We start from the raw sequence: 288,358 nt of genomic DNA, 5'->3' as shown, positions 1-288,358 counted from the left end.
CTCAAGTAACCTGCTTGCTCCATAAATATAGCTTGCGTTCTGTGATGGCGTCACCATCATCTGTGGAGACGACAGGAATGTTCAAATACGCTGTCTGTGTGTCCGCTCGTCTCTGGTATAATGGAAGCTTAATGTAATATTTATCTGTTACTGTCCACGTGTATCAAATAAAAATATAACCTTCTGGAAAACAGAAAGAAAGAAATCGCGCATTGGAAGATCACCTCAAGAAAAAGGGTATAATAACGACAAAAGCCAAAGACTAAAAACCAGAAAGAGGAGTGAGAGATCCCGAAGTTACACCAGGAGTTACAAGAAAAGGAGCCAATCAGCTGGGAGCCCTTCTCAAGCAACTAAAAGATCGAGAAAGAGCCATGAGCTTAAAAGAGCAAACATCAAAGAGAGAGCACCGACACCGTTTTGCAACGGGAGAAAGAATAGGGTGCATAATATTACACATCTACACAGTGTTTTCTGACTAGAAATTCTTTCAGAAAGGAACAAAAACAAAGTTCTGAACTGAAGGAAGGTTTTACAACTGTGTGAACAGATCAGAAAACTGAAAAACGTATCCTCAAGGGACATCAGGATTGTTGAACCAAGGGTTGGGGATCACAAAGAATGCACCTATTTGCACATCAAAGCATCTAATATAAGAAGTCGCTTCAGAGACTCAACAGGAGACTTCAAAAGGTTGGGTTATGCACTTGAGGAGCTCTCAGAATGCAAGAGCAACTCGACAATAAAGCAAAGCAGGGGAGAAGGACACAAGCCTAATTCAAGATCAAGTAGAAAACCAAAAGTGAATGACACAGACTATAGAACCCATACTTGGACGTTAGGATCAAACAGTAGGGTGCCGTTGAAGACTCATGAACCTTGTCTCTGACACGAAAGGAGCAGATCACCAAACAATTACGGAAGTAGTGAATACGAGAATAGTAGAGCGAGACTTCTACGAGGCCCTGAATTGGGGAGGAATCACAAAATCGACCACGTGGCAAACAAGAAGCATGAGTCTCAGAGAAATCACCAAAACTTGCGGGTGAAAGGTACACAACAACAAATTCGTCCAAACAAAATATCTGGACCTCAAGAGTACAAAAAAATTATACATTTTTCTAGCCATCTACCTCGAACGGAATGAAACTCGGGAGGTTTGATTCAGGGAAAGTCGGAAGCCAGGGAGAACCTGGGAAAAAATTGCTGTGCTCATGGAACATGCAGGGCTTTGGACACTTGACAACAGCCTCGGATGTCAATTTAGGCGACTTTGACATTGCGTATCTCCAAGAGACCTGGTTAACCACGAAACCCTGCTTAGACGGATTTGACCTGATACTCTCCCCAGCATTTAAGAGGGCTTTGGGGAGACCTATCTCAGGGCTCCTGACTGCAATTAGAACAGGAAGCGGATTAACACTGGAACTCACCCTCAGAGCCACAGAACTGCTACAAGCGGCTCTGGTCTCGTGGACCAGACTAAAAGGGCATGAAAAACAGAATCCATCTGAAATGTTTCTAGTAATTAACACCTACTGGAATACAGGTAGAATTGAAGATGAAAAATACCTACAGGCAATAGAGGACACCCTTGAAGAAGCAAATACAACTTACAAAATTGATTATACAATAATCCCGGGAGACATGAACGCAGTATGCTTCAAGAAGGGCGTGAAAGAGGCACACCGATGTCGAGGAATCCCTTCACATGAAAGGGGCTGGTAATGTAACCGTCTAATGGACGCCTATGACCTTCATATCTCCACAAAATAAAAAACACGCAAATACCACCAGTTCCAACGTGGGAAGGAACAGGACGGGGTCTCACGCTAGACCATACGTGAGTATCAAAGAATCTTCTTGACTTAGTAGTTGACTTTGAAGTAGTGAGAGCATCAAATAGTGATCGTAATCCACTTATCTCCATCTGGAACTGCACCGGAAGGACCGGAGAAAGTATGCCAAGTAATCTGGAACCCTGTAACGGGAATTCACGATTGAGGCTGAAAGAGAAACAAATAGTCTCTCTTGCAGCCGAGTATCAGCAAGCCAAAGAAAGATGGGGAAAAAGCAGCACAGAAGTATTCAACTACCGCCCCTTTCTTAAAGTATATAACGTACCCCAAACCTTAGGCAATGGGTCCACAAAACCAAAGACTCACGTTTATAACAAACTACTAGTAGAAACAAGGCGCCTGGTGAGACAAACCAAAAGGAGGGCTAAAAAGACAAGAAACCTGTTTTTATTAATAAAAGCAATCAAGCTTGAGAAAGAATACAAAACATGGATACGGCAGGAGAGAGCCAACTTATACCAAGCTGACGCGGAAGAAATGTTACGCACTCTGAGTAACAAAAGCTCTAGGGCTTTCTGGACACTGATCGAGCCAAACAGTAAGGAATTAACTACACTTGACAATAACGTTCTGGAGAAAGCCTGGAAGACCCACTTCAGGGAACTATATAAAGCACCTGAAAATAAAGGCCGCGAGAGAAGCACACCGGCCAAAGTGAGATGGAAGATTGCTTGCGATAAGAAAACCATAGAAGAGAAGATAAAAATACTAAATAACTCACAAGCACCGGGACCAGACGGGATAACTAATTACTATCTAAAACAACACCCGGATGCCTGGGCAGTTCTGATAAGTGAGGTGTTCCAGACCAGTGTTGATTGCAGCGACATTCCGCTAACATGTAAATAAGACAATGTCGTACCGATCTTCAAAAAAGGCGACAAGACTGACCCAAAGCAATATCGCCCAATAGCCCTTTTGGACACAATTGGCAAGATTTTGAGGCTCTTTAGCACTGGAGGCCTTTCAAGAATGGACCATCGGCTCAGAAAACTACGACCCACTACAGGGGGGTTTCGTTCAGGGACTAGGAACCTCAGTGAATATCTTGTTAATGAGTGTACTAAAGGCAAGGGCTTCGGAAGGAAACACATGGATATGTCTAATTTTCGTGGACTTGTACAAGCTTTTGAAAGGGTAAACAGGGATACCTTGTGGAAGAAACTGAAACAACAGATTTGTCAAAGCTCAATTCTTCAACCTATCCTGATTACAGTGAGTCTCAAAACTCAATACAATCTTCCCCCCCGTCATTGGGAAATACGAAAATCCAGAGTATTCTTTACGCGGACAACATCATATTGTTAGACCAAACGCCTGTCGGACTACAAAGACAGATGGATAATTTGAAGGTCTACTTGAGCGAGAACAATCTGGAACTCAACGAAACAAAACAAAAACAAAGGTAATGTCATTTGGTTAAAAGGGGTTAGGAAAAAAGACTCTCAAACTGTTTACGGAGGGCAAACGATTGGAGAACATGACTAGCTTTAAATACTTGGGGATCATATTGAGCAACAGTCGTCCAGAAATACCAATGCAAAAACATCTAAGAAACAAGATGAGATCCCTAACAGTTCAGACAAAAATCACAGAAGGTTTGGCTGATTTTCACTCATGCCGACTCTGAAATTTTTCAAAGCAAAAGTGTTTCCAAGCATGGTTTATTGAGCTGAAGCTATGCCATCACTCCCTGATCCATTTGGTCCAGGCTAGAGGGCCTCTTTTAGCGCAAAGTATTACGTCTGCTGCAGTCAACCTCAATGGTATTGATTCAAAGAGAAATGAGCTTGTCATCCCTGAAAGTAATTGTCGAAAGAAACGGTTTAATGTTATATCGAAAGTTAATACAACCTAACTCAAACAGAATGCTGGTGATAATTAACAGAGCTATAATAAGCGGTGAAAGCCACACACTGAGGGCATGGAGACTGAAACAGGAGTCTACTGGAAAAAGTGGGTAGCTTGGAGGAGGAATTTATCTCCAACCCAGTTAAAGTAAAAAAGAAAATACTACAAACGGACTGCATGGAGACTCTGAATGTAGCGGAGAAGAGCACCCTGACACAGGATTTTCCACACAACCGAAAAAGAATAAATGAGATTTTACCATATCTCATTAAACTCCTGAGCAAAGAATTAAGAACAAGCTTCATGAGATTTAGATTGAATTTACTCGGTACAAATGAGATTTTAAAAATCAGGAAGCAGGCGGACTCAAACAACTGTTGCTTCTGCACTCAAGACACCCAGTTTGAGACAAGAAAGCACCTCCTCCTATCATGCTCAGGTCTCGTGAAGGAAAGATTGAGAAGGTTACGCCACCAGTTTAGAGATGCATATGTTTACGATGAACAGGAATGGTGGCTTCGCCTGATAAGTGGAGAAAAGACAAATTGGTTTATCGCAGGAGTAGGGTTTTTCAAAGCTATTGGTCTGGACGTGCAGAACAGAAACAAAGAACCTGATGGGAACTGAAACAGCTTTGTCAACGAAAAACTTGAAAGAGAAAAGAAAACAGTTGTTTACACTCCCAACAAACTTTTTAGTGGATGAATTTGCGAATCGATTTGAGTTGCTAACTGCAGTTTACTTGTTTTTGTAAAAATTGTCTTAACACAATTAAACCAAAATAAAAAAATACATTAAAAAAAATATATATATATAGAATGTTCATTTTACCCAAATGCTCTGTGTTATGTAAACTCTGAGCGTGGCAATGTATGCATACTTCCCGCTGGCAGCGCGGCTTGAAAACACGATCACATACACTTCCTATGTATAAATATAGAAATATAGATTTGTTTACTGCATGCCTTGTAACAAAATTATTATAAATCCAATCCGAGTTGGAAATGCATACCTCTGGTGAAATGCCAACGCCACAGCGACAGGATCTGTTGCTGCGCGTTGTATGCTTCTGTAAAGTAAACTCCTGGTTACCATGGAGCTGAACCACATGTTCAGGACGGCCATATTGGGGTAGAAAAAATCGAGTGAGCATTCAACAGGATAGTGTGTATCTATTAACACCCAAGATATTTTCTGGATACATTAAATAGTGAAATAAATACTTATATGCACTGCTGGAATATATTCTGTAAGTTAGAAGATGATATCTAGCCATACTATAAGTTCGAATGCAAAGAGAGGTAGAAAACAGTCTATTTAGGACCATGGTGCATTATGGGAAATAAAGGACACAGAATAGTAATAAAAATGTTAAAAACATTATCACAAAGGCTCCTGGCGCATCACCAACCCGGCAATGGCTGCCATTAAAAGGGAGAAGGGACGACGAGTAGTTCCCTTCTCCCAGACCCATGGCAGCCATCTTATTTTGTAGTGTTTTTTTTTAAAGTTGAGAAATGGCGAAGACGTCATTTCTCAGCTTAAAAAATAACAATATTAGTACTCTGGTACAACGTACTGGGGTACTAATAGCAATATTACCTTTGCAGGGGGGGGGTTTACCGGGGCAGGTAATGACCCGGGCTATTGATAAAGTCCTTGCTTCGCTCGGGCTTCTAACTGGCCCAGTAAGGCCCAACCCGCTCGGGTAATATTGTTTAACTGTATAGGTCGATGATGCCACAGCATTTCCAGTTGTGCTAACCACAAATCCATATATTGCTCATTTTAGCTCTTGAGTGAATAATTGAATGCATACATAGTATGCTTTGTGAACATTTTTACTGTGTATGATAATTTATAAATAATACTTTTATAAGAATTGTATACTTTCAATTTTATTAATGAATTTTCTATCCTTTTCTAAGACATTGGCCCTCATTACGACCCTGGCGGAAATCGAAAAACGATGGCGGAAATGCAATACCGCCATCGAATAGCGCTCGGTGCGATTATGACCCGTCACCGTAAAGTACGATGCCATTAGCGACACCGTAGTGAACGCCAACGCTAACTGCACCAAGTACGCGCACGCGCGCCATGCGAAACCGTAATTACCACCATGGCGCAACGGTACGCGAATTCTGACCCTAGCGGACATTTACCTAACGCCATCAAGCATGGCGGAAAGTACCATTCCGCCATGGTGAGAAGTACGGCAACGCGAACCAACCGTAAATGGCCCTACTGAGTGCCTGTACACCACTCCCTGGCCACATTGCACAACTCCTCGTAGGTGCAATGAAGTCACACAATGCAACCAGTGAAATGTACAAGTCACCCATGCATGCCAACGAACAAATGAATGTAGGGGCTCCAAGTGCCTTGTGAGTGGCCATCCATATTTGCCATGTCACCATTGCCGTACTGATGCAGCACAGGCATGTGAAGGTTCAAGTACAGCAATATGAACTGAAATATGAGACAAAACAACAACTGGCCCCCATCGCTTGACACCAGTGTAAGGCAACATTCAAAGCAGTAACCTGAGGGAGACTGCACCAGCCCTGTACTCTTGCCAGTAAACAAACCAACCATCAGCATAAGCATGTACCACACAAGTTGGCAGAGTGACTGAGCAGCCAGGCCCATCTCAAGAGGGGCCAATGGGAGCTGCAGGGCACAGATGGCACGAATACAGAAGCTATTCCAATGGACATGACCTCAGTCTCCCTCCAAGAAACGCACGCAAACACAGGCACCTGTGACCAGCCATATTCTGATAATCACATCATTCCACCAATCCACCTGGCTGACCGGCATCTGTTACACAAAAGCTAATCCCCCGCCCCTGAGCATGACATCATTAAAACAGTCATAATGGCAGCCCCTATCCCTGACCTCACTGGGCTTCGTAGGCAAACGCGCCAAGTACAGTACCACGCAACTATACTCAGAAGCCGGAACCCAATGCAGATCTTCTCACAATACATCGCTCCACAAATAGGAATATGCTACATTACTTGCAAAGAATAACGCTACATGGTTAATATCATAATAGAAATTTAATGCACAACAAAATCACCAAGCCCATACAGCTATTAGGCCATGAACTCCAAAATATATTTCATTATTGTGGGCTGCATCCGCAATAAATGACCAGCTTCTTCTTGTGTGACGCCCTGTTCCTTCATGGTACACAGGGGCTACATTCACGTTCAAAAAGGCAACATGGAAGCGCCTAGAACCGCAGGGCCGTCCCATTAGGTAGGCACTAGTCCAGCTGAAAGGTCGATATGTTGCTCCTAGCCACTAGCACTGCGTAAGGGCATGTGGCCCATTGGCGATCGTCCCATAAGATCGTAATGGTGCTCCACTGATTAACACGAAGCAGCAGGTGTCGGGAGTAAAAGCCATCTGCAGGAGTGGCATACAGATGGCAGCGGCAAAAGGGGAGGAGATACCTGTCACCCAAATGAAATGGAAAAGAATGGTATGGGCATCAGAACTTAATTTGAATTACTCACTTCAATGATCACACTAAATCTACAGCCATATGCATGTTAGCCCACTCAAAAGGATTATTCCCACCCAAAAATCACTTGCGAATCATAACTATATAAATCGAGGTGAAAACACTATTACAAACGAGTCTTTGTGTGCATGCGTCTGTTAAAACAGAATCCATTAGATGGGATTAGTAACGTGCATAGACACAAGTGTTTGAAGGCGCGTCGAGACAGGGAGGGTTCAACAAGGGCAGATAGACGATGGTCCCACTATGGCAGCTCTGCATCACATAGCGCAGGGGAAGTGGATAGATTCCAAAAAGCCATGTACATGGTAAACTCTCAATTAAATCATCTGTCCATGCATCCATACATCATTCCCTCATCCCGGTATGAAAACGCCTGATTATTTACTCACATAACATGTGAAATTTCCATTGAGTCTGTGCGTAATGCAGTCTGCAAAATCCACTGTGCTCCAGCCCGGAATTCTAGTGTTGTGAAGTAACATGTATTTGGGAACGTCCTGCCTTATCGTCCATTACGCTATTGCGCATCCCATACTATTCATATCAATCATTGCATTCTCGCCATGGCCCCTGTCCAAAGGACATTAAACAATAGAACTTTATATCTGCAGTCAGACCTGTGGGTGTCTCCTCGCCGCTAGCTGAAAACCGAAAGCACTGTCCTTCGAATTCCTCATTTGCAACATCACGTCGAAAAGGCATCTGTGACCGCTTGAAATCACAAATTCATCCATGTAGTGCGGCAGTGTGTGCAAATGGCAACTGCCTTCACTCACAAATGGGACGCCCCGCCCGTCGGTGAACCTCGGTACAGTGCTGCATGAGGGTCCACCGTTAATCGAGTACTACATTCCACTGACCCTTCACAAGTTTGTTCGCGACTGTAAAGATAGTATGTGAAACAATGGGACAATAGCAGAATGAACATATGAACCAATATTCCACTGCCATCGGGATTAAATACATGATTGTAATAGCAAGATGCCATGCGTCGAATTGCAGCGTTGTGTGCGGGACGTGCTCGCCCAAAGGGGATTGCAGCTTGCACAGGTGGAATGAATCACCACAGGTGGAGGCTATACTGCCTGAAAACACATAAATTGCACACCCAACCCCCTCCCACAACCACACCCACTCCAAAATGCTACCGGCAGGACTAGCGATGTTGGCCCTGGGGGACCTGATAGCACTGCAAGTACTCCAAATTCAAGAAGAAGACAAACACCAACTACTACAACAACCGGCCGCACAGAGGAGACGCAGCAGGAGGAGGAGGGCAAGGCAGGGCCAGCAAGGCCCACCAGCACAGCCACTACCACCACGCAGGCAGCCCGCAATCCCACGCCTCCGAGCTCATCCGTTCAACCTCACTGATGAGCAGATCCACACCCTCTACCGTTTGGACCGGGACACCATAACCGCCATTGTGGACATGACACACGCTGACCTTGCCAGCATGATAGATAGTCCAACCGCCATCCCACCCCTACTGAAGGTGGTGTCTGTACTACACTTCCTGGCCACAGGCACCTACCAGCACACAGTCGGACAGTTGCATGGCATTTCACAGCCGCTATTGTCACGGACACTATTGCAAGTGCTCGATGCCCTCCTGAAGCACGCAGACGACTACATCTCTCTACCACGCTCGGAGCAGGAAATTACGAACACAAAAGTGGGATTCCATGCACTTGCCGGCATACCGGGTTGCATTGGTGCCATCGACTGCACCCATGTGGAATTGGTTGTCCCACATGCCATGGAGGCCCAGTACCGCAACCGAAAACAATATCATTCTCTTAATGTACAAATGGTGTGTGACTCCAACAGGATCATTACACATTGTTGTGCCCGATTTCCTGGATCAACCCATGATTCTATGGTCTTGAGGAACTCTACAATACCACGCTACATGGAGCGACACGCAGGGAACAGATCCTGGCTACTCGGTGAGTCTCATTTCATGCATGATAATGTGGGGTATGTGATGCGGCAATGACCTGGCAGGAAGGGGGGGGGATGCGTACGTAGCTAAGTCATTCCACAAACATCCTTTATTGTCCACATACAGGTGATGTCGGGTATCCACTGAAGAGATGGCTCCTTACACCACTCCGGAACCCACAGAACCAGCATGAGGAGGACTACAACCATGCCCACTCACGTACCCGTGTAGTCATAGAACAGGCATTCGGCCTACTGAAGGCTCGTTTCCGCTGCCTCAGCAGGTCTGGCGGGGCACTCCTGTACCGCCATGAGAAGGTTGCAAAGATGGTCATGGCATGTGTCATGCTACACAACATGTGCGTACATAGAAATGTGCCCATGCCCCCTGACGCAGAACTGCAAGCACCTGAAGATGGTCATGATGAGGGTGGGGATGTGGCAGCACCTCAAGGAGTCCGCGAGGCACAGGAGGGCCGTGAAATTCGTCAGATTATCATAGATTCATGCTTCTAGCACTCACGCCTGGTGGCTGATACATGGACACGGGACTTGTGGCACTGTGTGTGTCTGGAACATGCACAATATGGACTGTACGCCTATAAAGGCCTCGTACACAAAGATCAATGTCCACACATCTCATTGGATGATTGTGAAATGTTTATAGCATATGTGAAATTATGTTACACACCTCATCGACCCGCCACCCAAGAAAGCCCAACACCCCCCTCCACCCTCCTATCTCCCCCCCGAACACCAGTGTCCAAAGATGCTCATTGTCAGTGGGAAGACGCTATTGCAAGCCCCCTCTCCGGGTATCAGGGGCACCCCTGCCTGTGGAGCGCAGGTTCCTCCCAGATCTACGTTGGGGGCTGCCCTGGACGGAACTTGCAACGGATGATGTCTCTGCCTGCTCACGTCCATGCATGTCCCTAAGGGTTTGTGAGAGCTCAGTGAGCACACGGCGCACAGCGGCAAGTTCAGCACATACGTCTTTGGACGTCGCATGCAGTTCCCCCCTCAGGCTCTCGGTGCTTCTCTCCATTTGTACCCTCAGGCTCTCGGTGCTTCTCTCCATTTGTGCCCTTAGTGTCTCTGTACTTCTCTCCATTTCTGACCTAAGTGTCTCAGTTGATGTTTCTATGGCTGCCTTAGTACCCCCACATTCATCAGCATGCTCCTTGAGGAGCGTGGCCAGTTGCTGCTGTTGCACGATCACCTGGTCGAGGGACTGTTGCCTCTGCTGGGCCATGCCCATTTGCGGTGGTGTCACAGAGGGGCTGATCACCTCATGTTGCCTTGCCACAGGGCTTGTGGGGGATGGCCAGTCGTCGTCTTGTGGGTGCCCCTGCGTGGTATCCTCATGGTGTACGGGATGAAACAAACAGGGGGATTGAGACAGGTCATGGATGGATCCTACATCGACAGCACCGTTTTCTGTGTCGGAGCATGCTGCCATTAATGCAGTGTCACCTATGGTGCTGCTGCCACCAGAAGCAGTGCCTTCTGTGGCATCCATTGGGGGGACCTGTGGTGCTGCTGTTGTGGGCATGCTGGCTGCTGGGGTGCCTGTTGAAGTCCCCTCCTGTGTGCTGCCACTTGATTTGTGCTGCTGCCGTGTCTTGATCCGTGCAGCTGAGGTGGAGGGTCTTTGGCCGTTGGTCTTGGCCCTCTTTGCAGGTGTGCTGGTAGGGGTGTCCTGAAGCTCGTCGTTTGAATCGGACCCTGTGTTGGAGTAAAGGAGGGCGAGCGTTATTTATGGGTCTGTGGAAATTGGAATGGCAATGTATCACATGCATCGGGGTGGTACCTGAGGGTGATTTGGGTCAGGGCCTTGGAGGTGGTTTCATTTTTGTGTGGATTGAGGATGCAGTTGTTTTGCAGCCTGCAGTTAGGGTGTGCATGCTGCACGTGTAGAGGGTGTTTTTAGGATTTTTAATTATTTATGTATTTAAAGTGACTTTTAAAGTGCGCTATCAGGCCAATGTATGTGGACGTTCTCCTGGACATGTGTTTCTGTTGCACTATGTGGACACATGGTACTTCACATGATTGGACATTGTGGATTTAGCATTGTTTTATTTGGCCCACCTACCTGATTCTTCGGATGTCTGCACTCCTTTCTCCATCCCTCCGACTCCCTCTATACTCTCCATTCCAATGGTGGAGGCACAGATTTCTTCCCAGGGGGTCAACTTGATGGGTGATTCCGATCCTCCCCCGGTAGCTGTGGCAATGTTACGGTTGGCTGATAGTATGCTCCGTACGCGTATCCGCAAGTCGTCCCATCGCTTTCTGCATTGCTGTGGGTTGCGGGGTGCGGTCCCCACCGCACTTACCCGCTGTGCCACCAGGGCCCATATGGCCTTCTTGTTCGCAAGTGCCGTCCTGGTCATTTGCGTCGAGAAGACGACGGCAGAATTCTCCTGGAGGGTCTCTGTGAGCACGGTGAGTTCCTCATGGGAGAAGTGGACCTGCCGCTTGCTGTCGCACGCTTTTTTCGCAACTTTTCCCATTTTTATTGTTTTCACTAGGGTGGCTAACGGGTTGGGATGTGTCTCAGGGTAGGATTTTTGATGGTTGTGTTGGGATTCTGATTTTATAGGTGTACGGCGTGCTGTTTCCCGTTCCGGGCCCATGTTTTTACTTCCGTTTCCGTATATTTACGGTCACCGTATTTTGCGATTACCGCTCATTACGGTGACCGCTATGATGGGTGGCGGAATTGCACCTAGTGGCCGTACGACGGCGGTGAGGGGCGTTTTGGGGACATTTCCGCCATCGCGGACTTTGCACTTCCGCCATGGCGTAGTGCTCGTGCCCGATGGGTCAGAATTAGCCGCACTTTACTCCGTCGTGCAATGGCGGAAACGCTATTTACGCTATGGCGGTCAGGTCAGTTACTTTCCGCCAGGGTCGTAATGAGGGCCATTGTAAGAAATGTGTAAGGTTTTGATAAAACCAAATCACAATAAATAAACAAATAAATAAAAGTCGGCTTTCTGACACACGTTTACTCTCTCTTTTCTCTGTAGCAATGGAGTTGGTGATATTTTGGTGGCTCGCCCAAACCAATGAGCCCAATACTTTTGCCATCACAGTGAACACAGAAGTCATTGATCCATTCACACACAGTGCCTCAGCTGTGCACTGCACATTATCAAATCATGGAATTTATTTGTATCAAAAAATGTGCACTGGCTAATTTGTGTAGTAAATCAGTTTGTGAACCCACTCATGGATTCTAGTGTGTTCACTTACTAGCCCAATAATCAGTATTCCTGTTAACTCAAGAACAGCAGCAGCTACCCAATCCACGCTCTGCTGTATTTATTGTGACAGGATGGGCCTAGTGGTATTGAAGTGGGAAGTGGTTGGTCTCTCAGGCCGCAGCCTGGTTGAGCTACTGACACTGAGTTCTCAGTACTTGGCCTTCCTCCGTGCCTACAAAATACAAATATGCCCAACAATACTTTGGCCTTTTCCTCCTCCTACTAAATGCAAATGGGGTTTTCAGTGCTTTGACCATCTCTTCCTCCTCCTACTAAATGCATGTGGAGATCTTATTTATTTTATTTAAGACAAAAAAGGGGTGGGGAGACAAAAAAGAAAGATACAATAATGGTCCTACTAGGCCTTGTGACATTCGGATCGTGCAAGTGCAGAACAAGAAGTGCGGGGGAGGGGGGAGTGCCGTCTGCGCAAAACAAATGCAAAGGTGGGAAGGAAAAAGGTGAAGAGGCAAGTGCTAAAGAGACTATTCCAGTGCGAGGCTCCTGTGGAGGAGAAACATCTACACCCCACTCTTTGCTTAGAGAAATGTCTGATTCACAGAGAGTTGGAGCTAGCAGACTGAAGTGCTCTAGCAGGGAGGTATTTAGGGAGAAAGAGTCAGTGGTCGAAGTGAGCGGGAGCAGTCGGGAGCGGTGCTCCTGTGCTTTTTTAAATTATCTTTTACAGCTCCTTTCAGAATGGTTTTGTTTTAAAATAAAAGTGTAGGAAGAAGTTGAAACCTGAACTTTCAGTACACTGCATTGAACGTTCCCTTAAACAGCAGGTGCAAGTGTTTGAGGGGGTGTATTGTGTGTGGGAGGGGGCGTGGTGATGGGGTTTGTGGGGAGTGGGTGCAGGCCAGCAGGGAACATAGTTCCACTACTTCTTTTCGTACACTTCGACCACTGGAAAGAGTTGGATGTAGCGTGGTCCGAGGCCCTTGTGGATGATGCAGACTGTCTTGAATTTGATCCTAGCAGCGGACAGGAGCCAGTGGAGAGAAATAGTGCTGAAGAGATGCTGTCTCTGGACTTGAGGCCAAGAATAGGTCTTGCAGTCCTATTCTGGATTAGTTGATGCGGACGAAGGGAGGAAGAAGAAAGATTGAGGAAGAGGCTGTTACAGTAGTCAAGCCTAGAGTGGACTAGAGTTCTGGAGACATTGAGTTTCTGGGGGAAGGTGAGAAAAGGGAGAATACCTCTGAGGAGGTGCAGCTGATAGTGGACCTTCTTGACAAGGTCTGCAATGTAGTGAGAGAAGTAGAGAGAGGAATCAAAGATGATACTAAGGATTTTTGCCTTACAAGAGGGTGAGGGAAGGGGACCCATAGAGGGTGGCCAGAGGGAGGGAGGGAAGGTGGGAGCCGGAGTCCCAATGAAAAGGATCTCAGTCTTACTGGTATTAAGGCAGAAATCATTGGCAGCGTACCATGACTGAATTGCAGTCAGACAGTCAGGGATGAGAGATGAGGAAGAAGAGGAAGAGGAGGGAAGTTTGAAGGAGAGCTGGATGTCATCTGCATAACACTGGAAAAGATGGAAGAGATCAAGTGGACCAAAGGCATTTCAAGAGGATAGAGCCTTGAGGGATGCAACAGGTAGAGAGTGTGATAAGGGAGAGAAATGGAAGGTCTGTTGGAGAGGAAGGAGGTCAAGCAGTCCAGTGCCAGGCTCATGATGCCTAGGGTGTCACAGAGCCAATTTGTCAGGATGGCATGATTGACCGCATCTAAGACAGAGGAAAGATTGAAGAGGATAAGAACGGATAGAGAGGTAGCGTCTCTGGCAACTCTGAAGCAATACTGGTTGTTGTGGAGACGGCCGACAGATTCAGTGTTTTGGTCAGTTGGGAGATGGCCAGCTTCTCCAGGAGTTTGCCCAGGAAGGGGTTTATAGACATAGGGTGATAGTTAGCAGGGCAAGAAGGGTTAAAAGAGGGCTTTTTAAGAAGGGGGTGCACAAGGGAGTGCTTGAGGGTAATAGGGAAGGAGCCAGTGTCAAAGGAGTGGTGAGCCCTCTTCTTTGAGCGAATGAAGAGTCTGTATTACCTTTGGAGGAGGTGAGAGGCCAGTTGGTTAGAGGATGTGTCTGATGTCCACCAGTTCCTTCTCAGCCACTCTGCACTTGTGTTTCAGAGAGGCTAGGCTGTAGTCATACTAGGTGTTGCGCTTGGAGGCAGGCGTCATTCAGATCCACGTGATAGGGGCAAGGATATGCAGGGTATTGGTGATAGAAAGGTGAAGATTAGCAAGGACAGAGTCATTGTGGGAGTCCATGGCAGTAGTGGGAGGGGGAATGAAAGTGGCAGCAAAGGCAGCAAGTGATACTCACTTTATCGGCCGAATGACAGAGGAGACAGGCAGTCAGGCAGAGCCTTAGCAGGGGGACAAAAGAGATCCAGATGAGAAGACAGGAGGGAATGGTCAGACCAGGAGAGAGGCGTAGTGAGGGGTTTGGAAATAGGAATGTCTGAGAAGATGAGAGCATCCAAGGTGTGTCCGGCAGAGTACGTCGGACAAGAGGTATGAATGGAGAGGGAGAGAACATCGCAGAGGCTGCGGAAGAGTCCAGTGGACCCCTCTGGAGAGTCAAAGTGCAAATTGAAGTCACAGAGGAGGTGGGTTTGGAGGTAGAGGCAAGAAGGGAGAGGTGAGGTCTGTCCACTCCGAGAGAAAGAGGGCATCCAGACCAGGGGTCCTGTAGATGGTGGCACGAGTCAGTAATAGGCTTGGAGAGACGCCGATCCTGAAGAGGAGGCATTCAAAGGACGAGGAATAAGATTGAGTGGGAATGATAGTAGCAGGGATCAAGTCAGGGAAGGTCAAGGCCACTCCACCTCCAGACCGGTTAGGCCTGGGCTTGGAGAGGATCTTGTTACCCTCAGGCAGGAGTGTGTCAAAAGCAGTGACCTTCTTTTATGCTTACCAATGTATGTGTGCCTAACTCTTTTCATCTTTATCAGCTGAGTGTAGGGCTTTGTCCTCGAAAATGAAATTTGTTTCCTCAACTGTTTCTATCTGATTCCTGCATCTCTGCCTATAGCAGCAGAGAGGGCCCTCACAAGGGCAGCCACCATCATGCCTGTCAACCTAGCAATAATATTGCTGCAGGCCAACCACACGACAGATCCTGATGTATTGCCAGCAGATTAACTTGGATGCCAGTCCTTGCTAGCATCCATTAACACCCAATTTCCAAGCTGATAGTCATGTGTGGTGTGGTTTGCCCCTTTACCGCTTGACGATTGCTTTGATAGAACCAATACATGAATGCCATCAGTTCCATTTGTGGGACCCCACATTGTTTGCTTCCCAAGCGGGTCCTTTTGCAAACATATGCAGTTTCAAATCTCTGATTCTGGCTTGTGCTCTGCCAATAATTTCCTGGTCAGAGTCTGTGATGATGGGTTGTGCCCAGCAGACAACTTCCGGGGTAGTCTCATATGCTGGTTTGTGTCTGAACACTTACTGTACCGTCAGGGAAAGCTATCATTTTTCCATTGCCACCCATGTTAAATGAAAGGTTTTCCAACCTATAGAACAGGTGTAAATGCCTAACATGTCTAACTAACATACTGTTTGGGCTAGTGGGCTGCTGTTTAAGATTCCCCCTTTGAAGATGTTATGGTGGCAGGTGAGTGATAGGTGATTGATAGGTTTATCTGGATGTTGTGTGGGTGTTTTTCCAAGGGGTAACCTAATGTTCCTTCCCCGGGACTCTGTCCCAAAGGCAATTTTAACCTCACTTCTGTGTCTAGCAGAAGGTTCTTCTCTGAGGTCTTTGCTCTTACTCCAGGTATCCCTTGTTCCAGTGTCCCAACCACCAGTAGGACCCCCTAGGTTCAGAGGACAGCAATATGAACTGAAATATGAGACAAAACAACAACAGGCCCCCATCGCTTGACAACAGTGTAAGGCAACATTCAAAGCAGCACAAATGGGACGCCCCGCCCGTCGGTGAACCTCGGTACAGTGCTGCATGAGGGTCCACCGTTAATCGAGTACTACATTCCACTGACCCTTCACAAGTTTGTTCGCGACTGTAAAGATAGTATGTGAAACAATGGGACCATAGCAGAATGAACATATGAACCAATATTCCACTGCCATCGGGATTAAATACATGATTGTAATAGCAAGATGCCATGCGTCGAATTGCAGCGTTGTGTGCGGGACGTGCTCGCCCAAAGGGGATTGCAGCTTGCACAGGTGGAATGAATCACCACAGGTGGAGGCTATACTGCCTGAAAACACATAAATCGCACACCCAACCCCCTCCCCCAACCACACCCACTCCAAAATGCTACCGGCAGGACTAGCGATGTTGGCCCTGGGGGACCTGATAGCACTGCAAGTACTCCAACTTCAAGAAGAAGACGAACACCAACTACTACAACAACCGGCCGCACAGAGGAGACGCAGGAGGAGGAGGAGGGCAAGGCAGGGCCAGCAAGGCCCAACAGCACAGCCACTACCACCACGCAGGCAGCCCGCAATCCCACGCCTCCGAGCTCATCCGTTCAACCTCACTGATGAGCAGATCCACACCCTCTACCGTTTGGACCGGGACACCATAACCGCCATTGTGGACATGACACACGCTGACCTTGCCAGCATGATAGATAGCCCAACCGCCATCCCACCCCTACTGAAGGTGGTGTCTGTACTACACTTCCTGGCCACAGGCACCTACCAGCACACAGTCGGACAGTTGCATGGCATTTCACAGCCACTGTTGTCACGGACACTATTGCAAGTGCTCGATGCCCTCCTGAAGCACGCAGACGACTACATCTCTCTACCACGCTCGGAGCAGGAAATTACGAACACAATAGTGGGATTCCATGCACTTGCCGGCATACCGGGTTGCATTGGTGCCATCAACTGCACCCATGTGGAATTGGTTGTCCCACATGCCATGGAGGCCCAGTACCGCAACCGAAAACAATATCATTCTCTTAATGTACAAATGGTGTGTGACTCCAACAGGATCATTACACATTGTTGTGCCCGATTTCCTGGATCAACCCATGATTCTATGGTCTTGAGGAACTCTACAATACCACGCTACATGGAGCGACACGCAGGGAACAGATCCTGGCTACTCGGTGAGTCTCATTTCATGCATGATAATGTGGGGTATGTGATGCGGCAATAACCTGGCAGGAAGGGGGGGGGGATGCGTACGTAGCTATGTCATTCCACAAACATCCTTTATTGTCCACATACAGGTGATGCCGGGTATCCACTGAAGAGATGGCTCCTTACACCACTCCGGAACCCACAGAACCAGCATGAGGAGGACTACAACCATGCCCACTCACGTACCCGTGTAGTCATAGAACAGGCATTCGGCCTACTGAAGGCTCGTTTCCGCTGCCTCAGCAGGTCTGGCGGGGCACTCCTGTACCGCCATGAGAAGGTTGCAAAGATGGTCATGGCATGTGTCATGCTACACAACATGTGCGTACGTAGAAATGTGCCCATGCCCCCTGACGCAGAACTGCAAGCACCTGAAGATGGTCATGATGAGGGTGGGGATGTGGCAGCACCTCAAGGAGTCCGCGAGGCACAGGAGGGCCGTGAAATTCGTCAGATTATCATAGATTCATGCTTCTAGCACTCACGCCTGGTGGCTGATACATGGACACGGGACTTGTGGCACTGTGTGTGTCTGGAACATGCACAATATGGACTGTACGCCTTTAAAGGCCTCGTACACAAAGATCATTGTCCACACATCTCATTGGATGATTGTGAAATGTTTATAGCATATGTGAAATTATGTTACACACCCCATCGACCCGCCACCCAAGAAAGCCCAACACCCCCCCTCCACCCTCCTACCTCCCCCCCGAACACCAGTGTCCAAAGATGCTCATTGTCAGTGGGCAGACGCTATTGCAAGCCCCCTCTCCGGGTATCAGGGGCACCCCTGCCTGTGGAGCGCAGGTTCCTCCCAGATCTACGTTGGGGGCTGCCCTGGACGGAACTTGCAACGGATGATGTCTCTGCCTGCTCACGTCCATGCATGTCCCTAAGGGTTTGTGAGAGCTCAGTGAGCACATGGCGCACAGCGGCAAGTTCAGCACATACGTCTTTGGACGTCGCATGCAGTTCCCCCCTCAGGCTCTCGGTGCTTCTCTCCATTTGTACCCTCAGGCTCTCGGTGCTTCTCTCCATTTGTGCCCTTAGTGTCTCTGTACTTCTCTCCATTTCTGACCTAAGTGTCTCAGTTGATGTTTCTATGGCTGCCTTAGTACCCCCACATTCATCAGCATGCTCCTTGAGGAGCGTGGCCAGTTGCTGCTGTTGCACGATCACCTGGTCGAGGGACTGTTGCCTCTGCTGGGCCATGCCCATTTGCGGTGGTGTCACAGAGGGGCTGATCACCTCATGTTGCCTTGCCACAGGGCTTGTGGGGGATGGCCAGTCGTCGTCTTGTGGGTGCCCCTGCGTGGTATCCTCATGGTGTACGGGATGAAACAAACAGGGGGATTGAGACAGGTCATGGATGGATCCTACATCGACAGCACCGTTTTCTGTGTCGGAGCATGCTGCCATTAATGCAGTGTCACCTATGGTGCTGCTGCCACCAGAAGCAGTGCCTTCTGTGGCATCCATTGGGGGGACCTGTGGTGCTGCTGTTGTGGGCATGCTGGCTGCTGGGGTGCCTGTTGAAGTCCCCTCCTGTGTGCTGCCACTTGATTTGTGCTGCTGCCGTGTCTTGATCCGTGCAGCTGAGGTGGAGGGTCTTTGGCCGTTGGTCTTGGCCCTCTTTGCAGGTGTGCTGGTAGGGGTGTCCTGAAGCTCGTCGTTTGAATCGGACCCTGTGTTGGAGTAAAGGAGGGCGAGCGTTATTTATGGGTCTGTGGAAATTGGAATGGCAATGTATCACATGCATCGGGGTGGTACCTGAGGGTGATTTGGGTCAGGGCCTTGGAGGTGGTTTCATTTTTGTGTGGATTGAGGATGCAGTTGTTTTGCAGCCTGCAGTTAGGGTGTGCATGCTGCACGTGTAGAGGGTGTTTTTAGGATTTTTAATTATTTATGTATTTAAAGTGACTTTTAAAGTGCGCTATCAGGCCAATGTATGTGGACGTTCTCCTGGACATGTGTTTCTGTTGCACTATGTGGACACATGGTACTTCACATGATTGGACATTGTGGATTTAGCATTGTTTTATTTGGCCCACCTACCTGATTCTTCGGATGTCTGCACTCCTTTCTCCATCCCTCCGACTCCCTCTATACTCTCCATTCCAATGGTGGAGGCACAGATTTCTTCCCAGGGGGTCAACTTGATGGGTGATTCCGATCCTCCCCCGGTAGCTGTGGCAATGTTACGGTTGGCTGATAGTATGCTCCGTACGCGTATCCGCAAGTCGTCCCATCGCTTTCTGCATTGCTGTGGGTTGCGGGGTGCGGTCCCCACCGCACTTACCCGCTGTGCCACCAGGGCCCATATGGCCTTCTTGTTCGCAAGTGCCGTCCTGGTCATTTGCGTCGAGAAGACGACGGCAGCATTCTCCTGGAGGGTCTCTGTGAGCACGGTGAGTTCCTCATGGGAGAAGTGGACCTGCCGCTTGCGGTCGCACGCTTTTTTCGCAACTTTTCCCATTTTTATTGTTTTCACTAGGGTGGCTAACGGGTTGGGATGTGTCTCAGGGTAGGATTTTTGATGGTTGTGTTGGGATTCTGATTTTATAGGTGTACGGCGTGCTGTTTCCCGTTCCGGGCCCATGTTTTTACTTCCGTTTCCGTATATTTACGGTCACCGTATTTTGCGATTACCGCTCATTACGGTGACCGCTATGATGGGTGGCGGAATTGCACCTAGGGCGCCGTACGACGGCGGTGAGGGTCGTTTTGGGGACATTTCCGCCATCGCGGACTTTGCACTTCCGCCATGGCGTAGTGCTCGTGCCCGATGGGTCAGAATTAGCCGCACTTTACTCCGTCGTGCAATGGCGGAAACGCTATTTACGCTATAGCGGTCAGGTCAGTTACTTTCCGCCAGGGTCGTAATGAGGGCCATTGTAAGAAATGTGTAAGGTTTTGATAAAACCAAATCACAATAAATAAACAAATAAATAAAAGTCGGCTATCTGACACACGTTTACTCTCTCTTTTCTCTGTAGCAATGGAGTTGGTGATTTTTTGGTGGCTCGCCCAAACCAATGAGCCCAATACTTTTGCCATCACAGTGAACACAGAAGTCATTGATCCATTCACACACAGTGCCTCAGCTGTGCACTGCACATTATCAAATCATGGAATTTATTTGTATCAAAAAATGTGCACTGGCTAATTTGTGTAGTAAATCAGTTTGTGAACCCACTCATGGATTCTAGTGTGTTCACTTACTAGCCCAATAATCAGTATTCCTGTTAACTCAAGAACAGCAGCAGCTACCCAATCCACGCTCTGCTGTATTTATTGTGACAGGATGGGCCTAGTGGTATTGAAGTGGGAAGTGGTTGGTCTCTCAGGCCGCAGCCTGGTTGAGCTACTGACACTGAGTTCTCAGTACTTGGCCTTCCTCCGTGCCTACAAAATACAAATATGCCCAACAATACTTTGGCCTTTTCCTCCTCCTACTAAATGCAAATGGGGTTTTCAGTGCTTTGACCATCTCTTCCTCCTCCTACTAAATGCATGTGGAGATCTTATTTATTTTATTTAAGACAAAAAAGGGGTGGGGAGACAAAAAAGAAAGATACAATAATGGTCCTACTAGGCCTTGTGACATTCGGATCGTGCAAGTGCAGAACAAGAAGTGCGGGGGAGGGGGAGTGCTGTCTGCGCAAAACAAATGCAAAGGTGGGAAGGAAAAAGGTGAAGAGGCAAGTGCTAAAGAGACTATTCCAGTGCGAGGCTCCTGTGGAGGAGAAACATCTACACCCCACTCTTTGCTTAGAGAAATGTCTGATTCACAGAGAGTTGGAGCTAGCAGACTGAAGTGCTCTAGCAGGGAGGTATTTAGGGAGAAAGAGTCAGTGGTCGAAGTGAGCGGGAGCAGTCGGGAGCGGTGCTCCTGTGCTTTTTTAAATTATCTTTTACAGCTCCTTTCAGAATGGTTTTGTTTTAAAATAAAAGTGTAGGAAGAAGTTGAAACCTGAACTTTCAGTACACTGCATTGAACGTTCCCTTAAACAGCAGGTGCAAGTGTTTGAGGGGGTGTATTGTGTGTGGGAGGGGGCGTGGTGATGGGGTTTGTGGGGAGTGGGTGCAGGCCAGCAGGGAACATAGTTCCACTACTTCTTTTCGTACACTTCGACCACTGGAAAGAGTTGGATGTAGCGTGGTCCGAGGCCCTTGTGGATGATGCAGACTGTCTTGAATTTGATCCTAGCAGCGGACAGGAGCCAGTGGAGAGAAATAGTGCTGAAGAGATGCTGTCTCTGGACTTGAGGCCAAGAATAGGTCTTGCAGTCCTATTCTGGATTAGTTGATGCGGACGAAGGGAGGAAGAAGAAAGATTGAGGAAGAGGCTGTTACAGTAGTCAAGCCTAGAGTGGACTAGAGTTCTGGAGACATTGAGTTTCTGGGGGAAGGTGAGAAAAGGGAGAATACCTCTGAGGAGGTGCAGCTGATAGTGGACCTTCTTGACAAGGTCTGCAATGTAGTGAGAGAAGTAGAGAGAGGAATCAAAGATGATACTAAGGATTTTTGCCTTACAAGAGGGTGAGGGAAGGGGACCCATAGAGGGTGGCCAGAGGGAGGGAGGGAAGGTGGGAGCCGGAGTCCCAATGAAAAGGATCTCAGTCTTACTGGTATTAAGGCAGAAATCATTGGCAGCGTACCATGACTGAATTGCAGTCAGACAGTCAGGGATGAGAGATGAGGAAGAAGAGGAAGAGGAGGGAAGTTTGAAGGAGAGCTGGATGTCATCTGCATAACACTGGAAAAGATGGAAGAGATCAAGTGGACCAAAGGCATTTCAAGAGGATAGAGCCTTGAGGGATGCAACAGGTAGAGAGTGTGATAAGGGAGAGAAATGGAAGGTCTGTTGGAGAGGAAGGAGGTCAAGCAGTCCAGTGCCAGGCTCATGATGCCTAGGGTGTCACAGAGCCAATTTGTCAGGATGGCATGATTGACCGCATCTAAGGCAGAGGAAAGATTGAAGAGGATAAGAACGGATAGAGAGGTAGCGTCTCTGGCAACTCTGAAGCAATACTGGTTGTTGTGGAGACGGCCGACAGATTCAGTGTTTTGGTCAGTTGGGAGATGGCCAGCTTCTCCAGGAGTTTGCCCAGGAAGGGGTTTATAGACATAGGGTGATAGCAGGGCAAGAAGGGTTAAAAGAGGGCTTTTTAAGAAGGGGGTGCACAAGGGAGTGCTTGAGGGTAATAGGGAAGGAGCCAGTGTCAAAGGAGTGGTGAGCCCTCTTCTTTGAGCGAATGAAGAGTCTGTATTACCTTTGGAGGAGGTGAGAGGCCAGTTGGTTAGAGGATGTGTCTGATGTCCACCAGTTCCTTCTCAGCCACTCTGCACTTGTGTTTCAGAGAGGCTAGGCTGTAGTCATACTAGGTGTTGCGCTTGGAGGCAGGCGTCATTCAGATCCACGTGATAGGGGCAAGGATATCCAGGGTATTGGTGATAGAAAGGTGAAGATTAGCAAGGACAGAGTCATTGTGGGAGTCCATGGCAGTAGTGGGAGGGGGAATGAAAGTGGCAGCAAAGGCAGCAAGTGATACTCACTTTATCGGCCGAATGACAGAGAAGGAGACAGGCAGTCAGGCAGAGCCTTAGCAGGGGGACAAAAGAGATCCAGATGAGAAGACAGGAGGGAATGGTCAGACCAGGAGAGAGGCGTAGTGAGGGGTTTGGAAATAGGAATGTCTGAGAAGATGAGAGCATCCAAGGTGTGTCCGGCAGAGTACGTCGGACAAGAGGTATGAATGGAGAGGGAGAGAACATCGCAGAGGCTGCGGAAGAGTCCAGTGGACCCCTCTGGAGAGTCAAAGTGCAAATTGAAGTCACAGAGGAGGTGGGTTTGGAGGTAGAGGCAAGAAGGGAGAGGTGAGGTCTGTCCACTCCGAGAGAAAGAGGGCATCCAGACCAGGGGTCCTGTAGATGGTGGCACGAGTCAGTAATAGGCTTGGAGAGACGCCGATCCTGAAGAGGAGGCATTCAAAGGACGAGGAATAAGATTGAGTGGGAATGATAGTAGCAGGGATCAAGTCAGGGAAGGTCAAGGCCACTCCACCTCCAGACCGGTTAGGCCTGGGCTTGGAGAGGATCTTGTAACCCTCAGGCAGGAGTGTGTCAAAAGCAGTGACCTTCTTTTATGCTTACCAATGTATGTGTGCCTAACTCTTTTCATCTTTATCAGCTGAGTGTAGGGCTTTGTCCTCGAAAATGAAATTTGTTTCCTCAACTGTTTCTATCTGATTCCTGCATCTCTGCCTATAGCAGCAGAGAGGGCCCTCACAAGGGCAGCCACCATCATGCCTGTCAACCTAGCAATAATATTGCTGCAGGCCAACCACACGACAGATCCTGATGTATTGCCAGCAGATTAACTTGGATGCCAGTCCTTGCTAGCATCCATTAACACCCAATTTCCAAGCTGATAGTCATGTGTGGTGTGGTTTGCCCCTTTACCGCTTGACGATTGCTTTGATAGAACCAATACATGAATGCCATCAGTTCCATTTGTGGGACCCCACATTGTTTGCTTCCCAAGCGGGTCCTTTTGCAAACATATGCAGTTTCAAATCTCTGATTCTGGCTTGTGCTCTGCCAATAATTTCCTGGTCAGAGTCTGTGATGATGGGTTGTGCCCAGCAGACAACTTCCAGGGTAGTCTCATATGCTGGTTTGTGTCTGAACACTTACTGTACCGTCAGGGAAAGCTATCATTTTTCCATTGCCACCCATGTTAAATGAAAGATTTTCCAACCTATAGAACAGGTGTAAATGCCTAACATGTCTAACTAACATACTGTTTGGGCTAGTGGGCTGCTGTTTAAGATTCCCCCTTTGAAGATGTTATGGTGGCAGGTGAGTGATAGGTGATTGATAGGTTTATCTGGATGTTGTGTGGGTGTTTTTCCAAGGGGTAACCTAATGTTCCTTCCCCGGGACTCTGTCCCAAAGGCAATTTTAACCTCACTTCTGTGTCTAGCAGAAGGTTCTTCTCTGAGGTCTTTGCTCTTACTCCAGGTATCCCTTGTTCCAGTGTCCCAACCACCAGTAGGACCCCCTAGGTTCAGGGGACAGGTGGCTTTCCTAAGGCTGGTGGTGGAATGAGGAGCCTGGGGATTTCTCTGTCTACCTCCCTTGTGCCCTACATGACAAAGTGGTGGCCCCAGCCACCATTATCACCCCAGTACCATCACGTACACTAAAATATGGCATCATCACAGGTTTATGTGATGTCTTGCTAGCACTTATCCCTGTGTAATTATATATATATATGCCACAAAGCCTTCCTTTTATGTGCAAGCACGTTGTGTGTGTGTGTGTTGTGTGATGTGATGACTCTTTTCGTCCTTCTGTGCATTTATATAGGATATCTCTAGTTAAGTCTTATCTTTTGTTTGTTTTTGTTTTTGTTTTTATCAGGTTGGCTATATGTCCCATATATTGGGTGTTATTAGTCATATGGTTTAGTCCATGTGCGCAGCATGTGTGAAAATATTGATATATTTGGTGGCTTTCTAAAGTGAATATCACAAGTTTGGGTAATCCAATTTTTGAAATTTTCGATTTTTGTTTGGCATGCACAACTTTTGCCTAAAGCCTAGGAGTGTGCCAAAAATGTTGAACATTTTTCAAATATTTTGTTTTTGTAACCTGACTTATACTTTAAGTGAGTGTTAAGGTTTGATTTTTAGTGGTATGCAGTTAGTGTTAGTACTTTGTGTTTCATGTTTGAATTTGTAATGGTATACAGTGAGATCTTAATGTTGTTATTCCCACTCTACATACACTTTACTTTTTGTTCGATTAACCTTAATCTTTGATTAGAAAGTGTTTTATTTAATTTATAATTTTAGTTGTTTTGTGTGGAGTATGGTGCATTGCGTGAGATTATGTGTACCATGAGCGAATGGAGTATGAGTGTTTGCCACGACTGTATTAGCATATGAGCGTATGGCATCAGAGCCATATACTTTACATTTACTGCATGTACGCGATCGTTTTGATATGTGTCGCATGAGTGTATATGTACAAAATGTACATCTTCAGAGTTGCAGAGTGGCAGTCAGCGCAGGAGGCTGTACTCTTGATGTTTCTACAGTGCCTATTGCAACTTTGTTTCCAGAACGTGAGGAGGATTTACTTTAAAATCCTCTGCGCACCGCGGAGCGGTGTGGAGATGCTCAGAGTTGCATTCACCGCAGGAGGCTGAACTCTTGGTCTTTCTACAGTACCTATTGCAACTTTGTTTCCAAAACATGAGAAGGAGTTAATTTAAAATTCCCGGCTTACCATGGAGCAGCGTGGAGATGCTTAGAGTTGCAGTCAGTGCAGGAGGCTAAACACTTGGTCTTTCTACAGTGTCTATTACAACTTTGTTTCCAGGACGTGAGAAAGAGTTACTCTAAAATCCCCTGCTTACCGCAGAACGGCACGCAGTTGCTCAGATTTGCAGTCAGCACAGGAGGCTGAACTCTTGGTCTTTCTACAGTGACTATTGCAACTTTGTTTCCAGAATGTGAGGAGGAGTTACTTTAAAATCCTGTGCTTACCGCATTGCGGCATGGAGTTGCTCACTGTTGCAGTCAGCGCAGGAGGTGGACCACTTGGTCTTTCTACAGTGACTTTAGTAACTTTGTTTCCAGAACGTGAGGAGGGGTCAATTTAAAATCCCCTGCTTACCAAAGAGCGGTGCAGAGTTGCTCAGAGTTGCAGTCAGCAAAGTCCGCGCAGACGCCCAGGTGCTCTGGTGCTTAGTTTGTGTTGCATTGTGCTACATCATGCTCCGTGGCCCAGAGAGACACGATCCTGTTCACCACACGCAAGCAAGTTCTCGAGTCTCCTGTTTCTAACACAAACCCCATAAGTGAGTCAGAGGTTGTTTTTACGTGGTTGGGAATGAAAAAGCAGTAAGTGAACTGGGTGTTTTTACATCTAGTATTTCCATGCTCAGTTTTTCTGGTTTGCGTAAGGGAGTCTATTAAGTTGGCCATTTTGTGCAACATTTCTGCTTTGAGTTGAGTACATAAATGTGTATGAAACTGTTCTGTCTTGCCACCTGTACATGTATGATTTAAGGAGTGGTAAAAAAAGGATGATGCAAATGATCAACATCACACAAATTACAGATGCGGAAATGCTGGCAGCCGTTAACCTTCTTCTTCCATTATGACTTCGCAAGGCTGCATTGACAATATCCCAGGTAGGGGGAGGTCGGGCTCTGTGTCTGACACACAGCTAATTGCACAAGATCATTTGACTCAACCCCCACCATCTAAGGGCAACAGCAAAATTCAAACAATGAAGATTATATCATTTTTCACACCTATTGAAGCATATCCAGTGAAGGCTGTAGGGGAAAGACTTACCAATATTAATGAGGCACCCACTCAGCTGGACCATTCAGACTCTCAAAATCATGGGTGTAATGTAGAAGACAGGAGTCTAATGTTAGAGGTTATGTTCACTTCTCCCTCTACAGCTAGTATCAACATCAATGATCAGAATTTTTTGGACACTCCACCGGATGTGGAAGATATGATATGATTGGTTATTTATAACGTGCTTAATCTTGCTTGCAAGGCGAGCACGTTGCCCCTGAGCTATCCTCCCGAGACAGAGTATGCCCCTGATTTGGATTCATCTATATTCTCTATTAACTCTACACCGCCCTTTCAGCCAACTAGAACGCTTTCATGTGTCTTAAGGAAAATTGGTCAAAATAGGGGTGACTCTTCTGATCATATTCTAGTAGAGATCAACCAGGTGCTATGTATCCTCATATCTTTATAACAGGGTCTTAAGTTGGAAACTAAAATGAACTCTGTCCTTCTTGAATCTCTGTTATTCAAATTTTAAAACTGAGGCTCAAGTGAATAAACAGCATACAAATAGTGATATGGAAAACAAAACAGGGTCAGAAGCCAGATCAAGGATGATTCAACCTGGAAAGGTGCCAGGAGGTGGCTTGGAAGTGAGTGTGGTTCTTGTAAAACACGCACAATGTAATATCAATTCCGCTGATACGCTGGTGAACTGTCCAATTGCCATGACCAATGAAGTACATGGTCATTTTAAGGACAAAGTCCTTAATAGTGAGGCAGGCCATTTCCTCTACTCATGTGTCAACCTTGTCACCAGAAGTCATCTGTGTGGAAGAACCTTGCCATCAGTGGACTGAAAATACCAACGTCCATTCTTTTAGAACTGGATGCACATCTATTGAAAATATTCCTCTTGTCAGAACAAAATGGGGCGTTCAGTTAAAGAAAACCAAGAATCGTCCAACACAGCAGATGAACATGCAAGCATCATGAAGATTTCTGAGGTTGGTGTTTATGCAGCTGACAGTGAAAGTCGCCTTGTCTCAAATGTCTGCTTTTGCGGTGCTTGCAGTGTCTACTGAAGTCATTAATGTAGAATTACCACTGTGTACGAATAAATTCCCAATGATTCAGGAAGTTCTTACTCAAACATTGATCTACTCAGATTTTGTGAGGGTGGCCCAATCAAATAAATTGCCTATGATTCAGGAAGCGCTTACTCAAACAGCAGCCTGCTCGAATTTTGTGAAGAATGGCCCAATCAGTAGAAAGGCACAGACCATTAAATCAATCAATCAGAGTGCCTCCTTGAGGTGAGGACGTCCTTGTTCAATTTCATGGAAGGCAGCAATTCGGTAGTTCATAAGCATGTGACTGGGGCCATTTCCAACAAGTGTTTGCAACAAAGTTTGGTTGGAAACCCGCTTGGGTCAGGCAACCCATCGAAAGGCGCTCCTTCCTTGGGCTCATTTAATTGTTTAAATAAATTCAATGAGGCAAGTATTTGGATTGGTAGTGCAATGGGTCCAAATTCATCCTTGAGAGTCTCCAAGGTGGACACTGGATCACTACAGGAGGACACCTTTGTTGAACATCCATTTATGATTTTAATAGAAAGTGTCCTCCCATATAACAGGTCTTTGGTATTAAATTGTATGAACATCTTACGTTTAATCTGTGAAATTCCTAGCTTGGCTGGCATCACTACAAGCGATTTGCACAGAGTGGACGTTATTGATCTGTACAGGATGGATCGTTTAGTTATGTATGTCAATTCTGAAATTGTATTTGATGTCATCCTGCGTGAATGTCAAAACCTAGAAGCATTTGGTTTTGATCTCAGTCACTTTAGGGAAAGATCAAGAACTGTTTCAGATCCAGCTGGTAATCCTAGGAGTGTGGTTGCCCTTGAAACGTCTGCAAGAATGATGGAAAGTGAAGCTGCTATCGGGAAATAAATTCTGGAATTAAAACGAAAGAGGGAGGCTTCTGAAGAAGACAGGGACTGATCCTGGCTGCTGAGTGCAAGATACCGAGGATAAGGAACAATCTGCTCTGGCTCGTGCAAGTCAAGTTGGCCGGCTCGTATTTTTCTCCTGGAACACATGTGGACATATCCACCTATTAACAAATCCCATGGTTGGTATAAAACTAAAACCGCAAACAATAGTCAATTTACAAGTGACCTGACTGAAATCCCCCCCATCTATTGATGATTTTGCTGTGAGTTGCCTGGCAGCTAAACACAGGGAAATGGGCTGCCATTATGGCAGCCTTCTGACCCTTGTAAAATCTTGCAAGGAAATTGTAGTCATGGGGAGTAAGGATATCTGCGCTGGTATTTTGGCAACACATGTTAAAACTTTGGGGAAAGCTCATTTCCACTTTCTAATTGTTTATGTGCATTGGCACATGGATATATGTGGTTTGGAAGATGCTCTAGAACACATTGCTCTCTGTATAAACGAATGGAGTGAAGTGTATATGGGTGGCCAAATTATTTTAGTAGGAGATTTAAATTCTGACTGTCTTAACTCGACTATCCGGGATGAGTGTGTATTGCCTGGAGTTCATCGAAACAACAAACAACATAATGGAAGAAAGTGGATTGAAGGCTGAGCAGGTCTGGGTCTCTCCCAATTGAATGGTACTGTTTTTGATGATATTCCCAATCAAATGACCTGGTCAAACGGTGCTGTACATAGTTCCAACAAGCTGTAGTGACCATTCAATGCTTGGGGCACAATTTGACGTTAGTCTGTGAAATGAAGATACTGGGGAATTTGGTCCCAAAGATTACATGATCAATACTGCGGGCAACCAGGTATCATGCAATGCGGGCACTACCTCTAAAGTGAATGACTCCCTTGTGAATCTTTTGAATGTATCCTTCCATAATTGGAAATATATTATTTTCACAGTGGATAGCTTTGAATGTTTTTTGTTTTGAGTGATCTCTTGGAGTTTAGCCTCACATCTAAGAAACAGGGTGGGACAGGCACAACTATAAAACACTCGTGTTTATAGTAAGGCGTTAGTACCTAGGAAAAGGGAGATGAGATGGGCACTAAGACAGATAAGAAATAATATTGATCTACCATCAATGATGAAGGAGGCCACGATCAGGGGGATTCGGCAGACTTACAGAAATTGGTTCCAAAATAGTAGAGCTAGAACAATTAAGGAGGACGCTGAGGCTATGTTGTCGATACTGTGCAATAAGAAAGCCCACATTTTTTGGAGGCTTTTTAATGAATTAGACATATCTCAGCCTATCCAATCAAATTAATGCAGTGTCCGAGAATGATTTGGTGACTCGCTTTAATACCCTGCATTACCAATCTACAGGGAAGGTTTTTTGTCTTTGCAATAATCCACAAGAAAGAATCACCAGTAGTGTGTTACATTTCTAATGTGAAAATGTACTTGCTGTTCTCTTGCAACTTTATGTGTTCAGTATTTACCTCTGCAACTTGATATGCTCTCTCCACTTGCTTTTCTGCTCTATAACACTGTATTTCACTTGCTTCCTCTTCTTCTCTTTCACCTCACTCACCGCTTCTCAGTACTCTCTTCCTCTCCCTATCTTTTTTCCTCTCTCCTCTCCCCCCTCCCCTTACTATATTCTATGCACTTACCCTATCAGAATTGTCATCAGGCATAGTACAATAATAGCTTGTTTGTTCCCCCCTTCCCACACTTGTTTGTTCCTCCCTCCTCCCCCTTCAGCACTACCTGAAATGTCGTCAGGCTTAATTCAATAGTCACTTGTTTTGTCCCCCCCCAACTCTTGTCATTCTCCGGCACTACCAGAAATTTCGTCAGGTCTAGTACGATAGTTGCTTGTCTGTTCTCATTCTCCTACCCCCCTCCCGCCGTCTTCTCCTTATCATTATCAAAGCTCTTGCACTATCTGAAATGTCACCAGTCCTAGTACGATAGTTCATTTCACATTCTTAATGCCTCAAGGCCTTGTAAGAATGTCGTATTTTCCCTTGCTCCCTCCCTTGCCTTGAAGCGCTTTGAAACACATGTGTGTATAGACGCTATACAAATACAATATTAATCATTAATTCATTCATTCATGCTTGAAGTAATTAATAAGATTAGTACTTGGCGTGCACCTGACCTGAAAACGCTGTCTAATTTTCTGTTTAAGTGTGAACCGTTAGCTTGGGCTACAGCATCTTTCTTGTTTAAAAACGTGGTGGGAACTGAATCCTTCCACGCTTGCTGGTCATTGGTGCAAATTGTACCCATATATAAAAAAGGAGCTAGATCCGACCCTACAAATTATAGACCCATCACCATTTGGCAGCCTACAGAAAGGTTTTTACTACCATCCGATTATCACACTGTGAGCTGTGGGCATCCGAAACTGGGAGAAATGGCAAATGGCAGACTTGGTTTATGAGATATATGGGCACATCTCTGAACGGTCTCATGTTGAAGTGCATATAACATCTTGTGTGGGAGGGGAATATGACTCAGTGTTTATTGCATACATTGACCTTACGACTGCCTTTGATGTTGTGGATCATAATCTTTTAGGTCCAAATTTAGCATGTGGGGAATTCCAACCGGTCTTTTGAGGTTGATCATTAGTTCATATGCAACTTCTAATATTCAAGTTCAATTGCATCAAACTGGTCTTTTGTCTCGCCACATCCCGACTTCCCGGGGGGGGAGGGGACAATCAGGCATGTGTTTTAGTAGCCTGCCTGTTTAATTTAAACATGGCAGTCATAGGCAATTATTTGAAACCAGCAGCCTTTACTACGCCCAAACCTCACAACATGAGACTGCTCTGGATGACTTAAGCTGACAATGTCGTAAATTCTTATTGCACTCCCGTGGGACTCCAACATCTGATTGATGGTTTTTTAGAATTTGTGGATAAAAATTCTTTGAAGATTAATCCAGCTAAGACAAAAATCATGCTTTCTTCTAAACGCACTAAGGACACTACCTTTCACTGGCGATTTGGTTCAGAGCCTGTGGAGAAGGTTGATACTCTGTATTTAGGGTTTTTGATATCCTCCAAACCTGGTAAACTGAAGCTTCAAAGATGGCTCAAGAGTTGCTTGTCTGCCCTTGCAAACCAACTAAGTAGTGTTAATGCACGCTATGGCAAATTTTCATTGCGGCCAAGTGTTCAGTATAATGAAGGGAACCTTTTCGCGAATATTTGATATGGGGTGGCTAGGTACATTCTATCCATTCTTGAATACATGGCTACTCTTGAGGCCTTGATTTGGAGGAGGGCTCTGCGTCTCCCGGGCTCTGTACCCATACACACAGTTGGATGTTGTTTCTCTGAGAGCAAGAGCCCACTGGAAATGCCTTTCACTCCTAAGGAATATCTTGTGTTGAAGTGAAGGATCCTTGTTCGTAGGCTTGAAGTTGATTTTGGAGGAGAAGCGTTCTGTTTTAGTACATGATCTTTATGAACTATGCTGTGATTTTCTGCTTGAATTTGGTTTGGATTAACACAATTGAGAGTATGCGTATGTACTCACCTTTAAGTCATTTGCATATGGATCATAAAAAAACTGGGGAATCTAGCACCCTACTTAGAAATCTACCAAGATAAGTTTATTCAATGTTTGTTCTTTTGTTTCTGAAGGAACCTCGTTTTGACCAAACAGACTCTGGTCAGATATGGCATGTTGACAGTAGCACAGGCTACATGTAGATTCTATAATGAGAATAATCAATGTGAAACCCTTAAACATCTTATCGTCTCATATACTGAGATGCAGGGTTTATAACGGAACATGCTGAACACATTTTTGGGACTATTTGCTATGTTTGAAGAGGAACTGGTTTGGAAGTGAAGTTTGGCAGGTCATACTACATCCACCCTAGTGGCGGTAACTGGTTTCTTAAAATATCTGAAGCTCGAAATGCCCGATACGGTCATGCCTCTACTTAGTGGTGACATTCTTTGACTATGTTCTGTGATCTTACTTTTACTCTGTTATTTATGTACTATGCCATGAAGGTTTATCTCTGATATGAAGAAAAGAAAAATATTTTATATTTGCATTTTTCTTCATTAGTGTATTATTTTATTGAGAATGTTTTAATGTCTTTTTTTTCTGTTGTTTGAATTTTAACTATCAATGATACTTAAATGTTAAAGGGTTATTTGTCTTTGCTTAACCAAACAACAATAAAAAAAGTACATCTTCTACATGTACCTGTACATTTTGTATAGAAGTTGTACATTGATTCTCAGCATTTGCTAAATTGTTTCATGGGAGCATGTGTTAAAACAGTATGTGTCATTGGAGCGCATGTCATAGGAGTTTATGTCAAAGGAGTGCATGTAGTAAGAATGTGTGTCTACGTGTGTATCATAGGAGCATGTGTCGTAACAGCGTTTCTCGTAAGAGTGCGTGACATACGAGCGTTCATGTAAGTTTTCAGGATATGCAAATTGAATAATGTACGAACTGTGAAACTCTTATCTTACTTTGTACTGTTCGTATGAGAGATGTACATTTTGTATCGGTATGTAGAGTGCATGCATGTTTCCCAAGTGTGTGTGTCATAAGAGGGTGTGTGATAAGATTATATGTCCTGTGTGGCATAGCTGCATGCATCATAGAAGCATGCATCACTGGAGAGTTTCTCATATGAGCATGAGTTGTGGGAGTGGGTGTCATAGGGGCATGTGTCAAAGAAGCATGTGTAGTAATAGTGTGTGTCATAGGAGCAGGTGTCGTGGGCATGCACGTCGTAGGAGCGTGACATAGGATGCGTGTGTCACAGGAGCCCTTGTCATAGGAGCATGCATAGCAAGAGTGTGAGTCATTGGAGCATGTGTCATTGGACTGTTTGTCATAACCGGGTGTCATACAAGTGTATACCCTAAGAGCGTTGATGTGAGTTTTCAGATGTGCATTGCGTAATATATGAACGGTGACACTCATACGCCTCTTTGTACAGTTCATATAAAAGATGTACATTCTGTATAGAAACTGTTCCCAAAGCAACTATGATTGGAAATGGACACCGTTTGGATATTCCTGCTGATTATCAGATCTACCAGCAGTGCATGGAAGACAGAGACAAGGTCAGATTCCACAGTTTCGAATCAAAGTTGCAATATGCAGTGTATATTTCTGCATATGCCATTCATGTTTTTGAACTACGGTATCATTGTAATGACATAATCACTTGCACTCCAATTTGCATCACTCACAAAAGTACAAAAACTGCATTCCCACTGCCCTCCGCCATAGCTCTCTTCAAATCATGAGTAGGATTTCTTGTCCAAGGCCCTCTTCTCCTAACTTCGCAACACCCTGTCTGCACACCTCTTCCCGTTGGAGACAACGGATCCACACCCAGACAAGTGAGGTGCCTTTGTGAGTTATTCCAGAGAAAGTCAGAGCCCAGCACAAAATATATCTGTGCAGAGGACTGAATTTAAAGAGAAAACAGTGCGGCTTTGAATAGAAATATACAGGTGGTGGGGTTGGGGGGGAGAAGCACGGCATTGACATAAAAAGTGCGACTTTAGGAACCTCAATAAGTGCATTAATTGGGTAAAATGGTGAAAAGAGCATAACAAAGGAACTGTAAAGTTAGTTATACCTAAACTTTTTGCAGAAAAGTGTGTTTATTCCAGTAATGCAAAAGCACTGTGGTATAAATTACCCCCTGGAGGAAAAGGCTGTACTATTTATCCTAGAACCTGTTCTCACAGAAGGGCAAGAGAAACTCATGCAACATTGTGCTCTATGCGGCTTCTCACGTACCACTGAATCAGGACATTTACATTTGTGGTAATCAAATGACAGGAAGCCATCTGCGCTGTGTCCATGGCGAATGAAACAAGAGCCAGAAGCAGTGTTCAGGGATAAACGCATGAGGTCAGTGTAATTGGCGGATTTACTTTGGTGTTTTATAGGGCGCTTGGAAGAACATGATGTCTGAGTAATTCCAAGCAGCCGCTTACCTCAAAATCAAGGGTCATCAGATATAGCGTTTTCTACCCAGGGAACCTTCATTGTGAAGAGCCTCCAAAAAATTCATAAAAAGTTTATTATGCATCATAAAATTGGAGTGTGTGCAAGGATTTGACCAACCCTCTCCCTCTTTAAAGAGATCAGATTTCTTAGTATTGGCAATTTCGACACTTAATGCATCCTGGGCATCCAGCTAGAATTGCCTCATTATTGGACCAGCCCTGATGACAATGCCACAGATTCTTTTTAGTAGAGGTGAACGTGCACAACCTGCTTTTGTTCCTGTTAGAACTGATTTAATCTAATGTTTGATGTAATTCAATTGTGAGCAAACCCACTTGTAGGGTGCCTCCTTGAACTGGCACACAAAGTGTAAGCAAAAAAAAAGGACCGTGGCCGTGAAGCCAGCGGTGTGGGCTGCACTCCCAAATACCACGGATGTGGTATAATTCTCTTTATTTCATTTCTCAAATAGCTTCCTCAAAGAATTGTCTCAGTTTCGGGTGATTTTTCAAAGTATGCTTGTTTAGTTTCACATTAGGGATCGACAGTCGTGAATCACTGTTTACTCAGATGCACCAGATGAGCTACAATTGGCCTGTGCGTTTCGGGTTCATATCCTTCCTCAGGTCCAGCTCAAGCTGGTGAGTACCTTTCGTAACCAATTGACAGGTTTTATAGTGCCCCACCGTTCGTGAAGACACCAGCAATTACACACGAGTATGCGTAAACTTTCACATAATATTCGTGACACAATTCAACATGTTCATAGAAACCATCCATCGCATATTCACAGGTAATCAGTATATTGCCAAATTCCATGAATTAATGGTCAGAGAAATGTGCATAGAGCCAGTTCATAGTTACCACCGGTTCACCATCCCACATTGTCAAAACCTAATAGTAGCAATCGGTATGATATGCATAAAACCAATTAATTACTGTCATATTGTTGTACATACATGCCATAGCAGTCATTTTCCATTTAAAGTATATTGAACATGTACATACGTGTTTTCATGTTGCCGCGTACCGTGTCAGGAATATGGGGTAAAGAAAAAACGGTGACCTAAATTAGCAAGGTTACTTATTTCTAAGGAACTTCTTGCTGCAATATTCTACACCAGTACTAACATAATGTTCCACATATGAACTAACCTGTGTCTATTTCTGCCAGTGAGTGATCTGAAATAGATTGATAAGAATATAGGAAGAGGCAGTAATCCTAATTGCTATTTTTTAGCCTTGCTAGATCACAGTGTACAAATGGATGTGTGATGTATCTTACCCATGCGCTTGAAACGTGGGCTTTTAGAAGCATATTTCTGTTTGTTATCAGTGCGAACCGTGCACTGTAAAAGATTATAGAGAATCGAGATCAGAGCGCTGGTGCCATTATGTATTAATGTACTGCTATTATGCAGCGTTGTTTGCTTACCTTGTAACAACTGAAGACTTTCTATGGAGACGCCGCGGGTGCGCGCGCTTCATTACTTTGTTGTTAAAAGTATTGTGGAGGTTACCATGGGAACGCTGAAGAGCATGTGTAAACGGCGGCCATCTTTAGCTAGTTGGGACAATGTCAATTAACTGGTAGAAACGCATGTAAATACTCACAACTCATTTTATTTGTCATGCCACTCAAGAGATTGCAACCAATATGTATTAAAACGAGGATACAAGTTGTTGTTGTGCTCAAAAGAAACGTAGAAACAATGTATATTCACAGCTATAGGGAAACATATTACAACACTATTCAATAGATGTCTCCTAGTACTATTGAAGTATTGGAGATAAGCGCTACTTGCAAGACTTAAACTACTAAGTGTTGTTGTAAGAACATCATGTTGCAACGAGGGTTCGAACTTCTTAGAAACTTTGTAGTGTTTAGACGAAATGGTAAGAAAGTAGATTTCACAAACATGGCTCGTCGGAAATATGTGTTGTGTACAGACCTGTTGGTGTCTCATGGTGTGATAAATGATGCATCAGAGATGAGTATAAGATCGGAGGGCTTAATCAGGTGAATATATGTGTTAGTGTCTTAATTATGCATAACGGGATCATGCAAACCATCTTTCTATTTATGTAAACCCTTACCAAATCTCATAATATGAGGTGACTAAAGTTACTTTACCCTGGTCCTTGCCATGAAACCTATCATTCTTCATAATGCATATAGCAAGATCATATTGCAGTGATAATACTTAGTTTCACACACTACCATCCTGTAGCACTGATAAATGAGGTCACCTTAAACAAAAGCAGTGCATCATTATAAAAAGCAGCGTAAGTCCAGGTCCTTGTTCATTCTATTTGGTGCTAACGAGTCTAGTCTCTCAATCCAAAAGGCTTCCTTCTGTGCTCGTCATTTCTTCATATCTCTATTCTGTCCTTTAGTTGGTATCACTTCCAATATTAGGAACCGTAGCTGCGTAATAGAATGTCTGTTGTCCTTAAAGTGCCTTGAGACTGCTGAGGCTTGATTATTGTTTCAATGTTTGATTTATGCTCATTCATACATATTCGAACCTTGCGTGATGTCTCACCCACCTAATACTTCCCACAGGGGCATTTAATTGCATAAATAGCATTTTCAGATAAGCATCTGGCGTGTTGTTTGAGTTTAATTCTTTCACCTGTGCAGGGATGCGTCACCACACTGCCTTTGATGACAGTATTGCAGTTGCCACAGCTCATACATGGATATGTTCCTGGATGTTTATCTGGTTTGATTGCAAGTACTTTGCCTCCAGTGTTAACTAACATATTGCACAGACTGTTACTTTTCTGATATGCAAACACTGGTGGGGGAACAAATCTTTTGTTCTGTCATTGCTGATGAGTATATTCCATCTATTTCGAATGATTGTCTTGATTTGTCTACTTTGACTGGAAAACTTGGTTACAAAAACTAACTCTGGACTCTTGTGTTCAGTTTTCTTGGTTAGAAGTTGTTCACACTCTTGTATTAGTTTTAGTACGAGCCACAGATAGGTCAGTCTCAGGGTACCCTCTCAGTTGTAACCTTTCTTGCAATTTTTGTAACTGTATTTGACAATCTTCGGGATCATTGACGATCCTTTTTATTCTCAACATTTGTCCATATGGGAGGTTTTGTCAGGTGTTGGGAGGATGAAAACTCATCCGATGTAGAAGATTGTTCAGATCAGTTTGCTTGGTGTAAAGGGTGCCATTAATTTTGTTGTCCTTAATTATTGTCTGCACATCAAGGTAATGTATGTCTGGATTACCTATTTCCAATGTGAATTTTATCTGCCTGTCGATGCCATTGAGGTACACCAAACATTCTTCAAAATCATTCCTGTTTCCTGTCCATAACCGAAAGACATTGTCTATATAACGCAAACATACTTTTAGATGTTGCTTCCATCTTTGGTTGTTAAGAATATGTGTGGTTTCAAATTGATACATGAAACAGTTTGCATATGCTGGTGTCATGATTGCACCCATAGCTGTCCCAGATACCTGTCAGTAATATTTATGGTACTTGAAACATGAATGTATAGAAATGAAATCCAAAAGAATCATCAAAAACTATTTGTCTGCTCCGCTTGCTCCGGTTTCTAGCAGTAAAGCTTCAACAGCTTCTTGTCCCAGATCATGAGGAATACTAGTGTACAGACTTACCACGTCAATCGTGTATAGTATGTCGTCTGCTGTTAATGCCACGAATTTTGCAACAGTAGAGCTTGTTCACCAAGTCTCCAGAACATAAAACGATAGCATAAATCCAAGCTGTAAACAGTTTAAACCTCTAATTCATGCTGCACTGAATACTGGTGCCATACACTTATCCCCCTGACTTCACACCATCCAAAACATGTCTAACCAGATGGATCAGGCATATAAACGGTGCAGACGTTATGCAGTAGACTATATGCTATATGTGAATGCATATCTGCCAAAAAGTGACACAATAGGGATGTTTCTGGAACTTTCCAGTGCACAGGCAAAGAGCAGGTGCTATGTATCATAGTAAGATGGGCCTGCCGCACACGAGGCACCAATCTTCCTGGCAATCATGCAAAGCTTTCAGCAAGCCGCACATGCAAAGAACAACTAATTTTCGGGTTTGGGCTACATAATAACAAGGCATTTCAGTGGCCTCAATTTTCTCAAGCGCTATCGATGGGAGAACTGCCATAGTTGCTAAACTGAGGCAGCGAAGGGGACGGCTGCTCCAGGCACAGTTGCCACAGCAGCAGCAACAGTAAGAGCAGCCACGACCAAAGATAGCCTATCAGCCTGGACCCTAGCCCCACCCACATTGTTCATCTGCCTGGATACCTTCCCCTCACCCTATGCCCTCTTCTGCCTGGACACCAGACACTAACCCAGGCAGTCTATCAGACTAACCTCCTGACCCCACCCAAGGCAGCCCATCAGCCTGTGGCCCAACCCCACCAAGCTGTTGATCAGCCTTGATCCATGCCCCCCGTCCTATGCCCCCTCAGCGTGGTCCCCACACTCTAACCCAGGCAGTCTATCAGCTTGACCACCAGCCAACACCCTAGGCCTCCCATAATCCTGCTCCCTAGCCGCAACCGCAACAGCAGCACCAGGGCAGGAGGACAAGGAGAGCTTGAAGGCCCTATCCATAAAGGGTGTACCAGCTCAGGCTGACTGCCAAGTCCTCATTGGCCAACAGGTCCTACCACCTGGACATGTCACCAATATTCAGCTTCTGCAGAAATTGAACGGTACATACAGCCCATAGGGACACAGCCACCACCGTTCCACCGCTGTTAAAGCTCCTTGCAGTGCTCCATTTCTGAACCACAGGCAGGTTCTAGCATGCTGTAGCCCTGACACATTGCATCACTCAACCATGTCTGTCTCATATCCTCTTGCAGGCGAGAGTTGGTCCAGGTTGCACTAGAACGCAAGACTTAGGATTCCAACAAAGGATGCAAATTAAGGACTGGCTCACAGGGAATAACACCGACTGTATAGTCATAGGCGGTGGCCAAAGCAACCTTGCTCTGTTCTTAAGTATTTGCAAGACCCAGAGTAATTGCCTGGATTTCTTGGAAGTTATTTGCTGTTTATATTTTCTTTTGTTTGTCTGTGTCCCTCTTCTTAGTTATTTGTGTTGCTCTCTGAGGCCTGCAGACATGTGGCTCATTATAAATTATAAAATAAATAAATACATATCCACCATGATGAGAACTATGTGGCACAACATTTCCTTCCCTGCAGAAATGTTAGTCCAAAATCACGTCAGGGCCGAGTTCTATTTAATTGTGGGCATCCCCAACATTGTCAAAGCTCTGAACTGCACACACATGGCCCCTGTACCACCCAGGACACACAAGCATGACTTTATCAAAAGACACATGCAACACACTATCAATGTCCAGATGGTCTGTGATGCAAACTTGCTCTTCACACATGTGTGTGCGAGATGTGTTGGCTCAACCCATGACTGCGTTGGCATTTATGCCAAGCTCTACTGCCATTTGTATGGTTTCCAGGCATCCTGGCGGATCTAAAAGAGATAAGAGTGTTGAGCGATATGGCAAGAGAGGGGAAAATGCAAGATATATTTGCTGTTATGTTGATGCATTCAGACTAGAAGTACCCTGAGTGCTGCCCGCGGGTCGATTTCTAGCTGTGCTTTGTCAAGAGTATAGAGGTATTTATGTCTGAAGGGGTGGCCTTGTGTGCCCGTGGTGCAAGGATGCCTTGGTGTGCGTGTGATATGCAAGTTGGTTTCAGAGGTTTAGTGTTCTTATTTTTAATGTTTGTAGTGAGGGGCATTCCATTGCCATGTGTGGGGGGCTTAGTCTTATATTGCAACATAGAATTAGAGCAGGTTAGTGCAGAGAACAGTAAGATACGTCAATGGACAGACACACCTGAATCAACATATTATAGATCCATACTGCAGTTTATTCGCCCCAGCCAGGAAATCTCCAACCTTACCACTGAAGTAAGGCACTGTGCCCAGTGTCTAGAAGTGGTGGAATGTTTTGATCACACAGTTTATCATATTTATTTATTTATTTATTTATTTATTTATTTATTTATTTGTATAGCGCCGACCGCTCGCAAGCATCGGGGCGCATATGTAGAGACAAAGACAGACCAAAAATGACAAACAAGCGACAAGACGTGACAATTGCAGAGGGATTGGGGACAAGCGGTGGTCAGGAATATTACCAGTGCTTATTTAAAGAGCATAGTTTTACATTTTTTGCAAAAAGAGTAGAGGTTTGTTTCCAGCCTGAGGCAGGTCGGTAGTTTGTTCCAGCTAGCTGCCGCGCGGTTTGGGAAGGCTCTCCCCAGTCCGAGTTCTTTTTTATGTTTCAGTGTTGTTATCAAGCCCTTAGCTTCGGATCTTAATGTCCTGGTGGGATTGTAACCCTTTGTGATTCCACATCTACATAGGTAATCAAGGATTTAGCCAAAAGAAAAACCAAATCTCCTGTAAAGGGCTTGTATGTCTGCATTCATAGAGCATATGTTTAAGGCCATTGCCTTGCCCTTACTTATATGGTATTCTACCACCACCTGAAATGTCTCTAATTCTTCAAGAATTATTAAAGAAGTCATTAATGTAAGTGGCAAGTATTTGGCAGATTGTCGTTACTTTGTACATTTTTCTCTCTCAGTGAATAAGCTAGGTGATCTATCGATAAAGCAAATACCAAGGATGAGAGCATGCCACGCTGGCAAGTACCTCTTTGAAGTAAGATTGGAGAGGGCAGTACTTCATTCATTTTAATTCTGCTTTGGCGACTTGAAAATAAGCTCATATCCACTTTATCATCAATGGACCCAATTCAAATTGTACTGAAACTTAACGGAGAAAGGACCAGTCGACCCGATCGAAAAACATTCTGTGAATCTCAAGACAATAATACAAATGGAACTCCTTGTAATGTGGCTATTTCGATCAGGTTAACTGTGCTGCAGATATTTTCTTGGTCACTCTTCCTGATAATTAACCCAGTTTCGTCTGGATTAATTAACTGTGGCAATAAGGGGGCTATGCTCCTCGCCAAAACCTTAGCAAAGATTATTGCATCACAGTTCATTAATGGTCTTAGTCCTGTGATGAGCCGTGCTGCAGCATGCTGAGAGGCTTTCAGTGTTTTAAGTTGGAAGTAGAGGGTTGACATTATCGAGTTGGGAGATGACTTGGGCTTGAATAATCATTCTTAAACTCAGGGCATGAATTAAAGGTTTGACTTACCATAGAAGCACAAGCTGGTACCATGCTGCTTGGGTCTTCATGGCAATGTGTGTTTTGAATGAGCGGTCACAGCCAATACTATGGTCAAGAGGTTTTGTGCTGGGTGAGAATTGAGGCTTGAATCCATTAAGCTTCAAGTCAGAGAGCCAATTCTGGACGTGGGCATGCTTGGTGCGTTTTTCTAGGAGAATGAATTTGGTCTTTGAGAGGTTCAGCTTCAGGTAGGCATTTCACACCCAGGCTTGCTTGAGGGACAGGCACTGCTTGGGAACATTGGATGCCATTGATGCAATTGATCTTTAGGTAAACATGTATCATCTATTTTGGCGTCTATAGATGTAGGTGTTTTGGCAAGGAGTTCCTCTAATGTTCCATGTGGAGGTTAAGAGTGACAGGAGGCAGGATTGAGCTGCGTGGAACTTCACATGCTAATTTGTGGTGCTGTGATCTGTTGGGAAAACAAACCACTGCAAGACTGTTCCTAGAGAGCACATGTGCCTGGCGAGGATGAGGAGCATGGCCTCATGGTCAATGGTACTGGAGGCAGCAGCGAGGTCCAGGAGGATGAGTAGGCAGGTGTCCCCTTTCTCTATGATGTGTAAAGTGCCATTATTAACTTCGATGTTGCAAGTCTCTGTGCTGCATCGTGGTGGGACACCAGTTTGGTAGTCCTGTAGGCGGTGGTGCTGAGTGATCCTTTCATGCAACTGGATGGCAACAGTCTTTTCAATCACTTTGCTGTAGAACGGTTAGATGCATGATAGGGTGATAGTTGGCTTTTGTCAGCAGGGGGCGGACCTGTATCCTGTTCAGTGCATCTTGGAAAGTGCATTTTAAAAGGGATGTGTTGATGGCACTGAGAAGTGGTGTGAGTGCTTAACCTTTAATGACATGCACAACAGAGGAGAGGAGAAAGCCACCTTTTTAGTTGGTGGAGTTGATGGCTGTGGCAGTGTTGGTCCGATCTTCTGGGGTAATTTTCCAGAATTTGGTCCATCTCACTATGTTACAGGCTGATATGTGGGTTCTCTTTGTTGGGTTTGGAGTTGTCAATGAGGTGCCTTATCTTGTCAGTGAAGAAACTGTTTATGATTCACGCTGTTTTTATGTTAAAATGAAGCATCTCTACTATATTCTATACTGTCATTGACACATGCAGGCAAGAAAATGCTCCGTAGTGCCTTAATAATTCATATCCAAACACTGGCCTCCAGTGGCACTTAGATTGACTAACTAGATATTGATAGAGCTACTGGCAAGTTTGTCTAAACTCCAAATGGAGGAATTCTTTCTTATTCCATGATTGAAGAATTTGATCACTCTCACATTGACCACCAAATACCAAAAACAGTAAACCATATTTATGAAACTCCTCTGATGCTACCTATTTGGTAAGATAGCTCAGCGGGTTGAGCGCATGCTGCTGCAATCTGAGCATGATCTGCACGTCGCATGTTCGAATCCCAGCAAGGCCAACTCAGCCTTTCATCCTTCCGAGGTCGATAAACGAGTACCAATTTCGGTTGGGTGATATTGTATGTAAATATGTGCTCTGTAAAATGCTTTAGATGAAGGCGCTATATAAATAACACATCATTATCATTATCATTATTCATTACTGTACCCTGCCATTCTAACTATTCCTGTTATACATGATCACTTCCAAACAGTTATTCACTCGGTATTGCAAGGAACTAAAGTGATTCAATGTTTGAACATATGGGGGTCACTTTAGTTGCTTGCATATCTAAATATGATATATGAATTGTTAATCAATCCATTAAAGACCACTCCAAATACCTGTGAGGTACTGGCTTGAATAATCATAAAGTTAAGTGTGTGTGTGTGTGTGTGCACGCACGCCATTTGGCATACGTATTGATGTATTAACATGTTGCCATTTTGTCCTGCCAGGTGCAAATATATTGCTCTTTAACTTCATGTCCTGATCTTTCTAACCCTTACACCGTCAGATTTCTATCATCAGTCCCATGCCACATTGATAGGTAGGTCCATACTCATCATTAGCACCCGTGGTGGGGGAGCCAGCCAATCAGGTTACTTGGATTGAGGGCTGAATTCCACGATGCAAGCCCATGTTTCAAGCAGCCTGATGGCTGCTCCCCCGCCCTGCCATCTTCCCTCCATCATCTCCTCGCCTCCAGTCACTGTTCCTTTGCCTCCACACCACCCTAGTCCACTCCCCTCACTGCTCCAGTCTCCTGGGCTGCCATGGAAATGGAAGAGGCGCTAAGCATGGAGCCCTGTCTTCCAGTTCCACAGCAGCCATCTTAGGTACATTTTTTGTATGAAAGAACGGGACACCACAAGCGTGTCCCATTAATTCATACAAAATGCTTTACTTTTAGTACCCCAGGTTTTGGGATTTCAAAACCCGGGGTGCTAATACCAATAACACCCAATCTGGCCTGCTGGATCAGTATTATTACTTAATCATCAATATTATTATTGCTTTATATTTAGTCTGTTGAATCCAGCTCATAACTCCTTGATTTGACATTGCCTCAGAGTAGTGAATGTCATCATTCTCTGTGGTGATGTGTTAGGACTGATTTTCAATACTCTGGCCTGGTGGCCAGATTTTAGAAGGCCAACCTATATTGTGACAGGGACAACTCTGGGAAGCTGTAGCCAAACCAGTTTAGGTAGCAGTGACAGGCAGTCTAGGCTAGGTTATTCATAGGTGGTGAGCTTGTAAGGGGTCCACAATGAGGTCACAGAATGGTATTCACAGATTACACTTAGACAGGATGTATAAAAATACAGTTATTTATTTATGGCCGTAAAAACACAATGAAAAATTATTACTGGCAGGTATAGTTATCACACAACACTATCAAACTAAATACATATATACATTCACTTTGTTATAAGGCATAATACACATCAGAAACACCCGCAAAGGTGTCATGTTCAGTCCATGGAAACAGTGGCGGCACTGGCGACTCCATTGAGCTTGCTGTTACGTTCCTAACCGCTATTCTTTCAGTGGTCTTGCTTCCTTCGAAGATGGCCGCCGCCACTACAAGTTGGCTTCCCAGCCACAGATCCAAGGGTTGCTTCCCTGTTTTTCTGGTGTTCTGGTGAGACGCTCGCAGTTCGCCCTCCTTGTGCTTACACTCTCTCCTTTGCTTGCCTGTCCCTCTTGGCGTTCGGTGCTGCGAGACGTCAGCTGTTCCGTCCCGCTGCCGTGGTTGGAGCTTTCCTTCTCCTTTTTGCTTACCTTTTCATTTGTCTGTTTCTCGTACCTTTGGATCTCTTTTTCTGCCTGGATTCCCTTTCCCTTAGGCAGGAGTGTTTTTTCCACTTCTGCTGGGTCCTACTTTGTGTTCATACATACCGCTTGTTACCTTCTGTAGCCTGCCATTCTTTGACTTATCGGCTATTTGCTTACTCTCTGGCAATTCCCCGGCTGGTTACTTACCTCGCCTTAACTGTGGATATACCTCCTTGCACAAGGCTTCTCCATTGATCCCGGGCTCCTCTTGTTTGGACGTCATTAGCAGCATCCTCATCGCTTCTACATCTTCCCAGGGTTTTTTCAGGTGTAGGTTAGAAACTCTGTAACTTACCTCCCATACTCCAATTCTTCCCCAAACTTGGCAGGACAAAGGAAGAGGGTCAGAGATTGCTTTTGCCACCAAAAGGTGCAGTCCTCAATTCACTGGGGTTGCAGGCTCGAGCTGTCCTCTGGTTGGTGTCTTTCACTGTTGCAAGGACTCTCGATTGATGAATGCAGCAAAACTCAATGCAGGGCCCCTCTCAGGACTGAACTCGGGTCAGGTAAGCAATTTCGGACTGTCATCACCCCACACAATGATGCAAAAGTACTCTGCTGCAGTGGTCAGTCTTTCCCTCCTATCTCGGGTCCCCTCAATCCTCGGACACTGACATTTCGCAGGAGGTAGTCTCATATAGCCAGCTGAGGATCTCCCAGGTTTGAGGCCAAAACTTGGTATGGTGACACTGGCAGCACAGTAGCCCAAAAATAAAACTGGTCAGCCACAGGATGGTTACAGGGCACTTCTGAAGGCTTCCTTTGGCAGGGCACCAAGCAGACTTCAGGAATGGATTGTCCGTCCACTCCAGGCATCGCAGCTCCTTCACAGGACAGCTAAAGATCATGAGTAAAACAGGGCTCCTCCAGGACAGCAGCAGAAGTTGGTTGGCAGGCCTCCTTCAGCTAGGTCTCAGGTTTCTTTGTGGGTCTCACAGCTGGTCATGATACCTGGCTCCTTCAGGTTTCTCCAGGATCTCTGAAGAATGGGTGCAGGGGTTCTCTTCTTATCCGAAAAGCCAGATAAGAGCTGCTGCCCTCACTATAGCAGGATTAGCCCACACACATACAACCCAGCAGTGGTCCACTGGCGGGAACATTCATTCAGACCACTCAGACACACCGAAACCAGTTTGTGGATTGGGGTCAGACAGACCCAACCCACATCCTGCCAGCAAACACACACAGTCATCCAGTAGCCCACCAAAATCTTCTGCTTTCCCGGGCATTGGAAGTTGCAATACGGATTTTCATTGCCTCACAGGCCAGGAAGAAGTCTAAAGAACAAGACGGCAAAAGGACAAACGAAAAAATCGTGTGGCACGGCCATGTTTGACCACTAGCCACAGTTAGTAGACAAATGCGGAAAAAGTCACTGCTACCACCAGTTTACCTTTTTAGCACACCTGGAATAACCAAAAATCCTGGGTGTTAGTCTAGTGCAAAAAAATGCACCCCATTGAACTGCAGTGTAAGCTGCTGCGCACAATGATAAAAGTTACCACAAGTGATACAAAAGAAACCAAAGGTAGTAACGTAGTAACACGACTGAGGGAAACAAGGTTTCCCAGTACTGACAGCCTGAAGGACCTATCAGTTTCCCTATAACATATGAACAAAGGCCAGTGAAGTGAAGTTTAGGCTTCAATTCACTGTACAAGGTATCGGTCAGATCCAAAAATATAAGCAAAAAGTTTGGGGGTTCCACAAAGATGGAAGGAAAGGCACAGTAAAAAGAAATCTTGCCGAATATGATGTTATACACCCGCGTCTATCTGCACCGTTCCGCTTCACAGGAAGAAATGCTGCAGCTGCTCTGTGCCTAACCCTCCACTTCATACAGCAGCCTAAGAAAAAATACAGAGACATCACATGAAGTCTCCCTCTCGCCCCTTTTGATGGTCTCCCACTGAAGAAATGCCTAGAATAACCTGCCATAATAGCAACACAGAGGCCTGCTCACAAAAGGCTCTGTGATGCCTCCCCTCTTATGTGCCCCCTTCAGCACTTCTTAAAGTTATGCACAGCTCCACAAAGGAGACACTACCTGAGAGCAGGCCTCCAGGACACCCACGTGACCCATTTGGACCCCAGGAAACTAGGCTCAACATGAGGAAAGAGCCTTCTCTTTCAAAAAAAAGTCTCCTTCAACCCAATCAATTTACTCGGAGGGCACATAAGTCTATAATCGGATCCACATGCAACATACAATAATAGAGGGTGACTATGAACTGAGGGGAACTATTCCACCTTGGGATTCTGAATGACATCTAGAAAACTCACTCTTCGCTCTCGTTGTCTAGCAGAAGAGACTCAAAACCCCTCAGTGGAATATTCCGGAGACGCCAGTAAGTGGTTAGAGAACATTGAGAGAGGGAAGCATCTGTTGAGTTAAGAAGAAACAGAATCCTCCAGCAGTCTCAATGCGCAGCTATACAGCTGACATCAGTGAAATAGCACACGAAAGGTGGGCTCAAAGAACCTACATATTATCTGAAGTGATTATTTGGATGTCATATTTGGGCTCTGCATACGTGGGCAGTTGTGGTAAGGTAGGAAATGGCAGTCAGAGTCTGGCCACCTTGGATACCCCATCATTTGAGGTTTGCTAGACGAATAGCGGCGCAATGCTTGCTCCCAAATATGTGATTGTTGTATGTGGTTCTGCTTATTCTAATCGGCATATTTGATTAAACATTCCAGCCTTCATGTTAATTTGGAGAACGGACTATCAGAGTAATTAGCTGTCCCTAGTACAGAGCAACGTTGGTTTACACAGGCACACGTTATTGCATTATGGTTCCAAACAAATTGCTAATTTCTAGAATGCTAAATCTAACACTTTCTGTATAGCTCATTCGCAGCCTGTAGGCCGTGACGATGGAAGCCAGATACACAAAAGGTTGCGTACAGGAGCGCAATGTGTTGTGCGCCTGCAGCGGGTAAGTGGATGAGGAGAGTGGGAGGGTTAAGGGCCTCCACAGCACAGGGCGCCTCCCCGCCCCCAGGTCTCCCCCACATCCCTCAAAAAGAACTGGGGAAGGGCCTGGCAAAAGAAAACTGAACTTGCCTGTGCAGCCTTCATGGTCTGCAATCTGCAAAGTCTTTTGTTTCCTGCTTTTAAACATGGATACATATAGCTACATGACTGTAGTGGTAGTCTGAGAGGAATTAGTTACAATATAAGAGAGTACTCTAAGGACTAAGTACTTCTTGTACATTCCTTGTGAAATTAGTATAACACGGGGGCTCTAAAGGACCACTACATGGGGTTGCCCAACACCACCCTGTGCCTGCTGCTTACAGTTTATGAACGCACTGTACCAGAATCCCTGAGCCAGTAAGTCATTGCTTGTCAGCTATTGCCTTTTTGATCCGAAAAGGCCCCATGTGCGGTCTCACTGCCAGCTTAGGGGTAGAGTAGGACCTCCATGCGGAAATCCGTTGACTGTGGGAGAGAAGCCAGTTGAACTGTGAGATTAATCACACAGACGAACTTGCTGGTTCAGGGACTCAGTGTAGTGTCACATTGAGGAATGTTTGACTTAACATTCAACATTTTTGGGACAAACCTTGTTGTTGGTTCAGTGGTTGTTTGAGGGCCCTCATTATGACTCTGGCGGCAGCCGTGCTGGTAAATACTGGGATGGCTGCCGCTGGAGTCATGAATTTTCCAGCACCCTGCAATGGGCAATTAGCGAGGCATTACAGCCCCGGCGGACCCGGTAATTGCCCATTGCCAGGCACCGGAATAAATTACTCCCCATTCCGATTGAGTCCCATTGGACTCAATGGGAATGGGGAAGACAAATGCACTGGCACCATTCTTGAATGGTGCCGGTGCATCCGTCGAGGTCTGTGAGTTCTGACCATTGTTTCCAGACCGGCAAGCTCGTAATGAGGACCCAAGGTGTTTAGCTACATTGAGAGACTGCTCCATTTAACCGTTACCATCGATCTGAGAGGCAGAGATCCCACCAGGAGGTGGCTCTACACCAGATGTAACCTTTTGGCTCGGGGTCCCCTTGTGAATTTTGCCAAGTCCAACTCTGTCTGGGTTAGTGACCCTTTGAACCAACTTTAGGACAGCTCCAGAAATCACACCATCTAGAACCACCAAAACTATTTTTGTCTGTTTTTCTGGAGTTTGGTGTGTGCTCCACTGTGTCCTTTCCTAACAATGACAGATGTCAACCTACTATTTCCTATTGTGAGACACATGGTTTCACAGATCAGAGTCTCAAATAGCCAGGAGCACATACACACATTAGCAGCAAATGAGCACAAGTGAATGCCCCCATAAAGCCCTCTAGGCATGGGCAAACATTGCTGACCTATACATTCTTGCCAATGACCCCAACAAACTGGAATGTACTTCTGGGGTGAGCGGCCAAAGGAACTTTGGTCTGGTGCTTCTCCTCGCATCTGCCACTCCTGTCAGGCAGGTATTGCATACAGTTATCTGTCTTCTCAAACTTGCATTTTTTTTTGTATGTGCAGCTATTAAAACCTGTTCAGTCCTGTATCGTTGTTGCAAGGTCAGTTTGCACTCATGTATTTGTGTTACCTTTTAAGATGGCCGGGTGTGTCGTTGCATTAAGGTGCCCTTACACAAGTCCACATCTCCTCTTGCAGTGATGTTTACTCAGTACCTTGGGATTAACTGATGAGGCAAACGTACCCACACCATCACACACCCAAATAGTGCTCCTTGCAAAAACCACTCAAGAGACGTCATCGCGTAACACCCGAGGTGTAGCACCTCTCTTGGTCCACTACCTGCAGAGCTGGATGCGCGGTGGCTCCGGTGTACACCTGGATAGCACTATGTCACCAACCACCTGCTACAGGAGTATGAAGAGGAGCAGCATCCTGGGAGGAAGCAGGAACGGGAGCAAGAAACCCAAGATACAGAGTTTAGCTGGAAGGTCCATGTTACCTGTACAGTCTCCCCTCCCCTGGAGCAAGCAGTCAATAAGATCCCTAGTGCAGAAGATTTGGTGTTAAAGGGATCAGCGGCAGCGTTGCTCAAGTGAGAACATGTACACATTGTCATGCTTAAGCAACCACCTAATACAATAGTATTCAAAGTAAACATGCAAAAGAAATCACTCAGCTCTGCCTGTCTTAGAGTGCAAAAGGTACACACTTTTGGAAGGTGCATTCCTGTTGCCATTTTCATTGAAACACAACATACTTTTTCAAAACCTTTAATTGAAAAAAAACACGTTGTTCACATATTCTGGATTTTTTGGGTTGTGCATACACATGCCATAAATTATGGGGTTTAGTATCATCGTAATCTTGTGAAAAAAGGTGTAAACACATTGTCTATGTATCGATTTTAAATAAAATACAATTCTCTATTGAGGTATTAATAAGAGCATTGGTTAAAAAGCATTAGCCAGGTAAGTTAGTGCAAAATGATTCCACAAGTTATGGACTGGGAATGTTTAAGAGTGAAAAACAGTGGAAAGTGGCCAGGATTATTCCTGTATTTATTTATGCCGTTTTTGAGATTGTCAATCAAGCCCAAAAGGGCACCACAGCTCTGTGGAAAAACGAAGAAATGAAAGCGTACACCCGGAAAAGTGCCCATATTGAAAGGGATACTGATGGGCAGCATAAAATGTACATACAACACTAAGGCATAAGGTATGGTATGTTTAGGGGCTTGCTCGGCTATCTGTAGTACATGCAGAGACAAGAAACAGAGGGGGCGGAGGAAAGAAGGAGGCCCAGGGAAGTAGAAAGGGGATATAGAGTGCAGGCCTGAGGCTAACAACATACAGGAGAGGGGTAGAGTTTGACCAATCAGGAGGAGGCCGACAATAACGTACACAGCATAGAATGGGGGTTTGGGTGATAGAACACGTGAAGGGTGAACACATAATCAAAACCGATTCCAATTCTGGAGGAGCAGATGAGGGCCGTGGAGGCAGACAGGGGTTGCAGGAATACAAGCCTGAGTTTATCAGCGTTCAAGAAAGGAAGTAAGGGTTGGCCGTAAAACGGAAGGCAAACAACAAACAGCGATCTCAACAGCGTGTATGGCGAGGCCCGACAGCATACAGGGGTGGAAACATGTTTGGAACGGGGGAGTACAAGCAGACAGCGACTGAAAACAAGCAAAGACAATAAAAGCAGTAATTCAGCAGCACCTGGGCGAGGGCAGAGAGCAAAATGCTGACAGCATTTAAATTAGGTTCATACACTAGTGGGTTTTGGGATAGGGATGAGTATAGGAGTTTTGCTACAGGTTGTAGGGTTGAGTTAAGCATTCCCCTTTGAAGGCTAAGGATTTATAACAGTGGTCCACCGTCCCATGGTTACTTGGATGTGTGTGATATTAGTGTTATTGGCCTTAGAAGCCAAACCATCCAGTCAAATATTAGCATTTATTTCTGCAAAAAAGAATTTTAGGAATTCAAGGCAATTTTCAATGGGTGAGGGCAAGCAAATAAAAGTAGGTGGGTTTAAGCATGTCTTACCACCTTAAAATGTTGCTCAGGTACGTTTTTCGACTGATGGATTCAGGCTATGAGATCTTCCGCTGTGATGTTTGTGGTCTCAACTTTGTAGTCTGATTCTGCACCATTTTAAATCCCTGTGGGCTTTTCCAGAAGGGATTTTGTCCCCACTTTCTGTCCATAGTATACAATCACATTCTGTCTGTGCAAGAAGCTGCAGACAACCAGTGAGCTTCCTCTTCTAGGAGAGTGGAGCAAGCATGTTCACAATGACGTGGCTGCGTTTAGTAAGCAGACCAGATCACATTACATTGCTTGAGTACTTCTAGGCGAGTGGTGATGATTGACATTGTTTTAGTATGAAAAAAATCAATGTTTTCCACAGCTCTGATCCAAATATTTTGCTTTTTTGATTGTATATAGTATTTAGACCTTCCAATAATGATTCTGAGTAGGATTAGGTAATGACCTGGCTAGTCAACTTCTGTTGTGTCTTCAGGAAGAGAGAGTTTGCATTATACAAAATGAGATTGGAAATGTATCCCTTGCAGTAGATTGGTTGAGGGAAGCAGAGAATGAGGCCACAATCCAAACAAAAGTAGAGAAAAGGGACAGTTGATATAGAGCTGCCTGGGGAAAAGTAGCCTACGCAGTGTTAAGGCCTTTGGAGATAGACACAAGTGAGCGAGCAGCACAGTAAGATGCTAAAGCGAGGAAGGATAAAATGCAGCAAGTCCAGAAATACCTTTGTGAACAAGGCCGACTGGCCCAGACTGGTCTATAGGCAATGCCCAAGTGCAGACCCAACACACTAGTATGAGCCAGTTCTTCTGGTCAAAAAGAACGACAAGAGTAAAATGAAACAGGAGAGGTAGATCCTAGGAGTACAAGTAGATCCCATATGGGAGAATTTGGATAAAAGAAATGTAATCCCCCTTAAGATAGCCCCACATTTTGAAATATAGATAGATGATCAATAAGCATTTAGAGAAACTAAGAAAAGGGGTGATATATTTAGGTGTCAGCAGTGCCTAAGTGATAAAAGAAATACAACTGTGATGTAAAATGAGGCAGAAGAAGAGTGATGAGAAAAAGAGAGGTGAAAAACAAATGGATCCTAGTGGTCCCATGCGTATGAGCTTTAAGATAAAGCTATAATCCCATCCCACAACAAGAAGATATATTAGTGAAATACCTCTCCATGCTCCCTCCTTACTGGCCCACTTCTCTCCCACATCCCCAGCTCATCTGACGCCCCTTCTCTACTCAACCAAACCACCTTGTGCCTCGGCTCCTTCATTTTTCACTCCAAATGATCAAAGAGCTTACTCCTGACACTTGCTTACACTTCTCCCCACTCTTCAATCTCTCAGTCTCTACTGGTATATTCTCTCCTGCTGCAATGTGGTCACCATCAAACCCATCTTGCAGAAACCTACTGCAGACTCAAACAATCTGGCCTTCTACAGCCCCATCTGCCATCAACCCCACCACTCCAAACTCCTCTAGCAAGTTGTATTCAACCACAGCAACAACTAACTTGAGGTAAAAGTTCTTTGTGAGCCTCTCCAGTAGGAATTTTGCACTAAACCTCCTGCTGAAAAGGCTCTCACCTGCATCACTTACTTTTGAGACTTTGCTCACTATTCCTACCTCTCCTCCATACTCATTCTATTTTACCTCTCTGCTGCCTATAACACACTGGAACACCATCCCTCCTCCAAACTCCCCCTCCCTACACTTCAAGGACACTCCACATGACTGGGTGGTCTCCAATCTTTATTGCCACTCTTTTTCCATTGCCTAGAATTCCAACACATACTTTCCTTCTCCCGTTCCTGTGAGAATCTCACAATGACCAGTCCTAGTGAAGGGGGAAAACCCGAACAGATCCTCAGTCCCGGATGACACCCTAACCGGAAGAAGCACCAACAACAACATGGCCACCGATCCTATGAGCTCATACCGGTCCCTACTGCTACAGCAATGAACAACTACCACGAAAGATACCCTACCGGTCGACTACATGCTCCTGCTACAACGCAAACACTGCCTAGAGTGGATGAGGAGACACAGGACCGAGCTGTAGACAACCGTATGGACAGACTCGACTAGAGGCATCAACCCAAAAGGCTATGCCATAAGTCATTAAAGACATCACGACAACATGGCTGTGTTAGACAGGAAGCGCACGTGCCATCCACACATTCAGGACACCCATACACCAACGTACATGAAGAACACACGCGTACAGCCCTCTGAGTTAGAGGACATATACATACCTTCTACACGTTTATTACTTTGACACTGAGGCTCGCTACTACCATGCAGAAATGCACGAAGCAAGATGAGCTTGTGCACATGCTTGCATACGCTTACTTGCAATTAACCCTACGGAAGGACAGGAACACCCAAGGGACCTGGCCAACCACGTCACACACTAAACTACGGACACTATGGAAAACACTCGTTAGAGGGCCGTGGTGCAGGCCTTAGGAAAATTTAGTAGGCCGTGATCATCTCAAGGAGATCTCAAACCACAAGATGCTGTACAAGCAGAATAACCACAGTAAGAGCAATGGCAGCCAAGGCCACGATGTTGTGAGTGACATTCCAAATACAAGAATCAAGGTGACACCAGCTGCTGCAAGGAATATTCCTTGCAAAATACAAGCTAATTCGAAGTAATCGAAGCTGAAGCGATGGTCTCACACCATGTGACTCGACCGAACTGGTATCGGGCCAAGGCTCAGAGGATGGGAAAGAGCAACCATCCCACGGCTAGACAGTGGCTTTTGCAACAGTATTTGCTACTCTCCGGCTACCGTGTGCGATGGGAATTGAATGCTCTCATGTCATTAGTCTATTATACACTATTGTTTAGTCACAGACACATAGTTGCACCTACCTGACACATAGTATACATGTAATGAGAACAGGTGCCTCGCGGGCTGGGATCAGAGTTTGTCCCAGGCTTGGCAGCCAGCAGCCTGACCAATCAGGGTGCAGTGGTTAGGGATAGATGGCGGAGGCTATTGACCACTCACAGGGCTCACCTAATGTAACAAATTTGAAGTAGCAACTTCTAGGGATGACCCAAGCTTACCACCTGACACAGTAACGTCCAATAACAATTCCCTTCTATAGGTTCCCAGACTGAAACTACTACTCAGGAGCCAATCCTGAACCCTATTAGGTTTTGGGGATGGAATTTGTTGAGTGACGAAGGTTATGTAGTCACAAGTGTACAAAACTGGCCTGCGAGGCAGATTAAGTTGAGATGTGTGCCTGGATTGCTCCGCGCATATGACACCTGTGCGTTATGTATAATAAACCACAGTAACTCTTGCTCCTTGAGTGGACCTCGACTTCTTTGGGACCAGGGAAGGAGTTAGGGCCTTTCGTGAACTGGGAGTCTGTGTACCCATGGCTACCCAGAAACTACCCTAACACTAGGTCGACCCCTCGTCACCCCATGTAACTCCTCCCTAGGTAAACACAATACATCCTTGGACTTCTCTCACTACCTTGCCAATGGCACACACATCTGTATCTGCTTCTCATCTTTCTCTCCTTAACTCTTAGAGCAAATCACTTGCTGCCTCACCAGCTTCCGTCTCTCAGTGGCACGATGGTTCCCGATGCTTACCTCCTCTAACACCAAGAACTAATCATTCTCCAAACTTCCAAATCCACCTACCCTCTCCACTTCACCTTTCCTATGGCCTCCATCAGCGCAAACCTGGGGTTCTCCTCATCAAAGAAATTAAATGAAATCCCTTTATCATTACAGTCAACACTGCGGTTATAAGTAACTTTCTAAATATGGGGAGGATTGGCCCACATCTCACTCACCGCTCTTCCAAACTCCTTAGCTACACTCTAGTCCCAAGCTAACTAGATTACTGCTGAAGGTATCTCCCTCGATTATTTAGCTCCCCTCTAAAAAGTACCTAAATTTGCCACCCATACTCTTTGCAACCTACCTAGGCCCTCTCCCACCTTAGCATACCACCATAACTCTGAGCTGTTCTCTATGATCAATTTCTCCTCCTCAAGTTTATACATATTGGGCCAGATTTTCAGAACTGAGCACAAATGAAAGGAAAATTGGCTTTTTTCATTTGCGATCATTGCTGAAATGTGCAGGTCACTGTACTGTCAAAGGTGCCTTGCCCAAGTCAAGAGGGGGGGCTGGACAGAAGCGCAATGATATTCTGATCGGCCTTCTTGCCCTCTCGCGACAAATATGAGACTTGCTCCAAGCAACTAAGATGGGGACATTCTGATTTACTTTGTGGATTGGAGCATTCCTTTTTTGGGCCAAATTATGAGATGAGCTTATGCAACAAAAGGATTTGAGAATCCAGCCCATTGGCTTAACGTCTTTCCATGCCCTAACTCCCTTCACCTAGCAGACTGTATCTCCTCCTTTTACCACCTCCCTTTCCTGTTCCTTTTCTTCACTGGTACATCATCAATGGAATGTCCTTCCCTCTGGCATCAGTGCAACTCAATCGAAAAACTTTCGTTTTTCAGACTTGAGCATCAAAATCACCTGCCCCATTAGCTTCCCCCAACCTCTTAACCACTCTAAGAGCCCTACCCTGACGCAAACCAACTGTATATTTTCTAATTAGAACAGTGTAAATACCTGCCATTGGGCTCTAGTAAACAATATCTATGTATGCCTCCCTGTCAACCAATATCCCTTTTCTGTGCACCACGGAAATACCCCTGCAATAGCTCACTCAACAGTAGCAATTATATCACTGAAACTCTCTAACAGCATCCTGTATACAGACTGCCTCTGCTGGGTGCAATTTTGTTCTATATATAGTAGAAGTATCTGGCCAATGTACTAAATAAATAAACAAAATACAAAAGAAGGGCCTGATAGGCCAAGAGAACATAATCACATTCTATCAGATTACTGTTTCCTGGTGTGAATGGTGGCCAAGAAATATTTGCATAATGGTGTAAAATTGCACGCATATACTTATGACCTACATACGGAAGACAAAATGGTGTTATTCCATTTGTACATGCAGATCCCATTTTCCATGGAACTGCAAGAGGCACAGCTCCTCTTCGTCCTCTTCAAAGTTCTCTTGTGATGTTTGCTTCAGAATTAGTTTTGACAAAAGTCCAACTCCTGGAGGTTGGTCACAATAATCGTATTTCTGTTCTGTGTCTTCAGCTGGCGTACTGTCAACGTCAGGCAGATCAGGTATAGTAAGTCGACCAGTATGTCGATCCCAATCTAACACAATTTTGCTACACTCTTCTTCAACACCGCACGGCTCTTCTTCTGCCGCTGAATCTGTTCGATGTTGGTGGGAACGGTCTACAAGTGGATTCCAATTGGCCTCCACCTCTGGCATTCCCAAAACACTCAGATGCATTTTGTTTGGTTGCGGGCAATGTGCTTGACTTGTTGGCTCAGCTGGCATGCTCATATTAGTCTGGGATTTGTATGGATTTTCCGCCAGAGGGAGAGGTTGCCAAACTAAATCGCTCTTTTGTTGCACTTGGCTGCTATCTGGTACTGGTGAAACCATCCCATAATCTTCAGCTGCTGAGATTCGTGGAGACTCGAGCTCGGGCACAGATGCACCATGTAGACACGGTTGCTGGCTGTTATATGAGGGAAAATCAGACCTCGCAGATGCCATTTCTTGGGTCTGGAGTACATAACCGGGATGCTGTTCTTGAAGAATTTCTGATTCTGAATTCTTTTCAAAGGCACTTTCACCTTGAGCGGCACTGGCATCTGGACTGTTCCATGATGGCTGAAAGCCACCAATAAAAATGACACTGAAGAAGTTGTTGACCTCCGGAATAAGGAATTTATCATGATCACCAACAGGAAGCTGCTGCTGAAAAAAGAAATTGATGGGAAAAATCAGAGCATGTACAATCACATGACAGGTTTCAAAACAATATGCCATAGTTGATCGCAATGCAACAGGCTTTTGCTAGGCTTGGTAATCACTCTGTGTAAATGGAAAAATTGGTCATTGTTAAGTGTTTAGGATTTGAAATAGGAAGTCATTAAATTGTCTCTGGAGAAAAGCATATATTTGTAATATGGAGATTTCTATGCAGACGACACGGTTCTATTTGATCAAATGCTATTGGAGATACATAGCTGTTTGTGCGCAGTAAACCACAATTGAGATACAAACCTTTCCAAAACTATTCTCTACAAATGAAAAGATCTGTAATCTGGGGACTGTAAAAGGAAAACCTTTTCAAGTCCATTGGGGGCACTGGATTTGAGAGAGTAAAAAATCTTTGAAGCCGCTATAAATGACAAACCCGCACCAAATCTCTGCTCACGTCAAAAATGAGAAGCATGGGTGACAACATGTCTGAACGCGTGCATTTCAAACACGTGTGATGAATTATCTTTGTTGCCCCTAACTGAATCCTATAATATAGTGTTAAGTCCCATGTTTTGAAGCCAGCTTTAGTGCTAACGAGCTGCCAGCCCAACCCTCAGCCAGGGCACAGGGCCATTACCACCAACTGCGGGACCTATTGCTGTTACCAGCCGGCACAGGAACAGGGGCTGATCATGTGCTCTTTTAATAAAAAAAAGAAATCGGACTGCAGATAAATGTATGCGCATGATAAAAAAGAAAAGACGAAGGTCCCCACACAGGAAATTGAAAAGGGACTTTTCCCTTTTCTATTTCCATTGCGGTACGGCATGATGTGGAAACGTGGAGCCATAATGGAATAGGCAGATAAGTGAACAACTGGGATTCCTGGGAAGGTCAGATGAGCAGGAGACGTGGGGCGTGTAACTATTGGGGTGGGGAATGGAGAGGAAATGGGGGTCGGTGCAAGGAAAAGAGTGGTGGGAGAAATGCTAGAGGCAGGAATGGAATGCTGGCCTCCCCAGTGATTCATGCCGGTGTTCCAAGCCTCCTAATTGGATCACGCCACTACCCCATTGGCTAAAAAGCAAACTGCCCCTGAGGTCTTTCATGGCTCTGAAAGAAAGGTGGAAAGAAATGTCTAGAGAGGAGTGATGTGGTGGAGGGAGTCTCCCTCTATTCAGTTGTCAATAAGGGATGCCATGTACCCACTTGTACAACCACTTTCAAAATGTTAATAGTCTGCAATCCTTTGTCAATCAATCAATAAATCAATCAATAACTTTATTTCGGCCTGGGGCCATAAAAATACATCATTACACATCCAAATCATCAGTAATAAGTTGTACATTTTAACCATATTAGAATTAAATCATGTGCTGTGCCCATGGGATCCGATTGTGCCCCTGAAGAGCTCACTTCCCGATGATGGCTTCTTCACATGAATAGGGCAGGGCAGCTACGTCGTCACTTGGTCTGGAAGCTTTGTCCAGAAAGGGTTGACCAGTGGCCTTTTCCCCAAGGGGACTGTACTAGCGCTAGAGAGCACAAGCCAATAAGATCTATTTGTCGGGTGGGTATCAGCGTTTTCCGTGGGATGGGCTCTGATTTCAATGTCGCTGTTTGCTTGGAGGTGGCATCTCCTACCAACGCGCAATATGCTATTTACCACACTAAGCTCTCTAAAGTCAATTCCAACACCAGCATGGGCATTTTCCCCTGTCAAGGGAGCCTGGTGCAACTTAAGATCTCCCCTGTGTTACAAATAGGCAACCCCGTACAGCCCAAATCCAGTTGGTACATTTATTTGCAAAGGCTTCCCTGGATTCATGGTGATTTGGGGCCAGTTTAGGGACCTTTTGTAATAATAAAAATAATTTAGCATTTATATAGCGCTACAAACCCTCAGGCATCTGAGCGCTGCTTATTATTACCCACGGTGTGTGGTGCTGTAGGTATGCTGACCCCCCCCCATGCGGCCCACTATCGCATTGCAGGTTCTGGTGGTAAGATTAGATGGCAGACAACCAGCTCCACTGGGTGACTTTCCAATGGTGGCCTTGGCCTTAAATGCACCATCTGTCCTCACAATAGGGGTCTGCGAGGTGGTGTGGGCTTCTGTGTGCTCGTGGTATGTTCACAGCCACCTCGGTATATTGGGGCCAGAGGCACTTTATCAGGCAGATCACTCTCGATTCTGGGACTGGTGCACCTCAGCCTAAACTGATTAGCGTTGGTAATATTTAAACAGGTAGTGGGGTTCACAGGCTCTGCAGACACTGGTACATGTCAGCCCACCCCCCTTTATCCCTCACCTGATTGGTTGGAGGCTCCCCCTTCATCCTCCTTTCCCGTTTTCTTCCAATAGCATTAGGAGTGTGTTTTTTATTATCACAAACTCGGATAAGAAGGAGCTAGATATGATATAGCATTTATAACGCGCCTATACACAAGTGTTTCAAGGCGTGACGAGGCAAGGGAGGGGAAACAGAGGCAGGACAAAGACAACAATTTTACTAGGCCTAGTGAAATTGAGATTGTGCAAGTGCAGGGCATAGGGGAGGGGAAAAAGTGCCAGGGGGAGGGGAGAATGGGAGAGTGCCATACAATGGATCAAAAACAACAAGTAGGGAGGCCAGCATGTGGCAAGCGTGAGGGTTAAAATGCAGACAGTAGGTGTCCAATAAGTGCATGTAAGGGGAGTGTAGGGTTGCAGATATAGACCCAAGTGCAAGGGCTTCCAGGAGGCAGTGCGGGTGTGCAACTGGGCGGCAGGGACTGTTAGGCAGAATTACATACAGTACCCTTTGGGAACACTACACACAATTAAGACTAAAGGTGTAAACACAATCTCACCTTTGGTACAATCCTGTACTACACAGTTATGTGGTAGCAGTGGCTGAGCAGCCAGACTTATCTCAAGAGGGATGTGAGCAGTACAAAATGTTACACAAAGGACTTGTAATCAGAGTAGTTCAAACAAACACTATTCAAGGTTTCTTGGTAAAAGAATATACATTTATTTACACAGTCAGTTAGAAAACATTCCACGAGTAAGAAGCAGCTCAATATCACACTATATTACACTACAGTACACAAACAATACGTTTCGGAACAAGTAAGGCTCCCCTGAAGTGGGATCAAATTGGCACTTCAGTAACTTTCAAAACGGGTAGAAAGACAAAGGTTATAAGAATCACAGCACAATTACATTCAGAGCACGGCAAACAGTTTTAGTTCAATACAATACAGTTCAATTCAATAGGCCTGGGCCAAAGTCAATGGTTCAGTGTCTTGGATAGGATAGCACAGTTCTGGTAGTAAACAGTTAAGTCTTTGCCAATTTTCTTAGAAGTAGTTTGCCAGAAAAAGAGTTATATGTCGGATTATGAGCAAACAAGAATTCAAAGTTGGGAAAGTTTCACAAACTTTCACCATGGCAGAAAGGATTTCCTGACCACATGTGCACAGTACCTTAAGTATGAAGAAAAGCTGTAGCTGAGGCAGTTGTTCCTGGCAGTTACTGCAGATCACGCTGTTCCTGAGCTTCAGTCGTGGGGACAAGAAGGGGGACATCGGGAGGTTCTTACATTGCCCAGGGAAGAGGCCACAAGCTTGGCAAAATGTCGGTTTTAAGGTGTGAGTACTTTAAAGTCCACAAACTGGTATCCTTCTCACTGGCTATCCAGTTTTCAACAGCACTCTGATGAAAAGTCGACCAGTATGGAGACGGTGTCCAGGTGGCTTCCGAGTTGGTTGTTCCCACCAGCTCAAGGGAGGAAGTCGTCTTTGATGGGGCTTCTCTGTCGATGGAGTTTCAGGCAATTCAGACCTGCAGCAGGGCTTCACCGGGCAAACCAACTGTCCAGGAGTTGCAGCAGTTGTCTTCCTTCAGCTCGTTTTCGGTTCTTTCATTCCAGTGGTCGACTCTGCTTTCCAAGTCCCAGAGACCTGCTTTTAAACAGTTTTCTCCCATTCATTCCATCCTAGCTGTCACTCACCCAGCAGGGTGGCTGTCCTTGCCGGACAGTCAGCCAGCCAATCACACCAGAGTGCATTCAGGTCTCCTAGGAGACTACGCACATGGAGTTTCGGGCACCTCCCTCACATCCTGTCCATCCCAGACACTCAGGCGCCATAGGAGGGCTTCAGCACTGAAGCCTGCCAAAGGACATCGAACAAAGGGACCAAACCTGGTTTGGCATGCAGAGTTAAACACAAGAAGGACCTTTCCTAAAAGAAACCACGAAAAAGATGACCGGAGTCTGTTTTTACAGAGGGGACTTAGGTGCGATATTGAAAAACATGGCTGACCCGATTTTTAGCTACCGGTGTTCGCGGTCAGGAAAAATCATGGTAGTTTGTTCTAAAACCACTGCCACCAGCCATTTAAAGAGGAAACGGTAACAATTGACTGTTACATGAGTGTTTAGACCCAGGGGATGCTAGGCAACCCCTCCATCACTCTATAGGGAGATAGGTGTGCTGGGTCTATGAATTTAAAAAGACTAAATAAGTCAATTTAACCTTTCATGCTCTGGGAGACAGTAGTCAGTCCCAGAGAAGGTATTTAAAATTTGGGAAGTCTGGAAAACATTGCTGTGCCACTGCACTGAAGGTGCTTTGTGACACACAAGAAAAATATGATGCCTAAGGAGTTGTTTAAAACCACATATCCAAAGAACACAAAAGTAAAACACACAACAAAATACATGTAAGAGTGGGAAAAAAAGGCTCACACTCTTTCCAGGTAAAAATTAAAATCCTAGAAATCCAGCAAAGTTGCTAGGGGTCTCAAAAGGTAAGGGAAATTAGCACATTCTTGAGAATTCTCCCTAACAGGGACCTGGGCCTGAATTCTAAGGGTAGCCAGGTGACCAGTGCACTGTCAAACAGGAGATCAGCAGTGGAGAGGAAGAGAGACGGCAGAAGGAAAGAGGAAGGTCTTGTGGTGCTCCCGGAACCGGATATGGTTCTGCTCTAGTTTTAGAGAGGCAGGGAGGCAGTTCCAGAGGGAGGCGCCAGCTGAAGAAAGAGATCTACCCCCAACTCGTTGCTAGGCGAACCGACTTACCCTGAGGGAGTTGGAGGTCGGGGAGCAAAGAGCCCAAGTAGGAATATATTTCCGAAGAGAGAGTTGGAGCTATTGCGGTTCCAGGCCCCAGAAGGCCTTGTGGACAATGCAGAGGATCAGGAACTTGATCCTTACAGCCACTGGGTGCCAATGTAGAGCTTTCAGAGCTGGAGAGATACGATTTGTGGGCTTGAGGCCAAGGACAAGCCTCGCAGTCCTGTTCTGGATGAGTTGTAGAGGGCGGAGAGTAGAGGCCGGCTGATTTAAAAAGAGGCTGTTGCAGTAGTGTAGCCTAGAGAGAACCAGAGCTCTGGAGACAGTGAGCTTCTGGGGGAAGGTGAGGAAAGGAAGAATACCTCTGAGGAGGTGCAGTTGGTAGTCTGACTTCTGAGAAACCTCAGAGACGTGAGGAGAGAAGGAGAGTGTGGAGTCAAAGATGTCCCTGAGGCTCTTAGCCTCACAGGTGGGAGCAGGAAGAGGGCCAAGGGAAGCCGGCCAGAGAGTGACACAAAAGGGAGGTGCAAGTGTGCCGATTAGGAGGATCTCCGTCTTACTGGCATTAAGTCCAAGATCATTGGCGGCACACCACTCCTGGATTGCAGACAGACAATCTGCAATCTGGGTTGTGAGCTTGAGGGGGAGGGGGCATGAAGGGGTTCCCGCAACTGTTAATTTCTGTATTTTTTCATCAATTAAAGTTACAGCAAACAAAATGATGAAGACATACATGTTCAATGGAAAAATCACATTAAAACACGTGTACGGACAAATGCCTTGGACATTTTTTTGTCCACTTTGTAACTTCACAGTAAGTTGCCACACCAGGTCTGTTAACAACTTGATATACCTTGTCCTTTCTTAAACTTATTCTGAAATTGTATAGTATCATATTTTTAATAAACACAAACAGCTTAGTAAAACATATGATGTTTAAATCAAGTTGGCTCGTTGGCCCTTATTGGTTGTGCCCACATGCATGTTTGCACTCCCTCACCGCCATATTGATGCTTACACAATATTTGCACAATAGTACACAACATTTGCACACATTAGCCCCTAAGTCCCCCACAGCAACCTGGTCAGAGGTGGGGGTTAGGCTCGTGATTGGATCTCTAGCGTCAGGTGGACAACTTCTGCCCACCCCTAGTGCAAGTCATCTTCGCTGTCATAAAATACACAACATTTCATTGGCTTTCAAACTACAGGGCTCTTTACTACGTGGTCGACTATAATTGGTTGACACGCTTGTACCCTTCTGGAATATTCCACTCGCCAGCAGCACTCAAGCTGGTATCCCAGGTGCTTGTGGGTGGACTTGACCATGCAGTCCCACCTAATTAGCTCCCCATGAATCATCACGCCTGCTCTCTGCCATTAAAATTGTCTTTGAACTAAGGCCTTGCAAAGTTTAGTTTAATTTAGTTTAGTTTAGTTTATTTATTTATAGAGCGCAACTAACCCAAACGTATCTGGGCGCTTTTGGTTGTGCAATCCACAATAGTTAAATACATAAAATTACAGTTAGCAATTGATTTGTGTTACAGATCAAGTAAACATGCCAGACAGACGCAGTGCTTACAATGTACACTATAGTTACAAATGAGGAGAATACACAACATTTGCCTAGTGTTACAGATCCAGACATTTATCGAAGCAGGGCATGTGATATGTGCTGAGGAAATTTGTTAGCCTTAGTTTTGCTGGGCAAGTATCACTATGGCTGAGAATAAAGGGACTGTGAGCACAGTCTTATCTCCAGTCTAGATGCGGCTTGTCCAAAGTCTATTTCCATCTACACCATGTGACAAGAGAGCGTGTTTTAGCTCCTTCCTCGCATTTAATACTATTCAATGAATAAGACTTGGCACTCAGAGTATTTTTCCATTGAACCTCAACAGGAGCTCGCCTTGCTTCTCATGTTCATTGTATCTTCTCGAATAGATAGCCAGTTTCTTGGCTGCCTCAACCCTTGACACTAGGCCAAACAAGCCTTCTTGAATCTTCCTTCATAGTCAGCTGTCTTTCTTTGCTGAGCCACACTTTCAGCCCTTTGTGCTCATGGGGTCCTAGTTTGCTAAAATAAGACGTGGAACATCCAGATGATTCTATCCCCATATATATATATATATATATATATATATATATATATATATATATATATATATATATATATATATATATATATAGGTGGCACCGCCTGAAGTCTATTCACTACGTATAGCCAGCCTTCATAATTACTTAATCTACTTGCATTACAGCATCCATACAGTTATAACGCAATTTGCATTTTCGCCAGTACTCTTCGCACGTGCAATCTTCATTACTGCACCTGAAATTTTACTCAATTCTTTACTTCGTCATCAGATTCTATAATGGTGCATATACTTTCTTCCTTGGCATCTCTCCTTGGTGTGTCATCCCTGCTTCATTCGGCGTCACCAGTCTCTTGCCTTTGTCACTACGCACTTCTTCAGGGACCTCCTCAGCACTCATATGTGTAGCATTGCAGATTTATGATTACATTAGTTTTGCTTATGCTTACAAGGAATGTATCATCCATCTTGCTCTGAACTGGAGGTGAACCTCCAGTGATGGCTACTGGGTGGTGCTGTGCTATGTCCGACTTGACTGAAAGGGCTAATTCTGCTTCAAATCTTAGTTTGAAGAGTTTTTTTGAACCTTTTAAAACCTCTGTAAATTTGCTGGTGTTTGCTCAACATGCCATAAAGCTCCAACTACAAGTATTCTGATTATACTGCACTGATGATCCCTAATAAGGGTGAAATATATAAACAGATGTCTGTGTTCTTTTAAGCTGTCTGCCTTGGTTTGAAAAATATATAAAATAGTGTTTCTCTATAGACAAACTATATAGCATAAAATTGTCCCAATGGGTTCATTTACGAGCACAGCAGTGTGCATTCATTTTTCTTATTTGACACTAAATGTCTCCAAGTTACCAGCACTCTTAGCAACAACAAAATACACTGACAGAGAAAGTATTTTTCAGCTTGTTCTATATAAGTATGCATGAGTAAGGAGCTTTGGTCTATCAATCCCCAACCTCCTACTTTTCTTCATTTTTCTGTGATGACTTCAGAGAAATTACTTTTTAAAGGTTCAAAGCATACAGTGGTACATTGACACAACATGGAGCATTTAACATCTCATGCTCTTTCGGTGAATCATACACTCCAAAGTTCATGTATGGTGGAATATGTTGAATTTTAGGTCTAACAGTACATAAGGCATGAATCAATATGCATACATTTAATGTACATACAGACACACAAGAGGTATTTTATCTCAACAATATATAAAGAGAAATGTGAGATCAGCTTACGTGACATAATCATTTAACATTGTGTACAGATCTAAAAGTTGTGGGATGTTTTTACCCATGCATCCAAGCCCTACAATAAAACTGTGCAGTACTGGCATGGAAAACATCATGATGGCCAGAACTCCCCAGGGAGTGCACAGGGAAAACATGAAGAATAGGCTGCCACCCATCTTTGCCTATGTTGTGAGCACAGGAGGGCACTGCCTAAAACCACCATTGGGCTACACACACAGTAGCCTGAAACCATTGGGAATGGCAATGCTGATTGCCAAAAGCAACCCAGAACTGTGGGGAATTCATTTTCTTAATCCCAAAAATGGTTGCAATACCAGTACTCACCACTATCAGAAAGCCGGCGTTTTAAAACCACCAGACTTTTGTGTAAAACTGAACAAATGAAACAAAACTAGACCAAGGAAAGACTTGCTAAGAGGTGGATACAATGTAAAACTATATTCTGAAATGACTTGAAGGAAGTAATTATTTAATGTATAGGTAAACATTGTCAGTTTGATTTGAATGTAGAAAACTGGGAACAAAAAGTGACATTTAGCTGAAACCTGGCTTAGTGAAACTGGATTCTGCCTGACAACTACCCCCGACAGGAGAAACCTGTTCAGCCACTCTTCCCAGGCCTAGCTGCATCCTGCTGCCCCTTGCCAAAAGGAGTTGTCACCTCTCTGATTAGATTAGGGGTGGAGCACCTGTGAATTGGAAGGAACAGAACAATGCAACTCCCTTGACTCAGGCAAATGTTATATTGGGGGCGTTGTAAAGTGGCTTCCTCTTAGGGGAAACTGGGAGGGGCAGTGCCTCTGCAAGCAGCTGAGCTTGGGGGAAGTGGATAAACCAGTTATTCCACCCTGTGATGTGGGAAGCCCCATGCCTTTTTGACCAGGGCATAATTTTAAAAAGATAGATAACTCATAGTGCGGACTTGTCAGAATTATATAAGTAATATCATTATTTTTGTGATTTTTCTGTGAACATTTTGAGAGGCGTTAGGACCCTGTGGTGTATTCTGGGGGGTTGCTAGCGGAAAATAGGGTCTCACTCCAAATGTCTGCATGTTAAAAATCTGACACTTCATCAATTAATGTCCATACTCCTTGCGCAAAAGTGTGTAATTTTGGGTAAATGTCCGATATTGCAAAACCAGTTAAAAAGCGCAAAATGTTGTCATTTTTGAATGCAAGCCCCCAGGAAGATCAGAGGCGGACAAGCATGGACCATAAGGAATATATAATGTGCACATGTAATTTCAAAAAATTGTATATCTGGGAAAGATGTATTTGAATCAAATATAGATTTGTTGGCAAACTGACCAGGGGAGGATCCTCTGACCCATAAAAAGACCTCATCATGATGACAATCCATTTCCTTCCCCCAATCATGGGAGAGGGGAGAATTGGGCCAAAATCAAGTAGAGAGGGGCAGGCTTAGCTAGGCCCAGGCACACACCCATTTTCAAAAGACATAAAAAGAGACTGCTGGGACAGGTAGAGACATTCAATTCCATTTGCTGCAGAGCATGCTGACCGACGACTTCACATCCAGAGGTCCAACACTTAGACTTCCAAGCTAAACAGAGACTACAGAACTTTGAACCAAGAAGGCCCACTGCAAGCAAAAGTATTTGTCAGCAGGCCTCAAAATCATTTGCAAACTATTCCACAGCCGGGCAAGCTGTCTGAATTCTTTTGCCAAGAACTCTTGCCAGTACCCAGAAAGCAGTGTTACATCCAGAATCCACTTGATCCGGACCGGAAAGCAGAGCAGTATCCAGAACCAGAGGCCGCTGAATCCAGAGAGGCTAGATCAGCAGAGCAGAGCTGACCCAGATCGCTGTGAGCAGAACCGGTACCTGATTGACCCGCCGAGCAGACAGAACCGCAGCCGGACGTGTTGGCCAGATCCGTGACGAGGCCTAGTTCAAATTTGTATTGTGAGTACCTAGCAGAACTGTGCAGAACCAATCTCTTAGTTAAAATAATCTAATGCAAACTATTTTAACCTAAGTAGAACTGCCTCCTAGAAATCGTGTCATCTGTCATTTTTAAAGCTGCACAACTGTCACCTGTCAATTCTGCAGCTGCAAGCTGTCACCTGTCATTTTGGGTTTACTTTAAATCTGAAAAACTACCTTTATTTAATCGTCCGTATCTCTGGAACCGTATACTCCTTATACTTTTACCGCAATTGCGATTCACGCACTCGCGAAATTTACTGTGATTTGCGATTTTGGCTCAATTTCTCCACTTGTCAAAATAGCAGCTCCATTCTTTCTTTTGTTAAAATCCGTTTGCAACTTGGTAATAACTCATAGAGCATTGCTAAAGTGAGCCTGAACTAATACCAACACGCATCTCCCACTCACCCTGAATCTCTAGAGGGAATTAAAATCAGTTGGCACATTTTCCCATCCATTGCCATCACATTTAAAAAGCATTTTGGGCCTGTGTTTCAAACTCCTACCTGTTTACTCTAAGCTTGCTGGGGGGGAACTGAATTTCGCATTGTATTTCATTGCATTCCTGAGAACTGTGTGCTCCTCTTTCCATCTCCTTCCATTTCTTACACTGCATATGGGAGGGGGGTGAATTGCCAGAGAAAAAGTGATTATCTTATCTTTTGCTAAAATCATATCAAGTATTTCTGTACTGCATTTTATTCCTCATTGCTTTTCCCTTGAAATCATAAAAGTATTTTTGCTACTTTATCCATCTTATACTAACTCCTCATTGATTGTAAAGAAGTGTGCTAGTGCCAGATTACCCATTGTTAATCAACAACATATGTCTAAGTGTACTATCAGATATTAATTTATAGAAGTGTGATATAAATATTGTTTAAAATTTCAAATAAACCTTTTAATTTGCAAAACAAACCTACTTCTTGGCTCAGTGGGGTCAGGGGGATTCTAAGAGGGGGGTGTTATACAAGGGTGGTCATCCAGAGTACTGAACTGAATATAAAAATACATCAATAAGGGTTTTCCTCAGCATCCCAGACTAGGCATTGACTTAGCTGTAGTGTTGATTGAATATCGCTTACAAAAGTGGGGGCTCGGAGCCGGGATATTCTGGGTTAGATTTACCATTTGTGCAGATTAATACAGTGTGCCAACTGACCAGATACACATATCCGGTTAGATCACCACGCTGTTTTACACTGTGAAAGCACCCCTCAAAGGAACGCTCTAAGGAAACGGTCTGTTTTGCAAAATAAAATACAAACTTCTGTAAGTCAGGAAGGAACTCAAATTCCAGAATGACGACCTTGGTAGATATGAAAATAGCCAGAGAGCACTTCTTACATAAGCTATTTGTGAGAGGTGAGTGGACTCATCAGGACCAAACGGTCTGGCTGCAGGCAATGGCGCAACAGGTCACTGAAACAGGGTCAGAGAAATGGAGAGATCAGGGTCCATTACATGTGGCCCTGAGTGAATTATACATGGCTCCCAAAGTTAAAGATGAACACGACAAGATGGTTAGGATAGCGGCATATTTGTATCTATATATGGGAGCCATGCAGGACAAATGTGCTGAAGGCCAAGATCTGGCAAATAGGCAACAGATGGCGTTAGAAAAGGCCCAATCTGACCTGGTCTCTTCTGAGCAGAGGCTGCAGAGGAGCCAGGAGTCAGAAAATGATAGTAGGCAGTATATCATTAAAATAAAAGAGGACATGGATATACCTCAACAGGAAAAGACAGACCAGGATACCAGAATTCTGGCTTTGCAGAAGGAGCACCAAGACAGTTTGGACTCCTTACTGCAGAGCCAGAAAAAGCTGGAGCAACAGATCAATTTCAACAGGGCATGCACAGAGCAGGTAGCCACCCTGCAAATCCAACTAGACAGAGAGAAAGAGGAAAGCAATAAATTGATTTTGAAAGACCTGGATACCCAGGCAGAGTTTGATGAAGAACGCCAGAAAGCTGGTGCCTTTCAAAGGCAGAGGGACGACCTGGCGTCACAAATGCAGGCTCTTGGTCAGGAAAGGGATACCTTAGGCCAGGAAGTCTGCCATTTAAAAAGAAAAATTGAAGAAAATCACGTGGCCCTCCAGGGGCTGGGTGACCTCCAAAAAGAGCATCAGGGCTTGCTAGATCACACCAGGAGGGTGGAGGAGGCTCTGGCAAGAAAGGAGCAGGTCAGTAGGGATGGGACTGAGAAGGTAACCTTCCTGCAGCAGAGACTGGCCCAGTACTCCGGGACCAATCAGGAGGCACAGAGAGAAAATGAGGCTCTCTGTCAGCACAATGATAGGCTCCAGCAACAGGTAGCCATGCAGGAGAGACTGATAGAGTCTAGTAAGGCCTTAACTGAGGAACTGAAAGTGCAGGCTCTTGCATTGCAACAGGAAGCAGGGGTGGATATAGATGAGGTTCGCTGGGAAAGAGAAACTCCTGAGCATAACCTCAGGAGCCCTAGTACCAGAGGCCTTCATCTCTCCCAGTCCCTGGACTCTGCCACCCCCATGTCCCCTCGCGCACCTGAGCCCAGGGTCACGGGGATGGCAGATTACTATCCAGCTAGAAGTATGGGGCTCATAGGCCAGTACCTCCCAGGAATGGATGGGCGGGTATCCGGGTATGGGCACCCAAGCACAGTGCAATTTAGTGGGGAACCCCAGGAAAGTAGGCCCATTAAGGGCATCCTGAAAACCTCTGCCCAGTTAGGTCAGTGGGGGGGATACCCAGCAAATCCTGGTAGCAAGGAGGGATCTGAAGACTCCTCTGAGTGTCACAGGACACAGGAGACCAGGTCCCCACATTCTGCCAGCCATTCCAAGGCTCGCAGAATACGGGAAAACCTGGAAGATCAGACGGGCACCTCTGGGAGCAGCGCCTCTGAGTCGGAGGATGAATGGACCAGGGTTACCCGAACCAAAAAGGCCAATAAGGCAAAAAGGGCCTTGCTTAAGGACCCATTGAAACAAATAAAGGCAACAAGGAGTGTCATCATGCCTTATCATAAGAACACCAAGTATTCTGTTTGGGAACACTTGGAGCTCTATGAGCAAATGATGGAGACTTTCCATTTGAAGGACAGCCAAAGCTGTATTCAAAATGTAAAGTGGACCTTCTCACCAGAATACTCCAGTTTCTTTGCGGGGCTGGAGGATCAAAACCATTCAAGGTGGTCCACATACAGGGCGGCCATCTTGAAACATTTTTCTGTGCACAGAAATCCTCAAGAGGCTCGCAAGGCAGCCTACAATTTGCAATGTGGGGAGGATCAGGCCCCACAAGAGTTTGTGCAAGAATTAAAACGTGCTTTTGCGCAGACCACCAGAAGGGTGCGCACGGATAGCAGAGAATTTATCAATACGTTTTTCCATGCCTTACCCAAATACATAATGACCCAGCTCGTGAGAGATTTTCATGAGAAAAGATCTTTAGACTGGGTCATTGAACAGGCTACCCGGATCTATGAGGTGCAGAAGCCTATCGAAAATAAAAATAACGCGCCGAAAAACCCCAAAACCAACAGCACCCCTGCTGCTGCCAAGGTGGCAGAGGTAAAGGTTGCCCCCGTTTTAGATTTGGAGATGGGGGGGCCTAAAAACCTGCCTGCACCAAATAATTCACAGCCCAGACGGCCCTCGGGCCAGTCACAGACAGGGAGTCGAGGAGGTAGTCCCACAAATGGGGTCCCCCGCTCCCCTGACTATGTAAGTCCCCGCTACAACGGAAACCGACCAATCGTGGGTTATGTGTGGACTCGTCCAGCCCAATGGGGGGGATCCAGCCAAGCACCTAACCCAGGGAACTTCCCTCCCAACTTCCCACAGGAGGGCAGAAATTCTCCAAATCCTGGGCAGAACTTTTTCCCCGGTATCCACGCAATTTCCAGCCCCAAAATCATCCATCCTTCTTTCCCCAATTCCCTGAGCCCAGACAACCTAATCCGGGAGAGGGTAGGCCAAGGGTGGAGGGGTACCAAAATCTTCCCAATCCAGGGTATTACCAGAGAAGGGATAGCTACCCTTCCCGGGATCAGCCCAGGGGAGAAAATAGAGCCCTGTATCAGCCTGACGGGTTTCACAACTTGAGCGCCAGGTCCAAAATATGGCACGAGATCTGGGTCACATACTGAGGGCTCAACAGAACCCTCAGATGAGATTGCCACCGCAGAATGCCCCAAACTCTGGACCTGGTGCTCCAGAACAATGACGGGGGCAGCACCCTGATAACCCACTGGTTCCCAGGGAGGAGGCACAAGGGGAAGGGGGGTGTAAATCCTTGGAGGAAGCTTCCTTCCCAACTTGTAAACAGCCCCTGGAAAACCAGGAACCGGAAACAAAATCTCCTGCCCCTGAAAGCGTGCCTCCCAAGGGACAGAGGGGTGTTAGGAGAAACAAAGGACCCAAACAGACCCACTTTGTGGAGGAGGTACAGGTCTTCCAATTTGAGGGAGAGGGATCCTCGGAAGATCCTGGCAAAAGGATCTTCTCCTTCAGAGATGGGGGAACTCCTCCCAAGGAAAAATGTGTCCCAAGGGATGTCAATTCAGACTTGGGAGATGTGGAGACTGAGCTACCGCCGCCCATCATCTCATCCCAGAACCGACAATACCGAAATCCCCTGGTTCAAACCCATCCTGGTGACTGCCTCCAAAAAGGGGGGGGGGCGGCCCAGAACCGGAACCAGGGGAACCCACAATGGCTCTGATCTCCAGTTGCCAACTTTTTCTTTCAGATTCCCAAGGCTCTCCACAGAATTCTGCCCAAATCTCTTCGCTAGCAATGTCCAAAACCAGAAAGTTAGCCCACCAGTTGTCCAAAAATGTGCATTATCTGTGCCCCCTTGAGGAGAAGGAGGGAAGATACTATGCCCCGGTACAAGTACAGGGGCAGGGTACAATTTTGGCACTGGTGGACACTGGATCCCAAGCTACCCTTCTGTCCAAAAGGGCCTTTGAGGAACTAAATGCAGGAAGGGGGGAGAATTACCAAATTCCTCTCACCTCTCTTCCTGGACAACTGCAGAACTTTGACGGGAAGGAAATTCCCATTGAGGGGACTGCAGACTTGGACATTAAAATTGGGCGACACAAGGTGAAACACCCGGTCATAGTAGTGACTCCAGAGGGCACCCCTTGTTTACTAAGGAATGACCTCCTGAGAAGGTTGTCACCCCTAATAGATTGTGTAAACAAGGTCCTCTGGACCCAGACTAGACGACCAATAAAATTAAAACAGAGTGTCAACCATGTTAGTTTAAACGGCACCTGCCACATGGTTGAACAAAAATCTGACCAAGTAGAATTTCACTTCCAGAACAACCAAACTCCAGACATGACAGTAATAGCAGTAAGACAACAGACTGGTGATGGGGGGTCCTCTCTATTTCTGAAAATCAACCTTCCTTCCAGTTTAAGGTGGTATTCCACACTGGAAGGAAACACCCTGAAATTCTTTACTAATCCACAATCAGAAACTCCCACTCCTATAGTCCAGAAAGATGTGAAATCAGCTCAGAGCCTGGCTGATATTCAGCAAATTGGAGAGCAGTTGTTCATCCCTGTTCAATTAAATGATGGGAAGGACTCTGTTCTCGCTCGAGTGTGTGTGAACAACGGTAAGAGCTTCATCAGCGAAGCCATGTTCCGCCAACTCCCAAAAGATCCAGCCATTCCCACATTCAAACTGATAGACAAACGGGAAATGGACCTGGAAGCACCTAATTCCAAACATCTCCTGCCAAGCAGGTGTATGCTCAAAATCTCCATTGGCAACAAGAGCATAGTCAATAATTGTTGGGTCGTGCGAGACATCACTGCCGCCTTTTACTTAGGCAGTGACATTCTCAATAGCTTTGCCATTAGTTTGGACCTAATAAACTTCAAAGCTTGGTCCCGATTAGCGGATAATCCCATGTGCTTTGATAATCCAGAAAAAGCATTTAGGTCAGCTCAATTGCTACCTTATGCAGTCGAAAATTCAGATTAAAGAGGAAGTCACCATCCCAGAAAGGACCCGACAATTCTCCCTGGGAGTGAAAGTTAAAAGAGGACAAAAATTGAAAAACCCTGATGCTTATATCCATCTAAATGCTTCTCTCCAACAGCAAGGGTTAGGGGTAAACCCAACACCATTAGTCAACATAGAACATGACACCATTCCAATAAAGGTGGATAACAGCGACTTAAAGAGTATTACGCTAGCCGCAGGCACCATTATTGGAATGGCGATTGATGACCGACATTTCTCCATTGATTTAGGAAATGAACTGTTAGGACCAATCCCCAAGGACTGTTTTGACAGTGACAGTGAGGACAATACAACACCAGACAGGATTTTCACCCGGCATGGGGGGAACTTCCTGGTGTACACTTCTTGCCCTTATGGTAAGGAAGATGTGACTTGTGACTTCAGGAGGGATGAGGTGATTTTCCAGGTCCATGAGGGCTTCCTTTCCCACCTGAAGCCTCCAGTCCAAATCAGCACTCTGACCAGGGACTTCTCCACCCAGCTGGAGGAGGCCGCTGAGATAGCCAAACCAGAAGTCTTTCCAGGCTTCAGGCAGATGGTGGAAGAGAGAGTCAACCTAGCTGATGCCTGTGTGACTCTGGAACAGGAGCAAAAGTTGAAACAAGTTTTCTTGGATTTCCAAGATCTCTTTGCGGTAGACTCATATGACTGTGGTCGCACCGACATCCACACCACAACAATTCCCACGGACCCTGGAATGACTCCAGTGTTTGTGAATCAATATCGCTTGCCTCTCGCATCCATGGAGTCCCTTACTGAAATAATTAAGAACCTTGAGTCCCGGGGAATAATCCGTCCAGTCCACAGCACTTTCAATAATCCGGTGCTGGGAATATTGAAGCCAAACGGCCAGTGGAGACTCTGCGCCGACCTTAGGGAGCTCAACAAACGGGTCCATACTTCCCGATGGCCTCTGCCCTACATTGACCAAGGGCTGGCCCAGATTCAGGGGTCACAGGTATTCATAGCAATCGACCTGACCAATGGATACTGGACCGTGCCTGTCAGTAGGGAGGACCAATACAAACTGTTTTTTACCTTTGGGGGCCAGCAGTACACATGGACCCGGACTCCCTTCGGATACCTCAACTCCGGCAATGAATTCAACATTTTCCTACATAAGGCCATGCCCGACCTGGGTGCGAGGGGTAACCTGGCTTATGTAGATGATGTCCTCATCAAAAGTTCATCTGTGGAGGAACACATAGCGGAGATCCGTTATGTTCTGACACAGTTGAGGGCCGCCGGAGCAAAACTTTCCTTTCAGAAAGCACAGTGGTGCAGAACCCGTGTTAATTTCTTGGAGCATGAGATTACTCCTCAGGGTCTCTGTCCCCAAGAAAAGAAAGTGGAAGCACTCCAGAAACTGAAAGACCCCACAACTCTGCGGGAACTAAGGAGCCTCCTTGGACTGACTAATTACAGCAGAAACTTAAAATGTTGTCATTTTTTAATGCAAGCCCCCAGGAAGATCAGAGGCGAACAAGCATGGACCATAAGGAATATATAATGTGCACATGTAATTTCAACAAATTGTATATCTGGGAAAGATGTATTTGCATCAAATATAGATTTGTGGGCAAACTGACCAGGGGAGGATCCTCTGACCCATAAACAGACCTCATCATGATGACAATCCATTTCCTTCCCCCAATCATGGGATAGGGGAGAATTGGGCCAATGACAAGTAGAGAGGGGCAGGCTTAGCTAGGCCCAGGCACACACCCATTTTCAAAAGACATAAAAAGAGACTGCTGGGACAGGTAGAGACATTCAATTCCATTTGCTGCGGAGCATGCTGACCGACGACTTCACATCCAGAGATCCAACACTTAGACTTCCAAGGTAAACAGAGACTACAGAACTTTGAACCAAGAAGGCCCACTGCAAGCAAAAGTATTTGTCAGCAGGCCTCAAAATCATTTGCAAACTATTCCACAGCCGGGTGAGCTGTCTGAATTCTTTTGCCAAGGACTCTTGCCAGTACCCAGAAAGCAGTGTTACATCCAGAATCCAATTGATCCGGACCGGAAAGCAGAGCAGTATCCAGAACCAGAGGCCGCTGAAGCCAGAGAGGCTAGATCAGCAGAGCAGAGCTGACCCAGATCGCTGTGAGCAGAACCAGTGCCTGATTGTCCCACCGAGCAGACAGAACCGCAGCCGGACGTGTTGACCAGATCCGTGACGAGGCCTAGTTCAAATTTATATTGTGAGTACCTAGCAGAACTGTGCAGAACCAATCTCTTAGTTAAAATAATCTAATCCAAACTATTTTAACCTAAGTAGAACTGCCTCCTAGAAATCGTGTCATCTGTCATTTTTAAAGCCGCACAACTGTCACCTGTCAATTCTGCAGCTGCAAGCTGTCACCTGTCATTTTGATTTTACTTTAAATCCGAAAAACTACCTTTATTTAATCGTCCGTATCTCTGGAACCGTTTAGGCTAGGAACGAAATTTAACTTTCATCTGAAAGCTTAGAATCGCGATTCACGCACTCACGAAATTTACTGTGATTTGCGATTTTGGCTCAATTTCTCCACTTGTCAAAATAGCAGCTCCATTCTTTCTTTTGTTAAAATCCGTTTGCAACTTGGTAATAACTCATAGAGCATTGCTAAAGTGAGCCTGAACTAATACCAACACGTATCTCCCACTCACCCTGAATCTCTAGAGGGAATTAAAATCAGTTGGCACATTTTCCCATCCATTGCCATCACATTTAAAAAGCATTTTGGGCCTGTGTTTCAAACTCCTACCTGTTTCCTCTAAGCTTGCTGGGGGGAACTGAATTTCACATTGTATTTGATTGCATTCCTGAGAACTGTGTGCTCCTCTTTCCATCTCCTTCCATTTCTTACATTGCATAGGGGAGGGGGGTGAATTGCCAGAGAAAAAGTGATTATCTTATCTTTTGCTAAAATCATATCAAGTATTTCTGTACTGCATTTTATTCCTCATTGCTTTTCCCTTGAAATCATAAAAGTATTTTTGCTACTTTATCCATCCTATACTAACTCCTCATTGATTGTAAAGAAGTGTGCTAGTGCCAGATTACCCATTGTTGATCAACATCATATGTCTAAGTGTACTATCAGATATTAATTTATAGAAGTATGATATATATATTGTTTAAAATTTCAAATAAACCTTTTAATTTGCAAAACAAACCTACTTCTTGGCTCAGTGGGGTCAGGGGGATTCTAAGAGGGGGGTGTTATACAAGGGTGGTCATCCAGAGTACTGAACTGAATATAAAAATACTTCAATAAGGGTTTTCCTCAGCATCCCAGACTAGGCATTGACTTAGCTGTAGTGTTGATTGAATATTGCTTACAAAGTACATACAAATATAATAAAACCTCTACTGTTTCAGTATTTTTATATATAGACCACGTATTTCAGTGGGTCTAGGTTCCTGACAGATCTCTTGAGTGCGAGATCTAGGAGTTTCTATGTAGATCGACGTCACTAATTATTAGCTGGAGATTGTGGACAGAACTCTGTGTTTGTAGGTACTGCCCATCCTTAAGATGTTTCGGCAGATTGTGGAGTGGTCTGCCTTCATCTGGACCTGGTCGGTGGAACCCCTTGTATTAAGAATGAACTCCTCCACATGGGGCTTTTTGTGGGTGCTTCCAATGTGCTCGAATGCACCAATTAAGAGGGACTTCAAGTTGGGAGTCTGGAGGAGCACAATGCAATGGGTTGGCTCTCCTGTCTCAGACTCCTCTCTGGGATGGTCCCTGTGGAACAAACATCTGTCATATATTCAGTGGCAATGGGCTAGGGGACTTGGCCTGCTGGTGATGCGAACATATTAACACTGCAGAGGAGCATGATTGAAGGCAAACAAGGCGTGGAATTGCTTGCAACGTCTGTCATGTTTGCCGGGTGAAGGAGCGAGTGCTCGCCTCTCCCATTGATCTATAGACAACAATATTTTCTTATAGCAAAGACTTAAACTTTGAGTCATTTGCATACACAAAATTATTTTCCTAGCTGGCTCTAAACTGGTGGTGAATGTCTTGTGTTGGCTAGCGGGTGGTGTTGTGCATGAATTGGCTGAAAAGGTTAATTTTACTTCTGCATCTTAGGTGTGCATTTCTTTTTTCAAACTTCACCAAAGCTATGGTGGGATTAAAAGACTTGTAAAAAAACATTTCACCTAAGATGCACACAGGGCTCTTGCAGATTTTACAGGGCAAGTGAAATGTGACTGATATCACAAGGAATCAACGTACTAGTACATTTCGAGTAGAAAACTGTACCCTCTTTCCGAACCCTTATTCCTCTTACACAAGCCCGGATGAGTTGCTCCCCCCCTCACTCTAAATCTACCCAGCAAGTTAAAGACTGGTCAATTCTTCAGAGGGTTCTGTTGGATCACACTCGGATTATATTAGTTCTTGGAACACTTAGCTAAACCAGGGCCTTGGGTGGTCCTTAAATGCTGGGGGCAACTTTGAAACAGTAGATACTAATAAGAGAATTCTTGGCTATTACCCACGCCCCTTTCATTTTGTTTAGTACTTGCTAGGGGACCTTAAAGTCTTATCTTATCTGTGAGAAGACCTAGGGTGCACAAACTTAGAAAAATCAAGTAATGTAAACATTTCATAATTGTGGAGACAGTCTTATTAGAAGGGGCATAGACTACATGGGTCAATACAACATGCAATAAAAACGAATGACTATTAACAAAATGAACAGAAGAAAAGTCAGAATAATGCCAACCTACCCTAGGATCTCTAATACATTTCTGATCACAGACATCTTTCAATTTCAACATCACAAACGGAACTACTGGGTATTTGGACCCTGTATTCATTGTCTAGCATTCACTCAACTAGTTATAAACCAATATTGACCAAAACAAGGATGTCATTAAAAAGATACTATGTCCTCTGCATGTCAACTGAATGGTCCATTAATGCCATAAAGAAGAAATCTTATTCTCATATATCTCTCACAAAAGCTTCCGGTTGAAATCCTGGCCAGGGTGAATTTAGATGTGAAAAGCCACTTTAACAGGTATATCTTGGAACATAAACGAGCCAGAAAAAAGGCCCACGCTCTTGGGCTTATCGAAGGGCAGCGCAACTCGTACAGGCCAAAATGTGGAAGCTATAGAAGAGTATCAGGGGCTGAAGCCATGCTTCGAAACTTGGCCTTGTGTCACTTGGATGTTAGAAGATCATAGTTCATAAGAAATACATTTAAGGCATGGATAGATAGCTGAAATGGTTCAGTTGATTAATGTGTATAGGGGTGAGGTGGGTGAAGCAAACACTTGCAGTCTTGTGTGATCAATCTAACAGGGCTTGTGGACACATGATGACTGAAATGATCTAGGAGGCGGCTCTGGCCTGAAACAGGAATAGTGAATCACGCGCTCCCTGATGCAAGGAAGTGAAGGCATCCCACAGACCAAGAAGCTCTCAGGGGGGGGGGGGGCTAGAGATGCCAGACATCAGCAGTCCTCTTCCTATGGCCTCAAAGCAAAGGTCAGTGGTGGAATATGTGTGCTCCCGGACCCTCCAATAAGCCACTCCTTAAAAGTACCCATTGCAACCCCATTGCGCAAGATCCCAGAAGCTCCAGACGTGTAGCTCGATTCAACCAATGTTCCAATTATTAGCACATATGTTACCCTCAATGACTTGTACATAGTAATGTTGCTTTCTAGTTTGATTCACACCCTATAGAAAAATATATAGGGCTCCATATCCTGAACTGGGGACGGGAGTTGCTCTGAGAAGGAGATTTAAAGTAGCCACACATACTGTTAGAATGCACTGGCCAAGATAAGATGAGAAATACTGCACACCACTGACCAGGGCCCTTCATCATGACACATGGGAAGAGCCATACTATGTATGGGCTGCCCCATCCCAGCCCTCCAGAGGCACATCGATGACGCCATGGACTTGTAGCACATGGCCCTTCCCTCAGCTGGATGTTAAGGACTCAGAGGTATGGGGAGTAACCAAGATTGGGTAAGGTCGAGGCCGAGAGTTGAGGAGTGTCCAGTATTATTGGAGTGCGTCACGCGTGGGGTAGGCTGAGCTTCACTATGGTGCTAATGCTAGACACCTTTTCTTCTTGTGGGTTAATTTCGTAAAATAAACCTTGCTTGCTGTAAGGCTCAGGGCTGCCAGTATCTCCTTTTCAGATGCAGGTGTGACTGGAAGACAAATGAGTGATTGATTGAGGTGGCAGCCCGCAGAAGGGGCACGACTGCTTGTCATCCAATCGGTGCAAAGGTCAAGGACCCCCTGACTAGAAGGGCGATGTATGCTAGGGTCCCAGGTTCACAGAGCAAGGTGAGGAGACAGAGGGCCAGTGTGAGCCCGTCCCTGTCTCTTGGTGGAGCAGCCAAAAAGGATGCAGTGCCAAATGTGGCCTGTATTGACACAGATGCTGTTGCTGTTCCCGACAAATCAACAATGTTCTTTTCCTCCCATGGATAAAGTTAGAGCTCATATCAAACACGCCCTAGCCATCGACGACACGCTCACATTCTGGGCAATTAAAGGAAACCGGACGTCGAACAACCTTCCGTCACTGCAAATCAAATATTTTTTGTAACGAAGATACTTTTCGGACTCGGAAACAGACAGGAAACTTGGCAAACAAAAGGAGTGTATGCTTTTTTGGGTACCAAAACCCATTGCTCTACAAACCTTTGTTCCTTAAAATAGTAGCTAAACCTCCAATCTTCTTGGCTTGGCCATCGTAGGGTAATTACTCTGCTAAAGAAAGGATCTGTGTTAAAAGACCGAATAAAAAAGCCTGAGTCCCAAAAGCCCAATTTGTTTTTTCTTTTTTCCCATTTGTCCGCATATATATGTGGGGGAGACCCCCCTCAAGCCCCCCACCTTACCCCTATACATTTTTTATTAACTTTACCCCCCCACATATATATATATATATATATATATGTGGACAAATGGAGCCGGGCTTTTGGGCTTCAGTCTTTTTGCCCTCAGTCTTTTTGGGTGTTTCCCTAAAGAAATCTGTGAGATCTTCTGGGGCCGATGTAAGTAAGCCATTTGCGAAGAAAGCTTCAGAGACACAGAGAAGCCATGCTCTAATATCAAGCCCTTTTGTACAATGTTAATTCTGAATGTGGAATTGGAAATGGTGGGAAAAGATGTTAAAAGGGGTCAGGGGAGACAATCTGTTTACACATTGGGACTATGCACCAGATGTCTCCTTTTTTATTGCAAGTAAAGAAACCATTCAAAGAGCCTATTTCACCCTAATGATCTATCCAGACTAGGAGGCAGGTCTTCTGACTTCTGGAGGGATTCTCTCCATCCAAGCAACATTGGACACATATATCAGGGTCCCGCCCTAAGCTACATGTGTTTTGGGGAGAGGTTTGAATCAAACTGGAATCAACGTTTGTGGGGCAGTTGCCCTCTTTGCTGAAAGTGTGGTTTTTTTTGCTGATGGGTATACCATTGCTGAATTTCTAAGCGGTGGAAATAAGGTTTGAGGGGCTCGCAGCTGACGCTAGTCTCCATGTAGGAAGTAACAAGGATGGGCCGTCTAAGTGATCACGGCTTTAGCGTCCCACTTTGCATGTGGTTATTATGAGACCTTAGAGACACATTATGTGATCAAATATCTTGTTTAAACTAATAACCGGAGATAGGTTTTGCCATCTCGTTACATTGCTGCAATGTGGCGATTTGTGCAAAATGGTAGTGTGTTCCTTTGTATGGGTCCAAACGATAATATAAGTTTAGGCAGAAAGCATGTTGCTGCCAGCATGTTTCTTGGGCCCATATAAGTGGAACTAATGACATGCCAACCAACAGTACGTTTGTGTGTAGGCAAGATCTCATCAGAAAAGTGGGCCTGATTACGAGTGTGTAGGCAAGATCTCATCAGAAAATTGGGCCTGATTACGAGTGTGTAGGCAAGATCTCATCAGAAAATTGGGCCTAATTACAAGTGCTCCGGCGTGATAAAAAATGCCCGAAAAAATGCCTGTAGTTTGCCGGCAGGGGCTTTGACCTGCCAGTAGTTCAGGCCCTTCCCGGCAAATCATTGCTGCAATAACCAGCACCGGTACTACCGGGGGCAGTTACTGTGGCAAACCCATTCCATGGAGTCCTATGGCAGTCCATGGAATGGGAACTTACCGCCATTGCCAGGAACCATAACATCCTGGCAAATACCGGGAAATCAGGCACCAGTAACGGTAATACGAGTTTGCCAGTAACCCACCAGATTTACAGCCGGTTTACCGGCAAACCCTGAGTGAGACCTAATGTGTGGCATACATTAACCTATTATTCAGTCACAGCTTGTACACAAATCTGTGCACTCTTGTCATCTAAGGGCCTCCACTGTTGCTGCTGGGTCTTGTTTTATGTGTGTGTGGTGTGGTTTACTATTGTACTGCTAGATCTGTGCCAAGCTGTAGTTTTCATTGAACCAGCTTTGAGCAGGCCTTTGGTCAAGCAAATCTAATACATGGTAGTATGCCAGTTCTTATGCCCAGTGCTGGGCTTTCATGGTCTTGAAATTATCGGACTCCATGTTGGTGTTAGTGACATTTAAAGTTCGTGTTCATCGAGTACTGGACCTGATGTAATGAATACCTTGCAGCTAAACTTCTTGATCCATAGTTGTTGATATCAGGGACTTTAATTGCCATCTAAAAGCAGTGTCTCAATGTGCTACATTTTAGGTACGCAAACGACCTGAAGGAAGGATCAGGCTCCCCCACCGCCCCCCTCTAGTCTGAAATACAATACGCATTTAGGATGCCTAGTTTCTCATATAGAAGCTGTGTAGACACCATCGGACCCATTCAGTTCGTATTCTTTCCTTGTTTGCGATCCACACCGTGTTAAAGAATGTAGCCCACCAGGCACACATCCTCTGGTCACAGCTGCTATTATAACCCAGAAACGCATCCTGCACCAGAAGTTGGTGTAAACTCTTGGGAGAGAAGACAAAAATACACATTGCTTACTGACAGGTTTCACAGAACAGAAGATCGACATTTTTTAAACTTCATAATTTTCTGAATAAAGTAAAGAGGCAAAACGTAAAAACAGGTATAATAATAACACTGGAATGCATGAATTCATCAGGGTGATTATAGGGAAGAGGGTTCAGATTATAATAGAGTTGGGGTGTATCAATGCACAGAATGCGTGACGTCCGTGCATGTTGCCCCTAGCAATGGCATTCTAGGGTTTGGGGCAGTTCCCTTGAGGAGGCAGGTGGAGTAAATAGTTATTTCATGTCTGTGGGTTTCACGTTCATTGGCAGCACTGGAATATAGTCTCCCTCTGTGCCGTGAGTAAGGGAGACTGTCCTGAGCCAGTTTTGATGCAGTAGCAGATTTGCTCTTCCAATGTTCGCCGATACATTTGCACGGCCTCCCCGGTAGAAGGCCAACTAATTTCCGGGCATGTGTGAGTATACTCCTTGTCATGTTTAACAGAACGATTAGAGGGGTCAAGAGGCAGTTCCTTCCCGAATAACAAACTCACGATTTCAAATACCTGGGACCAGAATCTCTGAACCTTATTACAGGGCGAGGCTAGATGAATGAAGTCCCCCTCTGCTGCTGTGAATAGACCTGCTTCAGGCAGGCAGACGAGGAATGTATTTGATGGAATTACTTGAACTGATTGAGCTTAAAACCAGCCCTAATGGAGATGTCCTTAACTCACCTGCATGCCAGGCTTTCTCTGTTATAGTCACTGTTAGGGTTCGTCCCCATTTTGTTTTCAGTTGTACGAGGATTGCCGCTTTGGCCTTGTTCAGTCTAGTGTATAGTTGCAGGACCAGTTTACCATCCCCTTGTGCTGCAAGTGTGCCATGGAGGGTGCCCATCATGGTTGGGTGCAAGGGAAAGGATTGGAGAGCAACGGATGATGCATTCTTCAGGCTAAATTGTAGGAAGTTTTCTAGTGGGGGCACGCCCCCTTTAGTTTTCCATAAGTATCGTGTGATGAAATTTGTATCCGTAAACAGGTCGGCCCTGATCTCTATCCCCAACTTGGCCATCGTCCTGATGTATAGTGTCTCTGATGTGATAGGCAGTCCTTCCATGTGGTTTGCTTGGAATACAGACACTGAATCCCTGTTATCTTGGTCATTCCTTCCCATGCTGTGCATGTGAATCCGACAGCATTCCTTCCGCCTCTAGCGCTCCTAATCCCCTTCAGGAATATTGTTTTGAATAATGCACGGGTCGCTTTAGCCTGCACCGATTTGAACGTGAGGTCTTTCAGGGATCAGGTTGTACCAAAATTATAAGTAATATGCCTGTGCGGCTAAGTAATAGTTCTTGAAATCTGGCATAGCTATCCTGCCCATCTCCAGCGTTGCGCTTATTGTGTCCCACCCAACTCTCACCGCTTTCTCCGTCCAAATACATTCGGGTAGAAAGCTTCTTAATAAAGCAAAGAATTTTTGAGGTAAGATTTGGGGGACGTTGATGAATATGTATCGGAATTTGGGGAGGAGGGTCATTTTAATTAAGGCTATTCTTCCCTGCAGTAACAGGGGGAGCCATCTTGCTTTCACTGTAAGGTGAGTTGATGTGGCTAGCGGACCCTATGACTAGACAGCAGGTACTTTCCAATTGTCAGACCATCGTCAAATCTCTTAGTGCTGGCGATTAAGGGAAATAGGATTGACCTATGCACGTTGATCCGGCAGCTGGAATACTGTCCAAAGTCATGAATGGGCTGCATCACTGGTGCTAAGTTGTGTTCTGGGTTCTTAAGAAACAACACCCTGCCGTCGGCATACATCAAAACCAGCACCGTATGTGTATATCATTGTATTCCATTGTGCCATTGCTTAGTCCACAGCGAAGTAGCAAAGGTTTGACCGCTAGGGAAAGAGCATCGGGAAAGGGGACAACTCTGTTTAGTTCCTCTAAGCAGTGGTAGCACTGTGGATTGGCTGTTATTTGTGTGTATTGCAGCAGAGAGGCATTAGTATAAAAGGGCTATTATCAATATCAGATAAGGGCCTAGTCCCATCATTTTCAGGACTTAAAATAAAAATGCCCATTCCAAAAAACAAAATGCCTTTTTTGGCTTCCAGGAGGATTGATCCCGGTGCCCCCACCGAGCAATAAACAGTTGGATCCTATTTGTGATTATTTTATCCAGGAATTTGTAATCTGTAATAATCAGCTTTATAGGCCGATAGGACCTGTCTGGCTGTTTCCCGAATTTCAAGAGGAGAGTGATAATGGACTCATTCATTGTTCTGTGGAACGTCCCACCTGCCTCTGACCTCCCGATACACCTCTAGGAGATGTGGGCTTAACATTCGCTTGAAGGCCCTATAAAGCTCCATGGGGAGTCCATCAGTTAGTCCTGTGGGTGTGGTGCCCTCCATGTGTCTGAGGGATCAAGCAGCCTGCACAGCTGCAAAGCTGATCGGGCAGAGACAGTAAGAGAACGAGGAACCCTAGAGAGTATGTGTTCAGGTCGCACTCCACCCCCAACCTGCTCGATATCAATTCACAATATTCAGGAGAGTCAGTGTTTGGTGCATATAAGTTTGCCAGCATGACTTTTCAGACAGCAATACTTCTAACCACCAACAGCGATTGCCACTCGGGGTAGAATAGATCTGATAGTGTTCAAAGTTAAGAGAGGGGTGGATCAAGGTTGTGACCAATCTAGCTTGTGTTGAGACAGAGCAAATATACCTATGACAGCCCCACTGCTTTTCGATGCCCGATTCCTTCGACGGCACCAGTTGCAAAGCCACCTGTATTCCAAACCTTCCTAGCCTTGATCGGATGGCGAAGACCCCTGATGTGCCATGTCAGATCATTCATTTAAACATCACACTGGTTTGGCATAGCTCTTTTTGATTATTTGCCGACACAAAGTCTCCCAAGGCTGGAGGAGAGGCATTGATAGTAGCAAGCATCCCCCCCGTCATATGGTATAACTTCCATTCCTGTTCATGCCCACCCCCCTAAGTACAGTGGATCTGATGTTTTCAACAGCATTCCTAACATTAACAATACCATTCATTTGCCCTCCCCCTCCCTCACTGACAAATGTAACTGGTCAGTGTAAGTCCCTCTCTCTGAACAAACCACCCCTTAACACAAGCCCAATCAAGCCCTTAGATTGAGTATTCGGTGAAATCTTGCGAATTGATGGATATTACTCCACCAACGTGGCTTCAGGTTCGATGTGATGGCTTCTCCAAGGATTAAGATTTCTCTGTTAGGGGACTGAGGCTTTAAAGTGTCCATGAAGTTAGATGCTGCTTCGTGGTTATCAAAGAAATGATCTTTGCCCTGGCAAGCATCACAGCCTTGCAGGGAACATCATTCCATATTTTACATTTTAGCTCTCAACATCATCTTGACACCTAGGAAGGATACCCTGGAGGCTTATACGGCGAGTCTGGTGGCGCCAAAGCCGTGGGGAGGCCCCAGTCTACACCACAGGATCCCTTGCTCGTTTCTTTCCTCAGGTGGAGGAGAGAGGCCGCAGGGTGCCGAAGGGTCTGGAGAGGACGCAAGTTTGCTGTGTTGGCTGATTTCCTGCAGGATGTGAGGGCTTCTCACAGAGAACGCTATGGAGCGGCCATCATGATCGGACTCTCGAGCGCCCCTAACAAGAGATCACATTGAGGCAACCCTTGAAGCAACTGACCACAGGGCCTTTTAGGTAACATAACACCATGGCAAATTGAACTGGTTTTGTATACTTTTGTAGTGTGTCCCCCACTGACATGAAATCTGGGGGTTATGCTTAAATTAAAAAACACATTGTAGGATGCCTCCAAACTTACCAGGTTTTGAGGGCTTTTCTCTTCATCAGCATGAATGTACCTGTACACTGCGTAGCCTATCGCGGAGGTAAGAAGGACTGCAAGAACAGCAGGTAGAACATAGCCGAAAAGGATTGTAAGTGTCAGCTGTTCAGTGGTGTCTAACAGAAAAAGGAAAATACAAGGCACTGCATTATTTTAACATTACCTACCATATTTGGCAAAGCAAACAAACGTAAACAATATTTTGGCTCACTTCCAGGGCTTTAAGTGGGTGGGGGCTAGCTGGAGCAGATCCCCAGCAGGCTCAGAAATATGGTTCTAAGACGGGGCACTGCCGGGACTCCCTCTTATCCCCTTGCAGCCCAGCCCACTAGAGCCCAAGGCTTTTTTTCTAAAGCCTCAAGCTCTCACTCATGTACGAGTGCTTCAGGCTTAAAAAAAAATGGCTTTTTGCATAATGGTGCCGATGGCATCAGAGATGCCGGTATGCCGGTGCCACCATTATGAAGAAAAGGTGAGGCCGCTGGAATCCAAGAATCCTAAAGCCTGAAGCTCCCACTCATTTGTGGAAGCTTCAGGCTTTAGGAAAAAAGGTCTCTGTTTCCAGCAGGCGCCCCGTTTTAGATTTAATGGTGGTGCTGTGCCTTGCAAGGCATTTCTCCAGCCAAGAGATGCAGCGATCTCTTAGCTACAGAAATACTTGGTGAGGGACATTGCCACCATTAAGGCTGAAAAGGTGAGGCACTGCCCACTGCTGGGCACCCCTTTTTTTAATAGATGCAGAGATCAGCACCCTGTCTCACCCAAAGGGGGAGAGGGTGCTGATCTCTGCGAAGAGCTGACTGGCGGGTCGGAGGAATGTCTGTAACTCATTAAGCCGGGTCCCGTTAAGGGGACTTGGCTTGCTGAGGGCCATCTGCTCTCTTTTGACCTTCGTTTTAATAAGGGTTCATTGCACTTTTTGCCTCTCTTCGAATTGCGTACGCTGGCTTTGGCTATTATAGATCAGTCTAGCGTCACCATTAAGGCTGAAAAGGTGAGGTGCTGTCCCCTGCTGGGGCCCTGCTAGGCACCTCTTTTATTAATAAATGCAGAGATCAGCACCCTTTGGCTTTTATAGACACCGGTCTCATTCCACAAGAATACGGAATGATGAAAATACACCCCCCCACCCCCCAATGCAATAGAAATACATGTTGGCGTAGTGTGTCCATGCAGCAATTCTGTCATATGGCCTGATATTCTGCTAAGGCCAGCCTCTCTTCCTGGGCAGAATGTTTGCTTTCTGCTCAGTTACAGTGGATGACGCTATTGGCTCACCGCGGCTAGAGCATCATTCGGCCATTCAGAGCATCAGACAGTTCCCCTTGCCAGTTTGGCATCGATGCTCCTTGCATTAGACTTTCTGGTAAATTCAACATCTTTTAACTTGAGTCTGTTTTCACTTTCTATAGCCCCCATTTAACTTCATCAAAAGGTTTGGGCTCTCTGTTGCCTCATCTGATGTTGGGTGACCAGCTATCTAGTTTCCATTCTCGATGGACAGTTGTCTTCTCCTCACACTGACGATTTCTCAGCATTTGTCCGAAATAGAAATGTGCCTCGCATTTCCCATGGCCCTAAAATCATTGGACGCCCCTAGGAAGGCTATGAGCCTGTTCCAAACACTGCACCAATAGATTTAGTTCCCATTGCGTGCATTATTAATGTCAGATTACTGTATCAAACACTCAAGTGTCCATTCGAACAAGTGCCTACTACATTGTCTTGTTTCTCTTTACCATTCTGAATCTCTGGACGCCATTAGGTTTAGGGGCTTGCACTATTGTGCTTCTGCAGAATTGTGTTTTTATCTCCCTTTCTTCTGCTGCAGCATATTCCGGCCTTATGAATGGCTTTATGCTCAATATTTAGTTCTAACCTGTATTCTATGATATGCGTTTACATCTGCCCTCAAACTACATACTTCATTTAGTTTCTCAATTGGTATCTCTACATAATTCTGAGTTTTGGCTATTAGATAGCCCGATTGCATTTGAGTACAAATAGGGAGAAATGGCATGTCAGGAGGGACACAAAGCTTGTAGCTGCTGTTTGGTTATTTGCCCACCCATTGGCTGCCCAGAGCCATGCGAATCCCTATGGCCATTCCCACCCAATTCCTGCCCCTCCAGGCCAAAAACACCTGCTCATGGGAACTCTTTGAGCTTGCTTTAAACAAGCCTTACCATCAAACTTTGCACTCAAACTGCCTGCCCGTGTTTTTTTCAAAGCAGTCTTCTGAAGGTTAATGACTTAATTGGAGCTGTAAACCCTTTAATGGGGTAATATCTTCAGCCACAAGATTTATAAGCACTAATAATGTCCATCAGTGACGTCCTGTTAAAATCAAACATTGCCAAAGCCAACCGTGTTGTCCTGTGTATAGGTATTAGGAACTTGCCAGGCACTGCTATTGGATACCCAGGTACTCGCGCCATTTTCCAGCTGCTACCATCAATGGGTGGTTAATGTTTATGTTTATGTTTATTGAGTTTATGTAGCGCTTTACTCCAAAGCGCTTTACAGTATAGCAACAGTACAAAAAAGACAGAAGCATATTTACAAACTTGAAACAAACCAGTGTTACAGTATACAGAACAATTTGCTCGAGGGGGGGGGGGGAAGATCCCGGAGGTCTTAACGCCCTTGGGTGGTTACAGCATCAAATATGGTCATCGGGAGGAGGGGGAGGGAGGGAGGGGAAGGGGGCAGGGGTATGGGGGAGAGGTAGGGATGGAGAGCCAGGGGGGAGTGGAGAAGAAGGGCTTTCAGGGAGGAGCAGAAAGATGGGTAGGTGGGTGTGGAGCGGATAGGGAGAGGTAGGGAGCTCCAGTGGAGGGAGCGGAAGCGTGAGGAGGCACAAGGGGTTAGGGGTACAGTGAGAAGGTAGAGGTCAGCTGAGCAAAGAGGGCCGGAAGGAGAGTAGAATGAGGGGAGGGAGGAAAGTCATGGAGAGATTTGTAGACTAGGCAGAGGAATTGAAATTTCAGTTGTGGAGCCAGCGAGTTGAGAGAGTGATGTAGAACTATATTCTCGAGGGCAGAGGAGACAAAGTATGAATAGAGGAGTGATAGATGGATTTTAGGGGAGTCAGGCGAGAGATAGGAAGGCCAAAGACAAGAGAGGAGCAATAGAAGAGACGGGAGAAAATAAAGGAGGAGAGTAGGAGTTTAGAAGCATGAAAGGTGAGGGAGGGGCGGATCTTGCAGATGTTGAAAAGGTGGTGCTGACAGGAACGACAGGTTAGAGAGATGTGGGTGGAGAAGGAGAGAGAGGAGTGAATATGAAGGCCTAGGTTGCGGGCATAGGTCGAGACTGGAAGATTGGAAGGTGGAAAGTGGATGAAAGGAGGAGGGGAAGGTGAGAGTGTGTTAGGAGGGAAGAAAAGCACTTCAGTCTTGTCAGGATTGAGGGAAAGAAAGTGGGATGACATCCAGTTTTTTATGGCCATGAGGCAGGAAGAGAGAGTGTGGTGGAGGTCGGAAGTGAAGGACGAGAAGGAGAGAAAGAGTTGGGTATCATCCGCGTAGAAGTGGTGGGAGATGCTGAAAGAAGAGATGACGGAAGCGAGGGGGGGGTATAGAGAGAGAAGAGGAAAGGTCCGAGTACAGATCTCTGGGGAATGCCATATTTCAGGGGGAGAAGCTGGAGGAGGTGCGGCCACCCCAGGAGACAGTAAAGGATCGGTTGGAGAGGTGAGAGGAGAGCCAGGAGAGGATAGAGCCTTTGAAGCCAAGGGAGGACAGAGTGCTAAGAAGTAAGGGGTGATCTACAGTATTAATAACACTATGGCAGTGCCTTTTCCATGCCTACACAAAAGCCCAAACTGGTGGCATTGCCAATGCTTGTTTTGTAATGGGGATCAGCTTCAAGGAAGTTCAAAATGTTCTGTGTCCTCTGAGTCCTGGAAGCGCACGGCCTACGGCAGTGCAAACTTTCCTGCAGTGCACCACCTGTGTGGACTTCCTGCATTCTGTTTCCAAAAAGATCCACCTCAAAGTGAGATATACACCTCTCTGCTTCCTTTAAATTGGACTATAACTAGGACCCAATCTCCTATTGAACCCCCAACACGACGCACAGATCGAAAATGCTTATTAATTCATGTCTTTATTTGATGTAGATTCATTTCCACGCTTTTACCCCTGCTGGTCGCGCCACGTGCACACGGATGCCTTTGTTAAACGTTGAAATGAGACTTATTTTTCAGAAAGTGCAAACCAGTCACTCTCTACCTGTCTAAATCTTTTGAGAACAAAGACCTAAAGGTACATAAAGTTGCTATTGCATATTTAGTTGCCCTGCCCAACACTGACTTTTGCATGGCCAGCAGCATTTATCGTGATTGTTTTTTCTCATTTCCCTTTCTGAATTGAGGCGCACTGACGCTGAAGCTTTGAATTTGTTTTTATTGATATTGTGCCTGTCCCAATCGAACCCGTTTTTCCAGGTCCTGCCTCTATTGCCCTAAAACAGGTTTCTCAGTAATTACACAAAAAAACAATCCTTTTATGTGTATTTGTTTTGAATTTATCATTTTTCAAGTCCTGGGATTGTCAATTAAGGTGTTACGCCTGTCTTAATGCCTTCATTCACGCTCAGCAGCACTCCGAACAGGAGTTACGTCACTGTCTCACTTTTGCTCTCCATCTTCTAAACCGACTTGGTTTTCTGACAATTTCCTGCTGGCATAAAACCAGTGAATTCCTATGGAATTTACACCAGCAAAATGCAGATGGATTCCATAGAAATTAATTGTAAACTGCGCTGGGTAGGGCAAAAGAGAGGCGTAAAGAGGGCGCCCCCTTTACACTTCTCTTTTGCATTCGACAATGCAAATTGTGAAGATTGCGAAGCGTGGACCTGTTTGCAGAAGCGGGGCCCACCAGGCAGTCCTAGCATGAAAGCACACTTGCATTTATAATTTTACTGATGTATAAAAATGTTTTTATATGGGAAAGTGCCATTGAAAACATTTTTGTAAATGAACCCTGTTTTTAATAAAGATTGTGCCATTTCTAGATGTATAATCTTTTACTAGTGCTAATAGTTAAGACCGTAACATATTTTAATTTGGTATGTAACAATGTGTTGTATTTTGTCGGCGATTCTTTTTGAAGTTGTAGACTGTTTTGTCCATTAATGAACACGCTGACAAAACTTGGAATGAAAAAAAGAATGGCTGAAGCATGAAACAGTTGTATTGTGCTTTGGGCTGAATTAAGTAGCGCAACGGTTGTCTTGCCAACCTTACCTGGCAGTGTGGTCGCGCATACGGCTTCTGAGGGCAAGCTGGCCCTATACGGTCCATGGATGAAGCTCTCCACAGTTATACAGTAGGTCGAATTGGGCTCTAATTTGGTTACATTCAGAGAACTGTTTCGGTCAGTCCAATTCCACTAGAAAGAAACGTAGGCAGTTCATGTTCAAACTCGAGAGGAAATCATGTTTATACACAGTAAGAAACACATGCAAATGTAACATATTTAACACTCCATTTTACATGATTCCCTTTTCTTTTTTAAAGATTACTCGTTGAGATTTCAAAAAGTAATTTGCATTGGAAGGCAGATGGCCCATTCAACTACTTTAAAATGTATTTACGTCATGGTGAAAGACTAATTCTTATGGTACCTTGACAAGCATTAAAGTAACAAAGAGCTGACAAGTGGTGACCTTCTAACATGCACCGGCATAGGAGGAGGAGTAACACTGGCATAATCGGAACAACAGCTACAGGGGTTTCCGCTTAAAGGCAAGAGGAAACAGGATTGAGCATCAGCAACTCCTACAGTGCAGGACATCCAGTGCCGATCATCCTTCTCTGACAAAACTGAATTACAGAGTTCTTTACCATTTACAAAGAGCAGAAAAAACATGTTTAAGGGGTGCTTACTCAGACCTTGATTTTGAGTGGCGTATTCTGTAGTGTGCATTTGGCACAACAGCAACTAGAGTTACTTTTGTCATTTTAAGTTATTCTGCCAACTCTTTGAAATAGTGTATATTAGTTTTGTCCTTTTTGAAGGGGTGGTCAAGACATGGCAAGGAATCATACTGAAGCAATGTTGCTAGCAGGGAACAAAGCCCCACTATACACGCCTTTGATACCAACTGCATTCTTTCATGTTAGACAGTGTTATCAGGGAGGACAGCATATTGTAATACATTTAGTGAAGGTGAATGTTTTCCTCAAAGATTCACACATGCTCCGAAGCAGGTGGGAATGCTTATTATATGATGATTTCTGTCTGGTAATGGTGCTTTTCCTAAGAAAGCGGGAGCCTAAAACATGCTTACGTATGACAATAAGGAAACCCATCAGAACTGAGAGATGTGAAAGTGAGCATAGCTACACACTAGGCAAGAAGCCTTCATCGTAAAGACATGCACTCTGAGGCAGGTGGAAACGCTTATTGTAAGATGACTTCAGTCTGCTAACAGTGCTTTTCCTAAGAAAGCGGGAGCCTAAACTTGCTTACATATGCCAAAAGGGAAACCAGTCAGAAGTGAGAGATGTGAAGGTGAGCATATCTACACGCTAGGTGAGGATCCTTCATTGTAAAGATATGTGCAGTAAAGGCTAAAGCCTTAACTTGCACAAGCAAGAAACAGTATTTAAACATGGCAGTCTGCATTATCTCCTCACTATTATAATGTAGTATTGTGCAAGGGGAGTAGATACAATGTTCAATTCCAAGTCCATGTTCATTATATTCTACTCATGACTACCTTGTTGGTCATTTTCATGATTAAAAGCTTCAAGTGTAACTCTAGAAGAATTTCTTGTATCCTTATGTTTAGCTGTGTTTATGGCAAATGCTACAAAAAGAACTTTGACTGATCATATAACTTGGCTAATTCTGCAAATGCTCTGCTGATCTGATCCCCCCCTTGCTTTGTGCCCTTCCTTCTCTCCTTCTCCAGGTGGATCCTTTTCCCCATCCCTCACCTCATATTACTTCTCCTCATGATTACTTCTTGGGAGATGTATTAACCCATCTGAAAAAACAGGCACCCTACTAGCCCCTGTAGGTATAGTCCTGCTGTTGACAAGGTAAGAGAATTGCATTTATTGCAGCTATTTTAAGATTTTTTACATTGAAGCGAGGGTCAGTTTTTGCATTAAGAACGCTCATAAGAATGTGTCTCTATTCCTCACTCTGTAGTAAAACAGGTACATACATTTGTACAGTTGCAAAAACAAAAAAGAATAAACTAAGCAATATGTAGTCTACATCGTTTGTATTAATAATTAGGGAATTGTTTTTTAAAGTGACTTACATTTATCTTAAGTGAGTTAACCTTTCCCGTTGGCTGAGGTTTACAAATGTCAACTTGTGTGAGTCAACATTCAGGTCAATTTAATAGGACGTGAATCGTCATTTTGCTAGTCAGCCTCTTGTAGTGTTGGCATCTTTTGAACATGGAACCGTATGCAGCTCAATCCTAGATCCCTATCCTAAAGCAGTGTAATGGTGAAAGTAATCTCACTTCACTCATCCAAGATGGCTGACCAGCTGGGAACCTCATTCATGGTCTAACTCACCTACAATGTGTATTGGATGAAAATGAAATTGATATTCACTATGTATTGAATCTCCTGGCAGCCACTGTTTCTTTTCAAGCTAATGCATATTCTCACTAATGAACAGCCCAAATATGGTGGCCCACTTCATGTCATGCCAGCTTGCAGATTCTTATGGGAGGAGGGAGAAAACTTAAAATGTGTAAGTTCATTTGTCAACACATAGTTACATTTTAACTTACCTGTCTCTTTGTTTTTGTGTTCAGTATGGAGACTTTAAATTCCACCAGAGGGAAAATTTGATACAATGATTTGTCTCCTGGGTTTCTGTTCCATTTTTCAGGTGGAGAAAGACTTATGGAAATGCATCTATCACCAGGTGACAGTTTGACTGCTGGCGGGTCAATTTTACCTGGAAACCAACACAGGTAAAGAGCATCAGACTCAGAATGAAAACATCAGGTCCTCAACACAGTTTATTTAATACATTAGAATTTGGATTCATATGGTGTTAAACACCTGGTAGAGGGACAGGCTTGACTGGTAATGGCCCACTAACCCCTACCTTAGCTCAGACAAGCAGGCCATTATGAGCTAAATACCCCCCCCCCACCGGTTGCTTAATGAATTCTTAGATCACAAGCCAATCAATGTGAAAGAATGGAAGATTGTATTATCTAGCATAAGCAGCATGCATGCTCACGCCCTCAACACCCACATCCATTTAAAACAAAATAAAGAATAATGAGAATATTCTTTGGCGGCACCTATTTATTTGTAGAGAGCTTGTTGCATAACCTAATTTATTCTTGGCACTTGTGTTAGACTTATCTAGGACAATGATGACTCCAAGGAAATGCAATCCTGTGTATGATGCCATTTGCTAACAATAACAAGCTTCCAGTTTAAATACACTGCTGCATTTGTAGGGTCCCAATGCGGGTGCTGGGGGAGTGGTGGCCTCAACACAGTACATCACTGGCCTACTTCTCATCACAGCTCTGGTGGCAGTGGAGGCAGGCAGGGTTTGAAAGGCCACCGTGAGCGCAAGGGCCTCTGCTGCCATACACGTAGGTCATGACCTTGTATGGCCCTGCTTCCCAGATCTGAACGTATAGCTCTTATTTTACAGTGTCGGGAAGGGGATGAACAAGCAGCAACTGCACCTTATTTGGTCCTCTGCACAGCTCCCTAAGCCCTACTGCCCTGATCTCAACATTCTCTGACATATCCACAAGCAGAGAAGAGGTGCAGCCAGTGCTTCAATAAAGTCTCTATTAGATATTTTAAGGGCAGAAAGAGTAAACACAACTCAAAGGAAATTTGAAATAGGTATTCAACGAGGGTCCATAGATTTTAGAATGTTTAAAATAAAATTACTGTGGATCCTCAGCAGCAGGGCTTTAAGTGGGCTGGGACTAGCCAGCGCTGAGTCCTGACAGTCACCCAAAACTTCAATCAATTCGGGACTCCCTCGGCTCCCAACATCTCAATGCAAGAAAAGCGATATTTATTTTATTTTCCCACTCCAGGGGCTCCCCGGCTTCCACCACCACGACGGCAGGAAGAACAATAATTTTTCTGATTCCAAGGCTCACACTACCCTGACAGCAAGGAAATACTTTTTTCCCCTTTCCCATGCTGGGGATTCAAAACCTAGCCCTGCCAGTAACAAGTCAGTGTCACATATCACTGTACTATTTTGTAGATGTCGGATTGCTTTTGTTTCATTCAATAAACCTGCTTGGCACTTTAAGCCCATTCCATAAAATCGCAGCTCGCTATATCTCTGCCAAGCTGGGATTTTTGTGAATGGGCTTTATGTGCCAAGCAGTCTATTGAATGAAACAAAAGCAATCCAGCACCTACGAAATAGCACAGTGCGATGTTACACTGGCTTTCTAGAATTGGGTCAGCGCCACGGTTTATAGTCATTTTTTCGAATGCTAAAATGTCGAAAGTCATTTTTTCGAAAAAAGAATGTCGAAAAAAAAAAAAGTCGAATTTTTTTTAATACGTTTTTTATTCGAAATACCCAACCCCTCTTTTTTTTAATTTTTTTTTTGTTTTACACATTTTTTTTTACTCCCGGACCCCAAAATAAATGTATAATTTAAAAAAACGGAATTCGACTTTTTTTTTCGACTTTTTTTTGGGGGGAAAATTGTCATTCGACATTTTTTTTCAAAAAAAAGACTGACCACCCAGCGCCACAGTGTTTGCAGGTAAGGGGATGGGTGTATGTGCCTATAGTTATGGGCATGTCCCTTAAGAGGTGCGAGTGGTGGGTGATTGGAAGGGGAGGCTGCATAAAACTGCATGCTGTGGTGGACAATTACACACTAATTGTGGTCATTTAATGGCATATTCTATCACTGTTTTCTTCAGTCGTGCTAGGACTATTTTCAGTGTTGTGGGGTGGAGTGGAGGAAAGGAAAAATCCAGGTATGGGGTTTGAATATGCGGGGAGCAGGGTGACAGTGAATTTGAGGAGTCAGGGAGGAGGCAGAGAAGTGGGCGGACAGAGGGAACATCGTTCCACTACTATTTCTATTTACACTTCGACCACAGGCCTGCAAGTGATGGGACAGCAGCAACACAAAAGTGATAGAAACACATAGTGCTGATATCTATCTTCTTGCACCATAAGAAGATAGCTTTGGGCAGTAACTTATTTTATTTTTTTGATGTTTCAAAATTAAGATGTATGCTATTGTGTTAGTTCATTTTTAATGTGTGCAGATTGGTGATGGTGAGTATTAACAATTTTAAAAATGTTTGAGTTCCACACCTTGCACCGACATGCACAGCACACTTCAGGCCACGCCTATCTTTTAGGCAACACACCCTTGTTACACCCCCCTCAATTTCTCACCCCACTGCTCAGCAGTATTCTTAAAGTAGCTGATGAACAGTTTTTCACTTGCTTCTGTCACTGAACCCTCTACAACAGACAATGCCATGGAATGAAACTGCCAAATCACTAAATTCTCTTTTTCTAAACTCCTCTGCCATACTACCCAATGAAAGGCTCCCTAACAATATTTGCTTCAATCAGCAGCTTTGTAAGTAGCAAGTCCCTAAACAGTCTTTCCATTTTCCTGCAGCGCAGCGATTTCACAATGCAGCCACCTGGGCTTTTTGGGGCTACTTTTGACTGCAGATCTGTTTTTTGTCCTCCTAAGGCTGACTTTCTACAACCACCCTCCAATCCCATGCCCACACTCTCAATATCCCACCTCCATGCTTGCTACCCTCACCCATTCCACTTCCACCCTCTCTACCCCTGCCCACCCACCACATACCGATTGCATGGGCTGGTTGGGTTTTGTTTGGGCTATTTTGTGCTACTTTTGAAAAATCCTCCCAAGGTTGCTTTTTTCTTCATGTTTTTTTATGTTTTTTGCCCCCAACCAACTACCATCAGCCATGAGACTCTCTAACCCCACCCACTCACCTGCCACTACCCCACCCTCTCATCCTACCCCTTCCCTCTCTACCCCCACTCACCCAATCACCACCCTCCCTACCTTCACCCAACTAATCCCCACTTTCTCTACCCCACCCTAACCACACTGTATCTACCACCACCCACCCAACCTACCTCCACCCTCTCTGCACCCACCAAACCACCTTACCCCCAACCTTTCTACCCCCACCCACCCAAACTGCACCCTCAGTCACCCAATGCCCACTCACTCTAATCCCATACCCCCACCCACCCTACCCCCACCCTGTCTACTACCACCCACCTACACTATTCCCACTCGCTCTACAAAATCCCCAGTCTCTCTACCCCACCCACGCAATCCCCACTCTCTCTACTCCCACCCAACCATCCTGCCCCCACTATTACTACCCCCATCCACCCATCCTACCCCACTCTCTCTACTCCCACCCACCCTATCCCCACTCTCTCTACCTCACCCACAAACCCTACCTCAACTCTCTCTTCTCCATCCATCCACCCTACCTCTACTCTCTCTACTCCCACCCACTCAACCGCCACTCTCTCTACCCCCACCCATCCATCCTACCTAAACTCTCTTTCTACCTCCACCCACGCTCCACTCTCTACCCCTACCCACCCCTACCCACCCTACCTCACTCTCTCTACACACCAAACCATGCTATTGCACTATCTTCCCTACCAACCCACCCTATCACCACTCTCTCTACCCCTCCCTCCAACTTACCCTACCACCATTCTCTCTCTACCCCCACCCACCACTCTCTCTCTAACCCTCCACCCTCTCTACCCCCTCCCACCCTACCTATACTCTCTCTACCCCATCCTACCTACAGTCTCTCTAATCCTGCCCACCCTACCCTTACTCTCTTTATCCCACCGACTAATGCTACTGCCATCTCTCTACCCTAGACCACCCACCCACCCGCACTCTCTCTAACCCCAAACACCCATCCTACCCCACTCTCTCTAAACCCATCCACCCTATCCCCACTCTCCTAACTCCACCTACCTATCCTATGCCCACTCTCTCTACCACAACCCACCCATCCTTCTCCCATTCTCTCTACCCCATCCACCAACCTTAACTCCACTCACTCAACACCCACCCATCCTACCACAACTCTTTCTACCCCATCTACACACCATAACCATAACCCCAACCTCCACAACAACCTCCTTACCCCCACTCTCTAGCCCCACCCAGCCTACCCCACAACTTAACCTACCTCCACTCTCTCTATCTCCACCCACCCACCCTACTGCCCCTAATTCTACCCTCCCTCAACCTCCCCCACTCACTCTACCCTCATCCAAACTACCCCTACCTACCCAACTCGCTTGACCCCCACCCATGCAAACCTTTCTACAACCCATTCACCCATCCCACCCCAATATCTACCCCTCCCATCCTTCATTCCACACTCTCACTTTATTTCTTACCCTCTCACTCTCAACCTTACACGCTCATATTTCCTCCTGCGGATCATCGATGGCTCTCTTTACTTTACTATATTTATAATAAGCACCTGGGTACTCAGAGGCTTAAGGACACAACATACATACATAGAGGGAGAGGCAAGTACGTAGAACCTGGCAACCAACCAGAGGGGAACATTAAGTCAATCATCTGAGCAGCAGTTTTTTCCTGAACAAGGCTGTGGAGCTCAGCTCTCTAAGATCAGGAGGGATAGCATTCCAGGCCCTGGGAGCTGCCATAAATAATGTACATTTGGATGTCTGAGTAAGGGTGCATTTAGGGATCTAAAGTTGGTTGGACTTATTGGATCGGAGATTCCTCATGTAGGATTTGTTGGTCAGGGCATCTTTCAGATATAATGGACTACAGCCAATCATACATTTATGAGTGATCACCAGGAGGCGAAATTCAATCCTGGTCTCAATGGAGAGCTAATGTAGGTCACATCTAGCATTAGAGACATGGTCTCTCCTACCGAGACCAACAATGACCCTTATGGCACCATTCTGAATAATTTGTAGTCTCAAACATTCTGATTTGTTAAGTCCTACCAATAGCCTGCTACAATAATCGATTTTGGAACAGATGATAGCTCTGCCCACAGTATTGCAGTTGGCTTGTGAATTGAACGGGCGAAGTTGTGCTAGTAGCTTTATATAGTAAGCTGTGGAGGAGACCAAGCTACTCACTTGGGCATGCATATTCAGATTTTGATCTAAAAAGATTCCAAGTGTTTTAACTTTGTTCTTAGTTTCGATTTCACAGCCTGCCTGCCTTGTAGTCAGGTCCCAATTTCAAACACTCTCTTTTCCGTACCTACCACTGTCATTTCAGTGTTCTCTTTATTAGGCCATTCTCAACCATCCACGCTTCAATCAGATCATATATTCTGTTTATGTTCCTAACACCTGCCTCATAGTTGCCAGACATTGTGGTGATACACTGTGTATCATCAGCATAGTTTGTAAATCTGATACATTGCTTCTCCAGCAGGTCCAAAAGAAGAACTCAAAAGATGTTATAGAGGTCGGGGGACAGGCAAGCCCTCTGGGGAACCCCATAAAACAATAGTGCCGGAAGAGCCTCTGCCACTTCACTACAAACTATGCAACGTCTATTGTTCAAAAAAGATTCAATCAAGCCTGCAGCCGTATCTGAGAAAGCGGCCACCTCTTTGAGTCTGGTGACTAAAAGAGTGTCATCAACCAGCTCAAAGACCGTGGGCAGATCCAGCACCATTAGCATTGCAGTCTGTCCCTTGTCCATGATTTGCAGTAATCTTGATTTCAGGTCAAGTAACGTGGTTTCGGTGCCGTGTCCTTGCCTGAAGCACGACTGCCATTTATTTAAAATTGTGTGAATATTCAGATATTCTGATAACTGTATGTATGCAACATGATCTAAAATCCTTAAAAGAAAGGGGGTATTAGTAATAGGTCGATAATTGGCTGGGGTTAGCGAGAATAGGCCTGGCTTTTTTAAAAGATGTGTAATCCGCGTGTCCTTGACAGTGTCAGGCACATGACTTTCCCTGAAAGAAGCATTAACAAATTTGCATAGGGTCAGAATCAGAGTTGGAGCACAAGCCTTGATAGTTATTGTGGGGCATACATCCCATTTACAACTTGTGGCAATGATAAGAGCCAGCTCGCCTTCAGATAGAGGATTGAAATTAAATGTATACTTTCGCTCAATCTGGGATGGATTATTTTAAGTATTTATTTCTGATGACAGAGTATCTTTATTCGATTGGATAGTCTTTTTGATCCGATCCAGCTTCCGCAGCATAGCTTCTTGTATGGAGGTACACCACTCAGCGTCTTTAGTGGGTACAACCAAATTGCTGGTGCAAGGGTTTTCCAGTTCTTTTCGAATGTTAAATAATTCTTTTGATTCATTTTTGGGCTTTGGTAATTCTACTGTCATAGTTTTATTTGCTGCTATGACTGTTAGTTTATATACTTTGGAGGCTGCATTATAGGTATCTTTGTCACAAGTATCCTTAGATGTTTTCGAAGCATAAACACACTTATGTTTTTTGCTTTTCCATATTTGTAGGTCAAGAGAGAACCAATTGTAGCCCTTCTTACCAGGAATGGACCTAGTTCTCAAAGGTGCTAGGATGTTTACTGCTTTCTGCATGGTGAATGGCTAGCACTAACAATGTCATCAGCAGACTCAAGCTCATTGACCACCGACATTAAGGAGATATCTGTGCTCCCATGGCTGCTGGCGTCAGCTTTTTAGGTTTCTGGAAGTTATCATGGCTCTATTTTTTCTTATCACCAGAACATTCCTTTCACAAACCAATGTAGAGTGGATAAAGGAGTGATCAGACCAGACACATAATATCAGCACCTCGGATGTCACTGTATCCAGTGACATCCGAGGTTCTAATATTATGTGTTGCCAACCCAATCCAGCTTATTCCCTTTTATATGGGTTGGGATCTTGATTAATTGGAAAAAGCCTAAATTCCCCAGAGTTGCTTCTAAAATACTAGCTTAGGGATTGTTCCTATTACCCAATCAGAGGTTAAAATCACCAATGACCACAGCCTTGGTGTTGGGTTTAAGGATAGGTAGGAGGACATTGCAGAGATGGGGGGGACTCTGTCATAGAGACAGGTGGTCTGTATACCAAAACTACATTCACTGTGCTTTCAGCATCCATCCTAACTTTCAGTTTGAGTGATTCACAACCCTCAATGTCTGGAGCATGTAACTTCCATATGTCCAACATGGATTCATAAATACAAGCAACCCCCGCCCTCCCCTCTTCTCTATCCTGGCGTAGCATATTATATCCCACGGGAAGCACCAGTGAAATAGTAGGGCCTGCAGCACTATGGAGCCAAGTTTCGGTTAGGGCACAAAAATCCACGTCGTGATTCACGATATATGAGGGTAAATCAGTTGTATGCTTCATTAGCGATCTAGTATTTAAGAGAACCATTTTCAGCATGTGTTTATGAGGCTTTTTACTAAGTGGGTTCCTAGCACCTTATGTGCTGTTCTTGGGGGATCCTCTTGCAAATGTGCCCTTATCACCGATATATGCAGAGTCATATTGGACCCTTGTGGGTAGTCCATGGCAATCCTAAACTAAATTAGAGAAAGGTAATTAACGAGCTATGACTTACTGTAGCCGCACAAAAGTGACTCCCTGGCTTCCCGGAGTGCCACGGACCGGCACAGACTAACAACGCAGAAGCGCCGGCGCTGAGGTGCCTGAGCTATAAGAATAGGCATGCAGAGCTACAGGAACCAAGGGATTTGTAGTTCAATAACGTTTAGACCCACGAGCAAGTCGAATCTGGGAAGGGTCAACTAACACTACACCGGGTGCAAACTTAAGCAGGTAGGTGAAGCGATAAGAAGGCTAGAAATTTGTAGTTTAAAATAAATCAAATTTAAATCAATTGGATACAATCACAATCAGTAATTCATATAATAGGAAGAACCCACTGTCGGCTAAAAACGACGCAACAGTATTTGAGAAAATGTGAATGACCCCTCTAAGGGCTAAATCGATTTTTAGTTCATACAAGGATTCACACACAGCATAAAGGTTCACGCACACAGTGATACTGGCAGTCAAGGGCTGAAAGGCAGGGAGCAGTTATATACCGGCACAGACCGGCAAATAGCAGACTGGCAACGCAGATGCGCTTATGCGCCTGAACTATAAGAAATAGGCAGGCAAAAGTACAGGAACCAAGGGATTTGTAGTTCAAGAATGTTTACACCCACAAGCAAGTCGAATCTGGAAATGGTCAACTAACACTGCACTGGGTGTAAACTTAAGATAGTAGGTGAAGCGGGAAGAAGGCTAAAAATGTGTAGTTTAAAATAAATCAAATTTAAATGAATTAGATACACTCACAATCAGTAATTCATAAGATAGGAAGAACCTACTGAGGGCTGAAAACGATTTAACAGTATTTGCTAAAATGAGGACAACCCCTCTAAGGGCTCAAATAGATTTTTGGTTGGTTCATACAAGGATTCACACACAGCATAAAAGTTTGCACACACAATGATACTGGCAGTTTCTCAATCATTCCTCCCTTGCTCTATTCTCTTTCCTTTTAATTCTCATGCACGCCTGTGCCTCTTATTGCATTCTCATTTGAAAAGTTGCACTCTCCTCATTCCATCCTGGTGCATATAAATGCAAAATGCAAACAACAGCAGTAAATGCCCAAACAGTTGACTTTGCCAATGCTTGTTTTTAACTGTGAACCATGTTAAAACATAAATGATATTGAACACAGTTTGAGATTTGTTTAGGTGTGTATACCTTTGGAGGCTGCAACTGTAACCTTGAATTCAGGATGGGAAAAATAAAGCTGCCCTTATTTGTTTTGCTCGACATGTTTCTATAACAATATATTTAGTCAGTTTACTTTCTCATGAAATTGTGTTCACTTTTCAAGGCAATGCTATACAACTAATTATTATTTAATCTCTTGAATCCCAAACCGAACAAATACTTATAAGAATTACAGCTGTGAAGATATGTGGTGAAGTATATACATTGCAGACTGGACCCTATTGTCAGGATTAGTCAGGCGAGTACAAAGGCTTCGAATTAAACTACGTGCACACAGGAACAAAGACTCATGTATGCTAGAACCCAGGAGTGCAAATAGAGTGTGACAACAAAACCAATATATCAAAAGGGATGTGGGGTAAGCACCTGACCGCGAGGAAAGACGGCAAGCGCCTTACCCCCAATTGCTGTTACAGGTACTGACAGCGCTAAACCCACGTGGAGGGCAAGCAATGACAGGTTCTGTGAACTAACACTCTTGATGGTATTAAATAAGGGAACTAAAGAACAGTATTCACGAGGACGAGATAAACCTCTTGAATGTCAGCTAGCCCACGAATCCTGTTGTTGAAACTGGGAGCCAGAAAGGCTATAACAGCAATGGGAGGAAAACTAAATACCTAAGTTGGAATAGTGTTTACAAATTAGTGAGGAAAACATAAGCATTCACACAGGAGCTAGCTACAACCGCACACCACACCTAAATATCAAATGGGAAATAAATGCAGTTGTGCAATGGAAAACATGGAATGGATCCCAATGGAAAATAAGGATCAGGAGCAGGGAAAAACGAAATAACCAATGCAAACTTCCCCCTACCCCTCCAAGGGAAAGACAGCATGCTAATCTAAGAGGAAGGCTAAGGCATACGGGTTTACAGCAGCAAAGGACAGAGTCAAAGAAATATAGAACACAGACAAACTGGGCTGCATCTAAAAGGGGAAAGCACTGAGAAATGCTGCCTGCAAACAGAGGAAGACAAAAAGGGAATCAAGGGAGCAGAAATCAATTAGTGCATGAATCCGAAATGCAGGGCAGAGGAACAAGAAAACAGGAACTAGGAACTAGGTACAAAGGCAAGGAACAAGGAACAAGGGACTAGTCACAACAGGAATACTGCAAACGATGACCAGCGCTGGACTGAAGTAAGACTGAGGCTTTTAAAGCTGCTGAACGAGCACACGCCTCAGGTGTGCTGATTGCTGCACCTGCAGCCACAGCTGTTACCTATCCTCCACCCAACCTTGTCCTGCAAGGGTGGAGGTGGAGCAGTGGGCCAGGCATTCTGGGAAGCATAGTCATTTGGTTAAAGAAGCATGCTGGCTGCCAAAAACCTGGAATGGATCCGGAAGGGAAGTAGCTTGGAAAATAGGGATTTAGCGCTCCCAATTCATCACAGCACTGTAGCATAAGGTTCGGAGGAAAGGTCCAGTAGGGAATAAACCCCAAATCATGCCCCCAAGTGGTGGGAACGGGAACGAAGGGAGCGAGTCGTGACAGTATACCCCCTCCTACGGCCGTCTTCGGGTGCCCGCCACCCACACGAGACATCTTCTTTCCATGATGGGAGTGCTTTTTCTTTGGAGGTGGCACTGATGGAAATGGTGGCCTGTGGGCAAAGGCAGATGGACTTCCATGATAGGAGTGCTTTGTCTTTGGAGGTGGTACTGATGGAAACGGTGGCTTCTGGTGAGGAAGAGACTCATGGTTCGAAGAAAGGCATGAAGGACTTGCAGGACCTGAAGCAGAGTTGGAAGGTCCAGGAAGCTCAGTCCCTGGGAGTGGACCCTTATAAGTCTTTGAGGAGGGAGGCAGGCTGGTTCAACACGCCTTAGGCAATGGTAGAAGCCCTGTTAGCCCTTCTGCCGAGAGTGGACATGCGGGAGGTGAGGAAATTGCTGGCTTCAGGAAAGGTTTATGTTCAGCCATTAGAGAAGGTGGCGGCTGATGTAGAGGTTCAGATTTTCTTCTGTCATCCATCTGGGAAAAGGCTTGTGGTTGAAAGTGACTAAGGTTTGACTGCACATGTTCTACGCCTTGGAGACCTGAAAGTCCAATGGGTTGTACAAGGCTGGTACTCCTGGTGACAGTCGTGTAACCACCTTGTTGCACGTGGGATACAACAGCAGAGACGTTTGGCATACTGATAGGAGTGATAGACGAAGTACCTGGTATTTCAGGCACACTCGCAGAAGGAGCAATAACAGACACATTTTGAACTGCAGCAGTCATTCCCTTCCTTTGGCTACTAGCACCCAACTGGTGCTTCTTGGCGGAATTCTGTTGCACAAGTCCTGTAGGTAATACGCCGGTCTGCACCACCCCCTGTGCACACCCAGGTGAGTGGTTCTGACTCACCACTTGGTCCAGCTTGATGACTCTGAAGCGGGAGCTGGCAAAAGTCTCAAACTCTGATGCTGCATTTTTAGGAGGCTCTGATGCTAAAGTGAAGCAGTTGGGAGAATCGTCTTGTGGAAAAGGCAGGCATTCTGGTGCTCCTCCTGAAGCAAAAGAAAGGCAAGCTAGACGTTCATCGACAGTAAATGGTTGGGATTCAGGAGGAATCGCTGGAGCAGAAGAAAATACAGCAGGATCTGATGGTGTAGACAGGTATACCTCTGATATTGGCAGCGAGGCTAAGCAGGATACAGGCGTCTCATGAACTGAAGGCAAATACTCAGTATACTCCGGGACTGAAGACATGCACTTTTGATGGACTACCGGAGGCTCTAAAGCTGAAGGATGATCTGCAGGATGAGTCACTGTAGCTGAAGACAGGCAGGCCAGGGGAAACCTTGAGGCTGAAGGCATGCAAGCTGAAGCAATCTCGGTTGCTGGATACAAACATGTCCAGGTCTTTGGGACTGGCTCTTGAGTAAATGGCAGACATGGCAGCGGTTCATTGGTTGAAGACACATGTGCCAAAGATGACTGCAGGGCTGTGGATTGGATCATAGAAGAGTCAATGGTTGTAGGAGGACAGACAGAAGTCTCAGAAGTTGACAGACACATTGGTGGCTCAAGAATGGAGGGCACCTTTAGGGCAGTAGACTCCTTGGCACCAGTAACCAAAGACTGAGCTGTACCCTTGCAGTCCCTTTAGTGGGTGACACAGAGTCTCTTTCTTTGTAGAAGTCAAAATCAACCAGTGGAATCACCATAGTAAAGTCTCTGTTAATCAGGATTTCGTCAATTGTCCATTCCTCTGTTTTAGCTTCTGAAAGAGGCAGATTAACAATCAACAGTTCAGGAATCGCCTGACGGTTTTTTGGTTCTGTATACTGTGGAATGAGTCCATCAGAACATGAAATCTGTACTGTCTCTGACTGTTCGAATTGATCAGAATTGGCAGAAGGAAGAGTGAACCCAGAGGTAACATCGTTTTCCACATCAGCTTTAACATCTACTTCAGTCTCAGCAACTGTATCAAGAGCAGGGCCTAAGCCTACTGTAGTGACTGAATCTGTGTATGCCACCATTGTGGATTGTGTTTGGAAATCAGAAGCTTGTATGTGTGCTAGCTCAGAATTATGACAAACTGCTAGATAGGAAATTTTAGGTAAAGGAGTGGCTTGTAAATCTTCAGCTAACTGCAATCCCTGACAAACAGCAGAACAATTGTTAGAAACTGTGCCCAGATTAAGCGCTGTGCTAGAAGAAAGACTTTCACTCCCAATAGATCTAACATATTGACAAATATCATGGTTTACCAAAGTCTCTGCACTCAGGGGCTGAACAGTGTTCACTTCATCAACATCAACGGATAAAGTCTGAGGTGTATTCAGTAAAGAGTGCAAGGTTTTATTCTCCTCTTGTAAAGAAATGAATTCTTGTCTTAACTCCTCAAGCTTAGCTCTTAGCATGCCCTGCATTAACTGTACATCACTGTCAGTAGGCACAGGGGGAGGCATAGTGGCATCAGGGCTGGATCCTGCACTAGCAATCTGGATGTGCACCGATTGTACATTGTCCTCTACTGCTTGCAGGTTCTGTGATTTATAGTTTCTCTTACCAACTTGGTCTGTGTTTCCCTTAAGCAAACTATTGACATTAGACCTCTTGGCATTAGGGACTACAGTATGTACTTGTGCAAAGGAGTATGCTTTAGACTGAGGGTAGAAAACAGAAGTTATGCAAGGAACCCCTCCTTTCTTTATGTTTGTACCATGAAACTGTTCTATCTGAGGTGAAGCACAACTGGAATCATGGGGTTCAACAACAGAGGTACTCTTGTATAATAAGTCTAACAGTGTGTTGTTTTCTGTGGCTAAGGCTTGCGCTGACATAGAATCGGGATCAAAACAAAAGATAGAACTAGGATCAGGCAATGTAGGATGTGCCATCCTATGGGGAAAATACTTTGCACGTACATGCCCATTCGTGACAAGGAGTTCATTTAAGTCAGGACTAGTGATTTGATTGTCACAGGTAAATGTAGGGGAAGCTTTCTGTCAAACATGTTAAGAGGCCTTGCTGCCTTTCTTTCTTAAACTTGCCATATTCAATGGGAATTTTGGGCTGGTCATTCTGTCAGGATTAGTCAGGCGAGTACAAAGGCAGCGAATATGGCAAGGGAAATGTGCACTAAATTACACAGTGAAAGGCTTCGAATTAAACTACGTGCACACAGGAACAAAGACTCATGTATGCTAGAACCCAGGAGTGCAAATAGAGTGTGACAACAAAACCAATATATGAAAAGGGATGTGGGGTAAGCACCTGACCGCGAGGAAAGTCGGCAAGCGCCTTACCCCCAATTGCTGTTACAGGTACTGACAGCGCTAAACCCACGTGGAGGGCAAGCAATGACAGGTTCTGTGAACTAACACTCTTGATGGTATTAAATAAGGGAACTAAAGAACAGTACTCAAGAGGACGAGATAAACCTCTTGAATGTCAGCTAGCCCACAAATCCTGTTGATGAAACTGGGAGCCAGAAAGGCTATAACAGCAATGGGAGGAAAACTAAATACCTAAGTTGGAATAGTGTTTACAAATTAGTGAGGAAAACATAAGCATTCACACAGGAGCTAGCTACAACCGCACACCACACCTAAATATCAAATGGGAAATAAATGCAGTTGTGCAATGGAAAACATGGAATGGATCCCAATGGAAAATAAGGATCAGGAGCAGGGAAAAACGAAATAACCAATGCAAACTTCCCCCTACCCCTCCAAGGGAAAGAGAGGATGCTAATCTAAGAGGAAGGCTAAGGCATACGGGTTTACAGCAACAAAGGACAGAGTCAAAGAAATATAGAACACAGACAAACTGGGCTGCATCTAAAAGGGGAAAGCACTGAGAAATGCTGCCTGCAAACAGAGGAAGACAAAAAGGGAATCAAGGGAGCAGAAATCAGTTAGCGCATGAATCCGAAATGCAGGGCGGAGGAACAAGAAAACAGGAACTAGGAACTAGGTACAAAGGCAAGGAACAAGGAACAAGGGACTAGTCACAACAGGAATACTGCAAATGATGACCAGCGCTGGACTGAAGTAAGACTGAGGCTTTTAAAGCTGCTTAACGAGCACACGCCTCAGGTGTGCTGATTGCTGCACCTGCAGCCACAGCTGTTACCTATCCTCCACCCAACCTTGTCCTGCAAGGGTGGAGGTGGAGCAGTGGGTCAGGCATTCTGGGAAGCATAGTCATTTGGTTAAAGAAGCATGCTGGCTGCCAAAAACCTGGAATGGATCCGGAAGGGAAGTAGCTTGGAAAATAGGGATTTAGCGCTCCCAATTCATCACAGCACTGTAGCATAAGGTTCGGAGGAAAGGTCCAGTAGGGAATAAACCCCAAATCATGCCCCCAAGTGGGGGGAACGGGAGCGAAGGGAGCGAGTCGTGACACCTATTCCTGGCTTCAACACTTAAGCATGTGTGTGATCCTGGGCAAATCATTTAATCACACATTGCCTGATCTCCCAAAATTGTGCATCCCTAATATTGATTTAGTGTACATATTTTAATATTAATAAATCCCCTCTGGTGGTTTACTAAACTTTTGAGTTGTTCCATATTATCAATAGTGCAGATTCACATATTTCATACCGTAAAGTTGTCTCTTGGCTCATACATGGAAATGTCTATTAATGTCAATACCAACGATGCTCTATAGTGGAGAGGCCTAACGTGCAAAATGTTGAGATATAACTCAAACAAATAATTAAAAAACCTTTTTGACATCATGGATTATGCAAAAAATGAGAAAAATGTTGGAAGTCTACTAGTGGAGACAAATAAGATTCTCATGTTTTCTTCCAAAAATTGGAGCTCAATGAGTTCTAACTTAATTATAACTCAATAACTAGTTTCCACATTATAAAACTCCATTCTGTAGAGATATGTCTTCTTCGGGACTTGATATCACCATCTATAAGCAAAACAAGAAGTTTTTTGTTTTAAAGAGTGTGTGATTCACATCTGCCTGCTTTTTAACTATTAATAACAGGGCCACATTTACTAGTGTTGTAGCAGGCAGTTGTTTCAATACTAGATTTCATGGCCCTCAGTTGCCTGAGGAGACACACAAAAGGAACAAATGGTATTGAATACCTATACCATCTTCCTGAATAAACAATCCCTATTTCCGCCAAAGGCAAAAATACAAATTTAAAATTGTTTAAAAATGTCACTCACTTTCGTGTGGTCTTGTCAAGTATTATCCATGGATATAGTGGAATGATGTGTGCATCACATGGTTTCTAAAGCAATACACAAAAACTATGGGGGTCTTTAATGAACAAATATAATGTGAACAAAAGCAATTTTTCATATCTAGATAAGTCAATTTCATCATCTATCCCCAACAGTAATAGCTTAGGGTTTCTGGGAATTGTTTTCCCCATAACTCTGGAGAGTTCCACACAACAATCCTCCCAAAGTGGTTGGATGTGTGTGCAATCCCACAGGATGTGGAAGAAGGTGCCTTCTTCTGTTTTGCATCGCAGGCAGCTCGGGTCATTGATCCTTCCCCATTTATATAGGGCTACCCTAGGATAGTATACTCTGTGTAGTATCTTTAACTGGATCAGTCTAAGCCTCGATGATATTGCTATCTCCCTAGGGAACATCAATGCTATGACCCATTCCTCCGGTAGTATGGCCCCCACATCCGACTCCCATTTGGTCCGCAGTTACAGCAGATCTGGTGTGCCAAAGGAACTTATGGCACTATACAGGACCGATGTCACTTTATGAGTGATTTGTTCCGGGAATAAGTTTCTTTCAATGGGGGTGAAGTCTGGTAGAGAGATCACTTCGGGGAGAATGTTCTGTAATGCGTGTTATAGTTGGGCATAGTGATAGTGTTCAGTTTGGGGAAGTCCAAATCGGAGCGCCAACTCCGCAAAAGGAACCATGGTGTTATCTTTCACAAGGTCTCCCAGTGTGAGTGATCCATGCCGAGACCAGTTCGGCCATCTGGGGAGCGTGTATACACTGGGAAGGTTCCTGTTATTCCACAGTGGTTGCGCCTGCGATAGTTTGTCACCCCATCCCACAAATTTGTGTGCATCTATCCAGATTTGTGTTATCTGTGCTCGCATGTTGGGGGTGGCCGCGCGGTCTCTTTTCTTGTAGAGATATAGCATAATGGGTTTCCCGGGAGTGTCGGGTTCTAAAGATCTGTTATGTGGTGCGCCGGTGTCGCCGTGTAGTTGGTCATTCACTTTCATCAATTGACTGGCCCAATAATACGTTTGCATTCGGGGTAGTCCTATTCCACCCTCCCATATGGATCTTTGGAGCGTGGCAAGAGCTATACGTGGGTGGCCGTCATTCCATAATAGTCTACGAAGTGTCTGATCTATTTTCTTGAATATGTTTGGAGGAATGTATAAGGGGGCGTTCTGTAATATGTACAGGAGTCGAGGCAAGGCCATCATTTTAAAGAGCGCAGCTCTACCCAGTAATGTCAGAGGAAGGGATGACCAGTGACGGGTGTCCTCTGCAAATCTTGTCATGACTGGGTACAAATTTCTGGGAACATAATCAGTCAGATTATTTGTTATTAATATACCTAAGTATTTGAATTGTTCCCTTTCTACCTGGTAGGGACATTGGGGCGGGATTGATTCTTCCTCTTGTCTAAGCGGGAACAGGGTAGATTTGGCCCAGTTTACCCTCAGGCCACTAAAGGAGCCGTATTTCTGGAGTAGATCAGTCACTATGGGGCAGGATCTGACCGGGTCGTGTAAGTATACCAACAAGTCGTCTGCATATAGGGACACTTTGTCCTCCCAGGCTTTAGACCATCGGAATCCCTTCCATGTTTCGTTAGTTCTTAACAGTATTGCAAGCGGTTCAATTGCTATTGCAAATATCATGGCTGACAGTGGGCATCCTTGCCTGGTCCCTGTGCCAATTTCAAAGGGGTCTGATACTTGACCATTCACTTTCGTGACAGCTAATGGAGAATTATACAGTAATTTAACCCAACTCATGAACTGGGGCCCAAATCCCATTCTATGCATTATCTCCCAGATCGCATCCCATCTGATAGAATCAAAGGCCTTCTCGAAGTCTACTGCCAGCAGGGCCAGAGGGCCTCGGATAGTGGTCGCATTTTCCATTGCAGTGAATAATCGATGTATATTCATCCGCGTGGATCTTTGCGGCATGAAACCACACTGATCCGGGTGGATCAAGGAGGGTATGACTTGCTGGAGTCTATTGGCTAATGTTTTCGCTAGGATTTTGGTTTCAGTATTGATGAGGGAAATCAGTCTATACGAGCAGCAGCAATCTGGGGGTTTATCCACTTTAGGTATGACCACTATAGTGGCCTGTCTCAGGTCCTGTGGGAGGGACCCTTTGTTGCGGGAGGTTAACTGAAGACACAATGACAACACCAAGCCTGTTGTGTGCCATTTTATCTGGAAATGTTTTGCCTGATATATATGCTCAATCCGAGTGTTAATTATTACATTGCAGCTCTTGGACAAAAATCAATTGGTGCCCTCCACTTGGGACATGTGGTCCAAGCAAGCTTCTCAGCATAGAGTCTTACTCCCTCAACGCAGAGGGACCCAAAAAGCAGCAATGTTACTTCCATAAATGTGCACAATGTATCCCAGACATGTCAAAGCGTCATGACGTAGTCCACATGATAACGTAAAACACATGTCCAAGATAATCACGTATTCAAGAACGAAAGTCACAACTAGAGCGACCAACAAGGTTCGCTCGAGTTTAAGGTTAAAATGAACACCAAAAATTGGAGTCAAATTATACCAATCTTCTGCATCGAAAAAGAAAACAAAACAACTCATAAGCAAATGCATCATAATTTATACTACGTGATGACGTCAAATTACCTGTGCATATTTGTGTTGATAGAGGCTGTGTGAGGCCACCAGGGGGCGCACAGGCAATTGCAGCCTGAAACCCGCGCTCCGCCAACGGCCAGGTCAAACTGGGGATTTTGCCCTCCCCGAGATCCCCCCACTGAGAACAAAGGAGTCGACATGGGAAGTTAACCCCCGGGGCCCCCACCGAGAAAAACAGCGGCATCGGTAGCCCCCCGGAAGGCTGAGATCCAGAGCTGCGGCTTCGGCGGCAAAACCGCCTCCGGAGAGTTGGGCGGGGGAGGAGCCGTAGGCCGCCTGATCCAGAGGCCTGCTTCCGCGCCGTGCCTGGATCCCCACGTGAGAGGCCTGAAGAGCAGCGAAGCCATCTCCCTCCGCAGACCGAGTCCAACACCTGCGTGCGCGGCGACGACCCTCTCCTGCGGCTCCCGATCGGGCGGGGTGAACCGCCGGGGATCCGCGGAGGAGGGGCCCCTCCGGCCTTTCCCCGGGCCCGACGACCACCATTACCACAGGCGGGTCAGAGCATCGGCTCCCCACCCTGGAGGGAATGAGGCGCCCCCCCTCCCTGGAGTGTGCAGAGGACCTCCGAAGACCCCTGCTCTGGGTGTGAGGCCCCCGCCGGAGGCTGGCGGGGTGTGTGCCCACCCGACAGCATTCACTCGGGCACCCGGGAGGCCCGGGGAGGGGAGAGCGAGTTATCAGTGGACCCGCCAGGTGACTCTGTAGCCCCCGCAGGAGTGAAGCACACTTAACGGTAAGCCGGGCAATCAGATGGGCTGGCAGAGGAAGCTACAAAAATACCGTTACCAAGAATCCAGGCCCCGCGCTCTCAGCCCACCACATTACAGTGCAATGGCCCAGTCTGAACAGCAATACAATAGATGGGTACCCCCTACATCGCTGGCAAGAGGGGAAACAACCAGAAACAAGGCACAGAAATCAAGCCAGCAGATATAAACAAGTCCACTATAAACAACACAATCCCACCAGTATTCGGGGCGGTTCCTCAATAAACCCCTCAGATCACTACACGTAATACGTAATTTTTTTGAAAAATGTATTTATTTTTCTTTATTTAATTAGAAACATTAAAATGATTATTAAATAGATCAGAGCTCATATAAGAGTAAGTATAAATATAGGACATACAGTTATACAAAATGAATAAAGTGCAAAATGTGAAGAAAAATGCTAATATCACAATAGAGCTGCTGGGAACTTCCTGCCCAATTAAAAGCTGGGTAATAATCACCATCGTCCAAAATAAGTCAAAGTCAATGTCGAAGGATAAAATCCTCTAGAGAGAAGGGAATCCCTCGGGTGGAAAAAATCCTAGTCAACCGAATATAGTCAGGATGGTTTCGAAATGAATTCGAAGATGGATTAAATCCTGATAGTGGCAGCAAAAAAAGTCGTTAGTTCCGAATCTAGCAGTTTAAACATTGCAATAAACAAGAAACTGAAAGGTCTTCACAAAAATGATATTCATAAACCCATACTCTAAAAAGTCTAACATGGGATGCTATACGTCAACTACTAAGGTGACATGCAAAATAAACCACAAATACGTAAAATAGTATCGTGAGCATGGCGCTTTAAACCAGGTAGTTTCGATGGAAAACACATCTAGCTGGATTACAGATGATGTCCATCTTCGTCAGGACGTAGCATTCCTGTGTAAACATTCATGAAGATTCATCTGTGTCTTGAAATTACCTACACAAATGTTATAGCTTAAAAAGAGACACTAAAAATGTATGTTCTCCAAACAGTGAAATAAAGAAAAAGAAACGAGAAAATAGTAATGCTAACATCAAAGCAGCCTTCCATATAGGCCGCACAATCATTCATACATAATGACCATAAAAACAAGTGATCTGAGGATCCCGATGAAGGACCCAGTCCCCAACACTGGGTTGGGACGTGTATAGTGGCTATTAGGGGAGAAAATCTAATTACCATGATCTCAGACCCTTTGGGGGTGGGCCCAGAAGCCTGACAAAAAAGTCCAGGAAATAGCGATCCGGCCACACCAAAACAAATCACAATTGAATTAGATCTGTAAAAAATGAGAGAAAAGAAGGCCACAAATTCATCATGAATTTCTCTGGTTAACAGATTCGAGCAAGATACAAGCGGCCAAAGAGAAAGCCAGAAGTAGAAAAATAGATAAATATAACTCTAATGAAATAAACATACAAAAAAAAATACATATGTATAGAAAAGAGGAGCCCAAAAATGGGACTGCCCATATGTTAAAGATAAATTAAAAGAAATTGAGAATTAAAGTGAAAGAAACGACTGAGTGATGCAGTGGTATCCATAAAAATAAATAAAGGAAGATCCTGCACCCAAAGAAGAAGGATAGAACCGACATCATAGTTGTCATTATGCTCACCATTGATCAAGCTCAGATCTGTCAATCAAGAACCATCAACAGATGATTCCTTAATATGTAGAACGACCTCAACTACATGTACAGAATCGGATGTCGAAAGGTTCCCCAGAAGGGTGAATCTCCAAATGTCATTAAAGGATAGGCGAAGACTGTGGGGCAATAGAAAGTACAACAAACTAGTAAGACATCTGTAATGTCCCAAAGTATCACATACATAGAATGCAACACTGCGCTGTATGGAATCAAGTCATGAAGCGTAATCTGAAAGTTCGTGAAAAAACTGAACTTACATCAGTCCAAACAGGATCTATGTGTCTGTTGTATAGTCTAAGTGGCAGTACTACAAGGTCCCAACATATAGGTAAATCTATCTTCGAAGCACTGAAAACCGTCAGGCTGGGTGAGTAGGACTCTTCATAGTTTCAGGAATAATCAAAGTCCGGACATCCAAGTTGAAAACGAATGTATTCTTTATTGATGCCTTGCAAGAGGTAAATCTATATAGATGTTTGACCTAATCTTGAAAATGAGAAATAAAACAAAGCCAAAAGCGTGAAAGATTCCGCCTAGCTACCCGTTCAAAGTTACTTACCTCAGCGGCAAAGGCCCAATACACCAAACCAGGAAGTCGGTAACCAAACTTCCTGTGTTGGCATTTGTCCGGGGTTAAATACGTCAATGGCCGTATCAGGACTGACGTCTACAACGTCTCTACTGCACGTGACTATTGGCACAGAAAGGCACGTATAATCTCGGGCTGCGTACCGTGCAATGGAAGGGAGCCGAATGGATGTAACCACGTCCCCTGAAGGTATACAGGCGGCCCAGCGTTACCCGTTCCACCATGGGGTCAAGACAACAAAGGAAAAATAAAAATAAAGGAAAAAATAAGTTATAATGCACCCCATGCAGTGGTAGATCTCTACCAGTATAGAGGTAGACATAACACCTAGAATAATTAACAATGGAATGGAACAGGCTAATAACGCCTGAAAGCCGTATCGAAGGCACCAGGAATAACCAAAGCCTATAAAGCTGAGTCCAAAAGACGTCACGGCATAGAGGATCTATTGAAATAGCGCATGCCATTCTTCATGGTCATTCAGGCCCAGTATATGGCTTTGGGTGTTAAATATCCACCACTGTTCCCTTCGGGAAAAATTCGTGGCTATGGCATAATGGTCTGGTCCCGTAACTATTTCAAGACACCACCAACGTAAGTTTTCACAGTCATGTTGGTGTTCAACAAAATGAGCAACTAAGGGAGAAGAAAGATTTTGAGTCCTGATTCTAAACTTGTGCTCAGAGAATTTTCTCAGTTTAATAGGTCTAGAGGTTTTTCCTATATACGATTTATCACATGAACACATAATCACGTAAATCACGTTTTTAGAATTACACGTAGTGTGATCCCTCAGTTTCCAGACTCTGTGGTTAATGGTGACAGTGTTGGTCACTGTAGTAGATCCGCACTGACAACAATTGCCACAGGGATAGTTGCCAGTAACTCTTTCCATACCCCACATTTCAGTGATGGTTTTGGGTGCCTGGCTGGTCTGCAGTCTATCTGCCTGAGATAGCCAGCTCTTCAAATTCCTGCCCTTTTTGAATGCATATATGGGATGTTCCAAATCGGGCATGTTCATTTGAAGTAAATGCCAATGCTTAGCAATAGTCTTCTTGATTTTGGCATGGTGGGTGTTGTAGGTCATGGCACAGACTATACATGACTGGTTCTGGGTGGTGCGGATAGTTTTAGTCAACAGGACTTTGCAATGTTGATATCTCGCCCTTTTACGGGACTGTTGCAATATGTGAGCTGGATAACCTCGCTGGGAAAGTCTGTTTTCTATGATGTTAGATTGGGACATAAAATCTTTCTTGTTGGTGCAGTTCCGCCTAGCCCTCAAAAATTGACCGTACGGAATACTTTCCCTTAAAGACTGCAGGTGAAAACTATCAAAGTGGTGGATAGTATTTCGTTCCGTAGTCTTACGGAAAAAGTCCACAATGATAACACCATTCTGGTGTTTGAGTATTAGATCCAGGAAAGAAATAGACGCACTGTCCACCGACATGGTAAACTTGAGATGGTCATTCAATGAGTTAATCCAAGTCAGGAATTCTTCATGATCTCACGTCGTTTTGTCCCACACAATTATGATATCATCTATATATCTTTTATAAAAACGAATAGATGGCAAAAAGGGATTGGAGGTATCAAAGATAGAGACCTTCTCAAAAGCCCACATAAAAAGGGTTGCGTAATTGGGTGCAAATGCTGCACTCATTGCGGTACCTTTAACTTGTAGGTAGAAACTTTCTTTAAACCTAAAGTAATTCTTGGTCAGGGCAATTTGGAGGAGATCCACAATGAATTCGCTTGGGACCAATTGCGGGTCATCTCTGAGATCCAAGAAACATTTAATAATGGGCAATGAATGTGACAGTGGGATATTCGAATAAAGGGATTCGACATCAAGAGTGATAAACAAGTTTTGGCCCAGTCTGAAGCCTCGGCGCCCTCGGCGGAGGCAATGGAAAGGGGCTTCACCTCCATTCTACAGGAGATAAGAGACATGCGCTCCGACTTTGCCCAAAACTTCAATAAAATGGGCCAAAGAATAGACAAAGTGGAGGATAGGCTCCTTCAGGTGGAATCTAGCCAGTCATCCTCAGTGACGCTGGAGGTGGAGATGGATATGAGGCTATCTGCCCTTGAAAGACGGGAGGAGGAGAGGTTGAGACAAATGGACGATTTTGAAAACAGGGAATGGAGAAACAACCTCAGATTCTTTGGGGTCCCTGAGGCAGAGGGGGAGACGGAGAGAGAGGTCACCCGAGTGGTGCGAGACATTATTGCCCTCCTCTTCGGAGATGAGATGACCACTGAACTCATATTTGACCGGGTGCACAGGGCGGAAGGACAGGCGATCGATTCTGGTCCGGTTCCACTATTATGCCGACAAGACATGGGTGCTGGAGGCCGTCAGAAAAGCTCAGGAAGTCATGTATAATAACTCCCAGGTCTCCATCTTCCAGGACCTCTCCGCATATACGTTGGCCAAGCGCAGGATGTGCCGCCCCCTCACACATCTGTTAAAAGAGAAGGGGGTATGATACAGATGGGGCTACCCCTTCTCTCTAACCTTCGAATACCTGGGTCAGCGGACGACGTTGACCACCAAAGAGGATATCAAAGGGGCCATCCAGGACTACGTGACGGACCCGGCCCCTTGGAGGGGGCCAACTGGACGCGTCCTGGGTGGAGCGAAAGGCCAGGGCCCGTCGAGTGAAAGAAGGAAGAAATCTGGCCCAAGGAAATTCAGGAAGATGAACACTCCCTCCCCGACAAAGGAGGGAGAACGGAATGACTCTGAGGGATGAACGCCTGGTATCCCAGCCGAGTTCGGCACGGGAGCTCGGACCATGGGGTCATGCAATGGGGCATGACCACCTGTTGGTCTGGAAATGAGAAACTGCAGTCTAAGTAGTTCCCTGAATCCCCTAGCAATGCAAGTATGGCGGGGCCAACCGGGGGGACGAGGGAAGAGGGGGGCTAAAAAAAATAGGTGTTTATGAAAAGATTGCCTGGCCGTAGAAGGCGGGCTGCTGGTCTGGCCAAAATGACAGAAATGGCGGAACTATCTGGCTGGACGCCGGTGTGGGGGGCCGGGGAGTACGAATCAGTTGGGGTTTGTTTGCTGGGGAATCGGTCTGGGGGACAGTTGGGGAAAGGTTCCGAAAGTGTCCAAAAGATGAAACAAGGGGAGCTAGAAGGGAGTAATGATGCAAGGACAGTGGCTAACAGAGAGGAAAACACAGACCATGGCTGATGCCCGGCCGGCCCTGGGTGTGGGCACCCTCAACGTGCGGGGGCTGAACACCCCCACGAAGAGGTCCCTGGTCCATAGGGAGTTTAGGAGGGCGAATCTTGACCTGCTCTTTCTGCAGGAGACACACTGGGCAAAGGGAAAGAGCCCAGAATGCGAGGGGGAAGAATCAGAGAGGTCTTTCATGCCTCCCACAAGACCAAAAAAAGAGGGGTGGCCATATTGGTGGCGAGGGATACGGTCTTCGAAAAGGAGGCCATCCAGAGAGACCCCGAGGGTTGGTACCTGATGGTGCGGGGTTCCTTGCAGGGGTCCCCCTTGACGCTAGCGGTAGTGTATTGTCCTAACGAAGGCCAGGCCCAATTCTGGGAGGAGGTAGGGGACAAATTGTGGCTGTTCGTACAGGGCCCACTAGTGGTGGGGGGAGATTTCAACATGGTCCTATACCCAACTATTGACAGAAGACGGGTTGGCCCCCAGTACCTCAGATACACGGATGAGGCCAAGGCGCAGCACTTCCAGAGGGTTAACAGAGACCTGGGACTGTCGGATAAGATCCCATCTCCCAGGGTAGGGACCCCTTCCTTCTCCTATTACTCAACTATTCATAACTCGTTCTCGAGAATAGACCACATCTTGGTAGAGGAGGTCCTCACCGCATATGTAGCGGGCTACGGGATAGACCCAGTCCCCTGGTCGGACCACGACATAGTCTGAATCACCTTAGCGCTGGGTTGGGGTGAAGAACGCAGAGGGCACTTCAAATGCAATGATGCCCTATTAAGAGATGATGAACTGGCCCAGGAAATCCTCGACTCCATAACAGAGTTTTTTGAGTTTAACGATAACGGAGAGGTGGCCATGCACACACTTTGGGACGCCTTTAAGGCAACCCTACGGGGAGTCCCCATAAAAATAGGCTCCATGAAGAAGAAGGAGAGGGAAGCCCAGGAGAAAGCCCTGCGGGGTAAAATAGCCTGTCTCCAGCCGGGGGGCTCCCCGGACCAAGCTGTAGAGCATGACCGTGTGGCTGCACTGGAGGACTACAGGCTTCAACTGAAAGATCTGCCCCTACACAAAACCGAGAGGAGCCTCTTAATGGTGAAACAAAAATACTATGAGAAAGGGGACAAAGCCGATAAAATCCTAGCCTGGAAGCTAAGGGAAGTCCAGAGAAGTAGAAGGGTGAAGGAGGTGAGGGATTCCCAGGGACATCTCGGCCGCGACTCCTCTCACATAGGAGAGGCCTTTCGCCAATACTACAGAACCCTCTATTCCTCAGAATACGAGGGGGACGATTCCCAGATAGAGGGTTTCCTGAACTCCATACAAATCCCATCCCTCTCGTGGGAGATGGCAGAGGGGTTAGAGGGCCCGGTGACAGAGGATGAGATTGATAAGGTGATAGGCGGGATGAAGGTGGGAACCTCCCCTGGGGATGACGGCTTCACTGTCTATTTCTATAAAAGATTCCGCTCCACCCTGGCCCCGTTCTTGGCGAGAGTCTTCAATGCTGTCCTGGTGGACGGCATCCTCCCCGAGTCCATGATGGGGCCATAATAGCAGTTCTGCCCAAGGAGGGGAGGGACCCCGCGGAATGTTCCTCATACCGCCCCATATCTCTGTTAAATATTGACGTCAAGATTCTGGCCAAGTTGGTGGGGAGGCGGATGGAGGGAATTATGCCAAAGCTGATCCAGGGTGACCAAGTGGGCTTTATTACGGGAAGGCAAGGGTCAGATAATATACGCAAGACAATAGACCTCCTCCACTTTTCCCAGAGGTCGGGGCTAAACGCATGTGTCCTTTCCCTGGACTCGGAGAAGGCCTTTGACAGGGTCGAGTGGCGATACATGGGGCTCCTGCTCCAGAGGATGGGCTTCGGGCCCCACATCATGAGCTGGGTGACCGCCCTCTACAGGGCACCCACGGCAAGGGTACAGGTGAATGGGAGCCTGTCCGAACCATTTCCCCTCTCCCGAGGGACAAGGCAGGGCTGCCCTCTCTCCCCCCTAATATACGTGCTCACGATGGAGGCATTTGCAATAGCAATTAGAGCCCACCCGGACATCAGGGGATCAGAAGGGGGGACGTTGAATTCAAACTTTCCCTGTTTGCAGATGACATCCTGGCATATCTGGTGGACCCTAGCGCATCATTTCCCCCCTTCCTGGCGTTGGTGGCCGCATTTGGTCGCTTCTCAGGCCTGAAGATAAACGCCGCTAAATCTGTCCTGCTCCCTATGAGGACAATAGACCCGGGGCTCGACCCTCGAGACTGGTTTCACGGGATCAAAGTGGAGAAGGCCGCTGTACGGTACCTGGGGGTACTTCTCACCAGAGGCATATCGAAATTGAGTGCCGCTAACTATGACCCCATGATGGCAGAGATCAAATCAGATTTGAGGAGATGGGACAAGATGACCCTATCGTGGCATGGCCGAATGACTACAGTAAAAATGAATATATTACCACGGCTTCTCTACCTTTTCATGGCTCTCCCAACCACCATCTCCGCTCAGACTCTTAGAGAGCTACAAAAGGGGGTCCGAGACTTTGTGTGGCAGGGGAAAACCCCGAGAATAAGAAGGACCACCTTGTCTCTGCCTAGGGAGGAGGGGGGATTTGGGCTCCGGGATTTTTACCTCTACTTTTGTGCCACCCAACTGCGCGTCCTTCTGGAGCACATGAAAGAGGGAATGGGGATGTATTGGACATACCTGGAAGACATGGACGCCCATCCTCTGAAGGTACGAGACCTCTTGTGGGCCCCTCGCGGGTCGATCCCTCAACACTTAAGGTCCCACCCAACCCTGGGAGTCCTCTGGGACATCTGGAGAGAGGGCCCCTGGACTGCTCACCTCACCACCTGGCCGTCCCCGATTACCTCTCTCTGGGGCCACCCCCTTAGACTGGGAGGCAGGGGGTTCCGGCACTCTCAGGAACGGTCGGACAAGGGAATGGAATGGGCGGGGCAGTTGTTCAGAGAAGTGGAATTCCTAACATACGAGGACCTCAGGGACGCTCTCGGAAGAGATTCACTGTCCATCTTCGAATACCTCCGCCTGAAGGGCATCCTCTGCAACCCGTCATGGGGCCCGAACTTGAGGAGACAGCTGACCCCCTTCGAAAAACTCCTTGATCTGGCGACCTCAAGGAAAGGGGCGGTGTCCAACATGTATAAAATCTTAAACACCTACGACCTTCAAGGCAGAAGAAACTTTCGTATGTTTTGGAACAACCTAGCAGGGGAAGAGATCGCTGAGGACTCTTGGGCCAGAATCTTCAAGATAGCATTTCACGGAAATGTGTTCACCTCGGACATGGAGCATAACTTTAAGGTGCTACAGGGGTGGCACAGGGAGCCCGCGAAGTTGTCGAGGATGTTTACGGGGGTCTCGCCTAGGTGTCCGAGAGGATGCGGACAGCCTGGCACCAGAGGACACATATGGTGGCTCTGCCCGAAAGTTCAGGACTACTGGGGTTCGGTGCGGGATTGGATGGCAGAGGTAATAGAAGAACGTTTGCCACTGAATCCCTTAACAATGTTGTTGGGTCTCCCCCCGGAGGAAATAGAGCTATATCGATACCCTAGGAAGTGGGAAACAATGCTGAGGGTGGGCAGAGTGGCCCTTGCCCAGAAGTGGAAAAGCCCCGAGCCCCCTCCAAAGAGGACTGGCTGCTAAAAGTGAAAAATATGTTCTTGATGGACAAACTAACTGCGATGGTGAACAAAGAAAGCAGCACGTTCCTCACAAACTGGTATGGTGTACAGCAGTCTTGGGGCTGGGACGTTCATTGATATTGACGCCAGGCTTCTGGCCTGAACGAGCCAGAACGGACCCCGAAAGGTGAGACAACATGCCAGGGAACCCACGACCTAGGGAAAAGCGGCATCTGACCATCAGATGAAAGGCCACAAATCGCATCATCTCCACGGTACAGACGAAGGACTGAACATTGACTTTCTCCCAAGGCAAATATAGGTTTTTGGACACAGGGTAAGGGGGAGGGCAGGGGGTTGGGGTGGGGGGTTGGGGTGGTTAAGGGGGGTTTTCCTGGGTTCTTGAATGTGTTTGTTATATCTAAAAATGCTAATAAAAACTAAAGTTAAAAAAAAAAATAGCTGTGCAAGTTAATTATGTGTTCAAGATCAGGAATAACAACTAGAGTGACCAACATGGTTCACTCGAGTTCATTATTGAAGGAAAAAATGAACTCTAACCATTTAAGTCACATGTAACAAATCTTACATCTCGAGAAAGAAAACAACTAATGGATGAAAGGATCATGTGCAGCCTAATGGATGCCATTCCTCCTTATCATTGAGGCCCTTGTTGAAACTCTGTAAATTGTACATCCAAAATTGTTCTCTAGGCGATAATCTTTCTTCCACTGTTTGGCTGTGTATGGCTGTAATCTTATCAATGACCCCCCATTGTAGGTCATCTGGACGGTGTCTCATCATGACAAAATGGTACACTAATGGAACTGACAGAGTTTGAGTACGCCCCATAAAACGATGTTCTGTAATATGTGTTCTAATTTGTGTTGATATTTTGCCTAGGTACCATTTTTGACATAGGCATTCACAATGTAAATTATATTGTTGCTCTTGCAAGTACTGTGAAAATTAAATGTCCAATTGTTTTCTTCTAATCTGTAACAGTATTTAACAAACATGCATTTGCAGTGAAGGTTGCAGTGAGGCTAAGTAAAAACACAGAGGCCTTTACCTAATGTATGCTGCTATGTAAATTAGTCCTTTGCCCAATGTATGCCACTATATATATTTGACCCTGCCCAATGTATGCTGCTATGTATACCAGCCCTTTGCCCAATATATGCTGCTATATATGTATATATATTAGACCTTTGCCTCTAGCAACATCCTATTGTAAGTACCAGTTTCGCTTCATAACCAGACCAATGTGAATGCATGCTAGTATAACTATCTAATCGACTATCCTGCCGACATCTAGCACAACCTCTTACCGTGATTATCTCTGGACTTTCCTAGCTTACCTCATTCTCCACAACCACGTATGCTACGACAGACATCTTTGCAAGATTATTGATTACTGTCCTAAACGTTAACCCCTTGGTTCTAGCTGCTGGTTTCTTGCCGTTAGAGTCCCAGATCTCTTTTGCTAAGTCACAGATTACAATGAATACTTGGCAACCTACCATGACCAGCCATACCAATACTCCTGTATGGATAAAGCCTAATCAATTCCTGCCACCCTTCAAACTCATGCTTGCACCGTCAACCGTTAGAGCCACAACATTTTTGCCACAGCTAAATGTAGGGACCAGTCACCTTAACCTTGTCGCATCCCGGCCAGTTAAAGCTTACTGCACACCATCCATCTTCCAAGCGCCTCAGAACAACTTCTCACCACCTATACCTTACCTCCCTGAACCACGTTATCTGAAATGATAGGCTTGGTTCAATATTCAACAAAACCTTCAAACCATCCACTAGCCAGCCTCTCAAACCTAGTCAACCTCCCTGCCAGAAGAAAGCCAGATCTAAAGCTAACAAAGCCAAAAATACGGCTGGAAGGAAGTACCCTTCACCAGACCCTAACTACCCAAGCATTAGACCCATGCAAATCACAGGTGCTTTGTTCGACGCAAGATCAATGGTAGCACACGCAACTGAAATAGCTGACCTGATTACTGCCAGACAATTGGACTCCCTGGCAATAACTGAGACATGGCTCCATCCAGCTGTTGGTCCCTCCCTTTCTCTTGCTATCCTGGATAATTACACCATCCTGATATCAGATACAATATCTTATAGAGGTGGTGGCATTGCCTTCATTGCCACGTCTAGTCTGGGACTCAGAGTCACCGCACACACATCCCTGTTGCATAATGTGAACTACTGACAGTGAAACCTCCTCTCACTAATTTGCGCACTATAACTAGGCACCTGATTTATAGACCTCCTGGTCCTATCAGATCCTTTGAGGAATATATAACTACTACTATATCTTCAAATACTAAACCTTCCTCACAGATCCTAATCCTAGGAGATTTCAATCTTGGTTTTAACAACCCCAATGACCAACATGCCTTGGCATTGACCAACGCCCTCGCTGAACTAGGCCTCACACGAAGAGTTAACCGCCCCACTCATGTAAAAGTTAAAACCCTAGACTGGGTAGCCGACCTTAACTGTGAGACAACCATTACCTCTATTGAACCCTACGCGTGGACTGACCATCATCTACTGACCCTTACCATCCAAGATTGCTCACTGCCTATCAAGAATAACCATCTAGCTCCTCCACTCCCTACCACGGACAAACGGAACATTACATTGGACAATCTTAGGCACCTTCTTCACCCATTACTAACTCCTCTGTCTACCTCCTCCGACCCAGCACAGCTAGTTGATCTATACAACTCTACCATTACCCAAGCCCTAGACAAAATAGCATCCCTGGAAATGCATAAAGGCAAACCTAGAGCCCACCTGAATGCCTGGTTTACACCTAAACTTGAAGCCCTGCAGACGGAAAAAAGGAAATGTGAAGCCTTATGGAAAAACCAACCCACTAAGGACAACAAAGATGACCTTCTGAAAATTACAGCCAATTACAAATCTGAAATTCTACAAACAAAACGTGACACCTAAAATGATAGAATCAACAAAGCTAGTTCTAGCACGAGAGAACTCTTTGTTATACTAAGATAACTGAAATCTCCCATCCCTCCAACGGATATCTGTAACAAGGATAAAACATGGTGCACGGATATCCAAAACGCCCAAGCCAACAAGATTTCTCTCCTTCAAAATAAAATAGCAACTTAAAAACTCAACCTTCCTATCAAAGCAACGGGTCAGATATCCCAATCCAACTCTTTGAAACCTCTCCAGCATTTCAAATTCGCCCAAATGTCCACCTCAGAAGTGAAATATATCATAGCCTCGCTCAAACCCTCGAGAAGTCAAGGAGATACTTGCCCGGCCTCTATAATCAAGGAGGCGGCCAGTGACCTGGCTCCCTTCATCACCACCTTAATTAACTCATCATTTCAAACATGCACTGTCCCTACTTATCTGAAGGTTTCCTGGGTACTACCCCTATTAAAGAGACCCTCCTTGGACCCAAGGATCCCAACAAATTACAGACCCATTACTACAGTCCCCTTTTTATTAAAGATCATTGACAAAGCAGCCTACTCTGTTCTGACTTGAGTGTCGTGTAGACCGTTGAAACCTCCGTCCTCAAGTGACGCACAGGGGAACTAAGAGAAACCCGCTGTGCGACCTTTGGGGCCACAGGTGGGAGATGTTACTTCCCGGATTCATGGAACCTCTGGAACACCGATGCTGCTGTCAAAAAGAACGAGGTTAAGTATCAGGCAATTACAATATATATCACAAGAACCAAAGGTTCTGAATAGTCTTACCTATCCGGTGTTTGGAAAACCCAGGAAACCTAGGAGGGAGGTTCGAGACTCAGATGAGGCGGTCCCTAGAACAAGAGGACCGCAGACAAGCGTGGATGCAGGATAAGCCACCTTTAGGACTGAAGGCGTGACTTGAATCCCAAAAGGGAAATGGCGTAAAAGTTCAACAAGGTACCAAGGGATGATCCGAAGGCAAGTTTGGGTTGTGTCAGAAATCCAGCAATAGGTAAGCAGTTCCAAGCAAAGGTACAAAAGGGTAATCCGAAGGGGTCCAAGAGAGAGTTCCAAGATCAAGGTAAACCAGTAATGTTATCCAAACGTAGCGCCAAACAGGGTCTGAAGACAGCTGAGAAGCAATGAGTGTTCCGTGCCTCAAGCCTTATATACTGTGCGTTTCGGAGTCATGTGACGTCCACCAAGGTCACGTGGGAAACGCCACTCTGGATCATTTGAGCAAGGGAACGATCGGCGTGGAGGTGTAACGCCGCCCCTTCTGCTGTATGTTCTCCATGGCAACTGCCAGTGCAGGAAGGGCTGCAATCGAGCCCGTAAATCATACCTGGTACGGAGCTTTCGGTCCTTTGGGTAAACCGAATCACATGAGCCTCGAGCCCTGGAGGGAGGTGTTGGGGAAATGTGAGCAGTGTTCTGGTGTGCAGTGGATCGGTGTGCAGAGGATCGCCTAACATAGCCCCCCCCAACGGCCCACAACCGCGTGGGCAGGACGGGTGATCCCTATGAAACCGGGCTACCAACCGAGGAGCGTCAAGATCCAAAGCGGAAACCCAAGAACGCTCCTCTGGTCCATAACCCTTCCAATCCACTAAATACTGGAGCCTATCCCTAAACCAACGGGAACCCAAAATGGCCGACACTTCAAAAACATCAGGGGAGGCCAGGGACACTGGGGCCGCTGGGGCCCGAAGGCGGGAAGAATCAGGACAAGGCTTGAGGAGAGAGACATGAAAAACAGGATGGATTCGCCAAGAACTCGGGAGAACCAGACGAAAAGCCACTGGATTCACAACCTGAGAGATCACATACGGGCCAACGAAACGGGGCAGAAGTTTCCGACAACCCACCAGGCGAAGGTGACGGGAAGACAACCACACCCTGGAACCCACCACAAGGGGAGGATTAGCCAGGCGCTTGCCGTCAACACGAGCTTTCATAGAAGGCTTTGCTTCAGTAAGATGGACCAAAGTACTAGCATGAACAGCAGACAGATCCCTAAAACAAGCCGTGGCCGCAGGATTTAAAGAGACAGAGGCATCAGGGACAGGCAAGACCTTGGGGTGTTGGCCATAGAGGGCGTAGAAAGGAGAAAACCTGTAGCAGAATGAGCCGCGTTATTGTATGCGAACTCGGCAAGCCGTAAAGCACTCAACCAGGAGGCCTGTTGCTGCAAGATAAGACACCTAAGATACTGCTCCATAGATTGATTCGTCCTTTCAGTCTGCCCATCAGTCTGAGGGTGATAGGCCGAAGAATACCTGGTATCGATGCCAAGTAATTTAGTCAATGATCTCCAAAAACGAGAGGTGAACTGTGACCCACGATCGGAAATAATGACCGAAGGAAGCCCAAATAACATGAACACATATTCAAAAAACAAGTCCGCCAAGACTGGGGCCGAAGGGATCCCCTTACAAGGAACAAAACGAGCCATTTTTGTGAACGTGTCTACCACCACCCAGATGGTGTCAAAACCTCCTACCTTGGGGAGATCGGTCACGAAATCCATCGTCAGTGTATGCCAAGGTCTTGGAGGTACCGGAAGCGGAAGCAGCAGCCCAACTGGACGTCCTCTTCGATGTTTGGCCTGAGCACAAACAGCGCATGAATTGACATTGCATTCCACATCGCGCTTCATAGAGGGCCACCAGCACCAGCGCTTTAGGAGATCCATAGTGCGATGATTGCTCGTCCAGGCTTGTACAGAATCCAACAATGACAGAGAGGGAGTGCAGAGACAAATCACATGACTCTTACCAAGAACAGTATCGGGGAAGGTTGGCAACTCAACCCCACCCGGAGAACGTGACAAGGCGTCCGCTTTTCCATGAGAGTTTCCAGGACGATGCGTAATGTGGAAATCAAAAGCGGAAAAGAAAAGATGCCACCGGACCTGTCTGCTATTGATGCATTTTAAGGAGGCCAGATCCTGTAGATTTCGATGATCTGAGTATACAGTGATTGGATGCTTAGCCCCCAGAAGATGATGGCGCCAGACACGAAAGGCGTCCATGACAGCCAGAAGCTCCTTCTCCGTTACAGTATAATGGGTCTCAGTATTGAAAAACTTACGGGAGTGGTATGCCACCGGATGCAACTTGCCTGTTGTAGGACATGTCTGAGACAACACCGCACCGAGGGCAAAAGAAGAGGCATCCGCCTCAACTATGAATGGAAGATCGGGATTGGGGTGCTGGAGCACCGGTGCAGTGGTGAAAGCGGTTTTCAAAGCCTCAAAAGATTCTTGATGTTCCTTCTGCCACCGATAGGGTATCTGAGGGCTGGTCAGGGCCGTAAGTGGCGCTACAATCGTGGAAAAGGACGAAATAAAGCGTCTATAAAAGTTGGCGAAGCCCAAAAAGGCCTGCAAGGACTTGAGTGTCTGAGGAACTGGCCAATCTAGGACTGCTTTAACCTTGGATTCGTTCATGGATAGTGCCCCAGGGGTAATGTGGAAGCCCAGAAACTCAACAGACGTTTTATGGAATTGACATTTCTCGGGTTTGGCAAATAGGGAATGTTCCCTCAGACGGGATAAGACCTCCCGGACATGCTTTACATGGTCATCAAGATTCCGTGAAAAGATCAAGATGTCATCCAAATAAACAACCATGTATACGTCCAGAATGTCCCTGAATATGTCTTCATAAAACGCTGGAATGTTGCCGGGGCATTGCATAGACCGAAGGGCATGACTAGGTATTCATACAAGCAGTAACGGGTGCAAAAGGCAGTTTCCACTCATCGCCTTCGCGAACGCGTTCTAGGTTGTCGCGAAGATCCAGCTTGGTGAAAACAGAGGCATGGGATAAGTGGTCCAGAAGAGGTGTGATCAAAGGAATTGGATACCTATCCTTTTTCGTGATAGCGTTAAGACGCCGATAATCCACACAAGGACGTAAGTGTCATGATCTCTGCTTCCAAAAGGTCAGGGTTTTCCCAACTCCCTTGGAAGCAGATCCATAACCCAGGTTCCGAATGCCAACCAGTCCCAATTGGGACCTTTTGGACCCAGTCCTGGCGCCAGTGGCACCAGGCTCATAAATATGCCCAGTCCCAGCGCTGGAAGCGCCGGGCTCATAATGCTTGGGTGGACTTACTTGCAGCAGACCATGCTTCTTACTTGCCTGCCAGTTGAGCCTCTGATCCTCTTCTGTTTGGAACTACTTTTCCTGTTGGGTGGGGCAGGAGCCACTCCCTAGATTCAGAACACTGGAACTCTTCTGGAAAGCAGGAACTCTTTTCTTACCTAGGCGTGGCTGTGGAAGGAGACACCTAAGCACTACAGGAGGCTATTTAAACCACACCCGATGGATGAATCTTGCTTTGCGTTATTCTGCATCCTCTGCAGCAGAACGCTCATCGTGTCTTCTGCATCTGATCCTGGGCCTAAGGAAAAAGGCTTACCATCCTGAATCCAGTCTTCAGCAACACCTATAAAGACAAGAAAGAACAGGTTAGCATTACGGTCTTCAGTGACAGCTCTTCACTTACCTGGTCCATCGGCTGTCACCAACGCCTCGCGCTGCATTCCGGCATCTGAAAGACAAAGGCTTACCTACTCTTCGTGCGCTCCGGAGGTCTTCACACTGCATTCCGGCATCTGAAAGACAAAAGCTTACCAACTCTTCGCACGCTCCGGAGGCCTTCGGCGCTGCATCCCGCATCTGAAAGACAAAACAAGGTGCATTTAAAGACATTGGGGAACTTTAATACTCACGTGCCATTACTCCTTTCCACATCTAACCCAGTGGGTATTCCGGGACCCTGCAGCCGCTCCGAACTTGTACCTGCAAAATAAAAAGACAGTTAGAGCGCATCGTGAAGCAGGCAACAAGCGCTTACTTACGTGCTTCCAGGCGCTTCTATTCATCACACGGGCTCCATCTTCAACTCACTTCAGCCCGTCATCCGCCATCGCCGGAACCCTGCAAAACAAGAAACATCATTACTAAAGACTTTAAAGACATTAGAATTACTCGAAACTTACAGTTCGTGCAGTAAACGACGGACAGCAGTCCTCTGAAGTCAAGAGGCCTGCTCCCCTTATCCAGTGAAGAAACTGGTTACAGCACCCTGCCCCGAGGCAGATGGAGAGCACGGCGTTCCCTTACCTAAGGTGAGAGCGTTAACCTTTGGGGTTCTACAGGAGAAGAGAAAGGGAAGAAGAGAGAGACATTCAATAACCCAGTTCCTTAATCCCATATTTTCTATCTGCAGACATCTTACCCTTCAAGTCAGACATACAGTGCACAGAGGTCCAGCCCAAAGAGCCAGCCGTGTGTTACACATCACCTTTGCAGATACGGTATACGCCCAGTCAAGACCGGCGCCTCTTCGGGAATCAGGTGAGCGTTACAGAACGCAAAGCCTACCACAAAACTCCCGTCCAGGCGCTATGGAAACCTCGGATACAGACCAGCTAGCCCAGTTACTTGGGGAACTAAGGGCAGAAGTGCATGCAGCCCGTCAGGAAACGAACGCTCTAAGAAGGGAACTGATTGTTTCCAAGGAGCGAACAGATGATCTCGCTAGACAATTGCTACAGTCACAAGCCGGACAGACCCCGTTACTCGCATCTGGGGGAAATCTTCCTTCTACATCCTCTATGAATCCAGTGCAGATCAACCTACCTGGGAATGTACCTCTGGCTCCGCCCGAACGATTTTCTGGTGACCCAAAGAGGTTTGCAGTATTTATCAATCAGTGACGGTTGCATTTCTTATGCCGGCCAGCAGCCTTTCCAACTGATCAAGCTAAAGTAGCTTTCGTGCTTTCGTACCTTAGTGGCAATGCGGCAGACTGGTCGATCCCTCTAGTAAATCAAGATGATCCGGTCCTCCATGATTTTCAAGCTTTTCAGCTCAGTATGGAAAAACTGTTCGCAAGACATTCACAGGGGCAGGCCTTGGACAATGAGCTTCTTTCGTTGCGACAAGGTAATCAAGACCTTTTGGCTTATATTGCGTCTTTCAACAGACTGATAGTGGAAACTCAATGGCCTGAGGACAAAAGGATTACGCTGTTTTATAGAGGTCTAGGTGGTGAGCTCAAAGATGTGTTAGCCCAAGTAGTGAATCCCCCACAAGATTGTTCGGACTATATAGACTTAGTCGTTCAAATAGATCACAGACTGCAGAACAGGAAGGCCGATCGTTCCAAGTTTCATGCTCGAGTATTTTCCAAACCGCCAACTCCTTCCAAAGGAGTAGACCCCGGGGAACCCATGCCAATAGGGGGTCTGAAAGGTCCTCTAACACAAAAGGAGCGGGAAAGGAGAAAACAGGTGCAATTATGCCTCTATTGCGGAAACTCAAGGCACTTTCTTCGAGACTGTCCGGTGAAACCTGCCAAGAAGGCAGTAGGAGCTGCAGTTACCAAAGTTACAAACTCTGAGCAGGGAAACGACCTCGCCCGACAAGAATAGAGGTCCTCTTGCCGAGCGTGAAAACCAGTTCCGTGACCTCGCATTTCGTGATACCTATGGTCCTCATTAGCCCTGATAATCCGGATCGATTACATGCAATTGAAGCTTACGTCGACAGCGGTGTCATCGGCAATTATGTGGATCATGAAATGGTGTTGAGGATGAATCTAACTCTTTGTCCCAAGGCTGTAAAGGACGTCATTACTACGGTGGATGGTACGGAGATAGTCTCCGGGCCAGTAACGCATACCACTCAAGAGGTGACGCTAGTAAGTCAAGATGGACACCATGAGAAGATCGTGTTCGATGTGATCAAGGCCCCTCAGTTTCAGATTATTCTAGGAATACCTTGGTTAGAGAAACACAATCCTCTGATCGATTGGCGAGCAAGAACGGTCCAGTTTCCAGAATGTGTCTCTACTTGTCACCCTCCACCTGGTGTTGCACTGGCAGCAATTTCTTCAGAGACTCCCCAGTTACCTCCCGAATACCTAGAATACCAAGATGTTTTCCGGAAGGATCAGGCTAACTCTCTACCTCCTCATAGGTCTTATGACTGCCAGATAGACCTGATACCTGGATCTACTCCTCCTTGTAGTAGAATTTATGCCCTCACCGAGCCTGAGAATCTTCACCTTCGACAATACCTGGATCAATACCTGGCAAATGGGTTTATTCGTCCTTCCAAGTCCCCTGCTTCTTCAGCTTTGTTCTTCGTTCCAAAAAAGGAAGGAGACCTTAGAACTTGTATAGATTATCGCTCCCTGAACCAGATCACCGTTAAGAATAGATATCCGTTACCTTTGATCCCTGAACTCCTGGACCAAGTCAGAAAAGCATGCATATATACAAAGCTGGATCTTAGAGGAGCTTACCACTTGGTACGAGTAAAAGAGGGCGATGAATGGAAGACGGCCTTCCGCACCAAGTATGGACTATTTGAATATCAGGTCATGCCCTTCGGACTTTGCAATGCCCCGGCCGCCTTTCAATATTTTATGAACGATGTCCTCAGAGAGCTCATAGATGTGTGTGTTGTTGTTTACATTGACGACATCCTCGTTTATTCTTCATCGGAATCTGAACATCGGAAACACGTGAAAATGGTCCTCGAAAGATTGCGTCAACACAAACTTTTCGCTAATTTGGAAAAATGTGTTTTCAACGTGACTGAAGTTCAATTCTTGGGATTCATATTATCACCTGGCGGAGTGCGTATGGATTCAAAGAAGGTCGATGCAGTTCTCAAATGGCCATCACCATCCTCCGTAAAAGGTGTGCAAAGCATGTTAGGCTTCGCTAACTTTTACCGCAGGTTTATCCCCGAATTCTCTCGAATACTCCAGCCCATCACTGCCTTGTTAAAGAAAAACAAACGTTTTTAATGGTCTAACGAGGCGGAACAAGCTTTCCAGGATTTGAAGACTAAATTTATCTCTGCACCAATCTTAAAACACCCTCGCCCCGAACTCCCCTACATCGTGGAAACTGATGCTTCAAGCCTTGCCATGGGGGCAGTTCTATCACAAAAGGACCCGGTAACCAATCAGTTGCATCCCGTGGCATTTTGGTCCCGCAAATTCTCGCCTCCTGAAATCAATTACACGATTACTGACAAGGAACTTCTGGCTATCAAGTCTGCCTTTAAGGCTTGGCGGCATTATCTGCTGGGGGCCCGACACACCGTTACTGTGATTAGGGATCACTGAAACCTGCAATATTTGAAAACCGCAAAAGCCCAATCCTCTAGACAACTCCGTTGGGCATTATTCTTTGCAGAGTTTGACTTCATAATTACCTATCGACCTGGTACAAAGAACGGTAAAGCTGATGCCCTTTCTCGGATGGGAGTGGAAGAACACTTGATCAACCCTAAACCTGTACCAATCATTCCCGAACAAAGAATTCTGGGTGTAATCGCCACAGAATCCATAGAGGAAGTTAAGGATAAGGCCAGGCAACTTGTAACTCCAGCAGACATACAGAATTGGCATCTGCAGGGAAAGGACTTTGCAGTAAAGGACAACTTATTGTATTTCCAAGAACGATTATACCTACCCAGCACAGATTTACAGAAAAAAGTAATCTCTTGTTATCACGATTCTTTAATGGAAGGACATCCCGGTATGGCCAAGACCTCAGAAAAGATCAAGCGCTACTTCTGGTGGCCGTCTTGGAAAAAAGATATCAGAGACTTTATAATGTCCTGTGGAGTATGCGCCCAAAACAAGAGTCAAAAGGAAAGACCAGCAGGCCTCTTACGCCCTATTGACATCCCACCTCGCCCTTGGCATACGCTTTCTATGGACTTCATCACCGATCTACCTCCATGCTCCGGATACAATACGATTCTAGTAATCGTGGACTTATTCTCCAAGATGGCGCATTTCATTCCGCTCAAAGGCTTGCCAACAGCAGCAACTCTGGCCCGAGAATTTCTCGAAAACATCGTCCGACTGCACGGTTTTCCTTCGGTTCTAATTTCGGATCGAGGTAGTCAATTTATTTCTCATTTTTGGCGAAGTTGCTGTCGGTCGGCTCAAATTGATGTGAGACTATCGACCAGTCACCACCCTCAGACCGACGGACAAACCGAGAGGACCAATCAAACTCTGGAACAGTATTTACGCTGCATGCTGCAACAAACTGAAAAAACTTGGAAAGACATCCTTTGGATAGCCGAATATGCCTACAATAACTCTGTCCATTCGGGAACTGGGAAATCCCCGTTTTTTCTTTTGTACGGCAGTCACCCTCGAACCTCGCAGTTGGATCCCCTCCAAGATCTTGAAACACCAGCAGTAGACTACCTGCATTCTACAATCACCCAAGCCTTTAAGGAAGCTGTTTCTCACCTTCAAAGGGCTAAAGAACAATACAAGAAAGGAGCAGATCAACGTCGGAAGGAAGCCCCTCAATATCAAGTAGGGGATCAAGTCTGGTTATCCACCAAATATCTACCTCTAAAAGATCCACGCACATTCAACCCAAGATACCTTGGTCCCTATTCCATCACTACCATAGTAAACCCAGTAGCGGTCAAGTTGGACTTGCCCCCGCACATGAAGATACATCCGGTCTTCCACGTCTCTCTATTAAAACCCGTGCAACCTCAAACCCGACTAACTAAATCTCCAAAACCTATCCTAGTTGATGGAGAACTCGAGTTTGAAGTCAAAAGCATTCTGGACTCCAAGATCTCCAAATCTAAACTATTTTGCCTAATTGACTGGAAAGGCTACGGCCCCCAAGAGAGATCCTGGGAACCTGCTGAATATGTCCACGCTCCTCGCCTAATCAAAAGATTTCACCGAACATTTCCTGACAAGCCAAAACCCCCGGAGAAGCCCGGTTTGGGAGGGGCCTTGAGGGGGGGTACTGTCATGATCTCTGCTTCCAAAAGGTCAGGGTTTTCCCAACTCCCTTGGAAGCAGATCCATAACCCAGGTTCTGAGTGCCAACCAGTCCCAATTGGGACCTTTTGGACCCAGTCCTGGCGCCAGTGGCACCAGGCTCATAAATATGCCCAGTCCCAGCGCTGGAAGCGCCGGGCTCATAATGCTTGGGTGGACTTACCTGCAGCAGACCATGCTGCTTACTTGCCTGCCAGTTGAGCCTCTGATCCTCTTCTGTTTGGAACTACTTTTCCTGTTGGGTGGGGCAGGAGCCACTCCCTAGATTCAGAACACTGGAACTCTTCTGGAAAGCAGGAACTCTTTTCTTACCTAGGCGTGGCTGTGGAAGGAGACACCTAAGCACTACAGGAGGCTATTTAAACCACACCCGATGGATGAATCTTGCTTTGCGTTATTCTGCATCTGCAGACAAGAAAGAACAGGTTAGCATTACGGTCTTCAGTGACAGCTCTTCACTTACCTGGTCCATCGGCTGTCACCAACGCCTCGCGCTGCATTCCGGCATCTGAAAGACAAAGGCTTACCTACTCTTCGTGCGCTCCGGAGGTCTTCACACTCCATTCCGGCATCTGAAAGACAAAAGCTTACCAACTCTTCGCACGCTCCGGAGGCCTTCGGCGCTGCATCCCGCATCTGAAAGACAAAACAAGGTGCGTTTAAAGACATTGGGGAACTTTAATACTCACGTGCCATTACTCCTTTCCACATCTAACCCAGTGGGTATTCCGGCACCCTGCAGCCGCTCCGAACTTGTACCTGCAAAATAAAAAGACAGTTAGAGCGCATCGTGAAGCAGGCAACAAGCGCTTACTTACGTGCTTCCAGGCGCTTCTATTCATCACACGGGCTCCATCTTCAACTCACTTCAGCCCATCATCCGCCATCGCCGGAACCCTGCAAAACAAGAAACATCATTACTAAAGACTTTAAAGACATTAGAATTACTCGAAACTTACCGTTCGTGCAGTAAACGACGGACAGCAGTCCTCTGAAGTCAAGAGGCCTGCTCCCCTTATCCAGTGAAGAAACTGGTTACAGCACCCTGCCCCGAGGCAGATTGAGAGCACGGCGTTCCCTTACCTAAGGTGAGAGCGTTAACCTTTGGGGTTCTACAGGAGAAGAGAAAGGGAAGAAGAGAGAGACATTCAATAACCCAGTTCCTTAATCCCATATTTTCTATCTGCAGACATCTTACCCTTCAAGTCAGACATACAGTGCACAGAGGTCCAGCCCAAAGAGCCAGCCGTGTGTTACACATCACCTTTGCAGATATGGTATACGCCCAGTCAAGACCGGCGCCTCTTCGGGAATCAGGTGAGCGTTACAGTAAGTCCCCCTCTTTCTTAGGTACAAAAAATATGGGACTTGCAGCTGGTGAAGTAGAGGGGCGGGTATGTCCTAGTCGTAGGGCGTTCTGTACATACTGTTTCAATGCTTGTTCTTCCGAGGGGGACAGAGAATAAATCCTGCCCGAAGGAATGGTAGAATTCGGGATTAATTCAATCGGGCAGTCATGTGGTCTGTGTGGAGGAAGTACCTCGGAAGAACCACGATCGAAAACTGATTTGAATGCTTTATACTCAGATGGAATTCCGGAAACCACCCCTCCCACGGTGTGGGAATTCACAACCTCTAATCCATCATCATTCAGCGTGAGTTGAGCTAGAGCTCCCAAGGCCCGAGAAGGAGTATCTGTTGCTTGATGGGTTGGGAGACAATAGTTCTGACAAATATCAGACTCGAAGAGCACCGTGCCTGATTGCCAATTAATCAGAAGATTGTGTTCACGTAACCATGGTATTTCTAATATGATACCGAATTGAGGTGTGGTGATCAAGTCAAAACTTAGCGTCTCTGTGTGAATATCTTGTATGGTCAATAATAGAGGAGCAGTTTGGTGTCTAACGGGACCAGAGACTAGTGCAGTGCCATCTATGGCCTGAACAGGTTCAGGTCGGGTTTTTACCACTAAAGGTAGATTGAGAGAATGTTCTAAAGCAATGTCTTTGTAGTTCCCAGTGGCACCTGAGTCAATGATGATTGTGACTGTATGAGAGATACCCGTAGAGGGACAAAGAGTGGCCTGTACAAAGATGGGCTGGACACGAGCAAAAGCAAGAGTGGTACCCGGAGATGAAGATTGGACACTCGACCTGGTCTCCGGATCTAAGGTCGAGCTGTCCGAAAAACATGAGACTTCTTGGGACGTGGAGGGCATTCCTTCACATAATGTCCCGTGGTGCCACAATAGAAGCATGCATTATCCACCCTCCTATGTTCTCTCTCAGATGTCGTGATAGGGCTACGTAAACCTCCTACTTGCATTGGTTCTTCAGTACTAGAAGCAGGGGTACTAACAACTGTAGGATGGGAAGAAACCCCCAACTCAGCTCTGCGCTCTGATCGACGTGCATCTACCTGCAGGGCAAGATCCACTAGTTCCTGATACTGAGTGGGCATGGAAGGAATTACTGCTAAGGCATCTTTCATTGCGTTATTCAACCCCCTATAAAATATAACCGCCCGCTTGCTTTCTGGCCATGATGTCTCGGCGACCAATTGGTTGAACCGGGTGATGTAATCTATCAAGGTCCCTCTGCCCTGGGTTAGTTCTAACAACTCCAAATCCCTAGACTGTGCCTTGTGTCTGGTATCGAAGACTCAAGACATCTCTAGAACTAACAAATCAAAATCATAGAGAACCGGGCTATTGTTCTCCAATAAAGGGTTAGCCCAAGCGGCAGCTGTCCCGGCCAGATGGGAAAGGGCAAAGGCGGCTTTAGCAGTGGCATTAGGAAAGGCCAGAGGTCTGCACAAGAAATGTAACTTGCACTGATTGATGAAGGTCCTGAACTTCTTGGGGTCACCTTGATAACATTCAGGAGCGGCCAAAGGGGAAGGGGTTGGGAGGACCACCGGAGTTGGAGCTGGGTACTTGCCAACAGAGGAGGTGTGGTTGAAGTGCTAGCATCCCCGAATTCAGGCTCTGCAGGAAGAGGATGTTGAACACTCTGTATGGAATCTAACCTTTGGTGAATCACCGTATTAGCAGCGGCCATATCTGCCCTTAATACTGTAATCGCCTGAACTAAAGCAACTATGGGTTCTTCCGTGGATCCCTGCATTGTCTAACACGACTATACGGCTTCTCAGTCTGTTCTGACTTGAGTGTCGTGTAGACCGTTGAAACCTCCGTCCTCAAGTGACGCACAGGGGAACTAAGAGAAACCCGCTGTGCAACCTTTGGGGCCACAGGTGGGAGATGTTTTTCCCGGATCCACGGAACCTCTGGAACACCGATGCTGCTGTCAAAAAGAACAAGGTTAAGTATCATGCAATTACAATATATATCACAAGAACCAAAGGTTCTGAATAGTCTTACCTATCCGGTGTTTGGAAAACCCAGGAAACCTAGGAGGGAGGTTCGAGACTCAGATGAGGCGGTTCCTAGAACAAGAGGACCGCAGACAAGCGTGGATGCAGGATAAGCCACCTGTAGGACTGAAGGCGTGACTTGAATCCCAAAAGGGAAATGGCGTAGAAGTTCAACAAGGTACCAAGGGAAGATCCGAAGGCAAGTTAGGGTCGTGTCAGAAATCCAGCAATAGGTAAGCAGTTCCAAGCAAAGGTACAAAAGGGTAATCTGAAGGGGTCCAAGAGAGAGTTCCAAGATCAAGGTAAACCAGTAATGTTATCCAAACGTAGCGCCAAACAGGGTCTGAAGACAGCTGAGAAGCAATGAGTGTTCCGTGCATCAAGCCTTATATACTGTGCGTTTTGGGGTCATGTGATGTCCACCAAGGTCACGTGGGAAACGCCACTCTGGATCACGTGAGCAAGTGAACGATCGGCGTGGAGGTGTAACGCCGCCCCTTCTGCTGTATGTTCTCCATGGCAACTGCCAGTGCAGGAAGGGCTGCAATCGAGCCCCTAAATCATACCTGGTACGGAGCTTTCGGTCCTTTGGGTAAACCGAATCACATGAGCCTCGAACCCTGGAGGGAGGTGTTGGGGAAATGTGAGCAGTGTTCTGGTGTGCAGTGGATCGGTGTGCAGAGGATCGCCTAACATACATCTACATACAATTGTACCTAGACACTAACAATCTGCTAGGGCTCCGGCGATCTGATTTCAGACCCCAACATGGCATGGCAACAGCCTTGATTGACCTGAAGAACCAGATTGACGACCTGAAAGACAAAGGGAAATTGGCCCTCCTACTCCTTTTATACCTGTGAGTCGCATTTGATCTGGTGGATCATAAAGTGCTATGTAGTCATTTGTCTACAGTAGCACACTTCTCCCCAGAAGCAACAGCATGGATCCAATCTTTTCTGAATAAAAGGTCTATGAGAGTGTTCTCGCCATCGGCTACACCGAAAATATGTGGAGTACCACAGGGATCCTGTGTATCGCCCACGATGTATAATGTGTTCACCAAACCATTGTTTTTGATGACCTAGACCTTCTGGGTGTCACCTATGCTAATTATGCAAATAACACCCAGATCCTTATACCGCTCACGGGTGACTATGAAAAAGACCTGGCACTAGTCAATAAAATCTATCTTATCATTCAGGCCTGGATGGCCTAACATGGACTATGTCTGAATGATGAGAAGACTGAGCTCTTACTTCTAGGTGCACCGGCTATTCTTAACAAACTTAGTAATCAATACCTCTCATTTAAAATTGATGGCATCGACATCAAAGTGGCTAAGGAGGTGAAACATGCGCAAGCAAGTTAATACCTTGGCATCAGCAACAGCTTAAACCTGTAAGCTGATCCAATCTTGTAAACCTTCTATCTACAGAGAGCTGCATTACCCTCGCTAGAGCCCTAATCCTCTCTAAGCTTGACTATTGTAACGCACCATAGCTAGGTGCTTGCAAATATATTGTCAACAAACTTCACATTTTACAAAACAACGCACTTAGAACGGCGTTAAGTATTCCTAGAAGACAACATATCTAGGAGGCCAGAAGGAAGATTAACTGGCTCTCAGTTAAGGACAGAATTCAGTTTAGAACCTTATGCCTTACACACAAATGTCTAAATAACTCAGCCCCGCAATACCTAATGGAGAAATGTGTGAAAAACACTTCAGCACTACCTACAAGGACTCCAAATACATTTTGCCTAAGAAACCCCAGATTTAAATTGAAAAAAGCAGGGGGCAGCAGTTTTCCTCCTGTTATGGCTGCCCAACTCTGGAACTCCCTACCTACAACTTTAAGATCAGATCATTCTTTCTCCAGTTTTAGGAAATACACTAAAAGTTGGCTCTCCACTAATGACATATGACACTCCTGGAACTCCCAGCCCAAACCCTGTATTTCATTACATTGTTGTATCTGCATTTTGTTTTTAAAGTATGTTTTATTGTTCTCTGCTATTGTACTGTGCAAATATTGTAACTTGGGGTTGCATACCTGCTTCAATATGTAACTTCTAAGCCGAAAATCTCTTGTAATGCGCCCAAATACCTCTGGGTTTGGAGCACTATATAAACAAACAAACAAACAAACTGAACGCATTTTTCTTTGTTATGCGTTTTGCAACGAAGAAAAAAAAAGCCTGCCAAGGATGAGAGAACGTAATCTGTTCTCCCTTTTCATAGTGGCCATTGTAAATAGATACAAAGTAAACAAACACATTGAGTGCCATGCAAAGGGAGAAGGGACTGCGCTTTGTCCCTTTTCCTTTTCCATGACGATGTGTCGCAGATCAGGAGTGGACGCGCTCGAGAAACAAGTGTTTCCAGCATGTCCGCTCCCGAAGAGGAGGGAATAAAACAATAAGTGAAGGAAAGTGTGGGAGGGAAATCAGTGGAGTGGGTGGGAGAAGGGGAGCAGAGCCCATACCTCATTCCCCGGGGGGGGGGGGGGCAGTGGAGATGGCGGCCTCCAGCCGTGAGGTGGCTCAGAGCAAGTTGATCACCGTCTGGTAATTCGCCCGTTCCCAGACTCCTCATTGCCTGAGAGGCTGCGACAACCCCCACCGGGTACTCGTTTTTAAAATGTATTTATGCGTGTTTTGTTTTGCGATGATCATGCTAAATAATCTGCTATAAAATGGCAGTCTGAGAAAGGGGGAAGAAGGAGAAAACAGGTAAAGCAAAGACTTGAGAGAAAGCGTCATCAAGATCCCATAGCATACTAGTAAAGAACTATGCATAACAGAGCTACAACAAATGTAATGGCAATAAAAATCTGAAGAGTAGGTGCTGAAAGCTGCTCCTTGGGTTCTCCAGGCGTGACCCATTTGTGAATGAAAAATTGTTAATCATGTCCCCAAATCTTCCCTTGGGGACACTGTGCCCCACGACAATCAATCTTCAAGAAAAGGAAGAATTCTAGAGAGGGATTAACAGTGCCGATTCTGAAGCATATATCAGGCGGTTAAGCTTCGATAGGCGTTAGACTCAGTGCTTAATTTGTTGCTGTGTTTGCCAGGGCTCAGCCCTGGCCCTTATCTTTGAACCCCCAACACTTATTGCCTCAGATAGACTTTAATTATGCAGTGGTGATAGTCTGTGCATCCATCAATCACAATGAGCAGGTGCAAGCTGTAGTGTAACCACAAATATGTCAACACTGTCGGGAGCAACTGTGGGCGGTGGCAGTAGTGGCGAAGAACTGCCCACCAGGAATGTCACGGGAGTGCTAGAAAATATTTTGGCCCTAGCACTTATACGTTAAGCACTGGTAAAGTAACGCATGGAGAAAGTACTTGCATGCCATTTGTAAAAGCAGTTCTGACTGTAGATCAGAGATATACGTGTGGTGTAAGATTATGCATCATGCAGTCGTAATGCACATCCAGAACAGCAAAAAGGGGGGCTTTCCCTGGTGCATGTTTGGGTGTTGTGGCTGTGGTAACTGGGCGATGTGAACAGGAAATAGGTCCACACGTGCACAATTGCAGCTTCAAGTTTATACACAAAAGAATCGTAGAAGCTTTTGTAAAACCATAGAAACTTTTATGATCAAGCTTAGACCTGCACTCTTTCTGTTGGTGGAAGTGTAATCTGAGAAGTGTGAAAGTGAATGGAAATGTGTATGAATACGTGGATGTGTGTAGTAATCCGTGATATTTGAAGGAAACTTATTTTTTAGAGAGAGAAAAGAAGTTTTGATCAATTATTTGTAGTATTATCTTTTTTCCGATGTTTGACAAGGCATACACGTGTGTGCCTTATACAAGTGGTCTGATGCAAGTTTTGTGGATGGGGTGTAACTTACGTGGAGAGGGCAGTAAGAACTGTTATCAGCCCACCTCCAAGTTTCATTCCCGAGGCAAAGCTGAGGGTGTATAACCAGGTTTGAAGGGCAAAAACACCAGTTACAGCCCTCTCCCCCAGGGTTGAAGTGCCACCATAATTTGGCATCTGTGGCGGATTTTCTGAGCCGGTGACCGTGGGGAGGCTACCTTTTGAACCGATGAGAGAGCATTTGAAACAGTGGTCGAAGTGGGCAGGAGCAGTTGGGTGCAGCGCTCCTGTACTTAAAAAAAACAAAAAAAACATTTAATGTGCTTATACTTTTAATTGAAATGAAAAAGAAACCGTTCTGGAATAGTTTCGTTTTAAAATAAAAGTGTACGAAGAAGTTGAAACCTGTACTTCAGTACACGAAACTGAACATTCCCTTAAACAGCAGGTGTGTTTGGGGGTTTGGATTGCGTGTGGGAGGGGATGTTGAGATGGGTTTTGTGGGGAGTGTTGAAAGGCCATAAGGGAACATAGTTCTGCTTCTTCTTTTTCGTACACTTTGACCACTGATTTGCAAGCCTTGAACCTGAGCTCTAGTTACAGGTTAATGGGACCTGAAGCAGCCCTCCAGTGGAACTGTTATTTCGTGCATCTGGTGTTGTGGATTCTCTGAGTACCGCACATGAAGCAAGCAAAATGCATCAAGGTCCTGCAATCGCGGTGATAAGGCAACTTCACACAGGAAAAACGATCTTGAAGTGCCGTGCGGTAAAAGCATGATCACATATAGTCAGGCGAGTGCTTTTAAATGGTGAAACTGTTGAGAATGGAAGTCCCTCATTGGTTGAGAATAGGGACACTGTAAGCCTGCACCCCACCATCCCCCACACAAAAAATAGAAGACCTTTAGTTGCTGATTATAATTGGCGTAAAATATGTGATGAGCCTCTTCATAGTCACACATTATTAAAGGGAAAATCAGATGATTGTATAAAAAAAGAAAGGGAAAATTACAATTGATTTTCCCTAGCCCCTCCCCCATTCGCTCCAACACATCCTGTTATGACTATTTGTGGAGTGGTTGTGCCCTGTGGAGGATCTACACCGGTGGCAGATATTAACTGTAAACTGCAGGTATTGTGGTGTCTGTACCTTTAATTCAGACACACCCAGCGGAGTGACGTAACTCTGTCACGTGTGGGTAGTAAATAGGGTGGATCAAGTGAGCGCAAGTGCACCCATGGAGCCCGAACTGAGAACATTCTGTGCAGTGTGGTGTGTTGGCTGGGGGGAACACAGGGTTGTCAGATGGCAATGGCACACTATCATATTGGCGACGAGTTCGCTTTGATGCTTGGACCCGCAGGACCAATGCAGCAGCGAATTTAGTTTTTTCTTTCTTCAAGCACAGTTCGTTAATTTCAGCCCGCGAGGTCAGTGAACACAACGCAGATGGCCGTCATTCTGATTCACACATGGGGAAGGTTGATGCTTGTGCGTCTCCCAAGAATTATTTTAAACCCCACATGCTGTGCGGGTGCTCTGTTTCACCTGCACTGGTGATATTTCCCTGTTCCTGGGCCTGGACTCGCCGATGGCAAGGTGAGGAGGGAGAGGCACACAAAGAGAAAGAACAAAGAGAGATAGGAGATTTTTTGTTTCTTTTCTTCCTTTTTGTCATTTTCATACTATTGTGGCTCTCATCACGTGTGTTTTTTCTTTTGGCCCACGTTGTCAAGTGGACTAGGGGGATTGCAGCTGCTGGTCTGTGTTTTGGATATCATGTACAGTGCGGCTCTGGCAGCATGCTCAATTGTTGTGTGGGGGACTCCTGGACCTTTGGGTTCCTGTGTAAGTTGCGGCCCCGTAGGATACGTGGGGTGCTCGTGTGCTCACCAACATGGGTGACCAGGATGAAGGTGGCCAAGCTGGGGCCTGCAGCCAGCAGGGGGCACTAACACCCATGCTCAAATTTGATGTTTCCTAGGCCCCATCAAGCCCCATCAAATCTGGGACCGAGGTGGAAACAATGGATTGACTGCTTGGATATTTCCTTCATGGCCACTGGTGAGACGGATGAGGAGAGCAAGGTTGCCACTCTGCTATACTCTGCAGGGCCAGTGGTTTTATCACATTTTCCAGTCTCTGTAGCTGGCCAACGGTTCGTATGTGGAGGCCAAGAATGCTTTGCGTGAACACTTTATGCCACTTGCCAACGCGGACTATGAGTATTTTGTCATGTGCAGTGCAAGACCAAAAGACGATGAGTCCCTGGACACATTTTATGGCTGCCTCCTGTGCATGGCAGTCTTGTGTGCATGGGAGAATGAACAGTCATGATTAGGAACCGGCTCATTCAGCCTTTCCTCACACTCCCCCGTATACTAGAGTTGGGTCGCTCCCATGAGGTGGCTGAAGTGAGGGCGTTGAAGATGGATGCGGCTATTCGGCCATGAAGGGCTGAGTAGGTGAGTGCCATTGACTGAGGTCGTAGGGGAGAGGTGCACATCAGACAACTGGTGCTCCTCGACACAGAGGGGGCAGATCAATGGAGTCGTGCCTGAAATGTCACAAGGAAGGGCATGTGGGAGGTGCGGAACATTAGATCACTACGCACGCATGTGCAGGGCTCCGGTACGGGTAGTGGTACAGAGAGGGACGGTCTGGGTACGATTTTTCCGAATACAGCGCTCGCCCAATAAAGCCTTGTTGGACAAGGAGGAAGAAAGGGTACACCTAGATGTGGAAGAGGAGGACGAGGGGGAAAATAACTATTTCATCTCTAGTGTAGGCAAACTGTGGACCGGCACCCAAAGACAACCAAAATGCCTTGTTCAGGTAAATGAGTCGATGGTGCCGGTGGAAACGGGTGCATCAATAAATGTTTACACAAGCCGAAGGTACCCATCTTCCCATTTCGGGGTAAGCAGCCCACTCCATTGGCTGGAGCATTCATAGCAAAGGTGGAACACGGCAGCACCTCGATCAAGGCCACACCCTGCTGAGCTGTGTGGCAGCTGAAGCTCTGGGCATAGTCAGTTTTGCGTGTGGTGTCAATGAAGAGGACATACAAGGGATTCTCCAGAAGTATGGTCGGCTGTTCTAAATAATTGGCTGGATGGTTGGCGAGCCAGCCAGTCAACTGATTGCCCTTAAACACCACCAAGTCCCGTTCAATCTGCAAGACCTTGTTGACAAGGAGCGACAGCTTGGTGTCGCTGGACATCATAGAGAAAGTTGATGGGCCCACTCCCTGGGTGTCGCCCATAGTCATTGCTCGCAAGCCCAAGCAACCTGATTCGGTCAGGATATGTGTGGACATGAGGCTACCGAACAAAGCCATCAAGCTTGAGAGACACCTCACACCCACAATTGATGACATCATTGTGGAGTTGCAAGACACCAAGTTCTTCTCAAAATTGGACTTGAGGGCAGGGTGCCACCAGGTCGTGCTACATCCTGATTCGAGGTACATCACAACCTTCAATACACATCGAGGGTTGTATAGGTACAAGCACCTGAGTTTTGGGGTGTCCTCTGTGGCGGAAGTCTTTCAGAACATCATCCGAGGAGCCCTAGCAGATCTAAACAATGTTCTGAACATCAGCAATGACATCATTGTGTTTGCCAAAACAGAAGTTGAACACATGGTATGCCTGGTGAAGATCCTACAGCGTCTCCAGCAACTGGGGCTGACATTGCACAAGGACAAATGTGAATTCCTGAAGATTAACAAAGAGTTCTTCAGGTTTGTATGTAAGGAAAGATCGGTGCCCCCAGATCCTCGCAAGGTCAAGGACATCATGGAGGCAAAACCACTGGAGAATGTGACTGAGGTCTGCAGCTTCTTGGTGATGGTGACCTACTGTGGTCGGTTTATCAAGAATGTGGTGTCCAGGTCGGACCAGAGCCTTACCAGGAAGGATGTTTCACGGCAATGGGGACTGCTGGAGCAGGCTGCATTTGAGGACGTTAAAGGGGGACTCACGGCTGAAGATACAATGGCTTTTTTTTACCCTTCTCTCCCATCTGAGGTGGTGGTGGATGCCAGCCCTTTCAGTTTGAGCCCAGTCCTCACCCAGAGGATGCACAAGGGGAGATCAGGCCCATTGCCTATGCGACCAGAGCCCTGTCAGAGACTGAGCAACACTATTCCCAGATAGAGCAGGAAACCCTGGCAGTGCTGTGGGGATGTTGGCATTTTCGTCTCTATGTGTTAGGGCGACCGGTGACTATCGTGATGGACCACAAGATGCTGCTACCGATCATGGCTAGATCCTCCTCGAAACCCACGGCACGTATCGATAGGTGGATGTTGGCACTCTTTGAATACAAGGTGACATCGGTGCATTGGCCTGTGACCAACCATTCAGCTTACTACCTGTCTCGACATCCACGGGGCAAAGCAGGAGATGGGGAGACAAGCAGTGTGGACGAAGCTGAGGAGCATGTGCAGCAGCTCGTTGAGTCAGCAACCCCGAATGGCCTGTCCCTCCACGAGTTGGAGGGGCCGGTAGAGGTGGATGAGTGCTTACAGGTGCTCAACAGAGCTCTTCAATAGGGTGAATGGAGGTCGATGGTCGAGACCCTAGGGAGAAGAACCCAGGTGTTCTGGACGACATTGGAACACCTATGGAGGGTGAGAATGAACTGACTTTCAAGTAGTCTGGGCTTCTTCTCCACAGAGGCGGCATTAGGGGCATTAGGGTGGCGGTAAGCAAAGTTCAGCAGGTCATTGAGCTGGCACACCAAGGACATCAGGGCATGGCCAAGACAAAAGCCAGACTGTGGCAGAAAGTGTGGTTCCCCAATCTCGAGAAGAAGGTGGAGGAGTGTGTCGCGGCCTGTGTGTGGTGCAAAGCCCATAATCAAAACCATGCCCGAGGTACATGCATTGAGAAATCGTACAGGCAGACTTTGGGTCCACTGGCAGGGACGTGCATTTCCTCGTGGTGATGGACGAGTGGTCACTATACCCATTTCTTGAGTCAGTGTCGTTCAACAGAGTCACGGTGGCTCTCGAGAAGATCTTCTCCACTCATGGGCTGCCCCTGATGCTGTGCTCGGACAATGGACCACCGTTCCAAGAAGACAGTTTTGAAGAGCTCATTGATGAATATGGGATCCGCCACCATAAAATCATGCCTGTATGGCCTCAGGCGAACAGTGAGGCAGAGTGGTTTATGAGGACCCTCAACAAAGTCTTCAGAATTGGCCATGGACAGGGCCAGTGTCTTCAGCAGGCAATGTACCAATTCCTGAGGGAGAATAGAGCTACTGCTCATACGGCGACCAGAGTGGCACCAGCGGAGGCAATGTTTCAGTGATGTCCGAGGGGCCTGATACCTGATGCAAGTGCAAGGGAACCAGCCATGATCGATGATGCTCAGGTTGAGCAGGAAACAAGAGCAAGGACGGACGGCAAGAACGTGAAGAGGGGCCTCCGACAGCACCAGCTAAGCCCTGGAGATGAGGTACTGGTGAGAAACTGCCACCCTCAAGGCAAAGTGTTCCTGACCTATGAGCCCAACCCCCTGAATGTTGTTGCAGTCAACGGCTCCATGGTGACAGCATCCGATGGAACTGCAACTGTCACACGGAACGTCAGTTTCTTCAGGGAGTGGGGGGCTCCAGCCGAGCAGATGTGACTGCGAGTGCCAGGACAGAGGAGACCCTGAGGAGAGACTGTCATGAGGTGCCAGACGAGCGAGGTGGATCTGCCCACCTGCCAAGTTTCCTTCATCGAGGGGGATGCAGGTGAGGAGAGTCTGAGCCAGGAGGGGGGCAGTAGGTATCCATAGAGAATGGGAAGGGGGAAGCCTGCACACCTCTAGGACTATATATTGGACCCCTCAATTTGGCGATCCCTGTCCATTGGACTGAGTCGGGGACAATCGATGTTGGTTTGAATAAAGCAATGGGGAGGGATGTTTGCAGTGAAATGTTGTTATGGTTCATCTGTGTTATACCTGGTTTATACCTCCTGTTGTGTTTTTGTTATGAAAAAGGAGTGTGGTGTCTGTGCCTTTAATTCAGACACACGCGGCTGAGTGACGTAACGCCACCGTGGGTAATAAAGGGGGTGGACCACGTGAGCGCCAGTGTGCCCGTGGAGCCCGAACCGAGAGCATTGTGTGCAGTGTGCTCTGTTGACTGAGGGGCTCACTGGGGTGCCGGATGACAATGGAACACTATCACAGGTATGTCTGAATGGTCCATTATTGCATGATTTTATCTTATTAGTGATTGCTGGGATGTCACAACATATTTTCAAATGCTTGCTGCATACACCTGACCAGCCATCCAACTATGTGTGACCTCTCTTTCATAATAGGTGACAGAAAGTGGAGGAATATTACAAGCTCAGCCCTTACACAATGAGGAAACAACGCAATCTTTATAACAAACTCCTGTCTTTGAACTTAAGGCTCTGTAATGTTCTCCTTACTTCCTTGGCAGAGCTAGGAAACACCATTAAGAAAGTGCATTAGGCATACTGGGTACCTGGGAAAGACAGATATGTTGCTGACAGTACAAGCAACAAGGCCATCGATGTGCTTATTGAGGAACAAGCGAGAAACGAGGAACTAAGTAAAGACAGATTGTTGATGAGTGCTTCTAAGGAAGCGATTACTGAGGTAAAGGATGCAGGTGACTCATCAGTTGCTTGTCACAGTGGTTGAAAGTGATATTCTAGATCCAATGGCTAACCATGGTCTCTGAGATGATCTTAATTGACATGGTCAGCAAAGCAGTAGCGAAAAGGAAGAACCATGCATCATTACAACAAACACACCTAGACCGAAAAAGCAAAAACCAGGTTGGAAACGGGAGCAGAGAAAAAGAGCGCCTACCACGAAAAGATGCAGGCGTCGGAGGTTTCCCCCACTTGTTGGAACACAAGGGACTGTATTTGGGGAAACAAGGGAGGGTACATTTGATAACACGGTGTAGCACATCCGTTAACTAAGCAGAACAATAAGACACCTATAAGCAGGCCTACTGGTAGAGTGAATCGAAAGACTTGAATGTAATGTGGAACCAAGAAACAGCAGCCCAAAAACTACAATTGATGACCCCCATTGTAAGTTAAAAAAAAGTGTATTCAGACAATGTCATCCGTTAACATAAAAATACAATTACATACAAGTTCCAATCATTGTGCAAAATGCATAACATTGAGTTACATATCATTTACAACATAAAATCCCTAATACTGGGACCCGTCCTAATTATGTTACTACGCTCCTTCTGCAGATTTCTATAAAAGCTAACTTGATAACACTGCCATCTTAAAAAAAAACAATTATTACTGCACATAAAGAAAGTCATTTGGCCCTCACTATAACTCTGGCGGTAGCCTACCGCCGGAGTTGTTTTTTTTCTGGCACCCGCGAATGGGCAGTAACCGGGTCATGCCGAGTTTGGCGGACCCAGTAATAGCTCATTCGCGGGTGCCGTTATGGCCGGCCTCCCTATCCCCATTCTGCCCCACAGGGCAGAATGGGGATCGGGAGCATGGTTGCACCGGCACCGTTTATAATGGTGCTGGTGCAATCATGAGTTCTGCTCGCGGGTGCTGGTATGCACGCCTGGTCAGACCAGGCATGCAGTCCGGCACCGGCGAGCAGAACTCGTAGTGTGGTGGAGAGGTAAAAACGGCACCGGTAGCACTACCGGCGCCATTGTTGCCTTTCTGCCACAATCATAATGAGGCACAATTGCCTCTGCACATGTTCTTATATTATTTCTAATAAAAAGCGCTCTAGGCCATTGTTTTCTTAAGTTTATTCAAAATCCTACACACCATCAGAAAATGCATTAGATCATCCCGGGTTTCCAGCCCAAATGGACAGATCTTCTCCAGACCCGCACAGGGTGCTCTTGCTCTGAGTGGTAGACTGTTTAATCAATCTAGCCAGCAGCATATATCTTCCGTTCTGAACAGAGTTAAGTTTTACTCAGGATGCAATAGGTGACTTCCAATTCCCAGAACTAGGTTGTACAGGCTATGCATGGGTAGATGCGCTGAGCAGAGAACAAGTAGGGGTTAATACTACTGGGACCTCAAACATGGAAGTAGTAGAAGTGCTAAATAGCCAACCAAAAACTAAATTAAGCTAAGCCTGGTAACATAGTAGTGATGATAGCGAGTATTTTTCATTATATGGCACACTGCACATTGAATAGAGGCTATATTCTCAACTTCTTTCCCGTAATACCACAGCTCTGGGTGATTCAATGTGATAACGTAGTAATAGTGGAACAAATTGACAATTCATAATTGCTGCTCTTCGATAATGCATTGTGTGCCACATACATAGTTAGAGTTTGGGAATCCACATTTTTAAACACTATATGAGCTATGAATGAGAAATAAGAAATAGCGCAAAACAGGGGAGATTTCCAGGCCGCCCGAAGAATGGAAAGTTTAAAATGGCATTTAGCAGACAGGTGGGCGAGAGTCGCTCTGCAATGGTGGACATCGTTACCTATGAACCAGACCCTGAGGGGAGGAGAGGGGGGCTATTGATCAGTGTTTAAAATAAAGGTGCTAATTGAGAATATCCCAATCAAGATCAAATGTCCGAATATATTGATAGTGAGAATCATTAACATCAATATAAAATAGTCATGCAGGAGACTTTAAATTATTGTGTACAATCTCTCTGGAGAAGCCACTATGAAAGGTATCTATAGTGCAATGGAACACTTCGTAATCTCTACATTGTATACAATGGAGAAGTTGCAGATCATTGTGGCTGGGAAGGTAAATACTAAATGTCTGCAGGAAGTAGTAGGAGATACGGATAGTAGCATTTGGAATGAAATACGGCAAATACCTGACTCATTAAGGAAACAACAGCTCAGTGAGAAAAAAAGCTATAGCTTGGTGATTTTTCTTTTTTTAGAATCCAAGCATTTGAGGTTATTAAAGGGACAACGTAAAATCCTGTCTATGGGCAATATAAATGCTAACCTACATGTTATGGTTTGATGATAGATTGTGTATTTTTAAGCAGTATGGATTGTGTTGATATCAAACTATACAGGGAGTAACCACATTTCAATGATTGAGAGTTAGTTTTGCTAGAGGTAAAGGAATGTGTTTTAGATAAGAAAATGGTACAATTAACATCAAATTAGGCAACAATCGTGTAAAATGGATGAGTGCTAACTTCAGGGGAATGGTAGAAAATTTAGGGCCTCATCACGAGTTGGGCGGTAACGCCAGCGCTAATAGCCCTACCGCCAAACCCCCCCGGCGCTATTAGCACCGGATCACGGGTTTGGCGGAAGGGTTACTGCCCATTCCCCATTGGGCCCATTCGGGAATTCCTCATTCCCCATTGGGCCCAATGGGGAAAATTTGCGCTATTACCGCCGGCGGATTTCCCGTAAGTATAAATGTGCAGGTCAAAGTGAAGAAGTAAATTGTGGCAGATAATGGAGGAGAAAATGCTTAACAGGAAAATCATATCCTGCAGGTTTAGAAAACAGCAGTATAAGAGGTGATATAAGGCTCAGTTGAAGTTAAGATAAAAACAGCAATTATAAGGCATGTAAGATATAATTAAGGCCCACTTTTAGTTGGAGTTGGGGATCATATTTTATAAAAAAAAAAGTCTTTCATAATGTAGCATATTTATATTGCGTTAGACTGCAGGCCTACTAAATGCTAAATTTTAATTGCACATTGTTCTTAATAATAAGTGGACACGCCCACCTCCCTCGACAGTACAGGTTACTTAGCGATTTCAAGGATAAACCTCATTTGATATCTCCCATCTAAAAGTGAGTTGACATTGCTGGATATATATTCCTTGAAGAATGGGAGGAATATGTTTGCATTATATGATATGATATGATACACAAGTGTTTCAGAGCACGACAAGGCAAGGGAGGGTTACAAGGGAGAACTAAAACCACGATCTTACTAGGCCCAGTGACATTGAGAACGGGCAAGTGCATGGGAGAGGGAAATGCGAAGATTCGGGAAGTGCGGCGCAAAAGAAAAATATATAAATAAAATAAATAAATAATAAAAGGCAGCAAACAATGGTAGTGCAGCCAGCAAGTTGCAAGTGCTGGATTTAAGGCAGCAGACAGGGTATGTCTGATAAGTTCAGGAGAAAGGGGGGGTGGGCTGTATGGTTAAAGATACAGACCCCAGTGCAAGGGATAGCCTGGAGGCAGTGCGGGTGGGTGGCAGAGTGAGCAGGTACCTGGGCCCGGAGGACAGAGGCCAGGCGCACAGTGCCACAAGAAGATCAGCAGGGGAGAGGAGGGGCAAAGATGCAAAGAGGTAGGTCTTGAGGTGCTTCCGGAACCGGAGATGGTTCTCCTCAAGTTTCAGAGTGGCAGGGAGGCTGTTCCAGGAGGAGGCCCCAGCAGAAGACAGAGATCTACCCCAGCTTGTTTTTTTGAAAGACAACTGACCCTCAGGGAGTTAGAGGTAGAGGAGCGAAGAGCTCGAGAGGGGAGGTATTTACAGAAGGATAGCTAAAGGTATTTTGGACCCAGGCCCCAGAAAGCCTTGTAGACAATGCAAAGGGTTTTGAATGTAATCCTTGTGTCCACTGGGAGCCAGTGGAGAGATTTCAGGACTGGATAGATACGATCCCAGGGCTTGAGGCCAAGGACAAGTCTTGCAATTCTGTTCTGAATGAGTTATAAAGGAAGGAGAGTGGAGGCAGGTAGATTTAGAAAAAGACTGTTTCCATAGTCCAACCTAGAGAGAACCAGGGCTCGGGAGACTGTGAGCTTCTGGGGGAAAGAGAGGAAAGGCAGAGTACCTATGAGGAGGTGCAATAGGAAGTTTGAATTTTTAGAGACATCAGAGATGTGGGCGGAGAAGGAAAGCGTGCTATCAAAGATGACCCCGAGGTTGTTAGCCTTGTAGGTGGGATTAGGGGAGGGCCAAGGGAGGCCGACCAGAGAGTGAGGTCAAAGGAGGGTGAAGGTGTGCCGATGAGGAGGATCACCGACTTGCTGGCATTCAGGCAGAGATCGTTGGGTGCACACCAACCCTGAATGGCAGTTAGGCAATCAGAGATGAGAGAAGGAGAGGAGGTGGCCGAGGGAAGCCTGAAACTGAGTTGAGTGCCGTTAGCATAGCACTGTAAATTGGAGCAGAAAAGGGCAATGCAGTGGGCGAGAGTTGCCAGGTATTGGTTGAAGAGCCAGGGTAAGAGGTTAGACCCCTAGGCAACACCACAAGTAGAAAGGGAGATGGATGAAAGGAAGGACCCAATTTGGACCTGAGAGGATCGATCAGAGAGGAAAGAGGTCAGCCAGGCCAGAGCCTGATCAGTGATACCCAAGTTGTCATGGAGACGGTTGAGCAGGATGGTATGGTTGACCGTGTCGAAGGCAGAAGAGAGATCGAGCAGCAATAGGACAGAGGGAATGTTAGAGGCAAGGTTGGAGAGGAAATCTTCACAGATGTTCAGGAGAGCAGTTTCCGTGCTTCTGGCAGCTCTAAAGCCAGACTGATGGTTGTGGAGCCAGCCCACAGAATCAAAATGAATGTTAAGCTGAGAGATGGCCAGCTTTTCCAGGAGTTTGCCCAGAAAAGAAGTGATGGAAATTGGGCGATAGTTAGCTATGCAGGAAGGATCAGCTGTGGGTTTCTTGAGAAGAGGGTGCACAAGAAAGTGCTGGGAAGGGGAAGGCCCCTGAGGCAAAGTGGTGGTTGCAGAAATTGGCAAGGGCTGGAGCGAGGGTGTCAATGTGGACCTTAATGGTTATAGAGGAGCAGGTCTAAACCTGTTTTGACGAGGCTTTCATAGTTCGGAATTGTGTAGCGACCTTGTCTGGGGAGAATTTGGCTTTGAACTTCAAACGGATCCTCATGACAGGGGAAAGAGCATCAAGAGTATCAGAATAGAAGAATAGAGCAGAGACAAGGCTGTGTCAGGGTGTGAGTCAGCCAGAGCAGGGGGCGCAGAGAAGGTGGCAGCAAAGGCCACACACGCTTAATGGGCCGGATGTCCAAGAAGGTAGGTGGCAGTGTGGGGTAGACCTGGCCTGGGGGAAGAAAGGCAGAGATGAGAGAAGAGGAGGGAGTGATCGCTCCAGGAGAGAGGAGTGGTCAGAGGGATGGAGAGGGGTGGTCTGAGGAGATCAAGACATGAAGTGTGTGCTCTGCAGAGTGAGTCAGACCAGAAGGGAGAATAGAAAGGGAGAGGGAGTCGCAGAGGTTACAGAGGAGTAGAGGATGAACAAGGAGTGTCTAGATGGATATTGAGGTCACCAACGAGGAGTTGAGTGGCTGAGGGCAGGAGGGAGGAGGAGATATCCGCCCACTCAGAGAGCAATTAGGTGATTTGACAAGGAGGCTGCTAGATAGTAGCCACAGTAAGAGAATGGCTAGGAGAGAGAGAGAGCCTGCAGACAAGGCATTCAAAAGAGGAGTAAGTCTGCGTGGGAATGATAGATGCAGGAATCCACTCAGGATAGATCAGGGCTACACCCCCTTCGGATCAAGAGGATCTAGGTGCAGAGAGGATCTTGTAGCCATCAGGGAGGAGAATGTCAAAGATCGTGACAGAGCTGGCCGTGAACCATGTCTCGGTAACACAGAGAACATCGAGGTCAAGTTCTTCAAGGAGGTGACAGATGTCAGAGGAGTGTTTGACAGCAGAGCAAGAGTTGAAAGTGGCAAGATGCAGAAGGTTGCCACCCTTAAAGACCTACCGGGGAGGGGTACAAATCAGAGGTACGCCCTGCGGAAGAGAAGGTGGGGCAGAGGAAGAGCGAAGAGAGGACTTGACCTGGGGGGAAGGGAGGGAGAGATGAGAAGACTGGGCAGCTAGCCCAGTTGGTCTTTAAGATCCCTAATGAAGATCTGCATTAATGCAAATATGAAGGAACAAAACATGTAGGTCTGTATGTTTTAAATTGAGATCAGTCTTACAAGTAGGCATATACAATATGTTACATGTGTACATTTTAGCTAGAGAGGAGACACAAATGGGGCTCACATTCCTGTCTGTTTAATATAGTGTTTGCTTGTCGTTTATGGGATTTGGTTTAAGTTGATGCACTATATGATGTGTTTTTAATGAAGAAGCAGTGAAAATAAATGTATTAGGTTATTTATGTGTCGTACCAATACATTCATCAAGACTATGGATTACAATTGTGAACCGGATTACTGTATACTAATCAGTATGAAACTGTTTAGATGACATTTTGTCTTAGAATTTGCTGGTAATAGATTGAGGGGTTGTACACAAATATACTTCTATGAGACTAAATGTGCCAACTTTAAGCAACCTAAATGCTAGTTGTTTATATAAAGTGGGTCAAGTTGTTTGGTTGCTAATCACGTAGGGGTGGCCCATTTATGGTTTTTCCCTAGGGTCTCTTGTTGCAGCATAGGGATATTAATAGGGCGCAAGTTATTCATTAAGGTTATTACATCACAAGATGCATTGTCGTATTTTATATTGATGAAACACTGGGTGTCATATTTAACATCATTATATGGGGAGATGCATTAAGAAGCAACTGGTGTTGACACTTGCCCGCAGTCCCGCTGGAAATATACAGGAATGGCAAGGGATTGTACAGAAATCATAAGGTACCTTATAAATATGAGGGCATCTGGCCCAGTTGGTCTTTGCAATGCATTGTTAAAAAGAAATAATAATGAGGACTGCTACTGCACAGAGATTTTGTAGCTGTAAGCAATATCCGAGAACTCCCTGCTATTTGAAGCATTATTGTTCCAGTTTATAAGAAAGGCAATCTTGAGTCTCATAAGAACTGTATTCTTCTGGCAACATCAGAAATCCCGGCTATAATTCTGGCACACATATATTTGGATGAGCTAAACCTATGGATTGATGCCACCATTTAGAACAGGCCACTCCAATGCTATGCATTTTCTGGTTGTATCGCTTTTTGTAGGTAAAGTGGAACTACAACAAAGCAGTGTCTCTGTATTCATAGATTTTTCTGAAGCATTTCATTGCAGGAGTCACAGTAATTTGTGTATCAAGCTGTAGAAGTGGGATATTTTTCCAGAGTCAGATTAAAATGGTGCTTGCCTTATCTTATCTTAAGTATGCTTGTAAAGCGCATTGTTAGCCCGGAGGCATCATGGAGCTACACTGTAGAGATGGAGGCCAACTACGGAGAGTAACATACTAAACAATAAAGGTTTTCAAAGCCCACCGAAAAGGAAGGTAGGCCTCAATATCACATAGAAAACTGAAAAAGACTGCCCCCCCCCCCCAACCCGGGTGAGTTTAACCCTCGCGGGCTGGACAGTTTTCAGGGATTTGCAACAAAGAGCCCTGGCGGGCTTATAAGGACAGAACTTCAATTGAAGATATTCCGCTCGCCTTTTGTAAAAAGCTTTGTGGACCAGACACAGCGACTTAAACTTAATGTGTTGCTCGAATGGAAGCCCTTATACACCGATGCTACAGTTAAACACAATGGCAAACCTGAATAAGATTAGAAACACCTGAAATGGATTACAACAGTTGGGTGTGCTTGCAACAACATTATTTAATGTGTACTTGGCAGATCTAAATGATGCATTCATTAATTTGGCAAGCATTCCTCCAGGACTGGGCAATAAACCTTTGCCGTGGCTGGCATGGGGAAATGATATTGTACTTTTAGATCATACTTCTGTAGATCTCCGGTGAATGATGACCAATGCATATGAATATGGGAGTCCTGGGTTAAAACCTAATTTTAATAAAACAAACAAAACAAGTTGTAAGGAAAATAGATTGTATTTGACAGACCATCTGATTGATAATATCAATAGCTATAAGTATCCTGACGTGATGCTAAGTGGATCATCTGACCGAAAATAACATTTTGGCTGTACAGTTGAGAGGTGAAGCAATGTAAGTCCTTACTGCAAAGGTGAAGCTGGCCATGGTGGATGCATACCACGCCCTTTGAAAGATGGTTACAAGTTAAAAATGATACTGGATTTACTACCTGGGGTGAAACACAAGCCTTTTAAAATAACACCATTTAAAAAAACTGAAATGAGATGTGGAAGTAAAATAAGCAATTTCAGCCAGCTCACACATGTCAAAGTGCCACCCAGTAGCCATCTCTGGGTGTTTAGAGCCTCAGACTGGCCTATAGGACAATAGGGCAATGCCCAAACTGTGGGTCAGTTTGATAAGTTACTTCAGCATGCGACTAGTAATTTTGATGAGTGTTACTGAATAAATATTCATAAAAATGCACAGTTTGCATCACATTTTATTTAAAACCTCAACCTTGGGTACTACTCAAAATGTCTGTCACAACGGGAATTAATTGTCATTTGCAAATTTGGGGCACTTTTTCATTAGTACCCACAATCATTTTATGCTCAAGTCCAACCCTGTAGGTCAGGGAAGGACGGGCAACTTTTGGACTGGAGGGCAAGTACAATTTTCTGTCTCATGATGCATTGGTCCAAGGGCACAATGCAACGTCCATGACTTCCCTGGCAACTAAACTTAATTCCAAACTCTCTGCACCCATTGACATGGCTTTCCTTTTATGCAACATATAATTCAGTTATTTTTCTGTTTTCTCAGAGACCCAGGACCCAGGAAACCTCTCCCACACACCAAACTTAATAAATTGATTTCACCAGGATAATATAATTTGGTGAAATGGTAAAACTGGGATTTTAGCTCAGATTTATCCTGTCCCAGGTTGCAACTGGAGACCAGGCTAAATCTCCATTGTTAGAGCCGAGTCAGGGTGTCTGCATTCACTATAGTGGCCATTGCTGACACGGCAAAAGATCCATACAAAGCTTCCTGCCTCCCCACTGCACAACACAAAAGCCATACCTGGCACCCTTTTTACCAGCCCCCATTAACAGAAGAACCTCACTTGGCATGCTGCCTCCCAACCAGTAATCATTAAAAGAATGGTTAATATTTATGTATGAGGTAACAACATTATAAACCCATATGAGTGATACTTTCCCTACAGACTGTTAAGAAAAACAAGGCACAGTGATGAAAAGTAATTAACTCAAGGTAACATAATGCGTCAATTGTGGCAGGTGGGTATTTAAGCCTTAGCTTCCTGGTTCCAGTGTTTTAAACTTAGACAGCAGAGAAGAATTCATCTTCTCTGGTTCCATCTTCATTAATAGAACCAACAAAATGCGTTTTGCAAAGTTGTTATTCAAGGGCTAATGTAGTGCACTATTCAATAAATCTGGTTATCAAAGCACCAATTCAAGTGACAAATTAACCTGACAAAATATAAGAGACGTCTTACTTGAAACATATGTTAATAAAGCAAGTGTGCATCACTTTGTCAGAAAAAAAGAAAGGGCTTGAGCCTGCCCCACATTTGGGTACAGTGGCATTCAGGTTAATCACAGGTCCCAGGAACAATAATTTAATCTGCTGACTCACCTTTCCAGATTTGTACCTTTTCTCATTTACCTACATTCCTTGCCCATCATGCTCAGTGTCCTTCCTTTGCACCACTTCCTTGATACCCCCTCACCCGTTTCCATACAATTACATTTAAACATATTTTCCCCTTTTGCACCACCCCTTAACCCTTAACTCCCCTACATCCTTGTACTTGCCCACAATGCTCAGTCACCAATTCCTTGTCACACACCCCCTTTCATTACTCTGTTTCCCAAGATGCACTTTTTTGAAAGTCTGCAGCATTTTTCAGTTCATGGAACTGGAGGGAACGGTGAGAAGAATCCATCTGGGATCTGTTGATGGAGAATGAGTAAGATCGACCTATCATATTAATTTGCGTTTTCAAGGAAGGTTGAGGGTGTTTGTGTGTGTGTGTTTATGTGCGGTGTATGTGACTGTGGTTGAGTGTTTTTACAATTGGGTAAAGATTATGCAGAACAATGCCTCTGTGTTCATCTATGTATATATGTGTATGTATATAAATAATAATAATTTTGCATTTATATAGTGCTATGAACCCTCAGATATCTGAGCGCTGCTTATTATTACCCACGGTGTGTGGTGCTCATTTATTGACCTTGGAAGGATGAAAGGCGGAGTTTGGCCCCACCGGGATTTGAACCTGTGTCAGCAGGCTCTGCACGGATGTCAAAGTAGGTCAAGTGGTATATATATATATATATATATATATATATATATATATATATATATATATATATATATATATATATATATATGTGAAAATAGTATTGATTTGAATGTTTGTCTTTTGCTGGTCAGATAAGAATGATATAGACAAGACAAAAAATGAAAAACGTGTGGGGTTCATTCAGAGTTGAGTGGTAATGGTAAAATCAGAGGTATTCGTCAAATACGGACAATTTTACTTTTGGCTCAATTCAGGGTTTGATCAAATACCACCAGCAATTTTCTATGTGAATACCAAAGGCCGTATTTTAGGCAGACTTCCTCTAGGCAGCCCTTTGAGGTGGAGTCAAAAAAGTCAAACTGGACCCAATTTTAACATGTTTTCCCTGTACAGATGGGTAGGGCAGGCACTTTTTTTCAATAAGTGACACATATTTTTACAAAGAGCCATGTTAACGGGGTGAAAAGGTGAGCATCTCTGGTGCCTTACCTTACCACCTTATCAACGTTTTGCATAAAAGGGTTAGAATGGACACTTCTGTGTATACATAATGTACAGTAGTGATAGAAATTACTAATGGACATAATCCATTTGCAACGTTACTTTAAAGGAGTAAATGCCTGACATTTTATTTTAAAAAAAACACCTTTTTATGTTACCACCTGCAGAGTGATAGTTCTGAAATACCTCAGAAGGTATTCCAAAGATACCATCTCCACTGGTGGTAAATTCTGAATTGGACAGGGTTTCACAAATACCACTGGTGGAGGTTTTAACTTTCACCAGCGATATTTCATGGAAAGAATCCACCCAACTCTGAATGACCCCCTTAATTTGGAGTCTACTAATAATGAATACTTGAATGTTACCTCTTTCTGTGCATGTTTTTCAACTGTGCTCAATAGTGAGCAGCACAAACAATGAAGATTACCCCTGCATACTGCACAGGGAGTCTTGATTCTATTAAAGACACAGAGGACAAGCATTATGCTTCAACTTCTTTAATACCTCTCTTCAGCAGTTTCAACAAATGAACTGAGAAGGACTTCAACTACTCATTTTCTTTTTCATGTCTTCTCTTTTTTCCTTCTGGCTGCATTTCCCTCTCATCCTACTCCTTCTTGTAGTCCATGTAACTTCCTGTCTTTGCCCATAGCTCACTTCCTGTCCCTTTGCTCCACCTCTTCTTTTCCTGCTCTTCAGCAAGGTAAGTACAACCTTACTGTAGAAGAACATAATTATAGAATATTGTGGGGTTTACAGCCATAGAAGTATGTTTATTTTATTTGCAAATTATAGACACCTAGTGATCGACTAGCAATGATTTGCAAGCAAGCGTGCAGCTGTTGATGAGATAGCACAGTAGCGCATAGATCGGAGGCAGTATCAGTAATTAGGTCAGCGCGGCATTCGCGCGAATAGCGGAGCAGCCACATCCCGCATTGCGTGGAATGGAACCCGTTCTGCATTACTGGCATGTCCAGGGACGCGTTCCACCCGCAGGCTTTGGGTGAGCTCTGGTTCAGCTCAATGGCCCCCTCCCTTTTGGAGGCGGAGCCACACAGGAAAGGCAAGATCACAGATGCAACGCAGCTCCAGTGCTTTTATCGCAACCCTAACTAGGAATCCGGGCCGCAGCATTGATCGTAATTATCGGAAAAGCCGGCAAAGCATGCAATTCCCGGTAACGGTAGAACTGCTAGGAGAGAGGAGAATACACTCCGTGCAAACGGCAGGGGAAGCCCAGCATTAGCATCCCAGCAAGACACAAAGCTGCAGGTTGATCACAGCTGGTTAACCACGTTGTGACGACAGCAAAGCAAGAAAAACAGGAACAGAAAGGTGCAAGCCACACAAAAAAAAATCCACATTGATACCAACAGAGCACTGGACATGCAGTTCAGCATGCTGAGAGGGAAATGTAGTCTAGAAGGAAAAGAGAGAAGAAAGTAAATTGCTGAAGAGTGGTATTAAAGAAGTTGAAGCATAATACTTGCCTCCAGACTTGACATAGAATCCAACAGCCATTTCAATAAGCCCCATATATGCATTGGTGCTATTTGGGGTGCTATTAAAATCTTTTAGCAATGAGCTCGCTAGGGATAAAAAAAAGAAATCACCAGAAGAAAGTGGTAGCATTCTTACAGAATAAAACTGAGTACAAACTCTAAGATATGGTCCCTTACTTCATTGGCAAGTAGTAGGAGTTGTGATAAGATGCTGCTGCGTATAACAGACCATTGGTCTATAGCCCGCAGTGATGCCAACATTACTATCCAGGGTGTCATTTAAATGCGTACATTGCCCCTGGGCAATATGAACATGCCCCTGTGCCGAGGCTCTTCTCACTCTCACCCACTGTGGAGGGCCATGTGTGGGAACCACTCAATGACATCTCCAATACGGTTGAAATCAAGGCAAGTGTTTCACCATATCTAAACAGAAGCCATGCAGGCCTGAGCGCATTCAAGGCAGGCTAGATTCTGAAAGATTTCACCTTTTTCAATGATTTCTTTTACATTCTGAAGCTCTGGCCCAGGGAGCAACAGCCCAGCCAGCCTCGGGGGCAATCGCCCATGGCCCTTTCCAGTCCGTCCATGCAATGTAGTTAAAATGCAAGCTTTTCAGTCAAGAAAATTGACATTGTCTGATAGGGGAGTGCACTTTTACACACAGCTTTTCAACTCAAGACAAACAGCTCTCAAATATGTAGACAAATGCATACGTGTTTCATCCTTAAAAGGGATCATCTGTGCAGTATAGCTTCGTTCGTTGGTGAACATGTTGTGAAATGATCTGTAACTATGCCCTATTTTAACAGTTTCTTTGCATAAGACAAGGATCCCTACAAGCCCACCATACACCTACCGGTTCACATTCAGGCTGACATCATCAAGCACCCATGCATCGAGAAAACGGACTGTGTTCTCTTAGCCACCTGAAAAGTCGCATCTAATGTTGCTTCAGACAATTATACCACACCAATTTGTTGACAAACACTGTTGATTCTTTGGGTGAGGGAGACTGTTGGTTCTTGTTTGTGGGAACAGTGCAGTGCAATGTAACATTAACTCAGTCTGTGCTCCTGGGGACAAAAAAGGTCAATCTTACAGTGAGGAAGCCCTGTACTGGCGAACTTTCAGGTAGCTGACGGTAGTGCAGAGTCCTTGTTCTAGAGGAACGTGTGCGGTAGTAACAGAGGCAAATGCGAAAGGACATGCTGAGACACTAAAGACCAATGCGATGTGTGCAGGGTCAACTCAGCCTTTCATCCATCCGAGGTCGATAAAATGAGTACCACTCTGTGGGATAATAATGTCTTCTGTTATTTGAGCGCTCTGAGACCTATGGGCGTGTCGCGCTATATAAGAACTACGTTATTATTATTCCCTTTGTCTGAGAGGGAATAAGCAATGCAGGCTTATGGTGCTGCATGGTGATCTACGCCTGCCTGATGTGGGGTGACTCATTATGCGTGGGAGGAATGGGCAGTAGGGAATTTTGGTGTGGCTCTGCCCAGGCAGACACCAAGGCATGGCATAAACCGGTTATTGGCACCTAAACCCATACTCTGAAGCCCAGGTTGGGAAACCTCTAAATACAGGTAAAATGTTAGGGATTTCACTATATAGACAAAATTTAGAGGAGACCAATGTGCTCGCACACTATTATGGGATAGAAATACCAAAGGTACCAAGAATAAGAGTGGGGTCCCTGTTTAGCTTACTAATAAATATGGGACTGCCATCCTGTCACTCTGCTCCTGCAGTGGCTGAGGTTTGCAGCTGGAAGACTTCTGCCCACCTCCCCTCCCCCCCACTCCCATGGAGAAGCGCCTTTTGAAGCCACTCTGTTGCGTCACATTCACAGGTCTAGCAGTTCAGGCAGATACCGCTTGTCCTGAATCACACAGGGCTTAACTGTCAGTCATCGTCCATTGATTCTCACAGATTGACTATTTCACAATGACGCTTTGGTTACCAAACATTTTATCAATATATGTTGTCAGCTACTGCAACTTTGGGTAGAGTTCACCGCAGATAGGATCTCTCTGAGGTCAGTGTGAAGGTAAGGACCGGGGTCAACAGACACGTAGAACTTGCCCTCACTCTCATTAGCAGGCGAAGCCAGTGAACACACTTTCCCCGTAAAATAATAATCAAACTGTAAACGCACTTAGACGCAGACTCCAACTCTCCTCTGCTATCTCCTCCCATTTGGCACTTTGAAGCAGCCTCCGTCTAGCCAGTATTAAGTGCTGCATCAGCAGGAATGATGCTCCCTGCTTTTCCGCTCCTCTTGCCCTTGCTCCCCGGCATCCTGTCCCCTTCATTGCCTCTTTCCTCATCCCCACAGCTCTTTGGAGAAAAGTACTTGTTATAAAGCTTTCAGTATGTTTGTCTTCACTCTCAACATGTAACTGATAGCTTTTTGTTACGTCACACTCCTTTTTAATCCATACAAATAAGCAAATGTGCTTTGCAAGTCACCATTTTGACTCATCTTTAAAACATTCTCCGGCGTAACCCCCACCAAACCCTGTTGAGAGGGGTTGCGTTTGCTCCTAGTAGTAGAGGTCACCAGTCAGATCCTGCATTACATAAAGTGTATTCCACCTCCTCACATTTCATACTGACTGTGGAGATTAAATGATTTAGATGAGCTTGGCTTTTAGAAGACTAAGGAAAAGGGGAATCATTGGGGCTGCATTGAAATTCATTTCAATTAAGGAAGGTTGACATTTTACAGCAGTGGTTCCTTTGAGGGAGTGATGTAAAAAGGAACTAGTCTTTTATTGTAAGCAGCAATTTGACCTCTCAGTGTATTAGTTAAACACAAAATAAAGGAGTGTCCATGGATCATTGACAAATCATGGTCCTAATACATCAAGGTGGACGACATAAAACAATGAGGTTACCTGGCCTCGTATGCTCCATATACAGGGGCAGAACGCATGGAAATAATTACTGTGATTCACAGAGAGACCATGGACAAACGCAACTCGGCCAAACAGAACAGTGATGACCATGCATATGTGCACCTTCGTGTTTCCATGACACCACTGACAGCGAAAGGTTGCCTGTTCATCTATACCCCTTTCACATGAACATAATGACCTTGATTCATTGACAGTCATGAGCATAAATACCATGCACACAAATCAGAGGCAGAGGTAACCATGTAGTTGAACAACCCAGTTCATCTGTGATACCCTGGGCAACTGAAGAATGGGGCAGTTCAGTTCACAGAGAGCTGGGGTAATAGCTGAAGGCGTCAGAGAGCAAGGGCAGATAACAAAGACTTAAGTAGTATGTTGGAAGTGAGAGCTGCACCGCAGCATTTAATCAACATCATTCTGCATGAATAGAATCCTTTCAATAATACGATATAAAGGACGCACGATATAGAAAACATTGCCACAACTTAAATAGCCCTATATGAAAGACTGAGTCAATGCGGCTATGCAGAGAACCATTAGAAGGGGCCTTATGGACCCTGACCATTTGTAGACCTTCAAATCCCCATTTGAGTTTGAAATGTATCTAGGCTCTCATCTTAAGACTCCATTTGAAGAGGACTCTGAGGCCTGTCGTTCTTGATCACAGGGCAGTGTGAAAAACCTGAGGGTTTTTCCCTTGCCACTCCTGGGGGATCCTCTAAACAGGTGGCCTGGGGAGGGCCAGTGCTTTTGGATCCCGACCGTGGGGTGGACTAGCAAGGGAGGATCACCTGGGTAGAGTGTCCTCTGTGATTGGGGAGGGATTACCCAAAGGTGAAACATGGTATCCGCCTTTTTCTAACTGCCCCCTACCCGACATTCCCTCCGCCTGTATGGCTTACTGGTCATTGTTCCATGTTCCTAGATTGTATAAGTTCTTCCCCTTCTGTCTCCTCACCTGGGTCTTCTGAGGATTCGTCTGGTGTTTTGTCTTTCTTCTTCCTTCTTCTTATAGTGTCGATCTTCTTCTGGAAGAGATAAGGGCGAGCTCCCCCATAGACCACCATGCCTTATTTGCAATCTGCCAGGCAGTGGGGGATTCCGGAAAGCCAACCACAGACCAGGAAAAAAGCCAAAAGGCAGAAATACTGTGGATGTCTATTTCATGCAGGCTGATTCCTGGACGGTCCTTCTTAACTGTGTACTATGATCCACGCAGTTCCGGCATGCAGATTTGGTTCAGAAACGATGAGGAAATTAAGAGTGTAGACAAGCATCCCTCTTGTCAGATTAATCCAGCAGGCATGGGGGACAGAGTTTCCCAGAGAGTGAATAGCACAGAGTGCTGGAAAACAGAACACCAGCAAGTGTCAGGTAAGAGAGACGATACTGAAGGTAACTCCAATGCAGCTAGGAGGAGTGATGGAATAGAGAGAGTGTGGGAGAATGGAATTGTGCAGCCCACGGCCCCGCAGAGAGCAGAAATGAGTGGGGCAGGAAAACTCTGGGGTACTGAGGGTAACTGGGACAGAGCAGTGCTGAAGGAGGGACAACGGGAGGAACAAAATGGGTGAAAGCCGCAGCCCGTAGCTGCGAGGAGTCACTGGCACCAAGTAACAGAGGAGCTCTGTGGAAAGGAAGGGCAGAGGGAGACAAAGTAGATTCAAGAGAAGCAAAGGTTGGCAAACTACGTATCGTCTTACCCAAAGTTGAGCCAAGGGTTGCAATGCACTGTCCGAATGGGGGAAATCCGGCATAAGCTTGTGGTGGCCATCTTGAATGGAAACTAGACCGCTGCTCAAGTTCCTGAAAGGAGCGTGACGGGGATATCAATGGAGTCTCCAGCGTCTCCACAGCCTCCAGGGCTGCAACATGACAGTAGGACCCCTACTTATTGGGGGTCCCCCCCCCTTACCCGGATGGAACCAGTGGAACTGACGTACAAGGCGAAGGGCCTTGATGTTCTGTGAAGGTTCCGATGTTCTCTCAGCTTCTGGATAGCCCTTCCAATGAACCAAATATTGAAATACACCCTTCCTGTAACAGGAATCAACAAGCCTGGAAACCTTGTATTCCTCAGGTTCATCTTCTTTTAGGCTTCCGTGTCTTCTTATCTTGCGAGAATAAGGGTCCGGTAGGTAGGCTTTGAGGAGGGACGTATGAAACACTGGATGGACCTTTCTCAAATGTTGAGGTAGTTTTAAGCGGAAGACTACAGGATTGATTCTGGCTTCAATGGAAAATGCACCAATGAAGGGAGGAGAGAACTTCCCCGGATGTACCCATGGAGGAAGATACCTGGTGGACAGCCATAACTTTGAGCCAGCGTCCCATGATGGGTTTTGTCTCCTTCCCCTGTCGGCCCAAGCCTTGTAGGTTTTCTTGCTTGATTGAAGATTCTGCAGTGCTTCCTTATGAGTGTTTTTTAAAGTCTCCAAGAGCTGGTCAACTGGAGGGACTTTAGAAGGAGGAAAACCAGTTGTGGGTATTTGTTTAGGCTGATAGCCGTACGTGCAGAAGAATGGGCTCATCCTGATAACTGTGTGCTTGGTGTTGTTGTACGCAAACTCTGCTAGTGGGAGGAGTTCTGACCAGTTGTCTTGTTCCTGATTGCAAAAGCATCTCAGGTACTGCTCCAGGGTGGCATTGAGTCTTTATGTTTGTTCATTACTCTGAGGTTGGTGTCCCAAGGATAGGGCCCGATGGATACCTAGCTGTTTACAGAGGGTGGACCGGAACTTGGAGGTAAATTGTGTTCCTCTATCAGACATAGATGGTGTGAGAGAGCCTGTGTAATCTTGCAACATCCCTCAGAAACAAGTAGCAGTCGCGGAAGCTGAGGGAAGTCCCACTAGAGCAGAAAAATGAGCCAATTTACTAAAATAATTTATGATCACCATGATGGTGGTAGACCCCTGTGATAGGGGAAGATTGACGATGAAATCAGTCGATAGATGCTGCCATGGACCTAAAGGAGGAGGTCCTTGTTACAAGAGAACCAGTGGTTTGGTGGTGGATTATTTATTCTGAGCATATGTGGGACAAGAGGAGACGTATTCCTTCACATCCTTGTTAATAGACGGCCACCAAAAGTGACATGAAGTCAGTTCCAAGGTGGTGGCGTGACCCTTATGGCCTGCCGTGTGAAGGTCGTGACACCATGAAGTAGCCAATGTTTGTAACCCCTTGGAGGGCAGATACAAAGACCCCTTCCAGAAGAGCAGTCACTTCCTTTGGGCCAAGGGCAGGGTCGGACTTGGACTTTGATAGATGGTAGCCTGCTTGAGGTCTTGAAGGAACGCGTTTACTTCTCCCACAAATCTATTCCTAGCAAGAATCTTTTCATGCCCTTGGTACTGTCCGGAATCCTCTCTGAGACTACAGGATAATGCATCCGCTAGTATGTTCTCTTTAACTGGTAGGTATTTGATGGTAAAGTCAAACTGTGAAACTTAATAGACCCATCTGGCGTGGCGTGAGTTACGACATTCCAGTTGCTGAAGTATGCAGAGGTTAGGATGATCTGTGCGCATTTGAAATGGAAAGGCTGCTCCTTGTCGGGGATGGCGCCATTCTTTGCAGGCTTGTCGTATCGAGAGCAACTCCTTTTTGAGGACCGAATAGATTCTCTCATTCGGAGTGAGGGTCCTAGAGTAGTAAGCCACGGGGTGTTCTAAACCATCTTCTCCTTTCTGCAATAAGGCTGCACCTAAGGCCCCTCGCAATGCCTCGGTCTCAACCAGGAATGGGAATGGTCTGGTCAGGCTGGCTGAGAATGGGGGCAGAAAAAAAGGCTCTTTTAAGTTTCTGGAATACAGCTTCGCCTTGGTATTCCAATCGAATCTTACCCCTTTCTTGAGGAGGGCTGTAATGGGTAGAACTACCTTGCAAAGGGTGGCAATACATTTCTGGTAAAAGTTTACCAGCCCTAAGAACCTTTGGATTTCTTTGATAGATTTTGGTGCATACCCCTGGAGGATAGCCTTAGTCTTGCTGGTATCTATCTGGATACCAACATTGGAAAGGATAAATCCCAGATAGGGGACTGTGGATGTCTCAAAAGCGCATTTTTCTGTCTTGGCCAACAGCTGGTGTTGTTGTAGATGATGTAGAACCTCTGAAACGTGTCTGCAATTTTCATACAGATTGGACGAGTAGACCAAGATATCATCCAGGTAGACCACCACTGAGGAGAATAGGAGATCGGCAAATACCTTGTCCATAAACCGTAGGAATATGGCTGGGGCTTACGAGTCCAAACGGCATGACTTGATATTTAAAATGACCCAAAGGGGTCCGAAAGGCCGTTTTCCACTCATCCCCAGCTCTGATTCTCAGGAGGTGGTATGCTCCTCGTAGATCCAGTTTAGTGAATATACTGGCACATTGTACAGCTTTGAGGATGTCCTTTATGAGGGGCATGGGATACCTATCCTGAATGATGAGGCTGTTCAGTCCAAAGTAGTCTATACAGTGTCAGAGCTCAGATGTTCCTTTCTTCAGGATAAAGAAGAGGGAGGCCCCCACTGCAGGCTTAGACTCCTGAATAAGTCATGTGTGGAGGTTACGCTCCAGATATTCCTTAAGTGCTCTTCTTTCCGGTTGTGACAAAGGGAACATCCTTCTGAAGGAAACAGTAGCTTCAGGTTGTAGTTCTAAGGTGCAATCCTCCCTTCGGTGAGGTGGCAGTTTCCTTGGAAGCACGTCTTCAAATACGTTCTGGAAGTCATGGTAATGTGGGGGAATGGAGTGTATCACAGGAGCCGAGAGAGGTACCGTAAGGCCTACTTTCGGTCCCCTTCTTCCTGTTCCAGGCAATGTTGAAGGCAATACTGTGATTGGAACTGGATAGTATTCAGTGTCCAGTTGATGCTGGGGTTGTGTCTTCTAAGCCAAGGTATGCACAGTATCACTGGGAAGTGGGCTGCTCAGATGAGATCAAAGACAACAGATTCCTTATGGGAAAACATGGAGACAAACAGGGCCCTGTTTTCTTGAATAATGAGTACAGACGTCAAGGGAGAGCCTTCTATGCCTTCCACCGGAATGGGATCGATCTTGTCCTGACGTGGAATTTGGTGTTCCTTAGCCCAGATTTCATCCATGAAGTTTCCTGCTGCCCCGCAGTCTAACATGGCAAGGACTTCGATGGGTTGGCGATCTTTCAGTTGTAACTGTACACGGAAGACCATTAGTCTGTTGTTGAAGGGTTTACATTTCTGTGGAATCACAGTGACATGGTGCACCCAGGGCTGCAACATGACACCTGTACTCTTCATGTCCAAAACACCACTGTGCCATTAGAACGAAGAAACTGCATTCAGAGGCACTCTACTATTTTCATGAATCTCCCACTAACATGGTCAGAAGAAGTCAGGCAATGGGCAAAGATTGTATCCACATGAAGCCTGTTAATCCACTTGTGTATAAAAGGAGTAGCTCCAAGAAACAGAGAGAACGAGTTGAAGCCCAAGAAGGAACCCGAGTCAGAGAACGAGCTAACAAGCAGCTGGGAAAGCCTGAGCACCCCGAGATCCGCTGTCGGAGAATGGAGCGCCGAGATGCTTAGAGCCCGTGGTTTGAGAAGGCCAGAAAAAGTGTGGCGAGGGAGCCATGTCTCCAAGGAGCCAGAAGGGGATTGTGTGGTATGCTGATCTCTGAAGAGAAGTCCTTGAAAAGGTGCTTGTTCCCCATTGCCAGCGAGGCAGCCCAGGAGTGTCTGAGGAGCAGGTGAGGAGCCCCTGACCTCGACACGACATAACCACAAAAGCTACGCTGAAGTAATCACAACTAGTGAGTTCAAAGTGAGATGGGAGCCTGGTTGGTGAAAGATGCGAAAAGTGAGGGATCATTTGTTGCAAGAGAACCCAAAGAACAGCTAATTGTGAAAGTAAAGAAGCTAAAGAGTGCCTGGGGCATGACCCTGTTTGTGAACTGTGATAAAAGTTATGGATTGGCGAGGGCACAATCCCATGAAAGCCAAGGTATCAGAGTGGTCCTGCACAGCGCTGAATAAAATTGTGTACTCCCTGAAGTCTCTGATATGGCGAGTTGGTGAGAATTGTTGAACTGTTGGGGAAGGGAACCCCATTTTTGAGCAAGAGAATCCAACATGAAGAGAAACTATTAAACTGTCAAGTTTTAGGAATTGTATGGGAAGGAACGCCCCTGATGAAATCAGAGCAAGAGAGTCTTGTGAAAGTGAAATATCGTGAATATTGTGAACTGTGCAATTCCTGAGAGGTGACAAGAGGGGCTTCTAAGTCTGTGGAGAACGAAAGCCCTTAGAAACCTAAAGGAACTTTGTTTGAACTATTTGAACCCAAAGAACTTTGTTGAATCTCAACTCAAGCTTGGGGAAGGGAGCTGTGGGACAGCTCCAGTACCATCCTGTTATTATTTTGACTCACTATTTTATTTTGACCCAATCCCGTACATATTATTTTTCTAGAAGAAAGTGAGGACAAGCATAGGTTCGACACAGACATCTTTATTATTTTGACTGACAGACATTTAGTTCAATGGTTGAGACTACTGCCATATAGAAATAGGGTCAATTAGGAAGTCTCCAACCCCTTTTCAAGTTAATAAAGGTTTTACAAACTTGATTCATTGTGTCTGTGTCCACCTCTTGATACCATGCCTACCTCACAGCGGGGTCAGAACTCCTTAACTGACGATGCTACATTCATAACCAGGTCCCAAAACCTACTCTTAATGGTTCTGTCTTGTCTGGATCCAGATTCAGATGGTTTGTTACATTTCACCTAACTGGCCACCTCAGTCAAGCTCTCGATAGAGTGCAGAGTGCCGGCCCAGGATCACAGTGAAAAGGCACATATATATATATGCATGCTATCAGTACATTATTGCTGTGGAAGGTCATTCTTTGCTTTTGATGATATCCCCAGCCATCACACATGCTACCCGGACAGCAGAAGTGATATCACTGTCTGCTGAAGAATGCTGAAGGGTTAAAGCCTAAAGGTGACTTAGTGGAACCAATGGTGACCTGGTCTGGTGTCCCTTGTGCAAAAGAGGAGGGAAACAACCATGAAACTTCACCAAAACTCAAACCACCGCTCAGAGAATGCTACAACACTGCATGGCCATGGTGGTGTCAGTCTGCAGATAGATCCAGCACCATTAGGCCCAAAGTATAGCTAATGGCCATAGCCTTTAGGTGATCTTCTTAGCCAAAAAGGAAACACAACAAGTAATGGGCTTACATCTGGCATCAGTGTGCAAACTTCAGCTATGGCTTTGCAGTCCAGCAGGGACCGGTCAGCCCTACATGAGGCACATAGCAGATTTGGATACTCAGATATCTGAATTAGGGAAAAAACATGAGGCAAGTACTGCCAGTACAATCAGAGTGGGGTTTAGACAGATGCATGCTTGCAATTGCTGCAGAGAGATTCAACTTAGATGGATCTTGGATGTGATCACTAATAATATGTCCTGATGGTGACACACTCATGAGACACATCAACCAGCTTAATGGTGGTATTTGCTCCTATTGAACTTTCTCCTAGGAGTCTAGTCTCGGTAGGAAGTTGGAAGAACCTATTGTTCTCATAAATCACATTTCAGGATGCGGGAACATAGCTAGTCCTCAAACATGCTGCGGGTGATACTGGATATCATGTCAGGATTGTTCAGGAGATGTAAACGTTCCTGCAGAGCTCCAACTCTGTCGTGCTGTAATATGTAGTGTCCTGAAATGAGCTGTGTGTTTATTTCCTTGTTGGAGTGACAGAATCTTTACAGAGACCACCATCATTTATGATGACATGAGAACGCTGGATTGGGTGCTGAGGTAATCCTGTTTAGCCACCCATGGTGGATGCTTCTAATATAACTACAATGTGGATTAAAAGGGATGCTGCATTCCCGAAACACGCGTCCTATGCGCACAACCAGTCTCACCTCAAAAAGTCTAACGCCTTGCCCAGCATGGAGAAAGTGGTCCTATTTGCACTGGTTATGGGTGACAAATGCCTGACAAACCTTTCAAATATAAGATGAAAATAGAGACAATGATTATTCATAAAATAGCCTTCTGATATAAAATAAAAACATAAAAGTACTAAACCTTGGAAAAGATTATCAGCACCCCTACTTGTCATATATGTTCCAATGGTAAACCTGCGAACACATGGTGAGGTATCTTTCACAGAGTAGCAATATGCATGTTAAATAGTCATCTCATTTGAGGAGTGATAGGGCAGATGGACTAATTAATATATGCTGCCTGCTTAGAAGGACAGTAAGGATTGCTGCTGAGCAGAAAAGGACATGCAGAGTGGAGTTACAAAAGGTAATGCTGCTTTGCATGGCGATGCAGGAAAAAGGTCCAAGCTGTGTGTGTGCCGGGCCACCAGATCGTTTCCACTCAGTGGTCCACAGGACTGGCAAATAAAAGCTGGTGCGGAACTGAGATATGTGTGCACGGAGTATGCTGGCGGTGTAATACCAGTTCAGCACCAGAGCCAGCAGAACCTGAAAAGAAGACTCATTAGCATGAGGCACAGTCTTCCAAGGCAAGGCGACTAAATACACTCAAAAAGTAATGAATAGGAAACTTAGAATTAATCGTAAGCAGTTGCATAGTTCTGGGCAGCGTCTATCTGATCATGTTATAATCTGTCTGGGCAAAGCTACAAATATGCAAATCAGTCCGAATCCTGTCGTCTATGGGAGAAGTCCAGCTTGTATTGCTAGTTCACATCCCTCCTGCATGGGAATAAAAGCAACATCAATATAACTAATCATGAACAAGCAGTCACTAAAGGGGATACAATTCCCTGGATTAACTGCTGCTGAAAATGAATATTTGTGGTCTACAACCAGACCCTTTATTTGGGATTACATATAGGGCATGGGCAGGGCTTGGTTAGTCCTACTATGAGTTCTGAAGGGGCAGTGGAAATTATAAAGTGGAATGAGCTACCAAAATTTTACCTCCGAAGAGATGGGTCTGGATAATGATCTAAATGCAAGCAGGCCCTGGCGGATGTTGCCCCCTAAGGCCCTATTCCTCTTTACCTAACAAGTAGGAATTCATTAAATTTATGACAGGCTTGTGGTTTCCACAGGGATGTATGTGCCACTTCTAAAGTACCCGCTATGCTGGGATAGAGACTACACGTATCAAGGGGCTAAACACTCACAGACATAGGTCTGATGGAAAAGGCAATCCCATCTCTTACAACAGGTACCACTGATACCCATTGGCACCCTGTACCTTGGGTTGGGAAGAATGACGAACCTCTTTCTGGGTTGTGAAGATTTCAGGGCAGAAAGTAGCTCACTGGCTACACCATCCTGCTAACTCTCTGCATGCCGGGCTTGGGGTGATAGCGGACTGACTGTGGTGCAAGAAATAGCTAAGCAGAACGATTTCAGCTCACAGAAGTCCAAGCACTATGCTCCCCATGTACTGCTGCTCATGGCCTTTGCTGTAGAAAGGATCTGGAGCTCTCTAGGTCTACTGCCTCACACCCAACTCCATGTGAACTTCACCAGGAGCTACCTGTGTGCATGGTACCCCAGAATGCTGTCTGCCTGCTGGACAACCATTGCAAGTGCCTCCATGTGTGTCATGCTGCTCACATCCAAGCTCCTCAGAGATTGGAGGATTCCTATGTTAATATTCTGCAGTCTACCATCCCTGCAGTCTCTAAACTCCTCCAATGGGTCTGTGCCAGTCAACAGCCACTCTTGGGCACTGAAAAGGAGTACAATGATGCCTACCTTTAGGATAGGGTCAGGGCCTAAAAGATGTATAAGTTCCGTTGAAAGATTTGGGCCATGAAAAAACTCTGCACTCATCAAAGCTTCTCTGGCTATAAGACTTCCCACCGTTCTGCTCTCAATGCTTGATCAACAAGATTTCCTAGAAGATCAGAATTGAAGCAGTTCAGCAGGACCTGCTGCCAACAGCTCTGCCCCACAGGCAGGAAACTGGCTGCACCAAGTGCTCCTTGGCCGAGACAGCTGTATGTGTTAATAGTTTGTATAGTATTTTGTACTGTACTGTACTTTTAAAATAATATTCATACTCAGCAATCCCTGCAGGTGAACCGGTCATAGGCAAACGCTTTGTGGGATTTTATTACCCTGCTAAAGACCACTATGACCCACCACTGATTTCTAGTAATGTTGATAGATTTTTAGGGGATGTTAGGATCACAAATAAAACAGTTTGGATTTTATGACAGATGTCTTACCTTGTATTTAAAAAACATAATTCAATCAAATAAAATTATTCAGATGTCTTCATATATCTTAAAATGTAAAACTGTTGTGACAAACTGTACCATCAGTCATTGATCCCAACCCCTCCACCCATGTGCAAACAGATTTCTGGAAGGGTACAAAACTACAGGTGAAACTGGACTGCCATTGGGCACCCTCAAAAACGTAAACGATGAAAATAGATAGACAATGCTCAGAAGAGTTTAAAGTCTATATACGCATTAGCCCCGAGTCTGCTGTGCCCTCTAAAACAGATGCTTTTGACAGTCATTGAAGTTGGGGGTATGAAGATGAAAATTGCATATGGCTAACTTTCAACAAGGTGGTTATATTTGAACATGGGGTTCGGAGAGAGATCTGACAGACGAATGGAAAGCTTGAGTTGTGTATGATGTCCCTTAAAACCCAAAATGAAATGAACTATGCTATTGGTAGGGGTCCATTGACAATTACATTTGGTTTTGGCCCACTCACAGTTCCTTTCCCACCCTCCTCTGCTGCCACCATAGTCTAGCACTAGTGGGAGTGGGCATGGGTATTCAGGGCCAAAACAATAATTACTGCTGCCCACTCCCATCGCCCTCGAGTGTCATCGTCCTTCCTTATTCCCACGTCTCTTAAAACCTGGAGAGTCAGAGAAATTGATACATTTCCCTTTTGTGAGATCCAGCCAATGAGCTAGAGAATGGGTCTGCCACCTTCAGCTCTCTAGATGTTTTGGACTACAACTGCCTTGTTCCCTCACCATTGACTATACTAGCTAAGGCTGATGGATGTTGGAGTCCAAAACATATGCAGAGCTAAAGGTGCTAGAGGCTTCCTATGTAAGCCATACACAACAAATAGTTCATTTAATAGCTATCAGTGTAAATCATTTCTAATAGTGGCAGAAAGGGTATAGAACTGGCAGTGCACCCTACTGAGAAGCACTCCAATATTCCACATGCAAGCTCCTGAATTTGACTCGCATCGCCCATGGCTCAGCTACCAACACGCCAAGAAAAATACCTGAAGAGCTGCATGGAAAACAAACCTGCCCACCCAACATGTTTCTAAAGCTTAGCTTAAGGTTTGCTGGAGTAACAGTAGTTAGCTCGTGTTCGAATGGATAGTCGTGAAATCATTCCTTTAGGGCTGTTTCACTTACTGTCAGTCAAGGGGTTAAATCGTTCTGTGCTCGCCCACTTCGAGCAGTCCCGGCCATTGGCGGTGAGCATCACCCTGGCGTAGTACTGATCATCATAGTCATAGGTCTCGTTTCTAAGGTCACACCAGGTTCTGTTAATGTTTGTGCACTCTAGCTTGTGCCGCCATTTGTCAGGGCCATACCTGGATGGAAACAAAGAGGAAAGAAAAAGCAATCAGATATTAGAGGGAGAGGGTCGAGAGGGGGTGAACTAGGATATCACTACAGAGGTGCATGTAGATGGCCATGTCGGCAATTCAATCAATCACTCTTTGTTTCAGCAGAAACCGTCACAAATGATACACATAATACAAGTATGAGGCATCAATCATCAATATATTTCCAAAACAGTAATTAGAAATTGTAAAAGACTCGGCGAGTTCAAATGTAAATGCATTAGGTACAAAATCAGTGCAACACTCAGCGCAGTCATTTCCCCGCACAAAGTGGAAAACTTCAAACGGAAACTTTACTCTGAGATTGCATTGAGTAATTTAGATCTTCTGGTTCAGGCCCAATTTAGGTGTGGACCCAGGGTAAAGGCCACCCTCACCTCTGAGCACATAAGTAGGAAAGTGAGAGCAGATCCGGCGGCGTCTTAAGCCACCGTCCGCGAGCGCGCTCAGCAGGCACTTCTTTCTGATATCTGCATGTTACGTTATGTGCATGGTGCGGAAAACTGGCAGAGCAGGAAAAAAACAAGAAAACCAGAAAAACCCTAAACTAAAATGATTCTAGAAGCCGATGAAAGGTCAGATGACCAACAGTCGCCCTAATGGACCAGGGGAGCTTGTTCCATAACACAGCGGCTGCGACAGAAAAAGCCTCCCTCCCCGTCCGCTCAGTGTAAACCGCGGCACAGAGATCAAGAGCGCCTCCGCACATCGGAGAGCACGCACGGGTACTAAGGCTGAAATGTGGCCTGCAGGTATTCAGGGCCAATGCCATTGAAGGCACGATGCACCATACACAAGGCTTTGAAGTCAATACGCTCTGAAATAGGAAGCCAGTTGAGAGTGCGAAGAACTGTGCTAATATGAGAGCGTAAAGGGGTAGACGTGGCTTCGCGAGCGGCACAGTTTTGAAGGACTTGAAGACTGTGAGGAAGAAAGAGTGGTTTAGCAAGATGAAGAGAACTGATCCAAAGCCCCCAGAAGAAAAGAAGACACCACAATAGCACGTAGTTGAGTAGGAAGAAACGGAGGAACTTTTCTCAGCAACTTCAACTTGATATGCCCTGCCTGACAAACTGCACTCACCTCCGCCTCGGCAGAGAGAGAAGAAGAGAATTTAAAGCCGAGATTTTTTGACCACAGTGATCGGGGCGGGCCGCAGGAGCGGCTCGTACAATTGAGGGTTAGCGGCGGTGGCCCTCCAACTACATCCATGAGTGGCAGGCAGTAGTTTGCCTCGCTCATGGACATGGCTTTCATGTGGCTGCAGTGTGTGCTGTGGGGAGCGCTCTTCTGAGCCGTACACACTGCATATGCTCAGTTGCGTTTGGCTGGGAAGAAAAGGCTCCCAAGCCAGCCTCAAATAAAGGCCTGGGGGTGCTAAATAGGAAAGGCCCCAAGGCATAGATTTCCCTTAACCTCACCCCTTATGCTGCCTTTCAACCAGTCTGGGGTGGGGTGGTGTCAGTTTGACCCCAAACCCATCCTTTGTAGGGAAACGATAGTGGGCAGTGTAAAGATTATGTCTAAATCTGAGGGAGGGCCGAGGTGGGATCTGGCTCTCTGTCTCGCCTGGACCCTCCCTCCCCATGTGACATCAGCTGGAGGAGAAGCCAAACACTCCCCACCTCGCGAGGGACTGACATGGATGGAACAGTTCCAGAAGGCCAAGGACAGGAAAAACTTGTGGAAAGTGAAGAGTCCGAAGAATTATCAGAGATGAGAAATGTGCTGGTAAGCAGGCATTTGCCCTGGCCTTTTTCCTGCTTCTCACCAAATCTCTGTCCTGCACCAACACTAACTCGTCACCTCTGCCCCATATTAGGCCAAACTCCACAGGCAGGCTACCTCATACGTATTCAGTAAAACATCCCCCCAATACACATGACTTTGGACGTAGTCAACTTCCTGGTATCATGGGGAAATCCAAACACGCCAGGCACTCCGTCCGACCCTTTTTCCCCATCTGGTGAAATTGTAATACCCAGTAGCTTACCATAGTTTAACTTTGTTCCTTAACCACTTTCTTAATTACGTGAGAGAGTAACCTTTACCAAAGACTTTTCTCTCGCAATTATCATTTAAAGCTTTTAGACTATGGAGGTGGTAAGATAGCTCAGCGGGTTGAGCGCTCGCTCCTGTGATCTGAGCGTTATCCGCAGGTCGCAGGTTTGAATCCTGGCAAGGCCAACTCAGCCTTTCATCCTTCCAAGGTTGATACATGAGTACCAATTTCGGTTGGGTGATATTGTATGTGCTCTGTAAAGCGCTTTGAATTAAGGCGCTATATAAATAACACATCATTATCAATGTGGTTGGAGAGCGACCAAAGTCATAAGAGCATGTGCAAGCTTGAAAAAGTGATAACAGGCTTCTTGGGCTTAGCCTGGTGATCTGGAAGGGCAAGTTGCATAATATATGTTGGATTCCATCCAGAGGGGGGCAGAGAAACGTGCACCTCAATAATGAACCTCTTGCATAGTGCGTAATGTTAGAAAATGAAATGGTGAACGAAAAATAAAAAGTTGACACACCAAAATGAGTCAGTTTCCAATAGAGAGCAGAACACGCAGGTAAGGCAAGTGATCTAATGTATACGACATAATTGTCACGCCACAGCGTGCTGCTGTGGAGGCCATCTGCTGAATCAAACATAACAATAAAAACATCTTTTTTTAATCATATTTGTTCTATGTACTCTTAAACTGAGTACTGAGGTCCACAAAAGGCATATACACCCACTTGACTCATTCACTGGAGCTCACATTTCCCAGATGTATGTTCAGGTGCCGGGGGAAGCGAACACTGTATGTAATTTAAGGCAAAAGCACTGTTGTCACGTAGATTACAAGGCAAGCTTTCGGTACACCTATGGGCAGGGCTGTTTGCAACTATGTCCATAGGCACGGTATATTGCCCGTTAGCAAGTCGATAGATCCAACATCATCCAAACATGGGGTGGTGTGAAGCCTGGCAGTCTGTTTTCTGTCATTTGACAGTGGACACATTGCTATGCAGGTAACACACAAAGTTAGAGGCGCTGCTAGGGGTGGGGGGTGAGAAGGTTATAGCCCCGGGTCTTTTAGTTGTAGCCTCGGATAGAAGCTCAGGGGCTACAACCAAAAGGCTAGGTAGCCCCGAATTCCGACAGCCTCGACATTAGCGTAGCCCCAGATCTTTTCCAGACCTAGCAACACCCCTTCACAAAGTAAACCTCCACACACGGCTGCCACGTAGAGGTGTTAAGGCAAATGATAGCAAGTTACCTTAGCGCTCAGCAAAGAATACAAAAGGAGTCCTTCATTACAAACCAGCATTGTATTTATTTCCATCACCCTGTCCTAAATATAAGCAAGCGACTGTGCACATGAAAGTACATATTTCAGAAAAGGTTCGGAGCACATCGATCTCAGATGCAGTCATGTATGCTGCTGCGTTACCGTTATGGCGCTGTGCCTATTCACTCAGCCCTCCCTCAACTTTTAAACAATTTGAGCTTAGGCCCCTTTGGATAGCACGCATGCAATGGATGGGATGCAGAATAAATCTGACACCAAATAATCGAACCAACTCAGGAAGATGGCAAAGTTTTCTGTTTTACTATCCATTGCCTAAAACAGGAAGTTACAACAGACATTAACGGACGTTCGCTCGAGTTCTCGGCGCACTTTACAAAAAAATCACATTTATATATTAAAAATGTGTCAGAAGTGACGTCATACTGCGAGGCAAATGAGAAAAACCTACGTGGAGTTGTGATAGGCTTAAGGGGAACCTCTAAGTATACTTTCTATAAAGGGATTCAGTTGTGATTGGGTATCTACTTACTGTCAGATGGACAACTTATGCCCACCTCTAGTGTAAGTAATCTTCAGCACTACTAAGTACACAGTATATCATTGGCCATCAAAGTATAAGGCCCTTCGTTATATGACCCTCTACAATTGGTTGGCATGCTCGTAGTTCATGCCCTAGCAAAAAATGTACGATCATGGCCCAAAATGTTTTATTATCAATGCTCCTAAGTAAGCGATATAAGCGTTTCCAATTAATGTTGGAAGTGGAAAATGTATGTGCCCTCAGCCAATTCTTATATTGAGTTGATAATTTAGCTAATTGTGTTGCTTTATCTTTGGGGGAGAACCAGCTGTGAAATTTGACCCTCACTCTACATCGGTGGTATATCCTAAGGACTAGTAACTTGCCTCGAGCACCCACCATATTACGAATGTCCCAGCTATTCAACTCCAGCCATTTCACCAAGCACACACTATTGGTGTTAATATACCCGGTAAACTTGTTCAGGTTACCTGCAGGCCATATGATACAATTACCCCTCAGATTGATCGAGGAGGAGATATCCATATGATGGGTTGTGCAAGGTCTGTTTAACATGTGTGACCATTCAAGAATTGCATGGTCCCTCAGCTCAGTCCAGCGAACAGTAAGATCACTAATGCTAACCGAGGGTACTGCCTCCACAAACACATAATCCAGACAAGAAGATGTAAGACTGTTTAATCATGTCGTGGGTGGCGGAATTATTTAGCAAACCCTTTCGGTTAAGACAGTGCAAATCATGCAAATTTACTAAAGTATTCCAAGCAAGCTGCCTTTCAGATTCTCTAGGCACTGCTTTCTTTTGTGTCATTTCCACCTCTGTGTCTAGATGTGGATGTAACTATTCGTGCAATTTTCAGACACTAATGTCACTTGCTAAAACCACATTTCCACCAGGTTGGAGGTCAGCCCAATAAGACAAAATCTTATGAAACAAGTGTTGCATAATTTGTGTACCAGCGCCATCCGGGGGTCATAGATGTTTACAATAAGGGTATCATTATTCAAGAATGATGGGTCACAAGCAATATCAGGAAGTACATTAGGGCTCATAGGGCTAGCTAAAAAAAGGTTTTAAACTAAAAGAAACACGTGTACCTACAGCAATGCCACCAAAATGACCACTTTAGCTCTTCTGTCCAGCAGCTCCACAAACAACCTGATAGCCATCAACTTTAGTGGATGGAATAGGAATGATCTAAAGCCTCTCATGTTCCAGGAGATATATATTTAATGTTTTCACACACTTTGGTACAGCAATTGCTAGCTATGTAAAGTGTGTCAGGAACCCAACAAACCACTTCTTTGGTGGAATTAATTGGCTATCTCCTGCAGGTCAGTAAGGCCCACAGACTAGTTGCTCAGACATTACTACATTTTGTGGGCATACACAAGAAGGTGCAGGCTGTGAGGGTTTCAAAATCTTATTCTCCGGCACATTAGTGGTATGCTTTCTACACATCGTAAGTTGGTAGCCCTCATTCTTTAGAGCGATCATATTGGTGCATAGCAAGGCCACTACAGCCAGTGAAATGAATTCAATAAGAACCCAGTTGTTGAGACTACCCATAACCGGCAGTTCAATATGTACATATCTTCTGAGCAAATTGTAGACAGGCTGAGAATGCTGCACCATAATTACATTAATTAAGATCATTTCAGAAATGGGCTCTCCGCTCTGGGGTTTATCTCTCTAATTTAACTCATTCCCCAAGGGGAAGAGCACCCACCAAATTGTAAAGAGTATAATGGCACATTGGCCCTCATTACGAGGTTGGCGGAATGGGTTTACCGGCACCGGTAATGGTGCCAGTGCCGGTAAACCCATTCCACCCTATTACGAGGTCTCCTCGCGGGACCCACAATGGGCGCCTGGTAAAGCCAGGTGTCCTAACTGGGTCCCGCGAGGAGACCAGGGAGCTAACAACGGGCCCGTTATAAACGGACCCGTTGTTAGCTCCTTCCCCATTCCCATTGAGCCCTATGGGGGCTCGAATGGGGATGGACCGGGTCCGGGTTCCTCGGATGAGGAATTACTAGGTCCGCCAAGGTTGGGATGGCCCGGTAAGTCTTCATTTGAGGAACCCGGGCCCGGTATGCGGTAAGGAGGCAACCATGCCGCTAAATGCAGCATGGTTACCTCCAACCTCGTAATGAGGGCCATTGATTTTTAATCTGCCAAACTATAGGCTAAAGATTGTTCACTGTTTTTGGCTGTGGGAGTACAGCTGGTTCCTGGCTATAGACTTCAAATTGTGGCTGAACGCACTGTATACTCTTGGCAAGAGGCGGCAGATTTGGAACTATAGCGGGCTTGTTGTTTGGTACAGCCACAGGTAACAAGGTCAATGAAACACCAGTAGAAGGGACGGTCCCTGGTTTTACTAATCTGGATAGTGGAATTGGTTGTCATGGGACCAAACCAAACCATCTGTCCAAAGGGCCGTGGAGGTAGACTTGTCTTACTGTCCCATCCCACTGTGACCGTGATACTTTGAATTTGCCCAGTATGTCCACTTGAGTAGACTGCAGGCTATATTGTGTGGCCTTAGGTGCCCTAGTCGTAAATGTCAATTTGCCTTTATTTAATGGGCATTGAGTGCTGCAGATAGAATCGAGATAGGGGACGCTTGTTTGTTTAGTATTTCCTCTGATGTGATTTCTCCATCCACCATTTCTTTGGATTGCTCCAATTGGGTGGCTGCCTGAGCATCTAAGACAATGGGCCTCATTATGGGTCCGGCGGTAACCCTGCCGATGCTACTGACAGATTGCCGCCGGATCAGTAATAATTTACCAGCGACTGACTTTTCCGGTGCCACCGGCTCATTACGAGTCCGGTGGCCAGGGAAGTCAGGCGCTGGTAAATTGTAAGTCCCCATTCCCATAGAGTCCTATGTCAGTGCTGGTGCTTCCGTGAGCAGTCTGACTACCTCAAGGTCAAATCTGTCAGGCACAGCAGCCACGGCAAGCAGACTTGGAGTCTGCTGATCTGGAAACAAGGGTGCCGGTGAGATTACCGGCACCCTTGTTTCTGGACTGGCAAACTCATAATGAAGCCCAATCTCAACAATCTTTGCAAGGACAAATTTCAATTCACTTTGTTCCTCGGCCATACAAGCACATGGTACGAATAGCGAGTCAAGTTTTGTTGACATAGTTTGCAAAGTGTTTGCTGCGCAGGTTGCTTTGTTTATCACTGGTGGAATTGAGGCATCAGAACATATTAGACTTTCAACATTGCTGAGATATTCGGAGGATTCCGAAGAGCATACAAGTCCTTGTAGGTCTGGACTGATAGAAAGGTTTGTTCCTATAATATTGTCACGTGTCTCTGGTGTTTTCGAATGGGTATCCACCCCATCCTCAGGTATGTTTTTTAGACCAAGACACAAGTTTAGTCATGAATTGCCATTATCGATGGGAGGTAGGTCAGAGAAAGATTTCCCCAGGACCACTTTGGGGCTGTATGTTGCACGAGGAAGGTTAAGAGGGCCATTTTCCATGAGCATGTTGGATTTGATAGATGAAAAAAACCCAGTAATCCTTGATTGATTTCATTTAAATGGGACGAATGATCAGGTTTATCCTTTTTTGGACATGGTGAACCATTTGAGTGTTTCTTTACTTGGGCAGGGCTGCGTGTCTGCCTCCCAACACAGTTGGTTGAGCTGCGTAGTGTGTACTTTCTTTGCTTAGCGGTTTTTATGGCTGATAGGAATTTAACAAAACTGGGTTAAGAGTGGTAGTAAAAGTCAAGCGCAGCACTTGCAAGCAACGTGATGGCTGCATCATGCACAGAACTGCGGCAAATGACAGCACCGATGTTGAAAGGCTATCACAGCCGACAAAATCAGGCCCTCGATAGTGAACTCTGATCAGGAAGCTGGTCGCCCCCCTTGCTGCTCACAGCGGGGCACACGAAACACTTCCAACTCACTTCACAATTCTAAATGTTTCCAGGGCAGAGTTTGCAACACTCGCACCATAAGCGAGCTACCCAAATGTGTGCATCCAATAAGCAGAAAGTCCCGGCAGACGGCAGAGCGTTAACACACCAAAAGGGGCAGCAGCGTAAATAAGGCAGAGATAACCTCTAAGAGTCCAAAAAGTCAAGTTCACCTTAATTGCACTGTCAAAGACTGCAGAGGTTCTTGCTTCTTACCTTCCTTACTCCAGAGGTGTCACCACTGCTGCCCCGGCACCACGCACAAAACACCAAACACACTGTGCTTTTAAGACATGTGCTTGCTCTGCCAGACGAACGGTCCTCCTCCAGGTCACAGGCAGAGAAAGAAGACTCCAGTTGAGCAACGTGCCACTCCAATACCTCCAAACACACAGCTACACACCCCAGGAGAACTGCGCATATGGTGTGCTTTTAAAACAAACTTGTGCTTGCTCTGCCAGACGAACACTCCTCCTCCAGGTCACAGGCAGAGAAAGAAGACTTCACTTGAGCAACGTGCCACTCCAGTACCTCCAAACAGACAGCTACACACCCCAGGAGCACTGCGCACATGGTGTGCTTTTAAAACTTGTGCGTTCGCTGCCAGATGAACACTCCTCCTCCAGGTCACAGGCAGAGAAAGAAGACTCCAGTTGAGCAATGGGCCACTCCAGTACCTCCAAACACACAGCTACACACCGCTGAACAAGCATTAAAGAGAAGGCAGCTAATCTTGGGGCATGAATGAAATGCAATGGGCACCACAATAGGCACATGTTTAACCCAATTAATGGTCAGGAGGGTAGATTGGGGAGGGAAACTAAGTAGCATCTCACGAGAATAAGTCAACATACCAAGAGAATGCCTGGTCCATGGTCCGTCTGAGGCCCGGATGGGCACAGATGGGCTAGACTTTGGCGTGACTTCAGCATGCTAAGAATGACTCTGCTACGCCCATCCGCTGCACTTCCTAGGAGGCGCATTTGATATACGGCACATTGTATCGGCTGATATAGGGCAAAAGAGAATGAAATGTGGCAGATCTTCTAATGCGCCACGTGACACCATAGTGAAAGTGTTGGGTAGCTCCACACTTCCACCTAGAGGTGTGTACGGCTAGTGGCAAAACATTTAGCCCCGTCCTAATTAGTACAATCTTATGTTAATTGCTCACTAATATAACGTACCCAGGCAGTGCCGGCGTGGGTCTAAATGTAAGGTAAGTTCTAACCTGACTGCTGAGTATCATCTCGTCTTTCCTCTTATCTGCCAGGTAGTGCCCAACCCTAAACTTTAGAAATGTTTTTGCCACCACAGCCAGTAACTTATGATCGTGAAAACAAGGATCGAGACCCAGCTTGTGTGAAAAGGATTGAACATAAATGAATCGGTCAACCTTACTCCATCTACTTGATTACAGAGAATTAGGGTGAAGGGCCTTAGTTAAATTCTCTACACTATCCCTCCAGAGGTTGTACCAGAATAAATTTGGTCTGGATTGAATCACATCTGTTAGGTACGTTAGTCCAGTCTCCAGGAGGGAAGTGTAGCCCGAGGTGGACTGGGGGACTAAAGTCATCTTCTTAAGACGTCTGGAGAGGGATTACATCTGTGTATCCCCATATTCCACAACCATTTATATTTTGACTGATAAGATACATTATGTGCTCTTGAACTTAAGAGCGGGGGTGGGCGGAGCCGACAATGACTCCTTATGGAAATTCAGGACGGACATAGACGCCCTTAGCACTTATTATTAAGTAAGTGAATAATTTCCCATTTTTTTAAGCCAGTATTTTCCCATGCATCTGTGATGCTTTATAAATCACCCAAAAAAGACACAGGAAAGACGTGTACATTAAACATTTGCTTGCAGGGTCACATGTGAAGGGTGGGCCCCGGTTCCTTCACGTTAAGCACTGCAAGACTTATTTGTGTACAACATCCACAATGTATATGATATAATAGGTTATTTATAACGCGTGGACCGGGGATCGAACCTGTGTTGCTCCGTGTTGTCTTGTTTCCAAGGCGAGAACGTTGCCGCTGAGCTACCCTCCCGAGAGGCACGTGTACACTCTTTGATTGTGTAGTTGCAATTGAATACTCAATTTAGACACAGCCCAACAGTGGTATTTCTTTAGTTATTTACTGTAGCATTAAGCCCCACATTTTGGGTGGGCTAGAGCAGTAACAGATTGCCAGCCCGGGCAGGATATCAGGGCCATTAGCACCCGAGCCCACCCCCGAAAATGCAGGGCTTAACGCTACCAGCCCCCATCACACATCTGGGCTGCTGATAGTTTATTTGAGGTGACCAAATAAGAACATGATTGCATAGAAATGGAAGCAGTGCCTCTACACGAAGCCTCTCTTACATTTCTCTGGACTGGGGAGTGTAGAAAGAGGCCATCGCAGTGCAGAGGGTGGCGGGAGGTAAGGACAGTATTGAGGACAAGAGGCGGTGGATGGCCTTGGTGGCGGTGAGGGCAGTGGGAAGGTGCAAGGATAGGCCATGAGGCCAGTAGCAAGGTAGAGATGGTGGGACACTGGCGGCTTCTACTCCATCGCTAATTTCTTTTATTACTCTATGCCTGCAAACAGGTCGCGTCCGGGTATAATCGTCAATGTCTTATTCACGTAGTCTTTCTCTGACGTGTTTCAGGGAAATCACTCCCATCTCACGAGTTTGGTTGTCTCGGATGAATCGGAACAGTTTTTACTCCCTAACGTTAACATTGTAAAGGCTTTCATTGCGGAGATGTGTTGGTTCCCCCGCGTAGCAGCTGCTGACTTATTGGAAGATTTGGCAGTAGTGAATGTCCCTTGACATAAAATGGAGCAGGCAGGTGTAGGGACCTCGCGAGACGCGGTACAGTGTAGTCTCGCGAGAGTTCCTGCAGGACTGTAGGAGAGCCGTGAAAAGCAGAGGGCTCACATTCTGAAGGTGCCAAAGGTTGTACTCCCGGCGCTCCTCCTTACAAGAGACTAAAGACAGAGCAGAACAGGACACCTCTATCCTGCCTTAATTACCTCACATATACCAAGGAACATTATAAGAACCCAGTTTCAAGGTCAACTGCATGTGGTTACCACAACAAACAAAGTATTCAAATCCATCTGGCTGTTTTCCCCTTTATTATACAACAGCAGGCCAAGCTCTTCTTTTATATATAGCTTTTATATATAACTTTGTGCCACCTTCTAATTAAATTTAGCATGTAAGCAGGCGAGACGCTGAGTCACGCACGCCTGCGAAAGTAAAAGAAAACCAGCTGTGTACACTTTGTCTTTTGGACTCTCCCGCCCACACCCTGCTGTTACACTGCCTGAAACCTTGCAAACATGGTGTGACAATGACACGAGCACACGGTATTACGCCATATATCAGCCGCTGTATAAACTTTACATACTAGACTACCTAACAAGTATACAAGGCTGAAAACTGTCTACATTCGCACATAGTATTACGCCATATATCAGCCGCTGTAAACACTGCACATATCAGACTACCTAACAAGAACTCAAGGCAGAAAACTGTCTCCATTAGCACACGATATTGCGCCATATACCAGCCGCTGTCAACACTGTACATATTAGACTACCTAACAAGAATACAAGGCTGAAAACTGTCTACATTCGCACATAGTATTACGCCATATATCAGCCGCTGTAAACACTGCACATATCAGACTACCTAACAAGAACTCAAGGCAGAAAACTGTCTCCATTAGCACACGATATTGCGCCATATACCAGCCGCAGTAAACACTGTACATATTAGACTACCTAACAAGAATACAAGGATGAAGACTGTCTACATTCGCACATAGTATTACGCCATATATCAGCCGCAGTAAACACTGCACATATCAGACTACCTAACAAGAACTCAAGGCAGAAAACTGTCTCCATTAGCACACAATATTGCGCCATATACCAGCCGCTGTAAACACTGTACATATTAGACTACCAACAAGAATACAAGGATGAAGACTGTCTACATTCGCACATAGTATTACGCCATATATCAGCCGCAGTAAACACTGCACATATCAGACTACCTAACAAGAACTCAAGGCAGAAAACTGTCTCCATTAGAACACGATATTGCGCCATATACCAGCCGCTGTAAACACTGTACATATTAGACTACCTAACGAGAGCTCAAGGCAGAAAACTGTCTACATTAGCACACGGTATTACGCCATATATCAGCCGCTGTAAAAACTGTACATACTAGACTACCTAACAAGAACTCAAGGCAGAAAACTGTCTACATTAGCACACGGTATTACGCCGTATATCAGCCGCTGTAAACACTGTAGATATTAGACTACCTAACAAGACGTAGTCTTCACCATATTCATCCATGCTGAGCAGAAGCAAGAGAAGATTGCCCAGAACTGTGCTTTTCCATAAGCAGCAAAACCGCCGAAGTGCAGGCGCCTCCACGATTCGCTCATATTTATGCAGAAATTGTGCAGGATTGGAGACTTGTTAATTAGTCAAGTGCCTGAATAGATTGTAAAAACAGAAGAATTGTGGCATATGATACACCCGTGTTTAATAATGACATGTTTTTGAAAAACTAGCCAATTGGAACAATTACCCACAGCTTCCCAACTTCCAGACTTCCATATTTGCCTTAGCAAAAAATGCAGAAGTTCGGCACACTCACTTCTTTCAATAAAACAATTCATGAGTACATTAATTCGAAAGTCCGGCATTGTGGGTGCATAAGGACTAGTCTTGAATTCTCTTAGAGAACGGCTACTTTTTCCCTCTGTTTAAGACAGCGCCCGAAAGGTTGGGCTACACCTACATGTGCTTGTAGTCAACCTTGTTTGACATTTTCTGTTTCAACCCTTAAAATTGAGAAAGGAGCCTGGGCAAGCCATCTTCCCAGCCTCACAGGCTAACAGGAAGCATGCACCGATTATGGAAAGTTTTTGGATCCCGGCTCAACCCAGAAACATTGTGTTAGAAGACCTGCATGGTCTGAAACTTAAAGACAACACAAAAGGATTCAGTGTTGCTACTGAAGTAGGCATTGTCTAAGGCGGTTAGCCGCATGTGCACAAAATACAGGGATAAGTATTGTTTTATTGTATGGGGTTTATTCATATCTTTACGTCCATAGAAGGAAAGACAGACAGCATAAAAACACATTGTTAAATAAAAATACAAAGTTCAAAATGTATTCATAAAAACATTTGAATTATTATTGCATTACTAAAAATAAACAGTTCTTATTAATTTACAAGTAGGGAGCCTTTTTCTGTGTCAATTGGCAGTTCCTCAGCATTTATAAAAGCTGCCACAGCTATATCTTCGAAGGCAAAACAGGATACAGACATAATTTCCAGTGTTCGTTTCAAGTCCAACCAACTAAGCACAACTAATACTTTTTTAAAAGTATAATACTCCTTTGGAGTGCATGGCTGGGCAATTCATAAACAAGTGTCTGGCGGATTCTAAGACCTCTGCATTCATACAGAACCTGCAAGCAGATTCGGATAGACCAATCAGCCCTCTCCTTAGAAGTATCTCTTTCATAGGAAGTACATTCCAGCATAGACTCATCATGAGAGATTGATAATACAAGTTTGGAAACAATGATAAATAAACTGCAATTGTGCCCCTAGGTATATAGTCATGGGAAAGATGCTGGAGAGATGGGTAGCCATGGAACGAGTCAATGGTATTAGTCCAGTCCCGTTTGTATAGCACTTCTTTGACTTTTGTTGGTCTTAATGTCAATGAATCCGTATCCATTTCAAAACCCCTTATTAAAAAGTCACAGTAGGTTCTCAGTTTTCTCAAAAAACTAAAAGAAAGTTGGCGGGCACATGCTTTGTCTTGTAGGACAAAGTTTGCTTCAGAATATAAGGTGTTGGGACCAGAGGTAATAATCTTTGGATATAGAGACAAAGTCTGCCACTTGGCCCGAGCCTTAAGAGATAAGAGTCCGAGCTTAAATCTCATTGCAGCCACCGGCACCACTTTAGAAACTTTCAATACCCGTCTCCACATCTTGCCCTCAATCATATCCAACCAAGAATGCTGTTTCGTGGGCCAAATCTCCAGACCATATATTAATTGAGGGATAACCTTTCCCTCATAAAAGTTAATAGCTGTCTTCATTGACAATCTACCAAATTTTCTATCAACCATTATTAGCTGATTAGCTCTGCGCTTTTAAAGTAAGCATTGCCTGTATGTCCCTCAAGGAGGGACGTGCTGTAACGTGGTATTCCAAATATGTTAGACTAGATGTACTGCCTATTAACTGCGACAAACTGAACCCTTGTTTCCACCCCTGTGATATCTCAAGGATTTATTTTTTAGAAGGGTTGATTATCAGCCGTTACCTTTCGCATAGTTGGAAAAAGCACAAAGAAGTCTCTGCATTTCAATCCTGGAGCCATCGAAGAGGAGGAAGGCCATTCACAATGTTTTCATTGACCCAAATATTGGGGCAATAAGAGCAGCTGGATTCAAGGTATACCCTATGTCGGAAACATAGAGATTGAAAAGACAGGGAGCTAATACGCAGCCCTGCCTTAATCCTGAGTCAGTGCTTATGCAACGGGAGAGATCCCCGACTTGGTTTAGACGGGAATAGATTCCAGAATTTTCATGTAGGCCCATGATCAGCCAAAGGAGACCCTGCGGGAGTCCCAATGTCTTTAGTTTTAACCAGAGTCTATCTCGGTCAACCCTGCCAAAAGTCGCCAAGAGATCTATCAAGGCCACGTATATATGTGACTTACTCTCTACACTGGACTTCTGCTGGAACTCTCTGATGACTGCATCATTGATGTTCGTTGAGTGCCCTCTATGAAAACCAATTTGGAATGTATCCAATCTCTCTGTACACATGGCCCCGTCCTCCAACTCTCGTAACAGGACTGCTGAGAAGAGTTTACTTTCCACGTCTAGGAGTGCTTTTGGCCTATAATTTATGGGGCCCAGCTTGTCCTCTCTTAAAAATTGGGACCAAGTAAGAAGATCTCCATGACTCCGGAAAACCCTCTGAATCTATCACACTGGAAAATAAGAGAGAAAGAATTGTTGCCCAAGTATTAGGATCTTTCTTCAGGTCATCATTCGCAAGGCCATTCAGGGCAGGTGTGCCACCAAAGCCTTCGACTTCTTTATCAAACTGCTTCAGGATCGGGTCTTGGGATACGGTTACCACATTTAGTTTCTGCTTGAACTCTCTGTCTCTCAACAGAAAAAAGAGGGTTGCTAGAACACAGTTCCTCAAAGTGCTTCAACCACAAACTCTCTGAGACTGAGTTCAGTTGACCAAGGGGTTGAGGGGGGTTCAGTGAATTTACTGTAGCCCAAAGAGCATGGGCATCTCTTTTAATCAAGATTTTAAGAATTACTTCTGCATCCCCCTGTAAGAGGATAGCTGTATCATTTTTTCAAATGTTCTTATCGTTTTGCTTTAGTAGTTTACGTTTACAATTTTTCACCACTTGCTCTTCTGAACCGCGCTTCATAGCCCTGATCGGCCTTCAAAAGGCCCTTCTCCTAATAACTAAAATGTCATCATACTTCATGCATGAGTTGCTTTTCTGTTCTTTCCTTTAGCTGAACTATAACCAAAGATATTATTCATAGTTTGCAATTGTTTGATGAAATTGCACGAGCCAAAGCAGTCTAGTTTCCATTCGTATGTGGTGGTTTGTGAAAGGTCTAACAAGTGTCTATTTGTTTGGATTCGGCCCTAGGTGACTATCTCATCCTATTCCCCCCACCATTCAAGTCCAGATTAAGTCACTATGTGCAATACTGCTATACTGTAATGCAAAGTTTACGGATGCCATACCATGATCACTCCAATTGTTCTCCAATATAGATAGGTCTGAACAAGCACAGAATAATGTGTGATCGACAAAAATATAGTCGAGTGTATAATAGCTGTTTCCCATTTGCGAATTAGGAGTTCATCTACCCAGATTCACATCCAGTTGGCCAAGCTTTTGTAAGCCCAAAGATGACACCGTAGCTACCCATTTTAGGTCTGCAAGGGCTTTCGGATTCGTAAGGATGGATTCCGGGATTAATTCCCGTAAATCCTCTCCAGGGAATGTCTCTGGACAGTCAGCATTTAAATCCCCAGAAAACAAAAGCCCCCCACTCTCGTTAACAGCCTTCCATTGAATGACACATCCTTGAATGCACTGCAAGGAGGCATCCAGATCAGCCAAGGCCGTATGCCAGTAGATGTTAATCAAAAAAAGTACAGACAAAAGATTGTTACTGAGTAGCTGAATAGCCAACATCCCATAAGGGAGATTGGGTAGTGCGGCCGCTTTCAGGCCGTGGCCAGTCTGGATTGCCATGATTAACCCACCTGCTGGTCTACATGTCCCACTTGTTTTAGCTGCCTGTTGAAATACCTCATAACCATCCAATACTGGGCGGGTGACTAACCATGTCTCTTGTAAAAAATAAACAGCTATTTTCCTTTAGGCATACACAGGTGTCTGTGCTGTTGCACAAATTAGAAGACCCCCCAAAATTCCAGGAGACAACCTTTAACCCGAAGCCCTCCAACAGAGCACTATTACATTGATTATTTATACCCCTTTGACCACAGGGCAGACGTTACTGTTGACAAGTCTGGTCCTGCCCCTCTGCTTAAATGCAGATTGGGTCTTTCTGTTTGCCTTTTCAAAAGGCCTGGTATTGAATGAAACCTTTAGACCACTGCGAGCATTCCTCACGTTCACATGTACATTCTGGGAAACCTGACTCTCTATTTGGAAGCCCAAGATGTTTAATTTAGGGGCTTCAGGTATGACAAGATCCAGGACTAGGCTAGAATGTAAGTAAATGACACACTTATCAGCCTGTAGTCTATTTGGAAAATGGATTCTCTCTATGTCAAATGAAGAGATTGCCTCAAATCCGGAATTTCTGAAAAAATGGTTAGCACATTTGATCTATTTAAGCAAATGTGTGCACCATATGCTAACAAACAGGACATTAACAAAAAATTGACATTCCTTTATTTTGAACTGTAGTACTATTTCTGTTTAGGTTGCTACTGTTTCGCATTCACTCCCCTCTAAAGAGTATAGCCTGCCCTTGGCCAACGTTACCTTACCACAAAAGGCAAAGGAGGTATATCTCTTATCTGTGGCTGTTTTACCTTTATAATTGGGATCCCTCTTGTTTTGAAGAAGTGTGAGGGCTGAGGAGGCGGTTTAACCTCTACACATACTTGTTCTCCTGCGAGCCAGAAGTCATTTTGCCACACCTACCTAACACAACAGTGTTTAAAAGAAACAATTTCTGTTTTATGTTTCTCTTTTTGAAAGGAGGTATACAACACGGTTTTACCTTTATGACTGAAACAGCACTCTGCAACTTGTGGTACAAGTTTGGGTATAGTTCAAAGAAGCATTTGCCATTAATGGATTTCATCAATTCATCAAATTTTTGCATTAGTAATGTATGTTAAGGATGATATCACACATCAAAGGCTGTCACTGGCTGAAAGATTATCGTCCAATGTACCAAATGAATTAATTAATTTACTGTGCCGTTGCATGCAATGTTGCTATAGTGACACAGGCAAGTAAAAGTTTTTGTATTGAATTTTCAATTCCCAGATAGTGTCAACAACTTGGACATGGCTTTACTTAGAATCTATGGTCATCCAGGACCACTGGTAAAGGGCCTTGAAACACATTGTGTATAGGAGTATTATAAACACCCAATATATTAGTAAATAACAGAGGATAACATTCCTTCATTGCTAATCCACTGCACTAGCACAACACGCTTCAGCATGTGGCCTCTAAAATGAGTGTGCAAAAACACTGGGACCTCTTGAGACATTTTGGTCCTCGGAGTGTGTGAAGCTAAGTGTGTCAAACAATGCATGTTAAACACATTTTTTGATGGATGGAGACCAATGGAAGCGGCAAGTCAAGTGACATGTGGAGCCAGGTTTTGTGATCCATAAAAAATGGGACGGCACATTGTACCTGAAAGACAATATTTGAACTCGGACCTCTCCAAAGAGCGGAACAAGTGCGTGTGCTTAACCAAGTTCAGAATCATCTAGGGGGTCAACCACAATGGCCCACAATTCTAAAAAGTAATGCAGTGATCTTTCATAAAAAATAATCAACTTAGAAAACTCCAACTTGGATAGCACTCTTAATTTAGTATGCAAGAAACACTGGTGACCCACACGTATCGGGCCCATACAAGATTTTATGCCCCCTCCGATGGAGTGTTTTTCGGCCCCCTCATGCATGTTTATAGGCCCAATTCGGTGTCCTCTGGTGCCCCTGTGCTGCTGGCACCTCGAAAATTGATGTTAATTTCCTTGTTCCAGCCCTGCAAAGGTAACAGGATTCTTAATTGCTTTAATGCGACCAAGTTGGCTTGTCATGTTTAGGGTATGCATCAGTATGAAGATCTGGTAAAAGCACTACATTCCACTGCGACCCTAGGAGGATCGCCTCTCCAATATTGGATCTATTCAACTTCAATAAGCACTTTCAAATTAGCATGTCTATGCTTGCTTGGCATGACTGTGCATAGACATATACACATATATTCAGCGAAAGCCACCTTAACTTCCCGCCACCTGTGCGCAGCCTATGACCACAATGATGACATCACAGATGACATTACTGGTGACATCACTAATGCCATCATCTATGCCATCTCTGATGACATCACGGATGACATCACTGATGACATCATATATGACATCAATGATTATTTAACTAAAAAAAAAGATAAACAGCTACACATGCATCATATCACTACTTGGGAACCTTTCTGCTTCCCAAGTAAAGATGATATCTGAAATATAAATAGGACATTGCTTAGAATGTTCCTGTTTGTGCCAAACATATCTAAGATATTTGTTTTCGTAACTGATATCCAAACGTAATACTTGGGTGCTGACCAAGTGATATTTGCTTTTGAATAAATATTTATTTCCACACTTGGTAAGTGTTTGCAATAATTATTGGTTTATTGTTTGTCATGTGCTTCAGACAGTGGTTGTCACTCTTGTGACACAGATTCTTGTTGATCAAGTCTTCCATAGAATACCAAGAAAGCAATTGCTTAGGTTTCACTAGTGCCAACACATGTTTCAACCTCAAGGTGTTTCTCAAGGCAAGTAAATTGGATGTGTTGTTCCGGTTGGTGGTGAAAATAGTCAATGGTATCCCGTGTACTGGATAGTACCTGTTCCCGGATGGGTGTGTGCGCCATCTCTGATCCCGCAGTGAATAGATCACTTGGTCAGCGGCCAAGTCTGACGTTTGGATCTCAGTTACCAAAACAAGTATCCATAAACATTAGGACAGCAGGAGCTGTGTCCTTCTGAGATCCCTATACAGGCGGCAGGCTAAAAACGGAGGAAGTCCATACAAGTACCAGAAAAATCAAAACAATAGCGCAAAGATCCACAGTTCCCAAAAGCTCCAACCCTTCATCACTAATTATATCTATGACATGTTCACTACATTATAATCTGTATATACGTTTACAAACAATTAGTAGAAATAATTCAAAAGAAACACATGTTGAACCCTAATAAGTGACTATGTTTTAAAATAAACATAGGCAAATACTCAATTGTGTACACATATAATTTTCTAAATGACATGAGAAGGACTTTCAAACAAGAAACACCAATGTATTAGGATATATTTAAAGATGTTCATACATGGGGATTGAAAAAAAGTGATTATTACTCTGACTGTATATATGCATAGAAAAGAAATGAAGTTTTTTAAATACAACATTCGCTTGAAAACATGTATGTAGATGTGTATTTATTTCTTTGTGTCTTCTGTAAGTGATTAAGATGTTAAAATTAAAATAAAACACATACTGTACAAAGTAAAAGTAATCTTTAAATAGTATCCAATTTTTTATTCAATTAACTTTTGTGTATGTCATAGATGATGATATTAGTGATGTCACTAGTGATGTCATTTGTAATACCATCACTGTGGTCATAGGATGCGCAACAAGGGGTGCAAAGTTAAGGTTGCTTTAGCTTAATTTTAGGGGTTTTGTTGTGTTAGTGTCTCACATTACGTCCCTGCAAATAAAGTTTATTCCTTGAATTTCAAGGGTTTTGTTATTCCAGGGAGTTGTTCCACACACGGCCAGTGGCCAAGGCCTACAGTCATGCCCACTCTTCATTTTAGAACACTTCCAGACCACTAGTGCGCACGACCACTCTATATTTTAAAACACTTGCAACCCTTCACTAAAAGATGTTCAACAATCACAAACAATTGTTGACCTGTTTTGACAGTGGTATGGTTACATCTAAAATGTTGCATGCTTTGAGAATGCACAAAGTTTTTAGGCAAAGCACAGTGAGAATACATTATTTGCAGAGAATCGCTCACTTTGGCTAAGCAGCGTGCTGCAAGCCTCTTGTTTTATGGCCGGTCTCTTGGTGACTTTTGTGATACATTGCACAGCCTCAACTATCCACATTTAAGCAGCATTGAAATGGTAAAAAAATGACTGGCTGCAAGAGTAACATTTGGCCAGGTGCTTTTGCCCCCATAGAGAAAATCAAAAGCTGGCACCCATGAATTTACGAACAGTAAGTGAACATATATCTTAAAGTGAAATATGCAAATGTAGTTCATTAGACCTTCTTCTTAGAAGAAAGTGTGCAAGACAAAATAGCATTGGACTTTTAAAATAAGTAATGAACACAAGAAAAATAACCTAAGAGAGGAAATGTTCCAATACACATGCTTGCAAAGCATAAAGGTGGTCACCTTTTACACCCAGCAATCTATTGTGGAATATTGCCTCGAAAAAAAATCCCAATACGAGGCAAGTGCCTCTGGTGTTGTGAGTAAGTGTCTGCACTGGGAACATGACAACCTGAGGAAAATCCTGGTAGGCCAAATACTTGAGCAAGCTTGCCCACCTCAAAAAACCCAAGGAGTTGCGTCCGCCCTGTGAAAAATAGTTGTGCTGTCAACCCACATGTGTCCTTTACTCGAGCCCTGAAAAGCTGCCACAATCAGGGGAAAATAACTGCACCAGCGTCCATGATTGCAAACTCTCTTGCCACATCAATACCCATGACTTACTTGCCCTCTCATCATTTCCTCTCCTCACCCCCATGTCTGGCTTTCAACAATACTCTGCTTTATGAAGATAAGTACACATACCATAATCTCTCTCAAATATATACATCCTTATAGAACTACGTTAGGCAAAAATTCTACAATAGTGGCATTATTCCCCCCATCGTGACTTGGAGACTACAAAAACCAGAATGCAATTCAGCAAAAGGCAAAAAATTGTCTCTGGGTGCAAAACGTTCATGGACTGACAGTAGCATGGTTTTAAATAAAATAATGTGGATGCTGTTATGAGATATTTAAAACTATGAAAACACCCAGCATTCGGGACTGTGGACTGTCTCCCATCTAGGCAGTAACCAGGACCGACTCTGATAAGCTTCAAAGCAAGGAAGGATCGGGCCCCCTGAGACTACGTTGTTCTAAGTGGTCTTCTAAGGTGGGCTGATTTTTTAGGCAACATGTCCTGAGGAAGCTGGCCCCTTCCACTCTTTGAAGCAAAGCAGGGGCTGTCCCAGTCACTGCATGGATGGGAAACCCACTGTAGCTGTACACATATCAGTTTTTTGTATTATGTTTAAAAGATTTCAGTCTTTGAGAACTCACAATATTTTTATGCAATGTGCAGTGAGATCAAATTATTTGCCCAGGATCGCACACTTTGGTTAAGCTCCACACTACAAGACCCTTATTTTATGGCACGTCTCTTGGTGGCTGTTGTGATACATCGCACAACCCCAAATAAATGCATTTAAGCAGCACTGAAAAGGTAAAAACATGATCAGCTGCAAGAATAACATATTCCCAATTACTTTTGCCCCATAGCAAAAATCAAAAGCTGGCACCCATAAATATACACGTAGTAAGTGAACAGTTATTTTAAAGTGAAATATACAAACGTAATTCAATTGACCTTCTCCTTAGAAGAAAGTGCGCAAGACAAAATAGCATTGGACTTTTAAACAAAATAATGAACACCAGAACAATAACCTGAGAGAGGAAATCTTCCAATAAATATGCTGGCAAAGCATAACAAGCGATCACCGTGAAAACCCAGAAATGTGTGGTGAAATATTCCTGGGAGAACAAATTCCCAATACAAAACAAGTGCTTGTAGTCTTCGGAGTAAGCATCTGCACTGGGAACATGACAACCTGTGTAAAATCCTGGTAGGCCAAATACTTGAGTAAGCTTGGCAACCTCAAAAAAAATCCAAGGGGTTGCATCCGCCCTCGGAAAAAAGTTACGCTGTCCACTGTCCACTCACATATGTCCTTTATTTGTGGCCTGAAAAGCAGCCAAAATCAGGGTAAAATAACTGCACCAGTTTGGTAAGAGTAGACGGCCCAAAGACAGAGGGTACAGGAAGCATGTCTCGGTCTTTGGCTGATGCCTCTCTTTGAAATGGCCTTCTTGCTCCTTTTATACTTGAGATGGACTTCCTTAAGTTCTGAAAACTTCTGAAAATTGTGCTTTTATGTTCCTGTTTTACTTAATCCCTTTCCTGCTAACTTATAGCACTGCCCCTGCCACTAGTGGCTTAATCCATCATAAACCTCAAAGGCTCCAGGCCCTATATCTAGTTGACACAAGTACACCCCTCCACCCTTCAGTACTGTACTTGTGGGTGTACCACCTGGCGGCTGTGTGCCACACCCATGGGACTGCTTTCCCCAGCAGGTAGTTAGTGTCCTCCCACTTTGGCATGTCTTGGTACTTTCCTTCTGGGCTTGTATGAGCACTTGATAATCCCTACTCCTCTTTCCATTCTTGTACAGCAGTGTGTACAATTTACTTGGATAATCAAGGTAAATGCATATGAAAAGATTTGTATAACATTTTTAAGTGGCAGTTGGTGTATTGAAGTTTAATATACTGATAGGATTATCTGTAGACTTTTTCGAACTAATTGGTGGATATATGTGTGACTGTTTCAAAGCAGGCAATGAGGGGTTGGTACAAACATAACAGTAAAACGAGTACAAGGGCTGTCTTGTGCGATGGTGTGCACATGCAATCTGTTTTTTTTAATAAAGTATGGCCTAGAGATCAGTGGCGTCGCTAGGGGGGTCGAGGCCCCCCTGTGAAACCCTTTTCCCCCATGTCCCCCCCCTACCTAAGACGATCAATGACCATGTTCTCCCCTTACTTTTGTCTGTGCCCCCCTACTTTTGTCTTTGGCCCCCTCTCTGCCCCTCCTAAATTTGATTGCTGGTGACGCCACTGCTAGAGATGGGACTGCAGAGACTGTGGATAGTCATAATGGGCCACGGATTATGGTCCTTATTGTATGATAGAGAAAAGCATTTGGGACAGAAAATAGTTTCTGTGTTTTGTTCTTTTTCTCTAGTATACTATTATTCATTATTTCCATTAGCATAATACAACATACTAATGGGAATTTTGGAGAATCTTATTGCATCTAACTACTTTACTGAAAAATTTAAAGTTGATGGAATCTATTAACTTCTATTTTTTACTTCTATTTTTTAACTGTGAGATGTGGTTCCTAAAGGAACTTTTGTGGGGTGTTTTTTATTGTTTTTTTTTTTAAGGAATCAGGAAGTAAGGTGAAGAGGAAAGTAAGGGAAGGGGCAGCAAGCACAGCTATGGAGGGGCAGGTGAACAGGGGAAGATGTTGGGTGTGCATTCAAACTATGGTAGGGGGCAGTGTTTCTCATGGTCCTTGCTTGCAGCCTCGAAACCACTTCGAAACTGCTCCCCCTTGCAGAGTGGTGTTTTGCAGTATATACAGAGTACAGTTGTCTCAGATATGGATCAACAGCCTCTTATATGTTACAAGGTAGCTGGTGGGATCTTGTGCGCCACAGGTGTAGCCTGTGTGGTGGCAATATTGGTTGAGGACGATAAGGTAGAGGAATACAGCCTTCTACCTCCTGATAAAGGAACAGCCTTTCTCAGAGCATCCCGGTGGTTGGATTTGGTGTGGCGGCACATGGAGGTGGTCCCGTAGGATTACTGCCCAGGTTGTCCGTGACTGAGTACAATATTAAACTCAGTTCATTTTACCTTGGTAGCTTTAGCCTTTGGTACACCCCCAATGGTGGCAAATAATTGCCACATACATGATTCTCTCTAGGCGCTACAGGTAGGCATTTCTTCTACTTCATCTTCCTGGTCCTCTTGATTGTTTTCTGTTTTATTGTGCTTCTTCCTTTGTCTAGGCCCTCCAGCTGGTGGTAGTGGTGGTGGTGGTGGCCCCTGGGGAGGAGGCATAGCAATAGCTGATCCCATTTTTGAAGATAAATAGCAGTTCCACTAATATACTTCCAATGATGTGCTGTGTTCTAGATTGCAAATGGATAATCAATAAAAAATAGGTGTAGGAGCTGTGCAAGGGTACATTTTCAGTGTAAAACTTCCTAGAATCAGATGGAAATGCAGTTTCAAACTGTTCGCGAAGCACGGGCCGTTTGCGAAGTGCGAACCGTTCACCAAGTGAGGACGTGTTCACGAACACATCATTGTGCCACGCGCAAGGTCAGGTCATACTGTCCGGAAAGACTGTGGTGACGTCAGAGGTTCGCGAATATCGGTGAACAAAAAAACAGTGGAAAAAGCTGCAAAAAGTATATGGAAGTTTTAAAAATGTTGCTGGAAGGAGGGGAATGCCACAGTTTTTAGTAAAATTGTTGTTCATCGGTCGAAAATACTGCTATATCGAGGTAAGTATTATATTAGGAAGTTGTAGCAAATTAGGGTGCACTGGTAAAAAATTATGAAATTCAGTGAAAACACTTTATTAAAGGGACCTTACGGTTAAGTTGCACTAATACAAACTTATGAACTTTGTGAAAAAACTTTGCTAAAGGGACATTAGGGTTACAAGTAAAACGAAAAAAAACAGAAATTCACCAGTTATGGTAAGCTAAGCAACCATAATTTACGCCACCACTATGCACTGCTGAGACTAACACCCAAGCACAAATGTCATTGATGACATCACTGATGACATCATATACAAAATTAATTTTGATAAATAGTCCCTTCAAGGGGTTGTGTTTATAATGTTGGTAACAAGATGTCAGGGGTGATCGGGAGACCTATCTTCAACTACTTAATGGATTAAAGAATGTACTTATCTAAACAAAATATTATATTGGAGTGTTGTTGTTAATTCAGGAACCTAGTCATAGATACACATATGCAATGGCTGCAGCATATGCACCATAGGAGTAAAATATGTTTAATCTGGTAATTTTGGTTAGTAAAATAATGAATGCTACCTTATCAGAGTTTTGAGTAATGTTAAACATGGAATTAATAGCTAACATATCAAGAATTATGACACACTTGTGTTGCTAAGAAATTAGTGTGCTACGTATGGCTTTGTTTGCAATCACTTACAACAAACCAAGTTTCATTATGCCTTATCCCCTTATTCTGACATCATGGCAGAGGATTATGGAAGTCATATGGCAATAATGGCAGAATGGGCATAGCATTTCCTCTGCCCTCGGGAGGTCTATTGGGAAAGCGCTTGGGCCTCTCAGATACTGTGGGAGGGGTGGTGAAGATGAGGTATTTGGGGGTGGTTGGCAGGATGCCAGACCTTCACTTGCTTCATTTGGAGTTAAGGGGAGGTGGTACCCAAATCACAAAGGAAAGTAGGGAGGGTGGAAGGATGCTAGGCATTGAATGTGTTAGGGGACAAGCAAAAGGGAGTTAGAGGGAGGTAGAGGAGGACAGCAGGAAATCAGATACTCTTAAGATTTTGGTGGAGGGGAGGCAAACACACATTGGCTGGATGCCTGATATTGCCTTCCTTTTTATCAGGTGAAGGGGAGAGTAAAAATGAGGGAGGTAAAATTAAGTGACTAGGGGGTGAGTAGATTTTTGTTCTGCTTTTCAAGGGAATATGCACAGGGACCACAGACCACATCAAAATGTAGATAATTATGTTTGAACTGGTGCAGGGGTGGGAGGCGTTCTATATCAAAGATTTCGAGTGGCATCATAGACAACTTGATCTTCACACTTATCTGTCAGATGTCATTCAAAGGCTCTTAGTGGAATATATGCTTTTGCTATCTACCCATACGTAATTCTAGGTATCATCCCTAGATATGATCCATAAAGTGGGGTAGAATGTGGAGGAGGTGCCCATGTGTGAGTTATGTGCAGCACTTATGCCCATGCATAATTCTGGATATCATGCTTACATGCAAAATGCTACACATATCTAAAGAAACAGTGCATGTTCAAAGTTCAGGGCAGGTGGGGATTCCTGATGGGCAGCAAATCACCACACTATGGCTATAGGATCCGGGAGAGTAAACCTACACTTTGGCTCTTCAGTTATTGAGCATGGACACACATTTAACTATATTTAATTCAGGCACTTTGGTCACCAAGTGCGATCTAGTCCAATGACTATTGTGGTTGAAAGTATGAAAGGTCTTAAACATTCCTAGAAATAATAGTAGTCAGTGCTACTGGTCTATTAAGTAACATTAAAAGATTTGTGAAACTGCAAATGCTAACATTGGGACACCCACAATCTCATGTTTTGGGGGTAATCAGAGGTGTAGATTCAAGCAGATTATTAGAGTTGTTATGGCTTTGTAAATTTAGGAACTTATTTTAAAGCAGCGTCTTAAGTTTGGCAGTGACTTCGTGAAATGATCTGTCACAGTGCTTAGATTCCGAGAGAGGTGGTCTAGACACATTTGCCCTTTGGGTGTGTTGGACTACAACTCCAATCAGTCGTATACAGTACAGTCAATGGTAATGGATCATGGTACTTGTGGTTCAAAACATCTGGAGAACCACTAGTTGAATACTGTTCTATATAGAGTGAAGGCAAATTTCCAGTACACGTGTCCCAATAATAATAATAAATAGCAGTGACACACCCCGTCAGGGAATGAGACCAAGAGATAGGTTGCAAGGATAACAAAGTTTATATAATATAGAAAATGCCAGCAAAGAACTCTGCTGCCAAGAAATTACACGGGCAGCAGATTATAAAGCAGAAATGCATCACTGATGACAATTTAGGCTAAGAGAATTGTCACATCGCTGGTTGGTGGGAGACCTATAGCATGGCCTGCTCTATAGGAGATGCATGGCCCTAATCGGTTGCTGCTTCCCCAGTCGATCTTGGTGCACGTGGGTCAGCTGGGCTCATCTCCACGGTGAAGGTCAGGTCGGCGGGTGTTACATTCTTAACTATCTAAGCTACACGACAGGAACAGATGAATCATGAATAATGGCAGATCCCTGAACATCACATGCAAGGGGAGCCTTTGTAAAGCAGGAATAATATATTGGCATGCCAATCTCCACATTCAGGGATTCATTGATACCACACCTCCTGCACCCTGTGTATCCCCTGTGGGTTTGGTCTGCTGCCTATCTTCCTGGTACCTCACGGTATGAACAGACATGTGTTGTTATTTGGGAGAATATATTGCTACCCAGGATTAGGCCTAGGGTGGGTGTTCTGGAATAGTGAAGGCAAGGGTGTTAGATGCTTATCATGAAAGGAACTGAGGGGTCGGGTTTGCTGAGGTCTGGCCTGGCAGGATGGAGGGTGAGGGGGCACGTGCAGTTTAGTGGTGATGGATTGGCATTCATGCTGTGGCCTGTGTGACAGAATGATACTAGAGATTTGCATCATTAAGAGTACAGGGAGCGGATGGGCTGCTGGGAGAACAAGGCTTGTGTGGAGCTGGCCTGATGTGCTAATAGCTTGGCTCCTTTGAGTGAGAGTCCGGGGATGCGGTTTCCACAGCCCTGCAGAGTGGTCATGTTTTGGGCCTAGTCGAAAATAGCGTCAGGGCCTAATGCAAAATGGAGTCTCCATACCGGGACACAGGTGATGTTATACGTCTACATTTATATACTTTGGGGTTCGTGCACCTACAGGGGAGGAGGGGCCTCCTCCCCCCTTAGCCGCACTGGCCTATAGACATTGGTTGGTTGTGGGGGGAAGGCCACTTCCTTCCCAATAAGAGTGAGCTAATTTAAGGCCAGCGGTGCAACAAGTGACACTTTGAGAGTGATAGAAACATCAGCAGTTTTTAAAGTCAAGGAACAGTCTGCAAAGGGTTTTGTGTGTGTGGCAGTAAAATACCTCTAATTACAAAAGGGAAAGATTCTGGCCAACTCTAAAATCTAGGGTGCCAGTTTGCTGTCAGTGGTAACATTATTGCCACCGGTGATAGTTCATCACCAACCAAAATGCACATTATAGTAAAATCTAATTACAAAAATGTGGGAATTGACTCAGAAATGAGATAAGCTCTGAGGTGGTATTAAAAAGTGTCATATTCTTAGGAAGCTTTCACAATCAGCATAATGTGTTTTGCCATTTTATTGAACATTTAGTCACTGATGGGGGAAGTGTTTTTTCTACTTTATGCTTTATTTTTCCACCTTAAAGTTTACATATTGCATGGTCAAGAGAATGATTTACTAATGGTGTTATGTTTTTACAGCAAGTTGCACTGGCTTGTACTGCAAAATGTAGCACCTGTAGCATTTTTGCCTCAGATGGTAATTTACCACTAACAGTATTTCACGCTGGTAATGCTGTCAAACTTCTGGTTGTAATAGAGAACAACAACATTACGACCAGGCAGAGCGGCGATCTCAGTAGAGGGATAATTTACTCCCTGCAGTATCAATTTCACAATGAGGTCCAAGATGCCTACACATTGTATATAGTGGGCAATCAACGAGACAAAAAAAAGATGCATACACCTTGTGCTGCATGCATGGAGTCCAGCCTCTAAGCAGGGGACAGGTTATCGAACCAGTGCAGCTCTGGCATTCTGTTTCCAAGACAAGTGTGTTGCACCTGAGCCAGCACACCAGCACGCTGCAGCAGGAAGAGGAATACAGTGTGAATGATGTCACTACTGGGCGACAGCTTGCCCTAGCCACTAGCTTAATTGATAATGGGATATTGGTTTATAGAATTGGCCTATTTTGTCGAAATTGACAGATAACTATCAACATCTGTTGGGAAGTGATTTTTGCATTTTTTAACATCAAGTGGGAGCTAAGAACTCCGCTATTGGGTGGTATTCTGGCAGTAAATCCTCCAGAATACCGCCCAACGCAATTACCATTACCGCCACTTGGTCCGGCAGTATTACCGCCAGATTACAAGTGGCATTGACAGTGTAAGTCCCCATTTTATTGGACTTCCATTGGACTCAATGGGGCATTTTCAGCACAATTGCTGCGGCCAAAATGGGCAGAAAGTCAGCAGATTTACCTCCAGCACAGAGCTGGAGGTGAATCCTCCAACTATCCACCCAACTCACAGTTGGGCGGTGCGGTAATGTGGCGGAAACGGTATTACTGCTAGATTTTTACTGCACCACCCAACCTGTGATGAGGGTCAATGTCTAAAACATGATTTGATTGTTTCTGAACCTACAATACTCATAGCAGTGTGACGTTAGACACAGAAGCATATCATGGCAAAGTAAGTATTCTGAATTTTGAAATTTTTGAAAACGTAAAATAAAGTGGGCACTGTGGATGATAACCCAAGCAATACGTATGGATATGCGCAGTGATGGACTGGGAACCAAAAGAGGCCCTGGAAATAATTTGCAAAGTTGCCCCATATTATACATTTTCAGCAAGCCCAACCCTTTTTCTATGAGAAAATGTGGAAATAAAATAGGTTACCACACAAAAGAGGCTTAGGGTGCAGAGGCCTACCAGGAAATCTTCACAGTGCTTGAAAAGAAATCATGGAACCCCTGTACAATTAGGTGGGAAGGGAGTAATCACCTATTGTATTAGTTACAACAACTTTAAGGAATGCATATGAACTACAACAAGGAAAACATACTTCCTGTAGTGCACCGTATACAGCACTCCATCGCCAAGTCCTGCTGGGGGAAACCAACGCAACACAGCCATCATGTTTGTAGACTGAAAGTGGACATTCCGTGGTTTAGGCAAAACACAGGTGTGTTGTTTTTCTGAAAGATACAAAAGCAAAAACGCGTTAACAAGAAGTGGGGAAAACCCCAACACAACCAGTCCATTCGTTCTTGCAGTAAATCACAGCTAAAAGTGAAATGAGGTGCTCACATGACTCTTTCAGAAAATCACATGTCAAGCCATCTGCAATGTTTCAATAACAGATCTAAAACACAAACACTTGTCATGCCTAATAGTCATGTTAGAAAGTCATCTGACAGGGAGACACAGTACAGTTACAGTTCTGGACAGAGTGTCTACCCCCAAATGAATGGGCACCACTCACGGATAGAGCAGGAAGGACCGTCCCCTGCCCTCAGCACCTTCGTAGTGCTCGGCGGGACCCACCCCCTCCTTTTTGGGCAGGAACTTGCCTCATTGAATAAAGAGTGAATGCCCTAGGGTGTGCAGTGGCATGCTAGATCCCAGGTTGCAGAGCACCCAACAGGTTGAGAGGAGATAACCTAGCACTGGCATGCCCCCTGTATTCGAGTACTTTCTGGGTTCACTGGAGCTGCCTAAATGTGTTCCCACCTTGCGCCCATTCCCCCCTCAGAAATGCTGCATACAGAACAGAATATGAGTTAAGTCGTTTTTTTGTAAATGGGCCTGTACTGTGTAGTTTTGTACGGTATGTGTGCCTGCATGCATGTTTGAATGCAATCCATGTAGTCTTTTTGTGTGTGCCTAAGAGTTTTGAGATAGTCTGCGGTACATGTATGGATGTGTATGTTAGTAATAGAGTGAGTACGTGTCTGGGTGTGAGTGTCAGCGTGAGGCAATGCGTGCATGTGTTTGTGTGGCAGGATGGCAATAGCAATGAATGCTGATATGCATTGTAGGCTCAGATTCATAAAAGTAATTTACATTAAGCATTGTTGACATCATGTGTTGGCTGTGGCTCCAGCTTGGTGAAAGTGGTTTCAATCGACCATTAATAGCAGAGAATGTGGCTGCATCGTCCTGGAATATGATTTACATTGACCTTTAACAACGAGATTTGCTGAAGCCTCTTGCAAGTGCTCTACAGTGACCATTGCTGGTATAGCTTGTCCAGAAACCAGTGACCACTGCCACATCGCCTTCCCTGAGGGACCATCAATCCAAGAACACTCAGATGGTCACCACTCCTCTAGCCTAGCCAAACAGAGTCATCAGCGCAATAAAGAATCGGGTCAGCTTATCAATATGAGGCCGAGGAGTTCTACCTTGAAGCTATCCATAAGGCCGACGATAAGGAATAGGAAGCAGGCAAATGGTGATATGTATCTCCACATAACACATCCAAATCAATAAGTCCATCAAAAGGGCTTGAATGCCCAAAGTAGACCTGCAACTGGACCATGACTATGGGATGTCTTAACCCACTCATCCAAGCCCTGCAACATCACTAGGCATTGCTGGCAGCAGAAACATCAGAATGGCCACTGGAAAGCATGCTGCTCGCTCAAAACCAGCCAAAAATGCGCAGTAAAATTCTGAAAGATAGGCTGCCATCCACTTTTGCCTATTTTAGTGAGCACAGGAGATCACTGCCTAAAACCACCATTGGGCCATCCACAAAACAGCCTGAAACCACTTGGAAATAGCAATACTGATTGCCAAAATAAATACAGAGCTGGTTGGGAATCCATTTTCTTGATTGTCAAAATGTGCTAAAATCATGGCTCACAAATCATCAAAAAAGATCCAACCTTCTGGTTGGGTGTTCCACATTACTCTACTGCAAAAATCCACATCAGTACAATATCAGCGAGAATCCTGTGCTATCAAAGTAAAATCCCCTTTTTAAAGATACTGATGGGAAGGCAGCTGTCAAAAATGGGTGTAGTACCATTGCTCGCCTCCGACAGGTGCTGGCAATCTCTAAATTCTGACAGGAGATCTGTGTGTTAGAAGCTAAATATGCCAAAGAAGAGAATTCCATCAAAATTCCATATAGAGTGCCACACAGTGATTTCATTCTGAAAAAGACTTGATTTATATTTATTGCTTATTTTTTAAGTTTATAAATGTATGTTTTTTTCACAAGGAACTCTGTGCAATTGATCAGAAGGTAGTCTGATTTAATTAAAACTTCAAGAGGCCTTCTGTCCATGGGAATCCTTCACACCTGGCCTTCCTGCCAACAGGAGAGGATATCGCATGGACATGTTAATTAGAACTGTTGTGAGAGGAGGAGATTTCCCCTGCTGGCAGGAGGAAAGAGACAATAGACTCTTTCAACTGAATAGAATATGCTGATTTGGGTGTGCCTGGTCAACAACTGCTCTAGCAGGAAGGCAGGCCATGTGACCATCTGACTCACCCAGCTCTGGGGGCGGACCAGACTGGGATGTGGATTTAACTTTGCACCAAATATATGTTTAAGGAAAATGGTTCTAAAATATTGTAACAAGCTGACAAAAATGTACAACTTTGAGATGGTTACAATGAAAAATTCACTCACATTTTAAGACTAAGCTGGACGCCGGGTGATGTTCTGAGACCAAACTCCGGGATTTATTAATATTGCAGCTGTAGTGTTGTTGTTATGAACATAAGAACTTACAGTTATATGCTCAGAGAGGTTGTGTATGTCTGTGTATAATTTGGTGCAGAACCAATATTGCGAAACCCACCAAAAGCGCGAATAAGTTGTCATTTCTCAACCCAAGCTCGTAGGAACATGGGACTTGAACAGAGATGTATCTTAAATAATCTGTGATGTGTGTAAGTATTATGAACAAGTTGTGCACCTTGGAAATATGTTTGTTATGAAAAATTAATTTTCTAAGTAAAAGCAAAGGGGAGTGTTCTTTCCTTAAGCCATAAACATGACACCTGATGACACAGGATGACACACTACTCTTTTCTCCAGTCAGGGGACAGGAGATTCTCTGACCTATCAAATCCTTTGGGGGTTGGGCATGTAGAATCAGCCTCCACACCCACTTTGAAAACACATAAAAAGAGACTGCCTAGGACAGATAGGACACTCATTTTTTCCACTACTCACCGATTCCTGTGAAGCACTCTGCCGGACCAGATCCAGACAATATCCAGATAGAGACTCCAGATCTAGATCCAGAGTCCAGAAGTTAGAATCCAGACTCTAGAACCAAGCTCTAGAACCCTGAAGCAAATGCCTAATTCACAAGCTGAATCTTTCTCAGCAGGCCTTCAGAATCTTTTGCAACCTGATTCTAACCCCTAAACTTCCACGGGGCCTAACCAAATCATTCAACAGCCGGGCCGTGCTGTTTGCTTCTAGCTAGAAACCCTGTGCTGGAACCCAGATCCAGATCCAGAGAGAGCAGTGCTGTATCCAGACACGTCAGATCCAGTTCAAGAGACCCAGACCGCCGTGCAGTGCTGAGAGCAGAACCCAGAGGGCCTGAGACCTGTCCGGTGGCGAGAGTGAAGCCAAACCATTGACCAGATCTTTGACGAGGCGCATTCCATTCCAAAACTAGGAGTGAGTATCTAGTCTAGAACTGTACAGAACCAATCTCTTAGTTTAAAGTAATCCTCTTCCATTCATTTCAACCTATCCAGAACTGCATTATAGAATCCTGTGTTCATCCTGTTGATTCCAAATCTGTAAAGCGCCATCTATCATTCTGAAATCTTTATTTCTGAAAATTTACCTTCACAAAAACATCCATATCTTTTGAACCGCACGTCCTAGAAGCAAAATTTAACTGTCATTTTAAAGCTAAGATCTTATGCTTTCCAGCGAACCCAAACATTCCAATTCATTACAGTTTTTCCGTAATTGCGATTTACGCACGTGGAAAAATTGACGTGAATTGGAATTTAGCTCCATAAAAAAATTGTAAAAAATAGGTGCTTCTTGCTTTCCACTGCTGAATTGAGTTTCCAATCTGATAATCATTCATGAATCATTGCTGGTGTTGACCTGAACCAATCTAAAGTAACTATCACTCATCCTGAATCTCTTTTAGTGAATTAAAATCAATTTAGCATATTTTCCCATCCTTTGCAATCACATTTCAAAGCGTTTTGACCTATGTTTTAAAATCATACCTGTTTTCTCTAAGCTTGCTGGGGGGAACTGGAATTGAACTGCATTCTTGATTGTATTCCTGAAAACTGTGTGCCCTCATTTCCATCTCTTCATATTGCATAGGGGGGGAGTGAGTAGTCATAGGGGAAAAAGTGACCTTATTATCTTTTGATTGAAATCATATCAAGGCTTATTTCTGTGTTGCATTCTTTCCCATCATTGCATTTCCTTGAATCATATAAGGTATTCTCTGCTACAGTGGCCCTCATTACGACCCAAGCGTTAAGGGGTTAACGGCGCCGTAAAAGGTTGCGGCGCCGTTAACCCATTAACGCCTTACTATGAGGTCCCCTTGCGGCTCCCGACCTTAACAGCTGGTCTGTACCAGCCGTTAAGGTAGGGACCCGCAAAGGGACCTTGAAGGTAATTACGGTACCGCAATTTGCAGTACCGTAATTACCGCATTCCCCTTTCCCATTGAGTCCTATGGGGCAAAAACGGGAATGGGGAAGGGACAATGGTAAATGGGGAATTACCGCCCTGCCAACCTTGGAATGGGGTGGTAATTCCCCATTTCACCATGGCGGAATCAGTAACGCCGGGGTTGTAATGAGGGCCAGTATCCTTCATATTCATACTCCTAAGTGATTAAAGAGATTGTCAATTTTGTAATATTCCCCTTGTTGATTACCGTCCATATTCATAAGTGTGCTATTCAAATATTATTTTATTCATAAAAGTGTGATATATATATTGTTTAATTATTCAAATAAACTTTTAATTTGCAAAACAAACCTACTTCTTGGCTCAGTGAGGTCAGGGGGATTCAAAGAGAGGGGCGTTATATAAGGGTTCATCATCCAGATTTAACAAACTTTGACATACAAATATCTAAATAATGGCTTCCATTGGGCATCCCATCCTAAGCATTGACTTAGTTGGATTGCTGGATTGAAGTCACTTACATGACTATACACACCTCTTGGACCCAAGATCACAATGCTGGCCTCTTAACCAGGTAAGCTAACTTTAGCCCAGGAAAAGAGGGGTAGAAAGGTCAGATTTAAACAAATATCCCTCCTAGAAGAGCCAAGATTCAGCCCAGGGGGGTAAATGATCCAGAAAGGATCTACAGATCTAGCTCCCTGTACAGTTACAGCTCTAAATCCTCACTCAGGGTCCACTTTCTCTCACAGCTAACCAGCATTTTCATTTCCGGTAATCACTAAATAACTCTCACTCAATGAAGGGACTGCACTGGCCATCGCACATGCATTGAATGAATAGCACTATTACGTAGCATCAAATTGTAAGCACATCTTCATCATCACCGGGCCCTTTAGCAGTTTGAGCTTCCCTTGGAAGTGTGAGGAATTCTATCATCCGCACAGGGAGAGTGCGCTCGCCTGGTCTTTTTTTGATTTTTTGATAGATGAAAATGAATGCTGGGAGACCAATCTCTGAGAAATGAGTGCGGCCATTCCGCATCCATTTCATCTGCTTCCCGCACCAAACACATAGTCACCTGTACTCTGGGAAGACACAGCCTACAGGCGCCGCCTTGCCCTGTCATATTCACATGGAATGTGACAGCCCTGGGTACATCAAAGGATTCCAAGAAGGGGGAAGGCACACCTTACTCCAGCTATGAGCAGCCTAATTAAAATATCAAAGGCTCCATGGATCTGCATTCCTTTGTGCTCCGGCTGGTGGCTGGTGGCAGCGTATACTAATGAGAGATAATTGAGACAAGCCCGCCGAGTGGGCTTGGTTGCCAGAGAGACAAGAGAAAGGCACGACCAACACCCCTTTGGTGTGCAATGTGCCAACTTGAAGCTAGTTCCAACCCCTCTGCATGAAAGGCAGTGAAATGCATGTCTGAATCCACTATTTACTGTAGGCAAACCTGTGCAGAGCTGACCCCATTCAGAGGGGAGAAGTATGTAGTTTGGGGTAGACAGAAAGTCTGCTGCCAGAACATACTTCAAGGGAAAACCTGCACTTTAATTAAGAGTCACAGAGGGCTCAGTTAACCAGAGAGACACTTTGATCTTCAACAAACAGGAGGATGGGGGGACTTAGGTAAATCTTGTCACCCCCTTGTCTGTCCTGTTGCAGAGCACTCTGGTCCTTACCTCATGCATAACAGAAGATTGTTGTTAGGGACCCAGGATTGGTTCATTAAGGTAGGCATAGCCTACACCAATCCGTGGGGCCCATGTGGCTTTTAAAGAGGGGTGAATCCCTCATTTAGCAGATCATCTGAAGCCTATGCAAGTAGTAAGAAGAAGGACTCATTTGGACCCGAGCTCAAGGTACAGTCTACCTTGCATCTTCCACCAGTGAAGAAAAGCCAGGAGTTCCAAGAGGGAAGCAAGACCTTCCCCTAAACCTCTCCCCGGGAACAGAGGGAGATACCGGACTCAGAGAACTCAGAAGTCCCATCTAGCAGCTCCAGAACCGGTACCCAGCTAGCACACAGTGTGCCCTGCTAGGTTCTGACAGCAAGCTTCCTAGGTAGGAAGTGCTGGTGAATCTCTAGATGAAGGACAAGGCCACTGCCTGCTAACACCCTCCTGCGCTTTGGGCCATCCACCTTTAAGGACATGAGCCCTGCAAAGAAGCTAGTAGTGCCACATAAGTATCATCCAGCGTCCATCTTTTTAAGGACAATTTCGATACAGTCGAGTCCTCGAACTGCATCCGGCTGCATCACTGACTGTTGTCATGCCGCAGTAGACAGAGCCGTCGGGTACGCATCGACCAGCATTTCAGATCCACCAACCAGCACAGAAACAATGATTCTTGGCCCGAGCTGCAGCGCCGGATAGCCAGCAGACGACTGTCCAGCCTCGCTTGCCGAACTGCCTGGTACCCACAGATTTCTCCCACCACTAACTCTGTCTCAACCGCCTCGACGCTGTCGAGCACCAAGAGCTTCTTCAGCACCAGGTAAATTGTGGTTCTGCCCCCCTGTTCCTTCTCTGAAGGCCCCTAGAGACAGTTACGACCCTTTCCCCTGGGGTGCTGCAACCAGATAACCTTGAACAGTAAGACTGATTTCTTTACAAACTACCCTCCTGTCAGTATCCAGAGTGCATCCCTTTCCTTCGTGAAACTGCCTGTCCTCTGTGTTCTTTTACATTGTGGGTTGTAATTGTAGTGTGCTAGAACTATCTGTTATAGTAATAAGAAAGTAGATATTTTGTATACAACCCTGACTGCACAGTCCCTTTTATCATCGGGTAATAATTGTTTTTTTGCTGTGTTGCAACTAACCAATGATCCACAACGTTGCAGAGATAAGCCTGCCGTTCTGTCCACGTTACCAGAATTGGACAAGGAGGTCTTATAATTCATTTGTATTCCAATCTGTTCGGATCCCTGCTGGTGTTCTAGAGGTGTGGAGTTGATGGATGGTTTAGAAACCGATATTCATCCCTGGACCACTGGTGCCCGGAAATTGATTCGTCACAGGGAGGAACTGTCGGAGCTAAAGAACCTGATCAGTGTATGCTGCTTTCAGGTGTGCAGTTACAGCGCTGTGTGACCCACGGCAGTGCCTTGCTAGTAAGGTAGTGACGTAGCAGGGTTGGGTTTTGCTCCAGCAGTTCCATGTCAAGGTTACAGAACGCCAGAAGTATAATGTTCCTCCAGAGGTACACTGCCAGTGCAACAGCCCTCTACCAATGTGAGCTGCCCCTGGCTTCACAGCTTCTCCAGTAGGGTATGAGTGTTGAGCACAAGTACTCTCAGTGTTATATGATCTTAGCAGTGCCTTGTTTGTGCTATAAGACTGTACTGAAAGGATAGTGCAGACAAATTTGGTGGTATATCAAGGGCGGATCACTGAAGGAGGGAGTGAGGTGGCTCTGGGCTATCCTGGTTGAGAGGAGAAGAAAGGGATGGGGCCACTTCACAGTGCACTTTGTGGCTAAATGATAGAGCCCCATGTGGGGGGTCACTTGACAGCAACAAGGGCCCCAGGCCGACTAATGCAACCAACAAAGAGAGGGGGCCTCATTACAACCCAGGCGGTAAGTTCCCTACTTTACCACCATGGTGTAAACTCCGTTTACACCATGGTGGATGGAGGATTTACCGCCCCATTCCAAGGTGAGTGGGGCGGTAAATCCCCATTCTCTATTTACCCTTCCCCATTCCCATTTTTGCCCAAAAGGGCATAATGGGAGTGGGGAAGGCGCTAAGTACGGCACCGTAAATTACGTTGCCGTAATTAGCACCAACGCGGGTCAGCGCTTTGCATTTTAACGCCTGCTAAAAGCAGGCGTTAAAAAGGTAATCAGGCGTTAAGGGTTAACGGCGCCGACGGCGCCGTTAAACCCTTAACGCCTGGGTTGTAATGAGGCCCAGGGACTTTAACATGAACTGGGAGTGCAGTTTAAAAGGGGAAGGAAAGGAATATTGATAAACAGGACAGTGGGTTCTGGTGAGGCCTGCATACTGGCCGGGTCTACAAGCTAGCGATATCTGCCTTTGTTGAGCAAACTCAGAGAAACCTTGAACTTAAAAAAAAAGAAAAAAACACATTACTCCATCGGTGAACTATAAATAGTGGGTAGCCTATAAGGCAAGAAAGGAATGTGTACGCTGTGGAATTTCCCTGGTCGCCATGTCACCAAATCCCCCCTCCTCTCCACCTGTGATGTTGAAGAACAAGTGGATCTATGTGATCACTCTGAATATTTCACTTCGACGTACGAACATTTCGAATTTCGGTCTCCCCCCTATTCACCTCATATATAAGCAGAGGTCGAAGTGGGCGGGAGCGGTGCTCCTATACTTTATATTTTTAAGTTTCACCGTTCCTATACTTTTATTTGAAAAAGAAACCGTTCTGGAATGGTTTAGTTTTAAATTAAAAGTATAGGAAGAAGTTGAAGCTTGCACTTCAGTGCACTGCACAGAACATTCTCATAAAGAGCAGGTGTGTTTGTTTGGGGGTTTAGATTGTGTGTTGGAGAGGGTGTGGCGATGGGGTTTGTGGGGAGCGGGGGAAGGCCACCAGAGAACATAGTTCCACTACTTCTTTTCGTACACTTCGACCACTGTATATAAGTGGAGGAGAGCACCCACAGCCCCCACCCCACTCCTCATGCAGTATTTACTTTACCCCACTCCCCACATATATATTGGGGGCATTTTGGATGTTTAAATTCCGCATTTTTGTATTTACAGTAAATGTATGCACAGTGATGGACTGACATCGAACAAGCCCACTATTATACACCACTATGTAATTAATTGTCAATTAGTTGAGAAATGCCCCACTAATCCTTTGTCTTGAGTGCCTTTTAGCCCAAACCATCACATTAGAGGTCAGTCAGTGGATCACATATGGGACAGCGTAGTTCTTTTGGATATTTCAGTCCTTTCCTCTTATCGACCAGAATCCTCCAATGGCCCCATGTGGCCTGACTGCCGCTCCTTCTGTTCTGTCCTCCCACGTACCCTGTTAGTCTCTTCCTCTCCAGGCATTGCAATAGTTCTCTATTAATTCTTGAACATTTTACGGATTCATCAGGGAAGAGTGAATCTTTGTAATCAGCCAATTGCAGCAGAATTTAGACTGAACCATAGTCTACTTTTTGTGGTTCTGGCATTACTTTTAGCATCTGCAGCAAGAGTCTAGCTAGTGGTTTACAAATAGTCTGGTATTGTACATGTGTAACTAAAGCATCATTTTGTGCATCATTTCAGTGCAATGGTAATGTTTGGTATGGTAATGTGTATTTGTAAAGCGCCTATACACAAAGCAAGTGTTTCAAAGCACTCACAGAGGGAGGGAACAAAGGGAAAAACAACACTCGTTCAGAGCCCTTGAAATTCTGAGAGGCTAGTAGTCTGTGCAGGCAGAGTAAGTGCATATAACACGTTTAACAGTAGAAGTAACCGCAAATATGGCTGTCGATAATTCAGCATTTTTTCCAGGTGCCTTAAGGCGCCGCCATGCAGGAAGGGAAGACGGGGAAAACAAGAACAGGCGAACTTCAGGCATGGTACGTTTGGATCACGCGAGTGCACAGACAGTTAAAGGGGGGGTGGAGGCGGGGGTTCAAGTGTGCTAAGTCAGTAGTGGTTGGGGTAAGTGCAGAGAGATGCCACTCTCTTGGTCATTGACCAAGTGCAGTGATGACAAGGTGAAGTGCTAGGCCCGGAGGCAAGTGCGAGAGGACTGGCGGGGGTGCCTGGGACCTGTCAGACTCTGAGGTACACCAGGCGGCCAATCAGCAAGCTGTATGGGAGAGGAGCGAGAGGAATAGAGTAGAGGGATAGGTTAGCAGGGCAGAGGGAGAGAGAAGGAGGAGGAGAGGAGGAATGTCTTAAGGAGTTTCCGGAACTTAAGGAGATCGGGCTAAAGGCGGAGGGCGGCAGGGAGGCTATTCCTGAGGGAGGCCCCTGCTGAAGTACGTTTTAAAGATTTTAAAAGATCTTTAGGACCAGTAACCGTCCAAGGAAAAACTACACTTCCAGCTACAGTGTGGTCTTTTAAAACAATGTATATAAGAATGAGTCTACAGCTGCGCCCGAGGCTCAGAACTCTAAAACAGGGGGCTGGGGTGCATCTCATGGTCACAGATTTCAATTCTGCCAGGTCCACTTATTCCTTCATCCTTGTGAGGTCATTAAAATGAGTACCACGAAGCAGGCTAACAATACACCCCTGTTATCAGCGACAAGATGCCCCAGTGCCCTGAGGGCACGCTCTATAAATGCTATATTATGTTTTATAAACAGTAATAAGTATACTGAAACAAAAACCTTCTTATTTTCAGGAGACCCCCAACATTCTGTGCTGCAGGTTTCCATTCCAAGCATGGCATTTCTATGGGAATGGTCAGTGAATTTGCCCTACGCTGGATGCCCACACTACATTTTGCTACCATGGCGCGGTTCAAAGCATCACATCGACGTCGGATTCGAATCACAAGGGGCACCTCTCATCTACCAGGAGGTGAGCAAGGAATGTGCGATCCTTTTGGATCTGTGATACTGTAAATCACTATACTAGTTCAGATCAAGGACCTTGACGTATGGGAGTTGTCTCATCAGTGATGGGCAACCTCCTATTGGAATACAAGAGATTCATTATTACCAGCAGAAGAAATTAGACCACACACTAACTGGTGTTGGTCCTTAGCCCTGAAGAAAGTGGTCTTAATAATCCGAATACCACTGAAACCGGTCGGCCTTTATGTGACCTGATTGGCAAAATTACGGATCAGAGATATCCCCGATTCAGGTCACACTGTAATCCCAACACCAAAAGGGATTGTGTTTTTGAAAACCCTAGGAACGGAGCTTACACGAAGGAATATATCTCCGAACCACACAAAAAATAGGAGTAGTCTTTGACTATCTTTGGTCCAACACTCCAAATAACACTTTTTAACAAATATTACTTGTAAAATAAACTCATGAGTTCTGCCTCTCGATTTATATAATCCTATTTTCAGCTGAGAGACATTAGATCAACACCTCTATTTTTAAAGGGTTGCATTCCAAAAAACGAAATAAATATTAATGTTTATTTGGGAAACAACATACAATGTGTGAAATCTTGAAGGATAAAACAAATCAGGAATTCAACGGTGTGGATTTAATCCTCAAAATAAGAAGTAATACCTGAATAGAAATGACTCAAATCAAACTGTGATACAATACGAGGGAAGATTTGAGTTCCAGATCCCCAAACTAGGTTCTATTATTGTGGATAGTGGTTCAAAACGATACGCGTTTGCTGCAAGCATCATGTCACAGCAAATTAACCTGAGGTTGTATAAGCCCGGTAGTATTTCCACAGCGCTGTCACTAAATAATTCCCTCCACCGTGCCATTACAAGCCTCACGTGCATCTGGCCATGTGGCCCCCACTCTACATTTAAACGGCGGCTGCTCCACTGCAGCAAACTGAGCCGTACCTGCAGGTATATGTTAGGGGAAATAGTGTATGAGACTAGCACAGGTTGGCACGTGATGCTAATATTGAGGGGCACTGGCCTGCCTGGCTGGTGAGTCTATTGCCCAAAAGGCAGTCCCCGCATGGCATGATACCGCCTCAGTCCCAAAAAGGTAAATTGCATTAAAGTTTCCTTTGTGCACATTTTCCAGTGGTTTGTCTCAGAAAATGATGAACTGCACTAAATATGGCTGTTTTTAAGACAGTGTCAGAAACAGTGTCTTAAAATATCATCATATGTGATCTATGGACAGGGGGAGGGGCGGCATGCAAAAAATTCAAGTTCTGTTATTGCATTACTTCTTCTACAACAGCCACCCTGTTTAGCAAGAAAGAATGCTGGGAACGTAGATAGAGTCTACAATCCCGGACGATAGGCACTGATTGACACTGACGGAAAGAAAGCGCAGGGGTGACGAACTTGCCATAGAAACAGGACGATGATGCACAGCAGGTTCGGTTCCTGGTCGAAGTCCGGCGTGAAGTGGTTTATTAATCGCCGTTAAGTTGAATGGCGTCTCCTTAGAGCAGACATACCAACCATTTGACATAGAAAAGGAATTTTTTAAACAATATATTTTGAAATGTGTTCTTCAAAAAGAATAGACAATTGTAGCACACTGAACGTTTCTTTTCACTTTGATAAATGGAAATAACCAGTTTTTCAGAGCCCGTAATTCACCAAAATCTGTATCAGCCAATTCTTTGGTTCCATGTGTTAAAATTGCGGCAAAACTGGCAGTGAACACAAAATATCACGGCTTAAATGCTGTGGTTTTGATGCTGCAATCCATGTAAAGGATGTGGGGTACACCCCTGCAACCCCCAGACCCATTATAACATATAAGGGGAGCGGGGGGCACCCCCGCTCCCCTTAAATGGTGTAAAGGGGTACACCTTTAATGGGTCAAACCACAGCATTTTTGCAGCGATTTTTTTTTACAGGCAATATGTTTGCTGCGATCTTATCACTGCATACCAATTCTTTGTGTGGCGTAATCTGTTAACTAATGAACACTCCGAAGGGTTCATGGCAATAGGGCACCTACTTAGATTTTGAGCGGTTGTGTTAACACTTGTAATTAACTATAAGTAATTACCTTCCTTGTATATTTTACGGCAGTGTGCAGCAATTGTTCAGACAGTGCAATTGGTGTGAGGGTATTAGGCCAAGAGACCTTTTTCAAACAAGTGAGAAAATAAACAATTTAGAAAGACCGCTGTGTGACTGCACAAAGAAGTCTTTCTGAATCGAACTGTCAGCCCATGCGATGCACACGAGTGCGCGCAGGGGCTGACACGCACGCCAGGGCCTGGAAGTGGTGACGAGGGAGAACGGATAAGTGGATAAGTGTGTGTGTGTGTTTGTGTGTGTGTTGGATGTTGATGTTTGTGTGTGTATGTGTTTGTGTGTGTTTTTGTGGGGGGGTTGTCTTCGGAGGGGAGGGAAGCGGCGGGGGCCGAGGGAGAGGGGCTCAGGGAGCGAAAACCCCCAATTTGGATTAAACCGGGAAGAGGGAGTGGGGGAGAAAAAAATTACATTATTTTGATTTTTGTGGGCCGCCTAAAATAGGCCGAAAAAAATCATTCTTTTGGTTAGGCGACCTACTAAATTCGAAATAATGACATAGAACTGGTGTGACCACTTTGTTGTTTATCTGATCTGATCCTTGGCTCTGTAGGACTGTTTGATTGCGAGCAACCCCAGTTTCAATCACAGCATTGAATTTGTTGTTATAAAGTATTTATAAAGGAAAGCAGGGACATCACCCCATTGTTTGTCACACTGTGTTAACAGACCAGTCTTAAAACTGGACATTACATTGTAGCGCTGGTGTTAAGATATCTCAGTAAGAGATCTGAGTGTAAACTTAAATCACTGGTTCAAATCCCATCATGAACAAACACATTGACACGTCCATGCAGTGCGCTGCTATATATGGCCATATGGTGACATGACAAGTGCAGGTACTTCGGCTATACCAGGCAGACAGGGATGGAATTAGGTCAAGCCTCGCAAAACGAAAACAAGCAAGATGACCCCTGGACACACTACACCAGGAACAGACTTAAAGCCCACTGAATTTCTCCTAACAAATGATGATACTACAATTTTAATGCCATGTCCGTCCTCGTGCTACCATACCATACTAGTATAGGGACACCAGCTTTTCTGAAGCAAAACGTGGACAAACATGTCAGTCTATACAATAAATCTAAACGGAGAACACCAATGGATGATTGCCATTGCGGCCTGCCATATATATATATATTTTCAGCTACTTCCATACAGGTTATATTAATATGTATTTATATTATGCCAAATTAATTATAATTGGATATTTATAACACGCTTAATACCCAGAGGTTTCTAAGCGCAGATCCGGGGATCGACCCTGTTTTGCTTTGCGTCCTCTTGCTTCCAAGTCGAGCATGTCGCCCCTGAGCTATCCTCTCGAGATCAAATCCCGACTGTAGTAGTTTCAGATTATATAGGCATGTCTATGGCGGAGTGGCACACTGTGCCTCCGCCAGGGGTATCCAGACCTTTGTTTGCTGGAGGAAAGAAAATGATCAAGGAAGGGAAGATAAGGGCATAGGAAAGAGGGAAATGCTTGATGCATGAGGTGCTGGAGTGCGTGTTTGGAATTGAAAGTTTGGTAGCTCATTTTCCCAGACATCTCCAGACGTTGTACCCCAGGTCGAAATTCCGAATTTAAATTCTGTGGCTGCCAAACCTGATCCAAGAGTGGTCTATTAAAAAATAGTGTGTGTATAAATGGGAATGTTGCTGCTAAGGCAAGGTAAGGAAAAGGGGTGGTCAAACTAATTGGTTGATATTGAAAAAGCCTTGTATCTTGATGTCAACAATTTTCCTACTTAGAGTTTTTCCATGTCATGCTAGACTTGTGACACAGTGCAGAGCAGTACTCCGAAAAGGTCACACTCTGGCATAACTGGGGATTATCAGTGCACTAGTGCATGGGAGCACCCAGACAGGCTCCGCACATAGGCCCCAGCCTCTGGTGTGTGTAGCTTTCTCGGTAATGATCTAGAGCAGCAAGGGGAACGTGGGGAGGCTTCTTCCTCCCACGTCGCCAGACTGCACAAGATCTTTGTGGTGTTTCTGTGGTAACAGTCATACTGGATCTATGGCCTGGAGCCCTGTGGAGATAGGAGGCCATCCAAAGGTCTTTACCGGGTCCTTGCAAGGACTCTCACCCATCCCCCTCCATGGTCTTGGCTCAAAGACCTTCCAACCCAGCACCTCCTCCTTGATGTCCCGCCTGTCATGCCTGCTGGACATATCTCTGGAACAGGAACGACCTCTTCATACAAAATGAGTTACGCCCATAGAACCGTCAGACCATTCTATTCAAAATGGAGGTTGTTCGATGCATTGCCCGGTAAACGGCGTCTGCATTCTTCACGTCGTTAAATTCACGTGACTTAGTTCCATCACGTGTATCACGGCAGTACGTACATAAGCAGCGTGGAAACGCTGATCGTTGCTTCTGATTAACTCTTTGTTGGCGTTTTGTTGCTGAACTCCGGACCTGTGTCCTCACATTCCCTTCAGCAACTTCTTTGGCCTTTTGGAGCGTGTTTTACTCCACACGCTAATTCCTGAGCTGCGTGTATCCTGTTCGCGTGCCAAATCTCCACGCGGACGCTGTCTGCAAGCGCAGCTGTCATGAGCTGCGTCTATCCTGTTCGCGTGCCAAATCTCCACGCTGACGCTGTCTGCAAGCACGGCTGTCCTGAGCTGCGTGTATCCTGTTCGCGTGCCAAATCTCCACGCGGACGCTGTCTGCAAGCGCGGCTGTCCTGAGCTGTGTGTATCTCTTCACGTGCCAAATCTCCACACAGACGCTGTCTGCTAGCGCGGCTGTCCTGAGCTGCGTGTATCCTGTTTGCGTGCCAAATCTCCACGCGGATTCTGTCTATAAGCGCGGCTGTTCTGAGCTGTGTGTATCCTGTTCGCGTGCTAAATCTCCACACGCGGACGCTGTTTTCAAGCATGGCTGTCCTGGGCTGCATGTATCCAGTTCGCGTGCTAAATCTCCACGCGGAAACGCTGTCTCCAAGCGCGGCTGGCCTGGCTGCGTGTATGCTATCGCATGCAATCCTGCACGTGGTTTTCTGAACTACTTTGAACCTTTGGTACCTGTGACAGTTAACAGGTGAAATTCTAATTTTTGTTCTTCGTGGGAAAGGAAGTATTTCATGAACTATTGGAAGGTGATTGTGCACAGTACTTTGGACGCTATCCTGTGGTGCTGCACCAACCCGGTATCTAGCGAGAGCCTTGTGCCGTTCGGGATAAGTCTCCCTTACTAATCTTCCCTTCCTTTGTCGTTTGTTCAACTCCTGGTTTTCTTCAAGAGACTTTCGTGGATTACTTCAGTTTTGCCATAAGGTCAGTGTCTGAATTAATGCTAATACTGTGTTGTCTTAGTAATTCGAGTTTGGGACAGTTTTTTATGATACTTTATCTATCCTAGGCATACTTCCTACACAATTCCCACACCCTTTCCAGTGATCCATCTCTCTGCCTGTTTCATTCAGTCAGAGAGTTGTATCATTTGGACGGTCTAATTTGACCTACCTACAATCAAGTCATGTGAAAATAGGATCCGGAAGAGCCCTACCAATTGTATCCTTTTTTGGTTACCGTATCCTTTTCAATTGATACATTGGTGATTTATGACACCGCCACAGCTCATTCCTTAGGGACATTCATTAATTCCTTCCTTCTCTTTATTATATTCTCATGCTTCGCCTTCAGATCCTCAATGCTTTGCTTTGGGCTCATTCCTCCACCTGCCCCAGGATTTGACGTGCACTTCTCCTCTCCTCAGTCTCCTCTTCTTACTGCTGCCGTCTTCAATGAATGACCTTCTTTTCTCCTCTCCACTCCTCCTTGTGATTCTCTGCTTCACATCTCTACTCTGATCAACCTTCTCTTTAGTCGCCTCTTCGCTGTTCACCACTGTCTCCGTAGGAACCTTCATCCTAGGCACTTGTAGCTGCAGGATGGCCTTCTTCTTCCCCTCTTTCATGAATCCTCGCAAAATATTCTTCTTACTGTTCACCCCTCTGGACATTTATGCTCTCTCCCCACCTAATTAATGTTCACCATCCCCAACCTCTTTTGCACTCTACCTCTCCCCTCCTGTGCTTCCTCTCTCTCGCCTCCTGAGTCTTCCTCACTCCAGCCTCCTTGGTCTACCTTCAGCTAGCCTCATGGGTCTGCCTCTTCACAACCTCATGGGGCTCTCTTCCAGCCTCCTACTTTCTCATCACCTGAGCCTCCTATGTCCTTCTTTCTCCAACCTCATAGGTCTCATCTTTGGTCTCCTCCCTCCTCCTTCTCCGCCTCTCGCATTCTTTGCCAGCCATCCTCAAATATGCTCTTTATCTTGACCCCCACTCCCTTTCTGCCCTTGGCTCTTCCTTTTATAGGGCAATGAACCTGCCTTCCAGCCTCTCGCTGGTGTGCCCATGCAGGTAATATGGGATTGGCTGATGGGTCCCACTCTTTGAGGGAGCATATTGTTCTGAGGTAGGATTTGGGGCTGGCTAAACCAGCGAGCATCACTTGGCTTGCCACACCCTGGCCATTGCCCTCAAGATGGATTTCTTTAACCTAAACAGCCTTAGGCATTAGAGAGTGGAAATCTAGTGAGACAACTCATCGTGTGCTCATGTTTTCCATCCTGGTTCGGGTTCCACTCTTTGCCCCTGTGGCTTTATTCAGGATTTCTACACCCATGTCAGGGAAGCCGAGAGTGCAGGCATGGCTGACTCTACACTATCAGGTCAAAGATAAATGATAAGTGACAAATGTCAAAGACAGCTCCGGTGGCACAGTGGTTTGAAAAGTGACTGAAAGTGGTCCAACTGTCTCAAAGTGGATCAAAGCAGGCAACAGTGCCCAGATCTGGTTCTTGATTTCTGGATGCTTATGTACCCCATCCGTGGTTTCCAAGGGCAGTGTGGATCCTTTGTTCTGTGATTCCCAGGTTTATGTAGAGCATTTGAAGGTTCGGCCACTTAAAGTGAGCAGGTTCCTGGGTACCAGTGGTCTTCTCAAAGTGAAGTATGTCTTATCCAGACAGCGGGTCACCCCAAATGGCCGTCTAAGATGGGTGAAGGAAAGATAATGTTCCATTGTTGGAGCCTTAACTTTCACCTCTAGGGAAGAGAACTTTGAAGCAAACTGTACCACCATCAATGTTCCAGGTGTAATCCTTATTCAGTATTCCAAAAATGATTGAACAGAGGGGGTGGTCTCACATCCTCAAATAGGGATTCTGCCAGAGAGGATTGTTTCCTTCCTAGGCTGCTGTATTTAGACTCATTTGCCTAGTAATGTCAGTCCCAGGTCCCAGAGTGCTTGGTATGCAAGAAGTGGGGAGGGTATACAAGACATTGGAGAGCCCTGGGAGAATACAAGAAGCAAGGACTCATCTTTGTACTGAGCTTCTATCCTGCTTACTAACCTAACTCTGCCCTCTCTCCAGTCTGCACTCCATTGAAACAACTCTGGTAGTTCCCACCCTGATGGGATCTCTCAATTGTCCTACTGCAGATTGCCTGTGGAGCAGCGGTTCCCAGCTAAATCCTTGAGAAATGTACTGTCTTCTGTTGAAGGTGTCAAGCGCTCTGAGACAGATCAATAGGGACTTTTTCTAGGCTGAGCCCAAATGGTTGTTTTAGTGAAACACAGTTCCCATTCACCGATACACTATCAGCCTGATTCATGGAATTACTTGTGTGAAAAACGCAGGTTTGCGCGCCTTTCTGCCCGAAAATCCCTGTTTGAAGTATGGGGATTGTCGGGCAGAAAGGCGCGCAAATCTGCGTTTTTTACGCAAATAATACCATGAATCAGGCTGACAACGACAGGTCAATGAAATGAATCAAAAGAAACCAAGATGACAATAGTATGACACCAATAGGTTTTGGCCAGGCAAATTGGAGATTCCCCAAGGTCACCATGTAAAAAGCAGACATGGCTCATATTTAGAATGTCACTTACAACCAGGTTGTGGAAGTGCACAATTATAGAATTTTGGATCAGGATTGCTCACAGTTAAAGGCACACCCTAGAGCCTAGAACTTTTAGTCCCATCAGGTTGTTGCCAGCAATGCATATTCATTTGTAAATGAATGTCTTGTAAATACCATGGTGCCAAAACAAGCCAGTTGCTAAGAGGTGTCAGTAGACATGCTCAGGAGATTACATATTTGCACTATACATTTCATCATGGAGCATTATGAAAGTGTGGTCTGATTAGCAGACCTCACTTTCAGAGTCATATTTACCTGCATCCTTTTATATTAAAAATCAAAAAAAGTCTAGGCTTACCACCGTCCCATATGCCATTTTGTTCACAGCTGTTTTAAAGATAACAACACTATAAGAGCTGATGATTATGTCATGAAAAAAGACAGATATTTGGTATCAAGAAGAGGCAATTCAAGCAAAATTGTCACCTTAGAAGTGGGGAAAGATCAGTGTTATGAGGGGGTCTGTTTGGCTAAAAAGCCCAAGAGCACATAAAATGCTATTGAAAACAGTTCGGCCCCATCACAATCAATCACTCAATACAATACCCTCACTCAGCAACACATAATTTCCTGGAGAATGGTAAAGAAAATTATAGTCATTGTAATGTTACCATTCCTAATTCCAAGAGAGCCATAGGCAACAGCCATCAATTGTGCCTGGCAATCGGTTTCTAGCCTATGCGCCAATTAAATGTATTGAAATGTTGCATGCTCCAAGCTTAAGATGTTGATTTGGCGACTGTTTTTACAACTGACAGGAGCACTATAGGAATGCTAAGGCTTTCTCTTTCCACACCTTAATGATAGAGATACAAGGAAAGGGGAGGTGCTGACACTGGCCTTTAGCTCAATGAAATGTAAATAACAATAGAGGATAGCAAACGGGTGTCACTTGAAAGAAAACTGCAGGAAAAAGTAACACGGATGGCAAGGAGATTAAAAGGTAGACAGCACGGAGGAAAAGGGGTGATAGAAAGTGGAACAAAACATGACACAAATGGAAGAGTTTTGAAAGTAAAAAAGAAAACGCCAGAAAAAGGAGAAAGTAAAAAAAAGTAAGTTAAAAAGGCAGTGCAAAGGGGTAAAAAAGCAGGGCTTTAAGTGGGCGTGAGCTAACCCCTCCCACCCCCTCCCCACGTATCAGCTGCAGCCCCAGGGCCTATGACCACATCCTATCATACACAATCACTTAAGAGGTTATGATACCTCCTGCGCCCCCACCATTGCTCCGCTCGTGCCCTTTTTCCTGAGTGTCCAATATATATTTGTTTTAGGTGATACTGTGAGCTTGACGCGTTAGATTGTGCTGGGGGAGAGTACTGGATGCAATGCAATGTTACCCACAGCAAAGTGCTTTTTACGTCAACTTTCAACAGCAGGTTTGAAACCCACATCTTAATGGTCCAAAGTCAAAGATCCAAAGCATTGTGCCAGTGGCTTCTGGTCGTTTGCTGATGTTGAAGGAAGTGTTGTCTACATTTTGCTACTGTTCCCCCTTTCTCTTGGTGTGGGCTTTTTGTAAGAACAGCCCAACCCATCCATGCTGATTTCTCTCACATGACTCGAGCAAGCACCTCTGAACACTGGAAGATGGCTGCCCTGCACACTCTGGCAGGCGCATTTGGATAACAAAGGATGCCACTTGCGATGATCCCTTGACACGACTAGCCACAGTCACTACTTTGGGCATGCAAATACATACTTCTGTGACGTGTTAGGACCCCTCCTTGATTTCGCACCCCACTTGAGACTCTGATGAAAGGCAACAGAGAATGCCATGAAAGGGAGAAACAGTGCATATGAAGGATGAAAGGAGTTCAAGAGGAAATACATCCGTTTTAGTTAGGCTGGGGGAAAACAGTAGAACCCCATGTAAAGTGAGGACTAAAACAGCACAGCAGTATGCAGCAATGGTATGGCAAAAGCCATGCAAGTTCTAGGACTACCCTATATAGCAATAAGGCATTATTGCTAGATTCAGTCTCTCGTTTGGGCAGGATTGTTTATTTATTTTTCTTCCCCTACTTCCACCGAACTGCCGGAATGCAACAACTGCCATGAAACGTAAAGATGGCTGCGGATGCTTCTCTAGAATCCAGCCCACAGATTCACAGGGGTGTTCATTCTGCACATCCCACTTTTATTACGTGTTTGCAACAATTCTAAACTAAGAATCAATTATTTTGACCGGTAATAAAAATCAGTGTAAGCTTGTAATGCTATGGAGCAGTGGGGATATGGAGTTTTGCTAATGTAATTCAGAATGTTCAGAAGGAGTGTCTAACAACACATTTTTGATACACTTGCAAACTCCCATGTTTCCCACTCCCCACAGTGCAGTTCGACAATTTAACCTTATGCGATCCCATTTTTTTACAATACACAGATCAAAACCTCGTTCAGCCTATGAGGGGGAATGACGGCACTAAACCGGAAATAGGACAGGGGGCCCACATGAGAGGACCTAAGCACTGGGTGAAACAGTGACCTTGGAAAGTGTGCAGTATACTTTATAGTTCTGCCACAATTTGGCGCCTTGAATAAATATGTATACTGCTACATGAATCTCACTACAGATTTGAAAGCTATGCCACCTTAACTCGGAGCCCCTTGTTGCTCCATCCTTATGACATCACTGCTGACATTAATTAGAATTAATCTGTTATTATGCACTCAATAACGGCTATCAGTCTCTAAGCGTGGACTGGGATTCGAACCTGTGTTGCTGCTCTGCCTTGTCTTGCTTCCAAAATGAACACGTTGCCCCTGAGCTATCCTCCCGGCCATTGCATTACAAATTACATCATAGATGGCATCACTGTAAACTAGAGTACAACCATAACATCCATGGCCTTTACCCACATGGCCCAGGGCATGGCTTTTGGTCATACCACAGACTTGCCAAGCAACCAGAAGTAGACACTTGGCCAGGCCCAGTGGCCATTTTAAACTCACAGCGGGCCCATGACTCAATGGCCTCGGCCCATGAGCCAATGGCCATGGCCACTGGCCACACTGTCGCATCCCCCCCAGGACATCCAAAATAGTCACCAGGCCTGGCCTCTGGTACTCACAAGAAAGTTTTCCCACAAGAATTTACAGTGAGATTTTACCACAAGATGTTCCCTGAGAATGGAATAATTTTGCAGTTATCATGAGGAAACCTCTCTTGAGAATCAACGGCACACCGCTGATGCACAAAAATACATAATTTATGCTGATGAGAAGAAAAATATGCATTACAAAAATATGAACCAAAGCCTGCACAAAGTTTATATGTGCCAAAATGCTATTATTTTACTCTCCCCACAGCCACAAGGCTCCCCTAATATAATTTGAACCACAGCCATATACTTGTGACGCACTCCAAAAAGCAAATTCTCACAAGATTATCATTCTCGCGGGAAGATGAAAACGAATAAAAGAAATACTTTCTCTAGCCCACAACAAACTCTCAGGTTTCCCAATTGCTCTTCTTTCAGCCACCCCACATTCACTCTGAAGGCAAACTTCCCCTTAAACCCCTCCTAATATCCTTTTGAGCACATTATAAGTTCCCATTCTGGTGAGGATTGCGAGTATGCCTCACATCGTGCCACCATTTCTGAAAGGCTTCAGTTGCTCAGGTGCACCATGGGAGATATATCAAATATTCTAGGCTGTGGGCCCTCACAGACCGTTCAAGCATTACACAAGTTCCCTCTTAGCTAATGCAATAAGTAAATAACATCCTTTTTTCACACTTCATAACTTTTGATGTGGATGAATTTCACCCAAACCTTCCAGTTTGTGGCTGTGCGACATGAGCAAGTAAACATGATTGCACAGTTAACTACAGATTCCTGTTGAGTCCAAACTTATTACCAATAAGATATTTGCAAAGTCAATGGCTCGTAGGTTTCACCTTCACTACATTTAACATTACCTGCAGTGCAAAGGTTTTCCCTTTTCATTTCATCATACATATCATGTTCAATATTATCATTATGTTTCTAAGCTACACAGCATTCGATTTTTCCTCATTACTTGTCATTGGCCCACTGGCCATGGGCTGCGGCCTAGCGAGTGGCCACTTTGCAATAATGAGGCACCAGGACGAGAATCTGTGCGATTTTTTACTCAGGGCATCAGTAACACAGCCCTCCGTCCATCAGAAAATCTACTTCATGCCTCACACTAGATCCAGCTATGCCGGTCTCTCTGCAACGCTTACTGTTCTTGCCCGCTACCCTCCAACCACCAGAGTTTGTCTCTTAAAGAGTGCCTGCTGCGCCCGCTCAGGTGAGAGCCATCTGCCATCAACTTTCTCTCCCTTCCCCGCCCAAACCTGGTGAGGAGGAAAATTCAGGCACTCCTTTGTACCCCTGGCAGCCCTTGCGAGCACTCTGATGCCTTGTACAACTGCTGAGACGTGTCCCTAACTCTCCTGATCCCTTTCAAGGTCACTGCTATTAGGCACCATGTAGGCCCTGCAAGCAAACCTTCCCTCGTCCCTTGTGGCCTCGTTCCTGCCTCCACAGACTACTGCCACCTACTCCTCACACATCAATGTGGAGCCTCTTGTGCCTTTTTTCTGTCATTGCCTGCATCTCAGGCACGACTGGAAATTGCACACTCCCCTCGTTCAGCTGCACAACTCACACCTCCCTCACGCACATTGGGACTCCTCTTCAAACCACTTACGCCCATATGTTGTCAAACCCTCACCTTCCATAGGGACCTTGCTCGGGCATTCATAAATCTACTGCCACCAGCTCCTCACATGCTCCTCACCGCCATGGGGGCATTTTCAACAAGCCATTGTGCCAAGTTCTCTGTGGCCGCACGACTTCCTGTTACGCTCACCTGGTATCCACGGGGACGCCACCCAGCCCTGGTTGGATGATTTGCACTCTCGAACCCTCTCCCGCTCCCTTGGTAAGGCCTCTGGTTAAAGATGGGTCTCCAATGTAGGAGAGCTGGATTCAATACCAGATTGTCTTTATGCTGTCCCACCTCCCTTGGCCTCAACTCCTTCCTCCCCCTTGGGCCCTCTCCTCACCTTAATATTGTAAAAGGTGGATTCTCCATCCTGCTCCTCGTGGCAGGGGCGCGTAGATGTCGGGGGCGAGCAGTGACCAAGTTACTTCACTGGTGCAAACCCCCCTGTGGGAATCCAGGCCTGCTGCGACTCCGTAGGTTTGGTGCTTTACAGTCTTTATATGCAGTTCTTATGTTCCTCTTAGTTTGAATAATAATGTCTTGCTTCTTTCCTTTTAGGTATGGAAAGGTGTTTTGGTGTTGTTATGCAGTTTGAAGATGAGCATGGGCCGGTAGGCGAAAGCGCGGTGTGCGCGATGCTGTTCGGTGAGTAATGCGCAATGCGCGGCACTGTTTCGCCTTTTATATTGCTAACATGTGTCTTTTCTCTCCTTGCAGGTTGCATCCAGGAATACCATATCCTTGTTATGAGCCTGGCGCCAAAGGGGCCAGGACTGACTCCAAGAGAGTCTTGGATGAGGTTTTAAGGCCTTTGACCTGGCCCTAACTGGAAGGCTGACTTGCCAGTGAGGGCCAGGGGCAAGGGTCATGACACTTCCTCATTATTTCTTTACACTGTTTGAAATTTCTGGAGGTTCTTTCCTCAAACCTCTCTAGCCTGCTGGCTTTCCCATGTACATCACGCACCTAACTCAAGGGCCCTTCCTCAAGCACAATAGCGCCCCACTACTCATTCCCTTTGTCATGGACAATTATGCACCACTTCATGCTTTCCGCGGACAACAGATGGCCTGAGACATTGCTCATGAATTTGGCACATTTTCTTCACAGCTGTTGGAAAAGCAATTGATCACAGCCAGTGGCGGCCACTTACATAGGGTGGGGGCGCTGCCCCCCCCAATCCAGGGCCCCCACCCAAGGAGTGTGCAGAGAACAGTTTCACAAGTTCTGCAGAACAGATTCAGAAATTCTGAATCTGTTCTGCATTTTTTTAGCAGTGCAGCGCGGTGGCAATCAAATGGGTACAAATAAACAAAAATAATTAATCTACTGCCCCTCTACAATGTTGCGTATTCATAGCTGGGCCAGCTGCCACACTGACAGAGGGGAGCGTCCTGTTTTATGCAGCTTTTTTTCTTCTGTAAATCCGTGGAGCTTGTAGCTCCACGCACTCTGTGCAACCCATCACAATAGGAGGCTCGTGGGGTGCTAGAGAGGTGGCCTCGCCAGTATTAATCTGCGCGCAAACAGCGCACCATTGAGGATCATCTGATCTGTCCTTACAGTTAGGCGCATAGCAACAGAATTATTGAACGTCATTGGCTGTTTGAAAGCCAATGACCTTTGAGTGTAGGTGAGGGGTGCACCCATGTGGGGTAACAGGCCCACCTTCCGACACTTCGATCGTGCTGAGTTCACTGCAGTAGAACTGCCTTGAGAATAGCAGAGGGCCCACGTGCATGGCCGTACACTCCGGTAAGTAAAGTTAACTTTCACTTGAAGAAGACTTTTGTACCCAGCCTTCATTCTCAGCCAAGACAGTGGTCCAGGACCATTCTGGAGCCCTGTGGAATGCAGGGCCTAGTTGTCAACGCAGTCTAGGCCTGGGAAGGCCAGGCCTGTATCGACGCTCGGCTGGCTTTACGGTTCACTTCGGAACGGAAAACTGAAAAAGTAAACTGAGAAAAATGTCGGCATGTATACTCATGCAAGATTTTAAAACCCAGCTGTGAAGGTGCGTCCGGTTTCTCTCTTAATGAAGCATGTTCCCTCTTGCTGCACGCTGCCCCATGGCTGTACTGTGTGTGGAGGTTTGTTCCAGTGAGGTGAGATCGCTGATCTCAATGCCAACATTAAAACAGACTCTTCGAATCCCACAGTTCTGAAGATGTTCCTGCAGGTCTGTGTAATCGTGTTACCCCTTTCCCACACGGTAGCTGAAGTTCTAGAGATCATGTCCCTGTTTAACTGAAATAATAAATCCCCAGATTCCTGCAAAATTGATCCTCTGTGATGTACGTTGCCTCTCTTTCCAAAACAGTTTTATTCACAGCATGGGTCTTTCTGGTGGTGTCAGACTCGGATTTAGGGTTCTTTTTTCAACATTATATATTACTCCAAGGGTCTTCAGATGCACTGTTAAGACTCTAAGGGCCTCATTACGACCCTGGCGCTGACGGAATGAAGAGGGCCGGTACGGGACCAGCCCCCTTCATTCCGTCAGGGCTGATTACGAGGTTCCCTTTGCGGGACACGGATCAGACGTCTGGTAAAACCAGACGTCTTTTCCGAGTCCCGCGAGGGGAAGAGGGAGGTAACAACGGGACACTTGTAATGTGCCCGTTCTTACCTCCCTCCCCATTCCCATTGAGCCCTATGGGGGCTCAAATGGGAATGGGGAATGGTTCCTGCAAGGAGGACTTACCGGGTCCTCTTATGTCGGAATGACCCGTAAGTCCCCATTGCAGGAACCCGGTAATGGAGCCTGGTTTGGAGGCAGCTGCTAATAGCACCATGGCTGCCTCCAAACTCGTAATGAGGCCCTAGGAGTTTTTACTAAGCATCATTAAAGATTTCAAGGGCCTTTCCAATGCAGTGTTTTGGTTTCCAGAGTGTTTCCGAGCAGTGTTTTTGACTCCAGGGACCTCCTCCCCTAAGCAGTATTAGGACTGTGTTTTCAATTGGAGGGAAAGGTTTGTATTGTCACCGGTTTCAGAACTGCAGACGGTGGTATTATTTTTAGGGTAGCTTCATTTGTGTCTGTCACCTTCCAGCATGCAAACCTTCAGTAGATCACTTGGATTCTCTCATTGCAGCTCTTTTGTATTGTTAATGGGGTTCAGCTGCACCATGGATTTGAGCCTACTCGCCCGGTGACGTCATTGATGAGTGTCAGCTCCGGGACTGTCCCCTCCCAGTTCGATAGGTGGTCTGTATCTCTCCAAGTCCCCTGGCACACTGTGCCCCAGTCCTGGGCTTCAAACTGTCAGTTGCATGCTGGGAGTTCTAGTATTGGAGAATTTAAATTCTTCTAAAGTATAAGCGAAACCCAGCACTGGAACATGGTGTCAGGGGTCTTGTTACAGGTTTGGTGGGATTGCTTTTATGCATTGTGTGCGAATAAAGCGTATGGTGTTACGAGAAACCAATTATCGGCCGCTTGGTGGAAAGCAAGCCAATTGAAACAGTGAGTTCACAGCAATACTCTGATTGAACACTTCTTTAGAGCCGCAGTTATGTGAAAAGCCCCTCAAGCTTCAGCACACTACTTAGTAGGGGATTGGGGTGCTGCAGGGTCGTACAGATCCATATAATCTGGCATCTATGCACTCCCACCTATCTAGGCTACCATGTGCACCTGGATGCAAGCAGTAACATTGGAGGGAAATGGCTTTCATTTTCCAGAACAACTTTTAGTCGAATGATTAAAGCTGCTTTCAGGAAAAAAGAAATCAGGGCTTGAAATATGTGCACAGTAGAACATTGCGCCTCCATTGGGATGAGTTTCCCCTGGGTTGCCATGGCAGCGTGACAAGTGCAGCACTTGAGCAAATCTGTTTGTGATGTGAGCTCTGCAAGTGGCCCAGCCTTCAGGTGTAGTTTGGCCAGTCCTAATTCTTTCCCCTCTGTGCGCTGAGCAGCTTTCTCCTTACCGCGTGTGGTGTGAGCTCACACACTTGCCTCCTGCAGGCTGGAACACACAAAAGGAAGGCGCAAAATGAATCGCCCGTCCCTATTTCATTCAATCCTGTTTACTAGGCGTTTGTTTTTCAGTGAAAACCTTTCCACAAATATATGTGAATGTGAATTTAATTCTCCATGTAAGCGGTTGTTCTGTGTTGTAATATGCACGGACTCGTGCATAGGCACACTGGTGGAATGTTGATGCATGTTTGGCAATCAACATTCCACAGTGGCGGTTGGCTGTCGGAGCTGAGGAAGAGGCTGTGGGGTCTTACAATAAAGTTACTGGATTATACATATCAAGGAGTGGACATTAAGAATATAACATTGGCGACGAGGACGTGTGAGACCCCATCCCACGTGTGCGCGGAGCAGCTGTCTGGGCTTATACCTCACCTTCGGTGTTGTCAGTGATTTGGAGGTGAAGCGGAGGAGCTGTCCGGGTGCTGCTCAGTCGGAGCATTGCTGCGGGCCAGTCCGCGCCGGCTCGTGTAGCAAGGAGGAGTGTTTTGGCGCCCTGGTGGTGAAGCGGAGGAGCTGTCCGGGTGCCCAGTCGGGGCACGGTCACGGGCCAGGCCGCGTCTGCTTGGTTGAGCAGGGAGGAGCGGTTAGGGTGCCCAATCCGGGCACTGCGCAGGCCAGTGTTTCCGCTCTGCGGTGGGCAGCTGAGACCCAGGGAGTTCGCGGGTCGGCTGCTTGGAGCCCGGCCATCGATGGTAGCGACGGGGGGCTGGAGAGCTCCATTCGTCAAGGAGGCCTCTGCAGCTCGGAGTCTGTTGGGGGCTGGCAGGAAGTGTTGCCGCTGATCCGTACGGTGGCCGGCACATAGTGAGAGTGTGCGCGTATAGCAGAGGCCGGCGTAGTGCCCCGCCTCCAGCAGCGTCTGCTTCATACGCTGTTTTTCGGGGACTGTGAGTCTCTGGGAAGGAGGTGGGCTGTGGTGGCGCTCCGCAATAAAGTGCCGGCCGCTGGCCCCGCCCCCAACAGCGTCCTGATCTAAGGCTGTTCACGGTGCTGGGACGCCGCAAGGAAGGAGGAGGGGCTGCGGTGGCGCTTACAGCTGCCAATTTGGGTATACAGGAGTACAACTGCATGCAGGCAAGTGGAAAGGGTGTAAATTACTCGGAGTACAAATCAATCCTGGCAAGTGGAAAGGGCTGCAAATTACTTATAAAGGTGGTTGGAGGTAAGGTGGGAAGATAAAATCTGAAGCGCCGACAACAGGAGGTTAGTGGATTTGCTTGGGCTGGATTGGCTGTCAAGGAATTTTGGATTAACTGTTGAGACTCACCCAGTGCCAGAACTTGGCTGTACTGCAATTACTGTGGGTGAAAGTGTTCTAGGCAGCAGTTGAGACTCACCCAGTACCATTTCGGGCTGTACTGCATTACGTGTGGGTGCACGTGCCCAAGGCAACAGTGGAAGATACTTGTTTTTTTTTGTCTCGTTGGTGTATTACCAGTGACAATACTTTGGGGCTGTATGTATTTTTGGGGAGTAGCTGCACAAAGTATCAATGAGATAATTATCTGCTGCTAGGGAAGTAAGATTTTTAGCATTGCACAAAGTTAGCAAGTTACTTTTGGGGACATAAGAAACAGGGGAGTATACCCAACTATGTTGCATACAGCTGCTAGGCCTCCACCTGCTTTTCTCCCGAATCCGGGAGAGCCGGTTGCTCCTTGGGAGCAGTGGGTAGATGCTTTTAAGGTATATTTGAGGGTTGCAGGTGGGGCAAAGTTTAATGATGATGAAAAGGAGGCTGCTTTACTGAATTGCATTGGTACTGAGGGGTTGAGGGTTTTTCGTCATTTGCCGGGAGAGAATGTGATGGTTCAAGGGGGAGGTGAAGGGGAAATGGTGTTAAGTGCAAAAGAGACTGCTTTAAAAAAATTGTAAATACGTTTTGGTAAAAGAGTTAATGTGGTTTTAGAGCGATATAAGTTTTTCTCGAGGGCACAAGGTTCTATGGAAAGCATAGATGCATAAGTTACAGCTTTACGGGCACTCATGGCTACGTGCGGGTTCCCGGGGAATGGAGAGGAACACATAAGGGATCAGATCATGATGAAGACATCCAATCAAAAAATTAGAGAGAGATTGTGGATTGAGAACAATCCTTCTCTTGATAAGGTTTTGGAGATTGCCAGAGCAATTGAAGCGTCAAAGGCGAGTGTACAAGTGGTTACTGAAAGGGACGGGAATAGGGAGATGGTACATGCTGTGGTGCCAAGGAGTAGAAAAGCTGAGGATAAAATGGTGACACAAGGCAATAGAGCATCTAAGGTCAAGGAGGGATGCAAAAATTGTGGCTGGTTGAGTCACAATGTTGGTTCGAAGTTATGTCCTGCTAACAATGTTGAGTGCAGGAAATGCAAATGTATGGGTCATTTTGCACGTATGTGTAAGGGGCAGGTCGTTGCTAGTGTAATTACAGAGGATGCTACCATGGGGCTAGATGGGGCATCAGGTGGTGGCTCTAATCAGAGTGTCTCTAATCAGAGTGTCATTTTACATGTTGAGGGTTGTGGGCGGAAGGGTCCATGGGTGTCGGTATTAGTGGACCAGCATCCTGTGGATATGTTGGTGGATTCGGGGTCACCTTATACTCTGGTGTCTCCGGAAATCTATCATGAAATGCTGGGTAAAGAAATGTCTACTTTGTTGCCCCCGGACATAAAACCATATGCTTATGGGCAGCAATCCATTGACCTGCTGGGTTATAATTGGTCGAATTTCTCTTTTAAGGGGAGGCAAACTATGGGTAAATTGTATGTGGCTTCAAAGGGCACAAGTGTACTGGGTTGGGATGAGCAGGCTGCACTAAAAATACAAATTCATCCAGGTGAAAAGGAACCAGTTTTAAGTGTCATGGAGGGAGGGGAAGAGAATAACATAACGGTTACTTCCACACTCCTCATGAGTGAGTTTCCTGAGGTATTTTCAGACACCCTTGGCAAACTTAAAGGTTTTACACATCGCATTGTGTTGAAGAAGGGGGCGATTCCGAGAGTGCATAAAGTGAGGGGAGTGCCTGTTGCAGCCAGGGAGGCATTTAAAGCGGAACTGACTAAGTTGCAGTCAGCAGGAATAATTGAGCCCATTGAGTGTTCGGAGTGGTTGTTTCCGGTAGTTTTAGTTAAGAAGAGTGATGGCAACATAAGAATGTGTGTAGACCTCCGAGAATTAAATTCCAACATATGGGTGGATCGGCATCCTTTGCCAAATATAAATGAGTTGTTGTTGACGTTGGGGGAAGCTAAATACTTTTCAACGTTTGATTTGTCAACCGCTTATCATCAAATTGACCTGCATGTGGATTCTAGACCTCTTACGTCATTTGTGACTCCGTTTGGGGCTTTCAGGTTTTGTCGTATGCCGTTTGGATTGGCTTCGGCTTCGGCTGTGTTTCAGCGGTTGATGCAGCAGTTGTTTGGTGGTGTGAAGGGTGTCAGCTATTTTCAAGATGACATTTTGGTTTGGGGCAGCAGCAAGGAACAACATGATGTCAGGGTAAGGAAGGTCATGCACATTCTTAAAGAGAGAGGTTTGACGGTAAAGTTGACAAAGTGTCAGGTGGGTGTGCAGGAGGTCACATATTTGGGACACACTTTGAGTTCACGAGGTGTGAGTCCAAAAAAGGAGTTAGTACAAGTGTTGAGAGATACGCCAGCTCCGGGCAATAAGGATCAGCTAAGGGCTTTTCTTGGTCTTGCGGAGTATTATGTTAAATTTGTTCCTAATTATGCTGAAAAAACGGTGGCCATGAGAGCTCTCATGAAGAAGTGTGCAAGGTTTGTATGGTCCGCGGAGTGTGCGGCAGAATTTGAGTTGGTCAAGAAGGAAGTAGAGAATGCTCCCTCATTGAAGTCATTTGACCTGAAAAATAAAACTGTTTTGACAGTGGATGCTAGTGAGGTGGGTCGGGGGCAGTGCTAGAGCAATGGATAAAAGATGAATGGGTACCAGTGGATTTTGCTTCGAGGACCTTGAGAGAGGTGGAAATGAGGTACTCTGTAATTGAGAGAGAGACATTGGCAGTGTTATGGGCTTCAAAACACTTCAGGACATTTTTGTGGGGTATACCGTATATTGTCAGAACGGACCACAAACCATTGGTGCAGGTATTTTCTACCAAAGGGGTCATGGCAGTGTCTCCAAGGATTGCAAAGTGGTCAGTACAGTTGCAGGATTATAATTTTTCCTTGCAGTATTTTCCAGGAAGGTTGAATGTTGTGGCGGACTGTTTGTCCCGTTTGCCAGTGGGACAGGGTGAGGGTGAGGCAGGAATAGTACAAGAGGATGATTCGCAGGATTGTCAGGTTGCTTTGGTGACTTCAGCTGTGGAGAAGTCGGTGTGGGATCGGGAGTCTGAGACGGATCTTGAGTTGAGGTGGATTAGGGAAGGTTTGCTGTTCAGGTTATTGATGAATTGGCCGAGGGTCCCTGGGGTGTGTCTAGGGGTTACAAATTGATACCTCCTGTAAGTTTGAGGGGAAGTGGAATTGGCACATGTCGGTCATTTGGGACGATCTTTAACTAAAAGGAGATTGAGAGAAGAGTACTGGTGGCCGTCTATGGATAAGGATGTTGAGCAAGTAGTGAAAGATTGTGTGGCATGTTCTGTGAGTGATAAGCGCAAGGTACTGCATCCACAACCTATACACCCTGTAGAGGTTCCAGAGCAGGTATGGTCGAAATTGGCTTTGGATATCATGGGTCCATTTGACTGTTTAGAGCCTGAGTCCAGATATATGTTGGTATTGGTGGACTATACGTCCAGGTGGATTGAGGTGGCGGCATGTTCTAGTGTTACAACGAATTCTGTTATTGATTTTTTAAGGAAAGTTTTTGATCGTGAAGGATTACCTGCGACTTTAGTGACTGACAATGGGGTGCAGTTCACTTCTAGAGCAATGAGGGAATTTTTGGAGCAGCATGCCATTTCGCATTGTAGGACAGCTTTATATAATCCTTCGGCGAATGGATTGGTTGAGAGAGCAAATGGTACCATTAAGGCAGCCATACAATTGGCTTTGGCCAATGGGTTGAATTGGAAGGATGTGTTAACACAATACCTGGCTGCATATCGGAGAACACCTGCTATACTTACGGGAAGATCTCCATTTGAACTCATGAGGGGTAGGAAGGCAGGTACAACATTGAGAACCTTGGCCATGGGGGGTGGTGGGCCATGCGATATGGACTTGCGAGCTGTTCATCGCAGTGTTTTGGAGTGACAGCAGAGTATAATGTCTTCACAAAAAACTAGGAAGGAGTTGAATGTTAAGCCCGGGGATGAAGTGTACATTAAGAATCCTAGGATGGTTTACAAAGGTTACAGTTCTTTCATGCCCTTAAGGAGAGTTATCAAGGTGGGAAAGGGACATGTGCACTTGGAGGATGGCTCTGTTTGGAGTAAGAGAAGAGTGGTGGTGAGTGGCTGTAAAAGTAAGGTTAGGCCAGGTGTGGGATCCAATTTGGAATTGCAAGAAACAGTACTAGATTATGATCCTGTGGATTCACAAAGAATAAGGATTGAACAAGAAGAGATTGTTCCAATGCCAAATCCTGTTGGTCCAGAGGTGGATGTGGAATGTCAGGATGTTATGGATCAGCAACATAATGAGAGACAAAACAGGGTTTGTGTGGGTAGAAGCTGTGGTCCTCCCATAAGATTTAGAGACTACATTTGTTAAAAGTACAAGTATATTAAATTGCACTCAATTTTTGTTTATATCTGGATGCATGTTGTATTATGACAAGTCACGTAACATTTTGTTCATTGTTCCATTGTTCATTGTTTCATTGTTCAAATGTGTATTAACATTGTTATACAAGGGAAGAGGATATGTTGTAATATGCACGGACTCGTGCATAGGCACACTGGTGGAATGTTGATGCATGTTTGGCAATCAACATTCCACAGTGGCGGTTGGCTGTCGGAGCTGAGGAGGAGGCTGTGAGGTCTTACAATAAAGTTACTGGATTATACATATCAAGGAGTGGACATTAAGAATATAACATTTTGCTACTATCAAGTATTTTATGATGTACAGTAACAGAGGTGCAGTTTTGCGAGGTGAATGGTTTCACCTATTGCAGCTTGGTCTGTATTTGTCCAGGACAGTCTGTGGCTCAGGGCGTTGAGCACTTGTTCCTGAGGTCTGTGTTTTAGCCTGCAGTTTGTAAATGGCTAAGTGCTGAGCTGTTATTCATTCCTATGCAAAAACGACGCGCATACTGGCCCTTAGAGCTTCTCATCAGGGACACAGAGGGCATTTGATCTTCTGTAATTCAAGCAGCAGCAAACAATACAAAGTCTTATAAACTTTGTGAACAAGAAAACCATTTTCCATAAGCAGAGAAAAAATGTTTGTTTAAGTAACCCGATCCAATTTTGTGAATGGCAGTATGTGATCAACTAGGGCAGTTGGCAAATGGGTTGTTGATATGGAAATTGGAAGACCAGTATTAACATTTTCAGGCTGGCGTATTGAGCGGAACAAATATATTTTAGCTTAGTTTCTTCCCTTTCAGATAATGCCTAAAATCTCACCCTAGTAAGAGAATGAATGCCAGTGACAACATGACAAAATATGTTTCCATCATTACTGGATATTTATATAATTAATGTATTTATGCATGCAGCATGGTACCAGCTGTTCTCAATGCAAGCTGTTGTAAAACACACCCTCACACTTGCAAACGTAAGAATGATGTAGCACCATACATAAAATCTAATGTTTTTTTAGGTCATATTTGTGTGGGTTTGGACAGTAAATTGGCACTTTTCCAAACATTTTGCAGGGGGATAAACCCCTGGACCACCATTGATGTGGGTTGGCCTCGGTCACTGCGCTCGCTCGCCTTGAAATTCACTCAGAGAAATGTGCGCCCAACCACCTTTCAAAGTCACCAGCCGCCACTGATCGCAACAGTTTCTATATGTCGTCCTTCGTAGTAACTGTTAGCTCCCATCCTTCATTTCAGTTCATCCTCGGGCAGGGTCTTCGCGCTCTGTTACCTCGTTGGTTCCCATGGCAGCCACCACCCCACACAGCGTTTAAAAGGAAAACCACAGCAGCCTGATGATGATTTGGTGTGGCTTCACACTTTTTTCGCAGCTCACTGCAACGGCCATTGGGATGCTTGGCATACCTTGCGTTAATGACATTGTGATTGCATCTTCCCCATCTTTTCCCACAGAGCACATGTTTTCAGTAATCTGTTTACAAGCGCCATTTCAGCCTGTGCACTCTCTGAGTTCTGGTCCTTTTCCAGCTCCTAGTCTTGCACACAACAGACGCTCATTAGCCAATGAACTCCTACATCTCATTTTACCTCATTAATGGCTTCTTCATTTTAACGTTGTGACGCACTTGCGTTTCCAAACTTGCTACTCTCCATCTCATTCTGGCTTCTTTTCACACCTACACAATACAATCATTCATCCATTCATGTACTGATTTGCTACACCCAGTGGTGCTGGAACAATTTTTAGAGTGGGGGTGCTGGTTAACGATGTCATGTCACCAAATTCATAGGAGTGTGAACAATCCTGATGCCAATGAGTCAACAGGTGCAGCAAAAATGCTGACTCCCTTCAGCGAAACTGTGTGGTGTGGGGAAAATGCATTCAATGGTTTTTTTTTAACACATGTGATCCAGTGGTGCATTGGCAACGCATCTTCCAAATGTATAATCAATATAAGATATGCCTGGTGGTGTGCCTTTTTTGAGAGCAGGTTAACCACTGAAATGGTCTCTTAAGCGCTCTGTCGGGCTACTGTAAATAAATGTCTATGGTAATGAACCAAACTGCTACAGCGGTCAGGCTTTTTCTGCCCATTTTGATCCATCGCCAAGAAGGGAAGAAACAGATTATTAATCCACTTCATGAATGCATAAACTACACGGGCACATGGTACTATACTTTTGTATGTAAGTCCATAGATTTCACATGTTTTTCACTTGCACAGAAAAATGGATACATGCATTTGCATTTGCAGAGAGACTGCACATTGCATGCTTATAAGGGGGTATATTTCTGATAATATTCATAAAGTGAATAGGTACTATGAGAAATCTATGAATGTTGTAAAGAATGGATGAACATATGTAATTCTTGAGGTAAAAGCTAATGCAATAGAGCAGAGAGTTACGGGATCCTCTTTGTGCAGTAATGACAAGTACATTTCATCAATCACGTTTGTGACATAAGTCAAATGGCTAGATCATGAAATTGAATTGTAATTAAACAAGTGTCTGTCCATTAAGTGGTGCTGGCATGATCTCAGTGTTACGCGATAGAGCATCTTCTAGGCGCATAGACCTGGCACGTGATATTAAACAAAACGCATCCTAGGATGCTTATCCAGCAAAGTGGGAGAATCATATGTTTCTCTCTCAGTAGAGCAGTGAAGGCCCATGAAACAAAAAACTACAACTTTTTTATGCTGTAACATAAGATATATTTCTTAAAGATCTGTACAGCAAAGTCAGTATCAGCCAAAGGACAGGTTTGGTAGAGGTTGTGAAATGTGTGGTTTAGCTTATATGCAAAGTAAGTTAAATTCTTAGACTTTATGCTGCAAATTTAAAAAAAGTGCCAGTGATGCACTACTAAAGGTAAAGGAGCTCTTTGGAGAAGGCCTGGGGCATTAAATTGTCCATGAAATGTGTAGAAGCCATGCTGAGAAGTCCTTCCTTTGTCCTTTATTGGAGAGTAACAGTCATTTGAAAAGTGGAGTACTATCCTATAGAAAGTACAGTGGTTCTGCTGAAAAATGCTGATCTGTCCTAGAGGAATGGGTGGAACACCTCTATTCCATGTAATGTAGTGGAACGGTGCATTAGGGGCATACTGACACTCTTGGTGATTCCAAATCCATGTGGGACCACCACAAATTGTACGTAACAATGCAGGTGTTCCAACTAGACAGATTAATCACAATATCCTACAAATAGTGACACTTATCAATCTGACTGACACAAGAAGCTGTTGCCAGGTGGAAACAAATACAGACCCTGATGATTTCCATTCTTGAATGGGGGGCAAAGTAGATGTAGAGAGTTATGTACTGGCAGCATGGCCTGTGCAACCGTAATGTCCTATGAAGAGCATTGAAGACATGCTAAGTGTCAGTAGGTATAGCCATTTTGATGAGACATACCTTGCAATCTCTTTTAAAAATATAGTAGCCCTGAAGAAAAGTACCATACTGCTCCATTACATCCATAGCAGCCCAGCAGAGAAGGGAGGCCCTGCTGCATTAAGGATCTACCAGTTTAGTTGATACATGGAAGGTTAAATCAATTTGGCTGTGATTCAAACCCTTGATCTGCATTTTAAACATATATTTGAGCAGCAGACAGATTAACTCACACAGCAAACTCACCAGGATTGGAACCTTGGATCTACAGGTTAGGCCTAAATCCCTACTGTAGGAGCATTAACTGATTTGGATATGCATTGCACCAGGCTAGTGACCGCATAACATGGGCAGTGTTAGTAACATTTAACACTTGCTTAAGTTGTGACTGGCGTTGCTTGAGCCGCATGAGATAACCAGCCTACCAAACAGCAATACAATTTTAGAGTGATAAAGAGGGATTCCTCAGACTGCATGCCATGTCCATCTTTACACTCTGTCAGACTCCCAACAACTATATGCACTCATTTACACAATTGAACGGACTGCCAGTAGGCCATTGTGTGCCACTTGCATGTGTTACATTTGAAAGCCAATGGGCCTCATTACGACTTTTGCGGAATGGGTTAACGGGCTCCGCTAATGGAGGCGGACCCATTAAACCCATTCCCCAAAATTACGAGGTCCCCTCGTGGGACGCCTGGCAAAACCCTGCGAGGGGACCAGGGAGCTAAAAACGGGCCGGTCAGAATCGGCCAGTTGTTAGCTCCCGCTCCCATTGAGCCCTATGGGGGCTCAAAAGGGAATGGGGAAGGTCCGGACCCGGGTTCCCAGTAGGAGGAATACCTGGGCCCTCCTAACTCGGAATGGCCCGGTAAATCCCCATTCAGGGAACCCGGACCCGATTTTGGAGGCAGCCATAGCGCTAATAGTGCCATGGCTACCTCCAAAGTCGTAATGGTGCCATGGCTACCTCCAAAGTCGTAATGGGGCCCAATGTGTCCTAGTTTGATGACTGAGCTCACAGTGCAGCTGGCAATTTGGACCAATACAACTGGCACAGTGAGATTTAAAATGCATCATGCAACATAATCTATGATAAATGCACACCAAAGAGAACCCTTTTTAGTTTTAGCTAGAGGGTGGCACTTTAGCGCCACCTGTAATCAGAAACTAAAGCTAGAAGGGAGACTGCATTTGAGAAGGGCTACACAGCTTGTAGATGTTGATTGGTTATTTACCAACCCATGGATTGTCCATTGCCATGCATATTCCTATGGCCATTTTCACCCAGGACCTGCCCCTCCCTGGCCAAAACACATCCCCCAGAGATCTCTTTGAGCACTCTATATCAAACAGTAACATCAAATGTTTGCCTGCCAGTATTGTTTCTAAGCTGTCTGCTGAGAGATAATATCTTATTGCAGCTGAAAGTGCACTACTGGTGTAATAATATGTCTTAATGAAATGTAGTTTCAGCACCTTGATTGATCTCTGTTCCTTGCCCTGATGTCCAGTTAAAAACAGGCACTGATAAAGCCAACGGTTTTACCTGACTTTCTCTTACTACTCACTCCTGAACTGGGGCATTGTGAGATACCAACCTTAAAATGCGCTAATCCCAACATGCTGTCTGGGTGCTATAACATGTGATTTGTGATTGCACTGTCATTACATTTTTTTGAGTGAATATATTCTTTACATCTAACCATTTATTAAGTTGGCATCACTTTGTTTCTCAATCAAAAAGCTGTATCCAATGCAATATAAAACTGTCCTATTAATGCCTGACCTTCGTTACCTGAATATCTTTGGGTATTATTGGTCCAAACGTTTAGCGGACGATGGGTTTCCAAATGAGAAATATTCATTAGTAACCAGTGCTGTTTCTTTGCTGAGTGGGACATTTGGACAATGGCAGCTTTCAAAAGGTAAATTCTTCCACCCCTTTGATTATTTCATAGTTTAATGCAAATGTGTATTCTACATGCTACGCACTCCACTCCTAGTTTGTCGAAGCCTACACACAATTCTCAGTGACTGATTTCTGAGTTGCCACATGTCATAACCTTGTATTTCCCACAACCTTTCCTCAAATATTTACAGCAACTCTTTTAGTTGTCAATGTGCCTTGGTTTAGAGACTGGAGGGGCAAATGGCCAGGGGGAAGTGAAAGTATATCATCTTAATCATTGGTTTGCAGACAGAGGCAAATCAAAATGCTTTCTTGAAGTATGTTTGAGCTCACTGATAGTTAAGTCTAAGCTCAAATGTGTAATTCTTAAAGTGGCACAGAGGCCGTAATTACAGAGCTCTCAAGTTTCCTTTTGGCCATGTGCAGGGTATGAGGAGGCCATCCAGTCCTGTTTTTGCCTGGAATTCTGGAAGTTGTAGTTTTCCTAAATTTCAAATAGGAATAGAAAATACTACAAGTCCCACAATCTAAAGGAAACAAAACAGGACTGGACGGCCTTTTCACACATGGCAACTTCAAACTTGAGAGCTCTAGTGTCAGAAGTTCCCAATTAAGTGGCGCTTTAACTATTGGCATGGGATGTGAAGCTAAGAGGGAGATGGGATGTGAAGGTTGTTGTGGATATTGCTTGGATATTTATCTTCCCATTGACCACTCATGGCCATGCTTGTTGTATGGATATTTTTAACCACTCCCTGCCTCTCCCAGTCTATAACAGCCTTCCCCCATGATGTTTTAGAGCTAGCTCTGAGCTACTTTTAAGCCTATGCTATTTTCAAGCATTCTTCCATAAGGTAATGGCATATTTTTAATTATAGACCACCTCCTGGTGTAATAAAAATATCGCAACCAAGTGTGTCTTCAGGCACTTGATTTATAATCAATATGTGTGTCCTTGCATTTGTTTCTTGCACCAAATTCCCGTTAATAACAGGCATTGGCAAAGCCAATAGTGTTGGCTGTTATTTAGGCATTACAGAGGCATTTGCCAGGCACTGTCATAGTATACCCAGGCACTAACACCATTTGCCAGCTGTTGACATTTTATGGTCTGATAATAACATCATGGCAGTACCTGGAAAACATTTCTGCTATGCGTACATAAAACCAAAATTGTTGCCTTTGTCAATGCTTGTTTTTTGTGCTCTTGCCTTTTTTTTTGGATCCTTTGGCTATTGTGGAATGGAATTCCACATTTTGCAAAAAGAAAAAGGACATTTTTCAGTACAAATATACACTTTTTGCAGCATTTATGTTTAATTAAAATAGTTTTAGGTACATATTTCCATTGGTTTTATTATGACTCTAGAGTGAAAACAATCTCCCACAAAGCGGCTTCCTTCATATAAACGGTGTGTGGGGCTGGGTTTCATTGGTGCTGTGGGCACTGGATATTTTACATTGACCTCAATGTGTTGCTCATACTTATTACAATAAGAGGCAGCGTTGTGAAATTGAATATTTTGCTACTTTTTAGTAGTATTTCACAAATCGTGCAGCACATTTTAAAATCACAAATGTTCTGTTTTTTGTTGTGGGCGAAAAAGTTGGCATTTAGCTGGATAGTTTCTTTTGTCCAACCCTGATTACAAAATCCAGGAAATCCAAGCAGCCAAAAGGCCTCCGTTACAGGCAATGTGATCAAGAGAAAGGGGATCAAAAATGTAACTCCAGCCAAAGGCACGCTTTTACAGCTACCTTAAGTCTGACTTCATATGAACAAAATAAATGCTTTCAAATATTCTCTAATTTTCGAAAATAATGTAAGCACAATTATGCAGAATCAATCTCTGCTGGAAATAAAGTGAAGGCTTCCGTTTGAAAACGAAATGAATACCGTTTCCCTGTCCATCAGTAAAACTAACATCTTCTTAAATGACCCAACAAAAGACAGAGAACACCAAAGAGTGTTCTGATGTAGAGAGATAGAACTAGCAGGGTATGTACCTTGTCTGCAACCTGATGTACCATAACGTTTGCATTCCATCCTGTCAGCAGTGACATTTTCTGAAGATTTATAGAGGTGCTGAAACACCACCAGCACCCCTTCTTCCAGCGCCACTGGCTGCATCCTTTGGTAGACACACACACACCAGACTTATTCTCACTGGCTTCCACACATGCCTAATTCACATGACATATACACATGCTTCATTAATACTCTAAATTGACATACAGAAAAGCGTATTAATGTACCATCCATACAGGCCTCATTCATACATTTCACTTTAGCTCATGATGTTGATACTGTGCAGTGCTTAATGTGTGGGGGTGCTTGCCCCATACTTTCCTCTGATCCCTGGAACTTATTTCTGAGGCCAGTTTGATTAGGTTGTGGTATTTTGGGAACTTTATTATTGTGTCAGTCGGTTGTAGTAACACAACCAGCAATAGCATGTGTGACCCAGCGGGTCATGGCTCATTATCTATTTTCATGAATGACAATGCGTTGGACGGTGATAATGCTGGCCAATCATGTTAGCCACAACTGCACAATGCTCCGCTCAGCCTGCATGACATTGGTGCAAATTCTCTACCTTAATAACCGGCAGCACTGCCACAGCAGGGTGGGTTGGCAACAAATGTATCATCACCAGTGAGAAGCCCAACAAAGGAACAAGGTCAGTGAAAGGACCAATGTTGAAGATGAGTGCCTTTCACGAGTGACAACCTATATAAGAAGACCTTACTGCAGTGTTTGACATGAAATGTCATGAGTTCAGTAGTGATTTTGTCTGCATTTGTCCATCAATTCGCAATAGGATCAAAGCATGTTTGCTCTTTTGTCTGTGGTTAGATGGTGAACATGTTCCACTTGCCACAAGTCACAACTAACATGTTATGTCGACACTGCGAGTGTCAAATCATTTTTTTTTTTAAATCGCAATCGGTTATTTGTAATGCGCTTAAAACCCAGAGGTTTCTAAGCGCGTACCTGGGGATCGAACCTGTGTTGCTCTGCGTTGTCTTGCTTCCAAGGTGAGCATGTTGCACCTTGGCTATCCAGTTGCAGCTTTAATCCCAAATATGTTGACACTGTGTGGAGCAGACGTGGGTGGTGTCCGCCCCGATGTGTCACAGGTGTGCTAGAAAATATTTGGGCCCTCACAAATTAAGCACTGTTCACACTTGTATTGGGGGCTGGTATTCCCTGGGGAAATACGTTCTAATTGCTAGAGTAGATCCAACTGGCAGTGCGCTTCACGTCCTATTATTATAATCCGGCTTGCTGCACATGCAGAACCCTGAGGCTGTACTCTGAACCCCAAAGATAAACAGTGAAAAGGTGATGGTGAGTCTGGATTTTTGCGCTAGCCTGAGTGGTCATCAATTAAGTAAACATAAGTGATTTGAGAAGAATATAGAATTTTAATGATTATTTGTTGTCAATTATTCTTGACAGTCAAACATGAGACATCTTAAAATATTTATAGTCTTTCATTTGAGTTATCCATATGTGATAAAGTCACCTACTATTAGTCATTCATTGAAACAGGCATGCAGATAATTGTGTGGGATTCTGTGAATACAAATTCAGTCCCACAAAAAATATCGACAGGGTGACACTGTTACACTGTTACAGTTAACAAATGTGTATAACTTAACTACAAGTGAGATGAAAGCAGCGCGCTACAATATGTGGGGATTTGACTTTAAGAAGTAGCGAGGCCATATCCCTGGTAATTACCCAAATGTTCCCGCTGTATCTGGCAGCAGGCCTCATTGAATGACTCATTAATTAGACTGAATGAGAATGAGTAAGTGCTGGTTGCTTTGAATGCAGCACCAGCCACAACTGTTTCACAGCCAGAGGTGGCTCTACCGTAATCCTCTTGCCGACCAAACTTTTCCATGGAGTCAGTCCATGGTGAAACGGGCAAAAGGCTCCAAAGCCCACAGAGTCATTGCTCATGATTAGAAGGACAGATACATCGGGGCGTCTGCATTTTGATCCGAAAGGGTCGCCATATGTCTTTCCTTTCTACAAACAAGGACAATGCAGGTCGGATTGTCTATGTCAAAGTTAAGTTTCAAGACTCTGTGGTGGGGATAGGTAATATTTATGCCCAAAATAGCGGGGAAGGTTCCTTTTTTCAAAGAACATGTGAACAAAATGTATTGCTGGGTGGGGATTGTAACAAGATTGTTGACCCCCTGTTGGATCAGAGAAGTGGCTCCAATAGGAATGGGGACAACTATAGGTCTTTGCATGCTTTACTTGAGGAATTCCGATTTGTTGATGCATGGAGACTTACTCACCCGTCGGACAAATGTTATAGTTCTGCTCCGGATGTCATGACGTTGTGCTGGCATCGATGCAATACTGTATCTCATCATGCCCCTGTTTCTGCTGAGATCTCATTGTCATTATCAATGTCCAAATTGAACTACTGGAAAATGAATACAGTGCTGCTGGAAGATAGTGAGACTCTGGACAAACTGACAAACTGATGATGTTTTCAGAACCACAAACAGGATGCCTGAGGTGAGCATGGCGTCTGTGTGGGATGCTTTTAAGTGCTACATGCGCGGACTACTGATAGGACTCTAGAGCAAAAGGAAACGAACTAAGGATCATGAGATGAAGATGATGCAGGAAGAGATCCAACCTCTGAAGTGTGCTTTTATGGCATCTCCAACAAATGAGAAGAAAGCGACGCTTCTGAAAAAGAAGTTTGAGTTGAGCAAGTTTAGGACAAAATGCAACTATTACGAAGGAGGGGGAAAGTGTGACAGACTGCTTACTTATCACCTAAGGTCCCAGTTGAGCGACAGAACCATCAATGCCTTCATGGGTGCCACTGGGGTGGTGACATACAAGCCAGGTAAGATTAATAAAAAGTTCTGTGAATATTATGAGAAGCTGTATGCGTCAGAGGTGAATCCTGACTTGAAGGACCTGAAGAAGTATATTGAAGCAAGTGCTCTGCAGTGTCTACCGAACTCAGCTGCTTATAACAATGGATCTGGATTTTTCCTTGCCGGCTTTGAAGGAGCAGATAGAGGCCTTCACTTAATTCTCAGGCTATAAAATCAATTGCTCTAAATCTGAGGCTATACCTGTGCTTCATCGTGCAGGACCGAACATGGCAGCAGGTTCAATTTCCATTGGTGCTTCGAAAAGATGCGATATATTGGAGTGTGGCTAAAGAAGGAGGTGAAACATATGATGGACAAGAACATGAGGTACTTGATGCTGAACATGAAACTAGATCTGGCAAGGTGGCGAGAGTTGAACTTGTCTCTTTGGGTGATTGTCAACACTATGAAGATGACTATGGCGCCTTTCATCTTATGTTCTGAGTATGCTGCCTCTTTGTGTGAAGAGGTCATGTTTTTTGGCGATTGAAGGACAGTTGCAAGGCTTCCTATGGGATCGGAAACAGCCACACCAGAAACTGTGGAAATTACATCTGCCACATGAACATGTGGGGTTAGGGGTTTCAGACTTTGAACTGTACCATCTAGCTTTTTCAGCGATTCATTTGTTACCGTTTCTGCCTGGTGTTTGGGCACAGGTGGAATCTAGTATGAGCATGCTGTTGGCCCTAGAGGCCCTTTTGAGGACTGATAGTGCCAGGGGCAGCGTCATTTGCCTGCAACTGATTTTCTGGGATGGGCCTGGCATGCGCTTGAGGGGAGAATTGGGGAGGGCGCAGCAATGTCCAAAAGAACTTCGATCTGAATAAGAAGGTGCTGATCAACGAGAGGACCGTTTTTGGCCGCATTGCTTTTTGAGACATGTGCAGTGGTTTGGAGACCTATTTGGGAATAATGATTGGATCTCCTTTGTCAGGTTCTCAAGAATGTTGAATCTTCACGATTACTCCTATGAGGAATATAGAAGATTGCGGGCGGCAATTGGGAATATCGTAGTAAATGAACAAGACGCTCTTAGGGAACAGAAATTGAACTTTAATGGAAAGACATTTTGCTTCAACAATGTACAAGCTATTGATGAGCAGGAAAAAGTCGAATGACTTTTACTGAGGACATGGTCAGATGCAATTGTTGAAGACATGTCGGAGGATAGGTGGGAAAACCTATGCAGAAATGTGTCCCTGACCTCATTGAACCTGGGTGAGAGGGTGCGTCAAATAATGTTTATTAGACGCCAACCACACAGAGTGCAAGAGGTATGATTGACTCTGATGCCTCTTAGGGGTGTGGTCATAGGTCGGACTCATTTGAACACATGATATTGGAATGTTGTAGAGTATGAGTGTTCTGGAGTGAAGTCATAAAGACAAAGAACAAGGTTTTGAGAACAGAATTAGACTTTGATTTTGTGACCATTGTACTTGGGGAGGATTAACTTTTGGAAGATTTAAATTACCTACAGAAGGGCCTCTCTCTCTACGAGGAAGATTATGTTGAGAGATGTGAAGGGTACAACATTTGCCAAGTCGGCGGCATGGGTTGGCATGGGTTGAGGAACTGCAGAACATGTCGTTGTTTGAGAGAGTCATTCTTGGACCTGACATAGCAACATGTTTTTTTATTATTCTTTCTATGTCAGGACTTTTTGTTTGTACTAAATTATAAATATTTCAATAAAAATGTTAATGCACAAAAAAAGGACAGAAGCTTCAAAGATTTTGGGACACTCTGTCACTCATTCTATTCTTCTGAGGATGGCAACGTGCATGTTACACAAAAAGCCCATTTTTAACGGCCAAAAGGAAACACCATTTATGATGTGCAACTTATAATGATCGATCTTTAGTTTTAGCTCATTGATGGCAAAGCAACCAATTGCAAGCTGTCTTTCTGTATATGTTAGAGAGCTGAAAAGGTCAAACAGACTAACCTCATTGAATCTCAGACCTTCAGAGCTTTTTATTACCTTCTGCATGTCTTGTATTGCATTTTATTGAAATGATATTCAGATCGGGGAAGGCTTTGGCGTGCGTGCTTCCTTAGGCATGGGAGGAAAGGATTTTTTATTTTTCGCACCAGCTTCACAAAGCCTGTGCTTTGATAAGGGTGCCAGCACATTTGATGCAATGGTGTATGTACCTGGTCTTTTGATGGAAATACCTGCCAATGGTGTGAGACCCTGGTCTTTTGATGGCCCAGAATCTCACACCCAGTAATAGATATATGTGCAGCTAACATATGATATGAAATATCACTAATTATGATCTCGGAAAAGGTGAAAACTAGTGACAAATGGACTGGGAGGATCAATGAGGTGTTCTGGAAGTTCAATGATGATTTGAATAGATGCATAGATGCTATTGCCCCAATTCAGCTGAAAACTCTGCAGCCAAACCATCGGCACTCTGGTTCGCTGAGCTTTTAAATGCTAAAAAACAACCAACCCCTTGCCTCGAACAGAAGTGTTTGTTCACCCTCAACATTGGGACCTTAAATCAGTTAAAATTGTTGCATCTGAAATGTGCATAAATGATCAGAGTAATCAAACGTTCTTATTACAATCGGGCTATTGTAACTGCAGCAAATCAACCAAGGGCATTGTTCACACTGGTGAGAGTAATGAAGAACCCCCTAGCAAGGCTACAAACCAGTACTTCAATAGAAGAATATCAAAAATGTGTTTTTTTCTTCCCAGAGTACATTCTAACAATTCAGAATGAAATTCCCAAACTATCCTTAAGACCATGTGGTCTTAGCTGTAAAGTAAATTGTTATTGGGATTCCGTTATACTTCCTGATTATATCAAACTAAAGGTGTTGATGGCAAAGACCAGAGCCACATTTTTCCGTGATGATATTTGCCCAGCATCGAAGATAAAAGAAAATGTCTCGTTATTTCTTACATATTACAAACATTTGGTTCATTTGTCTCTTGGGTCGTTCTGCTTGCCAGACTCTTTGAAAGTCAGTCATGGCCAATTATCGACCCATTTCCTTCCTTCCCGTTGTTAGTTACATTCATTGAGAATATTGTATCTGACCAGCCGACTAAGTGGATCGCCAATCAGAACCTCTTAGTCCCACTCTTATCGGGCTGATCGGGCTTATGTGCTTATTGGTGATTTTATGACGGTATCTTCATATGTGGTCCTCATGGGCAATTTTAATTTGTGGGCATATCATGAAGACGATCATGACACTAATTTCCTTCTTTATAGTATTCAGGCCTACGTTTCACTCAGCTGGTTAAAAATGCCACTCATAGGGAGAGACAGACATACTTTGGATTGGATTCATACCCATAAACTTTCCATGAAATCCTTGTACATCTCGCCTTGCACCTGGTCTGATCACTATCTGATTACCTCTGCTTTGCTTTTGCCCATGAATCTAGCCAAAGTGGATTCGAATCCATGCTTAAAGACAATCACAAGGAACATCTGTAATATTAAATCGGAGGTCATTTGTGAACTTGCTCGCCCTTTGTTGAACAATTTTGCCTCCACTAATTCAATTGAAGCACTTGTGGAACACTATCAAGATGTTGTCTTTGGTATTGTTGATATTTTGGCTCCTCGTATTACTAGGATTGTTAAAACAGAAACCTTGGGTAATACCTAGTTTTCAGGTGGTATACTGGAACTCAGAAAGCGAAAGGCACAAATAGAGAGAGGGTGGTGGAAAGTTCTGTCCACGGATAATCTTGCTCTTTTCGCAGTGCTGTTGCTGACTACAAAAATGCTAATGTTAGTGCTAAGCGTGATTACTATGAAAATCGGATTCGGACTGCTAATTCCACCAAAAGAGAACGTTTTTGCATTTTGAGGCAATTTGAAGGGAAAAGTAATTCTGCAAGTAGCTCAAAATAATGCAGTGAGAGCAGTTTATGGCCTTACTAGAAGAGACCATATTACCAATGCTCTTAGATCTTTGCATTGGCTTCCCGTTAAACAACGCATTATGTACAAGTTGTTAACTTTAACGCATAAATGTCTGCGACTAAGGCTCCTGGTTATTTGATCAAAAATATTCAGCACGCTCCTTCTAGTAGCTACCTTCGTTCCAACTGGTCTAGTAAACTGTCCCAACCACGCTATAAGCTAGAAAGTTTTGGCGGTACAAGTTTGACGTTGTTGCTCCAAGGCTGTGGAATGGTATTCCTAATGAACTTCGAAATTGTCCTGACCGCACCTATTTTAAGAAATCACTGAAGACTTTTTTGTTTAATTCAAATGATTAGTCTCGGCCCTGCCTGTGCTAGCCTGCCCCTCCATGGTACTGATGTTGCATATGTTGTTGAGACTTCTGCTTGGCTTCTTTAAGAGTCTCCCCTCTTGATTATCTATGTCCTGTCAGTGTGCCCCTGGCTTAACGTGTTTTTTTTCCTTCCCCCTTCCCACCTGCACACTGAGCTCCACGGGTGTGTTGCACTTTATAAAACTTAAGTAATAATATTAATTTTGTTCAGGATGTAGTACCGAAACTGTGACCCTACACATCTTGGATGACATGTATAAGATTTTGGATGTCGGTGGATCTTGTTTGCTTGTCGTATTGGACTTGTCTGCTGTATTTGACACCATCGATTATAAAACCTACTTGACAGTCTATAGCAGGGATGGGAATTAGAGTTCTTGTGTTGCATGGCTTCCATTCCTTTCTGTATGCCAGCCAGCAGTTGGTGGTACTGGGTCAGAATCGTTCTGAGCTTTTCAGAGGCCATTTAGGAGTTCCTCAATGCTCCATTCTTGCACCTGTACTATTCAAACTCTACATGGAGACCTTGGGCAACTTGTTTGTGAAATTTGGTATAGACATGCACCAGTACGCCAACATCACTCAATTATAACTCCGAATTTTGTCGGAGAAAGGTATGCTACGTATTGGAAAATGCTTAGTTGAAATCTTCGATGTCAGAATTTTGTTCTTGGTCTCGGTCTTGTAATCAACCAATTTTCTCGAATTGGTTGCTAAGGCTAACATCCCAGACTCACAATCTCGCTTTTCCCAGTGAGTTTACTCACTGGGAAAAGCGTGAAATCAACACATTTTCACCTTCACCTTCTAGCACTGCAGGCTGTAAAACCTTTTGTCTCGGCTCATCATTTCTGTACCCTGGTGCAATCTCCTCTTTTATCCTGTATAGATTATGGAAAGGCTATCTGATAAGAAGTCCCCCAGTCCTCTCTGGCTCTGTAAAAAGCTGCATTTAATGCTGCAGCCCGACTTGTTGTGGGAGCCTGTAATTTTGACCAGGTGACATTGAGTCTAATTGACTTACAGTGGCTACCTTTAGAGTCCAGAATGATCTTTAAAATGCTATGCATTACATACAGGTCAATTCACTGGTCAACTCCCAGTTACCTCACAAGGAAAGTAAAAATCGCAGGAGGCTCAAGAGGTCCCAGGAGTAGAGACTCTCTTTGCTTGAAAGCAATTTTTTGAAGAGATCTTTTTCGGGAGCCACTGTGTCAGGTGGAATGCTCTTCCGAAGTATCTTCGTGTGACCACTGATTATCAGAAGTTCAGAAAGAATCTGAAAACCTGGATATGGCTATCTATCTTTTAGATCGTTAATGACATTGCTCATCTGTTTTTGTAAATTGAACCAATTCTGCCTGTAATTTGAATATCCTTTATCTTCAACGGCAAGCTGTGTGTTTGTTTTAACTATTATATACATGATGTAAAGTGATCCAGTTGACCAGTGTATGGTTCGCACTATAAAATAACTATTAATAAATAAATATGAGTACCAAACCAACTATGGTAGGGTATGCTGCATTTATCTGATCAAAATGTTCAAGAATTGCATTTTCAGGAACCAACAATGCTATTCATTATCAACAATACAATTTGGTACGAACCTTCAGAGGTTTGTGGGGTAAGGGTTTAAAGGTGTGGGAGACTTGAGGGGAAACAGGAGTTGTGGGGGACCCACTCTATGCCAGGCAGAAAAAGAGGGGGGTCACTATACCTACCTACATTCACGAACTTGTGTGTCTGGATAATAAGGGGTGATACTGACACCTACATCTGATGGTAGAACCTGGACACATAATGAAAAAATATATCTTACACATCTTAATGGACAGGCCCTCATTCCTAATGTATTCATATTTCCCAAAATGGCCTTATTCGTCCGTTTCCATGGTGGATAAATCCACCCCCCCCGAGAGTCCTCTACCATATGTGGTGGGGCAAGGTATTTGTTCCAGGTCCTACAAACAGTACGATTCACAGTCCATTTTTTGGCAACAAAACCAAACTTTGAAAGGTTTTTACCAATTTTGAAGTGTAAACCTCTCAAGAGTGTTTATGGCTCGTACATTTTGAAAGTAATTTTTTTTCTCACACTGGATTCTGAGCAATTTCTGTTCAACCAAGTGTGTCTAAACTGAAGACCTGTTAAGGCCAATTTCACCTCCTCCTCAACACCCCAAACCATTCGACGCCACATTGCCTTCCCTCAATTCTCCATTTCCCCTTCCTCCTTGGTCAGAAATGTACGGTTGATTTCAACAGCAACATGTAGTATTCCACGGCCAAACCCTCAGCCCCCAAATCTGGCAAAGACCACAGAGTCAACAGGAGCAAAGCCAACACTATCTCACCTTCCCATCTGACAAAAACCTGCTTGATGTATAGTCCTGAACAACCTCTTCCACCTCGCCCACTAACCTTTGCAACTCATGGAGAAAGTTTGGAATTGTATCAGTCTGCACAGTCTCGCAAGACACCCTCCTCAGGCCCCACTACCCATTAAGAAGGTATGCTGATTCACCATGTGTCTCATGTGCCCCTATGGGTCTCTCTTTCTGGTGTTGCAGCCATTTGTAGCCTTGAAACCTCTCCTTTTGATCAGACCATTCCTGGCCCAAACAAACACACACACACACACACAGGCTAGCCAAACTGTGTTCCTTCCTTTAGTGCAATGCACTATATTTTATCTAAGATCTGAAAACCCCAAGAATGCCCCTGAGTTAGAGCTGAGACGAAAGAGCCCCCAAACTGGTTAATCCCCCAGAGCGTGCAACAACCACACCTTGGACCCTATGCTATAACAATCATGGAAATGGCAGTTCTCAATTTGTAATGTCTCGCTCACCCACATTCCCAAATTGAGGCTTTCCTACCACCCACTGCATGATGTCTATGTACAGTTTTTTTTTATTTTGCATTTTTAAAGCGCTCACCCAGCCTGCAGATATTGAGGCACTGTTACAGGAATTGTTTGTTTTTTAGTTGCGTAATTGTTATTTTTTTGTCTTAGTTGCGTATTTATAACACGCTTAAATACCCAGAGATTTCTTAGCGCAGACCCGGGGATCGAACCTGTGTTGCTTTGTGTTGTCTTGCTTCCAAGGCGAGCACGTTGCCGCGGAGCTATCCCCTGAGCTATCCTCCCGGGAGTTTCATGTATGCACTGTCCAGCGTTCTGTTTGAGATGCCTAAAACATTTTTGCACCCTAGCAGTGGGTTCATGTGGGGGGTTCATGCAGCCTCCCAGTCAATCAGGAAGTTCAGAACAGGGTATTCACCTCATGGTTAAGCCCCATTCCGAGCCTCCTCAAAAGTGGGAGGCCACCATCTTCACCGTCTGGATGAAGGTAAGTAAGCCCCGTGCTCCCATGCATCCCCCTTCCCCCTGCCCCTAGCCCCAATTTCCACATCTGTCACCTATACCCACCCCACCCGCATTCCTGCAGCTTCCTTGTCACTCGCCCGTGCTGGGCACACTCTGTTCTTTGTGATGTATAGGGCTATGTAGTGGCTCAGGAATTTAAGTTGTGTCCCAAGCAAGCTACTCTAATAAACAAATGCAAACCAGAGACTGCAAGATAGCTCAGCAAGACGTGACATTAAAGTATTCCCAGCAGGCCCTAGATAGATTTCCCATTAAGGGGGGAGTAAAAAACAAATGTGCCTCTCCAGGTGAGAAAAAATAAGGGAACGATGGTGGCTTAGCCCAAAAATAGAGGAACGCCATACTCCTAAGTTCTCTCCCACTTCGACCTCTGCTCACTTTCTAAACGTTTAATTACAAAACAAAGTGTCGTAATCGAGTGGCATACAAAGCCACTAGTATACCTACTAAAAAGGTTCTTCATTTTCTACTTCATTGCGTAATTTTGAAATGGTGTCCTAGATATAAAGCTTCTGTAGAGTTGATGCTCTATGGCTAAAGTTGGCAGACCCATCAAGTCACACTGAGATTCCTTAACTGATGAAGACCAAAGTAAATCTTTAAAATTATCCCTCACAAAACAGGTCTGTGCCCCCTGTTATGGTGAAGGTCAGCCCTGCGGCCATGAACTACCAGAGCCAGAAGTGTGTGCTACTTCTCTTTATTCTCCTACACACAAAACTAAACTTTCCCTTCCCTTATCCCTCCCCTCTCCCGTGCCCTCCCGTGGTCACATGTATTGCCCTTAAAGGGACTTTACTGTTTCCTGCCCCACAACAACTCCCTCTTGCTTATCATAAGAGTTCTCGGGCTCACATTTGCTCAATCAGCCGCGATGGCCTCTTCACCATTCGATGTGGTCTTCCAGGTGATTTGCGGGTCTCACCTGGTCTTTCCTCTGCTTCCTGTCAAACCCCATCCATTTGGTCCTCCCTGTCTTTTTGTTCTTCTTCTCCTGGTGTCGGCTGAGGGGTTTCCGGTTCGGATGTGTGGAGCCGGCGGAAGAATGAGGCATTCCGAGTTATTTCATGTCCATCTCCTGTTGTAGAGACCATTGACACTTTGGGCCTCATTACACGGTAGGCGGTAACCATGGCGCTATTAGCGCCATGGTTGCCGCCGGTACCGTACCGAGTCCGCCTTGGTGGATGGCGGAATTACCGCCCTACTCCAAGGTGAGCGGGGGCGGTAATTCCCCAATCCCCATTTACCCTTCCCCATTCCCATTTTTGCCCCATAGGGCTCAATGGGACTGGGGAAGGTGCTAATTACGGTACCGCAAATTGCGGTACCGTAATTAGCTCTGAGGTCCCTTTGCGGGTCCCGTCCTTAACGCCTGGAAAAACCAGGCATTAAGGGAGGACCCGCAAAGGGACCTCGTAGTAAGGCGGTAAGGGTTTACCGGTACCGGTGCCCTTACCGGTACCGGTAAACCCTTACCGCCTACCGTGTAATGAGGCCCTTTGACTTCAGCCACGAGGAATGGATCTGAGCCATATCTCGAGTCTGTATTTCTCTGTTGTCTTTGCCGTACCAGGACAGACTCTCCAGTCGGTAGTTGATGTTCCTTCACCTCTCTTCGCTGGTCTGCCCATTCCTTTGCTTTCCTTGTCTTCTCGGCATCTCGTTCTCTTATCTCTGCATCTTGCTCCATAGTGTAGTGCTCCAGTTGTATTAGGTGCCCTCAGGGTTTGTATTTTATCATTATCTCTATTGGTGCCTTCCCTGCGGCTTCATGCAGTGTGTTCTGGTAGCTTCTCAGAATTTGGCACACTGCTTGGGTAAGGGGTGTTTGATCGGGAAGAGCCTTCTGTCTGGTCTGCTTGATGGTGGACATGAATCGCTCCACCATCCCATTGGCCTGTGGCCACAGTGGAGTGATTCTTTGATGCTGAAAACCTAAGTAACCACAAACTTCCTGAATAATTGTCCTTGTAATGTATGCCCATTGTCTGTCTTCACAATGTTTGGCACCCCCCATTTGCTGAATAGTTTGTCTACTACTCCCAGTATGTGGTGGAAAGCTGTGGACTATACCTGTTTTATTATTGGGAATCTCATGTATTTGTCCATTGCTACAAGTAGGCGGCCCCCTTCTTCTAAGGGTCCATAAAAGTCCATCGCCACTCGGTGCCAGGGTCCTTCTGGTAGTGTTACGATTTGCAGGGGACATGGGGGTGTGTTTGCTGCAGTTTTCTGACAGGCTTGGCAGTGGGTTTAAATGTCCTCGACCACTGTGTCCATATATTGGAACCAAACTTGGATGAGTAGTATATTTTTTGTATTTGTAATCCCTCAATGTTCTTTGTGTGCTATAGCTATATTTACTATTTTCTTTCTCAGGCATTTGGAGACTACTAATCGACTTCCTTGCAGTAGGAAGCCTTGTTCAGTGGTGGCTAGCTCTCCTTGTATTTTGGCCATCCTTTCTATCTCCTTTCTGTACACATCCGCATACTCAAATGGTCCCTTACGGTAATTCTTCCACTTGTTGGTGATGGTGAGTCGCACTGCTGCTTGTATGGTGTGGTCTGCTCTGCTTTTGGCAGTGAATAGTGTGATGGTGGGCGTCAGTGGAAGTGCATTCTCCGACAGGTACCTTATGTCATGTTCTGCCTCATTTTCCATTGTCTCTTCCCCTTGCACTCCGGGCGCCGAGATAGGTAATCCGCCTGGTTTGCATCACCTCCAGGTTTGTGGAAGATGCGGAAGTCGTATTCCTGGAGCCTGATGCCCCATCTCTCATTGCATGGTGGCATTTTAGTTTTCGGTTTCCAAAGATAGAGATGAGCGCTTGGTGGTCAGTTATGAGTGTAAATGTCTGTCCGATGCCGAAGTGGTGTAATTATTTACATGCCCATACAGCTGCCAAGCTTTCTCGTTCAGCTTGGGAGTATTCTCGTTCGGTAGATGATAGAGCTCTGCTTGCAAAAGCTACAATTTTCCCCCTCAGCTGTCATTTGGGTTTGGTTTGGGCGAGTATGTCATCAAGGCCTACCGGGCTGGCGTTGACCATTATCTCAGTGTCTCTCTCTGGGTTGAAATACACTAGTCTGCTGTTGTTGACAAGTTCTGCCTTTATTGCCTGGAGTGCCTCTTGGCAAGTGGTGTACCATTCGAATGGTGTGTCTTTTTTTAGTAGTTGCCTGAAGGGGTCTGTGAGTATGGCATATTTAGGAAGGTAGCAGGCACAGTATCCAGCCATACCAGGAATGATCGTAGTTCAGCGTCTCCTGTCGGTGGAGTTAGGTCAACTATTGTACTGATCTTCTCAGGGTGCGCCGTTATACCTTGGTCTGAGAAAATGTACCTAAAGAATCTGAGGCTGTCTCTGTTGATGACACATTTGAACCCGTTTATGGTAAGGCCAGCTGTTTGTAGGATTTCACAAGCTCGCGTTAGGGCTTGGTGGGTACGGGTGAAATTAGAATGCAGATAGTCTCCTGAAATATTTCTGCAGCGGAGGATATTCCAAAATTAAGCCGCTTGTAGCGGAAGCGTCCTTCATGTGTTGCGAACGTGGTGTTGGGTCTAGAAGCAGGATGAATGACCAGCTGGTGGTACCCCTGGTTGAAGTCTAGTTTGGAGAATTTGATGGCCTTGTTCAGTCTGACCATCATGTCCTCTATATTTGGGCCTTGGTGTCTTTCTCTTTGGATAGCTGCATTTGGCATGCGCATGTTGATGCAGAGGCATAGTCTGACATTTTCCTTTGGGACGACTACTAGTGGTGACACCCATGGTGTTGGGCCACTTACCATTTCGATAATGTCATTATCTAGGAGGAGTTGTAACTCTTGTGTCACTTGTGCCTGCAGTTGAAACCCAACACGGCGTGGGTGCAGAGGTACTGGTGTGACCCTCGGGTCAATGTGGTGAGAGATCACTGAGTCTTTGAGCATACCTACCCCTTCAAATAGCACTGGGAACGAGGTTTTGACCATGTCAAGGGACATCTTTTGGTGTGACATTGTGTTCAATGTGTGAGCCCCCGTTGGGAGACCTTAGACAACCTCCGATTGATCATAATGAATGTCTATCAGAGCGAGTGCCTGTGCTGTGCGATGACTTAGTAAGCACCGCCCTGTCGAGGGGCTTTGTATGACGTGGATGGTCGTAGGTACACTCTGTCCTTTGTGATACAGGTCACATGAAACTGTCCTGTGGACTGAAGCGAGTGTGCTGCGCTCGATTGGAATATTTGAGCTTGGGAAAGGTCCAGTGTGTAGACGTCTTTTATTGCTTGGGATAGGGTCTCATTCATAATGTTGACGGTTGCCCCCATGTCTACCAGGATCTGATGGGTCAGTCATCCGATCTGGACAGGGACCTTTGGGGCTGTGCTGTCATCTGCTGCCTCGCTGATTAATCTCACATATTCTCTGCTATATCTGTTTTGTGGAATGTACCTTCTGTGGTCTTGTCTCTCATCCTCCCGATCTACGGGTGGGTTTTCATACGGATCCTGCACATGGCTGGATTGTGGATTTGGATATGGGTCCGTCTCATAGTTGCTGTTGTGGGTTTGAAGTTGGCGAGTGTACTACCCTGCTGAGCTCAATGGGTAATCTTATCTCTCTGCACATCACTTAGAAATGGTTTTCCTGGCCGCACTTCATGCACATCTTTCCGATGGCTGGGTCTTGCCCCATGTGAGGGTATTCAAACCCACATTGGTAGCACTGTCTTTCCCCTTGGGGTCTTTGGTGAGGGTTTGTTAGCCTGGGTCTGGATGGTGACCCTTGTGTTCTGGCAACCATGGCTGACACAGTCTGTATCACTGCGACACTGAAACCTTTCTGGAGATTTTCAATGCCCGCTGCTTGCACGTCTACTCTCTTGTAAACTATGGCTAAATCTATGATCACTGGTAGAGACAGAGGTTTTTCCAGAAGGGGTTTATTGAGGGTTGAAGATGTGCACCCTTCTATTATTCTTTTTCTAATTGCCTCTTCGTCAGAGAAATTCACAAAATCACATTGGGTTATTTTTCTTTGTAGGTGTATAACGAATTGCCCAATGGTTTCATGGGGGAGTTGCACACACAGATTAAATGAGTACCTTTCGTAGTCTCTATTGGGTAGGTTAACTAGCTTTCTGTTAACAGCCGCTATCATCGGGGCATATGTGGTCTTGTCTTGCGTCGTAATGGTCCTCAGGAAGCGTTTGATTTCTTTTCCAGCCAGATTGGCAAAGACGTCCGCTTTATTGGGTGAGTCATGATCTTCTACGGCCCTCATGAAGTCTTTGAATTAGTCTTCCATCTATCTGTCCCATCTTTGTCCCTGATCATGGTGTGTTTGTAACACGAAAGGGCAGGGCGTTCTGAGGAATGCAGTCCTTGATGTTGTTCCCGTCAAAGGGTTTACTGGTGCTCCAGCCCCTGCTCCAGCGGCTGCGGGCACCTGTGCGTTGGCAACAATGTTGTGTTCATATGTTTACCTGGTTGTTGTTGTGGTGTTTGTCCTCAGTTGGTAGTTGTTTTTCGGTTAGAGGCTGTGATGCACTGTGGACACTTTACTATTCTGCTGGGGTCTGTTGTATAGTTTGCAATCTTTTCCACCCACTCCTTTCCCTCTTTGGATGTCTGTTGTCTCCTCTGTAGTGCTGCCTTCCTCTGATTGCAGTCCTTCCCAAAGTACTGGCTTCCTCTTATTGCTGTCCTTTCTAATGTCTGTTGTCACCTGGTGCTGCCTTTCCAACATGTTTGATAACCTCCTTTTGATGTTCCTTCGATGCGCTTATTCCACCCTCCTCGTGGTATGCGTGGCCTCCCGTGGCTGCTTCCGGCGTATTTCCCAGCATGTTGTTCGTGCGCCGCACGTGCGAGCTGCTGTTCTCTCATCTTCCTTCCGATGCAGCGATTAACTGCACTGCATTCCCTGGGTCCTTTGCACACCGTGCGTGTGGGCGGTTGTTCTTTTCTGCCTTTCCCACCACAGTGCTTTCGCGGGCGGCCCTGCCGTGCTCCGGATCACCTTTCTCACCAGGGTGCACAACGCTACTTCATCTGGCTGTCGCTCCGCGGCGGCTTCACAGGTCCCTCTCATCAGGTCGCGAAGATGCTGGAGGCACCTCTTGCCTGCTGCTCGAAGGCGTGTGTGTTTCCGGGCTCTTGTTCCCTTCTCGTTGCCAGTTGTTATGGTGATGGTCGGCCCGGTGGCATGAACTACACAGAGCCAGAAGTGTGTGCTACTTCTCTTTATTCTCCTATGCACTAAACTTTCCCTTCCGTTGTCCCTTCCTCCCTCTCGCGCGCCCTCCTGTGGTCACATGGTTTGCCCTTAAAAGGACCTAACTGTTTCCTGCCCCACAACACCCCCTGAGTCCCTCATTCCTTATTACATTTCTGAAATAGTAATCAGAAACAGTTTTACTTGATGTATCTTTAACATTCTGTGATCAGATTCTGGGAATGTTACATACAAAGTAGAAAGATTGTCCACATCAACACTCATCCGTTCTCCCTATTTTGGCGGAGTTTATACTTGTTTCTCTTCTTTATTGAGAAATGTTCACTACTTTTCTATTTTGTCGCTGCGAAACATGTTTTTCAAATGTACGTGGTAGGGGGCTTAAGACATTGGAACTGTCCAATTGATTGCAAGGGTGTGTTTTATAAATGTACACAGTGAGAAGTGGGACACAGTATCTGTCCTGAGTCCACTTTTTGTGGCACATTCGTGCAATAGGAATATTCTGATTTACGTACACTTTTTGGTGAGCATGCCACTAGCAGGCTGCCACTCAGGTCTGGCCGGGGCAAAATAGGCACGAGCCCCAACAAATATTGTTCCAAATTAGCAAATCCAATTCGTGAAAAAGAGGTAGCATATGAATATTTTGTGAAAAAGGTGTGCATATTGGGGCGTTACACAAGGCACAAGCTGCACCGTGGCCTAGGTTATCAAACTTATCCTCTTCTTGCCAAAATTGCCTTGACACAGAGCAACACAGGTTCGATCCCTGGGTCCGCGCTTAGAAACCTCTGGGTATTAAGCGCGTTATAAATAACCTATCATCACCAGTGCTTGCCACCAGTGGCATCTCCAATTAATATAATTCCAATTATTATATTTCGGTGGGGGGCACAGTGGGTCTCAGGCAAAAGTTAGGGACACCTATAATTGCAGGTAAGAAAAACACACACCTGTGTGTTTGCACGCGCACCATATATAAATATAAGAAAAAACTATGAAAAGATTAGAAACATCCTGATTTAGTTCCCAGCAAACTGTGTGAAAGTTCTACCATCAGACTGCCGATTCAGTCTCATTCAGCTGCAGGCATGCAAGTATCAAAATGAGATTCATATCCATTTCTGAAGGTATATGATTTGTATACGAGTCTGTCTGAAGTTGAATAGTCCCAAAAAGCTACGCTATTGTAAGGCTGTGACATTATTCTGAGCCTTTTCTGGAATGTATTGATGGTAAAGTGTATAACAATAATCTGTTACATGTATAGCGCTTTCGCCAAAGAAATTTATTAAGAAAAACTTTTTATATAACAATAATTGCGGAACCGAAATTAATGTGTAATTGATAACCTCGAACGGATGAAAAGCTAAATTCACTATCAAAACCATCAACCTGTGTTCATCACAACTGCAAGCACTGAACCTGTTGAGCTATATTACCATATTTCTCCTTGAATTTGAATACTGACAGATTTTGGGAATGAGTTGACTCTGACGTTACAATTCTTACTAATATAACACCTATTATTACATTGCTTAGAAGTAGCAGGAATCATGGCACACACCTTACAAACCTGACACCAATTAGTGGTATGGTTTGTATGAACAGAAGGACAGTAGGGGACAGTACACAGGAGGGGATGGTGCATAGATATCATTAATAAATTATTTTTTTAACTGCACAGTTGATCAAACAAGATCCTGTAAATTGAGCGGATAGCCCGGGGTGGATAGCTCAGCGAGTTAAATGTGCACCAGCATGCACTTACTAACTTTTGTATCTCCAAGTAGCATCTAGTTTGTATGGCAACCAGAAAGTTAGAGGCTTTTTATGGCTAAAATATACTGAAAAGTGGGGACTAAAGCAGATACCCAATGATCATTATACTTGGAATGCGAGAGGTTGTGTGTCCACGATTGATTATATTTTTCTGAGTGCCAAACTGAGTTATTCAATGTCCAAATTAGAATTAAGAAATGTGGCGACGAGTGACCATTGTATGCTGATAGTGGACTTTGACTCTACAATTTATGAGAAAACTAAACGAAGTTACAATAAGGAACTATTGGTCAATACTGCCAACAATAGAATAAAATGGTCTTTTAACTCTACCAATAAATTTATATCGACTCTGGTTGCCGAATATGATAACACTTAGTTGGAACAACGTCTCCAAATGTTCTCTGTACCAGAATTTAATTCTACTATTGGAACCAAAATTAAAAGTGTAATGAAGTATGATAAAAAAATTCAACCCGTATTCCATAGACACTCTATGGATATAGAGGTCTATGAAGGAAAAAGAGAGCTGAAGAGGGAGATCCTAGACTACGCAAATTGAGTAGAACTGATGCCAGTGCCTGGATTGATATTAAACGTCTGAAACAATCTTATAAAAATTGGCTGATTAGCCATAAAGGTATCATTGCCCAACGTGATGGAGAAAGTATTTTGAATGCTATGAGGGGGGTGACATCCTCAAACTTTTGGCAATTAATGAACAATGTTGATTCATCCCAGGTGATGACAACGGTAAACCCAATTCCTGAAAGTACTTGGGCGGGTCACTTTGCAGAGCTATATAAATCCAATGAACAAAGTCAAGCATTTCTGAGATTGGGATCTTCTGAATGGTCTATGAGATGCGAGGTGGATATAATTAGGAGTCTTATAATGAAATCTAAAAACACGGGGGCCCCGGGCCTCAATAACTTAAGTAATAAGGTATTGAAATGTAACCCACTATTGTGGGCAAAAATATTTATGTATTCTATTTAAGGATGTGTGTATGTCGAAAACTATCCCTCTTTCTTGGAGAGTCTCTGTGGTTATTCCGATATTTAAAAAAGGCTCAAGATTATTGCCCACCAACTACAGACCAATAGCGATTGCAGATTCGGACTCCAAAATATTTGCTTCTTTGGTTCTTATTGATATTCAGAGATGGATGGATCAGAATCAGATCTTGAGTATGAATCAAATTGGCTTTAGAAAAAATTGTGGTACTGACTGTGGTGGATTGATTTTGAAATGTCTGCAAAGTAAAACCTGGACTAAAGGAAAGGGCCAAACTTACGTTGCATCTATGGACCTTAGCCAGGCATTTGATCTTGTGGACAGACAAAGGCTATGGCACAAATTACAATCTTTAAAAATGCCAAACCATTTATTAGACATCGTTATAGAGTTGTACACGGACACAAGACTAGTGGTACGAATGAATGCGGGGGGAGATCTATCCACGGAGTTTGTAACCAATAACGGACTACGCCAAGGGTGCATGTTGGCACCGACAATCTTTAATTTGTATGTTAGTGGAGCCCAATTTGCTTTTGTAAATGGAGGTCTGATTTCGCCTAAATTGAATGGGAAGGAAATATCTTGGTTGGCTTATGCCGACGATTTCATTCTCATGGACAATACCAAAGTGGGCTTACAACGACTGATTGTCATTTTTGAACAATTTATACGTAATTTGTTTTTGAAAATCAATCCTGATAAAACGACTATTATACGAATGGGACGAGTAAACAAGAAACAAGATTCTTACTCTTGGTTTTGTGAGGGTAAACGAATTAAGATACAGAAAGCATTCAAGTTTCTTGGATACTGTTTTACAGGCGTAGAATCAGTCAGTTTACTCAAAAACCAATTGAAGACTAAAGCAGAGGTGGCCCTAAGACAGATGAGAATGCTAGAGAGAAAATTTGGGGGGTTTTCTTTGAAACCGATGAGAGAGTTTTATTTAAGAAAGGTGGTCCCGCGGATCACTTATGGTTTGGAATTCTATCATGTAGGTATTGTAGACTTTTTGAAATCTCTGGAAAGTCTAATATGGAGGGGTCTATTATTCTTTTTGCCTAGCTGTATACCCTTTGAAGTGCTAAGGTATGAATTGGGTTTACAATCACTTCATTCACTTGTTGTAACCAAAAGATGCATGTTATGGAGAAAATGTAGGTTATTAGGCCCCACAAACTTTTATCTGGAAGCAGGCATCGACACTTCATGTCCTTTTATGCTTGACCTAAATAAATCCATTGAATCCACGATTGAGGACTGTGGTATAGCTAAATGCACGGTGATAAATAAACCTAACAAATGTAAAAGGATTTTAAAGGGGATGGATTGGTCTCTTACCAAATCAAAAGTATATGCTTCTAAATTGTATAATCAGGTACACTCTTTCTGGAAACTTGATATGGTTATGGAAAACTACTTAAACAAATATCCATCTAGAAGGTATAGAAATTCTTTTATGCGATTTAGACTTAATGTTATGTACACTCATAGTATATTAAATTTAAGGAATCCTATGGAAGAAAAGAGATGGTGTCGCTTCTGTAACATCTCAGAAATGGAAGAGACTCTAGAACATATTTTGGTGAAATGTTCCTATTTGCGTAAACAAAGATCAGATTATTTTATGGAGTTATTTGATAATGGTACTTGTAATGACCCTAAGTTCATATGGTATAGAATGAGAAATGGTTACTCATCGACTCTGATTATTCGATTAATTACGTTTTTAAAAACAGTATGTGATCTGAGTTAGAAATGTTTTTATCTTGTCCAAATGTGTATATGGTTCGGTTTCTGATACTTTCGTTATGATTCTGATTGTAAATTCTTAAGTGTTTTTGTTCTTTTTTTCTTTTCATTATAAAAAATGTGTTATTTTGTAAGATCGATTTTGTAAAGGTTTGTTTAAACCAAGAACAAATAAAAAAAAAAAAAAAAAAAAATTGCACGTCTCGGTATTGGCCAAATCCGACTTTGTCCTTCTGAGGTTGATAAATGGAGTATCATTACATTTGGTACTGATAACACCTATTGATAAATGCTTAGAAGCAGAAGGAATCAGACATGAATCACTATACATACACATTTGATATAATATTACCTATTCTGCCTGCAAACGATAAACTCTCGGGAACAGTAACATCAGACATGGCATGTGCAAAATGATCGGCAGAAGAAACAAAACAAACAAGGTGACTCTAGATAAGAAATGACAAGGCTCACGCACCCAGTCTGCCTGTCCAACACGGACAACCCCTACTCCCCAGATGTTCCTTTGTGAATGTAAAGGAGGGAGGATAGCTCAGGGGCAACGCTGGGGTCAAGTACCACGAAAGGGAAGCCAGAAGGCCCTCTAATCTCAAGAGGAATGTCACGGCCCGCCAGAAGAAAACCAATCGCAGCCAGAACTGAAAGAATTCCATAAAATACCTATGTTTAAAATACGACTTACAACAGTGTATCCTCAGATAAACCAGCGGGTGGTACTTTTATTTTCCTGTGCGTCTCCCAAGTCTCTGACTACTCCCGGTGGCCAGCTTGGGACTTTTACTTATCCAATTTCTACTCCGTGTTAAATCAGAATTTCTATCTTTCTTTCCTCTTGCTAAAATACTGGCTTGTATTCTTTTTGTCACATCAATCACCTACTCCCCAAAACGTAAGCTTTGAAATACTTTGACCTTTCACGTTTGTAGGCATGGAATTGTGTGGCTTCAAGTTAACTGGCGCTCTGCTCAATGCCCGGTGCGAGTTTGCTGCCAGGCAGCACTGCTCAGGAAGGTATGCTCGACCTCAAATGAAGGCTGCTACTCTCCTGCAACCTTTATGCGCAGCTGGTCAGCCCAGGTCGCACTTTAGAAACCCCTCCAACCGAATATTGCGGTCCCACCGTTCCCAAGGCTTTTACCTGAATGGGCCTGCAGGGGGAGCAGCAGCAGCAGCGCCGCTAGGATGGGCAGTGCACGGGCAGTCCCCGCCTCGCGCCCCATTGGCCCCTGGCGGGCGCGCCTCATCGCTAGGGACCTGCGTGGCCCGGGCCCCTCTGTCTGTCCGGCCGAAGGCACCCTGTCCTCTCAAGCATCATGGCCGGCGTTGCCAGAGGGAGAGTCGAGCTCCTTCTCTTTGCAGCTCCGTCCGTGACAGTCTGCGGACGAGAACTACTCTCGGTCCCGCCCTCGATTCACCTGTTCTGGTTTCAGAGTAGGTGCGGGCAGACCAAGAATGCGTGTGTGGGCGGCGACGCGGATGCCAGGGCCAGCGCCGCCAGTGCCTTCCGCCATTTCACACCTTTCAGTGACACTCTGACCGACCGTACGAACGATAATGGCCGCGCGGCTCGCAAATGAAAACAAAGCAACATCGACAGAGACTGACAATGTTATCATGGCCCAAAGGAATACAAAAAAAACAGCTCGGAAAGGATACACTATCGACGTGACAACTTCTGCTTTCCTGGTGTACACTACGGGAGCACATTGGTACTCTGCCCGTGACATTTCACAGCTTTAAACCTCTCAAAACTGCACTGAGACACTCTGACATTGCACACTCTGGGCTAACCTGAACTTTCCATATAGGCACGGGGTAGGAGGAATATTTTGGTGGGTTGCAGCATGAAACAAGCCGCATTTGGACTGAATATGAGAGAACGACCGTCCAAACAGATGTCACTGAAATGTATTCTTTGGTGCTTCATAACGCACTGAAGTGGAAGAGACACATACCCGCCAACAGCGGGGCAGGTGCGATACGAAACCTACATTTCGGTGGCGGTGGGGGGGCTAAGGGGTGATGGGAGGATCCACTTCAGAAAATAGACGGGGCAAACTTGGAGGCACCGCCCCCACTGTTCTACCCCCACCCCCCCCCCCCATGGTCTGGTTTGGGCACCAACTATCAAATAGTATGTATTAAAGCTTAATATGCAGAGAGGCGATGAAAGTCAGAGCAGCTTTAAAGTTTCACTGTGTTAGTTCAATTATAGTTTTCTGAGCAAACACAGCAAAACTTGAAGACTGCCAGTTTTGGGGAAAATGCCCCCCTCACCTCTCTTCAAAATGCAAGTGCGCCCATACAGGGGTGCACCTAGGCTAAAATTTAGGTGGGGACTACCTTCAAATGTTCAAATGTTGGGAGAGGCGTTAACTTCAGAGAGGGTGGAGTGGCAAACGTACTTGTGTAGGCCCTGTGGGGGCTCGAATGGGAATGGGGAATGGTTCCCGGAATGGGGACTTACCGGGTCCTGCAAGGTTGGAATGACCCGGTAAGTCCCTATTTTGGGAACCCGGACCCGGAATGCGGTAAGGGGGTAGCCATGGTGCTAATAGCGGCATGGCTACCGCCTACCGCGTAATGAGGCCCAATGTCATAACATAACAGGACATTGCAGAGTGTGGGCTGTACACTGGATGGCTCAAGCAACTTCAGTGGCTGGGAGCAACAGGGATGAAAATGTAATGTTGGTTCTACCACAAATAGTCGGCCATACTTGAATCTCTGGTGTACTGACTGGCTGGTGAGACTATGGGCCTCATTCCGAGTACGGCGCTAACCAATGGCGCTATTAACGCCTTGGTTGACGCCGTACCCGGACCGGCAGCGCCTTGGTGGATGGCGGAATTACCACCCCATTCCAAGGTTGGCGGGGCGGTAATTGCCCATTCACCAAGGCTCTTCCCCATTCCCAAATGAGCCCCCATAGGGCTCAATGGGAATGGGGAAGATGCAAATAACGGTGACCGTTCATTACGGTCACCGTTATTGGCTTGGAGGCCCCTTTGCGCCCTCGACTTTAACACCTGCTCAAAGCAGGCGTTAAGGGCGAGGGCGCAAAGGGAACTCAGAGTATGGCGGTAAGGGATCACCGCCACCGGTCTCGTTACCGGTGGCTGCTATCCCTTAACGCCATACTCGGAATGAGGCCCTATGTCTGCCTGTCAAATCAAGTGTTACGAGACTGGGGGAGGGCCAGTGCAGCAATAATGCAATTCTATGTGACAAGTATTGGAGCCACTAGCAGAGGAGCACCTGGGTACGCCAATTTGTCGTTATACTTATTAAAACTGTCCTATTGTAAGGGTGTAAACGTAATCACTTATAAGCACGCCGATTTTTGCAGTTGAAGTCAGGGTGATAATGCATTATTTTCCCGGGATCACACACGTACGCTAAACAGTGAAGCAGGGATTTTAACCCACTGTGAAATTTGGGCACAGCTACCTTCTTCCACGCTTTACTTGGAACACATATTTAAGTTTTAGGTGTCAAGACCTACAATAATACTGTCCTATTGAGTTTACCTGCAAAATACACAAATTGCATAGTAAAGCATCATGACAACATGTAAACCCTTATAGCAGCATCTTGGGCCAAAATAATATCAGTGTACCTTTATTTTCCACATCCTGAATGGAAAAATATAAGATGCAAAATGCAAAAGATCTATTTACCCGCTTTAGTTTCAGCGCTTTAAGACACACAATAAAATAAGTTGGGTCTTATGCTCACTTAGGTTTGGAGATTTGTCACAAACCTTCTGTTGTTATGTATGGTGTTAAGAACATTCAACTAAGGACATCAAAGCACACTTTACTTTTTAGCATATCAAGCTATTAGACTTTATGGGTATGAACTCATTTTCAAAGGGTGCTTTATTGTGTTACTCGCTTTAACTGTCACAGATTTGCAAGGTGACTGATGGACTTTCAGTTGGAAATTCACCATCATGCATAAAAAAGGTTATGCTGCTGATGACAAAATAAACGTGTTGTTGAGTTCATCAGGGACCCAGGTTGTGTGTCTCAGGGGGAACTGTGACCCGGGGCAACAGCCAGGGCTTGATCATCCGAGGCGAGCAGATTGTAGTTTTGCATCGATAGAAACAAAATGCGCCAACTGGACCATGTTCCTGATCGTTTGATCTGTTAAAGGCTCAGCACGGAAGCCCCTCCCCTCAGTTAACATTTCAGGTGCGGGGGCTTCAGCCGGGTCAGCTCAATGACATTGAGTGCCTGAACAGGCAAAATATCATATCTGAAAGGGTGAAGTTGTGTAGTTAGGTTTTCTTGATGGAGCAGGCCTGCACACAGGGATGTCATTTAGGGGTCGCCAGAGGTCGCAACTGCGACCTCTGAGGTCTCCTTTGCGACCTCTGTGGTCTGCCTTGCGACCTCTAAAGAAAAAAAACGAATTAAAAAAAATGTGTTACACTTTTTTTTAATATAATGCAAGCTCCTGGGCTGCGGCCAGCACCATGTGGCTCTTTACTTCTGGAGTGGCTGGCTTTCTTGTTCAGGCCCCTTAAAAAAAGAAGCAAAATAAGAACAGGAGCGCCACAAGTCTAACACTTTCAGCACTGACCCTAAATAAGAAAGAATAGCAATACCAAATAATGTGTCTTTCTGGAATTCTACACAATAATTGGTAGACTCATTAAAGGTTTATTTCAGGCACACTTTAGGGGGCGAGTCACTGATTTAGTCTGTTCTTAAACACCTCAACTCAGCCTTTCATCCTTCTGAGGTGGATAAATGGGATGGGTGATATTGGGTGTATATTTTTTCTATATATAGCGCTTAAGCGTAAGTGCTATATAATAACACATCATTATCATTTGGTCATGGACGTCTGCTTGCATTGACAGTAATTTGGTAATATGGGTTTATACACACTGATCTTAACGATACATATGGCGATCCATTCGTGTATGAAATATACATCACATTATAATGATATCGTAACCATATTTTTCGTAGTGTACAATGCTATGTGATGCCACTTTTTTGTTTTGTCAACAGGTGAAAGGTCATGTTCCATCGTTTCCCGCGATATGACTTTGGGGTGGGGTCAAATGACATCACTTCCTGTGATGTCATCAGGGGTCAAGGGTCGTGTGATGTCACTTTCGCTACCCCTGGCATTTTGGTGAAATGACGTCACTGCATGCACATTATACAGGTGGGGCTAGGACATGGACCCTTGTATCAAAAGGAGATATATTTTTTTGATCAGGCATGCTAATGACAACTAAGTCAGCGTCTTAAATATAGCTCATTTTATACTTTTAAAGGGAAGTGAACCCAGCAAAACTCTGCTGAGATTCACTGCTGTACTTTGAAAACACGCAATAAAGGGATCAAGTGATAAACGTGACTGGTTGTAGTGATTGTTTTGCAAAGGCATGCCGCTTATTGCCCGTGCGACAACCTACATGAAGTGGTACAGAAAAATGCAAACCATTTTTGTAGGTCCAACAAGCAGATATTTTAGAAATGACTACTTGAAAGAATGTGCCATTTTTTTTTCTTCTTTCGATCCAGTTTGGTCTCTTGGACGATTTCATTTCCGGTAGGGGTGTGCGTTTGGGCTTTGCGACCGGATGCACCCATTGCATCGCAAACGACTCAAACACTGAGACTTTCAAGGAAGAGTTGTTGCACTGAATTTAGTATCAGCAGCTTTATAACTTTGAAGGTTCCCAGATTACTATCTGGAGCAGCGTGAAGCGAGTGGTGGGATTGTATTTCGCCAATAATTGCATTCTGAGTCTTCTAGTCATGAATCATTGCAAGGGGATCAGTGACGGGAGTAAAACGAAAGCAAAAGCAAAGCCCAGGACTTGCGTGGGGTGTTCCCAGCAACACTGACTCATCTGGAAGCCTGCCAACATGTTACATAATACATGTTAATACTACACAACTACATGGTAGTCATCGTAAAGACGTGTCAGCCGTGCCAGCAATCGAGCCGATGCACGTGACCCTCTTTTGCCAAACAGCAGTTAAATGCATGCAGGGCGACTTCTGAATACGAAGATCCTAAAGTCTGCACAGTGTAGTAACGCAAAAGAAAACCACTATCCCCAGCTGACATCGCTACTTCACACACACTTCACATTCTTTAAAAACAGAGCTCTCAAATCATGTTCCACAAGCCGTGGTGTTTGTGTTGCCTGCTTGTTTGCATTCCTCTATGTATCGTGAAGACAGAACAACACGTGCCAGAATGCAATACAACAATCCTGGCTTTTAGGTTTAAATTGCACATAACACAACACAACTTTAGATCTCTGTAAGCTACCAAATGGCTTTATGCCTTTTAGACTTGCACACAACACAGAGCAGTCGGTTTGATAGTCAACTACTTATAGTCCTTGATTGGTATGTTATGCTATTTGGTATTAGTATAGCGCCTACTGGCATTGCTATGGCCTTGAAGCGCTGTGGGGTGGGAACCCATGTGGAGGACCGTAGTCTGTGCAAATAAGGAAATAAAGGAGCATTACTTTGCACGTGAACAGTAATTAGAATGTAGTTGAGTATTCAATTACAAGGAGAGATGACTGGTTTAAAGACATCACAAAAGCCGCACCAAGCAGTGTGTTAAGGCGCAGAGAGGACAGCTGTGTAAATGACAGATGGACCAACATTTTCGCGAGACACAGACGTATTTTATCGATTGCTGCGCAAAAGAGGGGAGTGTGCTCTTGCCTCTGTTCCTTGCACTTCAGTCCTGATAAAACAAGTATTAGCACAGGCAACAGTTTTGGCTTCTGTATGGGCATTATGCAATGTAATCTAATGTAAGTGGTCTTGTGTAGTGCCTGCCTGACATTATTGCTGGCCTCACTGTGCTTAGCTCTGTATGAAAAAAAGGGGAGGGATTTCTTAGTGGGACAGTGGGAGAGACAGATTTAAAACCTGTGGTGTTGGTGGGGGCAGGTCTGAAATACCTAGTGCTGGAGTGTCAATCTGCTTTCTATTGGTTTGGCTGAGAAACTTGGCAGTATGTTAACCCTAGGGTAGAGTCCAAGATCTGAGTGACTGGAGGGTAGAGGCCAAGATCTGAGTGACTGTAGCACTTTGGGTCCGGTTAGCCGCAGATGTGGGAGAGTGCGACATGGATGAAGAGGAGAGCTCAGTCATGGCTCTGTTAGTGGTGATGTGCTACCAGCTTGGCCTGTGGTGTCCTACTGTGGGGGGTTTGTGTGTGTGGTGTAAGGTATTAGGGGATCTTAGAGAGGACTTGGCTGGGCAAGGAAAGGCAGGAGTCGGGCCTTATATATCTTTGTACTATGCATAATACAATATGTAAATCAGCAACTAAAGATGTTGAAATCTCTTTCAACAGATGCCTCATCCTTTCGTCTAAGAAGAACATATTCAGTTATTCATGGGCTATTCTTTTAGGAGCAGAGTCTCCCATGTGCTTTCCTTTACAGTGCAGAGCTCCAAGTGACAAAGACCTTTCAACATGGATGTGAAGCTCATGTGAGAACATTGTACAAAGGATATCCCCCATCTTGCAGTCACACAACAGAAACAATGCCCTGCAAGATCTGTGATTAATCCTGCAGCTATGTACCATTTCCAGCCATGGATGGCAAAGGAATAGGTGATATCATTGTCACTCAATGTATCACCAAAAAACAGAACGTGCGAAATCTCCACTCCTCAAGCATTTCTGCCTTGAGCATTCCCAGATTTACTAGACACAGATCCGGGGGATCCTGCTTCATTACCATCACTCCCACACTATGGAACACACTGCCTCAGCACATTCAAGACGGACCTGCTTATGCCCTTTTCTGTAAGAAATCAAAAACTCTACTCTTTGACAAATATGTGTAATATACTGTCTTACCTACCCTGTACTTGACTCTTCACCTTTGTCATTTTGTAACCACTTTGTTTCTATGGTACCTGTAACCTAATGTACACCTACATTGTACTTAGCGCCATGATACCTCCGGGTATGGGCGCTACCAACCAATACAATAAATAAATACATTATATTACATTTGTAAAACTGAGGAGCATGGTGCCTTGGTGGTTTGATTTCTCGCCTGTTCCCTGCGAGGCTGTCTAGTCTTCCATTTCTCAGTACACTCTGAGCAGTATTACAATCACACACTACAGTCATCCCCACCCCTGCACTTAATGTGACAGGTTGGGCCCTGGGGAAAGGAGGGTGGGCCTTGCCTTTTAGGCCACAACGTGTGTATGCCACTGGGAGGCAGTCGGATGGATGGGCATGAAAACACCTGCATAGTTGAAGATAGACAAAATATTGCACCCAACCCAGCTGTAGGGTAAGACCCAAAAATCAATAATAAAAAATAATCCAACTGAGTAAAATTTTGCATGGTAGCAAGAAAAACAGATGTTTATTACAGGCAAACACGGGCAAGAATAATTGAAAAAATAATTCAATGAGCAATACAAAATGGTGCTGTTTTATAGTAGAGAGGAGATTGACATAGCAAAATGTTGTTTCAGAATACTTTGCAAAATATCGTTTGCTGATTGGTCAATCATGATTGCTCTGTAGCAGAATCTATACAATGCAGAACGCTATTGGCCTATCCTATCCCTCATGACAGTTCTGTTAGTTACCTAATAATAATGACTTCATGGTGGTACTATTTAGTTTTCCAGACTTATGAGCGGATAATGAACATTTTATTGTGTTTTATTTCATCCTCAGTGTTGAATTGGTGGAGCTCCTTTGGCATTTCTGGGGTGAGCAGCTTCGGTCCCTGTTAATCAATGAAATTGTGAAGTGTAAACAGTGTAGCAACAATAGTATTTTTCGCATGCACCATTTTACCATTCTCACCCTTCAAGCTACGTCAACCAGCAGCATATTAGTGCAACGTCTGATTGGAAACATGTAACCTCTCCCATGGTTTATGTGAATGACCTCATATAATATGCTCCTAGGCCCTTTGTTCTGGGAGCGTGTATCTGTTAGAATTATGTGTGTTTATACCTCTATATGGACATGTGGTCTGGTGACAAAATCATTTCTGTAATCCATTAATGTGTCCTAATCGAAGTACAACCTTTATTGCATCTTCTGCGTTGGCCTATAGCCTTTGGACCTTCCTTAGCATTGTGAACTGAGAGCTTGCGTTATCCATCGTATGTGTCTCCACTCGTTGGCGGATGTTTTTTTACAGGGCATGATGTGCTTCTTCTATTTGACTGTCTCTATCTTGTTGTCATGAGTGTGACCGGAAAGCACAGGGCAAAAGCTATATCACACACTATACACTGTAAATAAGGGAAGATTCCTGAGGCAATGCTAGAATATAACAGAAATGGGGTACATACCAAGCTAATCTGAGTTGAAACAGGAATTCACAGGAACTTCAGGGGCAGAAGATGGTTGTAAGTAAAGAGATAGACAGAAGGCCAGGACAAGCAAATATACTGGACAACACAGATTGATCAGAATAAAGGGTGTACTAGAATATGATAAGGGGTGTCCATGGATAAGGGAAAGCCCTTGGGATTGGTAACAGCCAGGGGAGTTGCTAGGTCTGGAAAAGACCCGGGGCTAAGCTGATGTCGGAACTGTTGGGAATGGGGGCTAGCTAGTCTTTTGGCTACAGCTCCTGTGATTCTATCCGGGGCTACAACCAAAAGATCAGGGGCTATAGCCCCCTTCGCCCCACCCTAGCAACGCCCCTGGTAACAGCAGATTACTCTTAAAAACTGTCATACAGCAGTATCATAAATTAGGCGTGCCAAAGAGAAAGTTGCACTCAATGCAAAGGTAAAACTGGAGACCATATACTGAGGCACGTAAGACTCCAACAGACTAGGCAAAGTCAACAGAAGTCTTTCCCTTATATGATCTGAATGGAGACCAACCCAGGGGTCACACTTTAAACGTGTACAGTGCTGAGGCACACAGTGGACCAAGATGTAATTCAGATGGAAAGCAGTGTAGAAAGAAATAACCAGGTACAGGGCAGGCTAGAGAAACAAAGTACAAAGCAGAGACTGGAATATCAGAATATATAAAGCAAAGGACTCAGACAAGACAGCAAATGAGAGGGGTTCAGGAAACTCAGAGTACTTAAGAACAGGAACTAGAACTATGGACTGACGTCTGCTAATATCTCAGGCAAGGAACAAACAGGAAACCTCAAGAGACTGGGATTGTAGAGAGAAAGAGAGAGAAACTAGGCAGAAACAGGTCAAGTCTGGGAAGCAGAAAGGCTGACAGAAAACGTTTTTTACAGAAAGTCAGAAAGGCAGAAAAGATATCATTAAAGAACTGAATGTCTTTAATAGCTAAACAGGACAGAGTTTCAAAAATCAAAAGCTGGAAATCAAGGAAAGGTTTCAAAACAGGCATACTGCAAAAGCACACGGGAAAGGGTGCTGCAAAGCAGCAACAAGAAACAATATTCAGAAGCCAAAAATCAGAATATTAAGAAAAGGGTCAAACGCATGAACTCCCAGTGGAAGCAGTTGATCAAACAACTGCTTCTGTTCAAAGTGAGCTTATAAAGGCCATCTCAGCCAAAAAGCCAACCAGGGTGGAGCTGATTGCAGCCTGAGTCAGTTGTGTTCAATTAAGCCCAGCCCCTGCTTCGGTAGCCTGCAGCAGTGGATTGTAATTAAAGTCTCTTTAGCTCTCAGCAGCCTAGCCTGCAGTGGTTTGGAACTGGTAAATGCAGCAGGGCCTCTCCAGATCTTAGTAGCTTGCTGCAAACAAAAGTACTTAGTATGCCTCAAAAGAATGCGATGAGTGGGTTCGATAAAAGTTTATCTGACTCTTCACCACTCTCAAAATACCAGCCTGTTGAGGTTCTGTTATTAAATTGGCAGCGGGCACCCTACTCCCCACAAATCACCCACTATGATTTGGAATATGTAAACAAAGAAGGTAAAGATCCGGGAGGGCGACTCGTGCTCAGATTGGTGAAAAATCTGTAACCAATTCAAAATATCACTCTATTTAATAGCAATGAATATGTGGTTTATTCCACGTATTGCACAGCTGACACGTGTTTCAACCACCTGGTCGTTTTCAAGGCTATAAACATATCCATTGTATTTTAATATTTGAAAAATTAACAGAACATGATCCACAATTTATCCTTTTGTGAAACTTTGTTGATGTTCATACACAATACATATCTATAAGTCATATTCATCAATATAGTTGAAAAGAAGAAAATATAAAGAGACCAAACGTACCCCATTTCAGGACAGAGGCGGGAAGTGGATTCAGATATGCAATTCAAAAGAAAATAGAAAATTCCAAAATAAATATAGGACATGAGTCCCAATACTGTTCAATACAACATTTGCTTAAGTTAAGTATCATAATTCTATGACAACACAGGAGGCTCATATTATGCATTCAATCTTTACTCTGAAACCACAGCAGCAAAGAAAAAACTTTTACAAACAAAAAAGTTAGAAAACAGAACTGAATAGAGTTCAATGTCAATGCAAGGGGGCCCCCAATCCATCATGGAGGACAGGTCATGCCCTGCAGGAAACCAATGAGCAAGGACCCTTCCTTATATAAGTCCATTACTCTAAACCCAACAACCCCTTTCTTTGCTGCTGAGACCACAGCTAAATCACCCCTTTCAGTTGTGTCTTGCATGTTTGTCAACAGTGGGCCTTGTTAATACATTAGGCCTTAAAAATGTGTAAATATAATGTATTTCTTAATTTTATTGGGTTCCTCTATCATGTGAGGAATATTTATGTTTTTTGTCATTGTATCTGGAAAGGCCGTGTGCGGCCGATACTTTTGCTAATGTCTTTTCTTTTCACAATGTAGCACTCGCGCTGGTATGCCTCTGGCTTTTAAGCCTGTTTGATAATGTTTCTTTTCGTTTGTTTATTTAGCTCGCACATGCTGAGCTAATGGAGGCTTCTGCTTCTCTATAGGCACGTACAGGCCTCTTTGATTAATTACTGTCCTGGGAATTCCAGGTGCTGAAGTCTGGGCCTGCGGGGGGGGGCACTGGTCTCATACAAAGCTACTGCTTTAGACAGGTGCTCACAGGCCTTTGTTGTTGTTTCAGGAAGCCTCCTTGTGTTAGGAGACACTGGGGAATACTAGGTCTGGTCCATGAGAAGCTTATGCTTCAGTCCCAGTGCGTGGCCCCATTTCATTTAATTTGTTTTCATTTCTTTGAGCATATTGTGTCTGTGGCAGAGCCAGTAAGCTTGGTGACTTGTACCTGAAAGGTTGGGGGTTCGAGCCAATCCTCCTACATCAAAATTCTGAAAGTGTTATGAAATAAAATTATAATTTTAAAGAGGCGCACAGCCCTTTTTGTTGGTAAAGCTCTTTCAGTGAGCATATCTACAGCGTGCAGCTGTAACCTCCTTTTAGGTTGAAAAGCCTCTGTTTTTTCTTTATTTATATATATATATATTTATATAGGCTTCTATTTCTGCACATAAGCGAGATGGCTCCATAAGGAGCCATTAAAGACAATTTTTATTTTTTATTTTGTCTTTAAATTGATATTTTCAGCTATATTGACACTAGTTCGCCTACTGAAGAGCCTCATACGCTGCCAATCTGCTGTTTTATTTATTTATGTATTTATTTATTTAAGCGCTGCACAGGGCATAGGTGATTTGCCTTCACTGTAGGTGCCATAACCTGTTCGGTTTCAGGTTTTGCCTGAGTTCTAATGCGAGGTTAACCCCTCGAGTACTGCTGGTTACCACACCCTGCTGGGGTGAGCAGTTTGAGGTACACTTGCTCAGTGTATTCCTCCCTTAAACTTTGCAGTTTTGTTTAAGTGCTGCTTGTGGCAGATGTCATTATCTTCCCTGTAAGGGTGCCGTCACCTGCTCGGTGGCAAGCTTTTCCGGTGTTCTTCTGCGAGGTGACCCCTCGTATACTGCTGGTTCCACACCCTGTTAGGGGGAGCAGTTTGAGGTACACTTGCTCAGTGTATTCCTCGCTTAAAGTCGGCAACTTTGTTTGTGTGCTGCATATGGCATTGGTGATTACCTTAACTGTTTGTGTGCCATAACCTGCTCGGTTTCAGGTTCTGCCTGAGTTCTAATGCGAGGTTACCCCCTCGTGCACTGCTGGTGATCACGCCCTGCTCGGGCGAGCAGTCGGAGGTACACTTGCTCAGTGTATCCCTCCCTTAAAAGTCGGCAGCTTTGTTTTGTTTAGGTGCTGCATGTGGCAGTTGTCATTATCTTCCCTTTAGGTGTGCTGTCACCTGCTCGGTGGCAGGCTTGCCTGTGTTCTTCTGCGAGGTGAACCCCTCGTTTAATGCTGGTTCCACACCCTGCTAGGGTGAGCTGTTCAGATGCACTTGCTCAGTGTACTCTTGTGCTAAACAAATTGTTTAAGTGATGCCTGGACAACATTTGCATTTTCGGACTTGTCAGTAGCCCGAATAGCTCAGTAGGTAGCAGCTCTTCCTTGGATATTTTTATATTATTTTATTTATATTATTTTATTTATTTATTAAATACCTTAAAGAAAAGAGTGTTTGGAGGTAGTTATAACCAGACCCATGTGGGGGGGGGGGTTGTACCTTCCTCTCTAGCCATCACTCGAGTGTTGACCTTCGTCTTTTAGTTAAAATTCTGTCGCCCTTTACCTTAGTTAGTTTCAGGACAACTCAGTCCTTTCCTTAGGTTTTTGCTTTCCCCAATAACAATTGTTCCCCCCAATACCTGTTCGGATTAAGCTGCAGAATATTCTCTCGACATGAGGAAGAAAAGAATGAGGAGTTATGCCCCTTTTGAGGTCTGCAGAGCTTGATACTCTCTTTAGTGAGTGGCGTGTGTCCCTTACTATGTATCCCATTATGACATTCATTATACTATTTGGATTATTGGTGGAGAAAAGATCAGCTCGGGGATATCTGTTCAGTTTTTGTTGCAAGGCAGGTTGTTTGACATGTTCTAATTGGATGGAGTGTGTGGAAACACTTGCTGGTATCAGAGGGACTAGTCGCCAAATAATAACTTTCTGGCACCTGCCCAGGGGTTTCCCCTCAAAGCTTGACCTGTGGTTCTGCTAACCGCCTAGCAGTGTGTTAAAATTTCTCCTCTGCTCAAGTTATTCGGGCAGCCTAGTCTTGGGCAATTCTCTTGTGGTCAGCTGATTGATCTAATTAAAGTATTTAACACTTTTTCTTCTCCTATTATTTTATTTTATTGTCTCTATTGTATTTATCATGTTGTACTAATGAGATGCAAGGGCTTTGAACTTGCATAATATGAGCCTCCTGTCTTGTCATAGAATGGCTAATCCCCCACACTAATGTGAGATGGGGGTTTAGATGCTATTAAAGACCAGGAGGCGATTATTATAACACCCACCCACCCACCCTTGATATGATATGATGTGACAGTCAGGACACGCATGTGCACAGGTGTTTCGAGAGAACATTCTTTGGTTTGTTGTTCTTCCCATCCACCCACTCTTCTTTCTTGTTGTTCTTACAGCTACGAGTTGAAATTCTGATCAGGAGTGTGGCTCACAGTTACACTTTGTGGAGTGCGTGGTACGAGAGCTTCGCTGGATTTGCCTTAATCATTTATCATCTGATCTGTGCAGTGGACATCTGGTTCAAGACAGCTACAGAAAGAGGGGTTGGGTTTAGAGTAATGGACTTATATATGGAAGGGTCCCTGCTCATTGGTCTCCTGCAGGGCATGACCTGTCCTCCATGATGGATTGGGGAGTACCCCCTTGTATTGACATTGAACTCTATTTAGTTCTGTTTTCTAACTTTTTTGTTTGTAAAAGTTTTTTCTTTGCTGCTGTGGTTTAAGAGTAAAGAGTGAATGCATAATAATCACCTCCTTGTCTTTAATAGAATCTAAACCCCCATCTCACGTTAGGGTGGGGGATTAGCCATTGTGTGTGCAAAATGTAATTAGACATGCCATAAGGATGTGGAACCAAACAAGCTCTCCCCCAATAATATTGAAAACACCCATGTGTATGGACACAATCATGCTGCTAAAATACACCCTATACATTATAATGTTGTTAAAGGAATAACTTGTAGAGTTAGTGACTGTATAATGTATTAAGTCAATATTAGTCTTAATATCATAAGGAGCCAAACATTAGTGCTTACCCTACTCAGTATAATTGGATGCTTTCACTTAAAATATAATATGTTTACTAAGTCAGTAGGAACAAATCAAATATAGGCTATTGAGTTATGTTGTCTCAAATCAGCCAAAAAGTGACTATGTGTAATAGACCACATAACTGTTTGACATGATCGGTCTCTAGATGGTGAATAAGTACTATGCCAATTTATCACAGACAATTGGCGGGTCCAAATACCAAGGTATTGTTTCACCTATAACATAACCATTAGATATAAAAAGAATCCATAAAAGGAAGAAAAAAATTGGTATATTGCATATTAAACTAGATTCAAAGTATACCTGAGAGTAGATTCACAAAATGTAGTTCGCCACAATTGATGCCTTGGGATTAGTCTCTTGCTGCTATTCTTGAAGTTCACAGTCTGTGTATATTAGTGTCTAAGACGTTCTATATATGCCTGAGAAGCAAAACAATGAGATTATTCAATTGAGAAGAAAATGTTCCCAATTATGATGACAATTAACTTTCCCGTAATTATTAAGTATGTATAATATCACGTTTCTATTTTAACTAGTGTAAATTCCATCAGGATTTGCGAAATATGATATCCAGAGTTCGCAAAAGTCCTGTCCTATTCAAATTTTGTGATAAATCTCGTAATTCTCCAGTGACTCATGACTAAACTATGACTAAAGTCCTAATGACATGATCCACAATAAATTTGCTGACAAATAAGGAAGCCTCTCACCTATGTTAGGCTTCCTCCAAAAGCATGGGTTCAATCCCACAACATGAAAGTAGCAACCATTCAATCTGCAGAAGCAGCTTGGTATAAGCTAAATGTCCGCATTGCGTCCCGCACAGTGACGTGCGTACGTGATGACGTCATGCATTAAAATAAGCTTATTTTGTCAATGTTAACCCAACATTGTAGTGGTATGCTATATTGTAATTAACTGTCCAGATGATTACAATATATGGAATGTATTTAAAGTGACTTGGATGTATGTAATGAGCTAAAGAATATAGTGATTGTCATTGATTAAATAAATGTAGGAAAACCAAATAACAATGATTAAACAGGGAGTGAAAATAAAATATATGTGAATTCACAGTCAGCAAATGGGAATAGCTGAATGCCCATCCTATACATGACGTGTCTAAGTTCCCTTGCAGCACTTGGTAACTATCTGAATTGTGGAGTTATGTAATGCTAAACGTCATTGCATTCATTATACACAAACTAAAATGTAACATAGACCGAACTACAGATTTGGTAACTTTTTGAATTGAGAAATGGGTTGCCTCTGCAGACCACCTAATGACTTCTTGTTTGCCATGAGAAAATAAGGATTTGTTATCTATAGGACCACATATGGGTTCCCTTCTTATACATTGCTAATATCCAATAATCAGTTTCAAAAAGGACTGCTTGGTTACAAATTCCATTGACAAGTATTATACATTAATACATCAATATCTCAAATATCATGAAGGTATCTTGAATTGAATTGTTATTCATAAGAAGACATTCATCTCATTGTCGATCTTGAGACCATTAACAGTGCTTCTGGTGAAACAGATAAGTTTACACTCAGATTGACTCAATTAGGTTGGGTGTTCCCACCTCTCTTCCCCCTCTTGATTTTGATAATACCAATAAATCTTAAATCATCCTTATTAGCTAACTGATGTTCTTGTTGCCAGTGTAAGGCAAGTGGCTGTTTGGGGTCAGCATTTTTGAGGCTCCCTAGGTGTTCCCTAATCCAAACTCTCAGCTGCCTGATCGTGCTGCCCACATACAGCTTGCCACACACACAAATTATGGCCTAGGCAACAAAGTAAGTTTTACAATTAATGAAATCATTAATTTTCACAGTAACACCTGCAATATCAGTGAAAGTTTGACAATTCTCATATGCATATTTGCAAAAGTTACAATTGCCACATTTATAGAAACCTTTTGTTGTGCTCAACCAGTTCTTCTTAGTTCCCTGTCCAGTAGTGTTGAGAAACGATGGACTAACTTTCTGTTTAATTGCTTGAGCTTTGGTGAATGTGAATGAATTTAGGTTTCTCAGACACACACAGTAACAAATCTTTATCCAATCTAAGTAAATGCCAATGTTTCAAAACTAATTGATATAAATAGAGGAATCCTTGGAGTATTGGGTAATAATTGCAATATGTTGTGGATGATCCATCACATCCCCTTTATCTACCAAGAGTTCTGATTGTTCAGTTTTAGCATATTTGTCACAAGCTTTTTCAATGACTTTTGGGTGATTCCCCCTATTCTTAAATCGTTGTGTCAGTATAAGACATTCCTTAGCATAGTCACTATCAAGACTACAGTTCCTCCTAGCCCTATAACATTCCCCACCATGTATGTTGTTTATTGTGCTTCTGCAGTGGCTACTATGGGCAAAAAGAACAGAGTTGACTTCTGGGGGGTTTTTGAAAAGTTTTAGTCTGCAGTGAATTATCTGTAATAAAGATAAGCAAATCTAAAAAATCAATATGTGTTGAACTGGACTGGCCAGTTAGTTTGATTCCAAAGGTATTATTATTAGTATGTAACACAACATTATGAAAGGATTCTTATGATCCCTTCCAAACAATCAAGATATCATCAATGAATCGCCTCCACACAATTAGATTCTCACAAAAAGCTTCCTGGTTATAAATGTGTGTCTCCTCATATTGTGGCATGAATACATTTGCCAATGTAGGTGCGAATTTTACACCCATGGCTACTTCCTTCACTTACACATAGTGGGCCTCATTATAAGTCAGGAGGTAAGGGGTTAATGGCGCCATCAACCCTGTACCGCCTGATTACGAGGTCCCCTCGCGGGACCCGCTCTGCACGTCTGGTTTTACTAGACGTGCAGAGAGGGTCATGCGAGGGGAAGAGGGAGCAAACAACGGGCCGCTCGTAATCGGCCCATTGTTTGCTCCCTCTCCCATTCCCATTCGGCCCTATGGGGGCTGAAATGGGAATGGGGAAGGTCCGGGCCCGGGTTCCTGAAGGGAGGCATTACCGGGCCCTCCAAACTCGGAATGGCCTGGTAATTCCCCATTCTGGGAACCCAGACCCGGACCTGATTTTGGCAGCAGCCATGCCGCCAATAGTGGCATGGCTACTGCCAAAGTCGTAATGACGGCCAGACAAACACTAGAAGGACCTTTCCTTAAAGAAACAGCTAAAAAAGATGACCAGAGACTGTTTTTACAGATAGGTCTGGGGCGCTACATTGAAAAACATGGCTGACCCGATTTTTAGCTACCCGTGTTCGCGGTCAGGAAAAATCATGGTAGTTTGTTTAAAACCACTGCCACCAGTCATTTCAAGAGGGAAAGGGTAACATTTGAATGTTAGATGAGTATTTAGACTCAGGGGATGCTAGGCAACCCCTCCAACACTCTATAGGAAGATAGTGTGTGCTGGGTCTGTAAATTTAAAAAGACTAGTAAAGTCAATTTAACTTTACATGCTCTGGGCAACAGTAGTCAGTCCCAGAGAAGGTATTTAAACCTTGGGAAGTCTGAAAGACATCCCTGTGCCTCTGCACTGAAGGTGCTGTCTGACACACAAGAAAAAGATGATGCCTGTGGAGTTGTTTTAAAACTCATGGGGGCCAATTCATAGAAACTGGCATAAATGTAGCGCACGTGGCTAGCGCAGAGAGGGAGTGTGCACCAGCGTGCACCAGCCGCGTGCGCCAAACAGCATTCAGGTGCACCGCGTATTCATGGATTTCCCAAGCCATTTGCAGCCGTGGCGCAGCGAACATCTAGTAGCGCCAGTTATGCCCCCAAGAATGCCCCTTGTGCCAGAAAAAGCCATAGAAATTCCCAATATAAGGGCTGCGCTAACCGTGGACCAGCTTACAGCCCCCCTACACTGTAATCACATGACAAACGACTCCTGCACCCCCTTGAATACTCGTACCCCGCTCGCGGCATCCAAAACGCATGAAAATCTCCCCATGCACCCCCTTGAATACGCGTACCCCGCTCGTGCCAGCCAAAACGTGTGAAAATGTCCCCGCGCACCCCCTTGAATACACGTACCCCACTCACGGCAGCCAAAACGTGTGAAAATATCCCTGCGCAAGCCCTTGAATACGCGTACCCCACTCGTGGCAGCCAAAATGCATGAAAATATCCCTGCACACCCCCTTGAATAAGCATACCGCGCTTACACATGAAAATCTCCCCGCGCACCTGCTTGAAAACGCATACCCTGCACGTGGCAGCCAAAACGCTGGAAAGGGTTGTGTGTGTGGTGACAGGTGTTGGGGGGTCCCCTCTGTGGTGTGGGCTGCCTGCGGGTCATGGTCAGGGGTGTTGGGTGGTCCCCTGTGCTGTGGGCTGCCTGCGGGTCATGGTCAGGGGTGTTGGGTGGTTCCCTGTGGT

At 45.0% G+C, this 288,358-nt stretch overlaps 1 protein-coding gene across 2 annotated transcripts; it reads right to left on the bottom strand.

Moving 5' to 3' along the window:
- Positions 1-50,630: 50,630 nt before the first annotated feature.
- LOC138467543 (interleukin-20 receptor subunit alpha-like) lies at positions 50,631-270,278 on the bottom strand. Of its 2 annotated transcripts, none has more exons than XM_069607653.1 (7): positions 269,976-270,278; positions 206,500-206,632; positions 176,545-176,726; positions 94,819-94,988; positions 92,303-92,447; positions 87,025-87,164; positions 50,631-57,782 (listed from the first exon to the last, which is right to left on the bottom strand). In XM_069607653.1, exons 1-7 carry the CDS (start codon positions 270,079-270,081, stop codon positions 56,937-56,939), a joined length of 1,722 nt encoding a protein of 573 aa, XP_069463754.1. In that variant the 5' UTR covers positions 270,082-270,278; the 3' UTR covers positions 50,631-56,936. The 2 variants fall into 2 exon arrangements, with proteins under 2 accessions (XP_069463754.1, XP_069463753.1); XM_069607652.1 differs by having other exon boundaries at positions 50,631-57,785; positions 269,976-270,277.
- Positions 270,279-288,358: the final 18,080 nt, after the last annotated feature.

Source organism: Ambystoma mexicanum, chromosome 4q (assembly GCF_040938575.1).
Source record: "Ambystoma mexicanum isolate Mex_15411 chromosome 4q, UKY_AmexF1_1, whole genome shotgun sequence".
Lineage (NCBI taxonomy): Eukaryota > Metazoa > Chordata > Amphibia > Caudata > Ambystomatidae > Ambystoma > Ambystoma mexicanum.
This window is presented reverse-complemented; position numbering and strand designations above follow the sequence as displayed.

What these genes read in the sequence shown, in the direction of transcription:
- LOC138467543 (XM_069607652.1), bottom strand. Translation starts at nt 270,081, where the DNA reads ATGAGGCGCGCCCGCCAGGGGCCAATGGGGCGCGAGGCGGGGACTGCC. An exon ending in ATTTAACCCCTTGACTGACA is followed by an intron (nt 94,989 to 176,544) that starts GTAAGTGAAACA and finishes GTTGGTTTCCAG; the next exon opens with GTAAAATTGACCCGCCAGCA. An exon ending in ATGCGCGACCACACTGCCAG is followed by an intron (nt 87,165 to 92,302) that starts GTAAGGTTGGCA and finishes TTTTTCTGTTAG; the next exon opens with ACACCACTGAACAGCTGACA.